The sequence below is a fragment of the Filicampus tigris genome, chromosome 4 (assembly GCF_054856515.1).
Source record: "Filicampus tigris isolate MCC_2025a chromosome 4, RoL_Ftig_1.0, whole genome shotgun sequence".
Classification (NCBI taxonomy): domain Eukaryota; kingdom Metazoa; phylum Chordata; class Actinopteri; order Syngnathiformes; family Syngnathidae; genus Filicampus; species Filicampus tigris.
In genome coordinates this window covers 5,776,840-6,065,197 of record NC_141220.1, presented here as the reverse complement: position 1 = coordinate 6,065,197, position 288,358 = coordinate 5,776,840, and the positions used below count along the sequence as shown (strand labels likewise).

Genomic DNA, 288,358 nt, shown 5'->3' with positions numbered 1-288,358 from the left:
ATGCCTTGTTCACTTGCTCCTTCAAGATGTATCACAAGCCCAAACTCATTGGATTACTACTGAACCTCTGCTTTTGATTGTATTATGTCATTCAAACTCAATTTTACGCAATTGTTGATTTTATGGCTAACACGATGGCCACATCTAGTATGGTGGACGTGCAGACACATCGCTCGGGAGGGGCAACCAGCTCAAGGCGCTGTCTGCAGCAGAATTAAAACTAAAACAAGAGGAAAAAAATGGATCTTCATTTTAGATGTCCAATGGCTTTGTGGCTCCTGTGATTTATTTTATGAACCGGGTTCAAATGGCTCTTTGAGTTGCCAAGTTCAATGTAATATGTCCTTCCTCACTTGCTATATTGTGATTGTTCCAGGGAAAGTCTTGAATGCATAATGAAGAAAAGCATAACATCAAAAAGTGGGCATTTTACTAAAGTTTGCCGGTTCGTCATTCGTCATCCGTCTTCAGCTTGGGTACCCGTCCGTCTTCCGTCAATCCGTCTATTTTTCAAGCTGAACTAAATTGCAATCATCTGTCGGTCAGTCTGTATTGTTTTTTTAACCGTGCTCCCTGCCAGTAAATATCAAAGGTCCGCCAATCTGTGAATCTGTCGATCCGAAGAAAAAAAAAAGATCCAACAGATGAAAAATCCATCCATCCATTATCTGAACCGATTTGATTAAAATGGTAAATGGAGTGCACTGTACGTAGATATTTTCTCATACAGAAAATCTGACCCAGTACAGGGCACACAGGGCCTCTGTTAAGACAATTGTGTTGTAAATATACAACACATATAAGGCAAATATAAGGTGGGAACTCGGTGGCGGTTAGGAGATGCCCAGTTCAGGGGATTTCATTATTTCACAAAAGTGATGAAACCCAACCATGTTTTTTTTCAAGAATATGTTCCCAGCACGCCCACTAGTTGACATACAACATTCTGATTAATATTGCATTTGTGGAAAAGGAGTTAAGCAGCAAAACCCACCCCTTTTTAGCCTTCTCATTTTGTCGCTTCTGTCGACTGAAAATGGCATCACAACTGCTCATGGCTCAGGTAACGACCAATCACGGCTCAGCTTCAGAAAACAAGTGAGCCGTGATTGGTCGTTACCTGAGCCATGAGCAACCGTGAACTCATTTTCAATCGACGGGAGTGAAAAAAATGGCCGCTCCAGAGATGGCTAAAAACAGGTGGATTAACTCTTATTCCACAAACGCAATATTTATCAGAATACCGTGTTTAAACTAGTGGGTTTGCATAGAACAGATTCTTGAAAAAAATATGTTTGTGTTGACTTCTACTTTAATAATAACATATAATTAAAATGTGGCCCGGCTTGGTGATGTTTGAAAGACAAAAGGCTCTGGGTTCAAATATTGGTTTAGGCCCTCCTCTGTGCATGTTCTTCCTCCATGTTATCTGGATTCCTTCCATATTCTCCAAATAAGCACATACCTGAAAACGGCAAATTGCTCACAGGTGAGATTGTGAGTTCGAATGGTCGGTTTGTGTCTATAGTGGATGGATTGATCCAAAGCTGTCAATCTCACTTTGGGTTTGCCATGGCGACAGTCTACATCAACCACAGGGTGGCGGCAGAGGCTAAATGGCTGACCAGCCTTCACCGACAGCTGTCTCATCCTCAGTTTTATGCATTGCGAGTGTTTAGAATAGAACGTAATACAAAATATTGGGAGAGTTTATTTAACGTTATGGTAAATCTTGAAAAGTACCAGTGTGGACCGTTCTTTTGCATCCAGCACATCATCAACTAATTTTACTCGTTCATGAATTTGAAATGACAAAATTGTCTCATCATGAAATAACTTAATAATAGTTGTTGAAACTAAAATGGTAGCTTTACTGGCAATTGTCTTTGTGTGTATTTCAAAATTGACATTTTATCAAAATTGCATGGATTTTAAAGAAAATGATTGTCTTGTTGCAAACATGATGCTGTCACATTCAATACTCCTTATTTTTGAATTGCTTTGTTGTTGCATTCATTGATACTTTTATTATGCCTCACTAAAGCAGACAAGGTGACTCTGCCAGAAGTGGGCAAATTAGTCTTCAAATTCTTTGCATTGCATCGTGCATCGTCAGTTTGTGTCACAGAGTAATAAAACATGAGGATCGCTGATTGAGACCAAAAGGAAAACTATTTCTGGCAGAGAATACATACAGTACGTGTCCTCATTTGATCAAAATGCGATCATTTGTATCAATCATAACTGTACATTTTCCCTTATTGTCCTTTTACCGAATGTTGTTGCGTGTTTGTCATGTTTGGGGTTTTCTGATAAGCATTGAATTAGTAAGTGAAGGAGGGGTTTGTGTGTGTGTGCGCGTGTTTGTTGTGCCGACCTTTCTATTGTTATTTTTATTAGTTTTAACCCATATTCTTTTCCCCTCTATTATGCTCATGTTGAAATCATACTTTAGGTGTACAAAGTATCACCTTATATGTGTGCAAAAATAGGAAATCGAAGTTTATCTCATCTATGTCAAAATGTCAGTTTTGGTGTGTTTTTTTTTTTTTTTAAATGGAGTAGTAAATTAGTAGTGGTAAAATTAGTAGAGGAAATTAGTATAACTATTTTGGGGGGGGATATTCTGAACTAAACTAAAATAGCATTTTAAAAAATTACAATAGTGGAGTTGCTGTGATTGTTTTACATTCCAAAACAGCTGAAACATGTACCACTCCTCGTATCTGCATAATCAATAAAAAGCTTCAGAATGATGTTGTATTGTACAGCTACATGATATTCTTTATTAATTATTTTAAATGAGTCAAACCCTGCTGGTGTGCGTTCCCACAAGTGGTTTAAATGTGCTGAGCTATGACACACACGAAGCGTTTGAACGTAAAACATGACATTGGTTTGGAACACTTTCACACTCGGTTTCCCCACAGAAATCAAATGAAAGCATTCGCATCTGCATATGCACAGTGCGCAGCAATTGCAGTCACGAATGAATCACACTTTGCAATGCTATTTTATTAAGCAACAAAACTGCAGCTGTTAAAAAAATTCAAAATTTTAAGGCAATAAACTTTGATAATCAATTGATAAATATATTTTTGAGCAAATTGATTGAAAGTGTTTTCAGCATTGACTGTTATAGGCCAAAGAATACATTTGAGATTTTCAGTTGTGTTTAATTTTGGTATTTTGTTTATTTGTTTTTGTGTTTTGCATTTCAGAGCCACCATAGTATCCATCAATATTTAAATATTTTGTTTGGTGGTGTGCCGTGAAGTGAGATTGTTATTGATGTGTTTTGGCTCAATAAAGGTCTTCAAGTCTTGGGTTCAGATCTTGGCTTGACACACTGCCTGCGCTTGTGGTTTTTCTCAGGGTACTCTGGAATCATTCAACATATACATACTAAATTAATTGAAAACTAAGGATTCCTTGTAGGTGTGAATGGTTGCTTGTATGTGCACTGGTGACCAAAGTCACCAAAGTCAGCTGCTCCAGTTCACGCTTGACCTCGGTGAGGACAAGTGGGGAAGCAAATGGATAGCTGGATGAAGAAAATATTTCCAAAATGTGTGTAGTCAATCAACTAATATGAGTGAGTTAGAATTATATGCATAAAGGTCTATAAACATTGAACTTCCATCTGCATTCATGATCTCTTTTTAGATACTTTGTTAAATATAGCTAAGAAAACATTTGACAGTGGATCACTTTTTTTAAACACTTGTTGATGTTAAAACTAGTGCTGTCAAGCGATTAAAATTTTAAAACTAATTAATCGCGATTAATCATATTTTTCAACCACAATTTTTTATGATGCTTGGAACCACTATTTACTTGAATAAAATCGTGAAATTAAAGTGAAAAAAAGTAAAAGTATATTTTGATTCAAAGACTGTTCTAATAGCTTTCTTTGACCCATGAATATGATTCTTTTCCTCTGAAATCAATCAATCACATTTTATTTATATAGCACTTTTCATACATAAAAATGCAACTCAAAGTGCTTTAAAACATTCAAAGCAAAACATAGAATTATCTTCAATCAAAAGAAAAGATAAATTATTTAAAAGTTGTTGAAAGCCAAACTAAAAAGGTGTATAATACAACTGTTGGACGATACACCAAAGACGCACAACTAATATGGTATTTCAATTTGGCTTCGCAAAATGCGCAAATTGTTTTGGAATTCTGCAATGAGCGGTCTAGCACCTTTTTAAAGTAAAACTATCTAAAAGTCCATCTTTGCGACAGTAACTCTCGTCTAAGTTTGGCCGCAAAGTCAGCTGCCACAGGAAGTAAATAAAACTGCGTTAACTGAGTTCATTTTTAAATGATAAAACTTGAATTAATCTCCATAGTTAATGCTTTAACTTTGACACTTCCATTACTTAATAAAATCATCACTGATCATTTTATTAAGTAATGCGCTTGACTTCTCCAAAATTTACAGTCCAATACTTTGGATCCTCACATGCGTAATTGACAGTGTATATTCTCTCTGTAATCTTTTTTTTTGGGGGGGGGGGGGGGGTGATATCTCCCGTCAATTGATCAATTGCATGTGAAAGTGGCCAAAGTCACAGTTACACTGAGCAGCTACCTGGCTTCAAAGGCCCAGAGCACTGAGACTGGCCCAAGATGAAACAGTGAAGCTCACACATAAACACACACAAAGCAGAGAGAGAGAGATGGGAGATAGAGGCCTTGTCCGACAGCTGAGATATAGCACAAAGGCCCTGGGGAGTTTCAGGGGAATTCCACTGAGAGAATCGGACATGTCTGATTTACACTAACACTTTGGCTAAACTTGCGATAAAAGTTCACAAAAGAAACATTGCTGCATCTGTCTTTATCCATCTTGCCCTCCATCGGTCTCTGTCTCTTTCCTGCTCTGTTACTTTCTCTGCAAAACTTGCACATATCACATTACTATTGTGAAGCTGAGCGTCCTAAATTTATGACGCTATAGGAAATGAAAAAGTAAGTTCTGTACAAGCAAGGACAAAGAGGGGAGAGGAGAGGAAGAAACACAGGGGGAGTGAAAGAGAGTTGAGAGACGCTGAAAGAAAACATGTTCATTTTTTATCAGCCCTTTTCACCCAATGGGGAGTCGAGGAATGCAATGAAGAATCTGGCGAGAGATAAAGACAGGCAAGTGGTTGGTACTGTACTGTACTATGTATGCGTGTGTGATAATGTATCTGACAATATTTTCAGGGAACCAAAAAAAAATCAGAATAGCCGCAAAGAGAAGAATACACACACTGGACACTTTATTAGGGACACGTAAACAGTTTATTGAGATCCAGTAAGAGCTCCATAAAAACAATACAGATAATACGGTTTTAGTCGACACTGTCTAGAGTTTTTTAAAATTTTTATTATTAATCTTGCGAGGGTGGTTTGCTGTGGTATCGGCATACAACTGCATCAGTCTAACACCATGGTTTGTTTTCTTTCATTGTACATTAAAGCGGAAGTCAACCCAAACATATTTTTTTCAAGAATATGTTGCCAACAGGCCCGCAAGTTGAAACAGGGCATTCTGATTAATTTTGCGTTTGTGGAATTTGCACTCATTTTTAGCCATCTCTGGGGGCGGCCATTTTGTCTTCTGTCGACTGACAGAAATGACGTCACAACTGCTCACAGCGACCAATCACGGCTGACCTGTTTTCTGCGTCTGAGCCGTGATTGGTCGTTGTAAGCAGTTGTGATGTCATTTTCAGTCGACAGGAGTGACAAAATGCCCGCCCCCAGAGATGGCTAAAAACGAGAGGATTAATACTTATTCCACAAACGCAATCTTTATCAGAGTGCCATGTTTGAACTAATGGGCTTCCATAGAACATATTCTTGAAAAAAAAATGTTTGCGTTGACTTCCCATTTAAAGGGGGAAAATATTTGTAACAGCTCCAGCATGATGTATTGTACTTCTACACCGCTGCAAACCTTTGTGAAATATAATGCTTATCTGACTGTGTCCGTCGAAATGGGTTATCCTTGTAAAGATGGAATATTTGATACAGCAAGTGTACCTAATGTAGTGTCCAGTTAGGGTAAATTAGTTCCCAAAAAAAGGTTTGTTGTCCTTTAGGCAGAGTTGAAAAGAGTGTGACAGAGGAGCTGTTCAATAGTTTGTGTTTGTGCACATGAGTTTATGTGTGTGAAGACAAGTTGACGACATAGATTTCATTATTCGCTAATACAGAATGACTTAAACCTGAATAAATAAGGACACCAGAGACAAACTGCCCTGGTGTTTACAAGCCAATAGAAAACATTTACACAGAGCGATCATCCTTATGAGTATAATATTTCACTGGTATTGACTTTTTACAGCTTAATTGTTATTACATGTCAAGGAAGAAACGAAAATAGTTCCAGGATACATTCAAAGACAGCCCCTCCCTCCCATCGCACAAAAAAGTCCCGTTTCCCTCATGGAAGCTCTGTTCCCATGGCGAAGCAGAATTATTTACATCTTGACCAAGTCCTGGTCACAGAGCCAGTGTGACCCAACAGACATTTGAGAACATGCAGTGTGTACAACAAAGGCAAAGTCCATTCATATTTACACCCCGACACACGCGAGACTAAGGCAATTGTTGCCCTAAGAGAGTTGAATTGAAAAAAAACAAAATGTTTACATCACAAAAATGACTACACAACTAACTACAAGTTCTGTTTACATTGTGCATCCCAGAAGAAACGATAAAATACTGCCTGCCAAGTCTGACGCAAATCCATGACATTTCAGCTGTTATCCTTTTATACACATCTTAGATGACCTTTTTTTTTAATACAGCATTGAAAAAGGTAAGAGCATATATCTCTCTCCCTTAAACTTGTTCCAGTGAATCAATCCTTAAAATAAAAAAAATAAGTAGTTTAACAGGAGATACTTACAACAGCTTTGAAGACGCTAAACCGAGGGGCATTTATTTATTATATCTGATCCTGACCTTTGACATCGCTTGTGAAGAGGATAGAATCGTGATGTTGTGACAAAATAACTTTGGGGAGACTTAACCATCACCTCCTGGTTACCACGGAAATCATTTCTATGTGAGCATTTTTGTCATGCAAAAATATATATCATACAAAAAAATATTGACTGCTTCTATTTCGACCCCATATGAGCTGATCTACTGATTGACTGATTTGGTCCAGAATGAATCAATTGGATTAGCCAAAACGTGAGATGACACTGATGAGTTACCACATTTTGGGAACCATCGCATTGGACTCTTTAGATTAGATGATGGAAATCTGCTCGCTCAGGTTTAAATTATTTCTGTGAGGTGCAACTTTTTCCACGATCATTAAATCACATTTAATGCTCTTGGGGAGTACTTGGGTGAAAGTGTGCTTTTATGGCTCACGAGGTTTTTCGGTGGAATCTTGATTAATTGCTCCGAGTGAGTCATGTTCAGATAGGGCCGAAGGATAATAATTTGAATTGATTACTTTAACCAACAAAAGGAATGGGCACATGAATTTCTTGAAAGGACGTACGTGTGAGAGGGAAAGAATGAAATGTCCTTGGGAAACCTGGCTATCTGCTGCATTGATTTTGATGAAGAAAAGTAGAAGCAAACAATGTGTCCAAATGTTCCCTTTTACGACAGTGAGTGAACCCAGACTCAGATGGCCAGCTGGAGCTTGGTGAGGTTCCTCTGGTGCATGTTGTGGTGCCGCACCAACTCATCACTGCGGGCGAACTTCTTCTGACAGTTTGGCCAACGGCAATTGAACGGCTTCTCACCTGGAGTGGCAGTGGGAGACATGCACGTGGAAATAAAGAGGAGGGTTAGGAAATAAAAGAATGACAACATTTGTGCTATTTAGCCACGTTTTAGTCATGCACTACGCATCTGTTATGTTCAAATGATATTTTATTACATACTGTAAACATGAGCATGGATGAGGTATAAAAGAAAAAATAAAAGTTTACGCACTTGTTTTACCTGTATGAGTCCGGGTGTGTGTCTTAAGGTGGTCAGACCGAGAGAACTTTCTCTGACACGTCTCGCATTGGAAGGGTTTAACACCTAAACACATGTACAATTTGCATGCGCACGGTTGGGAGGTTCACACATACGAAAGAAATATTCATCACACACACGCAGAGAGGGAGAAAGAAAAATAAAGTAGAGCAGAGACATGCAGGAAAGCCCATCCAAAGCTTTGCTACTGTTTTGCAACTTTGTTCACTATCAAGTTTGTCCAAACGTTTTCCAACAAGAGCCACAAACAGGACGCGGTGGCTGCTTTGACATTACTGATCTTTAGTTGATTCATTTTTTTATTAAATTATTTGTGTGTGCAAAGGCATACTTAGTTTGTTCAACCATTTGCGTTGCAAGCCATTTTAAAAATGTTTCCAAAATTGAACATAAGTGTTTTTCACAGGACAGCGACAAAATATATACTGCCACTATTAGGGACAGGGAGCGGGCCGGCCCACGAACAGCAAAAATAATGCAGCGGGGGTAAAATAAAAACCCCCAAGACTCTTGAAAAGAAAACATTGATAAAGATCCAATGTGCTAATTCCCAGTACTAAACTGGCCCCGGGGGCTGAATTGTAAAAAACTGCAGTATCGATAAGATCCCCCCTTAACAGTTTTCTTATTAATGGTCTTGGAGAAATTACTCAAATTCATTTCACTGATTTAGGTATAAACATTATTTTGCACATTCTACTTTTCTGATGTCATCTCTAACTACCAATAAAATGAATATATTCGTCTAAGATGAACAGCATGAAGGATCCAGGACATTTATCGCTCCACTATTGTTGTTATTCATCAGGGCATTGCCATTGAAAGTTTTGTCACTCAGTGGTTTGACTGTTTTTTCTAGTAGTGCCTTCAAACATTTTCTTTGGACTTTCCTTACAGCAATCAGAGACTCACATTGAAAAGCCACGTCCTCTTCCTCACTGATTTCTTTTTCCCAGCATGTATGGAAAATTACTCACTTCGTATTACGTTTTGTTTTTTTCTGAATGTTTAAACTCTTAGCAGTGATTCTTGTAGCACAATTTCCTAAACTATTAATATCTATGGCAAAACCACTGTTAGAGTTTTCAAAACTAAAAGCACAAGCACGGCTTTGCACTGAGTTTGCAATTGTGTAAACACAACTCACTGCTTTACACTCAATTTCGAAATGATCAATTCAACACACTCCTTGCAAAACGATTCAAATTTCTGTCTCTTATTCACACTATTCTGACAACTGTTCGGCCACATTGTCACAGGAGAAAACTGTTTTAGAAAATCAGTTGACTTTGCAATCAGTCTGCACTAGAAATAAGCCACAAGTAAGCTGTCGGTGTGAAGTACAATGGGGGGAGCAGGAAGAGTGAGAAGAGTGAGGGTTAGAGGAGGCCAAGGACGAAAACGAGGAGGTGAAGAAGCAAGAGGAGGAGGAGGAGGAGGAAAACAAGAATGTGAAAGAGGAAGGAGCGTAAGAACTGATGACATCAGAGCTACAATAGCCAACCATGAAATCAGCCATGGAATGAGCCAGAGCACAGGTGTCAAACCCAAGGCCTGGGGGCCAGATCCGGCCCGCACCAGCCTTCCATGTGGCCAATAAAGGCAAATATGGCAAATAAGGCAAGATATATAAGATATTGCAAATGCTTTTGCTTTCAATTACATTGAAAAATACTCACAACAAACAATTATTTTCTGGCTTCTGATTTAAAAACTAGTTATCCATGAATTTATTGTGTATATGTGATAATATAATGCGATCATCCATATATATTTTTTACAGTCATAACGCCCCTCCAAGGAAAACCATAACTATGATATGGCCCACGACAAAAATGAGTTTGACACCCCTTACTCAGAGGGACGACACACTGGAGAGTGAGGTTTATTTCTCTTTCTCAGTGAAATTACTGTGATTTTTTTTTTTTTTGTTGGCACTGAAAAAAAGTGAAAAGGCTTTGAAAGGAGTGTTGAAAAATTAGCCAGTAGTTACAAAAAATGTACTTCAGTCATCAGAAAAAACTGCTGGTGCCGCCACGCTCAATACTGTCCCTGCAGCGATTGCCGCTGTCTGCGTTCGAACAGTGCTACCCAGTGTCAAAACAAAGAAGTACAAAGAGCTTAATAATGTGGGCCGTATAAAATGCCGCTCTTTGGAACATACTGCAGGCCGGTTAAAATCCGGGGACGGATATGGGTGCGACTTTGTACATGCCTGATTATAATCAGCAATCTACACATTAGTGACAGACATGCAAACAAGCAAAGAGAGAGCAGATAGAAGGAACGCGTCAACTATTAAAGTCAGCCAATAATCAAACCTGTGTGCCTCCTCTGATGTCTTTTGAGCTGGTCAGAGCGAGAGAAGCCCCGACCGCATTCTGCAACGTCACAGTGGTAAGGTTTCTCCCCTGGACACAGACAACAAGAGCCTATTGAATGAGGGTATCACAGAATGCACATTTCCCAGTATTTGTCTGTCTGCGTGGCTACAAATAAGTATACAGACGTGTAAAAGTAGGTGTGCAGTTTTTCTTCACAATTCACATTTACAACATTCGTACCAATACGTAACTAGCGTTTAAACATTCCTGTAGTCACCTTCTACACACTCAAGCACACTATGACACATAGGTCTGTAATAGTTTTATTGTTAACAATCTCTCAGCATGATTCTCTTGTGAATTTACACATGTCAACAACAGTACATGAGAAACAAGTCTGATGTGTTGGTGCATATCTTCACTCTAGAAATGAAGTAAGCCAATGCAGTGTCCAAAGTCAAATGATCCAAATGTGGTACGATTTTGAAACTGGTCAAAATTTACAGGAAAAATATTGTCTCAAAGGTTGGGTGTAAAAGAACGGGTCATCACACGTGACATCAAATGAGACATCATTTTTAGCATGTGCATCATTTTACTACTTTGGAAAAAAAAAAAAAAGCGAAAAGATAACACATCAAATGGCTAGTACTTAAGCAGTTTGATCTTGTCTGTTGTTCACTTTAATAAAGAGTGTGTGTGGGTCTTCTCATAAAAATGACAAAAAGGCAAAAAGAAGCAATTCCCGCATGTGCTAATTTTCAAAGCACACTCAAATTCACCTGTGTGTTTGCGACCGTGCATCTGCAGATGAGACAGCTTAAAGTAGCGCTTGTTGCACCCTGGGTGTGGACACATGAATGGACGCTTCTCGCTGCTCTCTGATCGAACTATTGCTGGAGCGATGCTGGGCACCCGCCTTACATCCTGCACACATACACGCACCCACACACACACGCACACACACGCGCACACACACAGAAACATTAAAAAAATTAATTAAATGTCTCACACCTGTAAAATGTAATACAGAGACAATATGATTTATATTATTTATTCCAATCAGTTCATAAGACTAATCGTGTAATTTAATCAGCCTTGCTCTCTCGGGACCATTAAAATAAAATGGCCATATACTTTCTTTATTTTCATTAGATAATAATTAGCTGTAAGGTGACCCCGATTTGACTGCAGCCCATCGGGAGCTGTTAGTCACGCCTTTTAGTCAGACGCCTCCCCCATTAGAACCCTGCTGCTCAATGCAAATGCCCTGTGGAGGAGAGCCACAGGAAATGACAAACAACACAATAGTAGTTGAACAAAAATCCTCATTTGTGCTTTTCTGGAGAATAAAGCAAGATCTGGTCTGAACCCCATACCTGTTTTCCCTATATGAAACCTGTGAATGTTACAAATTGTAACATATCCTTCCTAATTTCCTTTTGGACCTCTTTTAAATACTTTCCCCCTTTGAAATCTTCACATTAGCAGCCATTCTTCAAGCATGCAAAATGATACGGTTACAACACAACACAAGTACCTTTTTCTTTGACAATGAGCCACCATGTGAACAAAGACAGATTTGGTGCAGTTTCTAAGTTAATTTGATTGTATTTTAGTTTTAAAAGCATTGCACTGAATTGAAAGAAAGAAAGAAAGAAAGAAAGAAAGAAAGAAAGAAAGAAAGAAAGAAAGAAAGAAAGAAAGAAAGAAAGAAAGAAAGAAAAAGGATAAACAAACGAGGCAGCGAGTTCAGCCCTCAACTCTCCTGATTTTGTTGAGGGCTGATAACCAATCATCAATATAACATGACCGTAAGATGATGGAACAGAGTTCCTTCCAAAATCTGGTGGTGAACAAGAATGTGATGAATGCACAAGACCTTCAAGAAGGTGTGACATCCAATACTCCAGACAGCAGAACCTCAGCCATCTTTTTGGTAGTAGGGCATTTTAGCTAGGAAATAAAACCTGGGAACCTTGTGAACTAAAAAGTCACATCTCTGCGTCAAGGGAATCTTATCAAATGTTTTATTCTATATATAATTTCATGGTCATCGAGGAATGGGAACCAGGAGGAAGAGTCTGACAGGAAGTTGGTGTGATTACTTGCCTTGTGCACCAACAGAGTAAGAAGCCACAAACACCCTTTTGTGATTCTTCACCAGATCCAGGAAATGTAGAGTACAAAACAAAGTGTGAGAATCAGACAACGACTGAGTTGGACGGGAGCAGTCAAACTGGTAGAACCCTGTCAGACTAACTGTTTGCACCATCTTCACAGGCTCTCATCCCATGAACGTATCATTTTGCCGCACCTTCAATATTGCAGGAACGTATTTTCTAGTCAGTCCAGACAAAAACGGCCCTGCTCAGCTCATACAACCAGTTTGATTGCCAGAAGTATATATCCTTGGCTTATCATGTTACAAGGAACCCCGGTTACCACAGCATCAAGCACTGCTGGCACGTTTTAGCCCAAAATACACACGTATGCATCATGGCCAGTGCGTATGTGGCACTTCAGCCAGGGAAGTACGCCTAATGACAAAGATACTGACTTTTTGTTGTGGTCACCAGTCAGACAGTCCTATCCGTACTTCATAAAAGCGGTCTACCATTCAATTGTTAACAGGTAACAGTCATCACCAACGCCCACCAGGACAGAAACATTCAGTACCTGGTCTCCCCTGAAGATCTTGGTGTGGGTCAGAGGCGGACTGGTTGGTGGAGGGTTTAAAACAGCCAGGTCTGTCCACGCAAAACACTCCTGCTCTCCTATCTGCTGAGGACCTTTCTATTTTATCAAACACCAGTGTGCCCCGAGTCAAAACAGCACCCCTCCCTCACTCAATGTTTTCAGTCCTTGGGTGATGGTTGAGTGCAGTCCACCTGCATGGACTCTTTAGAATGTTGGCATAAAATGTGGTGGCAGTTGGAGGAAGTCCATTGAATTCTGTTCTTGGTTTGGATGGTCTTTACGGATTGGAAAAGAGTACCAAAACACTAATGGCCTACCCACTTATTCTTTTTTTTTTTTTAATTAAATTGGAAAGGGTAATGATCTGCCAGAGGGCGCAGGAGGGCGAAAAAGGACCAGATGTAGTTGTCAGCATTCTTGACGTTCAGCAATGCTTCTTTGTCTGTGCTGTGCGAACTGTAAATTCCATGATAAAGACTGTCACATTTGGCCATGGCTAATTCACAAAGTTTGGTGACAAAGCCCAGAGACACAGTCAGACAGTCACCAGTTTAGGTCAAGTAGCACAAATCAGAATCAAGAAAAATGGGATGTAAGGTGGCCAAATCCCACGCTATTTTTCGCTAGTGAGTCCAAAAGATTAAGAAACCACATTAGCGACTTACGGTTAATGCCGCTTCTAGTGTAGGACTCTTCGGGTGATGATCATTCGTAGACTTTACATTCATATTCACATTCACTGAGGAAAGAAATTTCCCTCGATCCTCAAACTCAATACAGAGAGATGACAAACTTAATCATGTTGCTATATGTGCGAGCGTTGTGCATTTAGCGCAACACAGAGCTGACCTAAATCACTGGGTCGTTCATGTTGACACTACACGGCACCAGTTTTTATAAAACACGGTCTCCCAACATTGTGATACAGTCCACTAGTCTACTGCGCTAAGGCAGATATGACAGTCGTAGTCCAAGCCGGGCGGAATTCTTTAGAGGGAAAATGACTGCAACTATCCTGAGTCTAAACAGGCGATTGGCAAATATCTCAAGGCATGGTTTATAGCTCATCACAAAGTCAAAAAATAGAAACATCATAAAGCATAGTTAGGCACAAAGTTCATCACACGCATCACAAGGTCAACAGTTAAAGCAGGTGGATAGTACTGCACTTGTCTATTTTCCCGCTAAATTCTCATGCAAACACATATTATTACTCCATCCTGACGTTTACAGTCTTCGTGTTCTTCGAGTATGCTCTCACTGAGCATACATACAGTAGGTGACCTGAAGTGAAGTTCAAAGGATAAAAGCTGAGTCCGCAGACAGACGTACCTGTATTCCCCTGAAGACGCCATGTGTGTGTATGCGGTACTGCGTGCTGCAGCTGTACACCATGGGTGCACTGGGGTCGCTGTCGTAGCCTCCCGTATGGCTGACAACACACAAAGAGAAGACACAAGACTTGAGTTGGAATGAATCACCGTTTGGAGAAAATGACTTGGACCCATGGAGATATAATAGTAGACACACAGCACGCAATTTGAGTGTCTGCCCTTTATGGACAAGTAGGGAAAAAAAAGGTGCACTTCCGGATCCAACCATTTGCAGGGCCTTGGGGTACTTTAATCGCAGAATGAAAGACACAGTAGAGAGACGGACAATAATTCCCACTCACATTCATAATCTTTAGTGAATCTAATCTTTGTACAGTGGGAGGAAGACTGAGGTATGTGAAGAGACCCACACAAGCACAGGAATAACATTTAAATTCCACACAGAAAGGCCTCATTATAAAGATACCGCATATCAAAACGTTAACAAAAGCCCTTCCTCCTTGAGCCATCACCTTACTATGCCGTTTTTGTGTCTCAGTGAGACGAGGAACTAAGTTGTCGTAGGCTTTATGTCCCTGGTCATGTTATCCAGGGAAAGCAAGTCCTCGGTTGAGGGACCAGACAAAGCACAGACTCAGAAACCTACCTACAATGAATGAATTTAGCGGAACATGTTTGCGCTAGCCCGGACGCTGACCACTTCAAGAGCCAGGCCTAGAGGTGGAGCTCACTGGCAAGGACCCGGTATCTAGCCCTGCCCCCTTTGAGTGCCTTTAATTGGGATTTATCCGGGTGGATGGGTTTTGATTGTTGTTTGTGCCGATGCACCAACCAGCAGCTCAGATTACCCACCCTCGTTGCAGTCCTTGGAAAGGTTGTGCGCCTGCATGGGGACACCCTCGTTCTGTTGGCACATGCATGGATACAAATGGTCTCCAAGTGCCCAATTCACAGCAGTGATCTGTGATAGCCCTGACCAACCTTACATCATCCGCCAGTGGAGATCTTGCAGTTCCTTATAAATTTACTCCGTCAATCTCCTGCCTGGACTCCAACGAGTCAGTTTATATGCTTTCACCATGTAGACCGTGTGCCTCTCCTGCACTGAATTAAAAGTGAATGAAAGCAGCCGCTTCTATTGGCCCGGAAGCAAGTCAGCTGAGTTCAGTCCCACAATGGTGCAAACGCCCGTTTCTAACAGTGCATATCTGTGAAAATTCAAAACAAGGAAAACTCTTGCACTAGACTTGTTGGGCAATAAAATAGGGCCATTCGTCTCTTGGCTGGCATGGAACGTCTTGGGATGCTACTAGAAATGGAATGAAGTAACTTAAAGGGGGGGCCCTGGCATCCCCCAGAAACTGGATGAACATAAGATGATGGATGGATGGATGGATGGACAAAAAAAATATGATATAAAATATTGCACAGTGATTACATTAAAAAAATACTGTAATAATGAATGTAATATACTTGTAATGAGTATTTCAGATGTTGAGTTTCTTGGGAATGTATGGTCTTTTCTATTCTTTTCTATGTTCTATTCTGTTGAATACATCACGTGGAAGAGTAGAACAACACTTTCTTTGTGAGACACATCTGCAAGCGTAACCTTCAACATCTTCTGATAACATCCACTGAGAGAGCTCTTGCCTTTGAAAAGTGGTCAAGCAAGCAGAATCTAATCAACCAACATACGGTCATTTGAAATATTAGAAACAACTCTCAGTATATGATGCATTGCAGTTTGACTAATGCAAACTACAACCATCCAAAAAAAACAAACACATATTGCAAATGCAATACCTCCCTCACCATGCCAATATAAAGTGATTAGCACTGTGGTTGTAAAGATGGAACCTTGGTTGGGTACATCTCTTGCATTTAAACCCGCATTGTGCCAATGTTCCATCAAAGTGGCTGCTCAGCAGCCTGTGTCAACCATCTTAACTACATCCAAAATCAACTCTATTCTATAACATGCTACAGCAGTAGATTCATCCCAGATAGCAGAAGAGGTTAAATCAATGTTTCCCCACCCGGAGGTTGTGGGATCGATCCCCGGCCATTGTGACCATGTCGAAGTATCCTTCAGCAAAATACTGAACCCCCCGTTGCTCCTGATGCTGCGTCATCAGTAGGTAGAGGGTGTAGAGTGTAAAGCGCTTTGAGTACCCAAGGTAGAAAGGCGCTATATAAGTGACAGCCCATTTACAGTATTTTAATTCCTATTTAGATGATGGTTGAATCAACATTGATGTTGTGTGATTATATGGTTGAAAAGCAAACGTTGACCCAACATTTTATCAACCTTGCGCTTTCTGTATAATTTCTACTTTAGGTTTCAACGTCGATTCAACACTTAAACCGAACCATATTTCAACATTGATTCACCCATATTTTGCTATGTGGGATCCCACAACAGTCTAATATTTTATGCACTCACACATTCACCAAATTACATGCAGCTTGTGCGTGTTTGTGTGACCTAAACTAAAACTGTGCTCAACTCCCCAACGCTTCCTCTTCCTCCTTAGGCCCATCCAGTTTCTTTTTATCTCATTCTCTTCCATGGCCTCCCACTTCTTCCTCCCTCTCATCTCTTCCTCTTCAACCACACTCCCTCATGCCTCACTGTATCTTCTATTGATAGAGCAGTACAAATTAAAAGCCTGATACAAGACATATTTTAATAAAACTTTCATCACTATATGACACATACACGCCAATACACTCAGAAGTAGACCACCGTAAAAGAACCAATTACTTCTCGATACTACCTTATCATGCATGTACACAACTTTATAAGGGACAAACACATGAACGACCCCCCCCAACCACCACACAAACACGCACGCGCACACGCACACACACACTTCTATGATGGATGCCTGCTGACTCCAAGGCATTTGCAGGTCATGATGACACTATAGTAGTACAGTGTGGGTGGACCTTTGAAATGCATTTTTGTTATACTATTTTTTTTTTAAAGACATTTTGTTTCAATTTGCCTAGTTGGGTTTCAATTTGACCATGGGAAGAGGGGATGGATGGAGCAGCATTTCAAATACCGGACATCAGGATTCTGATCTAGTAAATTAAAGTTTTAGTTTGTCTGTCAGAATTTACTTGATGAAACAGGAGGGAAAAGACACAACAACACAAATTACAAAATTGGAAGCACAATTTAAACGAAAAACAAACGGGCAAAGTCATCTAGCCCGTTCGCAGTGGGGCAAGTGAGAAGACAGGTGCAAGCACATCAATTTGAATTGATATTAGTTGTATTTTTGCTTGGAAATAAAACAATTGAAAAAATCACCTTGTATGATACATAATTTTTGTGGTGAATTTGCATTTATCACTATATATATATGATATATAAATATAATATAACAATACAGTGAAACCTGTGAAAGAGGGATGCTGCTAGAATTAGCCGGGAGAAGACTATTTCCATCCCATAATGGCACACAAAGGTGCAAACGCTCCGTTACACCCAATTCGATCTGTGCAAAGTCTAACAAAGTACCAAAAGATAGAAACGTCCATCCATGCTCATAATTAGACAGCGCTCTGTACTAGACTTGTGCTCGGCACAAAATTAGGGCCCGTAGTGTTAAAGTAAAGTGACTCACCTCCTAGGTTCACACAGTAATATTGTAATAAATAACTTGTTTCACTGTCATCTTAACTTGATTTTTCAAAGAACTCACACATGTAACACATTATAAGGATGGCATTTTCATGTGTGGTCTTACTAATCTTATAGTGTGTCATGTACTCAAGATGACCAATACAAACCATGGAGCATGTAGACTGCCAGATTTTATACAAAGAAGAAACAGTATGAGACAGAAAAGAAGCAAGGCTAACTATTAGCTTATCTGGTAACTAGATCTTCACTGTCTTCTGTCTCTACCCTTGTCATTTTAAATGTGGGGAATGACTTGGGAGACATGCAGGTCATACGTGACCAATTCCGACTAGACTATTTGTGCCAGACAACAGCACAAGCTTAAGTCCACTTCCTTTTTGGCTAGCATTCGGTTGCACGTCACAGTCACAGAGTCCATGCCTCAGCCAAAGTTTTTGTGATCAGGAATATTGAACAGGTTTGAGATTTACAATTGTGAGCCCCTGTCTGTTTTCTGAGCAGAAATAGAAATAAAAGGCAAATGAACCGAAGGATAAACTAATTTGCTGCTAGACTGATTTTTTTTTTCACCTGCTGAATCGTTGAAGCTGACCGCCAATCGGAGTAGATGGAACCAAAGAAGACAAGTGCAGATTGATGCCAAAATACAGGACACGCTACAAAAACGAGATCAACAGACATTGGTGTCCAAATTAGGATGCAAATCACTGTGTTCTCCAATGGATGATTCACAATTGTTTTAAAGAGCTCCAGACTAAATTTAGTCTTTGGCTTCTGGCATGTCAAGATGAAACAACATGATGTAATGGCTTTCAAGTAATTCAACACTCACAGTGAGAATGAGCCAGAAAATATAACTCAATTCCCAGAATCCCGAGATGGAGACAGGGTAAGGTTTGGGATTTTTCATTATAGTAAGTTTTTATTTTGGTTTGACTTATATTTTTTTTCAAATTCAGTTAGTTTCAATTAGTTTTTAGAGCAGATTTGTTATTTTTTTTTACTATTTTTTTAACGCTTTATTGTATTTTAATTTTCAACCCAAAGTCAACCCAAACATATTTTTTTCAAAAATATGTTCCTAGCAGGCCCACTAGTTGAAACACGGCATTCTGATTAATTTTGCGTTTGTGGAATATAAGTAAGCAGCAAAATGCACTCATTTTTAGCCATCTCTGGGCACGGACATTTTGTCTTCTGTCGACTGAAAATGACATCACAACTGCTCACAACGACCAATCACGGCTGACCTGTTTTCCGAATCTGAGCCACAATATGCCACAATATATGATCTTGGATGCTCGCTTGTTTTCCACACTCTAGGCTCTGCTTTTGTAAATTGAAGCAAAGGTCTGGCCGCAGTCATACACTACGCAAAAAGGACTCATTCGACGAAGGCCGGACTCGGCAGTGGCCCAGAAGTATATGGGGTTGGACAAGGGCTAACTCACTGCATGCATAAGACACCTGCATCTCTAAAATAAGTGAATTTAACCGTGGCAAGAAATGTGAAATATATGCCTTGGGTTACTTTGACAAACGGATGTCACAGGCATGTTCTGACACTGAGGAACTGTTTTAAAATTATGAAAAAATATAAAAAACATCCATCCATCCATCCATTATCGATACCGCTTATCCTCACAAGGGTCGCGGGGCGTGCTGGAGCCTATCCTAGCTGTCTTCGGGCAGTGGGCGGGGGACACCCTGAATTGGTTGCCAGTCAATCGCAGGGCACACAAAGACAAACATCCACACTCACAACCACACCTAGGGGCAATTTAGACAGTCCAATCAACTTACCATGCATTTTTTGCTTTCTTGATATGAACACTGGTCATATTTCAAAATGCGCTTTTGATAATCAGTACGATAAAAAAATGATGCAACACAAATATAAATACATGTTGTGATGTGAGATAATGAATATCTGTCTATCATTTTTCAAGTGAGTTGAAGCCTATCCCATCTGACTTTGGGAGGAGACGTGGGGTACACCATGGACTGGTTGACAGCCAATTGTAAAATATATATAGACAAATAACTTTCCACACACATATTGACACCCATTGACAATTTTGAATCTTCAATTGCATGCAAGACCCACATTGGAAGGCAGGAGCCCGGATGCAAACTCCCAACCTCAGAACTGTCAGCCAGATGTGCTAACCACTCATCTACCCTGTCACATAACAAATATGCAAAAAAAACCAACATCGCCATGTGCATTTTCCCTTCTTGCAGACACCTGAGTCGTTTCACTGTATAAAATCAGGTAGTGGTCCCCTCTCGTTTGTGCACTACTTTCCGCTTTCAAAAAGTGCACCCAACTGGCCGCTGCTTCGTAAAGAGAGCGATGGATGAGTTCCTACCTCTTCACGGTGGATGCCAGTGTATTGACAGGGTTCCAAGCCACACACTCCAACTGAGAGGTCATTTGATATACATTTTCACCACTGTGGAGGACAGACAAGATGTAGAAGAAAAAAAAAAATCATGAGCTGGGCAAGGGACTGTCAACTGCCAGGACCGGAGGAGGGTGAATGGCCCCTTCTGATGTTATGTAGCTTCATGTCCCCAAAGGTAGCACAATGGTGACAAATAACAACACGTGTATACACACGCACACAAACGCACACACCAAGTGAGAATTTGAATCTAAAGAGGATAAAAATACACTCCTCAAGACATCTGAAGTCATCAGCAACATGAGTGGAACAAAGCCAAGAGTCATTGAGTGACCATCCATGCTCACATTTATGTACACGGGCTCATGCTGGATTTACAGCCTCCCGTATACACCACCTGCAACCTGCATACAATCTGGATAGACGAGTGGCCAGCAGCACAGTTTGATGCTGGACACAAGATTCAACATTGCCACTGAAGATTAAATATTTAAAAGGAATAAAACAGCATACTGTCCTTTTGATAGCATAGTGTTTTAACAAAGCTTGATGTATAACCAAACTCTTATTATCCTTTGAGCTGATATGGTTCTTGCTGTTAAATGGTACAATCCAAAAGCAAGCGGATATCATTCATACCGGTTCCCCAACCTTTTACTATAAGCTCATATTTTACATTCCCAAAAAAATCTTACAGCACATTACCAAACCAAATTGTTACAACAAGTATATATCCTGAGACAATGATGATCTTGATTTACTCACAAATATACTTTATTTAGTGTGAAACGTAAGCGTTTTGGTTGAACAAAAAACGATTTGACTATTGTATGAATGGCGACGTAAATACACAGGTTAATTGCATCTTTTGCCATCTCGTGAAAGAGCATTTCATTGTTCTACCTGTCACTGTACGTCACTGGTATAGATGGATGAACATAATATTTGTGGTAAATAAAATTGAAATGTTCTAACCATTTAAAAGGAATCATTTCCAACAGCACGCTTGACGATCTCTCACAGCACAATAATGCAACACGGCACCCTGGCTGGAAATGACAGCATTATTCAATAACTGGAAAAGTGCTGCATGCTGCATCACTGAGAAGTAAGAATTTGGTCAAATTTCATCACAATTAGTCCTTTACGTAAATAACGGGTGCCCTTGCTGGTCATGAGAAAAAAATCACTTTCTTATCGAAATGAAAAGCTTCCTAAGAGATGATTTTTCTATTTTAGCATTTGATAGATAAGTAGAGACTGTAGAAAAAGCTGTGTGGATAAAGAAGTGCACCAACCCCGATCAAATGCAGTCCAACTCGTACCAGGTTGTGAGATTTGACAACCACTTCAACTCATATGTGTGTGCGTGCATGTGTGTGTGTCTGTGAAAGAGAAACGGGGATGAACATGAACTTGGAGGTCTGTTGGTCGTCTTGGTCATAAACATTAGCCATATCTTCTCAGCAAACACACGCGCACGCACACACAGCGGCGTCAGAGTGATCCAACAGCGAATTTCCGAACACGCCCTTCGAGAAGTGACACAGTTTACCGGTTTTGGAGCCAGAAGAAGAAAAAAAAAGATTTTACATGAGCTACAGTCTAGAATTGCTGAATCAAATATGCCTCACAGATAAAGAAGAACAAGTGTGTTCAGACGAAATGGTGACATACACTCAGTCAAGTGTTTTTCCCAACCCCACTCCTGTTCCCTATGAAATATTTAGCACTTCATTTAGCTCAGCGCTAACTGCGACCCAGCAGTCCAGGCTTCTTAGTTCATGAGTGTGGCCCTGAAGTAGGAAAAGGTGGTAGCTCCTGTGCCAAATTGACAGTCCAGATGGCTACTCCGTTGTTACCATCTCCTTTTTAGACAAATTGTGAATTGGCTGCAGCCCAGTGCAGTTTTTGATGCTAATTCATAAGTAGATCCAGCAAATTTTAATTCATACGTCCGAAAGACTTTTAGAACTCATCTATCATACGTCTGGACTTGCATATACACCCATCGGGAATAGAAATTGAACAACACGGAGAGGAAAGCTGCAATGGCACAGAGATCTGTCCTGAAGGCGAACATCCTGTTCAAACAGCATCCTGCCACCCTTCACTGAATTACAGCCCCCTTGCATGAAACAATAGTTTCAAAACATTCCCCCCCTGTAATTGCTGCTGTCTCACAAAGAATAGATTTTGACTGTTACCCTCGTGAATGCAATCAATGTGTATATAGTGTATACAAGGAGGCTGTATAAGTGTAATGTATGCAGTATGTATTACCTGTTGTAAGGGTTCCTCAGCAGCAGCGCCTGACTGCCTGCACAGCTGTCTGAAGGGGTGTGGCATCCATACATAGAAGGGGGCACAGGATACTGCTGCTCTGCTACACGTGTACACACACACACACACGTAAAAAACACAGAGATATACGTATGTGTAAATATGGCGTACAGCATGCATTTGTTTGTGTCAGCATGCATTGACGTTTTTATAATTGTTCAATTCTGTACAATTTAGGTGTGTAAGTTAAATGAGACAGTAACATGCAATATTTTATCTTGTTTTCAAATTGATCAAAACTTCAGTTTGAACCTGTCACGGGTGACGTCCACTAAACCTCAGCATGCAGTGGTATCTTGACTTCTAAGTTGTATTCGTGCCACGATCAAGTAACTCAATTTACCCATATTTGAAATGAAAATGAAAAGGACTTCAAATGCAATGAATGCATTCCAGCACCCTGAAAAAGGCCACCATTTTTTAACGTGTTTTAATGGGAATTTTTGGGGCATGAAAACATAATAAAATGTAATAAAAGAGAATGTAAAGAAACAGAATGGTGATATAAAGTATAATTACTTTACGTTGAACAAGCTCACAACACAACAACATCAGCTGTAGTGTTGTGTGTGTGCCTTTAAAAGCGAATCAACTCAAACATTTTCATTACAGTGAAATGTTCTATATCTATATTATGCTACTTGCTGTGTACTGAAACTGACATCATAATCAGACCAGGGGCGGAGCCAGAATGTGGCTAATGGGTGGGCCTGGAAAAATCAGGGTGGGCCTGAATATTTCTCACACTTCGCACAATCATCCTGTCCCGACACATCGTATATTCAAATAAAATGACAAACCGAATAATATGAAGTTCAGATCTCCCTTAGGCAACCACAATTATGCCATTCTTAATATTAAAATAAAAAAGCAAACACAAATAATTTCATAATTTACAAAAAATGTAAAAGTATATATTTTTTCATGAATCTCACTGGGTGGGCAGTCTCTCAATCAGGGTGGGCCTGTGTGTGCACATGGCTCCGCCCCTGAATCAGACTACTGTGTTTAGACTAGTGGGGCTGCATGGACCATATTATTCTAAAGATTTTTTTTGTTGACTTCCCCTTTAAGAGGTGTTAGCTTTGGCCTAGCGGATCTCCTCTCCTGCCAGCGTTTTCATTTTGTCTGTGTACTGTTTGTTAGTTAACGACAATGTGCATCAGCGATGATCTGACTCCTTTTTTCAAAATCTCACTCTACATAATTGAAGCTCACTTTTAGCTACAATTTTTATTTTGCAACCAGTGATGCCAGTGACACTTTACCCCAACAGCTAACCCAATGCATTACTTTTCCAAGTCAAGTAATGAAATTAAAATTACTCGTCAAACTCACATAACGTTACCATGTTGTATTTATTTACTTTGATAAGAAGGTGCTGACCTTTCATCACCAAAGGCAGTTATCATTTATTGCCTCCAGATTACAGCAGTGAGCCAAATTTGCCAAGACTTAAACAAACAGTACATATGCTTCAGCCACGGTGGTCACTCACGCATGTGCTGTGCAGGTACCAAAACTAATAATTAGAGATGAATAAAATACAGAAGGACACCGGATTCCTAACACCCTATTTTCATAGAAGACCTAAGAAATGGAAACTGGTATTTACAGCTTGAAGTGAGGCATTTTGGGAACTTCATATTAATGTCTGGGAGAAAGGGCACATATGCGCATGTCACACTTTTAGTGTGTTGACAACTCACACGTCCATATTATACCACATAAACAACAATGGGGGACAGAGATTGGTGTTTTCAAGCTGGAAATACCAGTCATCTTTTGAGTTTGTGTCAACTAGAGACGAAAACATGAAGGTATGTTGCACACTCTGTGCTGTGGACCAAGTGTTATCTAGCTTCAAAATCACTACGTCAAAAAAAACAACAAAATATGGATCGTAGACCAGAAGCTGAAAGAGAAATTCCTACCACATTGTCTGACTGCAGGAGGTCCCCAAATTGAATTGTTCTCTTTATAAACAACAAATATTATGAATGCTAAGTTTTGCCATTACAATATTGATGGTTATATCATGTCAGGTGAATAAATGCTGCTTTTATTTTATATTTCATGAAAAAATATATAAATACAGTCCAGAAAGGCTGTCTGTCTTCATTTTATTTAAAAAAAAAACAAAAAAAAACCAAGTAGCCAGTTCATGTTAAGTGAAACCTAAAAAAAATGAAAACATTGTTTTTCATTTTTAACAAAAAGAAAAATGCACCTCCAATTACCGTTAAGTAAAGAGGCAACACTGGGTTTCATTATTATGTTACGCAGGGTTGTCATCATCTGCTGGATGTAACTAATAAAACAACTGTAAGATAGTTACTTTTAAAATCAAGTTAATTTAAGTTACATTTCCAAGTGAACTGTGGCAACACTCTTTCCAACACAAAGTAGAAAAACCACCGAGAAGTGACTCATAACTCAAAAAACTTTTTGATTGAGGCACTGGTAAATGAAGGTACACTGAAAAGGATGGTGTGCTGAATTTACTTAATTTGATTTCATCAAGTGGCTCCACAAATTAAAGATCAGCTGGATCCAGATACATTTTATAAGTCGACAACTATTCTACTTAAATGTATTTGGATGCAGATTTTATTTTGCGAAACCACTTGCTGAAATAAAATTGAGAAAATTCAACACATAAACCAAACTTGGCATAAACCAAACATGCAGACAAAAAAAGGAAAAAAGTGTCTGCATCCGTTTTCTCTATTTCTTTGGCTTTTTGTACCTTTTGTGACAATTGTTCCAAAATAATAACTAGAAAAGGAGAACACGAGACTCCAAGGCAAGTAGAAGAAAGAAAAGCAAAAGAAATGTGAATTGCACAATACATACAAGTCGACACGCAGCGACGGTTGTGTCCCAAATTTGTATGGAAGTCTTAATTACAGTATAGGGAACTTGTACCAAGGAATTTTTGGTAGTGAAAAATGCCTATCCAATTTAATAAAGGTTTTATTATCGCAACAGTTTGACCCAGCAAGGCATTTTTTTTTTTTCTGTTGGAGAATTTCATTCAAAATGCTTACAAATGTTCGGTTGAAAAGTTGCAGACTACAGTCAACCGCGAATGTTAGGTTTCAAGTTCCATCATTTTACAACTCTTTTAAGGCTTTCGGCCCCTTTTTTCCATTTTTATCTCCAAATCTTTTATTTTTTTATTTTTCTGTGTCTGCTACTCATCTAGCGAACGGCTCCCTTGACACTTTCAATTGCTCTCCCAGCCCCAACAGTGCTGCTTATTTGTGCTGCAAAAATGTCACCAAATTTATTGGAACAATGACACTGCACACACATAAGACTATTTTCACTTATCACCAATAACATACGGCCAGGATTTTTAATGGGCTGGGTGGGTGGATGAAAGGGTGGATGGGAAGAGAAGCCGAGGGAGTTTGTGAGCCAGGATGTGGCTGATTTATTCTCCCGACAGGCCAGGTCATCGCGGAGACGTCAGAAGACGTCCCCACGGCGGGGTCAGCGCTCTTACAGATGCACTTGCGCACCCACTCGCGAGACGTAAATACATATTCAGCTAAATCTGCTTTACTCTCCCGAGGCTGTGACGCGTTGATTCTGTGCGACATGATTACATCATAGCAAACATACCGATGGCATTCTGATGACTCAAAGTGTCTTCGTGTTTGAAGGAGTGGTTGGAGAACTGCGAGCTGGGGTGAGATGGAGTGTGACCGTAATTGCTGGCGCCGTCAAACGCAACTGTGCTGTAACCTGCAACACACAAACACCACATTCAAGTTGAGTGGACGCCGTCGGAATAAGTCCATCTGAGTTCCAGTGACCAATGAGATTGTTTCCAGGTACATCTTTCAATACATATTAATGTATGTGCAATAGTATTCGGTATTAACAATACTAAATCACCATTGATGTTTCGAGCATGCTAAACCTTGTGTTTGAATAGCAATTAGTTACGCCTCAAAATAATATTATTTGTGTTATCACTATTTAGTTTTCAGTTTATTTCAGTTTTCTGTCATAAAATAAACACACACACTGAATCGGTCTCTGACACTCACATGTGATTCATGACCTGACTGCTTAAATGGCAGGACTCATTCCCATAAATCACACTCACTCACACACACGCACGCTCGGCTTAAATGCAACACATTGCAGGGCAATCCAGCTTGGGAAATGAGTGGGAATGGAAAAAGAAAAATTTATAGTGACATCTTTTTCATTTCGATTCTCGTGTGTTCCCGCGTAGGTTTGTGCGTGCGTGTTTTCATGAGGAATTCAATGCCTCTTTAAATTGGACCGTGGCGCTTAATTACTCCCAAAATGTGTAGCCCAAAACCTTGAAGGGCACACGTATTGTCCAGCCAGAGCTCGGCACACCCATGGGTGCCTCTTCACAAGCGTGCTGGTAGGAAGTTTTTGCGGTGATGCGGCGCTGGTCCCTGAGTGACCCTGCGCCACTATCAGCTCTACTGTGTGACCCGAGCCCTGCTGTTAGTTTGTTTGCGTGTGCTCGTCCAGCCACAGCAGGGACCAGATAAAACAGGTTAGAGGTCAGCTCAGTGCTTTGATTATAATGTTATTCCTAAATTATCTGCTTGATAAGCATGTTATTACTAATTAATCTACTGGGCACGGATAAACAGATCTATTATTCTGCATGAACGCAACCGAATGTGAACCTCTTTGTTGACGTTTTACATGCACAATTTTAAGATCACAAAATGAAATCCACTTGATTTAGTGTAGAATCATTTAAGAGGCATTACAGGCAATCATTGGAATCAATCAATAAATTCATATTGTTATAATAAGCTACAAAAAGGGTCTTAAATTCGCAAAGCAATCATGTTTTTGGTTAAATATAGACCTTTGTTTAAAACAGAGTCTGTGCTTGTGCGGAAGAAAAAGATTGAAAAATGATGTTCACTATTTTTTGTTAGGGTATTTAAATTGCTTTCACTTAAGTAATAATAATAATAATATATTTTATAGTTGTTAGAAATTCAGCAAATTGTAAAATCTCAAGTTGTTAATCACTGCATTTTAGTTTATGCTCAGGAAAATGTCTTTGTTGGGATCATTCATTCTGATTTGAAGCAATGTGACACAAAGCTTTGTGTCTTTTGAACTTCAAAATGACAATTTCAGTCAATGTCAGCATGCAAGGCACTTCCAGTTCATACTATAAAGTATATCCTACCCTCGTATGACTGGATTCGAAGCGACATTATTTCTAATGCGTAATACTGTGATGGGCAAAATGCCGTTGTATTTTCAAATACGAAATGATAGGAAGAAAAACAGTAGTACAGTACACTGGAAAATGTACACTCCTGACGGGTAAAGAGGTTTGTGGACAAAATGAAGTCAAAAGCTTCCTTAAATTCTTTTTTTTTTTATTCTTGAAATTGACCTTCAATAACTTTTCAATGTCAATGAGTTCACTTCATCAGATACATTTGCACAATTTAATAAAAATCCCCAAAGATCCAATAAAAATGTTACATCACATATTCCGCTTTGTTTATGAAATAACACTCACTGTTTATTGGCACGATCAGAGACATCCTTTTTTTTTATTATTAAGAAATTGTTCCTATTGCAGTTCTAATTTGCATTAAATTCAATTCTCTCATACTGTAGCTCAATAAAGTAACAGATAAAAGTAACTAATTTCAGCATGATGCAGTGCAGTTCTCCACCAATGTAAACTACAACTATAAATTTGTTCTTCAATTAATACCTCTCTGACAAATTAATGAAAGCTAAGCATGGCATTTTTTGAACACAACTTTTACTAATATGATTGTGCAGGTAGCTGTGTACCTAATATTGTGCTCGGTGCGTGCAGGCCAAGTCATCTTTACATGCTATATGCTCCTGTAACTGTAAATGTTTTTTTTTTTCTTTTAACTTGTGCTGCTTTATTTGGAATAGGACACGTCTTATACATGAAGTCCGACCTGCACAAAACGACTGTCAAAAGTTATATGTTATAGATATGCTTCCAAAATGTGTTAGTTTTATTGCATTTCTTCGGAATCGTGTTTATCATACAGTCAATAAAGTCAGTGACACATTGGGAGATTGAAGTGAACGCGGGATTGGAGGCCCCGAAGGCAACATCTAGACATAGGTCATAGGTCACTCAGATGTGATGTTAAGAGAATGAGCGACACATGTAGACAATCTGTATGGATAGGGTGACACACACACACACCCACACATAGTGTACAGTACAGTGCACATACCTGTCTGGTTGCGAGCAGCGGGCTGTGCGTCCATGCAGTTGGTCAGATATGGTGGGTTGCTAAACATCCTGCCGGGGGGTTGGTGATGATGCGGGGTGCCGACTGAAGGTGGCTGACCGGCGGGGGCCGGCGCAGGAGGGGGCGCCCCGAATGCAGCCCCGTACCGGCAGGCCCCCGTGCCGGTGAACTGTCCCGAGAAGTGGACGGTGAAGGCGCTGAGGCCGCAATGAGGATCCGAGTCCAGGTGGTGGGGGTCGCCCGTGCTCCCCCAGCTGGGCTCCTGCTTGATGAAGGAGTGCGGCCCGAGGGATGTGTGAGGGGCTCCCAGAGACGAGTAAGGGGAGGTGGCAGGGTGGAAGTCCAGGACGGGAGCCCACTGAGGGGCCGTGCTGACTGGTAGCGCCGGGCAGCTTGGACTGGGCCCGGCTGGGACTGGAGGTAGCAGGGAGTTCAGGTCACGTACATCTGAACCCATTGTGCTCCACCACCAAAAGCAACACGCGCACTCACAAAGATGAAAGTTGTCTCCTTATCAATTCAAACGCCTCACTGACCTCTTGCCCCCAAAGATCCACCTTATTGCTAAGAAGTCTTGCCAAAAACTGGCTCAGTTGATGGCCATCACTTTTGGGGAAACAGCACACACCCAGCAGAAAGTCCTCAAGTTCATGGTGATGCAGCGGTCAACTTATACGGTGAAAAGAAAAACGCAAGAGGACAACCGGCTGTGGTCTTGGCTTTGGCGTGGAGGAGTTTTGGGTCCATTCAAGGAGCAAAGAGGTTGTCTTCTGTAAAAGCGATCCCTGTGAATGGAGGAAGAGGAGTGGACCAGCGAGGAGGAGTAGCCCTCTTTACCCTCCATGCTCTCCATCTATGTGTAGGCGGAGTCAGGAGGTGACACTATATTTATACACCAATGTAGTTTCATTTAGAGGCATTTATTTCATACACACAATCAGAAAAAAAACATGAGTTGGTTTTATTCACCCTTAAAAAATGCATTACATCACCAGCCAGATGAACACAAAATACTTTTTACTCAATTATATTTTGTCTACCAAAAATATTTGATGTATTTTGTAATACAGTTTAGAGTATACAAACTTAAAGTATGTTACATAATGTTACATTATTATGTGTAGGAATTGATTTATATGCAAATTTACCCAACTAATAAAGGTTATCTCATCTTATCTTTGTATAATATTTTGTTTACATGTCAAATAAATGACATATTCCAGTATCATATCATGAGGAATCTGCATTTTCAAGATTTATTGTACAGTGTAAGTTTAACATGAAATGATCTGGATTCAGGATTTTAGTACTTATTATTTGAATCATGTTAATTGAGATCGAAGGGGCCTCTCCAAAATGAATGTCACCACGATGAAGTAATAAAATCAAAGTACATTGACCGGAGAAAAATACACATTTTACTTGGGGAAAAAGGGGGATGTGGGTCACATTTTCATTGTTTTCACTGTCAATATATATTTTTAACACAATTCAGGCACAGTTATTTAGCAAAACTTTCCACGTGCATACCTAAATTAGAACTCTATAACTGTTGTTATTTTGCCCATAGCTATACAGTTTTCAACCCCATGCGATACATTAACACCCACTTGAAATTTTAAAACAGCAGCCTTCATTCAAACTTTTCATTATACACAGAAAGAGAATCCATCCACCCTCTTTTAAACCAGTTTCATTTGAGTTTTGTGCAAAAAAATGTTTTTTTAATTAAACCAATAAATAAAACTCGGTAAACAGCATGTTATTGTTTCCATTTTTATAAGGTGCCAGTGTTTGTCTTTCACTCTTTTTGTACAGCTTTTAAAGTCTAAAATTGAAGTAGGATTGCAGATTATCTCATTGCATATAGAAAATAAAATGTTAAATAAGGAGGCGTGCAGCGCTTAAAGGGGGCCTTATCAGACGGAAAAATAGATCAAGTTACTGTGACACATGCATGTGCTGAAGCGTATAAACTGTAATATGCTCATTTCTGGGTTAAAACAGACCAGGATGTGATTGGCTGAAACAAATGGGCAACCCAGCATCTGCAAAATTAAAAGCAAGAAATTTTTAAAAAAACACCGGAAGTGCCTTATATGGATAGCAGACCCTCGATAAAGACTGAAGAAAATATGTCATGTTCGTGCATGTGTGTGTATGATGTGTTTACTTCCGAGCGTGACGTCCTTGAGTGGAGTAGCCTGCCACTGTTCCCAATGTGGGCCTTTGGAAGGCCTGTTTAAGGCGTCTCTTCTTGCTTGTTGTGCAAATTAAAAAAAAAAAAAAAGGGAGTACAACATTGGTGAATTCTCATTTGAGGATAAATTGTTGTTTGGGTAGGAGGAATTTGTTCCACTGTCTGCAGTATTGCCATCAATCTTCAGGATTATTGGTTGACCAGTCAGATGCATGAGTGCTCTTCTGGGATGGCCAGCTATGTTAATATTGAGAATGGAGGCGTGTGTGCACGCAGGCAAGACATCGGGAGAAGAGTGTGTGAGCATGTGTGTATGGTGCTGCTGGCTTATTTCTTAGTTTGAAACCTATCACAGATCACAAGGCTTATCATGATGGATCAGTGGATCATTTATCAGCAAAACACAGAGCAAAAAGAGACAAACATGTCTTTGTGTCGAAATGTCACCTCAGTTGAAAACAAATGATGTGTTCAACTATGAACTAACGACATTCAACGTAGCACTGTGTGTGGGAAACATTTTACAGTTGCGTAACAATTCAAAAAAGAAAGGTGCTTTTCAGCATTATTAGCATAACACATCAGCTAGCCAAAACATTATGATCCAGTACCAGAGCTTTAGTCACATTAAATTTAAGGTAACATTGCTTAGTTTTGTTTGACGCTGTCAGGCAAGTATTATTTAAACAGCATAATTATTATTGTTGTAGGTTACAGTGCTGTACAACTGTACTGCATCATATTGAAAGATGCGTCGAATACTTCAGTTAATCTCGCTTACTTAAATTACCGCTTTCATACTTCTGATAATGTCAATCAAAACAAAGCTTTATTGTCTTTGCAAAAACAGAGTATTTGATGAAGCTTTGATACAACATTGTCAAGGATCTGTAGAATCATAATGGCACCACTTACTGTACCTGGACATCATCCTCTATGAATGAGCCAAACATTTGTAATGAATAGACTAAAATGTAATAACAGCCATGGCTGGAGACGTGTGCTCTTCATTATGATAAAACAAAAAAAAATCTAAACATGGTATTAGACAAGTGGTTCTTCAATTTTTTCACACCAAGTTCCCTCTAAAAAATTATCTCGCCAAGTATCACCATCATCAACAACAGTAAAAGTACAAAACAAATCAAAACAGTAGCATAGTAGGCCCAAGTGGTCATAAAAAGGACACAGATGATTTATTCCTAAATAGTATATTTACAGGTGGAAAAAAAATCCTTGCTACTCCTCCGTGGATGAAAGAAAAACTCACAGTGGTCACAGCAACAACTTGAATCCGACAAAAGTAACTATACATAAATAATGCAAATTAATAATGAAAATCAGACTTTCTTTTAAATTGTGGTTGAATAGATAATAATTAAAAAAAACAAACTGATGAAACAGGCCTGGACAAAAATGATGCTGCCCCTAGAAACAAATTCAGTCCTCCAAAAAAATAACTTAGTTACTTTACAGATTATGTGGTTTTGAAAGGAACTAAATTAGATTACAAGTTACTTTAATAGTTACATTCTGCAAATACCGACAACCCCCAACATAAAAATTACACCCGTGTTTTGCCACTTAAGTGGAAGTGCATTTTTAACAGTGGCAGTAAATAAAGTTTGTTTTTACTAAAAAAAAAAAAAAAAAATGACAACATTTTTTACTTAAATAAAAATAGAGGCTTTTAGGTATCTCTTAACATAAATGGGCTAAACGTTTTTAAGAAAAAGACAGTCTTTCTACAGGTCACTTAACATCAATATATATATTTTTTATAAAATTAAAATAAAGGCAGTCTTTTATCGACTTGACATTTAACTATTAATGTTATAATAGCAAAACTCAACATTTATAATACATTGTTTACAAATATAACAATAATTTGGGAACTTTTTCTCTTCAAAACATAATAAAACACGTTTAAAAATAATATGACCTTATTTTACAATTTAAACGCTGCATAGTATATTCGTCTCTGCTATCTGCTGGCAACCAGTTCAGGGTGTACAGTACCCTGTACACCTACTCCCCGAAGTTTATCAAAATGGTATTTATTTCTACTTGTTGATTTTATTTGGGCTCTTTTAGGCTTCCGTATGGCTCAGGTGGTAAAGTGCCTTTCTCCTCCTTCTTCAACTCTGACTGACGTTTGTTCTAATAAACTAATACTATGTAAGTCAAATTTAATCAAAAACTCCCTGTAAAATTTACTTAAGCGTTTCTGCGTGAAAAAAAAAATTACTAGGTTTTTTCAGGTAAATATCACTCCATTTTTTTCGGTGAATGTCGGGTCATCTTCACCTTCAGGCTCACAAGATTGTAAGCTGTCAACTGTTAGGTTACGCGAGCGATTCATGTATTTAATATAGTTCAGGCAGAGCGTAGCATTAAATGTTATGTTTTCTTTAGAAACTTATTTTCTGGGATTTATCCATGGTTTAACCCAGGGGTCCCAAAACATTTTCCTGTGAGGGCCACATAACTTTTCCCTTCTCTGATGGGGGACAGGGGTCAGTTTGTAACAGAAAAAGTGTGATGGTCGCAGGGGTGCCTAAACGTAAACATTTAGTGTGTTCCAGAAAGCCACACACAACCAAATATTAATAACCCTTTCTGGGATTTTCACAGAAAAAGTCAGTAAATAAATAATAACACTACCAATTTAAAAAAAAAAAAACACTATTCCCAAAAATACTTAACAACCAAATAACTGTCTCTGGGATCGTCACAGAAAAAAAGTCAGGAAATAAATAACACTAGATGTGAAATAAAATTACACTATTTATGAAATCAATCAAAATCAAATAATCCTTTCTGGGTTCTTCAGAGAAAAAAAGGATCAAAAAATAAATAACACTATTTGTGAAATAAATAAAAACCAAATAACCTTCTCTGGGTTCGTCAAAGAAAAATAAAGTTAGGAAATATATAATATCACTATTCATTAAATAAATAATTTTTGGCTCAATGTTGGCACTAGACGTACTTAACCGATTCTGACGATTGTGGGTCCGGATCAACACCAGTTCAGTTCTAAGGGTAGGCGCTGGCCTCCGAGACAGCCTGCCTGCCCGGTCAGGATCACCGACCCCGCCACGGGCGACCGCTCCCACGCGGGGTCCTAGCGGCCGCCACAGCTGGGGAGATCCCTGTGAAGGGCCCGGCGAACAGAGTCGCCGACTCAGCCCATAGTTTGGGGACCCCTGCTTTAACCTATCGGTCTCCAACATTTTTTCAGCCACGGACAGGTTCATACACGTCCATAACTTTGGCGGACCGTCAACCTTGGGGAAGTGTTGGAGCGGGAGTGGTATCTATAGACGGATGTAACAGAGAGAATCTGGTCACTTTTCAAAATAAAACATTTTTTAGCCTTGTATAATAAACCAGAAGTACGGCTTGTGTTCTTTCATCTGCACACGCGGTTGGGGACCACTGGTTTAACCAACTGGCAATGAATCTCTGGTACCGCGGGTTGCCGACCACTGGTTCTAGTTGCACGCACATCCATGACACCAAGCACCTGTTGATTGGTAGAAATTCTTAGCATGCTTGCGTGGGTTTTCTCCGGGTACTCCAACTTCCTCCCACCTTCCAAAAACATGTTTGTTTGCTTCACCGAAGACTTCACTGTGTGTAAATGTGATTTTAAAGGGTTGTTTTTCCACTTTTATGTAATACTGTACGTATATATGCCCTGCAATTGGCTGGTGACCAGTTCATCGTCTCCAACTGATCTGTGACCCAAATGAGGATAAGCCGAACAGAAAATGGATGGATTTTTGTTGTGTGAGTACACAGAGTCAAAATGTCATCCTAAACCAATGACCTTTTTCATTCACAGCATTCTTTAATATTATATTTAATCAGACTTACAACAGGGTCAATCATTCACCCCACATCATGACATCATCTTGTCAGACTCTAATTATGCTAGTATCGTCTATTTTGAGCGCTTTAATTGACAGGTCAACAATGCCATTTAACACACCGGTTTTTCTCCTCATGACAAGCACTTTCAGTACGACGTGCCTCCCCCCTCATCCTCTCTCTCTCTCTGTTCCTCCTCGAGTTGAATCATGGGTCAGTAGTTCTTTGCAAAGAGAGACAGAGCGAGACTGGATTTCCAGATGGTGAAGTCATCATTTATCTCTGCTCATCTATGTAACAAACTACTTGTGTGCACTCACACACTATTGGGATTACTTTCAACCACTGAAACATAGACCCACAGTCCACATCCACTCATCATCACCACAATCGGCTCCTTCTCCTACCGGATATGTTTCTTCAGAAGAGCTCAAAGCAAATTGAGACATGACAGTGCTGTAATTACTTCCAGAGAAAGGAGAAGGGTGCTGAGTGGACATTTCCATTAAGAGAAAACGCGCCCTCCCTTGGACAATAAAATGTGATTGTTAAAATGTGAGTGTGCTTCCTGGATCCTCCCACTTTGAAATGTTCACCTATAAAAAAACAAAAAAACAAATATATCGTAGCTCTTTTTTTTGCATACTTGTCATTGAATGCTTGGCAATAATAATAAATGAGCATGATTGGCATTAAGTTATCAAGAACTGTAAAAAAACAACAACAAAAACAGACTTGTAAAATGTTAGTCTGTTTTAATGAAACATTTATATCCACTGAATGGAGAGAAACTCCCCGCCAACAGGTGCTTAACCTGGAACACGCACCGAAGCGCTCTCTGAAGCCTTTTTGGGTAAACACATGCCACCTTGAACGTAACATAAACGGGAAGCGTTTATTGCTTTGAATAAGCAGATATGGGATTGAATCCAAAAGAAATTGTGAAGGATGCTTGCAGCCATGTGCAAGAACGCACAGAGCACAGATGCATGGTGAGAATGTATGGCTTCATTGAAAACAATCGCTTTGACAAAATGTGCGAACAGTAAAACCAAAAAGCATTAGCAGCGTTTTGTGCTTACTAATGGCGCGTAATGAACTCTTTTCTCATTCCAGTGTGCAAGCCAACGGTAGCAGTAAATGTAGGGAATTGTTCTCTTCTTTTGTTACTGACTAATGAATGACAAAATTTAGTTAGGTTGATGCCATAGGAAGGTATACTGTAAATACCTGTAAATCAAAACATGAATTAGAAACTTTAATAAACCAACAGTTCACCCCAAACTCAGTAGTACAAGTCATAAAGCGAAGCATTTTAGAAAAGAATTAAACAAAAGTGGAGGGAGAAATGCGCAAAGATAAGTTGGCTTGCCATCAGCACAGTGTGCACTGAGTTATGTTCTGGCTGCTAAACAGAATTCTTCGGAGATAGTATCTCTGACTGTTAGCGGAGAAGGCAAAGCATTCAACTGAGTGTTCGGTATACAAAAGTACATTTTCAGATCGACACTGGAGCAACAAATCACAGCTCTTTCCTCAATATGATCCCAAATCTTCTCATTCAGACAATGTAAAGCCCCAGACAGGAGGGGAACGTTCTATATCTGTAAATATGCAAACCTCTGAGCCACTAGAGATGTCTTTGATTCAAGTGTCTGATGTTAAGTCCATCAAATAAAGTCAGACCCAAATATATTTATTAACCCTCACATTTCCTAGTGGTAACGGGTGACGTTTAATATTGTATGGATGGAAAAAGAGACATCAAAGTCAAAATCAACATGTCCGATAAGGTCATTCTATACTAATTGTATAAACAGGCGGAGATCAACATACCTTCATTCCCGGGTGGAGGGTCATCAGGTGATACAGACATACAGTGATGGATTTATACATGTTAAAACCCTTAGTGACTCTTATGAACACTATTTCCTGATTTTAGTTGCTGGCGCAATGCTCACTGCACTTGTTTGGGAATTTGGCTCTGTCTGTGCCACACTGGATGTAGCGGCGTAGCGAGACTGTGTCCTTTGACATATGTATCTGACATTTTGGTGGCAGAAAGTCATCTAAACCGGTGGTCCCCAACCTTTTTTCTGCCACGGACCGGTTCATACAAGTCCACACCCTTCTGTAACTATTCACCCTCCGGAGCGTGGTTTTGGGCGTTCAGATGTGCGTGTGTCGATGAGTGCAATGCCATAATAATAAACAAGAATCCACAGGGTTTTTTTCACCAATATTGAATGACTTTTTTGCCTTACCAATGTGGTTAGCAACCAAGTATGACACTCAAGGCACATACATTCGTTGACAAATCAGTTTTGAAGTTTACATTGACATTGAAATATTGTGCTGAGCGGGCTAACTTTGTGCGTGGGAATCACTTCTCGCCGTAAATCCATATTTCAAGTAGGTCTTCTGATATTGTCTGTGAAATGTACCTTTCTTTTTCTAACTTCGGCATTGACTGCATTAAATTCAAAATGGGCATTTGTGCATCCAGCAACTATCCCGAACTCTTTCAAGTACTTTAAGTAATTTGAACCTGTTCTATATCGCTTCTCAGGTTACCCTGCACTCAGCCTGCCAACGCTGTGCCGCGGACCCCGCCTGCTCTCAAGACAACTTCCGGACTTGCTCTCCGATCTACAACTTCATCCCTGTTTCAATAAACACATCACTGTATTTTTCAACTCGTCTCAGGTCTCTGCAATTGAGCCCTCCTCACACCCAGAATCCTGACACTTTCCAAATATGTCTGTTCATTTTACTAATTTTATTAGCTTGTGCATTTAATATTAGCATTACACGACGGAGACACTTGACATGCATCAAGAGTCAGTCGTAGATGGAGTGAATTTGATCAGAGCACAGGCAGAAAGAACACTCTATGTTCTGCCAAATCGTCCTATCCTGTTCAAACTTCCTACCGAAGGCTGATTTGACAGCCAAAATACTACCGTATGCTTTCGCTTGTTTTGTTTGGATGCAGAGTGTTAAGAAAATCCCGTAATACAATACTTAGAGGTGAAAGCAGGTAATACGTCCTGACAATTGAGTGTCGTATACATATACTGCGTGATAAATGTGGTCACTATCCTCAAAAGCTACGATGCTTAAAAGCTATGGAAATCACACGCCAAAAGTAATTTTGAGGCGATGAAAAAGTCAAATAAGACTCAATAAAACCGAAAATAGTAAGTATTCACCGCTTTTAACTGAATAAACGACAGGTAGGACAAAAAGTTATAAAATTCCCACAAAAACACTTATCGGCGTCGTGCGCATGCGTGCGCAAGCGAACTGGGCATTGGTGGGACATCTCGATGGGAAGGAAAGAATTTCAGAACACTGCTCGAACATGGGGCGGCACGGTGGTCGACCGGTTAGCACCTCCGCCTCACAGTTCAGAGGTCATGGGTTCAATCCCGGCTCCGGCCTCCCTGTGTGGAGTTTGCATGTTCTCCCCCTGCCTGCGTGGGTTTTCTCCGGGTATTCCGGTTCCCTCCCACATTCCAAAAACGTGCATGGTAAGTTGACTGGACTCTCTAAATTGCCCCTAGGTGCGATTGTGAGTGCGGATGTTTGTCTTTGTGTGCCCTGCGATTGGCTGGCAACCAATTGAGGGTGTCCCCCGCCTACTGCCCGAAGACAGCTGGGATAGGCTCCAGCACGCCCCGCGACCCTTGTGAGGAGAAGCGGTATCGATAATGGATGGATGGATGGTCGAACATGCAGACTCACACCACAGGCTTGTGTCCTGATCACAAAGATAGAGCCCAAAGAGGGCAATAAAACATGTTGACGGTGAAACACAGTCAAACCTATGGCACACAAACACCCAGATATGTACTATGCTGTACTCTTGGTAAAGGTAATAACTGTGGGACATTTATTCTATAATAATACATCTATTTTCAGAAAAATGTATACTCTTATGAAATAATCTATGAAAATATAAACCACAAAACCTCCTTACAGATAACCATTCCGACAGTAACTCAGAATTGTATGATAAAGTCACACTAAACTAAACAATCTTAGATGAAGGGCCTCTAATCTAACACATTTCACACAGTTCAGTCCTCATCTCATCCTTGTGACCTCCACATAATTAGCGAGTCAGTCATCCAAACAGCAACTGTAGCTAACAGTGACTTTGATGATCATGCTGGCAGGAAAACAAAGACGCGATATCAGACAGAGGAAGGACAGCAGCGTGTGAGCGTGAAGTTGAACAGATCGTCACTTAAAAGTATACGTCACAAAGTAAAGAAAACATTCTTCACTTTTCCTCAAATAATAAAATAGTTTTAAAGGGTGAAAGATTCCATCACATTTCTTCACCACTTCTTTTCCAATCTTTCCAAGGTTTTCTTGTAAAAAAAAAAAATACACAAAGCGCAGTCTCAATGGGGGTTTGATGTATGGATTCTCACCTGTTCTTGTGCTCTCATTATGTATTCGACTCATCATTTGTCGATTTGCTTTAAAGTTCAAAATTGTGCCAGAACACCAAGAACAAACTCCCACAATGTGGCACATTTTTTTTGCACATGTTCTGGCAAGGATTCTTTTGACCCAGTTTGCTAGTTGCCACTTGATCAATTTAAACAAATCGTTGCTGTCCTGTTAAAAACACTTATCTCCAATTTTGGAAACTTTTTTTAATTTTCACTTTAATGCGATGTCTGTAACGCGGAAACATGATTCAGGTAAAAATAAGAAAATGAAAAAAAAAATGGAGATAAGTGATTTTCACATGACAGCGACGAAATGCTTATTTTCATGTAATAGATGTCCTCCGGTACTGTTTGATACTGGTTGATAAGGTGCCATGGCACAATACTGTTCTGTAAGAGCTCAAGTGTGCTATGTGAAATTATTTAATTTCACGTAATTGGCTCAAAAACATTTTATTTACAGTACTTCAAATAAAGTATATTGGATATGTCCATGCTAAAGACGTAAAGTGACAGGCAGAGCAATTAAATGGTCTTCCATTAAATTGCAGAATGTACAATAATTAACCTGTGTATCCGCATTTTGTGACGTTTTTGTTCCATGGTGTGCCCATTTTTTTTTCATGTAAAATACATTCCGTGGCTCAATAAAGGTTGGGGAAACACTGCTCTAAGACTCTTAAGGCTTTGAAGGGGATATATTATGGAAAATTTCCTTTGGACCTGATTTACTAATGATCTTTGGCGGTGCTCGGCACCGCCCAATTGGATGCTTGTCATCATTCTACTTTCCTTGAAAACAAAAAACAGAAATACAAATATTGCTAGTAAAATAAAACAAAACAATACCAACTGTATGCATATCTATTGTTAGATGAGCAGGAAAAATTGTATGTTGGTAATGATGTCTGTTTAACTATGAGCTGTATAAAAGACCAAAACCTATGCCAAATTTGAAAGTAAGTTCAAAATGGCACTTCCTGTTAAGTTTACCATATGGTTCCAAGACACAGTTTTTGCAGGTCTTTGGCTGTTATATACAGTATGCCTAAAAATTTTCATAGCTCTTTGTGAAATGTACACCCATGGATGATTCATTAAAAAATTATTACATTTTTAAAAATAAAATTTAAATTAATTTTTATTAAATTAGAAAGTGCACAGTATTCAACATACATATATATATATATATATATATATATATATATATATGCACACACAGACACAGAGTGTACCGTATTTTCCGGACTATAAGTCACTCCGGAGTACAAGTCGCAACAGCCATAAAATGCATAATCAAGAAGGAAGAAACATATACAAGTCACACTGGAGAATAAGTTGCGTTTTGGGGGGAAATATATTTGATAAAATCCAACACCAAGAACAGACATGTCATTTAAAATTTAAATGCGGACCAATTTAAAATAAAGATAGAATAGAGGCAACAACAAGCTATGCTTACATTACATTACACAACACAAAAATGGGCGAAAACTGAACATTAAAAAAAAAAATCATAGCTCACTTACTGTTTATTTCAGCATACGGCTGCAATGAACGTTTATGTATGTGTCAGGGTGCTCCGTGTGCCTCCCAGTTTTCTTCGGACTAGGTCAAACGTTCCAGGATTGAATTTGAATTACCTTTGTGTGTGTTTTCTTACAGTACGTGTGTATGTGAATGTACCTGTGTTTTAGTGGCTGGATGTGTGTTGAAAAGGGTGAAAATGATTATCCTGCTGCCGGCTGACCACTCTCCATGATAAAGTACCAGACACATTCCAGCACTTTAATAACAAATGGGCTGACAAGGAATGATGATAGCATAGGTGTGTGTTCAGTCGTCAAAAGCTAATCATTTCGATGGTGTGCTACATAGTTCAAAAAAGTCTCTGAGGAATTGGTTTTGTTTAAAATCAGGTGAAACCTTCATCGCGCCCTGCAGACTCATGTTGCCTGAACAGCAAAGCAGAATATTTTCTTGACATTTGTATCTTCTGTTTTGTTTGAATCAGAACTCCCTTGCTAGTCTAAATCATCTATTTTCGAGGTCCACTTGTTGCTTTTGGAGGGTGGCCTGATTGACTTCCGACATGAAAAAGCACACGTTAAAAAAAAGAAAACAAACATATTGTGAGGCAGAGACACAGAAATAGAGAGATGACCACAGTGGCAGTGGGCAGCGGTGGGGTAAGACCTCTGCTGGTCAGACTCAGATGACCTGTAACCTCATTTTTCCTGCTGTCTGACAGATCATTAAAGGCTGGACTGAACACCATCAATCAGCAGCAAACAGATTAGCATCAACTCATTTTATTGCCTCCCTCCAAATAGTTATTTGAAAGTAAGAACACTTTATCCATCATTTTACAACAAGCAAGTGTTGTTACCGAAATTATTTTTTAAGGAGAACACAACCAACAATGTAATTAGCACTGTTGATGTTGTCAGTATTATTGCTTAAATAAAGGTCTGAGGATGAATTAATGATTGCTATTGAATAATACAGCAATGGGACTTATTTATGAGAATACGGATTAGATAAAACAAATGATACCACAGAAATATGCATACCATGGGTGTTGCTTTTACTTTGTTCTGCTTTTGAAATCCATTACAATAAGCTGACAGTTTAAGTTATCTAAATAATATTTACCACAAATGATTTTTAATATTAATGTTGTCATGTAATATAATGTCACCAATTAAAAAGACAAGGAAAGTTTATTTGTATAGCACATTTCACACAGACTGGTGAGTTCGGAGAGGCAGATCACGCTCGGAGCACATTTCCGCAAGAAAGAGTGTGGCCACAGGTCTGCTGCCATTTTATGGTGAAATACAAATTAGCTTTTTTTACATATGTATTTTCTTCTTGGGTCAACAGTACTGACGGGCCACACATGATTAATTTTATGCCAGAGGCTGCGGGCCGGTGGAAATCTGAACACAGGCCGCATTTGGCCCCTGGGCCGGACTTTGGACTGGTGTAACGGCTGATAAACACTCATCCATGAAAAATATTATGTTGCATGCTAAAATGCAAGCTGATCAAGTGAAATTGCACAAAAGCCTTTTGCCTTTTGTTTTTGATACAAGAAATGCTATTCCACTTGACACGTCTATTTATGGTGGTCTGCAAAAACACAAACAAAGAATAATCTAGCAACATCATCCAATGCGTATCCATTAGTTAACAATATGCCTAAACATTACAAGTCACTGTATTAAGCAATTAAACAGCCAAACAATACATACAATATTCATACACATTCACACGTTTCATCACTAGAATAGTTAGCATTCTAGCCGAAATAACTAACTAGTGTTCATCAACGTGACATCACTCACGAGAACATATCTAGGCTATTATGTACAGCAGTTACCTGACATGAACCTAAATTATTAAACTCACCTTTTAACATTTACACACAACAACAAACGTGGTGAAACACGGGAAATCTGCAACTACTGAGTTTGCTGGCACGAACAAACTACTAGCTAGCTGTGTCGAAGGAGGAAGAAACCACGTCTCTCGCTGGGACTGCGGCCCACAGTAGCCGGTTGGACTAATAAAAACGTGATAATTAAACGACGTCTGTGTTCTTGGAAGACGCTACAGTAAATTTTAAAGCGTGACGTCATCGGCAGGCGCGGAGGACCCCATCATATCTGCTACCCACACCGGCTTGCTAATAATAAAGCAATATCATCCCAGGGGCCGGAGAAAACCTTCTCGCGGGGGACCTTGATTTTAACGTTTGTGCTGTAGAGTATTTAAAAAATTAAACTAATTGGTTGTTAACTATAAAGAGTGTTGAGTTAAATAAAAATGTCCTCTAGGGAATAAATGAAGAGAAAAAAACATTTATCCAATCTGCGTGTGGAGTATAGTGTGGGCCTGTGGGGACACCCCCAAAGATAAATATGCAGTGCTGTGTTGGGTAATATGCAACCATAACAACTCACAGTATGAGTCTTAAGCAAGTAACTCAAGAGAGATTAAATAATGAAAAATGAATTTAGGCACAATAAGAATTGAGGTCAACCTCACCTTTATACTCGAGTCAAGACTGTGAGGAAAAATGTTAATCAGCTAATGGTCATCAATTCAATTTTGTGAGAATAAGTCGCACAAACACATATAAGATTCGTGTAACTGCTCTACGAATGCAGAAGGTGGATTAATTTTTACAATATGTGCTTGATATTTAATACAGAGTAATAATTGTCTTTAGTGTGTTGGCCATCCCACTCGGTGCCGCCCTCAAATGGACAGCCCCTGCGTCACTCTGTTGCAAATCTATATATAATGTGGCTACCCTACAAAACTATTTTTAAAGGAAGGCTTCATGAATTTTATGTGTGGCTTGACAGGTAGTAATGAATTAGTTTAGCTTGGAAACACATAATAGCTAAAAAATTCACATCTATATTCAAATATTTCGCTTTTGTGGCAACATTTTCAATACTTGGAATGATGCGTCCATGTTTTGTCCAACGAGACCTCACGTGCAAACATTTCCGGGACAAGGAATACTTTACAGTTGGAGATGGGAAACACCGCGCAGGTGACATAAAAAAAACACAGAGTATGTTTCGCAAGAAGGAGGTGGTAGATGAGCTTAATTCAACGAGGGAGGATTTGTGCATCCTCTCATACCTCCGCCATCGTGCAGGTGGTGGCTTGTTGGTCATTATGTCCATAACGCGAGTGGAGTCCGTGCTCGTAAATTAAGCTGCTGAGACACCAGACCAGAGCAGACCAGTTCATCACGCACGCAAGGTTAATACTGCATTAATTCCAGCATTGTCCATGTGTGCGTGGCTTACCAACAAGCACCATGTCTGCTGCACTTCCTGATCCACTTGTTCTCCAAAGTGTATTTTGTGCCATCAAAAGACCAGCCAGAGCTGCATATTTCACATCAAAAGTGGAATCTTACTCAGCAGACTTATTTAATAGTTTTGGCTGAAAACGATAAGGCTTCATTCTTTCAGGATTAACGCTATACATGCATTCCATTTGGTGTAGCTTTCTAACAAGCACGCTAGCATATAGCATGCTAACAACAAGCAGGGGTCCCTGAATGTTAAATTTTGTGTTTTTTTGGTTTGTTTATTAAGCCCATATCCCACTGAGTGGCAATGGTTTGTGAGTGTTTGCGGACATATTAAATGTTCATTTACCATCCGTGTTCATTCAAGGTCACAAACGGTCTCCAGACATTCACCAACAGTTTTAACAGTCACAAAACGTTTTTCTTGTCGCAAAGAAATTTTGAACAAGTTCAAAATTTGGAAATCATTTCAAAACCCCGATGAACAATCAACATTGAATAAGTTCGCAAACAATCGCAAACCTTTGCCACTCAGTGGGATACTGGCTTTACTGGTAGGCCTACTTAATCTGTGAAGCACTTTGTGCTTTTTCAAGTATTAAAGATGCTATATAAAATGTGCTATATAAGCAAATGAAGTATGGATTGATCGACATATTTTGTGAGAAAGCCCCCCTCGAACACTTGCTTCTGATTGCCATTGAAAAACATACCCCATAATGTTACAGTTTTTGTAAAATAATCCATCCATCCATTATCTACACTGCTTATCCTCAGTCGCAGGCGTGCCTGTCCCAGCTGTCTTCGGGCCCTGAATTGGTTGCCAGCCAATCGCAGGGCACACAGAGACAAACAATCATCCGTACTCACAACCACACCTAGGGGCAATTTAGAGTGTCCAATCAACTTACCATGCATGTTTTTGGCCACATCCGGCCCGCGGGCCTTGACTTTGACATATGTGGTTTAGAATAACCTCAATAGAAAGAGGGTGGGGGGTTTCTGGTCATGTCGACCCTGCAAATGCAATAACAATACAAAAAGACATTCCACAGTGTCGTGACTTATCTTATATGAAAACAATCAAAGCTGAGATGTATTTGAGTTTTTAATGGCCCAGCTATTGGCATTCTCAGATCAATTTTAATCATGCCTGATTTGTTATTTTTCCTCCAGATTTGCAGCATTAACAAAATAATTTGTGTAAACTTGCTTGATATTTGAATAGTGTCATTGGTAATGTGTACTTGGTGTGAGCATGCCATGGTTCTGCAGAAATAAAAGATCTTATAATGGACATAAGCCATGAAAGATAACGTATTGATAATCAACTCAATAAAAGCACCTGTGTCCAACTCACACTGCTAATTATTCTGTCCAATATTACTGTGTACTGTACTTTCATGTGTACTGTACTTTCACGACACCCTCTCCCCTTTGCAAATGCTCTATGCTCGAGAAAGTCTAATATTGGTCTTTGTCTATTATTTCCAGAGCATTATTAAGAATCTAATGCTGTGTACAATACTAAAGACCCCAGCCTGACCTAAGTCTGTGTTTGTTATCTACTAGTTCAACCACATGGGTTGCTCCCATTCTAAACTGTGAAAAATGTAAGAAATAAGACCAATCACTGCAGCCGTTATCTGTGAGTTTAAAGCCATGATTCAACTTCAGAATCGGATCATAAATGTGTTGCTTCAGAGTAAAGGTCTCAAGACTTTGACATTTCAAAGGCAATAACTAATTCCGTTTTATAGCAGAAATAGAGCTTGACGTGTTGTTTTGGGTCAGCGATTAAGAGGGCAGTGAACGTGCATGTGTGAGGTCTTGATCTCAATAAATTTGAAGAGATGGAAATATTGACATTTAGGAATACATGCAAGAAGATAATACACCAGGAGAAACAGTGACCAAGGATCAACAGTTTAATAAACTCTCCCTTGAATAACAGAGTTCATTCTCATATTGACTACCAGTAACAAGGCAGACTTGTGGATTGACACCTCTTTTAAGTGTGCGTGTGCATGCATGTGTAGGTGACCCTGGCCCAAGAGTTTCGGCCTTTCTGCCATCAATAACCAAGCGGTTTCATCCTCAGGAGCAACCACACACGCATGCTGCACACACAAACACACGCACACACACATTCCTGTAGATATATAGGTATCAGTGTCCATCTGTGGGAGGACCACGTACCCATAAGAAGTAAAAGCCTTCCCAGGAAATCAGAAACGTATGTTTGCCATCATGGTGGTCCAACTGGGAGGATAACTTCATGGCAACGACATGCTACTGACTGATACAATTTGTTTTCTACCTGAGCGACTTACTATGTTATAGTAATCAGTAAAAGTGTCAATATTAAGCATGTATACTATTTACTTACAAACATCATTTTGGTGAATTTCATATTTTTAAAAAAATCTATACTATTGGTCAGTCCACACATGCGGGTATTATTTATACATATTATTGATCAATCTAAAGTGATGAAAATGGCCTGCTCTCATGATGAAATTCAAACGGTTGAACAACATTGCGTTTTTGGGATCTCCTGAAAAGTGACTATTTGGAGGTACAAGGTTTTGGTCCAACGGCAACGTTGTGTTTTTTTTGCGATTGTGGTATACACAATTTATCTGTGCTATAAAATCATGTCTTAATATAGGTACATTAAATTCTATAAGTCTTCACTGATTTGACCACGTGGCTGTTATGGTTCTGTTGGAACCAGTAAAAAGGTGGAGCCAACAAATGCAGACAGCTAAAGTTAACCAACAAACATTTACTACAAAAGGTTACCACTGTTCAACACAAATCGCTGGCAGCACATCAGGAAAAATGGAATAACAAAAAAAGCTTGCAAAAACAAGGCAAGGAAGAAAACAACGCAAAATTACCTACCACAGGAAAACACCAATTGAAAAGAAACAACAACGCACGCTGTACAAGAAACTAAACCAAAATGCTACACTCGGAAAAACATGCGAAACAGAGAATCAAAAGTTTATCTTAGTCAAGGTCACACTTGTAGCAATGTAGCCAGCAAGCGAGAATAATCTGCCAACTGGTCTGCAGCGCCGCTGTCTTTTAAAGTCTTTGATTATTGATACGAAACAGGTGCGGCGCTGCAGGACACGCCCCCAAATCAGCTGACAGATTGCTAAACCATGACATAGGCATTAAGTAATTGCTTTTCATGATCCACTCGCTTTTTTTTCCATATTCCTGTCAGTTGGCTCTTCCCTGTTTCTCATAGCCTGCGCAGGGAGCCAGCAACAAGCGTTATGCGACTTATCCTCACGATGTCCAGGCTTTTTATTTTTTGGTGGGGAAAAGTCCACCTTGAAAATAGATTTTTTGATATGTACTGATGTCCGCCCCCAGTTTCATGCAATCAATCCCATTCAAGTAGCTCTGAACCAATCAGAGGATGGAAAAGTGCTGACGTCCCCTGACGCCTGCAAGAAGGCCCTGTATATTGAATCGGAAATCTGATTGGTTCAGTTTCTTAAAAAAATGTGTTGTTTGAATTGTATGGGGCCAGCAATCCTGCATCTGAACGACTTGGGAAGTTTACACCGATATAGCTACACACGCATGCTGAAATTTGACTGGGTGAAAAAAAAAAATATATATATATATAACCTATATATATAACCCACAAATGACTGTAAGCTGTGCAACCAAGACACACTATTAAATAAAGACAAAACCCTGTTGGAAATAAATGTATACAATATTTTACAAATTTATACAATTTAAAATGCAGGTCAGTGCGATTGATAACGCTCAAGCCAGCAGAGAAGAATTTGAAAGCCCTGACGGCATGCCACTTAACATGTGAATTGGTTATAGAAGTGAATGTTACGGCCATTCATCAAGTATGGTTGTTTGTACTAACCAAATGTGCTAATCGCACCTGCCTTGTGAGATAGTGTTTCAACTGTTTCGGCTTACTAACATCTTTATCGTACAAAGGAACAAATGACTTAAAATGTTTGATTAATTAACGATGTCAGATGGTTATTAAGAAACTAGATGGGACAAAAGATATAACAACATTCAACACTCCCTAACTATAATATTCTAATTCAAGTATTTTACAAGGCCAAAGGAGCAGCTGCACTTCTTCAATTTAAGACTCTTGAGTACACTCGGAGTGCCAGGACTGCACTCCGTCTACTGCGCCGTTTAATACGACCTCCCCATTTGATTTACAGTGATGTATTTTGCGGCAAGAGGTATAATGTGACAAAACACGGCCCTATAACCCCAGGATATTCTACAATGTTTAGTGCTGAGACCCATTTAACTGGAGGATTGACAAATATACTGCTTCACTCCCTTCTTATGTACAGAATTTCAATAAAATGGACTAGTAAATCAGAACTGAAGTTTAACTGCTCTATTTCTACACAGGAATCTGTATGAAAGGGCTATGTTTATGTGTCTGGCATGAATTCACTGAATAGTTCTGAGGACCAAAGATTTGACGTGGCAATTATACGAAATGTGGTTTAAACTGGGTTAGGCAGTCCCTCCTGGATTTCGCGGGCATTTTTCGTGATTGTTGTGATCTAAAACGCCCGATTTTGCAGGCAATTTCCCTAAAAGTTGGATTTTTGCAACAAAACCTCATTTGTTTACAATGAAGCAAACTTTTTATACAAATTTTATATATATATATATATATATATATATATATATATATATATATATATCAAATTTTCAAAACAATTTGTGAATATTGTTCGGAGCATGTGTAAACATGTACTGTAAGTATTCTCTAGTAAGGAATCATATTTGCATTGTTCAATCTTTCCTTAAAACAGAATTTCCTTATGTGGGAAACGACTAGGGTACATTTTCTGTATGAATGTGCAATTTTGTTAACAAAATACATGTGTAACAACACAAGCAATATAATGCCCCCAAAAATATCCTTCCATCCACTATCTATACCGCTGATCCTCACAAGGGTCGCGGGCATGCTGGAGCCTATCCCAGCTGTCTTCGGGCAGTAGGCGGGGGACACCCTGAATTGGTTGCCAGCCAATCGCAGGGCACACAAAGATAAACAAACAACCGCACTCACAAACACACCTAGGGGCAATTTAGAGTGTCCAATCAACTTACCATGCATGTTTTTGGAATGTGGGAGGAAACCGGAGAACCCGGAGAAAACCCACGCAGGCACGGGGAGAACATACAAACTCCACACAGGGAGGCCGGAGCCGGGATCGAACCCACGACCTCTGAACTGTGAGGCAGACGTGCTAACTAGTCGACCGTGCCGCCCCCTCCCCCCCCAAAATATTTTCTTCCTAATTTTTATCAAACAAAAACTAAACTATAAAGTACAGGTATACAGTATGAACAAAATACAGTACAGTATAACAAAGATGGTCCAAATACTGTTGAAAAAATACTGTAAATACTGTAACACCAGTGCAGTACACTACTTAACTACAGTGAACTATACTGTATTTTAGTGTTGATTTTTCTCAGACTTGGGAAAAAATTTGTCTATTTTAAGTTGTTGTGTTGGCTTCATTCTTTGCTGTATCAAAATGTTTGTCTGCGTATCATACAGTTTTGTTGCTAATTGCAAGAAAGTGTCCCATTGATCATCACTGATGTCTGGGGACTCTTGTGCATACAAAAGCATTTTTCATGCCATCTCCATAGCTCTCTTGCTGGACGGTGGCTTTACATCGGTACTCTTCTCGTAGATTTGAGTTTTTCCGACTCCAAGTGTCTCCTGGTTGTTTTTTGCTTTGTGTCCAGCTTCGCATAATCAAATGCATTTCAGTCTCTCTTTCACGGTCATTACCGTTCTTCTTCGTTTGGTGGCGGAGCGGTCAGAGTTTTTCCATAGTACGAGCGGGAGCTGCTTGAGTTTACGCTACTGCGGGCTTCCCTATGGGTTTCGGATACTTCCGTTGGAAGTACTCGTCGTTAATATAATATAGTGGAAGAAAATTTAATGCATATGTTTTTTTTCCGAGTGAGGGAATTTCCGTTTGATCCGATGATGACGGAGCGGTCAAAGTTTTTCCGTAGTATAGGGCGTGGACTGCTTGAGTTTGCGCTCACTGCGGGCTTCGCTATTGGTTCCGGATACCGGAACTTCCGTTGTCAGGAATCGATCATTAATGTAATATAGGAGTAGAAAATTTAATGCATACGTTTTTTTTCCGGGTGAGGGAATTTCCGTTTGACAGAGGTCCGTAGGTGGGAATACTTACTGTAATCGTACATTTACAATCATTTTTAGTGTGATTATAAGACAGTACGATTTTGTACACAGTAATATTTTGTACACAAGGGAGTTCGTGATGCTTCTTCAGTTGATAATTTTGCACATATTTCAAATTTGTTTCATGAAGACAGGTTTAATAATTAATTTACGTTAGCATATTGCCCAACTCTAGCCTTAACACACTTTATTCACATACACATTTTAGATAACTGTTTTTCACCTTAATTCGTTTCTGTGCTCCCGACAGACCTCGCTTCCATCGTCTCTGTGAGGATTTTTAAGGACTAGTGCGTGATGTTTCTTTCAAAACCTTTCATGAGTAAATGGAACAATACAGTCGTGAAATGCCTGTCGCTAGATAACTTTCTTTTATAATCTATTATTACACTGCATTTAGAACAAAATAGTTTACCCCTGCTTTCGTGCAGGAGGTCCGGATATCGGTTTGCATGGTCCTATGCCGTATTTTTAGTAGGTAAATGCTTCACGTTTCTCTGCTGTCAACATCCCCCATCGTCTGAAAAAGGATGTGACGTGGGGATTTTCCTCTTCGAGAATTAAGATGCCCCTCTATTTCCAGTAGGGCGCCCGCGGAGCCATTTCAGACAAAATAACACCCAGTCTTATGCCGCATTCACACAAACTCCGTTGGGAGCGTTTCTGGCGGCGCGTTTCAATTGGAGTCGATGTAGGTCGTGCGGACGGGCGCAATTGCGAGCAGCGCGAATGATGCGTTTGGAGCAATGGGATGGCGAGCGAAAATCCGCCAATTCGTCGCGTATATAAAAAAAAGAACTTTTTTGCCATTTCTCCTTGCGGCAGCCAATCAGCATTGGGCGTCCTACGTCACACACAGCCACTCAGCATCCTGTTCCCTCGGCGGCTTTTTTTGCTTTGCTTTTCTTTACCAAGACAGCAATATTGTTAGCATTAGCATAATGTGTTGAAAAATGCTGTCATCGTCTACTACCAAGCGATGCCCCTCCCCTCTCCACTGTGCGCGAATTCATTCAAATTTCCCGTGGTCAAATGCGAGTGAATGAGGCGAAGCGGAACATTTCATCCGCGAATGGTGTGAACGTAGCACTTAATGAAATATTCATTTTTAAAACGTAGTTGTTGGGAAAGTTACGGTCATTAAACAAAGTTGCAGGATTTCCTTGATTTTGCGTTAATAGCTGCGATCGCAACTTTGCGAAACCCTGGAGGGAATGGTTAAGGGATGGTTAAGGTTATGCTATGATGTTGGAGAGTTAGGAATGACATGTTTTGCAAAGGCAATTTACCAGGGAAAAGGTAAACCACACATTGATCCACTGTGTACCGTATGAAACCTACCAGCTACAACATTGGGACCACTTGCACAATATAATGATACCAACCACAAGAGTACCATCAAATATTCTGCCCTTAAAAAGATGATAAAGCTTATGCTTATTTGACATTGTATCATTTGATAGCGATATTAACAAGGACACCACAGAGGCCTCGAAAAAAAACTGACAATGTCATTCAGGACATTGTTGTCTTTGTAAATTAATACTTTTTCTTTCATCTATAGCATTGGGCCAATAAACATGCTATGTCTATTCCTGTGGTGGTCCTTTGCAGTATGCAACACACAATATGGCCATGCACCACCACTTAAACGCACAAGGCCGAATGTGTGCTTGGGGACACATTGATGGAATGTGAATGTCAGTGGTCTCCTTATTTACTTTTCAAATAAAACACTGAGCAGTAATTAACTGCAGGTATCCTCCCCAGCTAGAGGGTAATTGACTGTTTCAAAGGACCAACTTCAAAATCCACGGTGTGTGTGCACGGCTACATGCATGGGTGTGCGTGTGTGTGTGTGTGTGTGTGTGTATGACAAAGGTATATAAAGAAATTAGATGTGAGAGCAAACTGTATGTGAAAATATTAAAACTCCTTAACATTCCACACCTCCCCCACCTTACACCCACCCTCCCCGTAGCACCCAATACGGCGGATAAGGGTCAGCAGTGGTAGACAAAGCCACTCAAATGCACCAGATGTCTTTATGAGATCATTAACATTCAGATGTATTCATTAGCAGTAAGTGCAGGAAGATGGCCCATGCGGAGACGTTGTGCTCACCATCAAAATATGCACCATTAATTTTAATGAGTGAGCAGAATGAGTCTCGCATGGACAGGAGCAACTTTGGATCTGGTAGCCGATACACTGGCAGCCCGAAACTTCTCAAAATATACCAAAATATATAGCAAGCAACAAATTTACTGTACATACACAGGATGAACATAGCATCCTTTGGTGACAGAAGTAACACGTCAATCTGAATCGTCAGGCAGTGAATGTAGTTTATTTTGCTCAAATGAGGTCAGTGAATGTCCGTCATTCGCTAGTGACGGACCCTTAAAGGAAATGTATTGTAAACTTTTTTTTTCAAGAATATGTTCTATGCAAGCCCACTAGTTGAAACAGGGCATTCTGATAAATATTGCGTTTGTTGAATAAGTGTTAATCCACTCGTTTTTAGCCATCTCTGGGGGCGGTGTGGGGATGTCATTTTCAGTCGACAGAAGACAAAATGGCCGCCCCCAGAGAAGGCTAAAAAGGAATGCATTTTGCTGCTTAACTTATATTCCACAAACGCAAAATTAATCAGAATGCAGTGTTTGAACTAGTGGGCCTGCTGGGAACATATTCTTGAAAAAAATATCTTTGGGTTGACTTCCGCTTTAAGTCCATCATCGTCAGTCGTCATTATTTCAGGCTGTACAGTTAGTCATTACGTCACTTCATCATCGTTAACATGTTTCCTTCATTGCTAAATTACTGTAAATTTCGTCACCGCAATTTTGGGACCTTCAGTAAAAAAAGTGTTGACGAGGGTAACAGCACACAATTTTATTCATTGGGAATCCGTTTGGACCACCAAAAAGCCCCTTGTCTTTCTTTTTCAGGTCCGGGGGATGGACCAAAATCGCTTTTCTTTCGCTATGACGTCAATATCAATATCAATATCATCATCAGTATCATATCAATGTTTCATGTTATCATCAGTCATCAATCCGCCAGCAAAAACGGGAGTCTATCAGTGATGGACTGGCGGCCCTTCCATCTGTACTGATGGACAGGTGTTGCTTGCTGCTTGGTGGCATGCCAAAGAATTTTTTTTTCCGGTTAGGAATTTAGATTTTATCTCTGATCATCTAACTACGCCCTTGAATACTCTACTTTATGACCACTATATTTGAATATTAGTTACTCGGTTAATCTAAATCTTAGCTATGCAGGCATTACTAATTCCTCACTACTGTATTTAGCGCGCAATTTGTCTGCAATTAGTGGCCAACTATCTGTGGTGAGATGGCTCATGCTAACATGGGGCCATATGTTACTCTCTCACTGGGAACATTAAGTTAACAAGAGGCTAATTAGAATGTTTACATTTGACTTAATGTGTTTTAATTGATGTTTGTTAATAGTAACGAGCTAGGCTGAGCTAATTGCTCCCTCTAAATCCTTGTTAATAGGTGTTTTTTTTTTTTACTCCTGACCGGCCATGTCCCATGTTGTAATTGCAGCAACAGAAACAGAAAGGCGTTGACCGTAGGTGTGAATGGTTAGTGCGCCAGTGAGACATGCAACCCCCATTTGCCATTAAAGACTGAATGCTAATTAGCTATTAACACTGTTACGACAACAAATCTTGGCATTTGCTGTTTATTAATCTGTGCAATTTGTGTAAAATTAGTGGCAATCTTCAAAAGAAACTGCGACTGATACTTATAAAACATACACACACAAACACACGCAGAACATATCACAAATATATGTTATGAAACAAGAATAATAAAAAAACAAAACTGCTGTCCCGACAATGTTATTTCATTCGCTGAAAAAACACTGACCAGAAGAACGGATGTGATATTCACTCCTTGCCTTGTCAGCTGTAAATCAACAATAAATGTGGATCAGGTAAACTACTTGAGATGTAAAAAATAAAAAAACTATTCAAAAGCAGGAACATTGAACTTACCTTACTTAATTTACTATCACTGAGAACACTATTGAGTTAATAATATGTCATTTGCCAAATATTTTTTTTGAAGTGAAAACACTAAATTGAAAACATTGAAGCCTGCATTACCAACATGTTATGTTGGTTTAGTTGTCGGTGCGTCGTCGCTTGGACAGGTTGAACCTTTCTGATTTTAAGAACTGTTCAATTTTCGATATCTGGGCTCTTAATGATGACTGTTGCTCTTCCTGAGAGCCCAGAGTTTCCAGCTCAGCATCGGATCTTGGCGTTACAGCGGGCATAGGCGTTCTACTTCACATAGAGAGAGGAAACAAAACAAGCCGTGACAGAAATGACTTTCAGCGCTAGCTGATTAACTTTCAAGCCATGTTGTTAATGAAAGCAAAGTCCGTCAGATTACAATTGGCAGTAGCAGTATATGGGTTTTGCGATTATCATCTCTGTTCACACCACTAATCTAACTACTAAACTATTTTTAAAAAACATGCAGTATTGTAAAATAAGTAGAAAATAATACACATAATCGATGATAGATATATATTAAGCCTGTCAATAGATTAAAAAAAAATCGAGAGATTAATTAATTATGATCTGTCATTAATTGATCTAATTAATCTATTTTTTAATTAAATGAAAAAAATACATACAATAACAGTTACAATTATTGCTAACTATATTAAAACTCTTTTTATACTGAAATACAGTAACTTTAAAGTCTTCATGAAATTATTTACACTTTTTAGGCATTGAAATCTTTGAATGCTCAACACCTTACTGTAATGAATTGGGTTATCTGTGTTGTGGTCGGATTTGTGTTTTGCTGACTTGGGATGTTTCCAAGGTTCATGAATGCATCGTATGGCTAGTGAGAGGAGCAGCGGAGAACGAAGGAGAGCTGTTGTACTTTGTTTTTGGCTAAAAAGACTGCTTGCTTCCTCGTCTGTCTCGTATGTCGATTTAAGTGTTGTTATGTTAGACGTGCTACCTGCTGCATAGCAGCCGATCTCACGTAGCAATGTCGGCACAGAACTTTGGGATTTACACGTACCTTTCCCCATTGGCGATTTTAACAGGACAGACAGAATGTTCACAAACAGGAGACCGCAGTGTACGGGGGGACCTTCGAGCTCTGGCTTGTTTGCGTATGAAATAATAATGACATTTATCATGCATTTATGATTTATCACGGCTTCTGGGGTACTGGCTTCTCTTTTGTTCCGTCACTCTCCTCTCGCGCATGCAACAGTCAATAGCGCCCGTGCATATAATAGAAACTGATCAGAATCGGTACGCAAGGTGGACAGAACCGAACATGCCATACCAAAACGTACACCCACGTATACAGTTACACGTATACAGTTACACCCCTAATATATATATATATATATATATATATATATATATATATATATATATATATACACACACACACACACAGTGGGTTTGGGTTTGAGAAGTAAATGAGCCAGCTAATGATCTAGAAGCATCTCACTCTCTCTCTCTCTCTCTCTCTCTCTCTCTCTCTCTCTCTCTCTCTCTCTCTCTCTCTATCTCTGAAGTCCAAATACGGTCAAATTATTTTTTTATCATAAGTCGATTCTAATGGTCCGTCCTTACTTCGTCTCTAAGTTTTATGCAATACTTGCCAATTTAAAGCATTGAAAATAGAAAATACTCAAATAAAGCACGATTTCACGAGGTGTGTGCAACACAATGACGGGTACTCCGTCTGCTGAATGCAGCCGTTTTTTTTTAATGGTTTGCTGGATTACGTTGGCTTGTTTAATATGGATCGATGAGATGCTTAATTGCGTATGTTTTTTAAAAAGCCATCTGTGTGATGTGTTTTTTGCCAATTTCTCATGGTACAACGCAGCTATCAATATGAAGCGTTCAATGTGTGTACACATTTGTTTTAATCAGGTGCGTTTTGTAGTTCGGAAATTATAGTATACACATACATACAAACAGTATATAACTGCTGTCATTTGCCACAAAAACATGTTGATTTGAATGGAAACTTTTTGTCATAAATTGCTCTCCAAGATGGGAAAAAGAGTTCTCTTCTGCTATTGGATGTCTAGTTGCTTATTGTGTCAATGTATTGTACATGAATAGACATACCCAGAAGGAGTTGACCATGTGTTTGAAGAGTTAGAGACTGGACAAGAAGGTGCAGACAATGGAACTCTGCTTTCCTACATACACAGACACACACACACACAGAGACACACACAAAAGAAAGAGAATTTGTAAATTCCCATGTGGTATAAAACAGTAGTCCCTGAAAAAAAGACAACTCATTTAGGCCTCTTGAGGAACTCTAAATGATGGACAAAGACTGGGCAGGCAATAACCATTGTAACAATATCCAGCTCGAAGAGAAACTCCAGGTCCAGACTGAGATCATGTGAAGTTCCCACTATTCTGAGTCAACACAGAATGAAGAATTTAGCCAGCTACATTTTTTCAAACACTACAAGACCAATTTTTTCCTCACACTTCAAGTGTGTTGCACTATATCTTCCTCAACAGCCTGCATCTGGATCTTATAAACCAGTTTGCAATGATGGTAACAAAAAATTAACTGGGAGTGTGTGAAACAGAGAAAAAAAAAGAATAAGAAAATACAGACGGAGCATATGAGTATAAAAATTGACGACTGACTCACAGATGATGAAGTAATAGTGGAAGAAAAGCGAAGATGGAATGACATGCATAATTGCAAAATGTTTGACGTCGCCATTATTTCTATTGTCTGCTAGGTTGTCCACAGGATGTATCAGGACTGACACATCAGTCAAACATCTGATTCAATGTTCAATCCAATTGTTCCACTAAATATTTCACATCTTCCGTTGCATGTAATGCTTTGGCCAGATGTAGGCTATTTTTGTTATCTGCAGTTCTTCTGACCACAAAAGTTGAAAATGTACTGTTCGTTCTCATTACTTATCACCATTTTAATAGGAGATGTGACAGGTACAGGTTCCTGTTTGTCTATTGTACATTGATGTCTTTCTTCTTTTTCCACTTAATGTTCAATAGTTCATGAACTCTCAACATAATGATTTCAAGAGGTGGGGAATCCGTTAGTACCGACGGAATGTGCGTCACCGACGGACCTCCGTTTTGCTGGCCAACTGACGATTGATGAAAACTTTGAAAAACCGACGGACTAAAGCGCCGTCTGTCACCCGCATCGTCACTATCCCTGTTGGTAGGCAGTCCGTCAGTACTGACGGAAAGGTCAGGTCCGTCAGTCCGTCACTGATGGACTCACATTTCGCAGACGATTGACGGAAACATGCACCACGTCTCACGTGTTTTTGTTTGTGAGGATTACGGACTACACCGGGTTTGCTCCAAGCACAGCTGAGGGGCGGCTCCTCATCCTTTGACAAAAAAAAAGTTTGAAGCTGCTAAATCCAGGCATGCTCCTTTTTCAGTTTGTCCGGGCCAGTAAAAAAAATGGCTGTTGAATACCTTTTGGTCCCACAGACCGCAATGACATTCTCCCAGATTATTTTATATTTCACCAATCACCACTCCATGTGTGTGTTTTTTTTTTTTTTGCTTTATTTGATGGTGCATCTGCTTGTGCTACGCCTGTATGTGATGTAGTAAGCAGTGGTGGGTATTCCGTCAGCACTGACAGACCCCTGGAAGCGTGGTTAAAATAATGACTGAGTGACAGACTGATGATGACAGACTGACGGGACCGCAGCTGGTAAATGACGAATGACGGACGGGTGAAATTTACTGACGCACCCACCACTGCTGTTACCCTTATAAACAGTCATTTACTGATGGTCCTAAAATAGTAGTGACAAACTGTCATTTAACCAGAGATAGGCACTTTACCCTATTTTGCCAGTTGCGGTTGCAGTTTTTGTAGTTGCAGTTCATAAAATGTGCAAAAGTTGAAAATGTGTGTTTAGCTGTCAGAAGTTTAGATGCTTGTTCGGTCTACCATCATCTCTTTACTATTTACTGTTTTGTGGGCGGTGCACATTGCCGGCTTTGGGAAGATGTTATGAAAAAGGCATGGCAGCCACACGGGGAGAGGCAGAGTTTTGGTGAAGAGGGAGTCTTACTTCCGGGTTAGATAAAGAGCAACAAAAATAACTCATCTTTCATAAGAAATTTGATCGACATTGCTCTAAAGGTAATATATCATCATTTACAGTATATGCCTATAGTTAATTGTGGAAAACTTATGATACATTTTTTTTTTTACTGGCTGGGAGTATCTTGTGAGTGTATTGAATTGTTTACAAATGTTTAAGTGTCAACCAAGATAGCATTTAGATGCCAACACAACCACCGTCGGTCATCAGAGTGTGTGGCGATGTGTAAACTTTATTTGATAGAGGAGTGCTCCTCCTCTTATACGCTTGAAGCAAAAAGAAGTCACTACCTCACGCATACAAACACGGTGATCACGCACGAGACAAGCGGCACCTCGTGATATTTCACATTTGGTGTGAATGTATGGCGGTCTGGCGAATTTCACACGCAAGATAGGCTGGGTTGTGTTTCTGTCAGTCGTCAGTGAAGTGGGTGTCCTGTGGTGTAATCCATGGTATTACATGTGTTGGACCTCTAGAGGGCAGACTATACCTGTGAGTACATTGTTACTGCAGTGAACGCACATGAAAAAGAACAAAAAAGGACTCTACAGTGTTGTTGCAGGCAGTTAATAAATGCGGCTCCGTGGCAACTCAGAAGAGAACCGTGGTCTTTCTTTTTAAAAGAACCCAACACAACACTTGTCCCTGATAAGGATGATGATTACAGGGACATACGAAAAAACCACTTCCGTCCTTGCTTAGCCCGTCCTTTTTAAAAAAACTTCTTGTCCTCTGTCCGCAAAACGGCCATCTGTCTGGGACAGACCTTTTGCCATCCCTGCATTTAATGATGACGGAAGCGCATTTAAAATAAAATGACAGAGTGATAGACTGGCGACTGACGGACTGGGTAGGCTTTAAACAATGATGGACAGGCAGCCCGGCCGCTCGCTAATGATGAAGGACAGACTAGAAAAATTTCATGACGCGTCCAACTTTGATGATTTTTCAAAATGTAAATAAAGTTTCAACGAATGTATTTGCAGCTTCACATTTTATTACATACAATTAAGAATGTTTATCTTTAGTAAGCTTCAAATTACCTGTACCATAAATCATTGTCACAGGACTACTTCACAATAACATTATAGATTAAAGATAGATAGACTACTACATTTGTAGACTGTTAAGAATGTAAAAATATTACTAAAAAAATGGTTGTATAGTTGCAAAAAGCCTTTGAGGTCAAGACAGTCTGACACTGGAATGGATTATTTCTACTTCTATAAATTCCTATGAGAATAATACTTTCAACCACACAGCTAATCATCATGATAGAAAATGCTTTTTTTTTAATTTTAGAGGTAAATTGTGAGCAGAGGTGGGTAATCCAGGTCAAGAAAGTAAACACCCTGCCACAGTTTAGTTTTAGCCAGAGGTGCTTCTATTCAACCGGCAGATAAACAAGCTCAGTTGATTAGAAGCACCTGTGGCTAAAGCCAAACTGTGGCAGGGTGTTTTACTTTCTGGACCTGGATTACCCACCTCTGTTTGTGAGCCAATATAGTGATACTTATTAGACAGAAAAAAATATCAGTATGGTAATGTCATCTGAAGCAGCTCCCATTTCATATTTAAATCATACTGTGGCAATTTACTGTTTTTCTTCATGTAATTCAAACCAATGATGTGGAATTATATTTTTAATTTATAATTCAAAACAATGATGTGGGATTATATTTTGGACATGTTTGAGTAAGGTGCAACGTGATAGGTAGGTGCTCAATATCATTTCGGAGTTAGAAGTTGTCGCCTTATTGAGACAACCGAATAAATAACTGCTTCAGAATCAAGCTTCTGTAACTCACATCTGTTGCTACTGTTTCTCTGAAACTCTCTCCACAAACGTTCCACGCTCCCATCTTATGTTTCCTCCCAAATCCTGCGGCTGTAGAGACGCTGGAGGCCGTCAACAGGTCGGACGCTCTGATAATCACCAATGGTTCTGAGAAGAATGAAGTGAGATGCAGCAAGATCATAACAGTGGCATGTGCTCTGACAGACAGACGTACACAACACATCTCTTAATCACATAACAACATAATGCTTTTCACATTAGTCACCTTTACTGTGCTGTCTTTTAATAAACATGCAGGCAGGCTCTGTGAGCAGCCCGCAAGAAGCACTTGCATTTTGTTCAGAGACAGGGGAGTTCTGAAAACACAGAGATGAATTCTTAAATGAAACCAAAATCAAACCAGTATCTCACCTACAAAAATATATTTAAAGGGGAAGTCAACGCAAACATATTGTTTCAAGAATATGTTCAATGCAAGCCCACTAGTTGAAACAGGGTATTCTGATAAATATTGCGTTTGTGGAATAAGTGTTAATCCACTTGCTTTTAGCCATCTCTAGGGGCGGCCATTTGTCTTCTGTCGCCTGAAAATGACATCACAACTGCTCACAACGACCAATCACGGCTCAGATTCAGAAAACAGGTCAGCCGTGATTGGTCGTTGTGAAGTTGTGATATCATTTTCAGTCAACAGAAGACAAAATGGCCGCCCCCGGTGATGGCTAAAAATGAGTGCATTTTGCTGCTTAACTTATATTCCACAAACGCAAAATGAATCAGAATGCCGTGTTCCAACTAGTGAGCCTGCTCGGAACATATTCTTGAAAAAAATATGTTTGGGTTGACTTCAGCTTTAATGCCTAATCGTTATCTAGTCAATTATACTATTGTTGATTTCTGCCTTCGAGTATGGTGGTCACAGGTAAAGTTGACACAAGAATGAAAAACAGCTGACTAAAATAATTCATCATTTTACTGTATTTAACGGTCACATTACATTTTTTTAAAACAATTATTTTATTTCCCCCTAAAATTTAATCAATAAGTCCCCTCCATGAGCTGTCATCTTGCATGTCACATTGATCCTGATAAAGTTACCTGGGGGTTTTTGCCTCTGGCAGGGTCATCCAGAGCAAATTTCACTCCCTTCCTCCTCCCTCAGCTGTTTATCTGATATCAACTCCTGGTTCACCCATAACGCCATAAGCTTAACGGTGATAAAACTGAAATTCTTCTTTTTGGTACAAAATGTATATTCTCGAAAGTTGGCAGTGTTCCCATGTCCGTTGGCCATTCCCTAGTTTCCCCTTGCCCTCAGGTCAAGAGTCTGGGTGTCATCCTAGCACTCAACACTCTATATTTCCAAAAACATAGGCATTCTGTCCCAGGGGCAGAATGGTCCATCCATCCGTTCTGGACGGACGCCCATTTTTGAGACGGAGGGCGACAAGTTTTAAAAAAGGGATGGACTAATAAGCAAGGGCGGAGGTGGATTTTAGTTCATCCCACTAATTGTCCCTCATGCGTGGGATGTCGTTGCGAGGCGGCCATAGTTCATCACAACCTACTCGGCGAACGTCTCCGAACGCTACAAACGGACCACTAGTTACCCAAACTACCCATACTTACTTGCATTGGGAATGCCCCAGCGGGAAAGCTGTGCAATGCACACGTTCGGTCTGCACGAAGGGGAGAAGAAAAGGAAGAAGGAGATGAAGAAAAAGTAGGAGAAGAAGGAGTGCTGGTGTTTGACCGCGGGAAATTTGAAACCTGTGTGCCCTCGACACTTCTTTCGCGCACATCAGAGAGTGAAGGGGCTTTTCTTAGTAGTAGACGACGACTGGCAAAACAAAACAAAAAGGTTTCGGCATCGCAATCAAATGGCCGATGTAACCTGGGCGATGAAAGCAGTAAGTCCATTCAATCGTGGTGGGTTGATCATGTGATCACATGGTCATCGTGTGACGTCATGTTGCCACGCGGCCGGTCATTGCGTAATTAACGTGGAAGTAACTCCACTTCGGTAGTAGGAGTGGGAGGGAGTCACCACGTCAAGCTACAGGTATGAAGTAACATTTTTGCTGCAACCTTTTCCTGCTAACGCGATCCACATTTAAGCCACATTCTTGCGTGAATTTGTAGGAGCCCTCTACCGCGGCCGGCGAATATGTTGTGCGTGACGTGCTACGTGTCGACGGGTGAGTGAATTGTTTGTTCAATAACGAGCCAGCTGGATTCACTCAATGTTATTAGTGAGATTGAACTACCGGTTGAAATTTTGCCTGTTCTCCAAAATGTTCCATGAATGCAATAAGAATATAAACAGTGAATTGCCCTTGTATTGTTACTCGGGTATAGTTTGAGGAGACTTAAAAGATTTATTCTGCTTATTGAAATACTTAATAAATTTGTGATATATTATATACATTCGTGGATCGTGTGTTGGGCTGACCTGTTTTCTGAAGCTGAGCTGTGATTGGTCATTACCTGAGCCCTGAGTAGTTGTGATGTCATTTTCAGTCGACAGAAGGAACAAAATGACAGTCCCCGAGATGGCTAAAAAGGGATGAATTTTGCTGCTTAACTCATATTCCACAAACGCAATATTAATCAGAATGCAGTGTTTCAACTAGTGGGCCTGCTGGGAACATATTCTTGAAAAAAATATGTTTGGGTTGATTTTTCCCCCTTTAATGATGTCACACTCAGAAACACGACCGGGGGGCAATCTTCAATTGCACGTCACACACATTGACAACTACATCATCTGCAAGAGGAGATATTTAAGTTCACCTGCTAATGTCATGCATGGACCCCAGCAATCTGTTTCCGCAATGTCAATCTTGGCGAACTCGGGCATACTGCGCCTCCGACCACCCTGATTTTGATACAACTGAGGGATGCAACTAGAATTGGCCGGGAAAAAACTATTTCCATCCCACAGCGGCGCACAAAGGGACAAATGCCCCATTATGTCCAATTCTACCTGCACTTTAATTGCACTCGGCACAAAAATAGGGCCCATGGTACCAATGGCATTTGTAGTTAGTCGAACAGCAGATATGTGCATACCCCAAAAAACGTGTCCATGTTTTTGTCATACCGGAACTACAAGTACTTCTTGCTTCCATGTCTAAGAATCATGGGAAATGTAGTCCTAGTAGCGTAATGCTGCAAGAGGAGCATTTCCAATCTTACAATGTGGGACCCAGAGGTAATTGACACAGCCAGCTTCCAATAGCTGACAGGACCAAGCAAAACAGGCTGGATAACGGTGAGTAGACTAACTTGTTTACAGTAGTTGAACTGTCAACCAAAATAGCATTCAGCATTAGCCAAAGAAATAACACAACCACCGATCAACAGATTGACTAAAGATGTAATAACTTTTTTCGTCTGTCGGAGTATCTCGTCCCTTCTTGCTCGAAGCAACCCCCGTGTAGTTGCACGGCGAACAAAAGCAAGTGAGGCACTACCCCATATTTTGTGTCCGGTCACAACCTAGCATAATAGTGCTAACTTGATCATATAAACATAGCGTACAATTAGAATAAACTATTTAACATACAATGCTTCCCAAATATAATTCGCTTTATAACCCTTGCGCCTATGCATAAAAATGTATTAAAATAGACCTGTTCATTGATGTTGCGAAATATGGTCCCAAAAATATGCTAAAGTAATATTCCCCTTTATTTAAGAAACATGACTTTATTAAGTTCCATAAATTAATTTATTTTTTTTAGATATTACAGGAAGAGTACCTGAACATTTGGCTGCAGGTTGGAGTCAGAGGTAGTCATGGATTTAACTGTCTGTTTCATCTCACCACCCCAGTCAAACGATGGCCTGTAAGTCTTGGGCACAGACAATTCTTTCACATCAGCAAGGGTTTCTTTTACAACAAGCTCCTTTTGGCATTTTGATGTGTCAACCTCAGGTGAGTCAACATTACCGCTTTGAGGCTGATCAGAACCTAACAGGACACTTTCAGAGTTCTTTGAATCCTCTGCAATGTCTGGGTTGGAAATGGAAATATTCAAATCCCCATCACAAATGACAGGTTCCGCCTGAGATGTCATCCCACAGGCCTCCTTGTATGCATCACTTTCCAAAACATCCATTAGTCCATCTGTAGGCTCAGATGTACCCATATTATGACATCCAACCTTGGTGTCAACAGTGGTTTCCTTGACCTTCTCATTTGGATCTGCAGTACTCATTTCATCACTTGGAGTCACTTTGGCGGTAATATTAATAGGTTCTGTCACTGCCTGATCTTTCACTGAGTGAGCTGACTGGCTCAAAAGGTCAGAAAAGTTAGTTTGAACATTAGCTGTCAATTCGTTCAATGTCGTCACTTCTGTGGTTTTCTCAGCCACTGGATAAGTCGAGCTTGGTGAGGACTTGACTGTCTCTGAATTAGTTTGGACTTCAACTTTACACAAGTGTTGAGCCTCTTGCACAATTAAAATAGCTCTATTACTGAGACTTTGGTCTGGAGGGCAACTGAAGTTATGAAGTATCTGCCCTTCTCTCATGGTAACAGGACTGTGGTCTGCAACTTTCTCTGTGTCCTTTTGATAGCAGTCCACTGCACATACGGTGCCTATTTTCTCACTGAAGTCCATGAAATCAGTGTCCGGTGGGGTGTTGCTTTTTATATCACAAGTCAACTGGGCCTCCTGCTCTATTTCAGTTTTTCTTTCCTCCTTCTCTCCATCCCTGAACACTGCTGTTGTTTCTGCTTTGGACTTGTGTGCACCTATTTTGTTGTATTCTTGACTGTTTCCACTATCTGCTGTTTGAGAAATAAGAATCTCTTCCTGCTCTCCAGGATATCTCTCTTCCAGGACATCTTCAGCGCTCATCAGCTGACTTTCATTTCTGTGCCCTCCATCACTATCGTTCATCGCCTCTTTCACTTTGTCCATCCCACTACAATCTGCTCCACTTGGGCTTGTGCTCCCATGATCACTGTTTCTGTCGTAGATTAGTAGGTGATTGCTTGATATGGTGTCTGAGTTTGATATGTTTATTCCATCTACTAAGCTTTCACTGATGGCCAACTCATTTGCAGACCGATGAGAAGTAGTACAAGTCAGATCTGACACTTCATTGGAGAGCTTTTCATTTGTGTTAGAGCTGCGTGTGTGTTTACTCGAAATGGTATCATCACTGTCCATTGTTTGTGAGAGTACCAGGAGCCTTTTGGGCGAACTAATTATAAAGGGCTCCTCGAATTGAACTTGTAGCTGAGTTTCAGACTTCCCATAGAGTTTTGGTGTTCCTTGTCCTAGAAGAACAAAGTACAAAAAACAATTCTTCAAGTTGTATTGATAACTGCACGGATTAAAATATGGCCTGTATGAAAAAAAAGAAAAAAAAAAAGACTAAAAGTTTCTGTATTTTATCTGTTTATTTCTTGCATGTCCCGATCCTACCTAAAATGCTATACAGTACTAAATTCTCGAAAAAGAGCAAATAATAAAGCGTACTCATCTCCCTGTTTATATTGTGTTGGCTGACCTCCCATTTCACCATCCAGTTTAGTCTTAGCACTTGTATCTTCCAGACAGTCCAGGATTTTGCTCTGAGAAATGGCTGTGTTCTGAAGGCTGCCAAAGACAGGCAGTGTGAAGCTGGATTTGGGTTCATCAGGAGGTCTCCCTCTGGTTCCCTCTGTTAGACTGCGGAAAATCTGAGTAGAAAGACAAACGTGTTTGAGTGCAATGAAAAAAAAAACCAACATGCACAAGTTTATAATCCAACAATGATTCTTGATCAACCTTGTTAACAGCGCCGGTTGTGCACTTGGATGCTGTTATTTAGTTTCAAAGTGTGAATATTTCATGCCAACAAAATGAATGTTTTCCCGACTGTTTTATGCATAACACAGGTCAAAAGGAGTCTCTGGCATGGTTTAAATTTGAAATCTATGTGGATTGTCCTTTGCACGCAAAAGCCTTTGAAAGGAAGGAAAAGGCCTGTAAAATGAGTGGATATGTAAGTGGCATCATTGGGATGTAGCTTCGTCCACTCCATAGTTACTTAAATGCCCACTCAACTCAGGAAAAACAGCTGACAGTGACAACGCACCTGCTAAAACTGAAAGCTTAAACTTTGCATCAGCTGCCAACCTCAGAGGATTTGAGGAATACATTTCTTCAATTTATTTTGGGAGAAACACATCAGAATTTCGGAACCAGAATTGTGCTGTGTTCAAGCACATTTTGTGGAGGATGTAGTGATGCCATCCTCTATCATCACCCCTCAGGAACATTCGGGATATCTTGTCAGGACATTTTGATTATGTCAGGTACATTTATTTACGTATTCGCCAAAAAACAACAAACATGCGAGACAAGACTCAGAACAACATTAATATACAGTATTCATTATATTTTCTTTCTTTGAGTAATTTCGGGTGACAAATTATTGACAGATTTTTTTTTCATATTTCATTTATTCAAAACAATGTCTTACATTGCACTATATTGTTAAATATACAATCATGTGGAGACAGTTTTATTTGCAGATAATCAGCAAGGTCTGTCGAAGCTGGATAACTATCCTGATCATCACCGTTACACAAATATCGATCCCACACATCAAAATAACATAAAAACTATATGGTTATCTGGCACGATGGCCTTTATAAAAATCATACTACGTATCATGTCGCAATATTCTCGCACAGGAAGGAGTCACAGGTGCCTCTCGCACACGACGAAGCTATGGAGCGAGAGGGCTCGCCTATGATTGTGAGCATGCATCTTAGACGAACATATTAATTTTATTGTTAGAAGCGACAGCAGAAAAGTAGAAAGTGCAAAATAAAGTTCATATTGCCTAAATCAATCCCAAATTTATTTGAGTAATTTCTCCCAATTAAGAGAACTGTTAAGAGTGGAGCTTATCGATACCACAGTTGTTAAAATTTCAGCCCCAGAGCCATCTTAGAACCGGGGCTCGGTACTCATACTTAGTTGTAACAGTCTTGTAAACATGATTATTTTCCATATGGTAGTTGCCATTTTCAGACTAATTTATGAAATAAAATTCTACACTTCTTCATATTTGTGTAGGAAACCTGTCAGTGTGTAGCTGCTTTTAATTGATATTTTACTTTAATGCATTGACAAAAAAATGCATTCAGTTCAGTCTCTCTGTTGGGTGTCAAAAGTAACATTCAAGATACTGGTAAATCTCATGCATACCTTCAAATCCTGTGTTTTCTGGGCCTGCACTTTGACCTGTGAAGACAGTTCACTGTATTTCTGTTGAAGGTCATCATGCACCTCTTTCAGTGCTTGAAATAACGCAGAATAACGCCAGGGGAGTCTGGAGGGGCCTGAAGACCATCTCAGGCCACGGACAACCCAAGACCCGGACTGGGGGGGACCTGCAGTGGGCAAATGAGCTAAATCTCTTTTTCAATAGGTTCGATCAGATGCCTGCCTCCACTCCGTCTCTCCTGCTGCAGTCTCCACCTACACCACCTACTCCTCCTGCTGGGCGTGTCACCCCCTCCCCTCTTTTCTCCACAGTCTCCAGCTCCCAGCTACACCAGATAGCCACCACTCCTTCCTGTCCAGCCTTGGCCTTCACAACATCTCAGGTGAGGAACCAGCTGAAGAAGATGAAGGCGAGGAAGGCAGCGGGTCCAGATGGCATCAGCCCCAAGCTCCTCAAATCCTGCGCAGACCAGCTGTGTGGAATTGTCCAGCACATGTTCAACCTGAGCCTGAAGCTGGGCAGGGTCCCTCAGCTATGGAAAACATCCTGCCTGGTCCCGGTGCCAAAGACCCCCCACCCGAAGGAGCTCAACAGCTTCAGACCGGTGGCGCTGACGTCTCACCTGATGAAGACCCTGGAGAGACTGGTCCTTGTCCACCTGCGCCCCCTGGTGAGCTCCTCAATGGACCCACTCCAGTTCGCATACCAGCCTGGCATCAGTGTGGATGATGCCATCATCTACCTCCTCCACACTTCACTCTCCCACCTGGAGAAGGCGGGGAGCACTGTGAGGATCATGTTCTTTGATTTCTCCAGTGCTTTCAACACCATCCAGCCCACCCTACTGGGAGACAAGCTGGAGCGGGCGGGGGTGGCGCACCACCTCACCACATGGATCCAGGACTACCTCACAAACCGGCCACAGTATGTGAGGACACAGGACTGTGTGTCTGACGTGCTCCTCTGCAGCACGGGGGCCCCACAGGGAACTGTCTTGGCTCCCTTCCTGTTCACCCTCTACACCTCGGACTTCAACTACAACACCCCTACCTGTCACCTGCAGAAGTTCTCTGACGACTCTGCGATTGTCGGCCTCATCACAGGCGGAGATGATCGGGAGTACAGAGAACTTACTCAGGGTTTTGTGGACTGGTGCCAGCAGAACCGCCTCCTGATCAATGCGGGGAAATCCAAAGAAATGGTGGTGGATTTCGGTAGGCGCCAGCACTCTTCACCTGCACCAGTGAACATCCGGGGAACAGATGTTGAGAGAGTCTCAACTTACAAGTACCTGGGTGTTCATCTGAACAATAAACTGGACTGGTGCGACAACACAGACGCCCTCTATAGGAAGAGTCAGAGCAGACTCTTCCTCCTCAGGAGACTGAGGTCTTTTGGGGTTCAGGGGACACTCCTCAGGAACTTTTATGACTCGGTGGTTGCATCGGTCATCTTCCAGGGAGTGGTCACCTGGGCAGGCGGCGTCTCGGCCCGGGACAAGAAGCGGCTGGACAAACTGGTCAAGAGGGCCGGCTCTGTCCTGGGCTGCTCCCTGGACTCTGTGGACTCGGTGGGGGACAGGAGGATGTTGGCCAAGCTGTCATCAATGCTGGGCAACCCGGACCACCCCCTCCAGGGCACCCTAACAGCACTCCACAGCACCTTCAGTGACAGACTGTTACACCCTCGCTGTGCAAAGGAGAGATTCCGCCGTTCCTTCTTGCCTGCTGCTGTCAGACTCTTTAACAAGAACATTGTGTAGTCTCTACAAACTGGCGGTCATTAGTGCAATTGTGCAGTCCTGCACCTGAGCTCGTATCGTGCAATACCCAATATTCCCCACTACTGTAATACCGTGCAATACTCAACATTCCCCACTACTGTTAGTCTAGTTTTATTTTTATCCAATGCTGTTCCTTACATTTCACTACAGCACTGCAGCACTGTCACTTAGAGTATTTTTTCCTCTGTACTATGTACAGGCCGAAATGAGTGTTCCTCATATTTTTTATGTAGATGTAGGTTGGTGTGTATACACATGTGTATATACACATGTTACTGCGTATATCTACATAGGTTTGATTCTAAATGTTTGCCGTCAATGTTATACATTAATGGCCACATTATGCCGCCGCCCCTGTGTGACCTATATCTTTGCTACTGTAACAATGAAAATTTCCCCACTGTGGGATCAATAAAGGCATTCTTATTCTTATTCTTATTCTTAAAAATGTTGCTGCTCACTCTAAATGTGAAAGAGAATTTTTTTTTACCAAACTATTATCACCAATATGTTTTCCTTTTAAACTACATAAAATGGATCTCTTTGACCTTCTCTCACAATAAAATTATCTCTTTCCACTTTGTCCAAAACGGTCTATAATGTAGCTCACCATCAATTGAACAACTTTCTCTTCGTTTGCCTTGCTTTTCTCTTGCATCTCTTCATGTTCCTGCTTGAGGGCCTGTAGCAAAATTACTCACCCAAAGCATTTTCCATACAATACAAAATATTTGTGAGTTTATATAACGGTAGCAGAGGGTCTGCAACTGAAAACTAAAAGGACATTTTTCTTCTACAAATTAATTTGTGGCATTTAAATGATGATTTTAATAAAATTAATTAATTAGTAAAATTCATTTATTTCTAAAACCCATGCAAGCATAGGTTGAACATGCTATTGTAACACCACAGAGTTGAAATTCAAACACACAATCTTCTTGCTGGGCGGTAGCTGAGAAATTCATATTTTTATGTATGAAAAGTGCTATATAAATAAAATGTGATTGATTGATTGATTGATATTAGAATTAGCCATTCATCAATATAAATGAATGGCTTTCATCTCAAGTCATAACTGAGAAAATTACTCAACCCGCAATGTAAGAGTAGCTTATGTAATGTAAGCAATTTAAAAGTAACGGGGACCAGAATGTCTGTGGTCACGTAGTAAATACTGCACCACAAGTTCTGACCTTGTACTGCTCCTCTTGTGTCTGCAGCTGCAGCTCTAGTCTGTTCACAGCTTGTGTCTGATTCAAAAGGAGTTGTTGAGTGTGCTGCACGGACATCATCACCTCCTTAACAGTCACACATACAAAATCAACACACAACACATCTAGAAAAGCATTACAGCAGATATATACCAGAAATGTTTTTGCTCATCAAAATTGTTAAAAACAAACAGACCAAATGTTGTTATGTAATGGAAATCATGAAGGTTTGACACAAATTTCAGACTGCACAGCAGGGTGTGCAAACTTTTTGCAAAGAGGGCAAGATTCGGTGAGGTGAAAATGTGACTTTCCTCTAAAATCTTGACTTTTCCCTACCTAATTCTGTATATATTTCATTACCACGGTGCAATTTTATGGTATTAAAAAATATAAAAATGGTTACGAGCCATTACTGCTTTAACTACGGTGTCCCAGTCAATTTGACGTACGTTGCGCTGGGATGGCGCTGCCAGGTTTCTATGGCCACCAGCGGGTGCATTGAGAAATGCTGCTGGTCACTATGATCGATAAAAAAATGAATACAAAATCTTATAGAGTAGAGGAGGCGTTACATCTGCTTCAAAATACTGACGAGTCTGAAGATGAACTGCTCGGCTAACACACAGGAGGAGGAGGAGGAGGAGGAGCCTTGTCCTGTGTTGTAAAATAGGTTGGAGATGTGATAGTCATGACGTTGGGGCTAGTGAATGCCAGACAGTCGAAATAAATAAAATAATGAGCTCATGTGGTGCTTGTTGACATAATTCCCCGATGGGAAAAAAGAGCTCAGGGGTGCAATCGGGACGAAGTTGTTTTGTGTGGAGGACTAAGGATTTAAGGCCTAGATAGACCAAAACGACGTTGGCCAACAGTGACAGACGCTTACCCCCTGTGGCGTGGGGCCGGCTGTTGGCACGTCACGCTGGAGGAATACACCGCAAACGACAGACAGCGACCATTAAAGTACTTTTCTGCGCATGCATAAGATGTAATACCCTTCCATACCATCGGCGACGGTAGTCACTATTTCTCATTGTTAGAAAGATCCAACCGGAAGGCTGTTGGCCTGGGGCGGGTTATAAAAACGTAAACAATGCATTCAGCTCTATTCTTCGCTCACGATGAACTCCCACGCGAAGTAAACCATCACGTTCTTGACACGGTATTGCAAAATACTTAAATTGTCATCCCTCGCTCTTGTACTTGTAAGGAGATTAAGGCAGCAAAGGCGTTCTCACTGTTTATCCTAATTTGTCACATTCCGTTGGTGCTCCAAGCACTGGTTTGCTAGCTAACAGCCAATCAGAGTGATCAAATGTCCCGACTGGCGACGCCGATTCAACATGCCCCCCAGATGCTTACTGACGAGTTACGACACTACGACGGTGGTCACTACACCAATCAGATGGCGCATTCGACGCTTTTCACGACCTCCGACGTCGGCTTGGTGTATCTAGGCCTTTACTTCCTCTTCTTCGAAGTGAAGTGCAGTTAAGTCTTTTGCGACACGCATCTCGCGCATCTTTTTTCGGCACTAAATTAATATATTTCATAACTGCTGACCCCCACGCAGTGCAAGAGTTGCATGGGACAATGGCGCTCCACCAATTGTTTCTCATTCATTTTATGACATAATTTACATTAAATTATACTCACAACAGAATTTTAATAAACAAAATACCTTATTAGATACTCGTGCAGTGAGTAATAATCATTTTAGTCGATGACGTCATTGCTCGAGTGCTCCAGAAGGCAATACGTCAAATTGACGGATCTCGTACTTCTTGCAGTGACAAAATCCTGGTCCTCCTAGTGTGAAATTGTCGGCCCTCGCTATCAACTTTCCCTTTTTTATTCATTGTCGCCATTTTAGAAACTGTCTGGAAAGAGTCATATATAGTTATGGAGTTGGACAGAGTGCTGCTGGCCTCGTGTGTAAATGCGAAATTGCATTTCGAGTGTATTTTATATGCATCAACGTCAACGGGGCTACGGGCCAGACGTTATTAATTCCATGACAGAGGGTGCAGGCCGGATAAAATTTGACCGCAGGCCGCATTTCAGCCCGGGCCGGTCTTGGACATGCCTGCTGTACAGTAAGTGTTGTAATTTATTAGTAAACTAATAAGTAATTTGTCGAATCACTCACTTGTTTCTCTGAACACACAGCTGCATACTCTTCACGTAGTCTCTTGTTCATTTCCATTTCCTAAACATATGAACATTAGTTAAGAACCAGTTGAAGACCTTGCCTCTTTCCATTTACTTTGTGTCACACACAATGAATGACAAACGTGTGTGAATGCAGTTCCAATTCAATTAGCATATAAGAGTCAGTTACCATGCTCAGCTTGTAACTCAGCTGGTTTAGATTCTGCTCTTTTTGTATCATTATGCCGTTGGTGTCATGTCGGACTAATGACAACTTGGTCTTGATCAGTTTGGTGTTGACCTCCTCCAATTCCTGAAAACATGATTGGTTCAATTTAACTGGCCCCAAATTATGAAAATGAGGATTTTGCTATGGCTCAGATGCCACCCACCAGATGCAAAGATCGTCCATTGTTCACTTTTTGCCTCATAAAAAAAAAAAAAATCCAATACCTTCATTAGTGTCTGAATGGTTGCTTCATGTTTTTCATTTGCAGTGGTTAGTTTCTTATGTCTTTTCATGGCTTCATCAACTGTCAGAAAGGGGGAAAACACACACATACACGTATAAACACACTTCGTGTCAGCAGGCCAGACTTCTGATATCTGCACTGGATGTGTTGTCCTGACTCACAAAGTTTTATAGACATGCTCGCTTTCAAACAAGATGGTGTACTCTGGGATCTCATCTCTGCACTATTTTTTTGCCCGCATTCCTTTAAGGTCTAACAAGCCACCTACTTCAAAAGACATCATTGGAGAAGGTGAGGATCTTTTTTTACTGTTTAAATTGAATTATGATTCAGTAAAAAGCCGGCAAATTATTTCCAGGATCTTGTTAATCTCACAAGTAAGGCATTTACATGGCCAACATAACTGGTTGTAAAATGAGTATAAAGCTCTGCCCCAACATTCAGTAGCCAGCATTGTTGTTCCATTTGTACATCATCATGTCGTTGATGCAATTTTAACCCATTAAGTACGGGATCGCATAACCGCGTTTCTACCACTTGAGCTGGGAGCGCTCGGCCTCTTAGCCAATTTAATGCATCAGAATATACACGTGACGGTATCGCGAGACCGCGGAGGATGTCCCGGAATTTTTTCGAGCCATAATGACGGAGGCTGTCGATCACGGGAGCTCTGAAATAAGTAACGGCAGTGATAGAGACAATGCACTTGTGGACTTTGAACCAGTCGAACGTGATATAAGGTTAAGATGTGTTTGTAGACAATGACGATATCGACGTCTTTGTAACAGAATAGGGGATGGTAATTACCACTCGATTTTTTTTTAATTATTAAAAATAGCTTCTTTTGCACTGACACTATATTTTTACATCTTCGATTGAAACAGTAAATAATAATAAACTCGGGCCTGTGTGAAAGCCACACGTCTAAGCTCTCAAATTCTTTTGGAATTATGTTCTGCTACAGGGGCTGAGATATCAATTATTTTGTAGGTGTTGAAATTCTGGGAGCACCTCAGGTTTAAGACGGTAATTCAATAGTCGCCCTTGATGGTGAGCCAGGCGCTTTAGGCCTTAATGGGTTAAAGTTCAATTTCACCACAATTTAACTGTTTTGGAGAAACCCAAACAAACTGCAAAGCTACATTTCCATTTATGAATAGGCTTCAGTTACCATTCAGCTCCAGTTGCTCATGGGCCTTCTTGAGTGTGGCACACTGCCTGGATAGAACGGCAAAGCGTTTCTCAACCTCCCCCATTTGGATCAGGTGACTGTCTTTTGACCGAATCTGCAAAGCTTGCTTCTGCTCCTGTCGAAACAATACAGCAGATAAATTAATGATGATAAATTAATCACATAAAACAAACAAGCAAAGCAGTGAAAATGCTAACAAATCCAGCAAGGGCCCTTTTATGTCAATACCACAACTTGAAAATAACATCTTCTAGGGCGTTCAACCAGCCTTGGGCCTGTGGAATCGTTGTTGCTGTCCCTTCTGAATCAAGCTGCCATAAAGGCGTGAGATGCTTACTTATCATACTCTTGATAGCAAGAAACAAAACAAGAGGTAGAAAGTGCAAATCTACTCTGAGATTCAATGCTTCAATCCAAACAGTTGAGGCTCATGGTTTAACACTTGCAGTGTTATTATGGGATGAAGGCATCAGCAAAGTCCATGCCTCACAGAGCTTTAGCGGCTCTTCAAACTGCCATTACAGTTTGATTGTCTGTATCACTCGTTCTTCAATAATTCACTCCCTTCGCTCTCATTTCACTCCCTTCTATCCTAATACACCACCCTTCCTTAAACTCCCTGACCGTGCCACTGGCACAGGAAGAAGGTTCAACCAAGCGAGGTCCTGTTATAAAATATTTTAATATTGTCAGGGCAGTTCAAGTGTCACACTCTCCCTATCCGTTAGTGGTGATGAGCTCCTCCATCTAAAAGCTGGTCCTCCTATTCCCCCAGTCATTTAATTTTTCTCACTCCCACCTATCTTCTGTCAACGATTGGAACAAGTTAAAAACCTCCTTACCAACTCATTGGATTTCTTTTCAAAGTTGTACTTCAGCAGCTGAAAGACAGGAATAAACTCACACCAAAATCAACAGCAGGATAGTATTAAATCCTAATAATGATTATATTAAAACATATATTGTATATGCCTCAGAAATTATATTTGTATAGGAGGAAGAGCTGCTGGGTATTAAAATGGCTAGGGAAAAAAATGCATACCGGTATTTCTCCTGGACAGATGAATTGTAAATATTATTATTATTATTATTATTATTATTGCAAAATCATGAAGAAAAAAAGGGCCATTTTTTTTTCTAAATATATTTGCTTTTTCATTCCTTAGATCCAAAGAGCTTGTTAATGAAACTCTATATTAATTTTAACTAACTTTATTGGAATGAAACTTCAAATATAAAACTCTACAATTTTATTTTGGATTAATTGCACAGCTGTTCCAGCTGAGTAAACCTGTAATTTAGCATATTGTCAAGATACTAGTGACTGAAGTGCTGTAATCACAACAACAGTGCATGTAAAAGTGAAAAAAGGGAACCACTAGACCCAAGAATTAAGACAGCTGGGCCTCAACTTAGCCAAACACAGCAGTTAATGTCTCCTGGATAGAATATCAAAAAAAAAAAAAAAAAAAAAAAAAAGCCTCAATTGTCTCCACACAAGACGGCTGGTCGTTAAAGTGCAGCGGTCCGTGGGGATGGCTGTTTGTCACCTCTGTGGCGTCGAGCCCGAGGACAAACACTTTGGAAGCCAAATTGGCTCGGACCTTCTGCCCTTGACTTAGCAGAGGACTTCTGTTTTATAACAGATCTGCTGTAAATCATTATTTTTTTTAAAGCATGAATGACAAAAATGAAGTAATAAATGTGATAGTGCGAACAGGATAGAATGGACAGAGAGCACAAGTTCAGTACCTGGAGCGACTTCAGCTCTTCTTTCAAGTGGCTAATCTCCTTCTCTTTTAACTCTGAAATGACCTGGTATTTCCCCTGCAATGTTATATTATTCGTCTGAGTGTCAAAAAAGTCATAAAACCCAAAGCTCAGTGCAGAAGAATGCATTCCAATGGCCAAGAGTGTGCAAGTGAGATGAGAAAATTTACTACTAAAACAGTAATTGAAGGAAATTCACTGGGACTGGGATGTTCATACCTTCTCCTCCTCTGTGTTTCTTATTTTGGCCTGTAACTTGAGAAAAATATCAAGATATAAGATGTCTGGTGGTCATAGATCAAATTAACTTTTTCTTTTTTTTATAGAAAATCCGAACTATTTCCTCCCTTGTGGGCAGCCTTAGCTCATTGTGTGATGCCATGGATTAGGGACATGTTTGAGAACTAATAGAGACATTTGGCACATTTGGACTACTTGTGTACATCATGTTTAAAGCACAAAACATAAGTGGAAGTTTAATTTCCCAGCAAGGGGATAATTAAAGGTTGTTCTTATAATGTGACTTTGTACTTCAAGAGGTGAAGCGATGCATGGAGGAGAAGCAGCTTTACTGTATATTACATTGGCTGTCCCAACTCTTAACAAGCGACGATGTGACGGTCGCCAATCGAACTGTTGAAATGTAAATCGACGGCTAAACTGAGATGTTCACTTTCACACCGTTTCATTTATCCAAGACCTACGCAGTTCTCTGCTTTAGTGTGAATGCTGCACTTGTCTAAGAAACCTTGAACACTGGAATGATGGGAAAACGCGGGTCTACTTGATACTTCGGGTACAAGCTGAATCCAATTATATCTTGAATTATTGCAAACGTGCTACGCCGACCAAGCAAACAATGTGAAATGTACTCTTCCTCCTTAAGATCTTGTTGTCAAACTTTTTCTGGTTTTCTGTTCATTAAACAAGTGAATCGCATCCTCACCTGGCGGTGGTATGTCATCATTGTACATTCCAACAACGACAGTATCAATGACAGTTTTCAATGTCAAAGTAGAACATTTGAAACTGAGAAGTGATAACAAGATGTACCTGCTTTTTAACATTGATGAGAGACTCCGCGTGCTGTTTTGTCACCGTTTCGATTTGGTGTTGTAATGAGTCCTGCCATGATCGGGGGAAATACCTCAAGTGATGAAAACAGTCATTTGTAATGACATAAACCCTGAATACTGACAGAACTACTGTCACCCAGCCATACCTTCTCCCACTCCATTTCCTGTTTCTCCAGCACCACTTTACCGATCTGATTCTCAAACCGAGCTTCTGCCTCCTAAGCCATGGAGAGATTTATGAAAAGAAGCAGAAAGTCAACAAACAAACCAAACAAAATTGCATACAATGAAAAAAAATTACAATAAATTGCAGTCCCAAAAACGAAATTTACAAAACAATGCAGTCACACTCAACATATGAAGAATGAAAACACTGGATGTACAGTACGCAAATACATCAAATACGGGCAAATACTTTCTGTAAAAGGATCAAATGTTTCACTTATTTATTCTTTAGTTTCATTATGAGCACACCATTGAGAGCGATTCACATTAAAGGGGAGGAGATATTTGTCATAAACTGTCCTTCTCCTCCTTCTAAGCCCCCAGAAACCAGGTAAAAGTCAATTTCTCTCGGTGGCCATGAAACTATTTATGTGCACGTGGGAGCTGCTTAACTCTGTAAGTTTATTTTATAAGATCCCATTAAAGTATGGTACCAGCTCAGTGCTGCAAAAGGAGGGCACAAGATAAAGCGATTATTTTCCCTTTGAGAAATAATCATTATGCGTGTAAGTGTTGTGAAAAATACGCTGAAGCTTTACTGAATGTGTTCGTCCACCCTAATCCAAAGAGAACATACAACAAATTTATTAAGAGCTGATTAGAAAACAACAATGATAATAATCTCCATATTATTTGGAATAAAATATGTTGGGCTTTCTTCTCACTTGTTTTTTTGCAGATTTCAATAAAAGACTTTGAGCCGCCTTGTCTCTCGATTTGAAGATACAATTCTTTATTGGTGATGAACTGAAGCTTATTTTCTCCTCCACATGCTTTTTTAATTGCCACATTGTGTTTTTATTTTGATCAAATTCAAATTAAACCATAATACCGGTAGATATTTAATATATGCATTCTTGCTGTATGCTTTTTTTCATGTAAAGCTTTAATTTACAAGGAAACTTGTATTTATCTTGCCCAATCCATTGACACTTGAGTACAAGCACCATGATGACATGGTACCGAGTCTTTAACCTCCACAGCCTGAGGAGGATCGGATGGATTTTTCCAGTTAACGTGACAATAACAATAAAACGGAAAAAACATTTAACATCACATTTTTGCACCTCCAACCTTTACACATGCTGACAATGTGCTGTCAGTTTAAATGTATTTGCTTGAGGGTGGGATGAGGATTCCCCCCCCCACAACAAAATAACAAAACAACTTTTTACTTACTAGTCAAGGGCCAAATAGTATGTCTGACCGTCACATCCAGAATACCAAAAAAGAGAGTTAGATCTCTTTCAGGTCAAGATAAACACAACATTAATGCATTCTTTACAGTATCTTTTACAGAAGGTTGTGCAATCAAAAGTGTTAAATCCACCAAGTGGGTTATCCCTTTTAATGTAAAATTAGGTAAGTAAAAAATGATTAACTTTGATTGGAAAAAAAACTACTTTTGGAATAATCCATCAATCGGTTTTCTACATCGCTTATCTTATCCTCAATAGGGTCATGGGCAAACTGGAACTGAGTTAGTGCAATACGCGCAGTGCAGAGCTGGGCATTCCGTCTATGTGACGGACCGGTCCGTCTATCCGCCGATGACGGATGCCCGTTTTGCAGACGGTTGACGAGTGGTTGGAAACATTTTAAAATAGACCACGGACTAAGCATAATCGGAAGCCCATGAATTTAATCCGTCTTTCATCTGTAGTCTGTCTTTAATCTATTTTTAGCGGTGAGGCTTTGATGGCCATTGCGAGCGTGGCGAGGAACAGGAGTGAGTTATTGTTGCTAGGGGGACAGGTTTGAGTGAGGGACCAGGCTGTGAACCGGCTTCCATGGCGCAGTGAGTCCCTGGGAGTCACTCTTTCTGTTCAAATATTGGCCAATGGGGGTGGGGGGAAGGGCGCTATTGAAATTTGCAGTCGGAATTGCTGACGGAAGTCCGTTTAAAATCAGAGGCGGACCAGTGTTTCTGTATTCATAGGTAGTGTTTCAAAATATTAGTACAACTCAGCATAGTGTATAGCTGTGGGTTCCATTTTAAAATGCGCTAAACATTTACAGCTAAAAAAATAATTCTGGCCATAGTATCGCCTTCAATTTCAATGGCTCCATTTATAAACATGTCAGGAATGTTGGTACAAGCTGCAAAGTTTAATACAAGTTAAATGTACGTTCATTTTAATTGTCTTTATTATTCTTTTATGCATACCTTTAAGAATTCTAGATGTAAGATACCAATGATCATATAAGAGCCTGGTGCGATTATTCCGCGATTTACATTTGATCCGATTAGTCGACGAACAAAATAATAGTTTGTGGATAGGGATGTTCCGATCAGGGTTTTATGACACCGATACCGATCATGCATGAGTGAGATCGGCCGATACAGATACTGATTCCAATCACATGGAATATCTGTATATTTTTCCATTTATTTATGGTGACTGCTATTATGCAATATTATCTGAAAAAAGCAGCCATATTATTGCCGTCGTTTTGACAAAAATCTACATATATTTTCAAAAGCATGAAAAAATACAAAACCGTTGCTGGCACAATACAACAATTACTCAGTCACAAAGATAACTGAAAAACTTATATTTACCAGCTTTTAGTAACACAGTTTTTAACAGATCAAAATAATCAGCAGTAATTATGCAAAAAGTCAAATAAATAACATGCCACCTAAACATTGCATGGTTCAGAATATAATCAAAGTAGAAAATAGTCGCATGCAGGCGTCACTCGAATGAACTATTCACTGAGTTCCTAAATTGAAACGACTCAAGAACTTGGTTTATTGTCTTGTGCATAGACAAACTATCTCTATGAATCCGAAAAATTCACCCGCAAAAAAAATTCAACTGCAAAAAATTCAATGGCGAAAAAAATCAGCTGCAAAAAAATTCAACTGCAAAAAAATCAGCTGCAGAAATTCAGATTCAAAAACTTCAGACACTACATACGGGTATTTAAGGAGGAGCAATCGATCCCCGTGTCAGGTCATCCAACGCCCAACCAATCATGTTTAGCTCAGCTGGTCATGTGACTCCCAACATGGAAGAAGAGGTCATAGTTATTACTTGACATGTTGCACATTAAGCCGACTTAGTGAACAATAGCTGTATTGAACTTTTATCGAGGTGGTTTTCGTGAAAACTGTGTAACTTAGCACACAGGGGCTGGCACTACGGCTTTGTGCAGTGGCCCGGATTCGACTTCGTTCTCACTCAATGGCAAACATTGAAAACAAAAGTGTTTAGAATGAACTACTGTCCCATTCCGGGGCGATGGGGTGTTTCCTTACGTTTGTAGTGTTTAGAGTTCAAGAGAGATTTTTATTATTGTTATTTCGGCATCGTCAAGGATGTCAACATCAAACATGTAATAACAAGGATGTTGACTAAGCCCGAATTGTGATAGATGACTTGTATAAAATTGCTGTATATCTACTGAGGAGGCATACTTCAAGGGTCCTCATTTTTGGAAATCAGAATATGGTGACTGTACTGCTGGTTTCTGGTACAGTTGTTACTTTTTCTGTGTGTTGATGATAGGGCAGTCATAGTATAACATTATGTATATTTCACTTTCACTTAAGGCAAATGTTAGATTATGAACTGAAAATCTAGTAGGAATTGATTACTCAAAGTGATTACAAAACAAATGAGTTTGTATGTTGTATTGTATTTTCTACAGGCCCTTTCCAGTTACTTTTAGATATTCTGATATTTTAGTTTTATATTTGTAATAAATATTATGGTTCATACCTGGTCACCCGCTATTACAGTTCGTCAACTTTTCAGTATTTTTTTATATCTTTCTCCATATGCTTCCGTCAACTGAAATCATGGGTTTCAATCGGGTATCTTTGACCAAAGAATGCAAAAAGTATGTAACAATAAAAGTCTTTCTCATGCTATTTTTTTCAATGCAGGTACTTCGTCAGCAACTTACATGGCCTTCTCAAGATGACGGCGATGAGGATTCCACTAAACCCAAGTGCTGCCATATCGGGCTATCTGCGACAGTTCATAGGTAATGGCAGGTTCACTTGTCATAAAGTGGAAGTCAACCCAAACTTTTTCTTTTTGGAGTACATGTATGCAGGCCCACGAGTTCAAACACGGCAATCTGATTAATATTGCATTCTCTGGAGGCGGCCATTTTGTCACTGTAGGGGTGGGCGATATGGCAAAAATATCATATCACGATTTTTAAAAAATAAAATCACGATCACGATTTTATCATGATTCTTTTTTTACATCATTTTTTTTAGACTAATTTGCACACTTCTGACCATTTTCCTCATGTTAAACATATAAAACATATTTAAAATGAATATAAAACTATATAAATATATTTTAAGCCAGCTAAGCTTTCTGAACAGGTTTTAATTTGAATAGTGACAATTTTTATCAAAATGTGCAGTGAATGTAAACATAAAAGGTAACATAACGTAAACATAAAAACACAGCTCGTAACGCAGGTCTAGTACTTTGAAGAGTCTTTTAAAGCCCTCGTTTTCCACTGTTTTAATGGGAATCATGTCTTCAGCAAGGTAATAAGTCACTGCGTGAGTCATTGTGTTATTATGCAATCTTAAATGTTCTCGTGACGTCCACCGGCTTGCTCCAGCCCACGCTTCATCATCATCATCATCATCATCATCATCATCATCATCATCATCTCATTACGACGCTGGTTGCTGGCAGCTAACGGTTGTAAACAATTCAATCCACTCACAATACTCCGAGCCAGTAAGTGGATGTGAATAGGAAATTAGCCAGCTAACGAACTTGAAATGTCATACACTGATGCCTTTTTTTTTTTTTTTTTTTGTGCGGCGGGGTGGGTTGGGGACCGATGGAATGTAAGGACGGAAGCGGTTTTAAAGAACGAGGACGGACTGGGTCGGAGGACGATAATTTTTATGAATAAGGACGGAGGAACGAGGGCGGAAGGGTACCCAAGTCACAGACGGAGGACAGACCGGCAAAAAACTGGTATAACTGACTGTTATACCATTATTGTACTGTTATACCATTATCTCTAGTTACATTGAGAAAAATATACTGAACATTGACAAAAAGGTGCGACCTTCTACTGTACCCTTCGAATGTGCAGCTCCTCTATAGCCTCAAACAGATGTGTTTTAAATTCCAGCAACTGCAGCAAGATAGTTCCTTCACTTTCTGATTGGCACGGAGTGCTCAGCAGAGGCCACTCCTGTGCAGTCACTGCTACTCCCACCTAATTGAGCATAATAAATAATAATAATATTCAAGAAATAATAATTTTCAAGAAAATATATAGATACACAGCTTGTCATGTTGGCAGATGAATGCAAAAGAAATGCAGGCTGTACCACACTTTGGCCTTGATTTACCAAGGTCTGGGCATGCAAAAACGAGCACAAATTTGATCGCTCACACGACGATGTGGAAGCTGATCTAATAACAGGAAGGATTGTGTCCATTGTGCAGTTCATTTCGTGTATTCTGGGAGGACAATGTGCAAATTGAATCATTTAGCATGCGCGATGTGATTTACTGAACCTGAGACAAATTGTCGCGCCTTTTGTTATCAAATAGCACATCATAAAGACAGGTGCAAACAGTGCAGTTTGGGAGCTTCTGAATGATCTAAGGGCTGACTTAGAGCCAGTCATCAGAAAACATGACATTATATAATTGACAGTGCAGAAACAAACATAACAAAAAACATAAATTAATTATGACTCAGCTACTGGTTTGAATAAATAATTAACATGATCAGTGTTTTCAAATAGATGAATATTATTAAGTCCCATATTTAAAACAACATACCACTAATTAAAGGTTGTTTGAGCAGACTGTATGTGTTCATTTAGAAGTGGGTATCACTGCCAGCCCTTCACATTAATACCCAAGAAGTATCTCTCAAGTTTCAAGGTTGGTGACCCATGCACAACAGTATACTAAGTGTAGCTTGGTGAGTCTTAAGTGGTATCTTACAATTGTCCTGGGTGGGAGAACTCCAGAATCTGTACTGTGGTCCATTATGTTGCCTTAATGTAGGCCAGCGTTTCACAACCTGAGTCAAGGCAAAGCAAAAACGTTTACATTATAAAAATGTCATGTCATGTTGGCGCACTACCAAACAAAAATGTTACAAAAAGTGAATACACAAGTCAGTTCTGCACATTTTGCAAAGAAATAATATGGTCATTTTCTCACCAATTAAGTGAGATTGGCTATTTTCGTGTGGCACACCTTTTGATCTCCTCAGGCACATAGGTGGGAAATCACTGATGTAGATCAATGACCCTCTGGGTTGTCTCAAACTATTAATAAAAAAAATAATAACAAATAAATTTGAAAAATAAAGGAAGAAACAGATGTTGTTAAAAAGGTTAATATAAAAGACTTCTCTCAAAGTGGTAACGGTTCACATGTTGACTTCCATCCATGTAGCTTTGGTTCAGTTCCCATTGGTGATGGTGAATATGATACTGAATGGTTCAATGTCTCTATATACTTTAAGGTCTGTGCCCTGCGATTGACTGGTGAGTGGTAAATAGTTCAAAATCAGATGGGATAGGATCTAGCTCCCTGCCACCCTGAACAAGACAAGTGGTGTCGATTTTTTATTTTTTTTTAGCTAATATAGTACACTTATTTTGTCATCTAAAATCATTGTCAAATTACTAGGTCTGAATATTAAACCCTCATAATGTTTGCCAATTATTCTGATCTAACCTAATGGCTATGAAATTACCGTTATTTCTTTTCTTTGTTTGTTTTATACTACTTACACTGTAGTGCGAGAACACTTTTATAACCAATCTAGATTAAAATGAGCCAGCCCACTGACAATAATAGGGGTCAAAGCAATAACACTGAATAGACAAATGTTTCTGTCAATGTTTTTTAAATTATCTAAATTAAATAATTCGCCCTATAGATGGTCTTGTACAGCTTCATGTGTCCATATAAGTCAAAACACACACACACACACACACACACACACACACACACTGAAATGCCACGAGAAGTGGGAGGTCATGCGAAAACAGTACTCTGTTAAAAGAACTGATTTTTTCCCCCTCTCATTTACCTTGCACAAGTATCAATCATGTCGAGGGATTAAATGATCCCTGATAAAATTGGCTAGCCTGGGGACATTAAATGACACTTTGACCCGATGATGAGCAAGGGGAAGTGCAAGTGTGCGAGTGTATCAAAGTGTTGTGTATGTGTGTGTGATGTATACAGCATCTTCATGTGTGCATACATGTGTGTGTAAGAGAAAGTGACTATGAGTGCGATAGAGGGGGTAAACCTTAGTGTCTTTACACTCGTCCCCTCCCCGATACAGTTGAGTAAATATTAATCCTCACCTCAAAGCCATAAAATGACAGTTGATCGTAAAATAAGTCACATCCATTAAAATGGAACATTTCTATCAAGTAATGATTCTTTATGGTGAAGTGTGTCAATCACAATTCCTGAAATTTATAAGCAAGTAGCAATCCAACTTCAGTCATAAACAAAGTATGACAAATGCTGCCTTTCCCCCGACTCTGTCTGCCTCCCGAAAATACTGCAAATAGACCTCTAAAAGAGAATGGTTTTGTGATGTACCTCCAGCTTTTAGTCCTACCTTTGTCTAGCGCCGATCATATAACCTTTAAAAATGAACCAAGGGCGGACTAACCTGACAGATTTAACAAATGCATTAAAATAACGGTTCAATAAAACAATGTTGAATCAGGAATTAATTGGATTTAACGAACAATTAACAAAGCAGTTTAAACACCAAAACCACCATCCGCCAAACTTAAACTTTGCTAACCCATTGCTAATTAGTGCTTGCTTACATGATTCATACTAGTCTTAAATTGAAGGTACTTTATCCAGCTCATACTCGACAGTTGAAGTCACAATTAACGATCTTATTCTAATTTCTACATATTTGAAACAAGCTGATATATATGACCTACCTTGAAATATTAGCCTTAAACCGAGTTCACGTTTTTGTGGGCGGTCACGTGCAGTCACCCTGAAGTGACAATTAGCCTGAAATGCGGGTATTTTTTCTTTTCTAAATTAGGGCTGTCATATAATGTAAAAACAAATAAAAATAACTTGCTTTTGTAAACGTCGTACATTTAATTACATGGCTAGTTTGTAGTTTGTAAATATTTTTGGGTAAAAGTGTAAAAAATTAATGGCGGTAAGTTGACTAAGATAACAAAAAGTTGTTTTTTTGTTTGTTTGATTTTTTTTTATGTAAATAAATATCGGATCTTCAAGGGCATTTCATTAGGGCCTCAAATGTAACATTAGTTAAAATAGCAACAGTCTTGCCAAACATTGTGCTTTTTTTGCATAGACTTTTGAGTTTGTAAATAACATGTTGCGTTTGAAAAACGCAGTGTATTGGCAGACACGTCATAAATACAGTAGCATGGAGTGAACGTTTTGAAAGTGAGGCCATGGAGCGCATTGTCTTGGCTTTTAGCGGCATCTAGTGGTGACTTTTAATAATTCAAGAAGGTTTATTTGCACTTAACCAGCGTTGATTGCTTCTTCTTAATCAGCTGTTGTCAACTGGATGTTTTGCCCTGACTGACCAGCCTGGAGGTGTGGAAGCATGGCCTCAATTAAAGAAAGAGCTGCGGCCTTGAATCTTGCTGAGAAACTACGTAATCGTCCTCAAGGTATGTTTTTATTAAATCATATGGCGGCATGAAAACTCCTTTCCGTCTCCTTTCTTTTTAATTATTATTATGTATTAACACCTAACCATTGATTGTAGTGTCAGTTTAGTTTTATTTAACAGGTACAATGTCGTCGATGTTCTGTTTTTTTTTTTTTTTTTTTTTTTCCCCAGTTCGGGGGTTGATCGTGAAGGCAGCCCAGTCTCCTTCGTTAGGAAACAACATCATCTCCCACCTCAGGTCTTCCTTGAAAGTAAGGCGTCGTCGAGTTTACCTTCTGTCCCATTATGATTGTTTCCTGGGCTCTGAGGCTGTGGATGCTGTGGCAGACTACATTGGCACTGATAAGGCCTTTGAGGGTGAGGGCGTTGTTTGTATTACGCTGAATCGATAAACTCGCCATGAACTTATTAGTACGCTCTATGTCTTCACTACAGTCAGCGCTGCTCATGATGACCATTGACTACATGTTAGTAGTTCTGTAGTTTGGCAAAAACTGAGGGCTAGTTGACATTTGAGTGGCTATAGTACTACTTAGTGAAGCGCTAGAATTTAGTTAGAAGTCGTAGTAATTGTACACAGTTGTCAACTAGTGCACAGTTTTGCTTCACTAGTAGTGTGATTGTTCTACTGCCCTTTTCGTTCGACTTGTGCACTAGATTGTCTTACTAGTGAGGACAAAGGGCGTACTAGTATGCGGGGGCGGTATATGGCTCAGCGTTTGAGTGGTCGCTTCCCAACGGTTCGATCCCTCGCTGTTGAGACCATGTCGAAGTGTCCTTGAGCAAGATACTGAACCCCCAATTGCTCCTGATGCTGCGCCATCAGCAGGTAGATGTGATGTCAGTGTGAAGCGCTTTGAGTGCCTTAATAGGTGCAAAAGCGCTAAACAAACGAAAGACCACAGACCATGGTAGATGGACATTTCAGCACTGAGTACGGCAGAATAAATGCTCAAATGTCTTCCAATAGTTGTGGAAGCATTTCGCAGAACCCATACCGATTACATCTGATCCACGTACTGTACAAACAAAAAAAAGGTCTTTCTCTTAAAAACACAAGGTGCCACAGCATGTCGGGACAAAGTGGTGAATGTGTGCCAAGCTCTGTTGGACTGCAATGTTTTTGAAGCAGTAGGAACTAAAGTGTTTGGCAAAGATAAGAAGCACGCCGAGTTTCAGGACAGCAAGAATGCTCTTTACAGGTTAATCTGATTAATACTGAATACACTCATTACGCCAACAATGTGTTTTTCAAGCTGTAAACATGTGGGCATCGTATAATTGTGTGTCCCAGGTTTGTTAATGAACATGCTCCATTTGTCGAAGACATGGAGAAGGATGAGCTTGTGAGCAGTATTGAGAAACTTTTCTCTTGTTCTCCCTCAAACAGGTATGAGATCAACCCAGCCCATCCACAGAGCTCACTTCATGTTATGGGAACGCCTGAATCAACCTAATCCATGCAGTGTTGTTTTTGCGTTTGCAGGGAGGCTCAGCAGATGTGTTCCTCTGGGCCTAAATGTCTAATACCTATGCCTGTCAAATTCTCCCAGACATCCACTAAAGTTCCCCAGTTAGACAGTCCTGTCAGTGCCAGTTTACCAGTGGAGAATTTGAGTCTGAGTCCCAACAGTGTGCAGACACATTCTGTTTTACCACAGTCAGGTAAGAAAAGGTGGGAGACACGAGTCATATGACTTGGAATCCAGTCGCTCATTTTACAGCTTCCTTGGCAAAAAGTATACTGAACTACTGAAATAATGAACTTGACTAAGGAGATTTGAATTTTATACGGTATGTATTTTTAGCTCTCTCTCTCGCTCTCTAGATAGATATAGATGTATCTCTAGATAGATATAGATATATGTATGCATGCCCACCCATAGCTCCGCACCTGCCGTGAACTTGACTCGACTTCATAAAGCGACAAAGTTGATGCCTCTCATTGACCCATTTACGCACACTAATAGATTTGGGAAACAGACTGGCACCAAAAACAACATACTTTATGTAGTTTTTAAATTATGATTATGATACATGTTTAGTTGCATACACAGTCTAATGTGTCAATATTTATCACAGTGTTAAATACATTCATAGATACATTGATTTGACATGACTTCAACCAAGTAATGACTCAACTTAAAATCTGCCGCCTTTAAATTTACTTGATTATTCAATTAATTGACCACTAGATGGCACTGAATTCATCACATTGTCCTTTTAAGGCTGGGGTTGGGAATTCCAGTTCGAGAGCCATATCCTGCCTGTTTTGGATCTCTCCCTACTACAACACACGTGACTCAAATGATCAGGATCGTTTCATTCTTCTACCGAGCATGCTGATGAGCTGATCATTTGAATCAGGTGTGTTGTAGTCGGGAGATATCCAAAACAGGCAGGATATGGCTCTCGAGGAACTGGAGTTCCCTACCCCTGTTTTAAGGTTATGACTTGAGACTTGCTTGTGACTTGCACATGTGACTTACTCCATTCTCTGCTTAACACACAAGTGCTTGTCTTCTGTTTTCTTTCTGGCCGCTTTTGTTGTTTAGACAGAAACGACAGCAAAAAAAAAAAAAAAGGCCCACTTTGAGACACTTTGCTTTTCAGGCTTCAAAACAATTTCGTCCTACCACCCTTCTATTTGTAGTCAGTCTATTTAAAACAAATAGATAAATGCATACGTATGTATTCATTGTGCTCCCCCCAGTGGTAGATGAGGTGTGGCAGGAGCAAACTCTCCTCAGGTTATTAAAACTTGTGGATCTCCCCCTATTGGAGGGGGTGCTTCAGATCAGCCAAATCTCTTCCTGCTCTGCTGTGTCACACTCCATGACTCATAACCCTGACCTGATCTACAGCACCAACCACCTTGACAGACAGATCCTGAAGGCCTTCAGGGACTCTCAGTATGTTTTGTCTTAAACATAATTTGAAAATGAAAGTGGGAAGGATAAGTACTACGTATGAATCTTGTTACAGCTGTGACATTCATTTCATTTTACCACTTCATCACGTAGAGACGATGGGTGGCTCCGTGCAGCTCTGGATTGTCTGGACTTCCTCCCTGACCAGCCGGTAGTGAAGCTGAGCCGAGAGCTGCCTCTCTTGTTCCCTCAAGATCAGCAGAGGACTGAGCAAGCTGATAGCAACGCACCAGGGAAGCACTAGCACAAGCAGCAACTGACGGCAGGGTGTTTGCTGCTGAATGCCCACCCCCACCACTCATTTATTACTTGTGCTATTATTCAGTAATGAATTTACTGTCTTGCTCCAGGTAATAAACGCCTCTCTGAAAGTGGCACAGCTCAGTGTAAGATGCTGCTATATGGTACACTGGTCACACACTACAACAACACAGACAGACCTCCACTACTTCCTGAGCAAATGACTGATGTATATTCAGCAGTAACTGATCTGCTCGGTAGGGACTCGAGTAAACACGACACTGTGAAACATGAACCATAAATCACATTTCTTAAGTCAGTTTGGTAGTTTATGGTTGTTATTGTCACTGTCTCCTTCCAGCATGACTTCATCTTTCTGTTTTGCTTTTGTCCATTTCCAGTGAATGCAAAATTGGGCATAGCACTTGAAGTCCTCCAGCTGTGCTTGAAGCTGCTGCCACCAAGCTGCAGAGAGGAGCTATGTCGAATCCTTACGTTTATGACAGTGGCAGCTGACGCACAAGAAATAAAACTGGACAAGGAGGTGACGATCATGCATGCTGTGTAGTACGGAGAGCCCTATTCAATTTGCTATTTGAAAATTCATCAAATTTTTTTCTGTGGAATCTGTGCGCAGCCAAATGCTGAAAAAGGGAAAAAAAAGTTGTGCTCTTCCTGAAAGGCTCCAAAATTGTAAACAATGTCAATGCTGTTGAAGTGATCAGAGATGCCAAGTGTTCCAATTTAATCTATATTTTGTTATGGGAAGTTTTCATCTGTTCTGCTGTTACTGATGGGTCAAATATTCTGGAGAAGGTATTATGGGCTTGTGATTGGATGACAAGATTTGGAGTCTACCAACCATTTGCATTTAAGTTTTCAAACATGTCTGACTGTGCAAGCATCTCCTTCAGCTCCATGGATATGGCTGGTTAGCTAATCATCGTCCCCATGACGGCAAATAAGCAAGAATTCCGACAAGAATCATCATGAAAGGAGGACGAGTAGATAAAACTGTCCCTACATTGTATATTTGAATAGCAATATAGTGCCAAGATGTAGTCTAAATCAAAACTGAAAAAAGCTATTTAGTCACTCAAAACTATTCAAAGAAATAAAATATGATTACAAATATAAAAATATAAAGAAATTATTTTTGTTGCTGGAGTCTTTGTAGTGGCGTGTGATTGTTTTGGTAGAGATGCAAATGTTGCTGACAAAATCAAAATGTTAGAAAAATATCCAAAATGAGAGAGGATGATAGCGTTTGGCATCTCGATTGTTGTGAGGTTTTTGTATGGCGAGGGGAAGCCAAGTTTAAAGCCTGGATTGTTAGATGTTACCGTGAGTCTACGGCGCATGTTTGTGTATGCTGAGTGCCTATTAAAATGCTTAAGGAGATCTTGTAGTCTGACAGTTGGTATTTTTAGGGGTTCTGAACATAATATTCAAATGACATCTGCAAGAAAACTATTTCAAAAGGTATTTTTGCAACATGAGTTTGAAATATTTGTTTTCGATCATAGTTTGTGATATGGTTTCAACTAATAGAGGCAATTCTAAACATTTGAGGGGAGGCATCAATACTCACAGCTGTGCTCAAGCTTTCTCCCTCGCTAATGGCAAGGGTTTACTGTTCCCCAACTTCATTATTTTTTTTCCTCATCTGCTCAAAATGTAATTTACAACAATAGTTTACATAAATTGGTTTATTTGCCAGTAGTAATCCGATCTGGCACGGTAAGTAAGGCGGTATTTAATTTGTTGGGTCAAGAAAAGATAGAAAAAAATTAATAGGATTAACAATTTTGGAGAGCCCTCGACAAATTGCATGGTGTTGTAACGTAATATTGTTTATGGGAAATGTAAGTTTTCCGAATTTGAATGCTCAATTGGCAGATTCTACGAATGTTTTAGTGATAGTTTTGTTCAGTAGCTTCAGTCCTCGCAAATGGGGTAAATTTGTCTCAGGTGTAAAATATGCAAAAGAATCTTAAATCAGCAAGGTGCAAATATTTTTTTCACGGCTCTGTATGGGGGGAAATTATGTAAGCAGTAAAGGCAACAATTACTCCTGCACTTTAATTTTACAAAGAATTGACATACATTGTGGGTGGACACTGCAAAAACAATCAAATTAGCTTTTTAGTCTGTCAGTTTCAGGCAAGATGCCTGACCTGTCCCCTACAATATGAATATGTTGTAGATGGAGAACAGACTTGCAGTAAAGAGGTCTTTCTCCAGGGCCATCTTGAACAGCAAGGCTCTGCCAAAAGAGAGAGAGGATCTGATGCTAGTCTTCATGCTCAGCAACGTACAAGAGATCTTCAAGGTATGAAAGCCTGGGGGGGGGGGAGAAGATACGCTGCGCACATTTTCAACGTGGACACAAACTAATATTATGGCTCAAGTTTTAGTCGAATATTTAACAAGAAGAGTACTTGATCAAATCTGCAATCGTTCATATTGTAAATCTCAATTTTCAAGATGACTTTTGTCAACAGATTTCAACGATCAACTCTAAATTCCAGAAGAAGGTTTAGTTTTGTCAGGCTAAACCGATTAATCTGTGAAACTGGAAGGATGTTTCTTTTGTGTATTGAGGTGGGTGTTTGCGTTTAGGATTTACTAATTGCTGTCGCTTAAATCTTGTTTTAGAAAGGCTGTCTGAATTCAATGTGACTTTGTCATCTCGGCCAGTGCACCAGTCAGAAAATGGTTCAAGGTGGTTAAAAAACACAGTCCAGTCATAGTTTACAAAAACGTGATGTTATGAAATTGTAACTGTAAAATGCACTCTATCTGTTGGATGTCACTGGAAAGGATAAATGGTTTGGACTGAAATGTCTGCCTTGTGTCAAAAAGCTATTTGATGCAAACAAACTGTTTACCCACAGACTTTTCTTCGTTTTGCTGCAGATACCTGGAGACCTGCACAAAGGAGTGAGCGACAAGCTGGCAGACCTTGTCCAGGGGAAACAGCCCGATGTCACTGGTAAATACCTGTTTTGAGTGGGGAAAGTATTGCCAACAAAACACTTTGAGAACAGCACATTAAAATAGCATTGTCCAAGAAAAACTATAACATAGGGATAGGGGAAGTAGATTGGGACAGTCATTTCAATCTGATTTAATTTGACAACAGCCATGCTCAGAAACCACGCAAAAAAAGATCATTTATTGTAGTAAAAAAAATATATATATATTCATTCATTCATCCATGTGGGATTGAACAAAAATGTCTTTTTTAGGCTGTCGGGTTTCCAACAGGACTTACATTGGCACAACAAAGACCACCACTGATCAGGAACTCTGGTCATTGCTCCACATCATTCAGCTTGACACAAAGATCTCACCCAAGGAGAGAAAGCGTCGACTTAGGCAGTTTTACCAAGCGCATCCTGAGATTTTCAATAAGTACTTTGGTGAATCTGCTGTTAATTTGCTGTAGGTCTTTGCATTGGCACCTGTTGTTTGCATGTAATGGAGATGAGGCTTAAGACACCATTGTGATGGCTATTAAGTGTACCAAGACATGTGAACTTGGCAGTGGTGGATAATGTTTTTGTTGAAATAAACAGATATTCCTGGCAATGTATTTTACCTGGTTTATTTGGGAGAGATTGGGGAAAGATGGAAGCATCCTGCAATGTAATCATAAAACCAAAAGACAGCTGGGACAGGCTCCAGCACGCCCGCGACCCTTGTGAGGATAAGCGGTATGGATAATGAATGAATGAATGAATAAAAGTAAAATAACTTAAAAGAAAAAACTGTCACGCATATATTGTAGCACCGTTGGGGATTGTAGCACTTCATAGGGTAAAACCCAACGCAATGTAGTCAAAAATGACTAAATTTAATTACATTTGCTTAATATAGTTAGGATACGAAATGTCTGAGAATTTTTAACTTAATATTCCAATATGTGAACGGATCAAAACCGACTTGACTTTAAAAACAAGTATGGGATGTTAAATAGAGAAACAACTGGAGAAACAGACGAGTGACAGTAATAAGCGGGCAGAAGGGGCTCGAGCGCGGCGTCATAATAGCCCAACCCAAAACCGGAAGTGACACTCGTCAAAGGATTTCCAAGCCAGTTTCACAAAGCCTTGAGCTTTCCAACTACATATCCAGGCAACTAGCACCTGAAATTCGCATGGATTATTTGCACTCTATGCTCATAAATCACTCGAACCGCTTCCTGAACCAGTGGGGTTTCACAGGTCCCTGGTGACGTCACTAGTGCATAACGAATCACGTCTCAATACGCGCCTCACTTCCTGGAATTCTCGACACACGCCCCGAATGCTTGGCACAATCCTCCCATCACTAATAAAAAATTGTTTGTTTACTGGATAAAACGAAGGGGTCTCCCGTGTAAGAGACGTTGCATGTCCGTTGAGCTTGTAAAATACTTCTGTCACAACAGCAGCTTTGAGGGAGCAGCCGCGTCTCTGCTGTGTTGTTGATACGAAATTGCGGGTCGAGCTAACGTCATCTGAATTGAAGCGGTTCATATAATTCCAAGAGACAACTGACCATAAGGTTAGTGACGTTGTAATCGATACGAATGTAAAGCGATTTTGTCGTTTGCGTCGCCCACTTTAGTGTTGGCGTCACACACTTTCACACCATCACGCATCTTTAGGTTGATAACAAACCCATATCCTACATGTATTTTCTTTGTGTTTTAACACTCTAAACTAAATAGCCCAATACCCTTACTGTTTGTCTAGCAAGAAACATAACTAATATGCTTGTGACGACCGCGTGATCGTCATTTTTAGAAGACATTTCAAGTCGTCACTGCATTTGCCACTTGATATTCTGCAGACCTGAGCATGCCAAATGAGTCTGACCACATCGAGGGTGGAGGAGACAAGGAGTCTGAGGAGAGTGCACAGGATTCTTCTGAGCAGTCAGTGAGGAAGCGGGTTCGAACAAATGCACCAAGTCCACACAGAGGTGCAAGCGCTCCTCAAGGTAAGGAGGAGTTCATTTTACAGGTGAACCGAACTTCAACCATCCCTGATAAAATCACTGCCATGCAATTTACCCGAATGCTTCAATGTTATGAGTGTAGTTTTAGGAGAACAGCTCATTGGGATGCAATTTGAAGTGAACTAACCATTTGTTATCCTCATAGCCAGCCCACCCAGGTTTGTGTCTGTAGAGGAATTAATGGAGACAGCAAAAGGAGTCACCAATATGGCTTTGGCCCATGAAATAATGGTTAACCAGTCTTTTCAAGTTAAACCGTCTGCACTTCCTGAAGGAAGGTGAGGTTGTTTTTGAATTCTGGAGAGATGGTTTGCAATAAGTTCTTTGAATAACAACCCATCCTTTGCCCCTGTTGTACAGTTTGGAGCGCAGAGTAAAAGAGATTGTGCACCAAGCATTCTGGGATTATCTGGAAGCTCAATTAAAGGAGGATCCACCACAGTACAGCCATGTCATCCAACAGCTGTCTGAAATTAAAGAGGTGAACATCCGGAGACTACAAACTGAAAATATTATTACCAGGAAAATCAATGAGTGAACCACTGCAATGTAGGATCAATCATAATATCCCAACGGATGTTAGGGTTCTATCCGGTTATACAATTTCTTATGAATATAAGCAAACAATGTAATAAAGTAAAATTATTAGATTAGAAGAGAATATAAACACAACAAAGTAAGGGGAGAGCGCGGTAAAGTGCCCCTTAAGAAAAATGTCAAATTTTCTATGAAAATGTGTATAATTTGAACATTGTACATAAGAAGTAACCACGTGGAGGTTAATTCATTTACATAAGACTACAACTTTGTTTTATAAAACAAAATCTTGTAAAGAGGTGTCCTCCCCCACACCATGAGGAAGGTTGTGACCGTGCTTGTAGGACTGGTGAAGTGCTGTTTGTGTGCTTTTGAGTTTTGTGTTGTTGTGGCGATTTAGGTTGAACTCTTTCATGGCTGGTAGCATCTTTCAGCAAATTAGCCAGATTGGTTTATGTTTAAATTCTGTGAACATATTGTATAATTTGTGTAATATTTTTACTATTTGACTTGAAAAAGACTGTTTTCTTGATTTACTGCGAGGAACCAGGACCGTTCTTTCCCCTTTGATTCACAACTATAGATTTAGGATTAAAGACGCTGTGAGCAATGTGTGTCACAGTTAATGATGTAATGTTGTACAACTTTTAACTGCTCAGTTGCAGTAAACCTTTTCATTTTCAAAAATTAATCCAGGCCCAGTGTGGGGTCATGTGGGCCACCAACTGAGATTAAAATAGGCTCCATCTAGTAGCCTGGAGCAGAAATTTGAAGGAGAGCGGTTTACCCATCTCTACCATACAATCTGAGCTCATTTTTCAGAGATTACTGTTTTTGAACATGCGTAATAACATAAAATCCATAGATTGGACAAGATAGAAAAGTCTGCCATCAGAAATTATAGGGAATATACCTGAAGACTATAGGTATTTACTATTTTATGTCATCAAAGTGTGGATTGTCATCAACATTAAATGCAACGGTCCATGCATGATACATCAAAAAACGTAGCCAGGAAGATGCATGCAAGCAATGAATTAGATAAACCAATGACAATGAAAATTGTTACACCGTCATTTATGGTGGTATCGTCATTAAAATGTCATCACTGAAGATCAATGTTGTAAATGTTGTTTTTTGTTGTTGTTGTTGTTGTTGTTACAAACCCTATTTAATCATCATTACTTATTTGCAGACGTTGCTATCGTTTTTGCTGCCGGGCCATAGTCACTTGCGGTCCCGAATTGAGGAGGTTCTTGACCTGACTCTAATCCAGCAGCAGGCGGAGAAAGGAGCACTGGATGTTGCTGCCCTTTCCAATTTCATTATTGAGATGATGGGATCGCTTTGTGCCCCCTGCAGGGATGAGGACGTCACTAAACTAAAGGAGATCACCGAGTTTGTCCCTTTGCTTAAGTAAGCGATGAAGACGAACTCAAGTCAGAAATTGTCATTGCAATAATATTCTGATTAAAATTGTGTTCATCGAATAAGAATTAAGCAGATTAATCCACCTATTTCCATCCATCTCCAAGAGCTGACATTTTATCTAGCACTGCCCCAGGCTGTTGACTGATATCGACGTCAAAGTGCCCTTGGACTTGCATTGCAAACGTCTCATAACCAGACCCAGAAAATTGGTGAGCTGTGTTGTTCACAATGCGAGCCCAAGGGCACTTTGACGTCAGTTTCAGTGTTTAGACTAGTGAGGACACATCAAAAATAGTTCCTCTTTCAATGAGGTAGCAGCAAGCAAACAGCTATTATCTTTTCCATATTGTTTTAGGTCACTAGGTTGACTGTCCACACTGTTTTAGCAAGTGTCCAAATGGGATCTGGGAATTATTGACCCATTTGACAGGTCAGTGTAGTATCAACGTCGGAACGGAGGCGTCGTCCAGCACGTGTCGTGTTTGACGTTACCGCTTTCTTCTTTGACATCCGCCCCGGCCGGCTCCCTCCCATCGACGTTTACTTTTAGGCGAGTGACAGCCGCAGTTCGCACCGGCCCAGTCTGAACAGGGCCAGATCCCAGTTGGACACTTTCTAAAAACAGTGTGGACAGTCAGCCCTAAAAATCGAATTTGAGGAGGAATCTGATGGAATCAGATATGCCTGCTGTCTGAACACAATCAAAGAGCGAGCGTCACACGACTGTGCACCTCACACATACGGAAACACACACACACCAATCAAACATTCCTCTGACACTTGTACACTGACAGTATGCGATGATTCATTCTCACTTGAATCTGAAAATTACGATTCAGAATTTGTTTTTAACTGCCAATTCACATCTCAATTCCAACCACCACCGGTTTGTGCACCACCCTACTAATAATAGTTGACTTTCAAAATCGGTTGTCAATGTGTTCATCTTGCCTTTTACAGCCTGAGAATGCCTTTGGTGTGGATAAAGGTTTTTCATGATTCTGTTGGGGCACCATAGTTGGACAATGTGACTAGTGATTAGCACGTCTGCTTCACATTGGAGAGGTTCTCGGGTTCCTATATAAATCTGATGCATTATTATTATCTTGGGGCTCATTGTGTTCTTGTTCTGTCTGTGCTTGTGTGGGTTTTCTCTGTACTCTGCCTGCCTCCTACATTCCAAAAACATGCATGGGCAACTATTAGACTATAGGCTAGACTCGACTCGAAATTGTCCAGAGCTATAAATGGCTGTTTATATTTCAGTATCCTGCGATTAACTGGCGACCAGGCCCGTGTGTACACCGCCTCTCTCCTCAAAGTCAGCTGGGATAGGCTCCAGCTCACCCACTGACCCTAATGTGGACAAGCAGTAAAAAAAATGCTATATTGATGATGCCATTGTAGAGAAGAGTCTTGTTGTATTATATTCAACATTATTAGATTGGAAATATTTCCAAAGATTTAACATGTTTTTTTTCTATAATCCTCCTCTTAGGGCCATATTCTCGCTCTTGGACCTGATGAAGTTGGACATGGCTAACTTTGCTGTACACAGCATCAGGCCTCATCTGATGCAGCAGTCAGTTGAGTATGAGAGGAACAAGTTCCAGGAGTTTCTGGACAGACAGCCAAGTAAGAGCATTATACAATGTAACACTGTGTTTTTCTCAAATCTAAAGAAATCAATCATTTGTTACTGGCAAAGACCAATGTCCTTCCCAGTCTCTAGTCTGTTGCAGCCTCCAACAGGTTTTCTTCCAGGATTGCCCTGTATTTAGCTCCATCCACATTCTCATTACTTCTAACACACTTCCTTGTTCCTGCTGAAGAAAAGCATCCCCACAGCATGTTGTCACCACCGTGTTTCACAGTGGGGATGGATGATGGGCAGTGTTAGTTTTCTCCCACATACCTGTACTTTGCTTTTAGGCCATAAAATTAAACTTTGGTGTCATCTGACCAAAGCACCTTTTTTTCACGTTTGCAGTGTCCCTATATGGCAAATTGGATTTTTTGTGCATTTCTGTCAACGTTGTGTTTTTCTTGACACACTTTCATAACGGGCAGATTTGTGGCAGCTCCTCCAGAGTGACCGTGGGGCTCTTGGCTGCTTCTCTCACCAGTGCTCTCCTCACTCGCTCACTCTATCATTTTAGGTAGATGACCACGTCTTGCTAGGTTTGCAGTTTTGCCATACTGTTCACATTATTAAATGATGAAAGGAACTGTGCTCCTTGAGATGTTCAAAGCTTGGGATATATGTTTTATAAATAATCTTGTTTTAAACGTATCCACAACTTTTATCCCTGACCTGATGTTGTCTGGCCTTAGGGTTCATGACACTAGTGTTGTCTAGTTGCTCTCTAACAAAACAGTGAGGCCTTCACAGAACTAGTGATGTAATTTCTCAAGCGTGTATTGAGGCGTAATTCATTTTCGGGAAATGACCTTTTTGTCCCAAGAAGCGGTCGATGTGTCGTCGCAATTAATGAACAGACAAAGAAAATTCTTGTATATATTGTGTTAGTTGTCCTCTTGGAACTTAGCCAATTTCCCGTGACAAATACGTTTAATCATGGTCTACAAAAAAAAAGGGTGTGGGGTGGCATGCTCCCATATATGAAAACACTGAGTAAATCTCATTAAGATATCACACATCATATCGCCGCTGCCCTGTGAAAAACATGCATGTCCAATTTGGGATTTAAAAAAAAAAAAGTAAATTAAGTTTTCACATTAATGCGGTGTCTGTAACGCGGAAACACCATTCACGTAAAAATAAGAAAAATGAAAAAAGGGACATAAGTGTTTTTCTACAAAATGTGAAACTGCTGTTGACAATTGAGAGAAAAGAATTGAAAGAAAGCTTTACTCTACGAAATGAAAAAATGGACTTAAGTGTTTTTCACAGGACAGCAACGATATGCATGTATATCGTGAAATATGTTAAGTAGTAACAGCATGGTGCACCTCTATGTTACCATAGGTAATCATTGTAACATTTTATAACTTCCTACTAGACTCAGAAACTTAAAAAATATATGAATATCATGTTTTTGTTCTACAATCGTTTAAGGAGTTCTGACCTCATTTTTAAAATGTTGTTTTTTTCTTCTCAGGTGACAAACAGTTTTGATTTAAAAAGCGCAGCGGCACCTCGGAGAACCCATTGGCGAAGTTGATTATAAGTGTAGTCTGGCAAATGTGCATATATCCAAGTCAATATAGGAAGATTAAAAAAAAACGTTTTTTTAAAAAAGCATTCAGTTAATACAATCAATGGCACAATCTTTTGCTAAACACCAATTTGAACATAAACATACAAATTTATCAAAAACAGATGACATAAATCAACCCCAGTCCAGAAGACCTCATTTTGTGTTATATTGCTATTATTATTTTCATGCGGACACTGTTGTTAGACTGTGGGAAAAAAAGCCATCACACAATTCAAATGACAAGCTAGGATTTGGCCACCAGGGGGGTTGTGTGCACATGAAGCCTCAAGAGCCTTTTTGTGAACCATTTGGATGGAAAGCTTGAAGGGCTCAGAAGGCTCATCTCCCCATCACTACACAAAACAGAGCAAGTGTATTCATACAGATATTGAATTACACACACTCAGACTCTATTTACTAATTAGGTGACTTCTGAAGTCAATTGATTGCACTGCATTGTATTTAGGGGTATCAGAGTACAGGGGGCTGAATACAAATGCACCACATGCCACACTTTCCAGATTTATATTCACTGAACATTTTGAAAACCGCACGTCACTTACATTTCACTTCATAATTATGTGCTGCTTTGTGTTGGTCTATCACATAAAATCACAACAAAATATAATAATGTTTGGTACTAATACTTTTTCACGGTACAATATTCAAGTGCAACTTTTTTTCTTTAACAGTGATGTCGATGATAACCGTGATTGAAACACACATTTCCTTCTTTTTCAGATGCTTTAGACTACACTGAGAAATGGCTCAAGGACACATTTAGGAACTTGAGTGAGGCTTCTTCCACTGATGCCTCAGCTGATCCTCCCGCTTTCCTCCCTGCTTATGTCCATAATCAAGCATATTTGCGCCTACTTAAGTGGGAACACCTCTCAGAGCCCTTCCCTGAGGTAAACTCTTTGATAAATTTATTTAGTCTGTGACTCTTTTTGGAAAAACTGATTACTGTGCTGCAGTTGGATTTGCTCTGAGGGTTTTTTTGTGGGTTTTTTTTTTGGGGCTACCTAGACAATGTTGATGGATCAGGCTCGCTTCCAGGAAATGCAGCAGATGACTGAACAATTAGTTTTGCTTTCATCGATATTACTCATAGTTTACACGACCACGGGGGAAGCCATCTCAGGTCTTCCAGGGCTCATGGAGACGCTTAAAAACACTGTTCACGCCATGCTTGCAGACATGCACACACCGTAAGTACAAACACCTCCCAACAGTTTTGTTAAAACTTGTAAATCATTGCATAGAAAAAAATGTTCAAATTGTAGACCTTGTTCATAGATAATCACCACGTTGGTGGTGCACGTTATACCGGTACTTTGTGTCTAGAATGTGTCGTTTCGTTCAGAATTTATTTATAAACTATAATACAGTAAAGTGTGGCACAACCTCTGCTTGAAGCCAGAGCTGGGCTTTTTATTAAAAATGTGCGGTCCGTTTATTGCCTTCCACCCATCCGACTATCATTTTAAACGGGCTTCCATTTGTGTTTTTCAGACTACCAACTTAGAAAAACTACCACGAGCCACCTCCCCCAATCCTCGGCCAATATTTGAAACAAAAGACTCACCGCGGCATGGATGTCTCACAGCGGCCGGACTAAATGAGTCTCCTTTTAGCACCTTCCACAAACTTTTTGGATCTTTATGTACCTTTAAAGACCTCGGAGGCCTCGACGCATTTAAAGGAGACTCATTTAGTCCGTGCGCGGTGAGGCCTCCATGCTATGGTGAGCCTTTTGTTTCAAACATTGCCCGGGGGAGGGGCACAAAACTAGACGATTACATGGATGGAAAAAAGTGGGCTTCCGACCATGCTTAGTCGGACAATTTTTAAAAAGTTTTCCGTCTATCATTCATCGCCTGTAAAATGGCCGTCCATCATAGGTGGCGAGGCGGACCGGTCCATCACATAGGCGGTATGCCCAGCTCCGCTTAAAGCGTCTGCTTGATGACCCATTATACTTTATAAGTGATGTTATACTCACAGGTTTTATTAGGAATTTAGAGATGTATTCATTTAACAATGTGATTATTGTACAGTACTTGTAATTTGTAGTGTTGCCATGCAGTGTAGACTACAGCCACAATAATAAACAAATTGTTCTAATTAATTCCTTTCTGTCAAGCCTGCCAATAAGAAGTGAGTGTTGTGACGTGACAATATGTGATACATCAGAGTGTGTTCAGTCCATACATTTTCAGCAATTAAAAACGGCTAAATTTGCTGTATAAGTAAGATTAAAATGTGTCTTTAGTTTTAGCAATAGCCATGTTGTGTTGCTTCATGCAAATGCCATCTTGCCTTTTCCAAGGTCTTTCAGTCTGCAAGAGACCCTAGTGGCCACTGGGGAAAAACTGTGCATGGAGCTAAGTCAACGTTTAAGCCAGCACGGCTTCGCTACATTATCAACTGAGCAAAAAAACACTCTGATGGGGCAAATCTCAGCCACCATCCAGCCAGACAACACAGTCTGTCAGTTGATGGGTAAGTGATGTCTACTGCGATGTTGTTGGTGGGCGAGATTGAATCGACCCTCCTCTTGCCATCTTCTTTCAGACTCTCGGGTTCAGAGCTACCTGCTGGCCACTCTGGAATCCAGTCAACACAAGACCCCTCCACCTATACCTGGAGGTCTTGCACCCATCTGCAAGGAGCTAAAAGAGCTCGCCGTTCGCTTCAGTTGTCTCATCAATTTCAATAAGCTGGTCTTCTCCCCATTTTACCAAAAGATTCTCCACAAGTGCTTCTCATCAGCAGGTTGTGCCAGCACAGAGACGTAAGCACTATGACAGTGGTGTTAAGTAGCTCACACTTAAATTCAACAGAAGGAGTTGAGGATAATGATGAATAGTGCTGGCTGGCAGCATTCACTTCATTGCTCAGAAGAAAATAACACATCTAAAACACTAATAACACTACTTGGGAAAAAGAAAAACTTCCCCTCTATCATCTGCCCTGCTTATTTATAAAGGTCTACTCTATCAAGTCCAATGTGTTTTTATCCTCTGTAACACATGACTTGCTTGGTATATAATCCTTTGGACCAGTTCTTAATTCTTGGGAGTTTTAAAGAACAGATGATGGTCACGATTGAATAACTGGAGCCACCAGTGGTTTTGCAGATTTTAAAAGAAAAATGTAAAAGGAAACTTACAAATTGGTGCAGCAGCTATATTGTAGAATTGCCTATAATGTCTGAGTCTAGGTGAAAGGTTCCACTCTATGGGTCTTCCTATATAGCTCTGTGGCTTAGTTCTTATAGTTCGGTCCAAGAGATGAAGCACCTAAAAAAGTAGTAAAGGAGCTTTTAATCGGGGGGGAAAGTCAAAAACAAACTAACCAGTCAACTGTGTGAATTGTTCCTCCTACCACACTGGTCACCAACTCCAGTCCTTGAAGGCCCCACATCCTGTATGGTTTAGATTTTTTCCCTCCACCAAAACACTTGATTGGAATGATCAGCTCATCAGCAAGCTCTGGAGAAGCTTGATAATGATCCTGATCATTTGAATCAGGTGTGTTGGAAGAAGGAGACATCTAAAATATGCAGGATAGGGGCTGTCGAGGACCAGAGTTGGTGACCCTTGCTGTTGACAATTGAGAAAAAAGAATTGAAAGAAAGCTTTACTCTACAAAATTTGCTTTTGAAATAGAAAAACACTTGTACGAGCTGATACAAGAGGATCTGATGCGAGGGCAAACTGAATACAATTTTGATGACATCCATTGGCTTTTTTGTCCAAGGAAGAGACATTTACTGGGACAACAATGAACCCAAACAAATCAACTTGGAATTTTTTTTTTCATTAAAGACAATCGTGTGAATTTTATTACTTTACATATTTTAGTTTTGTTATATGCAAGTATTTTGAATTTTAAAAGTAAAATATGAAGGCTGCTTTCACTCTAGACATAGCGATACATTGGCCCTGCTGATCAGCATTGTGTTGTGCATCGCCTGAGAGAGTAGAAGTTAGACAATAGTAATAACAATAGTAAGGGCCTATCATCTTTTACAAGAGTAATAATAGTATCAATGGTTTTAATGTGAACATATAAACCTTGATAATCGCACTTTAAAAATAACAAAGCTATGTTCAAGTCTCAGAATTTTTTCTTTTTTAAAGATTTAGCCGTCAGTTAGAAATGACTTACTATTGTCGAAGCCAAATCTTTCTTTTGACCCAAAAAAATGTTTGGACAAACATTTTGATGCATAAATGCCACATATTCATAGATCAGGTACAGCTTCCTCATGTGTACTTCACAAAAGCAAATTATAATAAGTTATGTTTTATCAATTTGTTTAGGAAAAAACAGTAAATAACTAATTACTCTCAAACCACTTAACCAGTGGTTAATTAAATGGACAAAAGGCATCCAACCATCCCACCGTGACTTCCAACAAGACAGGGGTGTAAGTTGCACAAAGCGGAGATCTCAACAACGGGCGCCGCTCCCCAACAGACGTCACGTCACGGTGACAGCCGTCTCGCCCACATATTGAGATTGATTGCGAAGCCATGCTAACACAGGGGGACCCTGGACCGCTAAATGCGTTGAAAAGTGTCCATAATCAACGTGTGCTTCAATTAACATTATTATTTTTTTCAATCAGAATATTAATGTACTGTAGCTCCAAGCTTACACGACTGGCTTTTGTTTATATAGCTCGCGTGAGAAATGTCACATGCGCCAGTCAGCCAATCATTAGTGTATTTCTTCAGATGTGTCACAGTATCACATGGGTTATACAGCCAATCAGGTGTCTGTATTTGATTGGCCACATAACACGAACCCGGAAGTGAAGTGCTTGAATGCCACACTGGCACGCAAAGTAATATTTTAAGAATAACGGCAAGAATAACGGAATAAAATAATTATTTTGTAGCTAAACAAGAACAAAAACAGGGCGTAGCAAGGAACTTTTAGCACCATTCCGTGCTCGCCACCCCTCACCACATAATGAATGGGAATGACAGCGCGCTGCGCCCACCTAAACAGTTTTTTGAAAAGGGCTTCAGGGGCCGCATGAAATCAGCCAAAGAGCCGCATGTGGCTCGCGAGCCACGGGTTGGCTAGGCCTGCATCAAGACATGGAGGGGCGTGGCCATAATGCTCATTCCAGGAGGTGTTTTTAAAGTCGTTAGCTTATTGATTTCGCCAAGACAAATTGATATAATTGAAAATGCAATCTGATATCACTTTCCTGATTAAAAAAAAATATGTAAATTGAGCTAGTGAAAAATTGACCATCCCAACTGGATGATCTTTAAGGCATAAATATTGGTTCATGCTTCTGTGTATGTGTGTTTGTTTTTGGTTTGTTTTCTGACAAAGAAATCCAATTCTTTTTTCTCAGTCCATTAGACAGCAGAAAAATACACAGAATTTGTATGGCGGACCAACTTCATGTACTAGTATTTAAAATTGTATGTAAATTCTTATTTTGGTTTGTTTTAAAATGTTTTGTTTGTAAATTTGCCTTCTCATGCACACTGTATGCGATACATTTACACTGTATGTTATGAATGTTTGGTAATCATCAATAAAGCGTGTGTCCCTTTCAGAAATGATTACCGGTATCGTCATATTTCTTCTACCTTATTCTGAGACCTCTTCAACTTGCATTAGTGGTTCGCACATAGTACAAAAGCAGCCTCTCTCCCCATAGAGTGTTCTTGAATGTTGAGAGTTAACCGACATTGTAGCAACCATTTACAAGAGAACAGTTGCCTCCAAGGTCCACTGATAGTGTAGTGGTACACACGCCTGAGTTGTGTGCGGGCAGCGTGGGATCGATTCCCGCTCAGTGACAGTGTCTATGTGTGCCCTGCGACTGGCTGGCGACCAGTTCGGGGTGTAGTCTGCCTTCGCCCATTGACGGCTGGGATAGGCTCCAGCAATTCCCCGCGACCCTGTATAGGATAAGCGGTTTGGAAGATGACATGACAGTTGCCTCCATACTTTTCCTATTTCACGGGATGCTCACGCACCCCAAATTTTAATCTCTGCACTTTGGGTTGTAACAATACATCTATTCACTCAATGTGTCGATCCAGCGCTGAAGTAGTTCGCATCGATGTTGGCCATACATGGACATATTGATCGATTTAATCAATATAATTAAAATAATTTTATACTCAAAATTCCCAATAATTATTATATTACTCAACCATTCTTCATTTTTCGTTCAAACATGTCAACCTCCGTCGGTGCCGGGGATTCAAGTTAAGGAGAAAATCAACCCAAACACATTTTTTTCAAGAATATGTTCCTGGCAGGGCCCACTAGTTGAAACACGGCATTCTGATTAACATTGTGTTTGTGAAATATGGAGTTAAGCAGCTAAATCCACCCCTTTTTAGCCATTCAGGGGCAGCCATTTTTGTCACTTCTGTCGAGTGAAAATGACATCACAACTGCTCAGGGCTCAGGTAACGACCAATCACGGCTCAGCTTCAGAAAACAGGTCAGGACTTTCAGCCCATTCTTATTGGTGGAAAGGATCAGTGACTTCTGCTTCCTGGGAGTCCACATTGAGGAGAAGCTGACCTGGAATAAGAACACTGCACAGGTGGCTAAGAAAGCACAAAAAAGACTCCACTTCATGAGAATCCTGTGGAAGAACAACATTAGACAGAGACTGCTTGTGTCTTTTTACCGCTCCACCATGGAGAGCATCCTCACCTACTGTCTGTGCACATGGTTTGCCAGCTGCATAGCGGCAAACAGGAAGGAACTCCAGAGGGTCACCAAAATGGCTGAGAAGGTCATTGGGTGCCCGCTGCCGACTTTAGAAGACCTTCACAGCTCTTACTGCCTCAGGAGAGCCGGGGCCATCTTGAATGACTCCTACCACCCGGGCCATTCCCTGTTAGTTTACTTCCGTCGGCAGACCATATGAACCAGGACAAATAGACTGAAAAACAGCTTTTTTCCGACTGCGTTAAGAGCCCTAAAGCATCACTCTCTGTAACACGTGAAATATGCTAATGCAACAAACTCCAGTTTTCAATATGCATATATCTCGCAGTAACCTCACAATATGCAATATTTAACACAGTTGCACTAAATATCTGCTCAATCTGTGTTCTGTAATGTGCTTTTTTTCTTTTTTTTTAACAGTGAAAACTTGATTCTTTTATTTATTCATTTATGTGTGGATGTACATGTATACATGGTACATGTATGTATGTGTATAAGTACATGTATATGTGTGTGTATATGAATGTGTATGTATGTAAATGTTAATGTTTTTTAGTCTTTGCACTGAAAGGGCCTGCACTTTACTTTTCGTTGCACGTGTTGTAATGGCAATAAATTTGAATCTGAATCTGAATTATTAAAAAACTCAATCATAAATCCCCCCATGCTCAAAGAATTACTTATTGCGTATGATTCTTTTAGTCTACAAATTGGTGCGCACGCACAGGTAGTAAGTGAGGCACATTGAGAGCACGCAGATAAGTGTCTTGTTGCCAGACATGTAGACCAGCGGATATTTTTGTGAAATTCTGGTTAATTTAATGTGGAAAATATACTAGTTTAAAGCGATAGTGTGTAGAATGTTTAGAATATTCAATGTTCATTCATTGTAAAAACCCACTATTCATTTCAATAATATGCAAAAAAAATATATATTCTATCACATCAACATACATTTTGTATATAATTGTATGTCTAGTAATCGATAATTATATAACATGGGTCGCGCCTCACTGTACAGGATGCTGACATGTCTTGGCGCCATCTTTCTGCTATGGATACCCGAAGGAGACAATCACCTTATCATAAATTTGCTGGATCAATGACTACAGCATGTGTAACAAATGCAATGCATTTATTTCATCACTTGAGGGGATTTTAGAAGTGATTAGGTGATCATATTTTGCTTGCATAATAAATTGGTAGGCTTGCAAAATGTGGTCTCTCTGAAAAACTGTAATGCATGTGCTTCAACTGCATGTGCTTTGAACTAAGGTCGTTGCCTTCTATTACTTCACCACTAGATGGCAAAAACACTCTACACTGTCTCGTTAATACAAGTTCTACAAGTATTTTGTATCCCACAAAAGAGAATGTTAAACATTGTTCAGATATATGAAACATTTTATCAAAAGTGTTTGTTTACATTGATGTTTTAAAGCAGCACTGGGCAGGAAATCGACCTTAACAAAAAAAATTCACAACTTCTTTGAATAAACATTGACTTACAAGTAGTTGAATGGGACTTTTGTAATGCCCTGGGGGTGTCTGTATCGTTTTTACAGGCACTAAGCAACTTTGAGGAGGATGGAAGCAACCCTGGCACATAAAAAAAATACAAATGTTCTGAATTGCTTTATGGTATACTCACTTCCTCCTTTCGCAATAAGGACGGAAGTCGATTCAAACGTCTACGAGATATTACTGGTGTCATGGCAGAAGCCCCAAAACAAACCAAAGTATTGTTTGAACAAAATTAGATTCATTACCTCATTGCTTTTCAGCTTTCACACAGCCAAGGAAATAGAAATGCAATTCAGTCCAACTTGCAGGATTTCACGACACTACGCGCTGGCGCGCGTGGGAAATGTGGTTGACTCCACACGGTGCCGCCATAATAAAAAAAAAACTGACACATGACATAGTGTTGCATAAAAGTTAATGCATAAAAACAACCAGCTTATTTTGATGATAAGGTCCATATAAATATAATAAATCCAATGAAAAGTTGGAGTCACCTTTTAACGTTTATTTACAGAAAAGCCATTGTTACTGTATCAAAATTACGTATTATCCTCATCAGGTTTCGGGCGTGCTGAAGCCAATACCAGCTGTCTTCAGGCAAGAGGCAGGGTACACTCTGAACTGGTTTTCAGCCAATTGCATGGCACACATAGACAACAACCATTCACAATCACACCTTGGGACAATATAGAGTGTTCAAATAGCCTACCATGAATGTTTTTGTAATTTGGGAGAAAACCGGAGTACATGTCTCCTTCCTGAGGGCTATGATGGGTAGGCATTCCCGTGGTGTTTACACTTGCACAGAATTGTTTGACCAGAAGAATGCGGTACTTTCAGTATCTGGAAATTGCACCCAATTAACCCAGACTTGTGCAAGTCCACAATTCTCTTAGTGATATTTTGGCTGATTTTTAATTTTTTCTATTTTGTATGAGGTTACACATAGAAGCAAGCAGTCTTCAAATACATGTACAGGTATATCTGTATTTAGCTCAAATGTTGACATTAATATCTGGGGTTCCCCCAAAATTAAAGGCATAGTAATCTTACTGTGTCTAAACTTCTGGCTTTCAAGGAAGATATAACAATTCAAAAAATACACACACAAAAATAATGATAATATTAATACCAAAAATTATTGTGGTACCTAGAAAATAGAGGTCATTTTGGTGGTAATTGACCGAAGGTTTGAAGTTTAATGTGTTTTATATGAGACAATGAGAAATATTAAGCATCTGTGTCTTTTTATATAGTCTATGTAAACATCTGGCTTCCACTGTACCTTGTCTGGTCGACTTTTATGTGCATAAACTTGTCCGATGTCCAGCTTGTGGTCGAGTGTCTTTTTTGGGGGGGGATTTATACAGTACCTGTTATGTGAAGTCACAAACAGCGCTGATTGCAAATCTAAAATGTTGTATCACTGCATCTACTGGCTGTTATATTTCATTAACATTGTTTCCGAGCTTGACAATCACATTGGATCCACATTAGACTCCTCCACACCCCTCTCTGTGACAAAACATAATCAACGTTAACTAACCTTTGGCACTAAACAAGTTGAATTCTAATGGAGGAGTTTACTCATCTTTGATGTGGCTTAATATGGGGGGTTATTTCGAAAATTTGAAATCTGTTTGGAATAGGAATTAAATGAGCAGTTTGAAGTTGGAACACTTTAAATCAGTCCAAAATTGTGGAAATTTTATTAAAATAACTTCTCAACTTTTTACTTTTTTTTTTTAAATGTAAAAAAAATAATAATATTAATGTGGAATATGAATGAGGCAAACAGTTTCCATTTGGAATGGTTTAAATTGGTCAAAACATGTTGCGATTGGAGATTGTTGCCCTCATATTGGAATGTTACTGGTGAAAAATATGAAATAAGTTGCGTAAAATGTTGAATTTTTGGTATGGGAAACATTTGGGAATGTTGAAAATGGCTACTGTGGCAAACTGAATGATCTTAACATTTTGAATTTCAAATAGCAATTATTCATTCAGTGTATCATTGGGAATTAATGGAATTTGGGACAAAATTGTGGGAATTTTTAGAACATGAAAAATAATGTATTGGTGTGAATATGTTGAATACGTTAAACTTCAACACTTTAACACAGAATTTTTTAACTATTACAACTATGAAGGCCGTTATGTTGACGGATTGAGCCCTGTTGCGCTCTGACAATGACGTCATCGACTAAAATTACTATTACTAGCTGCTTGAGAGTCTAATAAAGGTATTTTCTTTATTAAAATTCTATTGTGCATATCGTTTAATGTAAATTATGTCATATACATATAATAATATAAAAGAAACATTTGGTGGAGCGCCTATTGTCCCCAGCGGCTCTCGCGCTGCGTGTGGGTCAGATGTTATAAAATGCAGCTGGTTTGGAGCCGAAGGAAAGGAGATGCGTTTACGACATGTAAACGGCTTGACTGCACTTCACTTCAAAGAAGAGGAAGTAAATGGAAAGTACAGCACACAAAACAACTTTGTCGACCACTGTGCCGCCCACACCCAAAAATGTTGAAATTGTAAGTGTAAACAAAGTTGTACAAATAAATGTTTGCCTGCTTTTTTCTGTATAATGTAATTTGAAAGATGACTGAATAAGGTATTAAAATAAGAGGGCATAGTATTAAGTAAATTTGACGGAAAAATTCTGGCAACAAAATGACAATAACACATACATTTGAAGTCATGTGGTACCTATTAAAAATAGGCAAAATATTTTAGTCATTGGCGGCACGGTGGTCGACTGGTTAGCACGTCGGCCTCACAGTTCAGAGGTCGTGGGTTCGATCCCGGCTCCGGCCTCCCTGTGTGGAGTTTGCATGTTCTCCCCGTGCCTGCTTGGGTTTTCTCCGGGTACTCCGGTTTTCTCCCACATTCCAAAAACATGCATGATAGGTTAATTGGACACTCTAAATTGCCCCTAGGTGTGATTGTGAGTGCGGATGTTTGTCTCTGTGTGCCCTGCGATTGGCTGGCAACCAATTCGGGATGTCCCCCGCCTACTGCCCGAAGACAGCTGGGATAGGCTCCAGCATGCCCCGCAACCCTTGTGAGGATAAGCGGTATAGATAATGGATGGATGGATTTTAGTTATTGAATCCAAATCATTATTATTCACACATTTAGAAAGATAGCTTTACCCATAAAATAGGCCATTCTATACTAATAAATGGACTTGCTTTCCTTGAGATAATGAGTACATTTCTGTTTTCTGAAGCTGAGCCATGATTGGTCATTACCTGAGCAACTGTGATGTCACTGTCAGTCGACAACAAGTGGCAAAATGGCCGCCCCCTGAGATGGACAAAAACGGATGGATTTTAATGCTTAACTCATATTCCACAAATGCAATATTTATCAGAATGCAGTGTTTAAACTTGTCCAGAAAATCTTGGGCTGACTTTCTCTTTCATGAGTTTATTTGTATTGAATTAAACATTTTTTTTTAATTTGTGTGAATAAAAAAATATAGCATTTTTTCATTACAAATAATTATTAAAAATCAAGTTGCACTTTTAAGCACTCATAATGAAAAATATTTATGCTTTAATTTAACTTACATGAACTCAGTTAACTTGTATTATTTTAACACAATCGTGTCATACAGTGCCATGTTGAAAAGTCACTGACAGTGCTTACAGAAAATGATGGGATGTGCCTGAACTCTGACCACTGTTCTGAAGTGACTGCTTATCTTGTATAGTCCATCCATGGTCTATGACGAGTGTAGGTTGTAAACATCCTCTCTGGCAGATCAGGGTCATGACATAACGTGCTTTAACTGTAACCGTTCCATTTAATCTGATGCAATGGGGCAATCCGTAAAGACATCAGGACGGGAGACATCTCATTCCATGACTTGTGTCAAACCTCCATATGCACCTTCAGATGCATAGGCATAGCTGAGTTCTTAAAATTAAAACAACTACAAACATTGAAAATTGAAAAATACCAAACTTTGTTATTCCTCCTATCAATCACACGCCTGACAAAATGAGACAAAAAGCTATTCATCTAAGCAATTAAGAGTCTTTAATCAAGCTCATTTACATAACTTGTATCCAGAGAAACCCTGTCAGGGTAAAGCCCCCTGAGTTGAAATCCGAGGGACAAACAGAACCCTCCAAAACGCTACAGAGAAGATGATTATGACAGTTTTCCCAACCTTTACTGAGCCAAGGCACACATCTTACAAAACAAAAATGCCACAGGACACCGCCAAAGAAAAATACTGAAATGATGATAATCTTGTCTCAATTTACAAACTGACTCAGTGTGACACACAAAGCTGAAATAGTCACAGGAAGCCTTGATTTATTCTGTTCTATTGGTGGACACTAAGGTTTATTCTGAGCCAGCCCAACCAATTTGGTGCCCTTTCCCTATGTGGTATTTTATATGACACACACCAGGGACATCACCGACATACAAACATGGGCCCTGTAATGAATCATGAAGGGCCCTCAATGACTTGAGGGAGAACTTGACAGGGCCCCAGAAGGTATGCCAATTTTCCATTGGGGTGGATGGTGGGAAATCCAGGAAGAACTGGGAAAAATGTTAAATTATATATATATATATATATATATATATATATATATATATATATATATATATATATATATATATATATATATATATATATACATATATATATATATATATATATATAGTATATATATATATATATACATACATATATATATGTATATGTATGTATATATATATGTATGTATATATATATATATACATACATATATATATATATATATTATATATATATATATATACACAGTATATATATATATATATATAATGAAATCCATTAAGAGCACATATATTTGCATGTATGCTCATATTTTGTCCATGTTTAAAGTTGAGTTTTTGTCATACTCATACTTGTCTGGTTAGGAATTATGTGGTCCTATATGGCCTCGCCTGTAGCACTGAGGAAAAACGTCATGCGCTGAAAAGTTGTTGTCAACGGGCTGTCATGCACCGAAACGTTGTCGGCGATGGGGTGCGGCCGTCACGCGCTGAAACATAATCAGTGAGATGTGGGGGTTGCAGATGGCTGCTGGTGGTCATGATGGCCAGGACCAGCCCGGAAATACACCGGCTGTTCGCTAAAATTAACATATTTTCCACCAAATTCCCCATTGCCACCCTGGTTCTATGTGCCATCTTAGTATTGCATTCATTTTACGAACATCACGTGACCAAACCCAGAAAACAGGTGAGCCCGTGAGCACTGTGACTTCAATTTTAGTCCACAGCAGGTGGCAGTACAGGGCAAAATGGCCATACCTGAGATGAATAAAAACAGGTGCATTTTTCTGCTTAACATTTATTTCACAAAGACAATATCAATCAGAATACAATGTTCAGACTAGTGAGTGCATCACATATTGCAAAGAAAATTTTTGACTTGACTTACACTAACAGTTTACTGTTTTAGCAGAATGTGGTGCCGCTGGCAGATTAAGGGAAATATTATTAATGACACTAATTTATCACCATTGCTCATCATTTTTATGTCATAGAGCCATGGGCCACATAATTATAACTAAATAACTTGGAATTCTGCTGGATAGCCACAGATGGATCATGGAACTAATAGAAAGCTAGTTCTTAAATATTTGGAGAGGGGCGCCTCATGCTATCCTATCCTGCATGAGTCGCCCAAGTGCGTCACTCGGCGCGGTTTTAGGCATACACCCAGAAAAAAATAGAAAACTTAAACAAATTGTGAGCATACTATAAAGATTCATTCTAAACTTGTCTTCAACGTTCCGTTTTCACTCTTACGTACAAAAATTGATTCAGTACCTTTTGGTTTAGGCACTACCATTGACTTTTTCTTTATATTCTTACACAAACATCTGTACAGTATTTCCACTGAAGTGGAGTGTGCGTACTTTTGCCACCTCTTGTAAATATACTTTATAAGTTATTATTGTTATTGTATTTATTATAACCAAATATACGATTTTGTTATGAATAACTGTAATGTATTGTGTGACTGCTTCCCCTTGAGCATTCACACAAGCTTTTGGATCGATTAAGAATAAATTATATATCGATTAAGTCATTTGCTGGGTTACTCAGTTGTCACTCGCTGACATTTCACTTCGACACGTCCTCTCCTCCCCCTAACCCTACCCAACATTCCACACATGCGAGGAAGCAACAGCTAGCAGCAGCCCCCACAAGGCGTATTACCATGCACAAGTTTAGAAACGCCGATTTTTCGCCCTGAACAAACTCAAAACCAACGTTCGACGAAACGCGGGACGTCTCGGGAAACCGCAGGTCATGGCTGACCTTGGCAATTGCTAGTTATTTGGAGCTTCAAATGTGCAAAAAAGTCAGAGCGCTGTACTTGACGTCGAACAAGATGGCAGCAGTAGCAGCAACACCAATGCAGGGTTTGACGGTGGCGTGGCTTCTCGCTGCTTGCCTCATTGACGCGATGACTAATTTGGTTTACGGGTCTTACTGAAGGTAAGTCACCTTATTAAAACTTCATTGTGTTAATTATATTCGTCTGGTGGGTGTGTTGACTGGTGCACCAAAACGACTTCGCCTATTGCTGGCTTGTTTGCTAACAGATAAGCTAGCCAACTTCGCTGTGTTTGCGTTAGCAGGCTAGCTTTGACGCGAACCACTCGCCGTCATTTAAGTACAGCTAAGCATATACACGTTAACGTTTATTTGTTTGGGTTAGTTTCAGCTGACAAACTTGATGTTGGTGCGAAAATGGTCAGGAACTAACTCGTGAATAAACTGAAATGAAGAGGTTCGTATTATGCAACACGAGTTGCTCACGTAGCGCATAAAGTACAGTGCGTGCGTACTAATTAGTTCACTCTGTCCTTTTTTTTTTTTAAACTATTGAAGTAACACTAGTACTCGAGCTGTCTGTCACTTAATTATAACATGGCTTTCAACAGGTGTCCAGACTGTTGCAGCCCTTCCCCCAAACACACAAACACCAACACCACCCCTCCCATATGGTTACTGTGTCCTAGATTGATCACTGACGAACTGCGTGGACAGCTTGTATTCTTTGACAAGTGTTCATCCCCACAAGTACCCACGTGGCTCTCCATTTCAGGCATGGATCTGGTCACCGAGCTGTGGGGTATCGGCTACCTTTTTAGCAGACAGGGGATATACATATGTTTTTTGCCGTGTGTTTATGTGCGTGCGTGCGTGCGTGTGTGTGAGTGGGGAAGTAAGCAAGTGCCCCTCAAAGTTCTGATGGACATGGCCACATGGCAATGACACACAAGGTGAAATAGTTGCTCCTGAGTAGCACATGGTGGAGGCTTTTTTGCATTACTGCTTACTTAGCCTGTTGTATCAGGTCACTATTTATACTCTTCCAGACCTGCAGCTGTGGGTGTTGAATGTGGATGTAGTTAAAAATAAGTTACCATCATGGATTCACTGTATTTTATTTTTTCATTTGTGTGTAGCTTCCAGTGTACACATTAATATTTGAAGTGAAACCTTCATAGTTGAGCATGGTAACGTGCAGCTGGTCAACTCATTTATTCAGATTTCAAACTAAATTTGACATTGAATGATCAATGACATTTGTAATAATTCATGCTAGTTCAAAGCACGCGCATCATAAAACCCCTAATGTATAGGCAGTGTTTGAATTTATTTTATGCCTTGTTGTGGGCCAAAATTTTGAGATACAGAGCCGCTAGATAGCTGTTAGCGAATGCCACAATCCACCCATTCTTATATGGGGAAAAATAATTTGACATAGGAGTAAAGTTACGTATGAGGTTAGTCATAAACTTGTGTAAGTCAAGGTACCGCTGTACTTTCAACTCCTTGTTTCACTCTCTGTAGCATAATATATTAAATCACATCAACAACGTTTATGTTACTTTATTACAAAAGCTGGCTCAAAAGTAGTGAGTGAATAAAAATTATAGAAAGCAATATGCAGTACTCAAGCTGCATCCAATACCTAATCTACTGTTAGCCTGAATTACAATTAAATCAAACCCCGGGATGGTGAGAGATTCACACATAGTTTAGTTACATTTTTTCATGTTTTTATTGGTCAAGGATAAGTAGAAATTAATTAGTCTAATATTAACTTATTCACTGCCATTGACAAATATATTTGTCTTTTCACAGTCCAGCCATTAAATCACAGGAACTTATTGATATATTTTTTCACATTTTTTCAAACATAGGGTACAAGAGGGTCTGAAAATGTCTGGCAGTGAATAAGTTAATTGTTTTAGAATCTTACTCTGAAACTTAGTCTGCTCACTCACATTCTTCTTCTTCAAACGCCTCCTGCTGACTATGGTTCTCAGAAAGAAATGTCACAAAAAGCCAAAGGGAGAGTAAATGATGGGTAGATTGCAGTCTGGTTAAGTTTAATTAGGACGTCATCGTGTGCTGATATAATTTCTTTGGTCTGAGGTCAGTTTTACATTTGAAGTGATAGTTGATAGGCATCTGATAGGCATCTGTTTTTTTTTTTAAACAGTGGATAAAGTCTGCACACGAGTGTTCAAATGCCAGATTTTTGTGGTGTGAAAAAAAAGACCGCAAAATAAATGATTTCAAAACATTTATTACATTATTACTGTGACCTTTGACCTGTGCAAGTCAGTTGGGGTGAAAAGGAAATCTTTTATAGAAGGAAGTGGAAAAACACAAATGTGGTTGCTCAAGCGTGCACAACACCCTCAGTTGAATGGAAATGTGGCTGTATTCAGAATTAACCAATCAAACAATCACATTCAAACTCATGTTAAATTGGCGCAAGCACACTATAAGCCACTGTTTAATGTACCTTTGATTGATTCCAACTAAAGTTCAGATGTTCAAGTATGCTTTACCTGACATTTTTGTAGTTACATCTTACAGCACAAGCCATGGGTTGTGGTTGGGCAGAGAGCATCACAGGGAACCATCACATTGATGAAAGTTAGCAGTCAGGAGAAAGCGTAGAAAAGATTTTCGAGGCATGAAATATAATTTGGAATACATCAAGACAGTCAGCATCAGGTTGAGAAAATATAGCGCAACAGTGACAGTTGCAAGAACTAGATGCCCCTCTAAAAGAAATACTATGAGAAAAAAATGAGAGGCCGCTAAGAGGCCATCAGCAAAATTGAAGGCACTGCAGGAATTTCTGGTGATTACTGGCTGCTTTGTACAGGTGGTGACCAATGTATTAGGTCCAGACTTGAATGTGTTCGAAAATCTGTGGTGTGATCTGAAGAGGGCTGTGCACAGATGCCCTCGCAGTCTGACAGATTCAAAGCTGTTTTGCAAAAGACAAGTAGTTTTTGTATTTAGGCGTACTGGTTATAATTTACATAAGTGGAAAACATTTTTTAAATGAGTGATCTATTATGTTTTGTTTTTTTCATCACAAAAAGCTGGCTTTTGTACTTTGGTGTTAGGACCTCTTATATTCACTCTAGCAACCATAATTATGTGAGAAAACATCAAAACCCATATTGAAAAAGTCAGTGTCTGCTTTTTGGTCAGGTGGTTTTTAACGCACGCCCAATCTGCCTGTCTGAGCCTGTGTGAGACCGTTCTAGTAGTTGGGAACGAACGCCGCTGGCTCCCCACAGGCATTTATTTTCAAACAAAACAGTGTTTGAGTGTGACAATTTGACATCATCAGGTGTCAGAGAGTGAAACCCAAGAACAATCTTAAGTCCTTTTTTCTGTGTTGCTCAGAGCAGGACTTTTTACTCATTACCGTTATTACAGCTAGCCTCTCTGATTAAATTGTGATTGACCGGGTCAAGGCAATGTTCAAAGTCTCAAATTAACATGTTTGAAAGGAAAGGAACACACGGACATGCAGACACAGCTTTGACATGAAGAAATGAATTCAAAGCCAGGTGAGATTATTAACATATCCTTATCTATGTAAAGTTGTATTCATGCTATACTAGTCACTTTTGACTAAAACGTTCCTGGCTTGGACTGTTGCCTTCCACGTTGTTGTTGTGTAAGCAACAAAACACGGTTACCTTGATGTGGCACTTGTGCTGTGTTCCATTATTGCTGCTGCTGTGTTTGGATGACAGTTCATTTGAATTTATTTTTAGCATTGCATAGTTAATACACAATTGTGAAACACATTTTGATGAAAAGCTTCAGATTTTTAGTATAAAGAGCCATCTGAATATGTTGAGGCTCAGCAGAATGTTTTTTTGTTTTTTTTTGAACGGTCTTTCTGTTGTTGAGATTTGAAGTCTATTCTGGTTTAATTTATAAGTCATACGCAGCCTGATGGTGTAGCGTTTCCTTGTATCCTGCTTGCTTGGCAGTTTTACTTGGTGTGAAACTGACACGCTACATTACAACAGGCTTTCCTCATCTCCTATTACAGTGTGCAAGTTCCCCTTTCCTCTAAGAGCGCCATGTAGGCTCAGCCTTTTAGACAGGGTGTGTGTATTTGCAACAACTTTGTTAAAACCCCGAATACTTTTTGTTGTTTTTGAATGTCACCTGGAAAAACGATTCAAAACTCTGGAATCACGGATTAAAGTTTGAAAACAACGTCACAATAGTAAACAAAATTAGACAATCAATGGTATAATTACGATATTAGTAAAATAACTTTTTATTCTTTCAACACATACAAAGAACATTTGAGGCTTAAACCTTGCTTTATTTGCAACCTCCTCGTTCTTTGCTCCTCTGTTTATGTGTAAGCTCCTCCCATTAGAAATACTGCCGAGGAGATCAACCAGTGAGCAACAAGCGATGAATGATTGGAGAAATGACATTTTCTCTACTTCATGTCATCGATGAACAATTAGGACACAGTACCTCATTGAAGTGTCGTCACAAGTTGATCTTTTCTGTCCCTGAATTATTACCATCACAACACGCTTCATCTTTCAAGTGCAATTAAAGTCAAACATGATCAACACTGTTTTTGCTGAGCTGTGCACTGCTGAGTTAATCCTAAATGGCCATTTCCGGCCTCAGTCCCCCAAGATCTACTATGCACCTCACTCGCAATGCATTTGTAGTGAATTGAAAATGACAGGTTTTTATTTTACAATTGGGGTAGACTCACATAAATACATTTGCAATGCAAAACCTGTGCAATCATCAAAACTTGGGGAGACACCTTTATTTTCTTGATGTTGCTAAATGCATTCGAGAACGTTAGATCCCAGTTACAGACTTAAAAGTGGTACCCACGAACCCGTGTAATTAAAAGTAATTTCAGGATTAAATACTGCCCAATAAAACACTCTGCACAATGTGTATATTCAAACAAAAATAATCAAGAATTACAAAAATAAAGGATGAACTGTCGCATTTAATTTGAAGTCCTGCTCCGCTTCCAATCCAGCTGGCATAGACCGGTTTTTACACGTCATTGTCGTGGATCTTAAGACTCCCGCAAAGGAACCAACTGTCTGTTCTGCCAGGCCTTATTCAAAGCTGGATTTTAAATAGTCGTCTTCTGTATTTTAGAATTTTCCATAGTTATGCAAGGAAGGTGTTTCAGCTGGTTGTTGTAGGGGTGCAGTGCTGAGATTGTGGTATTTCGGCTTTTGGAGGCGACTTTTTACAATCATGTTTCTCGGTTGGTTGCATTTATTGCCACACATTTATCGCCACGTGCAATATTATGCTTTTCAGCTACTCTAAGAATGCTTGCTTTAATGCTGCCAATAACCTAATTTTACTGAATGAGGTAGCAGCACTGTGGCTACTGGTTAGCCCTGACGTCTCACAACAAGAAAGTTCTGGGTCAACACCAGACGTAATATGCATCAGACCTGTGGGTGACAGGTGATCATTGCTGGCCGGTGTACCAAGACTATTTTAATTCACGAAAACTCACAAAACAATTTAAAGTCAAATAGAAAAAAAAACATTTTCATTGATGAAATATAATAACAATGAAAATGCTAAAAAAGAAATAAAACTGAAACTACGTTTTACGTTTACAAAACTAACTTTAACCACAGCGAAAATTTCCTTCGTGTTTGTCTTTGGCAATTTAATACATGATTCTTTGGTGTTGACTTTAAATGTAATTTCAAATGTATTTATTTCGGTATTAGCCAGAAGACGGACGTTCAAACAGTTGATTGGGAGTTGTCGTCCTGTTAATGTGTGTTGCACAGAAGCGACATCATCTAGCAGCGACCAGTAAAGCGGCATCAGATGACGTCGCTCATAGGTTTTGAGCATGTTTTGATTCGAATGGCTCCCCTGATTTTGTCATACTGTTACTCAGCCTGAAACGCAACACTTGGTAAGAAGTGTTTTCCGTGTTTGGTTCATATAAAAAAATATATTTACATTAAATAAAACTAGAACAATGGGGTTTAATACTTGTCAACAGGAATTCAAGACACGAATAGACTCTAGAAGCGGGCAGCTTGGCAAACAAGGCACCCTAGCTTTATTAAATTCGGGTTGTGATGTATCTAACTGTAGAAGCGATTTATGCACTGCACTTATTTTAATTAAGTCTGTGGACTGCTATACAGTACTTGTATTTTATTTGTGGATGTATATGTAATATTTTTACAACACAATACTTAACATGGTGTTTCTTTTTTTATCTTGCACACTAGTAAGACACAAAATAGAACATCTAAACCAAACCTAAACATTTTTGAAAATACTAACAAAGCAGCTCTGAAAAGTAATTAAAATTAACTAGATAAAAAAAAATCTCTAAATGAAAAAAACCTCACTATAATGAAAATCCCAAAACTATCAAAACTCTCGCGTGTACCATGCCTCTAACCCTAAGACAGCAATTTTTCTTGTCCCAGGCCTTCTTGGTGTTTTTTTTTTTTTTTAACAGAAAAGTTTCCTTCCCAAAAGTGATTGATGGAATTAATATGACTGATTTAGTTTACTTTTCTTTTTTCAGGTATGGCCTCACAAGTCTTGATTCAGCCATCACACATGCACTCAGCTCAAACAAGTGCCTTAGGAACCAGAAACAGCAAACGCACAGGGGAAGCCCACCGCAGTAATAACACCACCAGAGCCTTTCCCATACAACCCCCACCTAAAACGTATGTGATTGGAGTCAACTACGGGATTGCCTACCCCAACAACGTATTCCCATCAACAGTTGATGACTTTGAGAGACTGCACTGGGCAACAGCAATTGAAGAAAGTGAGGAGAGGCGCCCTCGTCCATTGGGATTGCACACTGTGGAGAGGAGAGGAAAAGGCCTTGCTGGCATCAAAGATCAGGGGTCTCATTGTCAAAACAAAGGACCGCAGGAAAGGAGACTATTTGAAGAGGGAGGGGGCACAAAAGAAGAAGGTGGGAGACATGTAAACCTAGACTCAGGTGTGAACCGGAAATGCAAACAGAAGAGAGGTGAAGTTGTAGAACTACGGCAGGATAACAGCTGTGCTGGAACCATGCAGATAGTGGAGGAGGTATCTGATCTACCTTCACTGCCTGCGTCCAGTACAATGTTGCAAACAGGGAAGCATGATGTCCCTAAAGCAGGGGGCAAGGGGACGCTGCCTTCTCAAGACAAGGTGGGGGAATCAGATGGCATTGGGAATGAATCGAATGGGACAAAAATCAGGTCTAACGTCACTACTGAGGCGACGGCTACCACAAACCGATCCGGGACAGGAGATGGTGACTATCAGTTAGTTCAGCATGAGGTTCTCTGCTCGTCAAAACACAGCTACGAGGTGTTGGAGTTCCTTGGACGTGGCACCTTTGGTCAGGTGGTGAAGTGCTGGAAGAGGGGAACGAATGATGTGGTGGCTGTCAAAATTCTGAAGAACCACCCATCGTATGCACGTCAGGGACAAATTGAGGTGAGAATTCATTGCAATGTTACTTTGACTAATATATTAGGAGAAATGCATGTCGAATTTGTTTTGAAATTTCTTCACTCAACATGCCATTTTGTCAACAGGTGGAGATCCTTGCTCGGTTGAGCAGTGAGAACGCAGATGAACACAACGTGGTGCGCGCTCTGGAAAGCTTTCAGCACCGGAGTCACACCTGTCTGGTGTTTGAGATGCTGGAGCAAAACCTCTATGACTTCCTTAAGCAGAACAAGTTCAGCCCACTGCCACTCAAAATCATCAGACCTATACTGCTGCAGGTAATGCGCACACAGTTGACTTTTGCGCGTAAAGCCAATTCAAAAGAATCCTCAATAGTAATCACAGCCTGTAATTCAAAGTAAAAGTTTGGTATGTTGTTTTTGTAGGTAGCAACAGCGTTAAAGAAACTGAAATCCCTGGGTTTGATTCATGCTGACCTGAAGCCCGAGAACATCATGCTGATTGACCCGTCCAGGCAGCCATACAGAGTTAAGGTTATTGACTTTGGCTCCGCCAGTCATGTCTCAAAGGCCGTCTGCTCCACCTACCTACAGTCCAGATACTACAGGTGAGGCCGTGCGTGCACTTTTAGTCAAAAACACCTGTTGTTAATGACATAGGCTTGCGCGCTGTACTGGCACAGTGGAACCGCAAATGAACAGACTAATAGTGGGGAAGTGTCTGAAATTTGCTTTTTCTAGGGATGTCCCGATCCCTCGGAAAATCGTCTTTATCACGTCATTTTCAGCTGATCAAAATCAGTGTGGAGGGTTGCGGGCTGTTGGATTGGGGGGAGGGGAAAACATTTCTTTTTTTTGTTTTGTTTTTAAATTAATAAAATTAATAAATTGACATAACGTCACAGTAACATGGTACGTTCTGGGCACTTTCACAACATCGGGAACTTGCACACACACACCGCCATTCAGCATAGTCATAGCTCTTTTCTTTTTCCAATTATAACGTTTATAAGATTGAGAGAATCCAAAATGTAAATCCCAATTAAAATTCGATTAATTTCCCAGACCTATGATGGGGGTTGCAAAAATCTCCTGAATTAGGAAAATGCATTCATTTGTCACTGTGAGCTGCTGCTTTTCCCAGGAATATTGTAGAGTTAATTATTGATCTGTAATGTGGGACTTGCTTTAACATCTTATTTGGAGCCAATATTTTGGTTATTTTTATTTTTACTACGATACAGTGAGCAGTCACTATTATTTCTTTAAAGATCAGATTGACTAATTCGAACAATATTGTGTGTAATTGAGCTCTATAATCATAACCTGCAATGTCATGTTACTATTACTCTTCAATAAAAAGAACCGGATTTAAGTCAGGTAGGTGCATTGGACATAGTATTATGAAAAGATAAATGAAATATATAAACCTGCATACACTGCACATATGTAATTGTGAATACATTGCAGTTTCATTTAGTCACTGATTTATCTTGTGCTGCTGTTACTCCCCTGCTCTGTCTTGTATGTTTGCATTGCTGTTTGTATGCCTGAATTCATGTATGTCCCATCCAGGTTCAACAAGTCACACCTTGTATTTGCTCTTGCATAACAGGGAAGTAACTAAGATGATTGTGAGGAACAAAACCATAAATCACTTTGTGTATCCTCTCCTTAACCTCAAAGTTACCAATCCACTTAAAAGGAAATTTGCTAAAAACGTGTCAAATTACGATATGGATTATCAGTTTTATATTTAGTGTTACTTGTTGATGGCTATGTTTTATTTACTTGCAAAATTATTTGTCATGTGCCTTGTGAGAAATGTTTGTATCACACATTGTCCAAAGCAAAGTATTTCTGCTACAAGTACAGTGCAAAAGGCAAGCCATTCTATTCACTTGCGCTCTCGCCAACAAGTCTTAGCTTGTAGATTGATTGGAAGCATGTAAACTATTGCTTCCACTTGTGCAACATTGTACACACGTTTGTGTATGGTGGCAAAACCCACAATTTTACTTTGTTCGGGACAGTAGTATTTGTTGACATAAAGAAAAAAAAACTCATTATCTCCAGTACCACAAATTTCGACATATGTGTGAAGCAACCTGTTTCACCAGAAATGTACAATAAAAAGTGTACTGCAAATAGTGAAAGCCAGATTCTCACGTCTCCACCCTGAGACAGGGGTGAGCAGGGACTTTAGTTGTTGCGTAACATGCAGCTTTATGTGGCACTTGTGCTTGTCGAGTACGTCTGGTTCTGTGTTTGTTTGCATTTTGATATTGAGCAATGGCACCACTGCTTAATGAAAAGGGGACGATTTTGCGGGGTTGGTGATGGGGGAGGTCACTTAGCACGCAGTATGCTGAAGAGTGTGGTATGTGAAAACCCATGTTTGGATCCAAGAAAAACATTTAGACATTCCTGTGTGTGCCTGGGTGTGCTCATGTATGTGCCACTGTGTACCAGCTCCAAAGGTTGGATATTTCATGCAGGTTACACAATGAACTAAAACGCTTCACAAAAAGTCAATAACACATAAGTCAAATTACTTATTTGAACAATTGTGATGCAACTAGGCTGGCTGCTTAACCTGCTTGAACTACAAAGCTGTATAGGTCTGAGGGGGTAAAAATATCTTTCAAAACTAATTTAGAAAACAAATATTATTCCCGATTATAATTGTTTCAGCAGGGGTGCCCAAAGTAAATTACAAGGAGTCTTCATTTTACGAATGAGTTCCGTTCCTACACTGGCGATGTAACCCGAATTTCGGCGTATGTCGAATTTCACCGTTTAAGTAGAAATCTACGTCAGAATACTTTGTATTAAAAAACAAAAATACATTAAGATAAAAACATAAGGACGAGAGGAGGGCGAAAAAAGCATAGATACCGCCGGCGCGCACAGACACGACCGAGACACTCTGTGTATGCACAACCGCAAGGAATACTGGTCTTTGTAGTAGAGGAAGTGCTTGTTTGCGGAAGTGCAGTGATTGGCGCGCAACCACCGCAAATACCCAAGCAGAGGTAAACAAGCTCAGAGACATAACACAAAAACACACTTTTGGAGCGAGGAGGAAACCGGCTGCTTCATTCATGTGGTGAATATCAAGTGTTTTATTGACGGTTGAATGTAACAAGTGGAAATGATGTCCATTTGAGTCATGACGTTATGCGTCGCCGTACATTGAGGGTTATTCAAATACCGGAGCAACTCTGTCCACTTAATCATGTAAACGGGATATTCAGAATGTTTCAGAAATTGGAATTTTGATCTTAACCCGAATATTGACTGCATGTAAACGTAGTCACTTTGGCGCTGGGGGCAAAATGGAGGAGGAGGCTCGGGCGTCGTAAAATGGAAACGTCATAGGTCGCGTACGTCGTAATACGAGGACTGCCTGTATTAATTAATACATTGAATTATAAGTTGATAAACCTCTAGCTTCCACTTCCTGCAACTTTTTTTTCAAAACCACTACAAGAGCTTTGCTTATAGTACACATTGGAAAAATAAATACTAACACAAATCAACTTAAATTGTTGTTGCCATGGTAGCATGGCACAGTAGATGTGACGGTACAATCCTTTGGAGGTTAGTGTTGAAAAAAACAGCTCACACAATGTAAATGGAGCACTGGGCTATGTAAATTATTCATCTAAGCAGATCAGGTGGAAGGCAAGACAACTTGGCATGTTCAGAAAGCTCTGTGATCTGAGTTTTTTTTTGTCCGACTCAACTGTCTGTCCTTATTCCACTGTTTGAGCACACAAGATTTTGATTTTATGTCACAAAGAAGCAAAGTGCGTTTCCCCTTGAATTGATGTATTGCTTGCATAAGGGTATGTGAATGTAAGCTGCGGTTCTTTGTCTTTCATATGTCTTTGAAAATGTCAATTATAAATATTTGCAACTGTCTCATCAATTCACACATTCACATCCATAATAGGATTGTGCAGTCAGTGTGTATTTGTGTTGCAGAAAGTTGAGCACTTGCCCTGAGATACAATGTCACTGACGTATGAGGTGATCACGTTTCTCACAGCCACAGTTGTAGACAGACCAAACTGAAGATAAATTTCATTTTCTACTTTATCTCTTTTGGGTATTGTTGCTTGATGTGTAGGGGTGGGCAATATGGGCAAAAAAAAATACCTCTATTTTTTCAAAAAACTCTAACGATAATTTGACGATATTCTACAAAAAATATTTTAAATCTGCACTTGCTTCACAGCCCAATTGAGGATAGACGCCGTTTGTGAACATCTCTTTTAAATTGCTAACACAGCTTCTGCAAAACATAATGATATTCTACGACAATATGTAACAATATAGTACAAAAAATATGTATAGACTTACATTGATTGGGAATATTTATGCCATTTAAATGTCTCTGCTGTTATTCCATAATGATATGACATTTTGAGCTGTAGTAAGTACTGGTGTACCACTGCCAACTGCCAGAACAATTAGAATGAGAAAAGGGTGTTAACTACAGCAATCAGAATGGGAAATAAATGTATTTAATATGTGATTGGGTGACAGAAGTGTCATCCAGCGAGAGAAAAAAAAGACGTTGTCATGACAACACCCATTCTCATACATTGGCCACCGTATTCCAAAGTTGAATAACAAACCTGCAACTTACCAAAAAGTGCATTTTCCTACTCATTCATCACTGTGATATGTAGACTTGTGACTTTATTCGTGTTTGGGTGTATCCTGGCGTCATACTCATAAGCCGCCGTAGATGCGCAACATGCCTCAGGAATACAGGCTCGTTATGAATGATGCGGACTAAAAGCGTGTAAGCTGAATGTTAACCGAACATTCAGGCTGGCACGTTTGACTTGCTCGCTAAAGTACTGGGCGTGTGTGTGCATGAGTGCGTTTGTGTTTGTTGGCGCAACTCGGCGACTGTTTTCTGAGTGCGTGTGTTTACTAAGCTTTTGTTTAGCATGCTTGCGCGGTTGCCAAGTTTTCCTCGTAATCCATATGGCCCGTGGTGGAACAGAATTGCTCTTCCCGGTGACCGTTTTGGCATATCTAAGAATGTTATTCGCACTGACGTCAGTCTTTTCAACCCCAAACCATTTACAGACTACGGACAACGTGGACCTGCGCCTTGCTATTATTCCCTGCTGGACATTCCTCCATACTTGAAACAGAGCGGCTGCATTGCGGACAGAGTCACGTGACTGGGTCCTGCCCGCTGATTCGTCTAATGATTACCACTTCCTGCTCCTTTGCCGTCAATGCAACCTGATTTGCCGAATGAGGGTTTCAGCATTCCCTCATACTTTGTGTAGCTTTTACACATCGTGAAAGCAAGATTGACGATGATATCGATGACGATATATATCGCCCACCTCTAGATGTGGTTAACAGACTCATAAACATGTTGTGCTAGCACAACAGTCAGGTGGAATTTTTATTTGGCAAAGACAAGTTAGTTTTAGTGATTAAACTTGGATGGTCCATGTTGTCCCAGTCATTTTTTTTTTCTTTTAATAGCTTTTGGTGAAAGACAAATGATAAACACACAAAGTAAATGTTTGTAATCTTTTATCTTCACTTTGCAGCAATGTTTGTGTTGTCCCAACAGTTGCTCTCTAGTGTGACTAGTTACTTCTGGAGCCAGGCTTGCATGTGTTCGTGCTGTTACAGTATTGTTTGTTTTGTGATGAGCGCTTATAGCATGGGAATAGTGAGGCCTTTGCTTTTCATGACACTGTTGGGTAACCTGGGGAAACGATGTACATGCAGGCACCTGATTTGTTTGTGTTTGCTTTGTTTCCCTTCTCTGTTTTATTTATTTTTCAAATTGAGACTGGGCCACTCATTGTGATTCTGTAGATGGAAAAGTTGGAATGGGAATCCGATCTAAAACCATTGTTGATGGTTCATGCTGATTTGTGCTTTCAAATGCCCACCCAGTGCCACGTAGAGTCATTGCTAGTAAAATGTTGTGGCTACCAAGCCATACAGAGAATAATTTATGCCTCCTAACCCCCAAACAAAAATGGCTTGTAATTGGCCACGAGAGGGTGGCAAATCAATTACACTAAGGAGATGATTAAATATCAAAACCATACATCTGCAAAGTACACAATCATGAACCTATTATACATAAACAGCTGTTTTCAGTAGGTGAAGTATTCAACACAAACCACCTTTAGATGTTACTCGTCAATATTAACAAGCTTACTAACCTAAACATGCTAGAACAAGCTGTCATGACGTCTACGGCTGTCCCAATACTACCTTTACACTTCCGACACCGATATCGATCAAATACGACCAACTCGATCAAACTGTTTATTTTATACGCACCTGTATATAAGCCGCATCCACTCTGTTTAAAAAAATTAAAAAATAATAATAATGAAAAAAAAACAAAAAAAACAATATAAGCCGCACCTATCTACAGTGGGTACGGAAAGTATTCAGACTGTGAAATGTTTCACTTTCTGTGTCATTGCAGCCATTTGCAAAAATCCAAAAAGTTCATTTTATTTCTCATTAATGTGCAATCATCACCCCATCTTGATCTTGATTGAAAAAAACATAAATGTAGACATTTTTGCAAATTTATGAAAAAAGAAAAACTGAAATATCATATGGTCATAAGTATGCAGACCCTTTGCAACGACATTCATATTTAACTCACATGCCGACCATTTCTTCTGTTCTTCCAGTTTGATTAAACTGATTGGACTTGATTAGGAAAGGTCTATATAAGACCATACAGCTCACAGTGCATGTCAGAGAAAATGAGAATCATGAGGTCAAAGGAAATGCCCAAGGTGATCAAAGACAGAATTGTCGTAAGGCACAGATCTGGCCAAGATTACAGAAGAAGTTCTGCAGCACTCAAGGTTCCTAAGAATAGAAGAGGTTTGGGATGACCACAACTCTTCCTAGACCTGGCAGTCCAGCCAAACTGAGTAATCGTGGGAGAAGAGCCTTTGTGAAATGGGTAAAGAAGAACCCAAAGATCACTGTGGCTGAGCTCCAGAGATGCAGTAGGGAGATGGGAGAAAGTTCCACTAAGTCAACTATCACTGCAGCCCTACACCAGTCGGGGCTTTATGGCAGAGTGGCCCGACTGACGGAAGCCTGTCCTCAGTGCAAGACGCATGAAAGCCCGCATGGAGTTTGCCAAAAAACATATGAAGGACTCCCAGACTATGAGAAATAAGATTCTCTGGTCTGATGAGACCAAGATTGAACTTTTTGGTGTTAATTGTAAGTGGTTTGTGTGGAGAAAACCAGGCACTGCTCATCACCTGGCCAATGCAATTCCGACAGTGAAACAAGGTTGGGGGGGGGTTCAAGCTGCAAGGACAGGACGACTGGTTGCAATTGAAGGAAAGATGAATGAAAACGCAGGAGGAGCCCTGGTCTGAAGTCCACCTGCTCGCTTTGTATTGGAGGAGTACATTTTTCACAGAAATTGTTTGTAACTCAACACATTGTTTTTGTAATGTTTACGGATACTAACTAGAGTGGCTGTTTGTAAATAAAATGCGCGAATCAAACCGTATTCATCAAATATCTTCAAAATTAACTTGTCATAGGTACTCTACCTCATAATGTTAGCGATACAAGTACACAATAAGACGGCACATTTTTTATCTTTCCACAACTTACCTACCTCAAATTGGAGAGATTTTCCAAGTTTGCAGTCCAAAAATGGCGGCGTAGCACGAGACGATTTTAGCAGTCCAAAACAGAATGTTGTGTCCCTACAGACCGGAATCCAGTGAAACTAATGCTTGCAAATTGTTCCTAAATATGTGGTCGTAATATATGAACCAGTGGAGGAATACAGTCGCCATTTTGGTTGCATCAAGGGCATATGGGTGCTAATATCGGAGATTTGGGATGTAGCCCTTAATAATCTGATAGTTTTTTTCCTTGGATCGATATACAACATTAATATCTGATCAGGACACCCCTAGTGACGTCACACATGGGCAGTGTCACCATCACCATCAATGATTTAACCTCACAACAACAGCACAAGTACAAAAGATCGCTCAAATGTTATGCATTTATTTCTTTGGCCTGATCACAAAAACAGCGACTGGGTGAGTTTTTCAGGCACGAATTTGCTCTGGGTGAGTTTTTCAGCGAATAACTGAGGATATGTGCCCTAAAAAAAAAAAAGAAGCAAATTTGTGTCTGTGATTTTTGAACCATCGCATTTAAATAGTGTAAAGAAAAGCAGCACGACTCGTATGCCAACTCTGTATTGTGGGGTATGTTGTTATCGAGCAGTGTATTGAATAAATCCTGTCCTGCTTAGATGAGCTATAACAATAATAAATAATGTTGTTTGAGAAATAATTTTCAATCAAATTCTTCCTTGTTGATTATAACACGAAACAATGCATTTTGCACGTTGTTTTGTATTGATCGAAAACAAACTGCGTCATTGTTACATTGCATAATCTAGCTTCTTCCTGTTGTGGAATTGATAGGAAATGGCTGTTGTTCACTCTTCCAGGCCAAATGGGCCAGAAAAAAGATTGTGCTGCAAAAGCTTTACAGCAACAGCTGTCTCTGTACGTGTGGAAACACATTCACATAGACATCTACCTCTTGACACACATGTACTATGGCAAGCAGTAGCCCCATTTATGACCATACTATACCGTTATTATAGTCTTTGGTCCAGTTGTTGCCTGGTAACTGTCATTTCCCCCTGTGGTCGTCACAGCAGTCTCTGCTCTATTTGTAGCACTATGACTCAGACTGTTCCCATGCCTAACAAACAATTGTTTTCATACAGCTTCCTCTTACTACTGTTGCAGGTTTACTAGTCCTGTTTGAATTTGGAAATTGACCCACGCGTAGGGCTGAACGATTTATTGTTTTGGGACCGAAATCGCGATGTCAAACAATGCGATTTCGAGATCGCCTAAGATGCGGTTTCTTTAAAGGGCACTTATCCCCCATGCTCACCATTAGTGGCATTTTTAAGTATCGGAAACTTTTATAGTGTTGTGAGCTTTTTATATACCGTATTTTCCAGACCATTTTCCATTAGTCGCTACGGAGTACAAGTCGCACCACTCATAAAATGCATAATAAAGAAGGAAAAAAAACATAAGTCGCACTGGAGTAGTATAAGTCACATTTTTGGGGGAAAATGGCTGAACGGTATGCTTACGTTACTTTGCAGCCCACCATCCCCCCCGCGAAAAATTTCAAGGGGCCTGAATACTTTCTGTACCCACTGTACATCCGTGCTGCGATACATCTAAGAATCTATTCCTTCCTCCCTGAGCAGTTTCTTTAGATAGTTGGCCTATAAGTTGACCATTAATCAACGACATATTTGAAAGGTCCTGTAATATGATCTGTTGTGAGTCCCTCACTTGATTTGTTGTGAGCAGCTCCAAACATTAACCAGTTAATGACCAATTCTTTTTTTCTATTTTTTTTAAACCTTTTCAGAGCTCCAGAGATTATTTTGGGCCTGCCATTTTGTGAAGCTATTGATATGTGGTCATTGGGATGCGTTATAGCAGAGCTCTTCCTGGGCTGGCCGCTCTACCCCGGTGCTTTGGAATACGATCAGGTAATATTCTTCTCTAACACACACATTCCATAATATATGTATGATTTTTATCACCATTTAGAAATATAAATATGTAGTATTGAGGTAAAGATGGAACAAATCTAAATAGACTAGGGCTGGGCGCTATGGCTGAAAAGTGTATCACGATATAAGTATTTCATAACAGTCTGTTGAAAATGATTGATTTCTTATTTTTTTTTCACAAATCAAAAGAAGAAAAGTATTAAATGGGTTAAAGACTACAATACAGCTACAAACTACAAAACTACAACAAAGCATAACTATCCCAATAAAAAAATTCATTTGAAATATCTGGTAGTAAAACAATTGTCAAGGAATGTACACAGTTTGTGTACATTGTAATGCAGTGTAATGTGCAATGTTGTTTACATCCAGGCTCCTCAAGCATTGCCGTAAATGCTTATTTGGGGAAGACGCTACCCCAAAACAGGATCGTTGATACAGTTAGTTACGTGAAGCTTCATTCGTTGTTTGTACAATGTTAGGGACTCTCTCGTGCATTCATTACAATTGACCAACCATGTCAGGTCTACTACCTTTTTTTTTTTTTTTTTTTTTTTTTTAACTGGGCTCGTTATTACCATAGTCCATCCATGTTTTACTTGTCTGATTTTGACTTGTGTGCGATGCTGAGGCTCGCAGTCGGCGAAAAAGCACAGAGGGCAGCACGTCAAAGACAGGGAACTCCTTGACTTCTGCACCATATACAGTATCTATCCGGTGGTGTTTAATGGGGCTAGTACACACAATATACAGTAATCTTATTGCAAGAGTTGCACTGAGGCTATTGGTCATTTATTTGAACATGTAGTGCATGCATGTGCTCACTTCTTCGTTAGTTCAAGTGGCTTCTTCTTCGGGTGGGCACTCGTTAGACGAGCACCTGGTGACTCGGCTGCACGCAAAACCCGTTTCTTTCGCTCAAAATGGCCTCGTACGTGCTTGTTATTATGGAAAAATCTAACGCCATACTGTAGCTTCTGCCTGCAGCACACAGAATGCCAGGGAGGGGATTTTCTTCCTGATTTATTTATTTTTTCCATCTAACATCCCAGTTTTAAGTAAAGAAGCCCAGACTTCCCTCTCCCTTCGTTCTGCTCCTCCAAGGAAATCCCGAGTTTCTCACAGACCATTCGAGAGACACAGTCTCTACAGCTTATTCTTGGTCGTCCGATGGGCCTCTTCCTGGTGGGACATGCTCGCTCAAAACACCTCAAAAGAGAGGTGTTCAGGAGCCATCTTAACCAGATGCCAAGCCACCTCATCTGGCTTCTCTCAATGCTGAGGAGCAGCGGCTCGCCTCTGAGTCCCTCCCACATGACCAAGCTTCTTACCCTGTCTAACGCTATCTATCGTTGACAAAGGGCAACTTGGCTGAGGCCAACCGTCGCTGGAAACAAATCAGACTTACTATCGAACTTGTTTTCTGTTGATATTGATCATGTGTCTGTCATGATACATATTGATATTGAATTATCACCTAGCCCTATTTATTATTTTTTTTTAAAGCTTAAACGAAAATATTTTTTCTAGGAGATATCATCCAAGTACTAAGGATACCTTCAATGTCAACTTTTATACTTATGTTGTATATAGTAATTATTTTCGTGACTGCTTGATGTTTCTTTTTCACTGTATGATGAAAGTCAAATCTAGCAAGGAATCTGCCCAACATAATTTCCAGAGTACAAAATGCACCTGATTGAAAGCCGCAACAGCTATATTTTGACATAAAAAGAAAGACATTTGTACACAGTTTGGCCGCTTTGTTTTAACAGCCGTGGGTCCACTTGCACTCCGAGCCCCCCAAAATATGCTGCCCAATGCCACGGCTGACCGCTTATCACTCAACAGCAACATATATAACGATAAGCTTGATCATGGAGTGTGCAGGTGCACAGTTATTATCATTTTGTGCATGCTCAGAGGATCTTGGGTCCAATGCTGTCCGAACTCTGTTTGTGCTGTGAGAAAAACAGGACATTTCGAAATTGTGAAACCTAAATTTGTGTTTGTACACAATGACATACATTCCCCTCCAAAAGTATTGGAACGGCAAGGTCAATTCCATTGTTTTTGTTGTATACTGAGTATTTGTGTTCCAAAAGATGAATATCACACAAAAGTATTGGAATGGACATTATTCAATTAACTTCTAAGTGAATAAGATTCAACATTTGGTGGCGTAACCCTTACTTAGACTAAGTATGTCAAGCCTGCGACCAATTGACTTCACCAGACAATTGCTTTCTTCATTTGAAATATAGTACTTTTCCAGCCTCTTATGGTTCGTATTTGTTTCTGGTGGTTTCTCCCTTCAGGTGGTGAAATGCATGATCGGACCTTAAGTCAAAGACGATCCATCACCCTCAAATGAAATTCATTAGTTGTGTTGCAAGTGTGTTTTTGATCATTATCTAGTTGAATGATAAAGCTTCTCCCAATTAAGTTGAATGCATTTTTCAATAAATTGCCAAACAAAATGGCTTTGTAGACATTTCAGCATTCATTCTGCTGCTACTATCATGAGGTACATCATCAATAAAGACTAGTGAGCCTGTTTCAGAACCATCCATTCAAGCCCATGCCATGACATTACCTCCACCATGCTTTACAGATTACCCTTTCTCCATTATTTGACCTTTTCATTACTTTGGTAGAGGTTCATCTTGGTCTCATCAGTCCATGAAACATCACAAAACGTTTGTGGCGCATCTCTGTTGTGCTTTGCAAAATCTAACCTGGCCTTCTGATTCTTTTTGCAGATGAGTGCTTTGCATCTTGTGATATGGCCTGTGTATTTCTAGTCAAGTCAAATTTATTTATATAGCCCTTATTTACAGGACAGTCTCAAAGGGCTTCACATATGCACCAGATCAAATACATGACATCCCCTGGTCTTAAACCCAGGAGGGCAAGGAAAAACTCAAAAAAACCCATCTGGGGAAAAGTGAGAAACCTTGAGAAGGGACCGCAGATGGGGGAATCCAATCCCCCTTCCAGGATGATCAGGCTGCAATGGATGCCGAGTGGGCAACATTGAACACACATTATAGTACTATACAGTGTTTGTTAAAGTGATGTGAAAGTTAATCAAATGAAATGCTGCAGGAAGATGACATCGGTAAAGTGAGCAGGGGCCCGATGGTCAATGTAGAAATCTCCATAGCAGCGCCTCCGAGGATGCGGTCAGCCTCCAATCATGTAGCAGTCAGTAGCTGTTGGATCGAAACGGCAACCTCCAATTGGGTCGTCATCACCTAATTCCCGAGCCTGGTAAAAGGGGGCAGAAAAAGAATAGAAGTGGCAGTAAAGAGGCCAAAACAAACAGTTCAACTAAATGCAGAATCGTACAAATAAGTCGTGTTTTAAACATTTCTACTCTTAAAGTCTTCATTGATGTAACTCATGATGGCTGCAGTGGAATGAATTCTGATAAACCGTTTTGTCCAGGACTTTACAAAAAAAATGCATCCAATTGAGAGAAACAAGCAGGAATTATGAACGTTTGTTATCTTCATCAGAAACCCAAATGTCTTAAATATGCAACAACAAAAAAAAAAAAACGACCTTGCCATTCCAATACTTTTGGAGGGGATTGTATATTATCTTTGAGTGTTTATCTTGAAATATGGTTTTATTACATTAGCTACTGTTGGTCATATTTTAATGACATCCCACCAAACTTGAATTCAGGTGTGTTATGTTTCATAGTAAACTTTTTTCTGTCTTGACTTGCTCAGATTCGCTACATCTCTCAGACCCAAGGCCTACCTGCAGACCACCTACTCAACAAGGGCACCAAGACCTCCCGTTTCTTCTGCAAAGAGTCAAAATCTCCTCACCCCTCCTGGAGACTTAAAGTACATGCACACAAATGAAAATATACAGAAGTCTACCTTGTATCTTGTTCTCGTAGAGAGTGTTGACAGTAAGGCAACGTGATTAGCCTGCATTCACTGTAATGGCAGCAGAGGAAGTTGAAAACCACATACAGGATTTTTTTCTGCCTCTTGGCCCATCATTCAGACATGTCAAGGAAGCTGCAAACATACTATATGAACACACCACCTCTGCATAGGCTAACTTCAAAATAAAGCTTACCAAATAATACGTTGAGTCATTGATGCCAATGCAATAGCCTAGGTAGAGTTTTTCTTTTAAGTTAGCCCGCATGGTGGTGCAACGGCTAACTTGACTTCCGTTTTCGATGTTTCGGCTGGCCTTATTGCAGTTTTAACGCTTTCGACCAACATCAACACAACGTCTTTTTTTTTTTAAATATTGTGAGCCTAGATTACATTGTAATGGACTCTCCATGTCTAAAGGAAGGGAATGTTACTTACTTTGAGGTCTTTTTCATTAGGAAAAAAAAAACTAGATAAATAAAAGTTTGTCTTCATTTATTTTATAAAACACTTTTGCTCATTAAATAATTTTAAGAAAACATTCAGCTCAAAATGTCTGTCAGGCGACCTTATTTCATACTGTACTACGTATAAAATAAGAACGTATCCTGCTTTAAATTGCATTAAGTTAGGTTCTTAAATCCTAAACGGCATGGCCATATTAGACATTAGGAGTTGAGAGTTTTTTTTTTTTTTTTCTTTTTAATGGGCAAGAGTTTTATCAAATAATGACAAAGTTCTATTTATGTACATGTATATATGTGTGTGTGCGTGTATATATATGTATATGTACATGTGTATATGTATATATGTGTGTGTGTGTGTATATATGTATATGTGTATATATGTATATGTATATATAATTGTATGTATATGTGTATATATATGTGTATATATGTATATGTGTATATATATATATATGTAGATAGATAGATGGATAGAGAGAGGGGGAAGGATGGAGGCAGCGATGTATACATATACTGTATATATATTTGAATATACATGCATCACAAAAACCTGATTAAGATTTAAGGTTTTATATTTGTACCTTATTTTTTTGATTTTCTGTACATGTTTTTTTTTCTCCAGACAACAGAAGAGCATGAGAAAGAAACAGGACTTAAATCCAAAGAAGCCAGAAAATACATCTTCAGCTGTCTGGATGACATTGCACATGTAAGTCTAGATAGACATACCCATGTGTTCGTAGGGGATCAAGTAAGGTTCAAGCCTAACAATCATAAAATGTTCCTCACTCAAAATAGCCATCAGCTCGGGCTGAGTAATAATTCAATAGCGTTATGTATCTATTTTCGATGGACACGTGCTCAATATCAGTATAAAATACCTTTGATAAATTGATCGATAGAAAAAATCTGAAAGCAGACCCCAACTCTGGCATTTTTCGTGTTGTCAGCAGAGACAGTGTGGCGTTAGATTTTAACCACCATTACAAGCACGTTTGAGGAGATTTTGAGCACAAAAGCGTGTTTTGAGCGCAACCGACTCAGGACACAAAGAAGAAATAGCTAAACAAACGAATTAGAAGTGTGGCGTACACACGCGTAACTAGAGTCTGGCATAACTTCGTTCGAATAAATGACCAGTCGACTCGGTACAACCCGATAAAACACCTCTGGACGGATATGTGGTGTAGTTGTAAAAGAGTTCCCTGTCTTTGACGTGCAATAGCTCCAGCGCTAGCCGCTCCGAGCCTCAGCATCGCACCCACGTCACAATCAGGCAAGTAAAATATGAATCGACTTTAGCAATAATGAGCACGTTAAAACGATGACGAAGTCTTAAGGCGGTTGGTTAACTTTAATGCATGCACTCCAAAAGAACATTGAATGAAGGTTAATGTAACCATTGACGATGGTTGCACATTACAATGTACACAAAAATAGTTAATTGCTTTCCTTATTTTCAATACCGTAGGAAAAAAAAAAATTATCAACATTGACTAAGATGAAATACTTATATTGTAAAACGTTTTTCAGCCATATTGCCCAGACGTGCTAAGCACACTGTTTAAAAAGTGTTTGTTTCGTCTTTATATTTATTGACCAGTTTATTTTACTCTTTCATAGTTGCGTTTACCTCGAATTAAAGCGGAAATCAACCCAGAGACATTTTTTTCAAGAATGTTCCCAGCAGGCTTACTAATTGAAACACGGCATTCTGATTAATGTTGCGTTTGTGGAATATGAGTTAAGCAGCAAAATCCACCACTTTTTAGCCATCTCGGGGCTGAGAATGTTCTGTTTCGGATTTGATTAACATTGTGTGTGTTATCCTCTGTGAGTGTTTATAATATTAAAAGTTAATAAAAAGCATTTAAAAATATATATATATATCAGGGCGGCGGCCATTTTGTCACTTCTGTCAACTGAAAATGACATCACAGTTGCTCAGGTAACGACCAATCGCGGCTCAGCTTCAGAAAACAGGTCAGCCGTGATTGGTTGTTACCTGAACCCTGAGCAGTTGTGATGTCATTTTCAGTCGACAGAAGTGACAAAATGGCCATCCCCAGGGATGGCTAAAAATGAGTGGATTAACTCTTATTCCACAAACGCAATATTTATCAGAATGCCGTGTTTCACTTGCGGGGCTTGCATAGAACATATTCTTGAAAAAAATATGTTTGAGTCGACTTCATCTTTAAAGGTTAAATGTGTGTTAAAATAAAATCACCTAAATTCTTTTTTCTCCAGGTCTTTTTACTTATAGAAATACAGGTATTTATGTCATGATCACACTTTTCAGCCATATCGCCTTACCCTCAGTATTTAAATTCCAGTAATTCTCATAAATATTTGGATTGAATGTTTCCCTGAATTCTCTTTTCAGGTGAATTTCGTGTTGAGTCCTGACAACACTGACATGCAGGCAGAGAAAACGGACAGGAAAGAGTTTGTTTCTCTACTGAAGAGCATGCTGTTGATAGATGCCGAGGACAGAACTGTTCCCTCCAATGTACTCAATCACCCTTTCCTCACCATGACTCATCTGCTGGACCACCCACATAGTAACCAGTAAGCCTTTGATAACTGACTGACACAGTTTTACGCGGTCCAAATTTGCATATTGTCCTTTTCTTTCCCGTATACTAAGTATTTGTAAAGGGATTGCTGAAATGTAAGTTTACATAATGTTAGAATTAATTGTGTATTGGATTAGTCCAATTAAGCCATCAGGGCCAGGAGCGCATAACCGCATTTCTACCACTCGAGCCATAGAGCGCTGTTACGTTTCTCTACCTTTAAAGCTGGGAGTGCGTTTGTCATTTTCTATTTTTTAATCCAATTCTCAGTCTCTTAGCCAATGAAATACATTAGAATATACATGTGACGTCGTGAGACGTTGGAAGATGTCGTGAAACTTTTTCTACCATAATGGTGGACGCGCAAACGATCGCGGGAGCTCTGAAATAAGCAATGGCAGTAAAAAAGACAACACACTTGTGGACTTTGAACCAGTGGAACCAGTTGATCGTGATATATGGTTAATATATGTTTGCAGACGATGACGATATCGAAATCTTTGTAACAGAATAGCGAATGGTAATTACTACTCATTTTTTTAAATTTTGTTATTATTAAAAAATAGTGTTTCTCTTGCACTGACACTTTATTTTTACATCGAGTGAAACAATAAATAATACTAAACTTGGGCCTGTGTGAAAGCCACATGTCTAAGCTCTCAAATTCTTTTGGAATTATGTTTATTTGCTACAGCGGTTGAGATCAATTATTTTATATTGATATCTGGGCTATAATTCAATATGTATCGTAATAGACACATGAGCGATATCAACATAAAATGCCTCCAATAAAATATTTGACAGGGAAAAAAAATCGGGAAGCAAACCCCGACCCTGCCACTGCGCGTGTTGTAGGCAGCGTGCAGCTGACTCCAAACACAAAGAAGCAGCTAAACCAAAGAAGAATCAACTAAACCAATGAAATGGTTTCGCACACCAAAAACTGTGCAGGAAGCGCCCCTCTGTCTAGCAGCTAAGCCACCTAAGGCAGACGCATCCGCAGCGCACCTTGGACCATCACGGGGAGGACTGTGGTAAAGACAACTAAGGCAGTGAGGTTTCAGGGACGTGTATGTATTGTGTAGAGCAGTGAGTTGTACAAGTGTAAAGTCTCAGCACGTCAAAACATATAGTCTCGTTGTTGGAGACGGCCTTGGCTACGTAAACAGAAACATTCAGCAAATGAGACTGGGAGAGGTGAAGGATTAGTATCCTGCAACATCACTTCCCAGAGAAAGTCTAAATAACGGTTGTATTGGGAACAGGCCAACAATATCAGTCGACCTTGAGTCTTGCTGGTGCCTCTCAGAGGGCATGAATTAGCCGAATCGGCAATCGTTTTTCCTAGACGACGCCAGCAATGTCACGTTCTTTCCCATATGTGCAATGTCTCAAGATTGAGTTCACTCATCGCCTAGGTCCGAGTGTTGACCGCTCGTCCCCCACCATCCAGAACGACCGACAGCTTGTTAACTTAAAATAGAGCTGCTCCCGTCGTGCTGACTTTTTAGGGCCAAACAGGAGCTGCCAAATCCAAACAGCAGGCGAGCTGTTATCAGAATTCCAATAAGGTAGATGTCTTCCACTATGGACAGATTAGACAGACACACCATCTTTTATGTAATCCAGAATCCGAGGTCTATCCATCTTAATAATGAGTCCGCTAAAAAGATAAAGTAGTCCTAAGACGGTTGGTCAATGATAATGTATGCAGTACAAGAGAGTATGCGTTCACTTACATTGGATGAACATTGAATGAAAGTTACCGGTAATATATGTGTGTCAACAACTGCTTTGGGGTAGACATAATGCAAATAAGCATTTACAATGTACTGGTGGAGGACAAACTGCACATTACACTACATAACAATGTACACAAAAACAATTAACTGTTATTTAAAGAAAAGGTTTAAAACAAAACCAATAATTATCAATATTGACTGATATGAAATACTTCGATTGTGACACTTTTTCAAACACATCTCTCAGCCCTTGTAAGCACATTGTTTAAAATTGAGTTTATTTCATCTTTATATCGACCAGTTTATTTCACTCTTTCATAGTTACATTGACCTCTTATTAAAGGTTAAGTATTATGTTAAAATAAAATAACCTAAATGTATTTTTCTTCGGGTCATTCTTTTCAATAGTTTAAAAAAAGAAAAAAAATTCAATATATATCGATATCCACCAATATGAAACACTTAAATCGTGATATACTTTTCAGTCATATCTCCCAGCCCTAGACGAGAGATCAGCTGACCAAATCCATGGTTAAATTTTTGGAGGAAATACAGCGGAAGGCTGGGGTAGTAGTCTGCCTCCGTCAATATGCAGTTACAGGAAGCAAAATATTTTCAACAATTTATTATACAGTATATCATTCACTTGTCTCTATTTCAAGGCTATTTGTTCCAATACTTTAGCTTACCTAAAATTTGGTGTTGAGTTAAAAATAATGCATCTTGTGTATCAGATTTAGATGAAATCCTATAAATGAAAAATGACACTTTTATACCTTGTCTTACCCTCATCTTTTAATATGAAACTTAAATGAGCAAACTATATGAATAATTAGCTTCATCACTGCATTTGCTGGGTAGTGGAGATTACCTGCTTTACCTAATTACTACTCTACTCTATTGTCTTCAGTGTGCAGTCATCTTTTCGCATCATGGATATGTGCCATGGCCGCCCCAGCAGTACAGTTTTTGATGCGTTGAACCAGAACACCATTCATTTCTCCAGACCGCCTGTTGGTCCCACAACTTCCTCTGGCCTCTCTCTGGGCTACAACAACATACCAGTTCATAATCAGGTGAAGTTTTGCAATTTGTCTGTTGTATGTGACTATCAATTATTTCGGCCACCAAAACAAAAACACCAACACCTACTAACTGTATTCTCTTTCATTGTTTGCAATGCAGCCTATTACGCAATCAGCTCCTTCAGTGTTGCATCCTGGAATTGCTCTAACAACAAGAAATGGTCAGTTTGGATGCAGCGACTCCTTCCCGCCCATTCTTCTTTGCCCACCCAACATTCAAGGTATATAGATCCTAGAGATGAAACTTTATGACATTCTCATTATTACTGTTACTGGGAACAAAGTAATCATGGTTATCAGTATTATCATGATGCAGTATTGCTAAAAGAAGTTTAAATAAAAAAAAACAACAAAAAAAAAAAGGATCAGGACACCCCATGTTTTATTTTGAACATCACCCTTTTTTCACACTAGCTTTTGTTCGATGCGATTGATGTTCACAGTAAAAATTCCAAGCATACTAATATGTCTCCCAACAACGTACGCGGCCCCATTTGCTTCTCTTTTTTTCCTGCAAGAATGTAAACGGGACTAATGTTTGCCGTACAGACTAGCAAGAGACGCAAATAAAGCAACACAAACAAATGGAGCAAAACTGGTGTTATAATTACATTATCTGCATAACTGAACACCAACAAATGACAGAGTTCACTTGATAAGCACATTTTGAGCACATCAGTGGTTATGTAGTCTGCTATCTGTGATGATTTTCGAGCACGGTGGAAGCCTAATACTAACTTTTAGGGGTGTAACGGCACACGTGGGTATATAATTACGTTTCGGTATGGCATGTTCGGTTTGGTCCACCTATTAGCGCGAGCTTACGCACGGGCGCTATTGCGAGAGTGGGGCGGCGGAACTAAAGAGGAGCCAGGACGCCAGAAGCCGTGATAAATCATAAATGCATGGATAAATGACATTATAATAGCATACGCAAATAAGACAGAGCTCGAAGGTCCCTCGTACACTGCGGTCTCCTGTTTGTGAACATTCTAGCTTTCCTGTTAAAATCGCAGATGGGGAAAGGTACGTGTACAAGTCCCAAAGTTGTGTGCCGACATTGCTGCATGAGATTGGCAGCTATATTGCAGGTAACACGTCTAATATAATAACGAATACCAGACTTTGAATGTTTCTTAGACGAGGAAGCAAGCAGTATTTTTAGCCCAAAACAAAGTACAACAGCTCTGTTCTTCATTCTCCGCTGCTTCTCTCGCTAGCCGTACGATGAACCTCGGAAACATCACAACTCAGCAAAATACAAATCCGACCACAACACAGATAACCCAATTAGTTACAATATGCTATTGCACATTCAAAGCTTTCAATGCCTAAAAAGTGTAAATCATTTCAAAAAGACTTTAAAGTTACTGTATTTCATTATAAAAATTGTTTTAATATAGTTAGCAATAATTGTAACTGTTATGTATTTTTTTCATCACAAAAACTGTACATGTACCATAATGACAACTTGTCTTTAACTTGAATACTTACTGTGTCATAGGCTGTTGCTGCTGAGTGTTTAAAGATTTCAGTGTCTTAATAATATACAAAATTAAGAGATCTTTATTGTTAGTGTATTTTTTATTCTGGTGTAATTTCTTAGAATGTCACCCGAATGGTTTGCTTTTATTTATTCATTTTTCAAAAATGTACCATTTACTTGTCAGCTTTTCAAAGTAAACATATTTTTAAAGAAAAATATGTTTTTTTTGGTACCAAAAATATACCAAACCGAAGTTTCCAAGAAACCGAACCGAACCGAAATGTGATTTATTGTACCGTTACACCACTACTAACTGTGTATCATGTTAGCTGCCAATGCTCTTAATATTGTTGTTGCGCTACTGTGCGCACACGTCACAGCATGCAAGGACCCAGCTACAGGGGCAATTCAGACACCTCTTACTCTTTGCGATGCAATATACAGTGTTATTGATCAGTTCTATTTAAAACAGTAATACTACTTATTAATCGAGAAATGTTTTCATTCCTAGTAGATCATTTGGAAGCACATCTAATTTACTGGGCTTTAATCTGTTTTTTTCCTTTTGGCTCTTTTAAAGGTAACCTTAACCAATCAGTTAGGTACTCGGTTCCCATGGTACCTCAGGCTCCTGCTCTCCAGCCCCTCCAAGTGAGGCCTAGTGTAATGACGCAGGTAAGACATAAACTATACAGTAACTTCTCCTCCTACACATAATTCATGCATACTAACAGTGAATTGTTGTTGGTCTGTGTTAGCTGTATTAAAAATCCTGCATCAGATGTCTAATGTGATTGAGAATTTCTCTCCTGTCTTACAGCCAGCCTGGTCTAACCGGGGTCAGCAGCTCCTGGTACAGACAGCCTGGCCACAGATGACTGCAGTCGGTGTGCCCCCGACTCACCCTGTCCCACCACCCACGTCTTCCCTACCCAATGACACCACAGTCTGCGCCCCAAGAATCAGCGAGTGGGGGTTAGTCGCAAGTGTCTTTCATACAGATGTCATCAAAATTTGCCCATCAGAGACATACATAATTCAAGATTTTTTTTTTTAAATAAATGAGCACAGCAAAAATGTTACTAAAATTACATTTTGTTACACAGCAACAAAGCAAAACAAAATTTTATCCATGATGCCAGCTTATGGTGTTATGGATAATATTGCTTGTTGGACAGCGGCAAATGCTGTTAGCACAGCAAGGTTGGGGAAGTGAGTGTCAGATTTTAAAAGTTCACGCCCTTGTCCGGACATTGCGGAATAACCGATTTTACCACTGGACCGTAAAATTTCAGTCATTTACAGGCAGTGTGAAAGTATCTACAGAGTCCACCGTATTAAAAAGTGAACTAGTTTTAGGGCTTTGCTTGTCAAACAATTCCCATTGCATTCTTTTAGGGCACATGTGTCAAACTCAAGGCCCGGTTATGTATGTTATGTTATGTTTATGTAAGTTATCACGTTTTCTTTTACAAACAATATATCTTACGTGCAAATCTTATTTCAGCCTTTTGTGTATTCGAGCAGGACTGATGGAATGCACAATGCATTTGTAGTTTCTGAAATTACAACAAATGAATAGCAATTAAGAGATTATTATGGATTGCATGTATTTATCAGTTTGCATTCAATAGATCCAGCAGTATATCACTAAAATGTATTTTGCTTTGTTTCCTGGTCACTGTATTTTTGACTAACACAGGAAAGTACGTTATAGTACCTTGATGCAACAGCCGCTCCTGACCAATCACCTGCCAGCTGTCTCTGCGCATCAGCCTCTCAACATTGGCATCGCGCATGTTGTGTGGCCCCAGTCAGCTAATAAAAGAAACAGGCAGCATCACAACAGGTGAGTGTTTGCATTGATCCTGTAGAGCTGGGCGATATGACGATATACATCGCAGGGATGATGAGTTTCTTTCATGTCACTTCTCTCCTATTGCATCTGTCGTTACTTGCCCTCTTTTAGGCAATACAGAAACTGAATAGTAAGAATGGAATTGATGGACCGAAGTGTTTGCTTACTATGGTAGTTCCACACAGCTGCCACCAGGTGGCAAACTGGAAAAAAAAAACAGCGAAGTGATTAACACTGGGGAACACAGTTTTTGTTAAGTAAGGTCTGACAGCTGCAACTTTTGGGTTCGGAATCCAAAACTGATCTCAGTTCTTGTCTATGATGTCAAGGTTTTGAGCTATAGGATCTCCGTTTTCTTAATGTTAAACACATGTGTATGTATGTAAATAAAACACTGAAATGGAATAGTTACAAGCTTTGAAAACAAAAGTATAAAACAACAGTATGCCCATCTTTAGAAGGTTAAGAGAAAAGCACTAATCCTCTTAATTATATAATACAACTTTATTTATATATTGTATTTCATACCAGCTACAGCTGTAACAAAGCACTTTACATTAACAAAATAGCAGAGCTGGGCATTTTAATTGAAAATTCATCCATCCATCCATTATCTGTACCGCTTCTCCTCACAAGGGTCGCGGGGCGTGCTGGAGCCTATCCCAGCTGTCTTTGGGCAGTAGGCGGGGGACACCCTGAACTGGTTGCCAGCCAATCGCAGGGCACACAGAGACAAACACCCGCACTCACAATCACACCTAGGGGCAATTTAGAGTATCCAATCAACTTACCGTGCATGTTTTTGGAATGTGGGAGGAAACCGGAGTGCCCGGAGAAAACCCACGCAGGCACGGGGAGAACATGCAAACTCCACACAGGGAGGCCGGAGCCGGGATCGAACCCACGACCTCTGAACTGCGAGACGGACGTGCTAACCAGTCGACCACCGTGCCGCCTTAATTAAAAATTGAGTTATTCGTCATCCATCTGCAGTGGTAACCCTTCCGTCATCCCTCAATTGTCTGTTTTTCGGGGGGTAATAGTACCTGTCTATAGGCCGGTCCGCCTCTAATTTTAAACGGCCATCCGTTGGTGAGTCCAACTAAACTTTCACAGCATCCCACCTCACCTCACCCCACCCCACCCCCTGCTGGATGATATTTTGAACAATAACAATAATACAACAACGAACACAATGAAAGCAATAAAACACAGAATCATCATATACAGGAGACAATTCTTACGATACTAGCTCTCTGTTTGTAGATATTGATAGTACTGACCTATTGGGAGCTGCACACACCTCTCACCATCACGTCTCAATTGTGACTGCACAAACAAGTTGCCACGTAGCTGTAGATGAGTCCAATCATAATCAGCTCTTGTTACTACAGTTAATCAGTGGAATTTTGCTTATCTGGAGGTCAAGCGCTGGAGAAAAAAACTTGATGTGCTAGAAAAAAAACTCACTGCAATTTTGTAATCCGCATGCCAATTTTAGTTTTATTCTGCATAGAAAGGTAACAACTGTTTTTTTTTCCAAATAGCATTTTGCAATTGCAAAATCCAGTGTAATCCACCACACAAAACCTACTGTGCAATTAAAAATTACAGTTAATGAAAGTTAATAAATAACGAGGTGGATAAAAGCACATACTGAATACTACAATTTTGGAAAGGATTAACTAACAACAAACCCGTAACTATTAATAGCTATTTACAAAAAACACCACAAGACATGCTGGGACCTTCCAACTACATAAGGTTCTCAATAAGTCGTTTCACATGCAGTTTGCGAGACGAAATCTTGTGCCTCATCAGAACACAATAGCAAAATTGAGAATCACAGAGTCGTAAGTTTTTCTCATAATTGAATTGCGGAGATGGTCCCAAAAAGCGTCGTTGGGGTGGACATACTGTAAGTGCTCTAAGGCGCTTGCATCACCTACGCGTGGTTAGTCGGTGGAGGCAAAATCAGTGCAACTTACACTGCTAATGTAATCGTGAAACAACGGAAATCAGTGCTTGGGTGATCGAATAGACTTTTCACAGAAGTCTGGCTGAAACTGTGTTAAAGAGGAGTGTATCCAAACTTGAAGACTGAATGCCTGGAGAGTAAATTATGCAAAATAATGAGACACACGTGGCTAAACAGGACCAGAGATGGATTAATTTACAATGTACGGCAGCTTAAAGGAGTAGGTTAAAAGTATGTTAATTTAGTATATTCAATATACCGCCTCTGTCCTTTGAAAAACACTTGCATCCATTTTTATAAACTTTTTCTTATTTTTACTTGAATGGGGTTTCTGCATTACAGACATCCACCCCCCCCCCCAAAAAAAACATGACAACATTGGACACAGGTGTTTTTCTAGGGACAGCAACGATAAATATATCACTGTGATTTGTTTTCACACTGCAGTCCTGATTTTGACTTTTGATACTTGCACAATAAATGTTCTCAAAATTACATTGCAGTAGGCTGTCACTTTTACAGCTGTCAGGTTTTTTTTTCTAAATAATTTTTATCTGAAATTATTTATTTAGATTGATAGCTTAATTTCTTCAACAATATGTAGGCTTTCATAATTTTATGTTGCAGCACTACTAAAACAGGTTGTGTTGTATTTTTTTTTTTTGTGAATAGCTGATATCTTTATTGTTGTATATCGTTAATCGTGGAATAAAATGACCTAAATCGTGATCGATTTTTTTTTCCATATCGCCCAGCACTAATCCTGTATTAGACATTACTGCTGCTCAGCTGTTTCATTCAAACCAAACTCAAAACTTGGCATTCCCTCTTGTTTTGAAAGGAACCTGTCCCACCCAATTAACATCCACACGTCTCACTGTCGATCCCCCAAAATGGCCAATGTTGTTGGTCAGGCTGTGTTAAGCATCAGTAAATCTCAGAGGGAGGTACCTCTGGTGGAAACCCAGCAGCAGACACTTCTAAATTCGGATGAGGAGGACGATGATTCACAAGATGGGGTGGGCTGCCTCAAAAAGGATGTACCAAACAAAGAGATGCAGCAAGCCGTCGCTCTTCTCATGGGTGACACACCAAGCCCAACGCCCAGCGTGATCAGCATCCACAGTGAACCAACAGATGGTGAAGAAGTAGAGGAAGACAAACCTCAGTTGTGCTGTCTAAGAGGGTGAGTTTGTTCAAATGGTCCTAATGGTGGAGAAAAATAAATATTCCACGAAAGGGCAATATGGAGAGCATTTTAACACTGGGTGTGGGATGAAAGGCAGTTAGTTGTCGCCGATTGCATTCTTGTAATTCCAAGCCTATTGACATCTAAATGTCACAACAGACTGTGACAGAATTGTGGCCTCAAAAAAGATAACCTGTTTTGTTGAACGTGTAGGTGTAAAGAAGAGTGTGTATGTGAGGTTTGCAGAAACACCAGTGTGACTATGGAGAGAGTGTGTTCCCTTAGCAGTCCTGACAGCAGCCTCAGCACCAGTTCATTTGCATCCAACTCTCTGCACTCCAGCCCGTCTGCATCACCCTGCAAAAGACCCAACAGGTTTGCTTTTCTTCCATATGTGGGTTATTGTTGTCTAAATAATGCAAGTGTCCATTTTCCACAAGATTAAAAACACACATTTAGACTGTGGCGACCAAGTTGTTGTTCTTCTGTGTCCAGTATGTCTGAAGATGATGGGAACGAGAGTGGCTGTGAAACTGTAGAGGGCTCCCCAACATCCAACACTTCAACATCCCCCCATGGCAACAGTCCATTTTGTTTCCTTGACAACAGTAACCACAACAGCCGCCCAACTTTTGCTGCTGTGGTAGCACCATTGCCTCCCCCTGCAGTTCAGGGGAGGAGTCCTCGAGATCTCAGGACAATGGTGGTTCCACCGATGAGAGTCCAAAACAACGGCACTCGAGGAACACAGGAGCGTTTCCAGAGAACAGGTTAGTATTGCCACATTCAGTGCTTAACAGAGTCAGTAGACCACCTGTCATCAAAGCAAGTCACGGCTACAGCGTCATGCAGTGCTTTAGTGTAGGCTCTTTCACTCTCAGTGAGTTCTTCACTTGTCTAACAGGAATTTTGGAATGTCAATCTGAATTCACCTTTTTAGACCAGACTTGGTCAAAGTTTGGGCCACATCCGGCCGGTGACCAGCCCTCATGGTGATCATGAAGTCAACCGTAAATGATGCGCTGCTTTTATTGAGAAATTTGTGCTTTTCTTTTGGGTGCAAGTGTGCACACTTGGAAAGGATGTGGCGACAAGGGCTATGACTGGTCTGCAGTGTTGCCAACTTCTCTATATTTAGAGACTTTTCCTACCCCTCTAGAAACGTTTTTTTCCCCCAAAAAGAGACGAGCAAAAATGACGTGGGTGGTCTTGTTAGCAACATTCTTATTTTCTGTACGGTGGAAGGAAGAGGGTAGGGTTGTCACGATACTAAAATTTCAAACTCGATATCAATACCCAGTTAAATCCTCAATACCATTTTCGATACCACGGTGATAAGAAAATCTCATTTACTTTAAAAAGGCATAAACTATATGTTTATTAACATGAACAAGACTGACTGGTTTGGCCCTCCTGCCGCCGCCACACTGGCCGTACATCTTCAATTTCATGAACTTTTCACTCTTTGTGAACTTCAGTATGACTTACTCAAAGGTCTATTTTTAACAAGTATATTTATTTGTATATTTTTTGTATTATTTTTCACATTTTTGAGAAGCTAAAATAAGACAATAATGCAGCAGTTACTTAAAGCATGCTACTGAACACCAATTGATGGGCTAACATAATGCTTTTCTTTAGAAAGACAAAAATGTATATGACAAACACAACACTGCATTTTAAGGGCAACACTTGATGAAATAGTCTTGGAAAGAAAAGAGTGGGAACCCTGGTTGTGTCTCAGTCTGAACACTTGGGAGTCGGGACACTGTGCTTAAAAGAGTACACAGATTAGAGATGAAGAAATAAGTTGAAGAAAAATGTAACGTAGTCTGGTGTAGACTTTAGTCAGCAGTCTATTACAACCAAAGAGAAAAGTTTGATACCTTGTAATTTTTATCATACACAAAACGTCATCCTTCACCAGTCATGAGCTCTGTCACTTGTGTGTTTTGGGTGTCTACTCTGCAGGCCAGAAGGAACCAGTAGGGGCCTACCGCCCTCTAGTGGACCATAAAGGTCTCAGCAGGTGATCATTGCAGACCAGCAGAGACGTGACCTCACTTAAAATTTATTGTACTTGAGATGCATCCAAATTAGCAAAATGTAATGTTGCTGAACTAGTGACTTTCCCTCCATTAGAGTAGCATTCATCTAAAAAAAATAAACAATTGCAATTTTTTTTTCATTCTGTAATTCAAAGTTTTTTACTAAAAATGTGTGACGGCATTTCAATTGTACTGGTTTTAATAAATTGAATGAACTCCTCTTGGAGGGAAAGGTGGATGCACTTTTCACCCCCTCATAAACAAGTCTCTTTGTGTGGAGGTTCATGATAGACAAAACATTGGCTAAATACACTGGTGTGTAATCACTTTTTGTTGGAACCAAGCCCCCATGCAGTGGCACCTGAGCTCCCAAGATGGATGGATGGATAGTTTGATAGATGCTTTTATTATCCTTCAGGAAATTTAGTCTCCTCAGTTCACAGATACTGCATTATAGAAAGAAGGTACAGGTTATGATAAAAAAAAAAAAATAGACAGTATTCAATATCATATATAATCAAGAACTCTGCAACTCTGCAAGTACAGGATCTTCAGACAAAATATGTCACGTAATACCTGTATAAAAGTAAAGAGGAATGTATCCTCCAAATATTGGTACAATATGTATGAGTACCGCATAACTTTGCATGCTTGTTTGAAGTTTTTGCTCCCTTTTTGTATTTTTATTTTCCCGTCTCGGTGGTCATGTGGACTAAATCGACAGTTCCGCTTGCAGTGTAAAGAGTAATTAAACCTCTAGACGGATATGATATATCTACTCGTCTGACTGAATAATTTTCTATCCAAGTTTCAGAGTCGTGGTCCCGATCCAAAGGCCGCTGCAACATGACAAGACAACAGAGCACTCCCTCCTCCATCCCCCTTCTCCAATCAACACCTCTTATGTCGTGGCAACAAAAACTGCAGCAGCAGCAACACACATTGAGCCTTCGACAGGTCTCGTTTCCTTCTTTATTTTTACTTTTTTACGTGGACCAAATTGCAGTGAGCCCCCGTCAGTCACGAGGAATGCGTTCCAGACCCAGCCAAGGTGGAAGGCGAAAAAGCGCCATGTAATGGTGTAACAATTTGAAATCTAGTTTTACTCCTCCGCTACACCTTGAACATTTCAATTTATTAGAACATATCGAAGCTTATTGAAACACACCAGTATTCCTTAGTGCCTTTTTTCACTCTCCTTATGAAGAAATGAAAAGAAATCTCATGTAGCTACCGAGCAGCTCACTAAAAGAGAGGCAATGCTTGCTTCAAGCTGTTCGTCACTCTCAGGTGAAGTTTACTGTAAAACTGACACGTATAACAAAAGACAATCAAACTATTTAATCGCCCAAACCACAATAACGAATGTCTGCCATCTTGACGTCAACATGTAATTCAAAACACCATAGACAGGCTAATGGAAATGAGCATTGTTGTTCTGGCAACTAGACCCTTAAACAGCTGCAGCGTCACATTTTCAACTCAACTTTATTCGTAGAGCACTTTAGAACACACACCAGAGACAAAGAGATGTGCTGTATATAAATAAAAATCTAAAATAATGCACAAGAGAACAAAAAAATAGTTAAACGTATTTTTCAACAAAGTGTTACACACAGTACATTTGTCACATCTCTTGTGACCTTCTCTACACTCTTTACATCCAGTAGAACTCAGTGCTGCCGGGAATTTTGCTTATGACATGGTACTCCACTCAAGTTGCACAACTCTGAATTTGGATTTGTCTGCGTACTGTAAAAACTCATTCAAAAACAAACGCTTAAAAATGAGCCAAATATAGCAGATATTCATTCGGAAGATGCGCCGAGATATGGCGGGGCCCTCACTCTAGCCGGACTGCTGCTAAGTGAAATTATTGCTGAACAATGTTCTCACCATCTCAGCAATACTGATTTGAGGTTTTCAGATCATCTAATAGTTGTTTTTCTTTTTGATCCTGCTTTAGGTGCAGCCATTTGTTTCAACCCACAGCATCAAGGAGTGGAACGGCAACTACGGGCCACTGCGACCTCACGCCTTTATCCCCCCTACAGTCCACACACACAACTTCCCCCACCTGCCTCACAGCAGCCCCAAGCACAAGTTAGGGGCCCACCCCACACACACCCTGTTATCTTACCCTCCCAGCGGACCCCTTACCACAGCCGCCCACCCTATGTTGACCTCACATCCCGCTCCTCTACTTCAGCACGGCTACAGCCTCTCTCACGCCCAAGGGGGCGCTATAGTTCACCAGGTGTCCATGGGCCTCAGCAGCCACTCTCAGCATCCTGGCTATCACAGGCTCCTCCCCTCACCAACAGTCCACTCGCATCAGCAGCCTGGCTATGTCCACCACCCCCACCAGTTCAAGCCCGCCTTCCCCCCGCCACTGCCCCCCCCTCACCCATATATGGCTTCGCCGGCCGCCTACACGGGCTTCCCTCTGAGTCCCACCAAACTCAGCCACCATCCTCAGTTCTCTTATATTTGAGGAACAGAGTGGGGCCGCCGCAGCAGCAGCTCCACCAATGGGTCACAAAGGCCAACGGCAAACGCAGTGGAGCTGCGGCATGGGCAAGCAGAGCTTTCAGCGGAGCACAAAACAAACACTTGTGATCAGGACAGGACAACACATTTGGCAAGAGGGTGAAATAATGTTCAATTGATTTGGGGTGGGGGTGGGGGGGGCAGTTAAATTCACTGTCTCTCTAATCTGAAGGTTCACAAGAGGGCGATTGCGTTTAATTGTTGGAGCAACTTGAGCTCGGAAAGACTTCCCGAAAATCATGTCTGCCAGCTGATGACTCACATAAGCTTTATTGAGAGCGGTTGAGATGAAACGTTCACAAAATTTAAGGCTGTGTCTTTTGCACATAACTTCTGTCATGTTTTCTTTGGGGATCTGTCGCGCGGCTACCTTTCATTTCATCTGTGTTGCCTTGTAGCATGTGAGTACCACTCAGATCTGATGAAGCCATGCTTGGGTTGAAGGCTCTCTTTGTTGTTGCTGCTGCCATCTGCCAGTGCCTTAACAGCAGAGTCTAAGATGTCACTTCAGGAGTTTTTATATATATATATATATATATATATATATATATATATATATATATATATAAATCTCAAATAGGCTTGCAGCACTTCGCCTTCTGATTTTGATGGACTTTTTGGATAAATAGGAATCTTTCTTATGCTTAAATATTGTTCAACTTCAGTTTGCTTGCTAACTCAGAGTATGGTTTTACTTAAGCTACAGGCTGCACACTTAGGGCTTTGACTGAATGATTTTTTTATGTGTATAAAGAGTGATTTGATATTTTGATAATCAATTTGTACTCACTATAGTACTTAATTCATAACAGTATTGTCACTGTTTACTGTAACTGCAATACAATCTAGATAGCCTCTGGGTTGCTGTGTGTGTTTGTTTTTCCATTTAGTTTGATATTTGCAGTTTTAGTTGTTTGGGAGTGGTGTAGACTAAAAAGAGAAATTCTTTTCAATGTTTCAGTGTTTGAAATCTAGTCATTTACAGTATCCTCGCTGAGCTGTTTCCTGTACAAGGTGTATCAGTAAATGTTTTAACGTCCGACCAGTTGTCGGTTGAAGCCTGTCCGTTTTGTTACATTCCTTCAGGGTGGAGTATGCGTAGCCTTGCTCTTCTTTTCATGTTTTCAGTTTTTGTGTGGAGTCAATAGTCATGTTCTGCTGGTCTTTTATGGCAATCAGCACCAAAGACATTGTTCATCAATCATTTTTCTGAGGCACAGTTGATGTTATTCATTCTTTCACCTCCAGCAAACTGTTGCAGTTTGACATTGAAATAAATATTGTCAGAGATCTATTTTAGAAATGAGGTTGAGGTTTTATTTTTCTGAGCTATATTTGGCAAATTGTATTTGGAATGTATAGATATTAAGCTGCTATGTACTGAATATCTGCCACTTTGTAGCTGTGAATTTAGAGGATTAATCTCATTTAAGCCTGCAATTCTCTCTGTATTGTAGTTCTGGTGACTAGAAGTGGCTTTTACTTTTGAGTATCGAGTATAAATGCTATCCTACATGCTAGTGCCTCTGTATATCTGCTATAATGTTTTGAAGTGATTTGTAAACTGCTGTAATGGAAGTTGAGCATTTTTTTGTTTTTAATTTGTTTTTGTTTTGTGTGTGTGTGCGCGTGTGTTTTAGCATCAGTATTTCATCTTGAAATGTAGGCGGAGATTAACTCTTAGATTGTGTAACCAGTGTGGTATTGACTATTTGTGTTGTAGTTTGATTGTGACATGGCTTTTTTCCATATCGGGCTGTATTTGCGACTCTTTGTACTGTACGACTAGTGCCTTTCTCCAAACTGGCTGGCGGAGGATGTCTTATTGATATCATACGAACTGCAAATATGTCTACTAGTTCCTTCTTAGAGGATAGACCCCTAACTTCGACATCACCAACAGTTTGAAAACAATATTTTTTACACGGTATCCTAAGAAAGTACAAGTCAGGGAAATGTTTATTGCGCTCACCAAGAACACCGCACAGTACTCAAACGTAGGACCTGAATTGAGACAAATGCAAAGCTTTACCGTCGCACCTGAATGTATTTGTGGAAACGGCGAAATCTGTCGCATAAGATGCCTGATCAATGTGTTCTCGGTGTGTGATCAGAGCATCGATGGTTCTTGTATGCAGCTTTTTACCATAGGTAGGCATCATGTATTTTGTCAGGGGTTCTTCCAAAATGCTTTATCCATGAATCAAAGTTGAAGTTGCCCTCATCTATTTATTGTAATGTTTTTTTTTTCTATGTCGCCTATGTAATATGTATTTTACGTATCATTTGCTACCGTGCTAACAATCCTGAAACAGAGGAGCGATTGCACAGTTGAAAGTGGTGTGCCTCTTCAAGATTTAGTATGAGGTTATTTTGTGCCTGTGTGTTGAGGCACAGACGTCTCCATTCACATAAAGGAAAATAATTGCGCACGTGGGCAAAATTGTTGGTACCCTGCTGTCAATGGTGAGAAAAACAATAACAATAAAAGAACAATTCTAGTAATAAATAGAATTTTATTTATTGTCAGACTGCATGTTGACAAGCCACAAAGTCAGAAGGCTTGTTTCCAGGTAAGGATAACCACCTAAAACAAGAAGGGCTAAGAGCAAAACATTGGACTATTCCACCGGTGTCAAATTCGAGGCCCGTGAAAGCAAATTACGTATCACCTTCATGTGTCTTGCTACAATATCAACAAGGTCAATTGTTTTCAGTTTTTAAAAACATTGAAATATTGCAAGCAATTTTGTTCACAATTCCCCTTCTAAAATACATGTAACATTTGTTTGAAGGGTAAGTCAACCTAAATTTTTTATTTTTCAAGGATATGTTCTATACAGGTCCACTAATTGAAACACGGCATTGTGATGAATATTGCGTTTCTGGAATATGAGTTAAGCAGCAAAATCCACCCATTTTTATCCATCTCACGGGGCCATTTTGTCACTTCTGTCTTGAGAAAATGACATCACAGATGCTCAGATAATGACCAATCATGGCTCAGCTTCAGAAATCTGGTGACCTGTGATTGGTCATTATCTGAGCCCTGAGGGTGACAAAATGGCCGCCCCCCAGAGATGGCTAAAAACGGGTGGATTAACTCTTATTCCACAAACAGAATGTCTAATTTCAACTAGTGGGCCTGCATAGAACATATTCTGGAAAACAAAAATGTTTGGGTTGACCTCCCCTTTAAACAGTTTCTACTGGCCTCTGATTTCAGAATTAATATAAGTTATGCATTTATTTGGGTTCACGGTCATAACAGCCCTCTGAAGTTGTGCAAGGAGCAGAATCATGCTGTCTGCAGTTTGCTCATGAATACCTGCTGAAAGGCGCATAGTTCGCATTGAAAGTTAGAAAAATCGGTTGATTGCGGTAAGTACCCCAAAAGATTGTAAACCAAAATAGGAAGTAAAGAGGACCATCATTTTTCTACAGGCCTGTTTCCTGTGCTTATTTTAAAAATAATTAGGTTGAACTACAATTCAAAAGTACTGCCCAGTTGGGGTGGGCGATATGGGCAAAAAAGAAATATCGATATTTTTTCAAAAAACTCTTTAACGATAATTTGACGAAATTCTACAAAAAATATTTTAAATCTGCACTTGCTTCACAGACCACTTGTGGATAGACAGCGTTTGTGAACACCTCTTTCAAAGTGCTAAATACAGCTTCTGCAAAACATAATATTCTACGACAATATTTAACAATAAAAAACGAAAAATTATGTTGATAATTATTGATTTTGGGGAATATTTAGGTCATTTAAATGTCTCAGCTGTTATTCCATAACTAGAGCAATCATAAGGAGAAAAGGGTGTTAACTACAGCAATCAGAATGGCAAATGAATTTATTTGATATGTGACGTGTGACGAAGTGTCACCCGGCGAGAGAAAAGACGATGTCATGACAACACCCATTTCTCATACGTTGGCCACCGTATTCAGAATAAAGTTGAATAACAAAACTGCAATTTACCAGAAAGTGCATTTTCCCACTCATTCATCGCTGTGATATGTAGACATGTGACTTTATTAATGTTTGGCTGTATTCTGGTGTGACACTATTAAGCCGTCGTAGTTTGTGCAACAACATGCCTCGAGAAGTTATGAATGATGCGGACTACAAGCGTGTAAACTGAATGTTAACCGATCATCCAGGATGTCACGTTTGACTTGCTCGCTAAAGTACTGAGTGTGTGTGTGTGCGTTTATTCTTGTGGGTTCAACTCAGCGACTGTTCTCTAAGTGTGTGTGTTGAAGATTTTGTTTAGCGTGCTTGCGCGGTCGCCAAGTTTTCCCCGTAATCCATATGGCTCATGGTGCAACAGAATTGCTCTTCCCGGTGACCGTTTTGGCACATCTAACAATGTTATTCCCACCGATGTCAATCCCAAACCATTTATAGACCACGGATGACGTGGACTCGCGCCTCGCTATGAATCGGATCCCCGCTCGACACTCTGTTTGAAACAGCTCCGCAGCAGTGCGGACAGAGTCACGTGACCTGATCCTGCCCGCTGATTCGGCGAATGATTATCACTTCCTCCTCCTCTGCCATCAATGCACACTGATTTTCAACATTTCCTCATACTTTGCGGCCGTCGACTGACTAGAGTCGTTATGCTTTTAGAGGCAGTATTAATAATACTCGATAATGTAATATTACGCATCGTGAAAGCAAGATCGACGATGATATCGATAACGATGTATATCACCCAACTCTACTGCCCGGTATCCGCTGGTTAATTTTCATTAAATGTGTATTTTTCATAATTATTAAATTAACAGAGGGGTACCAACAATTTTGTCCATGTGTATATGTTCCTCCTTTGCTTGCTCTTATTTAGCGTCTCAATTATATCTGTTGTTTTGTTAATTCAATACCATGACGTGAGATGAAAACATGTACCACCTCAGTGATATCCCCTAATCCCTGACCATTTTGGATTGACTAATTAGCCTTGATAATCCATGCAATCACCAGAGAGTCAAACTGTTCTTTGCAGGCAAATGGAGCCCATCAGCCTTAAGTATCAATTGAACGAGTCAAGTTTTCCTTCAAATTAAGGTAACTGTTTTAAATAATAGATTATAGTCCCAGATTGGTTTTCTTCTTTTTGTGCTGGCACTTGTTACTAGTTACTAGTAGTTCTAATTCAATATAGATGTTGTGTGAAGATTTCTTTTTGTTGTTGTTGTTGTTTGGGAGCTGCATAAATGTCCAGTTAAGTCCTCAGACTCATTTAAATATAATTAGTTCCACAGTTCTCTAATTATTTGATGTTGTATTTAGTCCAATTTGTAGACACAATTGGAAAGTTGAACCCATTACCGTTGAAAATAAGTGTGTACAATTGTGTTTTTATGATTTTGTGTTCTTAAATGCTACACTAGTTTGACATGTAGCAACTGCACTGTGCAATAGTCAACATTATGAGGACTGGGACAATTCGAATTGTTTGGCTGTCACGTGTGTCACGTGTGCGATTCTTTTCCCCCTCTAGTTCTTAATTTTAGTGTGACCAGGCCTTATTATGTACTTCGTCACAAAAAGCGGGTTCCTTCTTGGTGACTTATTGGTGAGTGTCAAATTATGAATTGATGTCAAAGTTAACTTGGAAATAAAAAACAACCCATATCTTTAGCTTCAATTGCTCTGTGTTTTGTCTTTAATTGTTAGAATAATATGCCCATGTTGCCCATCTCTCTCTCTCTCTCTCTCTCTCTAGCTACACTGCCTTTCAAATTATGCAAAAAATGTGAATGTTTCTAAACCTCCCAATGTATAACTTTCTTTTATATAAGTAATATCCATCCATCCATTATCCAATCCGCGTATCATCACAAGGGTCGTGGGATATATATACAATAACTTTTGTCAAAATGTAAGTCATTATGCATAGCAGTGTTTCATGACATTTTATCGATTTGAAAAGAACTAAAATTGGTCATTTGTTGAATTTGCAGCATAAGGAGGTTGTATTTGCTGAAAACAAAAGCTATAGATCTCTCTGATTTGAACAATATTCTATTTTATATCTTATCTTAATTTGAAGGGGAAAACACCAAAATGCCAAAAAGCCTAGCAGAGACAGTACAGGCGAAGGGTTAGAATGACCCAGTGAAATCCAAAGAATATTTAATAAAGGAAAGAGAAAGAAATAAGAGATGGAAGGAAGAAGGAAAGCTGAAGTCTACCAATGAATTATTCAGCAGAGAGCAAAGTAAAGTCAAAAGAGCATGGAGGAAAATACAAGACCACCGGATGCCTCTACAAAAACTGAGAGAGAGGGAACATACATACGGGGAAATGTGTGTTACAAAAATGTTTATCATTACAATTAAATTTTCATTTTGAAGGTGAAACCACAGTTTTTCAATGATGAAGAGCCCTGTGATGGACAGGTGACCAGTCCAGCGTGTACCCTGCTTTTGCCCTAGGTCAGCTGCGATCAACTCCGACCCCCCGCAACCCTGAGTACAGCACAAAGCACTAAAAAATGGAAAAAATAATGTTTCATTAGTTATTAGCAAATGTAGTTAAGTGATTACAATGCTACCCTCACACAAAGTATTACTGCAACAGCAGCAACAATATGGTCACATCTGAAATTTTGCAGTCACTACCGAAAAAAATGATGTTTTGACAAAAATAAAAAGTATTGAATTATCAACCAACAATTTTTGATAATGGTTGTTTAAAGGTATGTTTGTTTTAATTAATGATGACTTTTGAAGTTAATATGATCAACTTTCTACATTTTACAATAAAAAAATGCATATAAATTTTGATTTATTTTGGAAAAAGTCATATTCAATTCTGTTAAAAATTCATTTTGATTGGTATTGATGTCAAAACCATATAAATGTATAAAAATACTCTGTGGAGGGGGGAATGGAAAAAATATGAATTGGCTAGTAGAATTATTTTTATTCTTCTGTAATTGTGTGTGTGTATGTATATATATATATATATATATATATATATATATATATATATATACACACATATATATATATATATATACACACATATATATACACACATATATATACACACATATATATACACACATATATATACACACATATATATACACATATACACATATATATATATATATATATATACACATATATATATATATATATATATACACATATACATATGCATATATATACATACATATATATATACATATATATATATATATAGATAGATAGATAGATAGATATACGTAATGTACGTATATGCCGGCCAGTGTGCGCATATGGGTTTCCTAAGTAAAAGCACCATTTATTTTGAAATCAGCATTAACTACTTCCGTTTTCACGTCGTAAATTGACACGTTGGCGAACATCTTTGCGGTCACAGCAGGGATATCAGACTTCACATACACACGCACACACACGCGTACACACACACAGACAGTGTGAAGGGAGAAATTGATCAGTCTTTGTTTCCCGGTAGAGAGCCAAAGCAACCACCCGGCAGAGGGTCCATGGAGAGCGGACCCCTGCTTGTGTGCACCCGGGGCAGCTTGATCGGATGCCGCCGTTAGCTGTTGTGCATCCAGCATTAATTGGTGGACCGATGGCTCCCAAACATACGCTCTTTCCCAGAAGGGGCGGCGGCGGCCGCGGGGTCGGGCGGAAAAAGATTCCAAAAGAGCAATTCTCGCCGTGTCTCGTGGCGCGGAACCTGGAAGCGTGGACGCCGAGACAGCAGAAGAGGACGCGGGCATTGGGCGGGATGCTGGCCCGGTGCTTTGTGACCGTCGGCGCGGTGCTGATGCTGACGAGCCAGTGCTCATTGGCTGCTGATGGTGAGACGCTGATGCTTCACGCTTACACGACCTTTATTTACGCCCTTCATCGCCAATAAGACAAAAATAAATATTGGTGTAGCTGTGATTGTTGACATACTGCTGTCACTTGAATCCTCTTTTGAAGTATAGTGAAGCGTTTTTGAGGACGTATAACTAGACGGTTATTGAGTGGTAGAGCTTGTTTTTACTCTTGGATGTAAGTATTGTTCTTAGAGACAAATGTTGACGTGTTTGGAACAGTTTATCTGGCGTTACACTGTATTATGCATTATAGAGTTCTGCAGGGAAAAACCAAAAACACTGGACCTTTTTTTGGTATGTGGACATTTTTTTTCATTTTGTGCAAATAAGTGCTCTATATGGCAATATTTGTATTTGGGGTTTGGGAGTTATCTTATCATACTAGTAGTTTATAAAATAATATACAAATCATCATTACATAATCATATCCTAAATTGCAACATAAGATAAAGTCATCATCTTGGAGTTCTGTCTTCATTTCTTATACCAGCTGCCTATCACCTTATTTGTGCATGGCTTCTGTAAACAACCTCCACCCTGTCTGAGTTCTATTTAAAGCATGTGTGATTGAACATCACTTGTTCCAAGCATCCCCAAACGCGCATTGGGAGCACACAGTGGGCACACAAGCAGACACAACAACAGTACTGACCGCGCTCATATGCGCTGTAATCCGGGAAGTCGTATTCATTCACGGAACATCGAGCTTCTAGTTTTTCAACCTCTAGCATTTTCATAGGGGACGTTTAATTCTCGACGCAAATCAATGATTTATCATTTCTCTGTCCTCGAGGCATGCGAAGGGAAAAAAATACACACCAGCAGCTGGTCCCCATATTCCCAAAATGTGCGTATAAGATTATTGAAGGGTCAAAATTGTCAATGAATGTCAATTGTTAACTTGTTTATCTGTAAATGTTCAGCAACTGGATGGCGACCGATCCAGGCTGTCACCCAACGTCAGCTTGGATAGGCTCCAGCGTGACCCAAATGAGGACAAGTGCTATAGAAAATGAATGGACGGAGAGTTTGCAGTGGCGTAGAGCTGCACTGCATCATATTGAGAAGTGTTTCTAATCTTGTGCTATATGGGTCAATTTATTGGAAATACTTCTCAGTGTGATGCAGTGCAGTTCTTCACCACTCTAAAACTACCCTCCTCAAAATAACCCCAAACATATTTCTTAATGACATTTCCCAACCTTTATTGAGCCAAGGCAAATCCTTTGCATTAGAAAAAAAAATCATGGCACCATTAAACAAAAATGTCACAAAAAGTGGATACATAAGGTTAAATATTGCTTGTTCTCAAGCTCCTCCTTTAGATGAGAAGCGTGTAATAATGAAATAGACAATAATTTCACATGACAGATGCAGATCTCTACAATCTGTTCTTATCTCAGATCGCCATGGTGAGGACATAAAATGGTAGTCTCCTCATTACAAGCCACTTTTACATTCAAGTGTCAGTTTAAGGTGACACTTTCAATGATCTATTCCAGTTGTGTTTCAAATGCACCAGAATTCGCCCTGCGTCCTATCATGTGGATTATTTTGTGAATTTTAGAAAAATACACACTTCAAACCGCACGACATTTGCAAATTTAATTGCAATTGTACTCTCTGCCTTTTGATCCGACCTGAAATTTTCGGCTCTTTTCCGGTGTCTATAGTGCTTTATGTTAATTTATTGATTCCATATTGTTGTATCATGTTGTAAGGTGCTTTGTTACAACTCTAGCTGTTATGCAATGCGCTATATAAATGAAATTGTATTGTATTGTATTGTAATTGAAACATCATTTTGTATGAGACTTTTGCCTACCACACCAGACAGACTTCACTCTTCAAAAATGATCAAAGCAATAACAGAGTTTAGGTTTTATTATTCAATTGTTTGCTCTTATTCCACACACCAAGTGAGTGCCCTCTCCGTCACGTGATGTACAAATACTTTCACCTCCGGTCTCACCAAGCGAAGCCTCACTGTTAACAAGTTACTTAAGCCTCTTGTTACGTTTGGGGTCAGATGGACCCGTTTCTAGTCAGGATAAAATAACTTTATTGAACGTGTTCTCCTGGCTTTTTCTTGGAAGGGAAAACAGAATTTGCATGCACATTTGACGAAAGGTACCGAGTCACATGGACAAACGTACGTTGCTGGTAAGAAACAAAGGCAACAAGATTGCTTGGACAGTTAAAGGTTGCATGATGGATCCTGTTTGATTGTAGAACAGGTTATTGCTATTGTGCTTTATTTTCTATGGGGGAAATGAGAGGTTCCACTATAGTCTACTGTCATTAGTGTACAAAAACTTGCTTTTCAGTTCAAGGTGTAAACAGCTCTACCTCAACCTCTCTCCTGTGACATATTGCACCCCCCCCCCCCCCCACACTACCTCTTTACATTTGAGGAGCATGAAGAAAGAGACGACGATGTTAAGAATAGATTTCTAATGAATACAGAAAACTCAGAAGCTTGGCAAACGTTTTGGAAAAAAGACACACTTGGCAAGCCACCCCAGTTAAATTTGAGAAAACCGCCCACTGCTCTTAACATATTCTCTTTTATATCCTACTGTTGAAAGCAAGATGGTGTGGCTCAAGATTTGACTTTCTTATCGGCTTGCTCCATAACATTCGACACTTACAGGTCCCGTTTGGTGGCGAGCGTGTCATTGCGTTCTTGTCCCCTCAATCTCCCTTTTTGCTGTGAGGGGTTGAAGTGCATAAGCGTGTATTTGTGTCTGGCCGGCTCAAACGCTGCACTTGTATGTTTTCTTTCATAGGTTTTCAGAGATCTTTGTTTAACCATCAATAGCGTAGATCCTTTGGTCTGGGTTACCATGGGAACAGATCTGCGGTATGTAGTGTGTTCACTACGTGTTTGTATTTGTCAGTCAGTGGTTGGAATAACACCAGAGTACATTCTACAGTAGGTGAGAGTCTGGTGCCGGAACACACATTTGGACATCAATTGCAGGAACTCGGGTTTTAATCGAAGCTTTTGTTTCCAGCTGATAAACATCTATTTATGTACGCATTTTGAACTCACTCGCTGCTTCACAATTATGAATCCTTTTCTTTGTTCAAAGGATTCTTTCCAAATGATCGGTAGCGGTTGCCAAGAAGGTTTTCTTTTTATATCCCTTTGTACAGCGTCTGTCTCAAATGGCAATAAACCTTTGTAGCCTTTCTGCTTGTATTGACTTTTGTTTTAATAATACTTTAAAACACGAATCGCTGTGTGAGTAGTCATTCAAAGCGCATACATGCGCAAAAAGTTTGACTGCATTTCCCGTGATTCGTTCCTGGTGTTGTCTGCGCCTTTGTGACCAGAGAGATCCTACCTCATCAAAGTTGGAAGTGTGTTGCATAATTTGTGAGGTCTGATGCAGCTTGCACTGTGAGTCGGAAGGGATGCTACGATTGGATCCGTTGGACGCATTCACCAAACAGAGAGTGGCTGGCGGTTAGCTTGTCTGCGTGCTCGATTGAGCGGACCGTAAAGAGTCAAAGACCGGCCAGTATATCAGAACCACTAATAGCCCACCAGAGGCTATGTGTCACTATCATATTGTCTCTTTTTACACATTTCTTTAAACACTAAATTTGCATGTATACACACCTAAAATGTATGCACAACAATATTGCTGAGCAGAAAATATGCTGTACAATCAATTCTGTCTCATGATGTGTGGCCACCTCCATCCTTCCATCCATCCATCCACCCATCCACCCATCCATCCACCCACCCATCCATCCATCCATCCTTCCATCCATCCACCCATCCATCCATCCATCCATCCCTTGAATTTACTGTTGTTAAAGACCAAGTGTGACATAAACTTGGCCAACCATCTTTTGACTAATACTAACGGCTAAAACAATTTTAACTCAGTCAGTATCGGCCATTTTCAAACCCTCTTTTACCGTAATGTTTGAAAAAATTTGAAAAAAATATAAATAGCTTCCTGGGATTGAATGGCTGGATGGTGAAAAGGCATATTTAAGAATATTTTGGTTAGTTTTTTATGACCCACCCATATTCATAATTAGACCCATAGCAACACGCTTAACAACGAAAATGCAAAGTGAGCGACGTCACTTTAACGTTGGTCGACTGGTTAGGAGGTCCGCCTCACAGTTCAGAGGTCGTGGGTCCGATCCCAGCCCGGGCCTCCCTGTGTGGGGTTTGCATGTTCTACCCGTGCCTGCGTGGGTTTTCTCGGGGTACTTCGTTTTCCTCCCACATTCCAAATAACATTCTTTGTAGGTTAATTGGTTACTCTAAATTGCCCCTAGGTGTGATTGTGAGTGTGAATGTTTGTCTCTGTGTGCCCTGCGATTGGCTGGCAACCAGTTCAGGGTGTACCCGGCCTACTGCCCAATGACAGCTGGGATAAGCCCCAGCAGTCCTCGCGACCCTTGTGAGGATAAGCGGTGTAGATAATGAATGGATGGACATTTGAAAAGACCGTAGGTATACCTATAGGAGTGAAGCGTAGGTATCAGCACAGAGGGGGCGGAGCATTCTCGATGGGCCCTTATGAAAGTCACTTTACCGCGGTACCGGGCTGCGGGCCACAAAATCACAAAAATTCCAATTGGGATGCGCACAGGTCTCAAGTGACGTCATCAGGTTGAACTCCAAATTGTCCTGCCTCAGGGACATTCTACTGTAGTTGTTCCAGTGTATTTGTCTTAGCAAAGATTATCCTCCAAAAGGGAGAAGGAGAAGTCAGACAGTATACTGTACAGGTTAGTTCTATAGAAAGCTTTAGATCACAGAAAATAAGGCATTTGAGATGATGCCCGTGGGATTAAATAAATGATTACAGTGATAGAGGCACACTAGTTAGTCTGGTTCCTCTCTGAGCCGATCTTTGAGCATCTTTCCTTTCATCTGATCAAAGGTTTGAAGTCTGCTCTGAGCAAATGATTCTTGTGATGCCGGGAGTCAGAAAACAAATGAATGTCACCGCGTTAGGAAGCAATCTAGACGCAGATCAGTTAACAGCCTCATTCAGTTGCCGACTATGGTTGATCGTATTGACGTGATTGCAGGCCCACTGCAGGCTGAGCTCTAAGCAGTGACTGAACATCATAGAAACACGCACGCACTAGGCGTTCAACTAATTAGTGGACTTGTCAACGAGTCAACTTTACTACTGTGCACTGACGTTTAATGTTTGAAGTCGACTGATCGCCACAAAAAAATAGCGGAGTAGGTCAACCCCCAACATACAAACACTCATTCCATGAACTTGCATGAACTTGCACAAAACAAATCACAACTAAATATTAATTTCCTTTTTTCCCCTCCAAAGGCTTTTTTCAGACTGGTTTCCTTTTCCATGTTTTTCATTTTGTCAAGTTGATATGGGAGTGCAATGTTCAGGAGCAACTTTACTCACATTTTATTCATACAGACAGAGGTGGGCATTTTACTAAATTTTGCTGGTTGTTCGTCATTCATCACTGTCACTTTTTGTGTCGAACTGAATTGGAATTGGGCGGCACAGCGGTCGCCTGGTTAGCACGTCCGCCTCACAGTTCAGAGGTCGTGGGTTTGATCCCGGCCCCGGCCTCGCTGTGTGGAGTTCTCCCCGTGCCTGCGTGGGTTTTCTCCGGGTACTCCGGTTTCCCCCCACATTCCAAAAACATGCATGGTAAGTTGATTGGCCTCTCTAAATTGCCCCTAGGTGTGATTGTGAGTGCGGATGTTTGTCTTTGTGTGCCCCGCGATTGGCTGGCAACCAATTCAGGGTGTCCCCCGCCTACTGCCCGAAGACAGCTGGGATAGGCTCCAGTGCGCCCCGCGACCCTTGTGAGGATAAGCGGTATCAATAATGGATGGATGGATGAATTGAAATCGTCAGTCCGTCATTTAGTCAGTCAGAAGTCCATTGGTCCGTCAGTCAAGCCTGCCAAAAAATGGGCGTCCACTAGTGACGGACTAACGGACTGATGGACACGGTTAGTGACGATTACACTGACGGATGAAAATCCACTTCTGTCATTTGTAAGTCTGTAATTTTTAAAAGGTGTCCTGTCATTCGTCATTTGTCTGCAAAACGGATGTCAGTCAGTGACAGAGTCTGACGGAATGCCCACCTTTGCATACTGACCTTTCAACCCTTTCCCTTAATTTATTGTAGTTTGCCTTTCCAAGGAAATATTTTTTTTCAGCTAAAATTAACTATCTTAGAGTTTGGGGATAAAGTGCGAACCTGTCTCTTTTTTATGCACCGTTGTATAGACTTGCATTTTTAGTAGGACACATTTTGGGGCATTTTTTTGGCGGGGGGAAATTTGGTCCATTTTTTTACAACGTAAGTGTCAAACGTGAAGACCGAGATCAAAAGTTATGAGCAACTAAATCACTCCACTATCTGTTGTGTTGTCTATACTGGACTTAAAGTACATGTCTGATTGGAAGCCACTGGAGGCATGTCGAAACCTCAGATTTATTAAGATGGCTATTCCTCAAAAGCTTGGCAAGTAGGCCCTAAATGACTTTGCTGCAGCCCCAGATTGAGGACACAATTTCTTGGCCAAGTCCAGTATATCCTGTGTCAAGACAGTTTTATTACCACTATGCCCACTATTAAGCTGTGTTATTATTTCGTTAAGTATGTACAGTACCATAGCCAATCACCTAAAGAAATAGAACTCGAAAGTAAACAGGCGATACTGCCAACTCATCGAGGTGCTTCACATTGCCCGTCAAAGCCATCTTTTTCCAGTGTTGCTGGATTGTCTGAAAGGGGATTTGGATTTCCAGCTTCAGAGACAAAATGACGACTGTGTGAAAGTGAATAGTGGAAAATCGAGTAGGACCGAATGCAAATTTGGCCCAGGGCTCAAATGGCGACGAATGCAAACACCCCAACCCGCTAGTACAGCGGTGTCATACATATTTTCACCATAGTCCACGTCATAATTATGGGTTTTGTCGGACGGTTATGAAAAGCACATAAAGGCATGTCATCATTACACAAACACAATTTACTTGTCATTATACATTTCGCTAACAAGTTGAATTTGAATTCAGAAGTCATGGAGAAATTATGGCAAACTAATATTTAAGAACTGTAGAGTCCAATTAATGTTATAAAGCCATCTGGTTAAAAAAAGGGTGGGTGTAATATTTGCTAAAAGTTGAGAAAAACTGAAGCTTCAATACAGAGCTTGTGTCAAAATGAAAAGAACAAATCCATTTAGCAGGAAACATGAAGTAAACCTACAACCTACTTTATTTGCTTTAGTTGGCCATACAAGATAATGTATGATAATGATAACAAGAAAATGTTCTGACCTTGAGTTTGACATCTGTGCTCACCAGATGGCGTATAACGTATTAAGCCTGCACGGAGCTATCGAAGAATCAAATAATTTCTTTATTTCTTTATTATATATATATATATATATATATATATATATAGTTATTTGTCATCCATCTGCAGCGTGGGTACCCTTTCCGTCGTTCATCATTCGCCTTTTTTTCCGAGGGTAAAAAAAAAAATAGTACAGGGATAGTATGTACCTAAGGCTGGTCCGCCTTTTATAAGAATTATTATAAAAAACAACAATTCATGAAACTGTACTGGACAAAAATGATGGCACCTTTTGGGGCAATCATTGCAATCAAACTATTTTTGTAACTTTCTTTGAGACTTCCGCATCTCTCAGGTATTTTGGCCCACTCTTCATGAACAAATTGCTCCAGTTGCATCAGATTTGATGGGTGCCTTCTCCAGACAGCATATTTCAGCTCCTTCCGCAGATGTTCAATAGGATTCAGATCAAGGCTCATACAAGGCCACTTGAGAATAGTCCAGTGTTTTGCTCTTAGTCATTCTTGGGTCTTTTTAGTTGTGTTTTGGGTAATTATCCTTTTGCAAGACCCATAACCTGCGACTGAGACCAATCTTTCTGACACTGGGCAGCACATTTCTCTCTACCTACCTTGATAGTCTTGCAATTTCATTGTACCCTGCTCAGATTCAAGACACCTTGTACCAGATGTAGTAAAGCAGCCCCAGAACATAACAAACCCTTGTGCAAATGTTCGCGCTCACACAGCTGCATCACCCTATGCAAAAGTTTAATTTTAAGTATAAAAGAACTTATTGCACTTTAACCTCCAGGATCCTTCGCCGTACACTGGCCAAAGGAAGACCCCTTTTTTTTCAATTTCAGTAAAGTTTTAAATCCATCCTTTGCAGCATCTACCTAGTGCTATGCTAATCCCTGTTAGGGTTCGTCTCTCCAGTCCAGCGTACAATTTCCCAACCTCCCTTCGTGCTAGGACGTCGTCAGAGGTTAACAGCGACGTAACAGCAAATGCTAGATGGGCTTTATTGACTTATTGCTCAACAGTTTAATATAATGATCATTAGCCGGCTAAACTTCGCCGTACACACGCAAACACGGGTGTCAGGTCTGAAAGAACGTGCGTCACGCGACGCTGTGCACTCCACACATGCATACAAACATCACATGCGTTGCCATTCAATCATTCCTGTAACACTAGTACACATGACAATATGCTATGAGCTATTCTCCCTGAATCTGGAATTGAAATCTGAAAAATTCTGATTTGGCTTTTGTTTTTAACTGCCAATTTGCAGTCACCTTCGAGCCCTAGTCAAAACAGACTTGAGAAAATGCTCTAATTGTTGATTAGAGTTATAAGGGTAGGCATACCAATTCTGTTCACAGATGCAAAAATGAAACATACCAACAAAAGAAACCTATTGTGATCATTGCCAGATTTTGTTGTTCTGGGGCTGTTTTGCTAAATCTGGCACAGGGTGTCTTGAATCTGTTCAGGGTACAATGAAATCTCAAGACCAGAAAGATATTCTCAAGAGATGTGTACTACCCACTGTGTCAGAAAGCTTGGCCTCAGTCGCAGGTCTTGCAATCGGATAGAGACTCAAAACACAGCTAAAACACTCAACAATGGCTAAGAGCACAACATTGAACTGTTCTAAAGTAGCCCTGTATGAACCTTCATCTAAATCCTTTTGAACATCTGTGGAAGGAGCTGAAACACGCTGTCTGGGGAAAGTACCCATCAAACCTGATGCAACTGGAGCAAAACACATCCTTACAAACGCATATCCTTACATAGTGCTTTTGCCACTGTCAATGCGTCTGGATGTTTGCTTGGAAAGAGTTCTATCCATTTTGAAAAGGCATCTGTGATGACCAAACAATATATTTTTTTCTTCACTTTGATTTAATTCAATAAAGTCCATATGGATCATTTGAAACGGATAATGTGGTGTAGGGAAACGTCCTCTACGTGGCCTCAAAATACCTTGTGGATTGTGCCTTGCACATGTCAAACATGCCCTACAAATTTTTTTAAATAAAAATTAAAGCCATATGTTGTATAATTTTGACATACAATACCAATGATCCCCCTTTTGAAGCATGTGGTACACCATGATTCAAATATTAGCCCATTTTTATCATTTGTTTTTATAAGATAAGTTTGTTGTTTGGTCATACATCGATGTCTTGTGACGTTGCGCCTTTTTACTTCCAAAGTTCTTGATCAAATTTGAGACCATGTTGTTGCATGTCGCTTAATGTGTCTTTGTCTAAATGGACTTTGTCTTCCATCGCTACCACATGTTCCTGTCCTGTAGCTGCTAACTTAGTTATTTTATCTGCAAATGCATTCCCTCAGGACACACTGTCTGTGCCTGATGTGTGTGCTACACTAAAACTGAAGTCAGAAAATGACCTACCATCTACCATCTGGATAAAGGGTTTGCTATAATTGACAAGACTAGTCCCGTGCACGCAACTAAAACTAGCAATATTTCACAAAGATCTTTTTTTGATTTTTATTTTTTTTAACAACTTTGTTGTGTGTGTGCGCCGTACACTTGCACACGACTATTGCATGAGTAACACTGCCTCAAGCAACAAGGTGAGAAGCTTCGCAATGTGTCATTAGTTTTCTGGTTGATGATTTCATTCCTCTATTCTTCCATTGTGCAGCAAACACACGTAAGGTAGAAAATGCATATTGTTTATCCGTCTAGATCAGGGTCCTCACACTTTTTCAGCATGCCAGTTACTTATAAAATGGTCTACCGGGTAGGGTGTGTTTTGAATCTTTGGAGTGATTAGGTCGTAATCACATACAAAAATGCAGAACATACATTTATTTTCAAATATCTTGTGGATTCTTTATATGTACAATATGTGCACAGTTAACTGCGAACATCTAGTTTTTGTTTTTTATCATGCGATCTACCAATGCTACCTTTGCGATCGACTGGTAGATCACGATCAACGTATTGAGCACCTCTGGTCTAGATAGTCACTCTTTTATTTTTCAGCAATTTACATGCTTCTGTTAATATAACTAGTCCAGTTGCTTGTGCTGAATAATTTGGCATAATAATTGGACTATTCACTTTTTTTTTTTTTTTAAATATGCCACAATAATGCCAACAACATAATTAAGCCCAAATCAAACTTCAACATAGAGAATCATGTGCCCAAACAAGGGTTAATTTCTTTGGTGAATATTGTGCGACTTTCACAATATCTTTGGGATAATTGTGTATCTTTTCCTTCAAATTCAAATCAAAAACAGAAACTGCTATTGGGGTTTCTTTTCCCAGATCTCGACTTACAGTCTGTAGTTACAGCTTTTTGCCCATTAGCTACCATAAGGCTTAAATTTGCCCATGTCTCATGTTTGCTTTTCATTAGAGACACATGGATTTGTATGGTTGCTACTTGCTAAACAACCTTTCTGCCAGATCACTCAAAGTGGTTGCTGTTACTGCATTGGTATTATTCAAATACAAATACAGTAACTCCCAATTTCAGCACCTCATGTTCCTACATCCAAAATCCAATTAAATTGTGGAGTCCCATGACCCTCACGCACATACACGTTGCTTTCTTTTTCCAATCTTTTTGCCATCATTCCATCTTTGCATGGATCAACTGCAATGTTCACTGCAACCATTAAATCTCTACCAAATAAATTTACTGTACACTGCGAAGCCATTTCTAAAGGTGCTCTGACATGTTTTCCGGTTTCTTAATCATAAAAAGCCAGTGGTTTTCTCAGGACATCTATATTTTTTGCTCCACTAGCAACTTATTAATAACTGATTATCCCTCTGGACATCTCTACATTGTGTGTGTGTGTGCGTGTGCCTCTCTGTTTTCACTGTTCTACATGCTCATACAAAAACATAACTTTTACGTGCTACTTCTAAAATAACTCCAAGTTTCGTCCTTGAACTTAGATAAACATCTACTGCTTGCATGTCTTCTAGTTCTAATTGATTTGTATCTTTTTATTTATTTATTTGTGTCACTAAAACAGCCATTCTTTACAATTTGTCTATTTTCAGACTTATCAAGTATTTTCTATATTTTCTTTCTAATGACAGTCTCTTGTCCAATGTCCTTCTTTACCACAACACCAACAACCTCCTCTTAATCATCTTCTGCTTCCTCTATTTCTAGAATAATACTCTTCTTTTTATCTTTATCTTTATTACACCAGAATTTCTATTCTTTCCTCCCTACATTCTTTTTTCTCTTTAATTATTTATTTATTTTTTCAATATTGCCCATATTGCCCAATACTGCCCATTTAACAGCTTCTGCTATTTCTTTTTCAAATTTTTGATGCCTGTAGACAGGTCAATGTGATGTTTGTTAACCCAGCTGCCAATTACGTCTTTTGAACCTGCATGGAGAGCATTTACATCTCCGTCTTCCTGCGGGCCACTACGGGTCTTAAATACAGTCGTCCATTGTCCACGTCCTATAAACTAAAATAGTCGGGTCGGCACCTTCTTGGATGTTTGGGTTGGCTACCTGAATCACTGGATAGAGGTCTCCTTGGTCAGGTGATTTATTACTTATTTGTGGAGCAGTCAGTGTGGGGGATGACAGTTCTCCCAGTCTTTTTGATCATTTTAAGTCAATCCCCTTTGGGCTAGTCATTTTTGTGTGACTTTGTCTCATAATGTGGAGGCGGTTGTAATTCAGGGTGGGGGTGGGGGGGGGGCAGTTACACTCTCCCTTTCCCTTTCTTCAACGACTCTCTTTATTCCCCTTTGACACTGGTCCCGTCTCATCATCTTCTTTTCTATTAAACATTAATTGTCCTTTTCCTTTTTGTTTTGTCTTCATTCTCTTTTTGTTTTTTTTATCTCCCTTTTCTCTTTTTAAAGCTACTTTCATTACTTTCATCCAGTATTCTGTTTCCTCAAAACAATTTTTCTTCATCTTTTTTTTATTTTTTATGATTAATTCCTGCAATGCAGCCAATTCTTTTTATTTAACTAACCATTAAAGCCGTAATTAGTTATCCATGTGTTTAGGTATTTTATTTTATCAGGATCCTGTTTTCTTTACACTGCAGTGTTACTCCTAGGTTTTATTTTACTACTTCCTATCACCATTTTAGAGAATTTGGTCCACTTTGTCAACACCTAGGGTATTCTTAATACTGGTTATCAGTAGGACAGCAATTTAAATTTTCTGTTGTGGTAATTCTCACTTCAACCTTTTCAGGTGGAGAATTATCGCCTTTGCATCCATACTAGTCTGCTGTTTATAATCCTACTATGTTATATGGAATAAAATAAAAGTGGTATTTTAATTCCCAATCACACTGTTCACTCACACACTTCACCCAGGGTTTTTACGAACAATTTACAAACATTTAACACAACGAATTTTCAGTGTGCACAGGACTCCGGCGTCCTCTTTCACGGAATTTGCCCCTCATTTACCTCCCATAGTATTCACAGGGTTTTATTTACTAACGCGCAATGACCTCCAGTCATTCACTTCTCCCTTTAAAGAAGTTTATCTCACCGCTGTTGTCTTCCCTCCGTTGGATTGCCGTCAACCATCAGATCCCAGCTGACGGGCTGAGGTCCAGTCCTGGAAAAGGATCTTAGGCTCACTCTAGGAAGACTGCCGTGGCCACGGTCTTTCTGGAGTTCACCACACCCGCTGGAATCCTTAGGTGTACTGGCATCCGGCTCGAAGGACCAAAATAATGTCAGGTTCTAGATGACCTGAAACATTTCATAAAAAACACTACACGAGGAAAGAAGACAAGAGGTTTTAACTTTTTCTCATGAGGAGAACGAGACAGAGACATGCACAGTAACAAATCTCCGACCGCTCTGCGCACACTCTGTCCGTTGCCTCTTTTGTTTACAAAAGGCAGGTTTTTCTTGTTCCATTGATATTTGCTCCAACAGTTGGGAATTGTAAATCACAGATTGGAATGGTTTGAAAACAACAAACACAAAAATGTTAAAACAGACTACTGCAATAAAGTAATTTAAACCGCTGCAATAAAGTAATTTAGAGACAGGAAAGTCTTCTTGAGCTAAAGGCACAATTTCTTATCAGCAGCTGTTACTCGAGATCTGTTCTGCTTCTCTCACAGACAACCTTAACAAGTTTATCCTGATAAATATGGGATAACTCATGTACAATTACTCTAACACTTTGTAAACAATGGAACTGATTTCTTATTTGCTGATTATTTGAGTGAATAGTGGGGCAGATAATAATAACCATCAACATGACAAACCCCTGATATTTCCTTGTTCATTTAATGTTGGGTTCTTATGTGAATATTCGAGCCACTCAGCGGTGTGCTCTTCCATCTAAAATGATGGCCTTCATGCGGGCCCTGGGAGGTGTCTGAAGCACTGCATCAGCACCTCGCACATGCTCCCTGCATTACAGCGGCCGTTACTCATTTCACTTCTGTCTGTACAGCTGCAGTTTGTTCTGCTCTGTGCCGACGTGATTATGCACTGCTGGGCTCCGTCACACTCTTCCTCGAACTGATGAGAGAGGGGGAAAAAAAAAAGAACGCCAGTCAATGTGGGCCGATTATATAAAAGACCAACTTGAAAAAAGATCTACAGAATATTGTAACCTCGAGCTATGAATAAGTAACTACCTTCCTTGACAAGGACATGTTGTGCCAAAAAGAATGACGTTTGTTTTTAAGCGTCAATCTCATTGATATGAAAATGTGATGTTAACAAAATATCTTCACTCCTGTTTATGCCTGCTGTCAAGCTAAACTGATCAACGTCCAGTGCTGTTATTTTTTTCCTCTGTTGCCAGGCAGAAACATGGAAGCAGCTTGAGGTTGTTGTACAAGGAGGCTCTGATGATAACGCGCTATACTCAAGCTGTCTTTGAACGGGCCACGCAGATCAAAATATCCCTTCATAGGCTGGATTTGCACTGCAGGTCCCAGTTAAAAAAAGTGCTCAATTTAATGTATATATCCATTTTTTTTTTACAAAGCCTATACATTTCAAATGATACACATCTGCTATGGCTCTGTTTACATGACAACACAGAAGCATCCAAATTCATAATAAAAACACACTCACACACACATTATAAAAAAAAATTAGTAAAGTTTACATAGAGCGTTTAGTTGGCCTGGGCTGACTGTAATTTTAATGATCAGATTACTTCAGCTCCATCAGTAATTGTTTCCCTTATTTGCTGATCAACACACCTCTAGTTGAACCAGGTTTACAGAACATGGTGGTTGTTTTTTGAACATGTTTATTTGTGTCGTTTTGCCGTGTGGGGATGCTTACCGCCAGCGATTGGTGTACTTCAATGACACCACATCACTCCAGGTATTTTTGATCTGACTGTTTAAGCTGCAGTCACATTGGAAGATAACTGATACATTCAAGATTTTTCATCCACATTTGGAAGATTTTGATCTAAAGATGTCTGATGCTGCAAATCCAAATTGAAAAAAAAAACAACAAAAAAAAAACAAATCAGAATACACTAGTGACAGGGACACCGGGCATCTAAATCCATCTTTATCAACAATGCTACTGGTGTCAGCTTTTATCCTGCATCAAACACACACAAACGCAAGTTAGGGTACATACAAAGAAACGTGCCTAGCTGCTCGTCAAAGTTGATATTCCGGAGTTGTGTGTCTGCAAACTAATAAAAAAATGATTTAAACAGAAAGAAAGGAAGAAGTAATCCGATAAAAACTATTCCGTTCACATTTAGATTAATTACATCATGCAAGGCAGGGCTCGGTTGCAATTGTACAGATAAGAGATTTCTTGGATAAACTGATTTTGTGATCCTAATTAGCCACACTTTGTTTCCTTCTGATCTGTGGGGGCTGTTTCGAGGTTGCATGTTTCCTCATTAATGTGTTTGGGGAAGGTTAATTATATTCCTGCAGTCTCAAGTGGGAAGCCCTGGGATGCGCTCGCCTTGTTCAAAGACTTACCTGTGCGTGCACGTGCGCACACTATGGGGTCATTTCTGTGTCATGCAATGCGTGCCAGGCCATGTAATGCGGGTCCGCGGGGAATTCACAGTACGTTCGAGCCACATGCAGAAGTGTGCAGGTGTTTGGCTGTTTGCTGCATGGCACAGACATCGGATTATGCATGCACTATGCATTGCATACTTTGTGTTCTCTTCCAGATGTTGTGCAATGCAGGAAAGGTGCTTGTGTTGCTGTTTTTATTATCACAAGACCTGTACGATGTATAGGAAGTGGTTAAATCACAATATCACAGATATAATGTTGGTAAAATGCACTCAGGATGCACAATAATGCATTTGGGACGGTATATCTTTTCCCACAGTCGCCAAAACAATAAAAAATGGAACAGGTTCTAGACTGCTGGTTTGAGAGTTTCCAAGTGAAATTGCATGGTCAGGTTGTCTGGCTTTCTCCCACAGTGCCAAGTCATGTTTGGACTCCATGATATTTTTCCTCAGAATGCGGTTTACTCCATCAGTCGATGTATGTGCTCCATGTGAATGCACAGACACGTTCGATTACATTATTTACTGTACTGTATCAATGTAAAAAAAAAATTGCCAGATGTTTATACTGTGTGTGTGTGTGTATAAATCAACGTAATATTATAATAAGCTTAAAGGTTCTTGTAGAGAAATATTTGACAATGTCAACAAAAACACAGTATTGTCAACATTCGTTCCAACAAACGCAAACACAGTTGAAGTACTGCAGAGATATCAACAATTGTAATTCATCAGCTTTTGTAAAATCACTCTTTTCACTTTGCATCACTCAGTACACTCGTGTACGTGCAATTATTGTAAAGTCCAAGATGATTTCCTAAATACGAAGTGCTAATCGTTTTCATTCCAACTGAAAGGAATCCTTTTGAAGATACTTTTGACCTCTTTCTACATGAAGGATTTTTTCAAGGTCGGATAATTTTTGTCAGCAGGTGAGCAGCAGATGGAGGACTACTTAGATGAATGTTTTGAAGAAGCGGCATCATAAAACAATCACAGAAGGTATTACTAATGGACAGCAGATGAATGAGAGTACACAGTGTGCCTCTTAATGATGCTGAGACTGCACCATATATAGTGGTGAGAGACAGCTGTGCAAACGCATTTGATTTACCAAAAGAGGGACGCTTGCTCGGCAACTGCCTCTCCTTCACCCTCATCGCCGGCAGCAGCGTAATTCATCACTCACTTTGGAAATAGCACCGTAAATTAATGAGTTTTTTCTTTGTCTTCATCATTCAAAAGTGCAGTTTTGCTTTTCATGTGACTGGCCTTAGATATGTTTTGAGAGCTTTGTACATAGGGACTGAGACTCCTTCCTCCACCCTTTTCATCTCAATGCACCTTTCAGCGTCAGCTGCTGTGAAAGGGTGTTTTGTTTGAAGTTTTCCGTCAGATGTATTTCAAATGTATGTCTTTGTTCCATTCATTCACACTACGTGTTGTGAATGCTAAAGGAATGCTATTCTGCATCAAAAATTGTGCGAAATTAAACTAAATTAAATTTTCTTATTTTTCATTTTCACATGTTCTTAGTTGTCAGGATGGTTGCGCGGAAGACTGCATTTCTACAGCATCTATCAGTGTTCACGAACAATTTCCATGGGAACTGCTTTTTTTGGTCTCCATATGTTCCACAGTTCAGAAGTAGATTCTCAGCGTTGAGGATATTTCGCAATTCACTACACAATGCAGTTGAATTCCTATGCGGCGACATAACCTGAAATATTTGCAGGCTATCAATATAAAACCATGAAAGATAAACAGTAAGTTCAACTGTAACTTAGCGTGCCATCTTGTGCTGCGTGACGACGTATTCCAAACCTTGAAATGTCAAATGTCGGGACTGCCGTGAACCGAGAAACCCCTGCAAATGCAATCCTTATGCAAGATTTGCTGGATGTTGATGAGTTACATTTTTCCCACGGGAGGTTGATCAGGCGCCCTAACACATCAACAGATGGGCATCGGGCATTTAATTCTACTGCAGCATCTGAGCGAGTCAGAGAGGAGGGAGTGAACAGGATGCGAGAGCCCAAAATGAACATGGAATCAATCTTGGCCTCTTAAAGGGGGAAATCAACCCAAACATTTTTTTTTTTCAAGATTATGTTCCCAGCAGGCCCACTAGCTGAAGCACGGCTTTCCGATTAATATTGCATTTGTGGAATATAAGTGGAGGAGTTCAAGAAAACAGTCAGGTGAGCCGTGATTGGTCGTTACCTGAGCCCTGGGTAGTTGTAATGTCATCTTCAGTCGACAGAAGTGACAAAATGGCCGCACCCGGAGATGGCTAAAAATGAGCAAAATTAATCAGAATGCCTTGTTTCAACTAGTGGGCTTGCATAGAACATTCTTGAAAAAAATATGCTTGGGTTGACTTCCGCTTTAAGGGTGACTGGAGGAGAAAAGGATTTAGAGCTGCATGGCCTCGTCTCCTTCAGTTCGCCATGTATTGCTGCAGCTGCTCACCACCTTCCATACAACACTCACAGTCTGTGGGGTCTTTGAATCACAGATGTGCCTGTGTGTGCGTGTGTGTTTGTGTACTGGATTTTTGTTTTCTTGCTTAAACATGCTAGTCTGTCCCTTTCCGCATCAATTGCTGTGACTGCTGACAAGCACACAGTAGCCCAGAGGCTCAACAGTGACTTCAACACAGGGCTTGCTTGTATTTATGGACCTAAAATACATTGATTTGCATATTCTTGGGTGTCTTTGTTTGGGCTCAATTATATTTTTGATGTGACTTTAGGTAAGACAGTCAACATTTTCATATGAAAATCCGGCTAATAGATTTAGACTACATGTTGAAAGAAATTTCCATCCATCCAGTTTCAAAAGCTGCCAGTGATTCTATTGCAGGGCATATCCCGAAATGATAGACAACCATTTACAGTCACATTCACACCTGAGGGCAATTTAGTCTTCAGTCAAGCTAAAGCGCGTGTTTTTACAATGTGGGAGCACACGAGCACAAGGAAAACATGCAAATCTTACAAAGAATGGCCGGAACCAAGATTCAAATGCGAAACATCAGAAAAGTGAGGCAGATATGCTAACCACTCGACTACTGTTTTGCCCATAGAGAGAAATTTCATTTGAAATCTATTTTTCTGTTAGTGAAAAGAAATATGTTCAGAAAGTCTTAGTTCAGGGTTCACGTCTGCAAGGTCAAACACACCCACGTTCAAATCCTCATTTGAACTTATTGACTCAGAAAAGAAAGCTTGCTTGAATAAGAAAAACTTTTGTGATGGTTCCTCTTCTAATAAAGAAAAAAAAACCTTCCAGAAAATATTTTCTAAGTAGAAAAGGATAACATTGAACATTAGATGTTGTTGTTGTCTCAAGTATTTATGTGACTAATTTTCTAAATAGGTAATTACAGTTTTATTTCTGTTATTGTCATTCTTAACAATCAGCCTTCCTCAAAATGTGACGTGATTTTAAGTATTAAACCTTCTGCAACGCAATATTTAGCTATATTCTCTCAGACTGCAGATTGAAATAATTGATTCAATTCATATTTTTCAAATCTTTTGGAATAATACAGTAGTAATCAATTTTACAGTTAATACACATAACGCAGTTGCATTTTTGCTAAACAAGAGAATATGCCATGTGTATTTTACGTGACGTTTTATTGACCAGTTAATCCTTGCATCGGTGCTCAAATTCTTGTGTGTAAATCAGATTCCAAACAAAAAGTACTAATGTGGTTCAGTCGCCAAGACTCGGATACATGATTTTATAGAAAGCCACTAAATGAACTGTGAACAACTATTAATGAGGCAAATAAAACAGGCACTAAAAATAACCTACGCATCCAATTATATACAGTGGAAGCTCATTAAGTACATGTGTTGTCATCATTTAACAGCTGCTGGATTGGTGATCAGTCTTTTATATTGTTTTGAACTTTATGTTCATATGAACACAGCCATGTTTGCTTTTGTTTTTGCTCGTGTGTGTTTGCCACATCGCCATGTATAGGAGCAGCTCATGAGTTTGACCTCATCCTTGGATTTTGCTCATTATCCTGCAAATTCAGTACATGTAAATATCAGATAAGTCTAAGCGCCTTCAAAACTGGGGCAATATGGGTCATGAAAAATGGCCAGCCTGCACATGAGCACAACTATGAATATGCTATGTTTCAATGACAGCCAAATCCTTGCAATTTTAAAATCCATTCCTCTGTGTGCATTTCAGCCATTTCATTTATGAGTTCAACTAAAATCGTTCAGTCAGTGGCAATTAAGTGAATCAATTTACAGTTTATATTTCTCATTATGTCTGTCTGGTGAACCATTTATACACCATTGCTATATAAACACAAAGATTGTTCTCATTGAGGAAGATCATTTTTGATCTTGGGTTAATCAATATCAACCTGCATGGATCTGACCTCTGTAGCTACACTGAGAATGAAAATAAATCAATCAATAAATGAATAACCTTCTGGTGACAACTAGAATCGTAACCTGACTGTCAGAATTTGATTAGATTGTGATCCTGTTGAGATTGAGGATTATTAAAATCTGGTTGGGCCAGATTTACTGTGAAGTCTTTGGTGGTGATGCTGAGCTCTCCTGAGTATGTGGCGTTGGTTACATAACAGGTAGCAACTAATTAGACTAGTCGTCCCCATTCTCTTTCGGAAAGTTTTCAATACTGCAGAGACTTGCTTTTTGTCAATCTTACCATCTTCATCGTCACTGCAAAGAGACAATGATCAGCGCCTGACGCAGTCAGATGAAAGTCTCAGTCCCAAACGGAACGTCACTGTGGCTACCTGCTTATAAAAGCCGCTCACACACCTACTCACACGGGTATCGTGCCACCAGCGGGGACACAATAAGGGCAAAGCCACGTCAAGAGCTCAAGGACCGGTCACGTGCACGCAGCTCACTCATTGGATTTGCCAACCATGTGTTTTAGTGTCAAATCAATATAGCTACACACACACAATTGTACATCTAAATGATTTGAAATCATGCGGATCTTAAAATAATTCCTTCTAATCATTTTCTCTTATCAGTCTGAGTGTGAGTTTGACACAAGTGTTATATTTTAATGAGAATTAACCGACGTGTGTACATGCACAGTGTGTGTGTGTGTGTGTTAGCGGTGTGGAAAAAAATCAATTTGCCAATATATCGCCATTTTCTGCATTTTTTTTTCAGAGAAAATGTGCAAAAACACAGATAATAAATAGGATGTTTTGAGGCAAATAGTTTTGACCCAATTTGTCCTCTGATCTTCTGATTAGCATATACAGCAACTTCATTTCTCAACTCTACATGTAATTTTGATATTAACCGGGTAGAACATCACAATATCATGGTATCGCAACATCGTGATAATATCGTATTGTGACCCAAGTATCGTGATACGTATTGTATTGCAACATCCTTGCCAATACTCCCCCCTAGTCGGGGTGTGTGTGTGTGTGTGTGTGTGTAGGGCGTGGGTGTGTGTGTGTGTGTGGGGGGGGGGTGCTTGTGTGTGTGTGTGTGGTTGCGAGTGTCATACTCCAAAATGTTCTGTACTCATTTGAGAGATTCCGAGCCGAGAATGGTTCTTTTCACTAATTGTCGTTTCCTGCAGTATTCAAGTCCATGACAGGTTCCTGAAACAATCAAAGTGATGAGTTGATTGTAAATGGAATACAAATGTTCTAGTTCGCATTTGATTTGACAAGTTTGGGAGAGCGTATTCGAGGGGGCACCATGCCCCCCTCCCCCCAAAAGAGAGTGATGCAGACTACACGGTTGCGAGCTAAATTTTACAACTTCAAAGTTAATGTTACAGCATCAACAGAAACGTTGCGTTTAAGGGTATTCGGCCATGTCACCAGGGTGTGAAGTTTAACACCAGACAGACTTCACCATCGGACAGAATTCAGATTTGCTCCCCACCTGAGTGGTGTACCCACATACCGATAATTTCAGAATTCATTAGAGTCTGAGACAGCTTGGCTCTCTTTTGTTGCGGTCATTACACAGGTTTGTCAATCTAACACAAGCCAGTTCTGAAAGAGAGTGCCTCCCTTTTTTTTAGACTTAAAAATGTAATATTTGTAGGCTTCATGATGGAATGCCTGCCATTGTCCTATTTTCCCATTACAAGGCCACTCCAACTGTTTGCAGTTTGTCAGCCAGGATGTTCAAGCTCTCCTGTGACCCTGACTGCAAAATATAAAATGAAAGTAATACACAAAGCCTGAAAGTTAATTTTACTGTTCAACCAAACTTAACTAATGCAACTGTGACTCATGTAATCTATCGCTACGCCTATTTAAACACATCCAACCATTTTCTTTTCCGCTAATCCTGTGCAGAGTCACAGGAAGCTGGAGCCCATCACAGCTGCCTTCAAGTAAAAGACTGAGTAGTCGCCACCATACACCGTTTGCCAGTCAATCACAGGGCACTGTTTAAACCCATTACCCAAAATGAACGCATCCTTCACTTAGGAGGTGAAACTGAAGGATGATTTTGTTACTTTGCATCTTTGATGTCAGATAACAAGAAAATGGTATTGAATTTGCTTGAAGTGACAGATCTGTGCTCCCAAAACAAGGCACTACATACCTGTCAACTTGTACGTTTTCCCCGTGTTTTATACGTTTTTTGATAATTTCAAATTGTGTACACCGTATAACAATTTTTGTATGGGAAAAAAAATAAAATAAAAACTCGTTTTTTTGTTAGACCGATCTAATCTTGCCCATTTCGGCTCTAATCCGGAGCGTCCGTTAGCGATTCCGACTGCAAACTTCGGCCGACTTTCACGAGCAAAAGTACCCCCCATCGACCCCCCGTCCCCCGTTGAGCGATAAAGACTGTGTAAGATTCTATATAGAAATATCCATTATGGCAATACTTCCCAAAACAAGGCACTACTTCATCTGGCAGAATGTGTGGCACTCCACTTCACCTTAACCACAGAAGAAAATAGAATCATATAAATAAAACAACGACATTTGTGTTATGTGCACTGCAAGCAGAGCACTCCTAAAATCAGCTACTCTTATTTTTGGGCAAGAGAATCACATTCTTGCACTTGTGCCATTCCAGAATTAGCACTTTGTCAAAATTAGACTGCAGAACTTCACTCAAAATCTGACATATTGGTTGGAAATATCAGTGGTAAGTTCATCTCAATATAATTGCTTATGCTAGTTTTCACAGATGAAGAGCTCTCTTCCTATCCATTCATCCATTTTGTGAACCGCTTATCATGTTGTGAGTGCTGTCATGGAGCTTATTCCAGCTGACTATGGGCGAGAGGCAGCTACACCGGGTACATTAAGGACAGGGACAACTTTTAACGCTCACATTCACACCATCACTGAGTAGGAACTGTTTCAACGTTACCTTCCTGCAAGTCAGGTGAGTGAACGCTACACCGTCAGTGACCATAAATCCATTTGGAGTATATTGAGTGAACATACATTCATTACAGTCAAATTACATTCATTTAAATATTACATTTATTCATATTTTTTCATTGTATTGATGTTTAAACAATTCACTGACTGAGTCTGGTTATTAATTCAATTATTTTGTTACTCTACTTAGGACTACCGGGGAGGGCAGGGGTGGGTATCTTGTGCTTTGAACGTTATGCATATTTTAATTTGCAAATGGGCTTTTCTTTACTCTTGGCTAACAAAGAATTAATATTGTTCACTTAACTGGAAATTTACATCATGCTAGTACTTAGATTTGTCTTATAACACTGATGATCGAGGTGAGGTGAGGGTGAACCAAAACGGGACTAGCTTAGCTTCAAGGAAAATGACAAAACAAATGCTCCACAGGCTTGAGAGGAATTAAATCTTGATAAAACGTGTCATCTATTATTCTTCCTTAAGGGCAAATTCAACTTAAGATGCTGCTTATTCTTGTTGCTTACCACAAAGAGAACCACATCACTTAGTCATGTCAGAGTGAAAGAGGTTTGCAAAAAGTGCTGCACCTCTTAAACTATGGCTGCAGCGTCAATGTCTTGCTCAAGGGCATCTTGACAGTAGTTAGGAAGCAGACTAGTAGCTCTCCAACAACAAGTGGTTGCATCCACTCTATAAGCATACATTTCCCTCTCCTACCCCCTTGGCCTGGAGATTATTCAGTGATGTTTTTGCAAAGAAACAGCAGCATTTTCTTCTCCCAAATTTCGGATAGCTGGCAGGAGCACTTCCGCAGCATCGACATGAAAGACAGCTTGGCTTTCAAGAAGAATGATCTAGCTGAATTAGAAAACTCTAAAACAACAGCAATTAGGTGGGGAGAAGGCAGGGAGAGCTTGGCCCAACTGAGTTGTGCCCCGACGGCACACCGATTGCTGCCAATTAGACAGCATAAGTCTTCCCAAAACATTCATCAATTCACTCGCTGGAGAAGTTCCAATTTCAGAATCACCTTTATTGGCCAAGTATGTAAAACACACAAGGAATTTATTTGCCAGCTAAACAGGAAAAGGTCACTGCTATTAACACATTTTGTTTCTGCAGTTTACTTGAAATTGAAGTAATACACGAGAGGTGAAAGCCAATAGGCGCTGCTTTCCGTCATAGTTATTGCTACCAGTTCTCCTTCAAAAATAGCTCAATCTTTAGCAACTTGTTTGTTAAAATGTCCAATCCTTGCAGTTCTCAAAGGTTTAAAAACAACAACAACAAAAAACCCAAATCTTCCCACAGAGCTCCGTCCCTCCACATTCCACTAAACATTTGAATTATTTCTTTTTTTTGTTTGTATTAAAATCTTATCCCACTTGGCTGTCACACTAGTGATGGGCGATATGAGACCATTTTTTATCTGATACGAACCACTTCTCCTCACTACGGTTAAAAACGTACATAAAGTTGTCGTTAGTTGTAGTCTGCGCATTATTGGACATCATAATCTGGCGATGAAATTGAACTTTGTTCCACAGTTAGCCTCCAGTACAATTGCACTGAAGCATGGGGAATTTGAGCGTGTAGCCAGGTTTCTGTGATTAATAAAACGCGACAGTCCCCATTCCCGAAATAGTTGTTGTTCCAGATTACCCGTTTTGTGTGTTATGGATCTGGCGTAAGAGGTTGAAAGGCTTGGCAGCGGAGTTTGCATGGTTATCATTTATCTTAGCGCTAGCCAGAGCCCATCCCAGCAACCCCGATTTTGTTTACGTTCCCTTTGCCGACTACGGCGCTTGGCAGACTCGACAACAATCCACGCAGGCTCCACTATCTATCCACTATTCGGGATGCTTAAAGTGCACTAAAAAGTCGCTCAATCCCGTTCATTTGTATTGTACACCAATGTCAATCGCATTCACATAATAAAAAAGTACAGTTAAAAAGGAAAATGCAGAGCCCAGTCGTCATGACACTCCAGCATCCAAGTGCTGCGGCAGCATGAAGCCGCTTTCCACCCGAGGTGGGGCCACGACCGTCGGGCTGGGTGACTGCCGAGCCAGCCTCGGTCGGCTGCGGCTCTTATTCAAGTGGATGGAACACAGAAAGCGGTGCATGCACTCATGAACATTTTTACCCCAAGCTTCAATATTTATAATAAATATGTTTTTTGGAGTCAAGTAGACTTCGGCTAGTTGTACATGTACAACTTATAATTCTTTTCAGTCGCCATATTGTGAAATATATTCATAATATAATAATAATGTTGGTCTGTATATTTCTTCATTTGTTCATAACATATTAGTGATAGGAAATTACATAACTTCATTTTTATGAAGGATATGTCAAATAGAAAACCTTCAAAGGCACACTTGATCATTACTTGAACTTCAGTGTAGCCACTGGGGCTAAAAGAGTTTAGAAAAAAATCGAATCGTGTTTTTTTTTTCTCCTTCAGTATCGCGATTGTGAATTAAGATGTAATGATTTTCTGAAGTTTCTTTTCTCATGTACAGTATTTTAAGTGATAAAGGAATACATTATTTGGGGACATTTAAATAATCTTTATTACTAAATTGTGAGTATTTTTTTTTGTCTTGCTATTGTCTTGCATTATTTTTCGCATGAGATTTCCATCACACTGTTTTTTTACCTGGTTCGTTCAATTAAATATTGTTGTCTGACCTAAGAAACTTCATTGATAAAAAGAAAATTCATTGACACCATTAGGACCATGCTAAGACATGCGTTTGGATTTAGTACTGGAGAAGTTTTGACTACCGGTTTATTTAGAGACATACAAAAAAGGGACCTGATCTGAATCTCAGTTGATCAAATTCATAATCCTTAATCAGGAAAAGTGCTGTATTAACATGTAGACTCCAGTGTCATTGGAGAATGATGAAACAGAAAGGCTATATTTGGTTTAGTGTTGGTCTGTAATGCCAAAGGTAAAGCTGCATAGAACTGATCCACAGTCATGACCCTCATCAACATTTTAGTAATTCCATTACATGATTGCATACATAATGAAAATAGAGCAGCCTCCCAAAATAGAATCACATGATTATAAACCTGTCAATAGCAGTTTAAATATTAAACAACGCAGTACACAATGCGGCATTCCTCCATATTATGTAGAGAGATGATTTAAAGAAGCAGATGAGAGCATTGGATAAAAAAGAGAATCAATTGACTTTTACAGCTCCCATTTCCTGCTGCAACATCAGTAAAAAAAAATTCAATTTCATACGCAAGACAGAATAAATAGACAGTCTGCTGAATACACTGAGAGAATTCTCACTAGGGGTTACAGGAGAGGAAAAACAAAATAAAACATTTAATTCCCACACTGTGTAGTGGAATGTTGTGTCCCACATCACTCAGCATTGCCTATGTATTTTCATCAGCTTATACTGGGTCATCTTGTCTTCGCTACATACAGTGTACAGTATAGTGAAACTTCTAAAGTCGTACAATTTGAAGAAACTACACGACTCATAAACCTTTACAACTTCCCGTACATGCCTGTAAGCATATACTGTACAGCAGGCGTGTCCAAAGTCCAGCCTGGTGGCCAAATGCGGCACGCGGTCAAATATTATCTGGCCTGCACGCTCTGTCATAGAATTAATAACGTCTGGCCCATAGAATAGAAATAAAAAAATAGAAATGTAAAACTTAACTCACAAGAATGTCTCTGTAAAACTCTCTGTATTCAAAGCTACTGGTACCATATTACTTGAATAATGGGTGGTCAGCCTGGGAAACTACTGATTCTCTCTTTGGTGCATACCGCCACCTGCTCTACATATACAGTCTATGCAGTCTGGGTGGCATTTCCGTCTCTCTTCAGCAAAATGGGCGTCCGTTAATAATGGACTGTGACATCTGTTCGGACTTGACCAGGTTAGTTATGATTACACAAATGGACGAAAATGCACTTCTGTCTATGCGTAGTCCATCTCTTTTTTAATTTTTAATTTTCCCGTCTATTATCGAACATCAGCAAAATGGACGTCTGTCATTGAAGAATCTTCTAAGCGGTCCTTCGGTAAGACGGAAAGCCCACCTCTGCCATTTAACATGTGTTTAGTTCAGTGAGTGTTTTTGTTTTGTATTTGTGTGTTAGACAGTTTATCCCATTCAGTAAGCGGTTGAAAGTGGAATGGTGACTATTGCTTTCCTTTTTATGCTGGATACCCATTGCAAAAACGGATAACTCTTGCAATTTTTTTTATCGTCGTGTAGTGGGGGGTGCTGTGCATGCCCCCTTAGGGTGGATGACGGTTCTGTTCTTTCGGGCCCCCCCTTTGGCACGCCACTGCATTGCAAATCATCTATGTCAGGGGTCCCCAACCCCCCGGTATCGGGCCGCATTCCACTTTGGACCGGGCCACGGCAGGCCACACAGATGAAAGAAAAAAAAAACAAACATAAAGTACTATTTATTATCCGAAGCTGAAAAATATTGTATTTTGAAAAGTGACCAGATTCTCTCCATTACATCCATCTATGACTGACTCTTAACGCATGTCAAGTTGTCTCAGTTGCGTAATGCTAGTATTAAATGCTCAAAACTAGCAATTGAGTAAAGTAAACAGATGTATTTTTGGAAAGTTTCTTTGCAATGGGGAAAAGGCCCAGTGAGAATTTAACACCAGGGCTTATGCCCAAGAAGAAAAAGGGTACATTTCACAGATAATACCAGAAGACCCACTTGAAAATAGTTATGGATTTACAGCGACAAGTGATTCCCACGCAGGAAGGAAGCCCGCTCTGCAATATGTGCAGTCAATGCAGACTTCGAAACTGATTCCTCAACAAATGTAAGTGCCTTGAGAGGGTCATACTTGGTGGCTAACGGCTTCGCTAAGGCTAAAAAGTCATTCAATATTGATGAAAAAAAAAACCGTGGATTTGTTATGGAAGTGAATTTGTAGTTTGGCAGCTCTGTTATTAAGAAAAATGCCTTATTTTCTCTTTTGTATTCATAATAGCTCCCTAACCAAGCAAAAATATAGTTTATCTGAATACTCAATTACACGATCTAATTTTCCGTAGGATACTCAAAGTCTAATATTCAATAGTTGTAGCCTGTCATTCAACTACCCTGGAGAATTTTAGATGTTCATCTGATGTTGTCTCTAGACGGGAGGTTGTTTAACAAGGTACGAGTATTAACATAATCAATTTCTGTAGTACAAAGTATTAGTATTTCAGTGCTGTTGTAGTCTAGTGCATTTTTTAGTCTACCAATGTAATTTGTATTTGAATGTGAATGTAGAATGATTTTGTCTATTCATATTTTGGTATGAGCACACAAAGATGTAGTGTTTGTGACAGAATATAAAAAGACATTTTTGTCTTAATTTGTCGAGGCCGCACGGTTCTGTGCCAGAATAGTCATCTTCCTCAGCGTTCGTCTGCTGGTGTCTCTATTTACGTGTGTTGGGAAAGCATGTGCTAAATTAAGTGTTCGTGTGCATGTGTGTGCATTGTGCTCAGGCTGCTAGACTGGCTGACCAACTGAGTGCTCTAAGCAAGTCACATGACTGTGAAAGCCATGTCGGTTTGTGTGTTTATCTTAATTACTGCAGGACTGCAATTGGATCTCCTTTCCACTCGTACTGTATTCGTCTTTGGATTTTAATGTCTTATCCCTCCTTTTTAAAATTCTCCAAACATACAGTACTCCCCCGCACCAATATTAGGTGCTTACTGTTTATGCAATCTACTCAAATTCCACAAAAACAGCTGTATAAAAAAACTGTGACATCATTTGCAGTACCGCATTTTTCATTACTGCTGTTTCACTCGCAATGACGTTGTAATTTACAGAGTGGTGTTTCTAATATTTTGGTTATCTAATTTAGGAACATAACAGGGGAAAATATTACCAAGCTATCTTGATACGATAATATTACTCTGACGGTGTATCTCAAAATGAAGCATTTTTGTCTTTGTAAAAGAGAATGTCATACATTACATTTAACAAGCATATTCAAGCAAAAGGGTCTTGTTCATATGACTCAACGATTTTATTTGACTCTCTGAGAGTTTCTCGGCTTCCTGTGACAGTGGTTCTGGTGTCAAAGAGACTAACATGCACTGAGTGTATGCACCAAAGATTACCCTCACCTTTTTCTGAGACAGAGATTTTATAGATACAGGAACATATCTAAATATGTTAAAGGGAGACTTCTTAAAATTGACATGTGTGGCTTGATTGTTAGCAATTAATTAGTTTAACTTGGAAAAATGCCTAAGAGCTGAAAAATACACCTCTTTATTGATATATTTCACTTATGGCAACATTTTCAATGGAGATGTGGACTCTCAGGAACTTGAAGCTGTTTACACGCTCCACCTCCGTCCCCTTTATTTGGATGGGTGTATGTGAGTCACCATTCCTCCTGAAGTCCACAATTAACTCCTCAGGGTTGAGCAGGTTGTTGCTGTCGCACCTTTCAGCCAGACGATCCACCTCCTCCCTGTATGCCGCCTCATCGCTGTTTTTGATGAGGCCGATCACCGTGGTGTCATCTGAAAATTTTATAATGGTGTTGGAACCATTAACAGGTCTGCAGTCGTGGGTGAATAGGGAGTAGAGGAAGGGGCTCATCACACACCCTTGTGGTACACCAGTGTTTATAGTGATGGTGGATGAACAGTGGTTGTCCAGTCGGACATGTTGAGCCCGGCTGGTCAGGTTGAGCACAGCACTGGCACAGCAGGTACAGTGTGTGTTTACAATGTGCCTGATGCGGACACGTAAGGCCCTATTTTGGTAGAGCGGCAGCCATGTGCTTGATGTAATGGCGTAAAAGCGGGCGTAACTTTATTTTCGTGCCAGTGCAAGTCTAGCGTTTTTGGGGCAGTGTTGCGTCCGTCTTGGCGTGCTGACGCAACGAAGCACCTAATAATTTGGTCACAGAAAGTAGTCCGCGCTCGATGTAACGGCCACATTGTCATTTTTGTGTTGGGGCAATGGCCTAGTTCAGAGTATTTGTGAATTTGGCAGACGCGCAACGTGTCAGTGGGCGTTCCTGCCGCGCCTTCCAGCACATCAAAAAGTAGACAACATTTTAGACTGGCGAAAAGATGGTCTATTTTGCAGCACAGGTGGTATAACGCAATTCTGGTGTATGTAATCATGGTATTTCATTCATAAATATGACACCAGCGTGGGACAATCCCTCTGAATCATTTTAGAAATCATTGAACGAATTGTAATCATTATCATCTTAACATTTTTTTTACACACGGACGCATGATCGGGAGATGCAAGGCGGTCTCTAATTGCACGTCACCCACACGCTCATCATCCGAAAGTGGAGGTATTGCAGTTCACGCGCCAATGTCATGCACGAACTCCAGTGAGTCTAATTTCTCTTTCCGCAATGTTAAAGCAGAGCGTAATTGGGCGTGCGCTCCTTACCACCCTGATTTTGATGCAAATGAGGCCTAGTGTCTATGACTGCAGATGACAACAGCCGCTCGCTTGTTATAGAAAATACTGTAGATATGCTAATGCTAGCTGGTTATTTGTTTCAGTAGACCCACCATTTAGTTATCAGCGTGTTAAGGTTGGCATTAGACATATACTTAAGTTCAGTGCGATGTTAGCTTGGAGTTGGGGGGAGCACTGACACGGTATTCCGTTAACATGTATACATCATGACACCTTCTTTGTTTAATATGTTCTTATTGTAAACGTTGCACTGAGGCTACTCTTTATTTAGTTGGACAAAATCAAGCCACACTTGTGATCTGCGCAATGGCCGTGTGTGCGCTGTTCCTTAGTTGTTGTTTTTTTTTTTTCGGGTTGACATCCTTTGTATCTAAAATTTGAATAATCAATTTTTGTTGTTGTTGTTATTATTGCCTTTGTAATGTATTCCAAAGTAGCATTCCTTGTAGTAACATTCCAAAGTAAATGCCTTTGTAATTTCATTTTTACTATTTTATTTATTCTATCATTTTTTTATTTTAATTTTATTATTAACTCAAGTTTGGAATTCAGTACCAATCTTTTACCTCTTTGTTTATACATTATATTTGTTGCATAAAGGTATATAAAACATTTTGTACTTATTACACACTATGTAATGTCATAGTGTAAAATCGTCCTTATATTGATTGTAGCTCTTCTGTCGCCTAGTGTAACCTTAACTCAATATTGATTCCCAATACATGACGCACAGGCCAGTACAGATTTTATCTGTTTCGTGTGGCGGTCTCAGAGTGCATCACATTTTTGTTTGCTTTTCTGAAAAGCAAATCACTCCTTAAAAAGAGAAGTTTGCTATAATATCTGAAGTAGCATTCTCGACATTAGTTTTTGAAAACAGAAACTTGAAATGTCTCAATGTTTTGATGTCATGACAGCCCTGGCAACAGCAAAATATATTTCTATTGCGTCCATCAGTTCATCAAACAATCTTGCAAAAAAATTTGAATCGCCTCCTGGTCGTACTTCCTCACTAACAAATTGATATCATGAGGGTTTTAAGTAAATTACTTGCCTGTCTGTTGTAATAGTTGGTCTTGGTTGGAAGCTTGATTTTCTCCACACTACAATATTAAAGTACCTTAAAAAAAGTAAAAAAGGGAAATCTCCCCCATAAGAAAATGAAATTGAAAAAAATTACCATGGCTTTTTAATATGAATATATTTTTATGAAAACACATTGCAGGCAGTGTCACCATAATGACTTCCGACTTGCCTGAAAAAGCAACTAGTGACCAATGAAAGATTCTTGACTCTTGAATGGAGGAGTACCATTTTTACACTTCCCATCTGACTTATGTAACGCAAGAGTAAAAACCATGGGCACAGGCACTAAGACACTTCCTATTACAATAGAAGAAACATGGGAGACGCTACTATTATTGGCCAGAAAGCTTGCAGTGGCTTGGCTAACATTTGCAGCTCTGTATTGGCATTTAAAGAGATTCATCAGCAGGGCATCAGCAGATGGACAATGAGGTCAGCTGACAAGGCAATATGGTGTTAAGGTTCACAGAAGTCAGCAGTGCAGGTTACATTTTTCATATTATTACCCCTTAGCGCAAGAGTAGAGTGAAAAATAGAAAACACTCTTGATACGCAATAACAAAATTAGCAAATAAGCTACAAACAAATAATGAAAGGAGGGAAATAATTGAATCTAAAAACAATTTTCTAGCATAAAAAATATCGTCCAATATGTATAAATGAAGGGCGGCACGGTGGTCGACTGGTTAGCACGTCCGCCTCACAGTTCAGAGGTCGTGGGTTCGATCCCGGCTCCGGCCTCCCTGTGTGGAGTTTGCATGTTCTCCCCGTGCCTGCGTGGGTTTTCTCCGGGTACTCCGGTTTCCTCCCACATTCCAAAAACATGCATAGTAAGTTGATTGGACACTCTAAATTGCCCCTAGGTGTGGCTGTGAGTGCGAATGTTTGTCTCTGTGTGCCCTGCGATTGGCTGGCAACCAATTCGGGGTGTCTCCCGCCTACTGCCCGAAGACAGCTGGGATAGGCTCCAACACTCCCCGCTGGATGGATGTATAAATGAAATGTCGCCAATAGGTAATTAAGTTTGAAATTATGAGACAGATAAAAAAAACAGAAATGCTCAGAATGTCATCATTATCACAGGATGTTGTACTTACACTTCAGAAAACATACATGGAAGAATGAGTAATTAGCAGAAAAGCATTACATTGACATTCTGCTTGGAAATCATCACAGTTTGAAATAACCACATTTTGACCTGTGTCGTATTGCAAAACTGTTCCTTAATTGTGTTATCTCTTTGTCTATTAAAACAAAATAATGTAGAGAGACTCTGCACACGTCATTAAAAAAACAAAGAAAAAATGTGAGCAATACAGCACAGTCAACTGTCACAAACAAAATAACAGGCAGTGTGTCATAGTGTACATGCATGGATTTATATCGGAGTGCAATCGTATAAACATGTCGTTCATGAATATTGTGCCAATAAATAAAGCAGGTCAGGCCTCACACTTAACTTGGATTTACAACCCATCCATCCATGAAACTATCTATCCTGTCCATATTTGTTCTCAGTGGAGGTTCTTCTTTCCTAGCGTTTTGTCACAGGTTGATTCTGGGGCCACATATGTTACTCTCAGGCAGAGCAGTTGGTGAACTGTTGGGGGAGAAAACATTGCTAACATTCCTGCATATGGTACAGTCTTTCCATCCTAGCATCCCCGGCTGTCTTCATTCATCACCCTATCCATTCATTCCGCCATTCATTCATTTTAACAAACAAGAAAACATTTTTGTACACATGCGGTACAAGTGCATGTGATGACATGCACTTCATGTGATGACATGCACTTCACGGCAAAAAAAACATTTTCCATTGGAAAGCCTATTTCCCCTAGTGCCACATTTGTGAGGTGGTAATTGTGGGGTGAGCAGCAGAGATGTGTATGTACTCTCCAAAAATGATCATGCCACACTTGACTGATCTGGATCGGGTCCGCGTGATACGGCAACTTCAAGGTGATCTTCCGCAAAACCAAGTTGCGGCATAGTTTGCAGCCCGATTACCATTTCCAAACTAGGCCAAGTTCTACATAATGGGGGATATCAGAGACAGTCCGCGAAATGGACAACACCCTAAGAAGACAACAGCCCAAGATAGTCGCTCCCTCACCCTGTCAGCCCTGTGGCACTATAGGCTGACTTGTATAGATCTGCGGTCAAGATTTTCAGTGACGAGTCCAGATTCTGCCTACAGCAGTTGGATTGCAGGGTCACAATGTAGATACGACACAGAGGACGCTATGCTGATTGTTGCAACAATTGTGAAACATTTTTCGGTGGAGGCAGTTTGATGGCGACGGGGTGCCATATTCCTCACTGGAAATCCAATCGCAGTGTCCCAATACAGACAGTGGTAATTCCATATCTCCACAGTCTGGGACCACACTCTATCTTCCAAGATGACAGAGCAGTTTCTTTTTTTTTTTGAGGCGATTACCACCAGAATTTTCAAGTGCAGATGATGGACTGGCCTGCCGGCAGTTGTGACCTTAACTCCGTTCAACATTTATGAAATCAGCTATGGCTGAGCTGACTGACCAACACAACCCTTTTGGCTGACTTGTGACAAATGCTGGTTGAAGAGCAACATCCCGCAACAGTGAGTGACCAGGCTGATGAGGCATGAAGAGGAGGTGCCAAGCTTTGTATGGTTCTTCCACAAACTATTGAGGGCCTGATTGTTAAATGAATGAATGGTTAACTATCCTATAGATCTCTTACTGGTAATATGTCTTGTTTCTTCAAACTTCAGTCGTCCAATTGCAGCGTCAGGTAGCACTGAGTGTCACGTTATTAGACTGGGTGAGCCCCCCACTCCCCTTCCAATTTCAACTGATCCGTGTCGCTACTGAAGTGATTGGTTCAACCGCTCAGACGGTGACCCCCCCAGGTACAAATACGAATACCTTTATTGTCATTGTGCTCGGAGTACAATGAGATTGGGTTGCTTCCCCTCTTCGGTGCAACAGATAAAAAACGATACAATAAATAGAATAAAATAACACTGTGCAAGTGTGCCTTAGATAGAATAAGAATGAGAATGAGCTATGTACAAGATAAGGCTCTAGGGATAATACAGGCAAGGTGCTCATAGTAGAGGACATCTGCAATTGCAAAGATGCTTAAGAGACAGAAATTACCAGAAAAGGAAATATGTGGAACAGATAAATGGAGGGCAAAAAGAAAAAAAAAAACAATTAATTGAGGATGCGGCCAAATGCACAAAGCTGACGGCTCTCTTCTGCCGTGGTGGAAGCAGCCATGCTAGGGATGACAGAGGTATGAGTAGCAGCACGGCCATGGCAGGTAAACAAACACTGTCTGCCTCGTAAAATCCAAACCATGACAGTGAAGATTTTTCTTTCTCCAACTTTTAATCAGAAGAGTTCACTCTCTCTTGTGTGCTTGTTTGAAGCCGATACGACAAACGGCCTCGGAGGAGATAATGTTTGAAAACAGGCAACTTTTACTTTAAAGGGGGAATTGCAAACTTCCTGTTGGATTTAGCTGAGAATTGTCAATGTATGAAAATTGTTAGACCTACAATCAAGCATTTTACTAAAATATCCTGGTCCGTTCATCGGCCTCCGTCCGCAGCCGGGCTACCCTTCCTCTGTTCGTCCATCCGCCTTTTTGTGATGACCGGTAGGCCTATCATTTTAAACGGGCTTCCATTAGCGTTTCTGTCTACCAACTTTCACTAGCCACCCCCTCCGCTGAGCGATTTTCTGTCCTCCGTTTGTGTGTGTAACGTCAGGCCCCTTTGACCTCAAAACCCATTTGGAATACAGCCCATCTACGGCACTGATTCAGACAAACGCAAATATTTGCATACGTTAATTCTGTGATTGAATAGCGACAAAAAATATATAATGGTAGAAAGATTTTTGTTTTGCACGATCTGGGTCTTTTGGCAGTCTGCACGAGCAACTCTGAATGCTAATTTTGCACTTTGTTCAACTTTTCCACCTTTCCCACACCTCAGTTTACCAACTAGCCTTCCATCACAGCTTCCTGTGTTGTACCGATAATGCCAATTTCAATTAAAACTGAATTTTTAAAAAACGGAGACATTTTGAGAATGTTGTTACTGTAAATCTGTCTCATATAAAATGATAGGCTTGCTGCATTGGGAGGGTGTAAATAACACCTACATTTTCTTTTGAAACATTACCACAGCCTCAGTGCTTCTGTAACTTCTAGGAAAACGAATCCAGCATGAACATCACAACACATCAGATTAGTATCTACTGTAGGCAATTAAGTGTGTGTGTGTGTTTGTGCGCATGTGGTGTGCCTGTGTGTATGTGTGTGTTATTGCATCAGCATTAAACATTCACTCTGGAACATCTAAATTAATTCCCTATGCTTTATCCTCCAAAAGCTAAGCGACCTAGTTTAGATATTATTATTACTATTTTTCCAGAGTTGCAGTTTTAGAGCTTCAAAGCAATTTGACATGAATGTGTATTTGGCAGCGGAGAGAAAAAAGCATATGCACATGTATTGCCTAATGGTGTTTGTGTGTGCTCAAGGGTAGTTGCCTAGTTGAAATTCATCAAGAACTCAAACTAAAAAGTCATTTTACCATCCCACGTGACTCAAAGAAAATTGTGCTTCAATCCTAATCTTTTTCTCAAACTTTACCACACATATTGAAAGTGACAACTAATTTCACCTTATTTCTGCTTTTCCTGCAGTTGAGGGTGACCATCGTGACTTAAGGAGGCCGTCTGTGTGGCTATTGGATCCCACTTTGCCCAGCTTGACCACCTGGGGGCCTGGGGATCGAGACAAAGATGCAACTGAAGGGACTACCCCACGCCAAGTATTGACTGAACCCAAAAGATCAAAACCAAGAGTGGCTCCTGGTGGAGACAGCAAGGTCCTCTCAGAAAATGGAATCATGAGCGGAGATGGGGCCGAAGTAAGACTGGCAGACACAAAGGCGCAAAACCCGCCAAGCTCACCCAGAGACTCAGTTGCCTTGCTTAAGCAAGCGGTTGGGGAGGAGCAAGGAGGGCAGCCGGTCCTCACATTGGTGGCGGACACACCCGACCCACCAGAAGTGAGAAAGCCTTTAGGACTGCTGTCTAAGGCTGCTTGGACCAAAATCTCCTCTCCGTCATCATCCAAAGTCTCCTCCTCTTCTAGCTCAACAACAAAAGCATCCTCTTTAACTTCCTCGTCCACATCTTTACCCTCCACGCCAGCTATTAACCGTGACATTCAGACAGTGAAACCAGACGTTGTCTCTCTTATTGATGTCAGCAACAGCTCTTCAGACAGTAACAGCACCACCAGTCTTGGTAAGTTTGAAAATGTGTTGAATGAAAGTAGCTCTCATTTGAGTGCAGACCTCCTCCAAGACCAAACCATCCTAAACGTATGAGTCTCACTTGTTTGATTGGTAAACATGACATGGTGCGCGGCTTTATGCTGTTCAAGTTCAAATTTCATTTCATAAGTTTCAGTTCATAGTTCATAATTCAAAATTTTGAACTACTGTGAGTTGATTATTCCAAAAACCAACTAGTTCACGCTCTATTTTTAAATTACTGATTAAAACAAAAAGGACTGTAGGCTTTTAATGTACAAGCACAAATGCAATCTAAGGTAGGAACCGGGGGAAATTAGCTGTCACACTAACTAACTAACTAACTAACTAACTAACTAACTAACTAACTAACTAACTAACTTAACACTCCTCTCTTCTTCTGGCAACCATAAAACGACGCTCCACCGGCAACTTCCTGTGACCACAACACACAAACCCTTGCCTCTCAAAATCCAAAGGGAAACGCTCAAATTCCTACCAGGGACTAAGAAGCAATAACTTACGTTACTATTTGTCGCCTGCCAATGTTTCCAGAGTGAGGTATCCACCACAGCCTCTTTTTTCACCCTCCAAACTGCCATCATGCTTTACATTTTTTGACGCATGCAGCTATGTGAGTCTCTGTGACTTGGGTTGTCAAATAAGGTGTTATTTACTTACATATGAAGGCCTGTTTTTCCATGTATTTAGCCGTGTTTTGCATTTGATCCATCACAGTGAACATACATACTATCCCACTGGAACAAGGGGCTGCTGCTTAAGCACCCGGGGAGCAGTTTGGGGTATCAGTTTCTTGCTCAAGGACACTGGAGCCATGTGCTCCGGGATGGATTTGAACCAGGGTCCCCTACGGTGGTAGGCGACGACTTCACCTCTTAGCCTCAGCTGCCCACCTTCATCACCTACGTTCTGCTGACGTTCGCCTACGTTCGCTTATTGCACTCATTCACAACACTGCAGATCTGCATGGTCGCTGCAACAATCGTTCCAAATACGTAACTGTGAAAACGCTGAATAAGTTATTTTATTTCTTTTAAACCCAAACAAACAGTGATCGAACAAACCTTGTCACCCCCAGGTTTAATGCTTGGTAGCGATAATGGCAAATTAGTACCGGTAAATGATTTAAATATAATATTGACAAACGTTGCTATAATAACACTAAGTGTGTATGAAATACACTTCCGGGCCATAAATACAGTATACAAATAAAAATAAAATGAAATGAAAAAAAAAGTATGTAACTGAGTGCCATGACAAACTAGTTCATTGTGCACCATTTGTAACTTCAAAATCTCACGTCACTGAGGACCTCCCTATTTGTCCATGGCCTTGATGGTTAAGATGAAACTGAATTTACATTACGTGGGGAGACAGCCATCACTTAGAGCAGTGTTTTGCAAAGATTTTTCGAGGCACATTTATATCATTGAAAAATCGCGTGGCACACCAGCAGCTGAAATTGTGAAAAAAAAAAAAAAGCTTATTTTAACAATATAGGAGTTATATTGTTTATATAAGTATTTTTTAACATTGAATAATGACATTATATTATATCGTCTTGAATAGGAATTAAATAAACATAAAGAAAAGTATTTTATAATGTTTCATATTGATAATAAGTGTGAAACATGGGCCTGTTTGGATAAACATGCGTCACTAATTCGCTTGTCTCTAAACAAAGACAATTAAGTACCTGCTACTGCTGCTACCTGCTGGTATGGAAGAGTACTACAATGTAGTAAAGACATGATCACACTGCCAGGCGCTAGACCGCACAGGCACACAAATTCAATGATTTCCCACGGCACACCTGACAATATCTATTTGAAAAACACTGACTTAGAGGAATTTTAACATTTTCATCACTTCAAGAATTTAATGATTTTGATATCTTATTTTGTTAAATACATTTGTTTGCAAATACTGAAAAAATCTTGATGACATCATGAAAGTGATTTACTGCTATTCAAACATACATGACATAATAAAAAGCAGACTAAAAGATATAAACAGAATAAAAGGTCAAATAAATGGTCCCAATTTTTTTAATACTTCTGCCTACAGTAATAATATTTCTGTTTTGGAAAGTAACGGCCAACTTGATGATCATGACATCACAAGCAAGCTAGTTTTGCTCGAGAAATTTGACAATACTTACCATGAGCCAGCAGTATGGTCAAAGTGCAATTCAAGTCTGCTAGATGGTTGTCAGTCAAAACATAATTTCCTGGTGTGTAGAAACCTGAATTGAGGTCGACATCTAGTGACTAGTGTCCTATAAAAGGACTTCAATTATATTCAAATTCATCAATATATGTAGTGACCCAGTGATCTGTGCTGCACAGCACTCACTGAACAAAAGGCTGTCAAAGTATTACAGAAGCGTTGAACTGCCAATGTGGAATAAACATTTTGGAGTGGCAAATACGATCGAACATATTTGCCCGTACGTTCGAATGTATTTGCGTGCCCATGAGCAAGTCAATACTCCATGGCATTACGTGAAATAATGTTGAATGCAAATGATGCTATGCAGACATAATAATAAATCCCCAAAATAATGAATAAACAATCTTTACTTATTTAATTTCCGAACGTATTGGTACAGTGTAGGCCAAATACTAAAATGCTTCTTTTTTTTTTTTTTTTTACTTGCTCATGCGCAGGTCACTGTCCGTGCCACTGTGGGAAAAAAATGCTACATTTGTAGCATTTAGCCCACAAGTACATTCAAACGTATTCACAAATACATTCAAATGCATTTGCGAGTAAGTTCGAACACGCTCGCAAAAACATTTGAACCTACTCGCAAATACGTTCGAACATATTGAAATATGTTCGAAGGTATTTGCAATGTACCGGTACTCGCAAATACATTCAAACCTACTCACAAATCCGTTCGTATGTATTTGAATACATTTTAACGTTGACATAAGTTTGAACATTGGATTTTTTTATTCTATTTTGACAGTTCCAACGCTTCCGTACGTCCTTGTCCTCTCCAGCATTTTCTTTTCCTCCAATTGGCATGCATCTCATGTTGAAAGATAAAATGCCTCAGTCCCTCACATTACAATTCATCTGTGGATTCTTCTTTGAAATTGGATTTCATTGTGTCAAATATTTGCACACGTTTTATGTTGATAAGCACATTGATTCCCCTTTTGCTCAAATATGAGCTTTAGTTCATCATAGATCAGAGTATCCTGCCTCTAATTTCAGCTATATTTAATTCAAATGGGGTTAGATGGCATTGCTTCTTCCCACTGTGGTAAATATGCAAATCTTGGTACATTTCCAGCAACCTTATCACAATAAAGCCTCAAAACTGATATTTAATGGTCTTTACATGCAAACCATTTTAAGCATTTACTGATAATTTAGGGTTCTGTGCACATGTGTGCTTTGTTTCTCTTGTGGTCTGGACCAAAGCGGCATTATGCATTTTGCGTTGCACACTTGGTCCTTGTTAATGGCGTACCTCAAAAAAATGGAGAAATAAGGCATTCTTTAATGTGTTTGATGCAGATGTTGTCCAATCTACAGAGGCGTCAGTGAGCAGCCTGCCAGCCTGGGATCTCCCCACAGTTCCTGAGTCTCTCTTGTCCACAGTTGGTGACCATGACATCACACTTCCAGCAAATGTCACCAGCCCTTTCTCCACCCATCAATGGAACACCACTGTGCCCGTGCGCACCCGAACTTCCTCCCCTCAGAACGCAGCAACCCTAAAAAATACCACACGCACTCTGTCAACCACCACCACCACCTCAAGCACCATTCTGAGAGTAAATACAGCACTGGTGTCCACGGTGGCTTCACTCACCACAAGCCTGGACAACTTGACCGACGATAGCGTTCAGGTGGAAACCCTGACAGCAACTAAGTCCTCAGTGACCATTTCTACTGTGAGCACGCTTGCTGTTACAGCGCCAACGGTAACCACTGGGGTCACTGTAACAGTTTCCTCAAATATCACAGACGCTGAAAGCATTCAACCATCATCGAGCCTCAAAGCAACCGCAGAAGCTACGACTCAGCCTGCAACTACCACCACTACCGCTGCTACCACACCCTCAACCACTTCGACACCCGCGCCATCCACCACAATAATTACTACTACCACACCTGCAACTACTACTCCAGACACCACCACCACTGTCGCCACTACTACTACTACCATAGCAACGACTACACCAGCAATGGTACCATCCACAGTGTTTTTACCAGCCCAAACAGTACCACTCATAACTACAACTACAGACCGGCCAATCAGCCCTATTACAGAGGAAAGTCCTTTGCCATGCAACGTCACCGAGAAGTACTGGGTCAAAACAGGTAAACATTTTCACAACAGAATTTGCTTTTGTATGATTTCAGTTTAACATAACATCTAGATTTTTCAAATAAGATCATTTAAATGTGCAGTACTCATTAAATGGTAAGACTACATTTTATGTTGCTACATTTTGGATAGTTTTCCAAATGTCATGCTACATTATTATCCCCATGGGCAAACAATTAATATTCGCTATAGAGACATGTTTGAACCATTTTCTTGTAAAAATTATAATGAAGTCATGATGAACAGGTACAATGCCCTTTAAGCGGCTGAGACTTGGTGTGCCTATTATTGGTCCAAGATGTAATTACTTGTACTTACATTAATTAAAAAATGCACTAAAGCAAGGACACATTTTCCCCAGAACATAGAGAAAAAACTGATTAAAAACAAGTTGGAGACTCCTGCGATTTCTGGTGTACATGAAATTTTTGCTATTTTGTACCCAACACATTCCAGTATTGTGGTAGTTTTGACACTTTCATTTTACAAACAGATAAATAATGCAACCTAGTTATTGATTATGTGTTAAAACAAGATGTGCCATGTTTCTTCCTTCACAGTTTTGTCCATTGAGGTCCGGAAGAACCGACTCGATCTCGTCCTAAAACAGAATCTAGCAAAAGGACTAAGTCACGCCCTGCAGAAAGCCTTGAATGACTCCACTGCTTATGCACAGGTCAGTCTGTCCTACGTTTTCACCTCGACTAGCAACTTAATAACTAACACACACAGGTCAAGACTCGCATCTGAAAGGTAATAGCCAGAACCACGTCTTTGTCTAGTAGGTCTAGAGATTTTTTAAAGAAAAGAGGTAAGCAGTACAGAGAATGGATGGATGGATGCTTTACAACAAACAAACAGGCACATGCACATTCCCTTTTGCTCTGGATGAGACAATTGCACTTTCTGACTGAGCTGATTTTTCCTTCATTCATCAATACTTAAAAGTAAAAATTACCCTCTATGGCATAGATTCCCCCCAAATCTATTTTGATATCTGCTGGGTATTTGCGCTCTTTTGAGAATAGTGCCCATGGCTGAAACGCGGCGCACACAAGCCTTCGCCTTGCCCTTCCCTCCTCCTCCTCCTCCTCCTCCTGCTTCTCCTCATCGCCCTCCCCCTCCTCCTCCTACACCTCCTCCACCTCCCATTAGTTGTCATGCAGTGCTGAGCGCCAGCCGCCAAGCAAAACTGCTGTAGCCTGCAGGTCTCATCTGACCTGCAGCATCGGACAGAGAGGTAAAAACAGTGTTTGTGAAATCCCTAACATTGTACGGGGCAAAACTAACACAATACATAACATTACGGCACTGCTGAAAACATTATGTGGCTATTAGCCTGACGTATAAACACACTCAAAAGGTATGTGGGGTGGAGGATTTAGGTGTTACACCCACTCAAAATGCTTGCTTTTTCATAAAAAAAGGTGTGCTAGTTGATTTCAAAGTGATTTCAAAGCCTTGTGCACTTTTTTACTGAGTCATGTGTAATGAAGAGAAAGGTGAGAGAGGTATAGAGAGCTGCAATGAAAGACATACAGAAACAAACAGTTTTACTGTTACAAATTTGATGCAAATTTTATTCCAATTAAAAATCTTAATTAATTACATGTGAAGGCCAGAAGAAAAAAGTTGGACCACAAACATTTTACAGTAGAATGTCAAGCAGTGCTTCCAATACACTGCTGAAAATTGAAAGACACATGCAATACTTTATACAGGGCACCAAATCGCCCCTAAATGGTGGCATTTTGCCCTCTAAAATTTGAGACAGTGAGTACTTTTTCATCTACTTGCGCATGTGCAACCAGTAAGTTTGTGACTTCAGCTCTATAACCCTGTGTGACCCTTTCCGGACGGTTTCTAAAATGGCGACAATTAATAAATAAAGGGAAGTTGAGAGCGAGGGCTGACAATTTAAAGAAAAGTGGAAATTGGAACAATTTCTCACTGAAATACGCAACAACTGTGTCTGCTTCATCTGCACGGAGACTGTTACTGTGAACATATATTGTAAACAATATGCCATGTTTAAAATTAACCCTGGCCTCTACTGGTGAATATGATATATATATATATATATATATATATATATATATATATATATATATATATATATATATATATATATATATATATATATATATATATATATATATATATATATATATTTTTTTTTTTTTACATATTTCCCTGTTATTGAATTTAAAAGTTCAGAGAACATTTAATTGCCAGTTGTTATTCATGTTTGAAATGTAATTTGCGCTGACTTAAATATACATACAAACCTTACGCCCGCTCAGATCACATCTGATTGAAAAAATAATCAAATGAAATATGATACAATTAAAAATGTGAACAGCGGGCATCCAACCGTCTTTAATTTTATTGTATTTTTTAAAATCATCTCACTGCATCAGGCACATCAATGATCAATGTTCTTCCGCTATGCCAAGACTTTCGTGTGCGGCTAGTGCATTGTATTTATTGTATTTAAAGAGAAACAAATTAGCTACTTTGATTGACCATGACTGCTATTGGCTGTGACCACTACCACAGCGGCGCAGCCCTTCCTCTCACAAATCTGCTGCTCTGCACCCGTTTGCGAAATTAGAGATGGCATAGTTACTATGCAACACACAGCACAGGATTTACGCCATTCATGAAAATAGAGCCCAGTGATTTAGTTAGCAAACCCATTCGTGTAATGTCGTAAGGTTAACTGATCATTCGGCATTCCTTGAGCGTGCCCATATTCCAAAGCTGTTAGGGTTGAAGTGAAGCAATTTGTACGTTTAGCATTTGTGGGGTTGCCTGAGGTCGTTACAGTTCTTTGTAATGAAAAAGGTACTGAGGAGAGTGTATTAACAATACTTTATTCAGCTTTTCTTTTTTGGTAAGGTGGTACTGTAGAAAACATGCAAATCCTGTACTGAGTTTTTGATCATTTGCAAATTTGACAAACCTCTGCATTCTTTTGCAGGTGGAACGCGATGACTGCAGCCCACGCAATGTGACACTGGTTTACTACGTGGCTGGTGTCAAAAACGTCTATATTTCCTCAATTGTGGTTGAGGCGCTTAGTGTTTATGGCTTTGACAAGCTGCTGTCTGACATCAGGCAGCATACACCGTTGGTTAAGGCAGTTCTGATTCCTGTGGCAACGTGGGTGCCTACCCCAAGCATTCATCTGCAGCTGAAAACAGGTAATAATAGACATATTATAATTTAAAATGGATGTGTTTTAGTTAAGTCATGCTGTACTTGTCAGAAATCTTTTAATTTGCCAGGGTGGATGATTGTGTCTTTTCTCAATGAATCGTTGTCATGAGTGTACCTTTTTAAAAATGCCTTTCTTTGGGCTTGTGATCCTATTGTTAGGGCAGCAGGGATGACTCCAGGATTTTTTCCTTCCTGGGCTAAAGGGGTCTTGACCAATAATTGGGGGGCTGACAATATAATCTATACATATATATTTTAGAATATCAAATAAAATGGAGGGGCTTAACTTGGTCTACACAGATTTCTGACAGGTCCATAGCCCCCTCGAGCACCGGTGTAGCATCATCACTGTAGGGCAGATAGGAAACACCTGTTGTTTGCCATGCCAGTAAATTTTTGACAGTGCAACGAATGTTTCTTTTTTTAATGTAACAAAGGTGTGCAGTGGGACGTATGGAGGCATTGTGATTCAGGCCCTCCTGTGCGGAATTTGTAGCAGTGATGCGTCGTTATATTTAAATCAAATTATGTCATTTTTACATTTTAAAAATTCCACCTTATTATTACTGCAAGTGGAATGGAAAAGAGAGAAAACAGCAGTGGGAAGGGAGAGAATGTCCGCAAAGGGACACAGAAAGTGGTGAACAAAAGAGCAGAAACAGAAATAGGTCTGCTCTCCTTTAGTCCTTGATACCCTAAATCCAATGCAAACCTCCGTGATTCAAAACAAAGTGAGATCAGTTCATTTAACCAAGCAGCTTCTTAACAAAGCACATTTCTCCATGCCAAATGGCGGCTTGTACACGGAGTCTATTGGGACGGGGATCAAAAAGAGAATCTGTGTGATTAACAAATGGATATCAAGCAAAAAGATACTTGGAGAGAGATTTAAGCTACACGCAACCTTGTTCTTTACCACACATTATGAGCAGTGGCAGCTGATGGAGTTTTTGCCAGGTGTGGGCGCACCCAAAAAATTCTGTTGCTTTCTTTGGTGGTGGTCTTTTTCTTTTTGTCTTAAACAATTTCTCACTTGTGTAAATTCTGCAATAGCAGATTTTCATATGGGGAATAGTAAGTAAGGGTTTGTCAAGTTTGTGCAGCTCATAAAGCATGAATGCAGGGTATGTCCCCATGTACCAGACATGGAACAATTTGCATAAATTAGCAAGATTAGTAAATGGGTTAACACTGTTTGTGTCTGCCATGTGTTGCAGATTATGAGACCTCTAAAGGATGGAGGGATGTTTTTTCTTTACTTTATTTTTTTGAGATAGGTGTGAAGAACCAATATTTTAATATACTTGTTTTTAGCCTGCTATTTGCGAGTGACCACTTCAGGGTGTACCCTGCATTTTCGCAGTAAATCATATGGAATAGCTTGTGATGAGCACAATCAGATTCAAAAATTGACAGATGACAGATTTACTTTTCTGAGGATTCATAAACCAACAGAATGAGAGTTCTTTACGGTATATATACATTATTTGGGGAGCAGCTTGATTTTCAGGGGATCAAACGCATTTTGAGAAAGTATCATTGTTTCATATACAGAACAAGTCGATTTTAAAACTGATCATTTCAATTTGTCAATGAGTGCTCAAGCCTAGAGAGTCCAGCGCCCTTTGACATCATCAAACTATGAGGTTTACTCTCTGGATCTGTTTTGACAGGCCTTCACAGCAGCCATCTTCACTTGCTGCTTATTCATGGGCCCTGCTGCCTTCCATTTGGTTGGCATTATTGACATTTATTTATTTTCCTCCAAAAGTTGTTTTCAACAGTAGAGTATGGTTACGGGTAATTATCCTATGCACTGCGGAGCAACATCCACTCACTTTTATAGCATCTGCTGAATGTGAGCAGAGTATAAATACAGTTGGTCAGAGAGGTTCCTGGAATTATCCCCAAAAGATACATTTCAATGCATTTCGTGCACTCCTGCAAGGTCTTGTCACATCTCCATCATCAAGGCCATCTTGATCTCATCCACATAAAAACGGATCCAGACACATCTCATATCGACAACAGCACTTCACAATTCATCTTGTTAGCAGTCACAACATGATAAACACCAGTGAACACATTTAATTGGTCGCCATGCAGTACATTTCCATGGCAAAAAACTTCCTTTACTAAGTTTGACATGTGATGTAGTCTGCTTTTGATCCATTCCTTGCCCATACTTTTCTCTTCTCAGCTTTTTTCTAATACAATCTTGGGCGACCTTGCTTTTATCTGACCAAAGTGTTAAGCACCTGTATGTTACTATGAAAAACAACTCCAGACTTTTGAAGGCAAAGACAACTAATATAATTTAACGGCCAAGTCAGCGGTCAGTAAAACATGCTTTTCACTTACAGAAGACAAAAACTGAAGGGAGCAAACGCACAAACAAGCAGTGATTGAAGGTGGCGACTGTAACGGCCTCCAAGGAGGAAGCTCAGAATTTGGTCACATCAATGAGCTCCGGGCTTCAGGCTGTCATTATGGATGGATGTACTCTGCACTTCCTAAATTGTCTTTTGTGAAACCACTTAAATAAAAGCTGAAGGTCTTACACTTCAGTTCCTTGTTGGTTGTTTTATTTGAAATCCACTGCAGTAGATTGTTAAGGCAAAATCATTGAAAAAAAAAAACGTTTGGCATTGTCTAAATACTTATGTAATGTATAATACATTATACATTGCTTTTAAAGTTCTAAAAAAATGGTAATAGTGATCACACAACTCCGTCATCAAAAGTTCAATTCACTTTCATTAATACCACAGTATTGAAAATTTAACTTGGATGCCCAATGTCTTTCTTCTGCTTTAGTTTCAGGGCTTATGGTTTACACACTTTATACGCGCACATATATACGGTGCCACTCAGAAGAAACATCCTCTAATTTGTTAACATGAGAAAGTCCACCCCAAATTGTAATATTTTACATACAGCGTACTTAAAACACTTTCTTGTCTCCTTTCTCCAGTGTTGAGATTTGTTGGCCCCACAGACAACATCTACTCTTGCAGTTTTGTCCAGATGCTCGAACAGAGACTGGAGAGCGCCTTTGACGAAGCTCAGGACAAAGTGCTCGAGACCTACAGCAAGCTCACTGTGGAGGTAATGCATAACTTTATCCATCCATCCATTATCCATACCACTTATCCTCACAAGGGTCGAGGGCGTGCTAGAGCCTATCCCAGCTGTCTTTGGGCAGTAGGTGCGGGACACCCTCAATTGGTTGCCAGCTAATCGCAGGGCACACAGAGACAACCAAACATCCATAGAGTGTTCAATTAACCTACCATGCATGTTTTTGGAATGTGGGAGGGAACCGGAGTACCCGGAGAAAACCCACGCAGGCACGGGGAGAACATGCAAACCCCACACAGGGAGGCTGGGGCCGGGATCGAACCCACGACCTCTGAACTGTGAGGCAGGCGTCACCCACCGTGCCGCCGCATGAGTTTATATAGACTTTATATTACACAGGCAATAAGTGTAGCGTGCAAACCAGATGTGTGATGTATTGTTGGTGTGAGCCACAATTCCTCGTATTCATTGTGTGAGTGCGCAGGTGTCTGTTTTACCGGAGATTATGGTTTAAAACAACGCTTTCCATCTCTTTCGTTTCGATAAACCAGTCAAAGTTCCTTGCTCTTTCGTGTTTTCTGCTTCTTTCTCTCTCTCCTCTATCACTTTCCCTCAGGTTGACATGGATATACAGTGCAGTATATAGACAGGCAAGCAGTGGCAGATATAGGAAGTATTTATTATTCATCTTCTGAAATATTTACACACATGGCGCAGTCTGATGGGAATTCCTAGTACAACCCACTTTACTGTGGTGATTCAGTCTCATTATTTCCCGAATGCCACACAGGTCCCCTAATGGCCGAAAAAAAAATGTTCGTTCAGAGTGTCTTACTGTGTCTGGAGCTCTCATGCAGTCTTTACAGGCAACATAGACATTTTGTACAATGTTTCAGTTTCACTCTTTAAATTATAAAGTGGCTCATTGCAATTTGTTTGTGTGTGCGGCTGAATAATGACTTACTACTTTTCAATAATGCATGCGACATGTCATATGTTAGTAAACAGGTATTTAAAATGACCCCATTATATTTGTCTGGTAATCTTCAGATTCAAAGTGTGGCCCAGGAACAGGACTCTCCATCGGTCTCGCTGGTGTATGTGGTCAAGAATCAGGACACGGAACTCAACGGAACCATCTCGAGCGGCCTCCTCAACCAGCTCACTGCTGAGTTGGTGGGCTACTTTCTGTTCTACCCGCCTCTGGTCATCGCTGAACGTACGTAAACACACAATGCTCGACTGTCCTGGTTTTTCACTAGTCAGTTCGTTGGGTTTTTTTTCTTTCTTTTTCGGAAATAAATAAATAAATAAATAAAATGAATAAATAAATAAAGCGTTATTTTTGGAGATTAATTTAAATTTCATAAACACCATATTGGTTGCATATCGTTTAGTTGACAGGAAAAGATTTGCATTCAGGGATTAAAGGAAGCTATTAAAACAGTCCATCCATCCATCCATGATCCAACGATTTGAATTACACTTTCTTTTTTTTCCTACATTCATTCCAAGATTTTAGTCAAGTAATTATCTGTTACAAGCTTCATAGGAAATTTTAGTTGAAAAATGCGGCTAAGCGGTTATGGAAACATTTTGCAATTGATTAGTTTAAAAAATATATCCGTCCATCCATTATCCAATCCACTTATCATCACAAGGGTCGCAGGTGTGCTGGAGCCTGTCCCAGCTGTCCTAGGGCAGTAGGCGGGGGACACCCTGAACTGGTTGCCAGCCAATTGCCAGGGCACACAGAGACAAAGGAACATTCTCACTCACAATAACACCTAAGGGCAATTTAGAGTGTCCAATTAGCCTATCGTGCATGGTTTTGGAATGTGGGAGGAAAATAGAGTACCCGGAGAAAATCCACGCAGGCACAGGGAGTCCAAGCAAACTCCACACAGGAAGGCCGGATTCAACCCAGGGACCTCTGCACTGTGAGGCGGACATGCTAACCAGTCGTCCACCGTGTCACACAGATATTACTTTTTCTGCAAAAGTACAATATTAAATACATATATTGGATATTTCCTATGAATATTGGACCACATACTTATTTTGGGGGATTATGTTTCAGTCTTTATACTGTAGAAACTCCGGTGCACTTGGTCCTACTGGTTCCCACATAACTCGTACTCTGTATCTAAACCGTTGTTTTCATGGAAAAAAATGGCAGCTGTGGTTGCCAGAGTAATGTTGTAAAAATACAGCAGAGTGTAAAACACATTAGAAAACAACCTGTAAATTTTACAGTTTAAAACTGTAAATCCTTGCAAAAATGTACATGCAAAAATGGTAAATAAATAATTTTCATCCAAACGTGCACAACTATGCCTTTATTAAAGATTATTTTCCTATAAATTGTACTTACTGACATTCCCTGAATGACATCAAATCACAGGCATTAAGTAATCTAACTCTCACTGCTAATGTTGGTATTAACGTTGAAGATAAACACAGTCTCTTGATGTTATAGAGTCATTACCATTACTGATGACAAAGTGCCATGTAAGGAGAGTGTCACAGTAAGCAGATTCCCTGATTATAACATCTTTGCCTTCACACCATTATGCTTATACAAACATGGCAGGGAGGTCATTGTTTGTTGTGCGCTCCTCAGTCATGGTTTCCTAAAGTAGAATCATGCATACGTGTCCAGAATTTTGCCCAGCACATTCAAGTAGTGTTTAGAATTGTGGCAAATTCATTTATTTTTGTGTCATGGTGCTTTTTAGATATGAATTGAATGAATAAGCCACCAATGTCAGTCTGCAAAGTGATGTCAGTGACAATCACTCTGATTGGTTGTCAGCCAGGAAATGTAAATCAGTGCATGAGCTAGACAAATTTGTAAAATGGTATACAATTTATTTCAGTTCAAACAATGTTATATTTTTAACTGTATTGCATTGGTTCAAGTATAACACATTTTCAATGTTTAAAATACAGTAATGTATCAATTCTACAAGGAAATATGATCCTTTCCACATATATTAACTGTAAAATTAACAATTAATATGCTACCTTAATATACACACCGATTCATTGTTATTCATGTTCCAGATTTTTGATGTCATGATTTTACAGCATATTAATGTTAATTTCACAAACATTTTTTAAAGTATACTGTACTGTAGGTGCAGTGATACCTTGAGATATGATCATTGATCAAATGTTGATGCTCGCAAGTCAAAGTAAAAAAAATCATTCCAATGATGGCTCATATCTCGAAATTATAAGAAAATGTGGCCAATGCTATCCCAACGCACCATTGTATTGAATTTTTAATAATTTCAGACTAAATTCCCTATTCCAACACTTCCCTATTCCAGCAACAGTATTTCTTTATGGACCTTAACGGGTATTGTGGTGAGTGCTACTCAAAGCTGGGCATCGCCTAATTCCCGTCTGCATTGTTAATCGACCCACGTGGTCCCAGTCGGTCCGAGTCAGCCAAAAGACGTGGAGAATGGACTTAACATGTACCACGTCACACGCAAGTGCCGCACTGCTTACACGTGGCCAAGTAAGGAAAAAATAAAAAGTAAAACAGTGTTGCGTACCCTGCGGTCCCACAGACGCAATGACATGTGCCCCCTATTGTTTTTATTTCACCGATCACCACACTGTGCGTGTGTGCGTCTGTTGTTTTTGTTTAATATTTTTCCTTTGTTTGGCGGCATCTGCTCGTGCGGCGCCTGCTTGTGACGTGAAGATTACGTTCTCGACTCCCGATTGGCTTTATGGACCCGGACCACGCGGTCGATTAAATTTGCAGGACGGAACGCGGAGGCGATTGCCCAGCTCTGATGCTACTGCTAGAAATATTGAATTATGTTAAAATTTTCTTCTTAAAATCATCCAAACTAAAATGGCCCTGTAAAAAACACATTCCTATTTTTTTTTTCCCTTCACTGCATTTTTATGGCGAGAAAATGTCACAAGGCAGAGATGTGAAATAATGAAGGGCCACACATTGTATTGCAAAAGAATAATCTCATCGTTACTGGCTACCTTCAACGCCCTCCAGCAACAATAATTCAAACCACTGCTTGAGGACATATCATTGCTCATTAATTAGGCACTAACGCTAAATAATTCATAGTTTCTTGCAAAAGAAAATACGTTTTTATTGAAGTGCTCAGTACTCATTCACTTAATGGAATATAATAATTAGCATCTTCTCTGCACGGCAGGACATTTGATGCATGTGTTGGTGATTAAATTGTCATCATTCACAGAAAGCTTTTCTGAGGAAATCAGTAAGTAACCTTTAACTATGCCGGCAACGTATACTGACAGGCAGAACAATCAAATGCAACAATAGAGCTCGAAGTCCTGGCTTCTCTGAGTAAATTAGCTTTGTGTGCACGTAAACAGGCCATTGATTGACATTTGCGAGTAAATTAAAATGAGATAATCAATGTTTTGATCAAATACACCAAAATCGTGTTGTGCCAGCATTTAGGCCTGCTTTTAGGTAGTCTAAAATGTAGTGTACTTTATGTCACTAAATTGCGCCGGGCGAGTTGGGGGGGGGTTGGTCGCGTCAGCCAGAATGCCTAGCGAGACATAGTGCGGCTACCACTGTTACCTGAGCCCCGAGCAACTGTGATGTCATTTTCAGTCAACAAAATGACAAAATGGCCACCTCCGGAGCTGTCTGAAATGGGGTGGATTAACTCATATTCCACAAACGCAATATTAATGCCGTGTTTCAACTAGTGGCCATGCATAGAACATGTTCTTGAAAAAAAATGTTTGGGTTGACTTCCACTTTAATGCGAGTTTAAAAATGGACAACAGGGTGGGCTTGTCTAACATTTAATGGTTAGGTCATTCCAAAGGGAGGGACCGGCAATGGAAAAGCCTCAATATCCCCTCTGAGCTTCCGCTTAGTCCTCGGTACCTCCAGTAGCATTTAGTCTGCTAACCTGAGGCACCGGGCAAATAGGGGTGGAGGAGCTTAGTTAGGTAAGCTGGGGTGACGCCATTTTAAAGATTTGAAAACAAATGAAATGATCTTAGAATTAATCAATCAATCAATCACATTTGATTTATATAGCACTTTTCATACAAGAAGATGCAACTCAAAGTGCTCTAAAACATCCAAAACACAACATAAAAAGAGGACCCGCTCCCGCCCTCCCTCACAACAGACCCAGAGGCAATTAACTATAAAATGCGGAGGTCTGTCAGTCCGTCACTGATGGACAACCATTATGCTGTCGATTGACGAATAACAGGACATCTTTCAAAAATGACGGACTGACGAATGACGGAAGTTGGTTTTCATTTGTCAGTGTAATCGTCTCGAACCGCATCCGTCACTGTCGGACTGTTAATCCTTCACTGGTGTTTTTCTGACGTTTTTTGGGAGGACCGACTGACGGGCCAACGGACATCTGATGGGCTAACTGACAGACGTTCGATTTTGTTATTTTTGGTGTATCTAAGTGAAGCCCATTTGTACTTTCTGTATTGTGTTCTGTTTGTACATTCTGTTCGTATTTGTACTTTCTGTTACTCTTCTCTTCGTATTAAGATCTCTGTTTTCCGGTGGTTACTTCCGTGTTTGTCATGCGGTCACGTGAGTAGCGCGTTCAATCCAATTGCTGAAATGCGGAAGCGATTGTCCGCTGGCCGAGGAGAAAGTGACACATGTGGGGATTGTTTGCTGCAGGAGCCCACTGCCGAGTGAGTGAGGAAGTGAAGTGGAGCATATGCTCAACTGACGGAATTGGCCAGGTCGATGGTGAGCTAGGAGCCCAGGATTGAAACTTGGAAATTGCCTGGAATAGAACTGAACCATTCTGAACCATCCCTGCTCTGGTCGGGCTGGTAAAAGGCTGCATTTTAGCCAGCCGATCCCCTTCATTGAACTTAAATTGACTGGCATTTTTAATTCAAAGAAAGAAAAATTAAGTTTAAATAAAAGACATTCAAAATACTTCATTTTTCATTATTTTTTATTTTACAAAGAAATCGTAATCTAATCGTAAAATTGGGTTTGAGAGAAAATAATCGCGATTTTCTTATTAGGCAAAATCGAACAGCCCTAGACTGATGAATAACGGAGAGTACCCTGGCGGATGACGAATGATGGACCAGCAAAATTTAGTAAAATGCCCACCTTTGCTAAAATGTACAAGCAGCCAGTGAAGTGAGGTCAGAATTGGAATTACAATATGTGTTCCCTCCTATGAGCTCCAGTAAGGAGGTGATCAGCAGCATTTTGGACCAACTGTAATTGTAATGCAAACAACCAATCACTCACATTCACACCTGTGGGGAAATGTATATTTACTGAACCATGTGTACATGTTTTGGGGGAATTTGGGAGAAAGTTCATTCAGTAGTTCATCAACAGTCGTGTAGAATACACAAATTCCTCACAGAAAGGCTCAAACTGATATTGGAACCCAGAATGTCAGACTATGAGGCAGACGTGCTCACCTCAATCCTCCACCATGTCATTAGTTGCATAATAGTATTATTATAATATGTATGGAGATGTCAAAGAGGGTCTCACAGAGTTTAGGCTCACTACTTGTTTCATGTTTTATTGAGCACCCTAGTTGGAGGAGAACAAAAGATAAGAGCTATGATTGAATCCTGGGCAGGGGGAGTGGGGGTGCTCTAGACCTAGTTCTAATCTTGAAAGAATCACCAGACAGAGGAATGACAGAATGACAGTTAAGAAATATTTAACTATTTGCAATCCAATGATAGTTTTGAAGTTGAAATATGGCAAGGCAAGGCAAGACATTTACGAACACAACAGTTAACAACATTCAAAGCAGGGATGTAATGACACGCTAAATCACATTTTGGGTTTTTTCGGTTTCTTGGAAACTTCGGTTCGGTATATTTTCGGTACAAAAAAAAAGATTTTTTGAAAAAATATTTATTTTGAAAAGATGACAAGTAAAATGTATATTCTTTAGAAAAAATAAATAAAAGTGAACTATTCAGGTGATATTCTAAGAAATTACAGCAGAATAAAAAATACACTAACAATAAAGATCTCTAATTTTGTAAATTATTAAAACACTGAAATCTTTAAACACTCAGCAGCAACAGCCTATGACTATGACACATTTAAGTATTCAAGTTAAAGACAAGTTGTCATTACAGTACCGTACATATATACAGTTTTTGTGATGAAAAAAATACATACAATAACAGTTATAATTATTGCTAACTATATTAAACTCTTTTTATAATGAAATATAGTAACTCTAAAGTCTTTTTGAAATTGTTTACACTTTTAAGGCATTAAAATCTTTGAATGTGCAACAGCATATTGTAACGATTTGGGTTATCTGTGTTGTGGTCGGATTTGCGTTTTGCTGAGTTGTGATGTTTCCGAGGTTCATGAACGCATCGTACGGCTAGTGAGAGGAGCAGCGGAGAACGAAGGAGAGTGCTGTTGTACTTTGTTTTTGGCTAAAAAGACTGCTTGCTTCCTCGTCTAAGAAACATTCCAAGTCGGATGATGTCCTTTTAAGTGCTATTATGTTAGACGTGCTTGCTACAGCATAGCCGCCGATTTCATATAGCAATGTCGGCACACAACTTTGGGACTTATACACGTACCTTCCCCCATTGGGCGATTTTAACAGGACAGCCAGAATGTTGTCAAACAGGAGACCACAGTGTACTGGGGACCTTCGAGCTCTGGCTTGTTTGCGTATTCATTTGGTCCCCTTTAGTGCCGCCGCCCTCCTCTCTCGCATGCAACAGTCAATACTGCCCGTGCGTAATCTCGTGCTAATAAGTGGACCGAACCGAAGGCAAGTGGACCGAACCGAACATGCCATACCGAAACGTATTGATACACCCACGTTGGACCGTTACACCCCTAAGAAAGCAAAGCAGAGAAAACAAAAGTAGCTCACAGGAATTACTAGGATGTACGTTGACAACATTTAAACACAGAAAACGTTAAAAATATTTTAAAGTAAAGTAAAAGTGGGTGTATAAATATCAAATAGAAAAAAAATGATTTAAAATTGTTTTGAGGACCTCAATCAAAGCTATGAGAAAAAAAGCAAAGTTTTTAACTTGGATTTAAATGCATATACACTTGGAGCTGACTTCACTTCTGTTGGCAGTTTATTCCATTTGTCTGCAGCATAGCAGTGAAATGCAACTTCACTAAGTTTACTTTGAACTCTGGGCTCCACTAATTGACCCAAGTCTCCATGTGGGACAAAAAGGTCAATTATATGAGTCAACCTAGTAAAATGTTGCCAAAGGGTAAAGCAACTTTTGCTTGTTTTGTAGCATAGAACTGGACTCATGCAAGTCTTCTGTAATTATGCATTTTTATATAGTTATTACATAACGGTTGTTGTTGTACTCATTCTTTTTCTCAGTGTGCTGCTGGGCTCAGACAGCCTTTTGCTGCATATGTAGGGTGCCTTCTACAACGCTGCCTGCTGAGAGGCACTAAGTCCACTGCAGGGCAGCGGATGATTCATGACCTAGTTTATGTTTGACCAGTGTTGGGAATAGCGGCGGTTTAAGTATAACGCCATTACTAACGGAACGCATTTTTGAGTAATGGAGTAATAAAACTAATTAAATACTTTATTATTATAACACCGTTGCCGTTACTGATGATGTAATGTGTGGCATCTCATTATCAGCTGTCCTGACACTTTTGAAAATTTAATTCAGTCTTCGACTTATTCAAAACGAGACTCAATGATGCTTACCTTTACACTCCAATACACACAAAAACATGGCAGGGAGGTTATTGTTTGTTGTGCAATCCTGAGTCATGGTTTCATAAATTGGAATGCATACATGTCCACAATCTAGCTCATCAAATGCATGGTGGAAGTGGGAACAACCTTAATTAAAAAGCAGTGTTTAGAATTGTGGCAAATTACTATTTTTTTGTGTCATGGTGCTTTTTAGATATGAATTGAATGAATAAGCCACCAATGTCACTATGCAAAGTGGTGTCGATGACAATCACTCTGATTGGCTGTCAGCCAGCAAATGCAAATCAGTGCATGAGCTCCAAGTCAAGGTAATGACAAAGGAAAGGGCATTATCTAATAAATGAAGCCCAGTAAAACCTTGCTTTTTACTTAGGCTTGCTTCTATGTGTGATTTGGTTCTGTAGAGGGTTAATAACTACAGTAAGCCCAAGCATGAGCACACTGGTCGAGCGCTCGAATGTGTGCCCGCGTGTTTACATCAAAAACGGGTTTACATTAAGGGCTGTCCGGTCCCTGTACCACCGATGTCAGAGTTTGGTCCGCATTGCCGACAGTAAGTCGGATTCGTTTCCAGTGAAAGTCCAACTTTTATGGACAGAATTTCTAGGCACAGCCGAGGTGTCGAGGGGGTCCGGTTTGGTGGCCTCAGTACTGCATCTCTGCTTTTTGCAGATGATGTGGTACTGTTGGCTTCTTCAAGCCGTGATCTCCAACTCTCGCTGGAGCGGTTCGCAGCCGAGTGTGAAACGGTCGGAATGAAAATCAGCACCTCCAAATCTGAGACCATGGTGGAGTTATGTACTTAACAAAAAAAGGTGAAATAACTGGAAACATGTTTTATAATCTAGTTTCTTCAAAATAGCCACCACTAGCTCTGCTTACTGGTTTGCACACTTTTGCCATTATGTCGATTCATTTGGCTTCAAGAGGTAGTCACCTGTAATGGTTTTCCAACAGTCTTAAAGGAGTTCTCAGAGGTGTTTAGCACTTGTTGGCACCTTGCCTTCACTCTGCGGTCCAGCTCACCCCAAACCATCTTGATTGGGTTCAAAACATGTTTTCAGTTATTCCTCCTTTTTTTTTGTTAAGTACATAACTCCCCATGTGTTCATTCATGGTTATGATGCCTTCAATGAGAATCTACAATGTAAACAATCATGAAAACAAAGAAAACACATTGAATGAGAAGGTGTGTCCAAACTTTTGGCCTGTACTGTTGGTCACACGCTTGATGCAAGAAGCATGGTGCATTCAGGGTGCTTTCTCAACACAGGAACTTGCAAAGACACACCACTCATTCGGAACATTCATCGTTTTCCTTTGATTATAATGTTAGTATGATTGCGAGAAGCCAAAATCACAATTACTGTTCGAAAACTGACCCGCCCTACCCTTTGGTCCCCCCAAAGGGGGGCCTACCACTGCCAATTCAATGACGCTGTTCCCGATGCCAACGCAACGTTGTATAAGTGTGTCGCCCAAGGGTGTCTCATAACATTCAAAGCCCTTTGGCACTGCAAATGCATCCCAGGGCCCTTCCACCGAGGAACTTTTTAACCACCTCTACGACCTCAACCTTCATAAGAAGGTGTGTCAATGGAATTGAGGAAGTACTGTATTCCCTCCACCAACTCACAACATCCCGATTCAAGGCCAGAATTTGCCTACCTGAAGGTGGAGGGATACCCTCTTGTAATGTACAGGCACCGAGCGCTGCGATTCAAACCCCTGTCAAGAGAGACCAAGCTGTGCGTCACATGATCCTTACTCTACTCCACCCATCCAGTGCAGTGAAAAGTATTTCCCCACTTCTCAAATTCTTGCTTTTTGGCATGGTTTGCCCCACTTCATAAGATCAAACAAATGTAAATGACAAAGATAACCGAAGTAAACAGAAATGGAGCAATATTGTAAAGTTTGATGAATATCTGGTGTTTCCATCTTTGTGTCTAGTCGTGTATTCGCCAAAACAACATGCCCGTAATCCTTCTGGTTCATTTTAAAGCAAGACGCCATGTTAGGAATGAATGTGACGTCACGTCATTGACTGGGCCTTCACTTACACCCACATGTTGCTAGTGATAACGCCAGATCGTTGTTGTTGTTGTTATATCGTAGTTGACAGTGGCGTGCACAGACATTTTAGGGGGCAAGTGCACCTGGAGAAAAAATGGCGCTTTTGCGCATATGGAATACATTATGGAAGTATTGTATTCCCTTTTGCCTGTGACTAGCATACAAACCGGCAAAGGTGGACATTCCGCCTGACCGACGGACCGGTCCCTCTGTCTGTCATTGACTGACACCTGTTTTGCTGACGTTAGACGATAGACGAGAAACATAAAAAAAATAAAAATAAAAAATAGAGCCGGAGTACGCACAGACGGAAGTGATTTTCATCCGTCTTTGTAATCATCACTAACCGTGTCAAGTATGAACGGACCTCACAGTACACAGTACAATATTTGTAAAAGTAATACATTTTAAACATGTTTGCTGTATGGTCTTTACATGTTCTCCCTGTACATGCCTGAGTTTTTCATGTATGTTAGGTTAGGTGAAGTCTAAATTCTCCTTAGGTGTGTTTGTTTGTTCATTATGTGCCTGGCGTAAGACTGGCTGATGATCCGTTCAGGGTGTACAACTGCCTCTCTCCCAAACTCAAAGAAAAACAAAACAGTAGAAAGTAATACAGAAGTGAAAATATTGCCAGTTACACAACAAGATATGCACAACAAAAATAAGGTCAAGAATCTTTGATTCCTCATTTCAATGATGAAGTTAATCAACTTCAGGCTTCAATTTCAAGGCGACATCATAGGCATTATGTTTTTTGTTTTTTTTTGTTCATGATGAAGGTTGTGCGATTGAACAGCGCAGACAAATTTCTATTAGTGTGAACTTTGTTTGAATTCAAATTTGCATTGTGAATCTGCACCCAAAAGTAAAAAGAACAGAATAATATGCTGCATTGATATCTTTGGTTTCAAAATAACAATCCACTTGAAATTATATTAGTTCATCTAAACTAGTTCAACTGCACTTGGTCAGACTGGTTCTCGAAATTCTGCAATATTCAGATAAAGGTGTGAAGAATGCAAATGATTGTGGTTTAATGGTCTGGCCTGAAAACCACACAATTCAATTTCAAGTGTTATTTTTCATGATTGCATAAACAAAACCGTCTTTAATTACCTGCTTTTCCTCTCACTTCAGCCCTTGAATACCACAATCTCAACACATCCACTTCAACCAGGAGCTACTGGGTTATAACAGGTAAACTACAATGTAATGTATGTCATTGACATGCCTTTCCCCTGTGTTTTAACATCTCTTTTATAGCATTGATTTTGTGTCTTGGGAAGTTGGGTTTACTTCTGTCACATTCTTTCAAACTAACACAAAGCTAACATGTTAATTCCCGTGAAAACTCTACTTCTAATGCCTGCTTGAATCACAGGATATTTTCCAGCGATAACAATTCTATCACAATGCTGATATATATATATATATATATATATATATATATATATATATATATATATATATATATATATATATATATATATATATATAGATAGATAGATAGATAGATAGATAGATAGATAGATAGATAGATAGATAGATAGATAGATAGATAGATAGATAGATATAGATAGATAGATATGGCATAAACATTCCAATTTTTTTGCTTATTTTTTCACTAATTGCCCCTTTAATTATCATTAATGTGTGCATAAATGTTCAATTTAAAAAATAGGAGCATTATTAATTTTTATGAAACAAAAATGGACAGAGGGGAGATGATACAAAGTTTTGCAATACAGCACATATATGTTGTCCGACTCAGAGTGTTTAACTTGATTTATTTGTATATTTTTGACTGATTCATTTATAACAGACAACAGTGTTTAGGTCGTTTATTTATTGATTTATTTGTGTTGACTCAAAAAGGTTACGGTGATCGCGGTATTACCCAAATATTATTGTATGTACATTTAATTTCACACACAATTCAGTACTTTAGTAGCTCCAATAGCTAGTTCCCATATTTGGCTTTGAGTGTTGAAGGCGGAGTCAGCTTCAGCAGATGCTATGGGTGAGATGTCAGCTTGCTTGAGCGTGGGCCGAAGCAGAACCTCTGGAGTTCATGCCATTTTATCACGCCATGTGAACAAAAAAAAACAGCAAAGCTACTCAGCATAACCAAATGGGACAGAGTAAAAAAGTGATTTGTCCTAACAACCCACCCTGGGGCTTTCTTGCGTGCTGGCTCACACTTTATAGTGTGCACTGTGCAGTGTGTCTTTAGGTGCCCTGTTTGTGCGGAAAAAGCTATTGATGTTTAATTCACAGGTTGGGCAGAGGGAGAGATCTCTTCACATCACATCAGGGCCCACCAGTGTGAATGATGCTGAAGTGTGTTTCTGTCTGTACACAGACCTAACCTTTGTTGGCTGTAGTTGAAGGGAAGGGGCGTCTCCAGTAAATTGGAGTTCATCCACTGATGTTTGTGTGTGTGCATGTGTGCGAAATAGATATGGACATTTTGATCGTTATATTAACTAGGCCGAGACAGAAATATTCTGTGTCCAGTTCCGTATTTTTATACTTCTCATTGCTACCGTTCCCCCTGTGCTCGTCACTTGGCTTATATTATCTTTTTCTTCACATTTCTGTGCACCTTTCTCTCCCTTCTGCTCCCCTTTAGTGGCTTTGATCCCCTAAACACACACTCTATCCTTGTGCTTCTGCACTCAGTGATCCAAGATGTGGAGAGTTCTTCTCTGGAGGCAAACTACCAGAGCTTTGCCAGCTTGATGGAGCAGCGGCTGGCTGAGCTCTTCCATGTGGCCGGTCGGCAGGGATCTCAAATTTTGCGATCCAAGCGTGCGACAACTGTGGGGGACTACACTGTACAGGTGGGTGCAAGGATTTTATTTTTAAAATTGTTTGGTGTGTGTCATACCTAGGGTTGGGCATCGTTTGAATTTGGACGATTTCGGTTCCGATTCTGGTTCTTTGATTCGATTCCAGTTGTCAAGATGGGGTGCTGAGTGTATGTACATTAATAAGAAATAAAATGAACTTTTTTGATTTTAGGCAAATGAATACTTCTGAATACTTTTCTTACCCACTGTATATTTATTTATGCCAATATTTTCATTGCAAAGCTAGATAGGCCAATACAAGTAAATTTGTCATATTTATGTCACATTTGTAATTTACATTAGTCATATTTACATCAAATGTAACAATTTAAATGAGAGGTTCATAATGATTGAAGTCTTCAAGCACTTACCTAATTTTGTGACAAAAAGCTTTTTATTGATAGACAGATAGATAGATAGATAGATAGATAGATAGATAGATAGATAGATAGATAGATAGATAGATAGAGAGATAGATAGATAGATAGATAGATAGACAGATACTTTAATTCATCTACAAGGGAAAATCGCCCCTCCCCCAAAAAATGAAAATAGATAAATAACAATAATTAAAAAAACACCCACACAGGCATTTTGATCCATATTTGTTGAAATGATTATGTGACTGTTGTTCTTGTTATCATTAATAAATGTCAGTGTAAAGGCAATACATTATACATTTAAGTACATGTGGGTCCCAGGCAGAAACCTAATTTGTTTTTGCCATTGGTTTAACAGTCACATTGCGAACCAGCCAGCCAAAATGACCCTACAAAACTAGAGGATGAATGAATGTCCTCAAAGTTGTAAATTACTTATTTTGTCAGCTCCATGTTGTGCAAATTAAGATAAGAATTGTCTCCTCCTGGGTGTTATGCTTTACACACCCTCAAGCTTTTATGGGAAGTCACAGCTGACCGATTTTATAGCTACAGAGATAAAGGCCCTCCTTTAAATGCTCATAGAGAGGGACATCCAGCAAATGACACAGGGCCCTTCCTTTTATGACAAAATGGAATTGCCAGCCTTGCTTGAATCCAGTGGTATACATACAGGTCATATTTTAATGCCATTCAAATGAAAATAAATGGCAACTTCCAGCGAAGAACTTGAGTTGAATCTTCAGCAAATCCAAGAAAAATCCAATTTTAATGTTGGTTTGTTCAATCTAATAAAAATAAAGATGTGGATTTTGTTGATGTGGCCTTGTTATATATACCAAATAATAATGCATTTAAAGAAGATTTTCCATTTATTCTCCTTCCTCAGATGGTAAGCATGCGTCGGCTGCCTGGTCCCAAGAACCCAGCGGAGATGACGTATTATGCACAAATGAACGGAGCACCCATCACTGGAACCACAGCGGCCAAGACGCTGAGCAGTCTGGACTCCCAGACCATGGCGCTAACTCTGGGTTACTTTGTGCAAGTGCAGGCTGAACGTAAGCTTGGTTTTCATTTATTCTTGTGCAGGGTTGGGAGGGTTACTTTAAAAATGGTTTCTGATACTGTTTACTTAAGTCAAATTTATTCATATAGCCCTGAATCACAGAAAAGTCTCAAAGGCCTAATAGTTACCTGTTAAAAAAATGTAGCGAGTAATATAATCTGAGTACATTAGACAAGATTAAAGTAATGTAACTTAATTACTTTTAATTACTTTCGGAATACTCCAATACCAAATATGTTAACACCAAAAAAAAATCAATACAATATATATTTATATTTATTTGTCTGGTCTTTTCTGTCTTACGAATACTTAAGAGGTATGATTTTGGAATGCTAAAACATGCTAACCACTGCACCATTCTGCAGATACGGCCAATCGAACCGGCTCCCCTCATTCCAATTAAAATCAGGGTGGTCGAGGTGCACACAGTCCTTGACATTGCGGAAGCAGACATTAACTCTCTGGGGTCCGTGCATGAGATTGGCGTGCAAAGTGCCCTTAGATCAAGTAAACTTCAAGACCTCCCTTTGCGGAAGATGTATTTGGCCGCTCATGTGATGTGGGCAATTGCAAACCACCTTGCACCCACGATCAGGCATCCGTATGTATCATCTTTTTTTTTTTTCCCAACACTGTTTATTTTTTGTTTTAGAGTATTAAATACACACAAACATTCAACAGAACATCCTCTCAGACACCAGATATAATATTAGTAAAACTAACATACCATAAATTAAAGACACAAAAGCATACAGAGACTTTTCAACCCTTCACGCAGATCAAAACCCCAAAAAACAAAAGGTGATTCTAGCAATTCTTTTCATCAGTCAAGTCAGTGTCCTGGGAAAAGAGCATAAATGGTCTCCAAACTCTTTCAAACAGTTCCCTTTTCGCTTTCAGCAGGTAAGTGATGCGTTCCAGTGGAGGTGTCGCCAGCATTTGTTTAGTCCACTGTCCGATGGTTGGGCTTTTAACGTTTTTCCAGTGTACCGCAATCAGTCTTTTGGCTTCTAGTAAACACATATCAATGATGATCTGTTCGCTCTTTGAAAATCTTGTGTGCACGGGATATAGGCCCAAAATTTGGAAAAAAGGTTCCAATGGTAGATCTTTAGAGATAATATCTTTTACAGCATGCTTTATAACCATCCAAAAACCTTTGATTTCCCTACATTCCCAAATACAGTGGAAGAGAGTTCCTTTTCCATCCCCACATTTTATACATGTGTCCGTAATATTTGGGTTGTATCGGTTTAATTTCACAGCCGTAATATAAATACGCATAAGCCATTTATATTGTAACAGCCTTAGTCGAGAATTAATGGTCGGTTTATGGGCTTTTTTACAAACTAATTCCCATTCTTCCAGTGATAAATTTAATTCCAGATCTTTATTCCAAGCTTCTAATTTAAAAATTGAGTTATCTGAGGTGTTTGCTAGCAATAAACTGTAGAATTCGGCGATAACACAATTTTTAAATGTATTTTTTGTAATCATGTCTTCTAGCTTTGACGTGCGAGGTTTTTTTAAATTGTTTTGTTTTGTTACAATATAGCTTCACACTTGTAAATACTTGAAAAAAATATTTACTGTGAATATTGTATGTAGTTCTTAAAGTATCAAATGACACCATACAATCTGAGTCTATTGGATATAAATCTTGAATCTTCTCCAGACCTTTCCGAGCCCACTGCTTGAACATAGCGTCCGCTCTCGCAGGGCTAAAATCCTGATTTCCCCAAATAGGGGTGAATTGTGATGGGACAATTGGTTCTTTTCGTAATTTTTTAAACATTATACCATACAGGCGGCACGGTGGTTGACTGGTTAGCACGTCCGCCTCACAGTTCAGAGGTCGTGGGTTCGATCCCGGCTCCGGCCTCCCTGTGTGGAGTTTGCATGTTCTCCCCGTGCCTGCGTGGGTTTTCTCCGGGCACTCCGGTTTCCTCCCACATTCCAAAAACATGCACGGTAAGTTGATTGGATACTCTAAATTGCCCCTAGGTGTGATTGTGAGTGCGGTTGTTTGTCTCTGTGTGCCCTGCGATTGGCTGGCAACCAGTTCAGGGTGTCCCCCGCCTACTGCCCAAAGACAGCTGGGATAGGCTCCAGCACGCCCCGCGACCCTTGTGAGGAGAAGCGGTACAGATAAGGGATGGATGGATTATACCATACCCTAACCATGTTTCTCACTATTGGATTGCACGTTTTCCTGATTAAATTATTCCTTATCAGGAAAAAAGGAACAGAAGTAATGAAGGCACTAAGGCATTGTTTTCCATCTCTATCCACTGGGGAGCATCTTTCAATTAAAATAGTACCTTATGGAACTGAGTTGGGCTGTCAAGTAGTACCATACTACATTTGGGCACCTCAGACCACCTTCACTGGAAGGCAAATGAACAAGGGACAACCTTACTCTAGGACTCTTATTTGCCCATCTAAATTAAAGCAGCAGCTTTTTAAAATTTTTAAACCAATCAGCCGGAGGTTGCAAGGGAATGTTCCGAAATATATATAATATCTTCGGCAGAATATTGATCTTGTAAATATTAATTCTACCAACCAGTGACATAGGAATGAGTATCCACCTATTAAAACTATTAATAATTTCTTCAGTGAGCAATTCATAATTGTCTTTAACAATCAAGTCCAAACTTGGAAGAATCTGAATACCCAGTTAAGTAAATTTAGAAACAGAATTAAATTGTGAAACCCTGTAGGTGGATTCTCCCTTTGTTCTTTATCTAACAATAATATTCGATTTTAATCTATTGATAACATACTCTGAAACATGACCAAACTCATTGATTAATCCCATTAAAGCGGGAATAGATGAACTTAATCGCGAAAGGAATAATATTACGTCATCTGCATATAAAGAAAGTCTATGTTCCCCCTGACCAATTGAAATTCCAGTTCAATCTAAATGTGACCTCACAGCTATAGCAAAGGGTTCCATTGCTAACGTGAACAGCAAAGGGGATAACGGACATTCTTGGCGGCATCCACGTCGAATTAGAATTGGTTTGGATATATTTTTGTTTTTTAGATACATTAGTTGCACCCATTTTCGAAATGTAGGTCCAAAACCAAAACGTGTCAACACATTGAAAACATAGGTCCACTCTACCCTATCAAATGCTTTTTCAGCATCTAGACATAGGAGGGCCATATCTGTGGAGTACCTTTTTTACTCGTACAGCATCAGGAAATGGCGTCGGCATGTTATTTGTAAGTACTCGCAGATGCCGATACCAGTGTTTTAATGTGGTATCGGGATACTTACCGATACCAGTATCGATATCGGAACAACACTAGTTTTAATCTAAGCAAAGTTGCTGCCGTGTTAAAAGGCACTGTTAGGAAAGAATCTGTTCAGGTACATAAACGTACATTTCCAGTTCAAAATTATTCGGTAAATGCAGTAAATATCAAATTTTTCAACATAGATAGGTGTGGCTTATAACCCGGTGCGGCTTATATATTTTTTTTTCATTCTTTTTTTTTTTTTTTAAATAGAGTGGATGCGGCTTATACTGTATAAAGGTGTGGCTTATAGTCCAGAAAATATGGTAAATTAAACTACAGGTAGGGTGCCTCAGGGGGTTGCCATCTGCAAATTTGGTAAGCCAGGAATATATTGTCCACCACACAATGTGACAAGCCACTTCTAGCCCCCATCCCCTCTATACTTTAACATGGAGTCAAGAATGGCAGAGAGATGCTGTGTTACGAACATACTGTACATTAATACAATATGAACATAAACAGATGGAGAGGAGGGGAGAGGAGCTCAGTGCATCATTCGTCCCTCACTCTTGGTTTTGATTAGCATAACTCAGAAATGATTAAGGACAAACCTGAGCCTACCCTAACTAGATGCATTGCCACAATGTGTCTTGAATGTAGAGAGGGTTCAGTTAAAGGGCAGACCCTTAACTGAATGTGAAAGATAGTTCTGTGGCAGATGAGTCTGATAGCAGAACACAATAGCTACTTAATGTATCGCTGGAGATTCTGGGAAACACGATTAAATCGGAACACAATGTTCTAGTCTGATGATCAGGTACTGGGAGCTTTTTTTTGTTACTATGTTGTTTGACAATTTAGACTCTAGAGTGTATGTAAGTACTTCATTTTTTTTTAGATTTTCTAGGTTAGTGCAATCAAAGTAGTTCATGGAATAGATACATGTGTCATGGAAGACATACGCACATATGCAGCAGCTAAAATGTACAACATCTCTCGAAGTGGTGATGGAGGCAAAAGCCACTTTAATATTGAAGATTTTTAAGGGTGTGTTAAAAGCTAACAATACTGACTTCAACAAGACTGTGTCTGTTGTTACGAAACTAAATGGTCAGACTGGTGAATGTTTTTTTTTTTCATGCTGTTAAAATTCTGGACCTCTGCTCTCATTCCAGACAATGACAGGAATTCAATGTGCAACATATTGTATGTTTTTTTTGTAGAACATAAAGTAAAATATTGCCTCGATTTTCAAATGCTCAGACTACTGTGTTTTTTTTTAAGTACCGGTACGCACTTTTGAGACTCTTCTCATCTGAAAATCTTGCCAGCTAACTATGTTGTTTGGCTCATTTGCATTTTAACTCATCAGTCTCGGCAGTTGTTCATATTTAAATGCTTTTAATTTGTGTTTGGGGAAATTGTGTCGTTCGTGTCTGCTGAATGTTGTTCATACTGAAGCATCTGAAGAGCACTTCATGTTCCCTCGCACCTATTTTCTGCCACTCACTTCCCGAGAATCTATAATTAACTAACTGGAGCCTTACCAACACTCTGCCCTTCTCTTCTTGAGGAATGTCATGGGCCTCATTCACACTTCTTTCACACAGTCCTAAAAAGCATCTGTATTCGGACATTTGAAGTCCCGCATAACATATTGGTCTGAATACCTTCAGCAAACAGCAGCTTCATAGATTGCCTAGGTATTCCAGTACAGTATTCCATTTTCATGCATTAAGTTTTAATTAACTAATACTCCTTTCAGGAACATACAAACATTTATTTACACAGAGGTGGTCAGTCTGTCACTGACGGACGACCGTTTTGCTGATGATTGACGAATGACTGGGCATCATTTAAAAATGACTGACTGATGAATGACAGAAGCGAGTTTTCAACTATCGGTGTAATCGTCCGTACCCAGGCCGCTGATGGATGACGAATGACGGACCAATTCAATTTATTAAAATGCCCGCCTCTGGATTTTTTGATGTGTACATTATGACACTGTGCCCTCCTTATTGACTATTGGTGAGAGGCACACAAAATTTTGGGCCGTTTAGAGTTTCCAATTAATCTGACTTGCATGTTTTTGGACTGTGATGCTGTCCCTGGAGCCATTAGAAGAAAACACATTAAACTTGACATATCCTAGCTGAGATTCAAATGCAGAATATCCCTGTCACTGTAAAGCAGACATGCTCCACAGTGCTGTCCAAATGCAAAAATGTTAGCTCGATACATAACCACTGACAGTTCACTTTGCATTTAAAATCAGAATAATGCGAGTGGTCTGAGTTTTTCTTGGTCACCACTTGAGAGTCTTTCCCGTTTGACATATGTCCAGTTTCAGATGCTAACGATGGCTTCTAATCTGTGTCCAGCTGTGGTGAAGATGGCTCAGAGCAACTTGTGGATCATGGCTATCCTCACACCTCTGTTCTTGCTGATGGTGGTAATTGGCATGGTGGTCTTCATTCTGTGTAAGAGGAACAGAGTCATCTTCAAAGCTGGTGCCTTCAGGACCTTCAAAAGCCGCTCCAAGGTAAGTCAGCCTTATCTGTATGTGACAACTGTTATTTCCAAATCCTTTCCTTTTTGTTTCCTTCCCAAAACTGATGAAGCCACTCTGGGGGTGGTTGATCACACTAACAATCTTTTATCATCGCCACTACAACATGCTCCAGTACCCAATTCATAAATATTGCATAACCCGGATGTGTGACACATCACACCGAGAAGTGATTGTGTTAAGTTGTCCCTTCAGGACAGGAAAATTGAATCCCATCTGTGTGGGTCTTGGCTCATTTATTTTTCTCGCTGCCCAATAGCCCTTGGTCAGTGCTAATCATGCATGTTGCAAAGACTAATGAGCAGAGAGGAGAAGAGCAAGGATCACTGCACTGCAAGGGAAGCTTTGGGTTATAGTCACCCTTTAAAATCATAGCATTCAACGACATTCATTCGAGGTTAAGTAAAAATACATTATTTCAAATGCGCAGCGTGGGTTGTATAGATTTCACTGACCGGTTTGACTTGGTCATATTGTTTGCAGTGCAATGCACGGCTGTCCAAGCCATTTATTACCATTTTTGGTGGTACAGGGCTGTACATTATATGGAAAGAAATCGCGATATCGCGATATTGGCTCATGCAATAAGCATATCGCAAAGACACACAATAATTTTCTTATGAAATTGTATGATTTTATCTGAATTTGATTGCATCGCCACCGAATTGTTGAACATTATATAGGGTAATTACAATTAATTAGCTAAAAATACATTTAGCTCGCTTATTCTGCTGCATGAAAATAAATTATTTCTTTCATTTTCATCAATGGATGGATGGGTCGATGGATAGATGAACGGATGGCTGGATGTTTTATGAATCAAGTAAAAGATTATTAACATTATTATTCGTATTATTCGTGAAACCTCCATTTCACAATTTAATTAGGGAGGTGTGCCAAAAACTTTGACTTTGCTGCGATTAACTAAACTTGATTGTCCAATATTTCGTCCTCTCTTAGACAGTCTTTAAAATATGACAACTAATGACCAGAGCTGAGCATTGCCTAACGGTCCCTCATTGCCGGCATTTTGGAGAACTTAATGTACACGTCACACACTTGCGCCGCACAAGTAGACACACCGCCAAATAAAGAAAAAAATATCAAATAAAATTAACATACACACAAGCACAGCGTGGTGATCAGTGAAATAAAAACAATATGGGGCACATCATTGCGTCTGTGGGACCGAAAGGTATACAACACTGTTTTATTTTTTATTTATTTAGCTGTGTGTCAGGTGTGCGGCACCTGCGTGTGAAGTGGTACCGGTTAAGTCCGTTCTTGACGCAGTTTGGCTGACTCGGACCGACTGGGACCACGTGGGTTGGCTAAAAATGCAGACGGGAACTTCGTGACGGCTAGTCGATGCCCAGCTCTGACAATGACTTATTCGATTTTTGTCTAATTAATATGATGAGTTTTTGCTTCAAGTTCATGTGCTTCATGTTAAAGCCATACTATGCAACAAAAGTTATATTTACCAAATCCAAGATTCCAAATTGTCTTGAATTTTTCAGTTTTGTCCAAAAATGTTTTCACATTTTAAAACAATTAATTTTCCTATAATAAGGCTAACTGAGATTCTTTGCTCAAAATGCAAAGGATGAAGATTTACAGCACACGTCACATCCACTTGTAATGCTCTTGTTGAATATTGGGTTTGGTTCAAACATTCGAGTATGTGCCGGTTATAAGAAACAAACGCTGATTTTGACATGATAGTGCTTCCGCTGAAAATGGCGGATCTTTAGCCAGCCTTGCCCGAGTCATTGGTGGAGAAAAGTGATGTGCGCGGGTTGTTATGTGAATTAGCTGTGCTGATGAATCACAATTCAGTTTGCTTCAGAATAGCTAACTCACAGCAAAAGGCTCTCACATAAGATTTACTTGGTTGTTCAATTATGGGTGGCCAGGCACTCCAGAGACCTAATGACTTATCTGTAACATTTATTGGTGGCCATTAAAAGGCAAATTTTCCACCTTTAACATATTGAGCAAATGGCAAGGGATCCACGTCGTCAGATACAGCATTTCCTTTGATGACAATAATATACTGTAATATAAACAAAACAAAACAAAACAAAAACAAAAACAGGTTGACTCATGTTTTTCCTTCATCCCATTCACCTAAGCTTGTATTTTCAGTTGTATTTTGTCCTAAATTGTATTAAATGAATCCCTTCCTGACTTTTTCACTTGAACTCTTTCCTGTTCAGACCTCATATCGGCGGGAGGGCAGTTACCACCACCAGGTACTGTCTGAGATTTAGGATTAGTTGAAGATTGTATGGCTGAATGAATGTGTTAATCATTTGTTTATTGTACTTCTATGTTGGGCTGCTATTGTTGCTGCTGGGTCAAATCATGCATGTGGCTGCTGTTTCATGGACATAGCTTGTCCCACTCCCTTCACTGGCCACGACAGATCACCGGGAGGTGCGACAGATGTGAAGTGGCCATGAGGAAATGTGAACGTGACTGTAATAGAGCTGTAAATTTGCCTGTCCGTTCCTTAAGATTTGAAGTTATGGGGTTAGTGTCGAATGGCTTGCTTAAACACGGCGTCTGTAAAAGAAGCCTAATGGGTTTAATTCTGACTGCTGTCAGACGTTTTTTACCGACGCTCATAAACATGAACAACAGAATGGAAGCTTAATACCTATGCTGTAAACGTCCATAAATAATGATGCAAATTTGTTTCGCCAGCCTTGTCTGATTGCACCTATTTGTCGTTTCTCGCCTTCCTTTTATTTTATTCTCGCTTGGCTTCTGTTAATACTCCTAATTCAATACTTTTCCCGTGAAGGTCCATTTAATTATGCCATATAAATTCAGTAGCCCCAAAAGGAATGGCAGTTTTAGCACCTTGCAGATAAAAGACAAGCTTACAAAGTTCCAGGTCAAGAGGTTATCTCTTTATTTATTCTTGGAAAAGCAGTGCATGCCAACATAATTATGTCAATATTTCTTCACTCAAATGGCAAAGTCACAGGTGAGACAAGGTTGGCAAATGATTTCCAGTAAGAGTAAGGAATACTATAGTTTGGTGGCGCTTTTTCTCATATAAGGGAACTCAACCCAAACATATTTTTTCAAGAATATATTCTATGAAGGCCCTCTAGTTGAAACACGGCATTCTGATGAATATTGCGTTTGTGGAATATGTGTTGAGCAACACAATCCACACATTTTTAGCCATCTCAGGGGGCGGCCATTTTGTCACTTCTGTCAACTAAAAATGACATAACAGATGCATAGGGCTCAGATAACGACCAATCATGGCTCAGCTTCATATTCAGTCGACATTAGTGACAAAATGGTCGCCCCACAGAGATGGCTAAAAATAGGTGGATTAAGTATTATTCCGCAAACACAATATTAATCAGAATGCTTTGTTTCAACTATTGGATCTGCATAGAACATATTCTTGAAAAAATATGTTTGGGTTGACTTCTTCTTTAAGGCTCTCACTCCTGTTGCGAGGTGTAATATACTGTTCTCCATTGGGGTAAATACAAATTGTAAGCAATAAACGGTCATGTGTACTATTGACAAGTACACCAAAACATCAAGACAGTCAATATTTGTGCTAATGATAGAACTTGTTGCTTAGCTGACGCACGCACACACACACATGAAGCACGCATGCACACACACACATCACAACATTCAAAGTTCACACCATTCTAGTTAGCGCGCCAAAGTCAGACCACTGTTATTTTTAGTATTGCCGATTGTTATGTTAATCTAACTCCTTTTGTGTTTTACAATACATTGCAGGGCAATGTAGAATTTTTTTGTGAGGCTGCACTCATCTCCAATGCACAGTGGTGTTTATGTTCCTATATTCTCAACCAGGCGTTTGCCTGCGCAAATGAGATAAATATTTCACACCGGGATTTGGTTCAGGAAGAGCTAGTGGCAAGTTAAAATTAAACACCGACAGTTGATTAAAAATTCAGATTATTTGCACGACTAATAATCTTTTCATAGAACAATTTCACTGTGGGAAATCATCAGTTCCTTCACAATTAGAACAGGCAACTACTAGTATTTTATCATGGCATAAAGAGGGGAATCAGAGTGATGACTTGTGCGAAAAATCATTGTGTTCATAACATTGACCTAACCTGGTCCCGGCACGACTTATTTCAGCAAAGAAGTAGTACTCAGTCACAGATTTAGACAGATTTGTAAAGACGATATCAGAGAAAAGTCTTTGCTCTTTAAATTCAGCTTGTAAATATAAATATTAGGGCTGGGTGATATGACTGAAAAGTATATCATGATATAAGTGATAAGCCGATTCGTCCTCCGTCCCTGACCTGGGTACCCTCCCATCCTCGTCCCTCTGTCCTTATTCATAAAAATGATTGTCCTCCGACCCCGTCCGTTCTCATCCTTTTAAAGCGCTTCCGTCCTTGCATTCCGACGGTCCGGAATCTGGAGGAATCTCTGCACCTAAGATGCAAGACCAAAAACCAACATTGAATGCCAACGTCGAATGCCTGTGACCTTTGATGCCTCAGGCGACACTGCATTAAAAACCGGCATCATTTTGAAAAGGATATTAGCACGTGGGCTCAGGAACACCTCAGAAACCATTGTCAGTTAACACGGTTCATCGCTTCTGGGACAGGCATTCATTGACACTCACATTAATACTTTACACAATTTATATTCGTCAATGACCTTTACTTTCATGTTTTAGTGTAATGAGACTAGTGTATTTGTGCACACAAGCATGCATACATCAGTCGTGGATGACCAACTGAAGCTGAAGGTCACTATGGTGGTCCCAATGACATCTGTATATGTGTGCTTACCCAATGATTTTGCAGCTCATTTTAACACTCTGAATACTGAATCGCAGTTAAAGTACGTTCCTCAAAATGTTTTTGATTCCTTATACAGTGGGCAGCAGTGCGGTTAGCATGTTTTCATGGGGATATCAAAGGGGTCAACAAAATATAGGACATCACAGTTATTATTGGTGATCAGATATTGAGCATTTTGTTGTTTGACGCAGCAGCTTGTCACAGGAAGATAATTCGACCACGTATTTAGTGCATGCAACTTTGTCAATTTTGGCGGTGCAGCTGTCAGCCCTGCTAGTGCTAAACATCAATTAATATGCTGCGAGGGGAATAGCTCATCTGCTGCACCTCAAGTTCTTAGTGCTAGTAAGGAATGCAAGAACAATTAATGCAGTAGTGCTGACTGGGACTGATGATCAGTACTTTAGTCATTTTATATAAAGCCTGTCAGAAATGCAGGCCCATCTTTTTCTCTTGCTTGCTTCAGGACGTGTACAAACACAAGAAGGCAAAGTTAATTTAGAAAGCTGCACAGCGTGATAAGAAGAGACAGACTTTCCAATGGAAAACACAGCATGAAATGTCAGATGTATTCTTCAAGGTTATGGCCATCCATTGTGTCGTTCTAAGAATCCATACACTGTGTAATGCATGACATTTACGCATCAGTCACTCAAAGATGTATCCATATTTGCCAATGTTCAGGGCTGAATAGGCTGTTAGTGAAGAAGCATGTAATACCATAATGTTTCATGTTTTTTACTATATCGCTGCATCCAGAGCTTGACATTTTACTAAAAATTGAGTGTCATCCGTCTGCAGCGCGGGCACCCTTCCGGTGTCCTTCATTCGCCTTTTTTTCAGGGGGGTGGGGGAGTGTCCGCCTATAGGCCCTTCCACCTCTGATTTTAAACGGGCTTCCGTCAGGGAAACTTCAATAGCAGACCCCCCCCCACCCCCGCGCTGGTCGATATTTTAACAGAAACAGTGACTCACAGTGACTCACAGTGACTCTCTGTGTCATGGGAGCCTGTTCGCAGCCTGGTCCCTCACTCAAATCTATGCCCCAAGCAACAACATAACTCACTATTGTTCCTCGCCGCGCTCACCGCGAAATCGAAGCCTCGCCGCGAAAAATAGACCAAAGACAGACTGCAGACGAAAGACAAATTAAATACATGAGCTTCCGACTATGCTTAGTCTGTCTATTTCAAAATTTCAACCGTCAGCAAAATGGGCGTCGTAGGCGGATAGACGGACCGGTCCGTCACATAGACCAGCACTGGCTACATAAATTGGAACCGATAATGTTGATATTCAGAGAAGTTGACCTCCATTTTGTTTTGCATTAGATAGGAAATTGTATTAAATGGAATCAATCCGTTTGATTGTAAAACATTTACTGTATTAATTAACTGTAATTTAAATGTAAAAAGAACTGTTGTTAATTGTGAAATATTGAAACAGGTACTTTAAAACCCACAATGGTGACTGGGATCAATTGAAACTGATGAGATGGATATTTTCCAAAATGCATATGGACAAGCCATCAAGTTTCTGAGGGAAAGTCTTTTGTGCAGATGAAACAACAATAGAGCTTTTTTGGAAGGTCACATCATGTCTATGTTTACAGAAGCATGAATTAAAAATACAAAGAAAGGAGCACTTTACCGTATGTGAAAGATGGAGGAGGATCGAGCATGATCGAGGGTGTCTTCTATGCAAGGTACAATGAAATCTCAAGACGAGCAAAGAATTCTGGAAATAAAAGGAAGTCTTATTTTACATTTACTGTACGAAAGTAGTTTTAACATACAGTCTGGTGAAGGCACACTTTAAATTTGAGACTGCTGTTTACTCAAAAGGAGTGGGCCAAAATTAATGTCATCAGTCATCACAATACTTGTTATTGCTACCATGAAACATTGTATAGTGCGCTTATGTGCTGCTTTTTGGAAGTTAACGCCGATAACACAGTTAATACATGCATCCCAAAAAAACTGCAGCTCAGTTTAGCGTGGACTGGAGATTGAGACATCTGCTTTAATAGTTTTGAAACCAGTACTGTTGTACTTTTACTTAAAGCGGAAGTCAACCCAAACACATTTTTTTCAAGAATACGTTCCCAGCAGGCCCACTAGTTGAAACACAGTATTCTGATTAATTTTGCGTTTGTGGAATATAAGTTAAGCAGCAAAATGTACTCGTTTTTAGCCATCTTTGGGGGCGGCCATTTTGTCTTCTGTCGACCGAAAACGACATCACAACAGCTCACAACGACCAATCACGGCTCAGATTCAGAAAACAGGTCAGCCGTGATTGGTCGTTGTGAGCAGTTGTGATGTCATTTTCAGTCGACAGAAGACAAAATTGAGCCGTGATTGGTCGTTGTGAGGAGTTGTGATGTCATTTTCAGTCGACAGAAGACAAAATGGCCGCCCCAAGAGATGGCTAAAAACGAGTGCATTTTGCTGCTTAACTTATATTCCACAAACGCAAAATTAATCAGAATGCCGTGTTTCCACTAGTGGGCCTGCTGGGAACGTATTCTTGAAAAAAATGTGTTTGGGTTGACTTCCGCTTTAAGTAAAAAGTTTGAGTTGAATCTTCAAGTTCTACAAGTTCAAGTTCTCTTTTTAAACCCTACTTGAGTAATGAAAGTGAATGCTTTTGACACCTCTATATACGATAGTGGTTCTGTGTTCGCCTAGTTTGCAAGAACAGAAAATGCGTGACCTTCTTCAGGTGCCAAGTCATGGGTAAAAAAAACATTTTTGCAACCCATGGTGTAAATTGTTTTGCTGAATAATTAAATATTATGTGTTCAATCTGGTTATCACGATCCAGGTTTGGGATGTTAAAAATAAAATAATAAAATAATTTGAAGTGGTTCATATACATTCGATATGTTTATGGCATTTGGCCTTGTGGAAGGATAAATTTAACTTGCCACTTCCCTCCTCCCTGTTTTGCCCACTTCTCGTTTACGTCATGAACACACAAAGCTCAACTCCCTCGCAACCTGTGCACAGCAAGAGGCCTCAAGCAAATTAATGTTTGCACTCCCCATGTATTTTTCACACAAAAAAGACACAACTGTCACCGTACAACACTTAAGCTGGTCGAGTGCAAACACACACTCAACCCATAACTGTATATTCATGCCGTTGTGAGTGCTCTCATCAATGTGTGCATGTGTCTACATGAGTGTGTATCAATTTCCCTGACACTCAGCCACGTGTTTTAAGGCTGGCTTATGGCACAGTGGTGTGTATTACGGATGAATTATTAACAATGCTGTCAGCCTGATGCCCACGCTGCCTAACCTCACATGCACTCAGGATTTAGTATGCATCATCAAATACATTAGGCGGCCCATTTTAGAGTCGCTCGAAATAGAAAAGGGAGGCACAAAATCTGGGATTCGTCTGCTTTGTTGTGCAACATAAAAATGATCTGACGGCCCTTTTCTTTTCTCTGTGCTGTAAGTGCAGAGAAATGTAGCAGTGCAAAGAATGTGTCCACGCATTAGAGGTTTTAGGAAAATGTGTGTTCTCCTTTTTGTTCTCTTGATGGCCCATACCTGACTTCCACTGTGCTGTGTTAGTAAAGCATTATGCTGTCTCCAGTATTTTATTATGTCTGCCGTGCCATTTGGTACCACAGAACAGGAGGGCCTTTCAATTACCCTTTCAACGTCATGGAAATCGCACCATACTTTGATGTTTTTCTCTGCATGTACGGTATATGTCGTTTTGCCTCTTTTTTTTCTCAATTTAGTTCTGCTCCACTTTGAAGTATTTGCTTTTTGATCTTGGCATTATTCCAATCAGTTTAGTGCCACTATGCCAAGGGCATTTCTTTCCCTGTTAATGCATATATTGTAGGTTACAATTTTGCATTTGCTAAAAATTCCATGCGCTGACACAAGGAAATATCACAGTGATCTATGGACACTGCTGCACTTAACCAAAAGTCCAATCCTTTATTTGCCTTGCAGGGGAACACTTCCTTTACATGCTTGTTTTTTTAAAATACATTTTTGTAGTAAATGCTTATAGTTGGCTCTTTTCACAAACACACGTGCAAAGGAGAGCTGCACACAGAAGTTGTACCCCGGTGCAGATAGGGGGCTTGGTGCCTTGCCCAAGGGCACCTCGGTGGTCTTCAGGAAGCCATCCGGTGGCTCTTCTGCAAATACTCCAGCCCTCATATTCACGAGTCCATAAGAGTCAGTTATTTATTTTTTATTTTTTTTAATGCAGTATATCCATGTAGGGTGAGCCCTATGTGAGCCCTGTCCCCAGCGTTGTTCCTCACGTGTAAGCTACTGGTGCATCAACCATTATTGATGACAGATTTTACATGCAAATGAAGCAGACTCTCCTGTTCCAAATGGCTAAATTTCATCACAAATCTTGGGCCTGTTCAGTGACATTTATCCTGTTTCTCCTTGCTTGTCATTTCGTCATGCCTAACAGAGTTTTTGAGCTAGAGTGCACTCTCAAGGGACAAAGTGCAGTGCTCTCTGCTCTTGGATCTAAGAAATCCACTCGGGAACAATGCCGAAACGTCACATTTCTCCATATTTCCTGAGTATCTGCAAATGTATGCAAGCTGGACCAGATAAGAAAACTTGAAGTGCACAATCCTCTTTTAGTGATTAATTCAAATGAAATTTAGAATTTCTTTATCAAATATCAAGAAAATCATAAGCACACGTATGACCATTTGTTTGCTTTACCTTTTGCTTTTCCCCCATGAATGGGTCCACTGTTCACTTGTGATACCTGCCAAGCTTCTTCTTTGACTGTAAACTTTCATTTCGCTTCAAAAGGAAATTACATCCATCAACTTTATTAATAGCCAAGACTGTTTCAAAACTGTAATTGGCAGATTTGGTGATTCAAGTTAGTAGTAGAAATCATCAACTGAACACTGAAAAATGAACTCCAATCAGTAATGACAAAACGTTGCTCTATAGTATGCCATTATCTAGCAACCTTAACCATACATGCATTAACGTGAAACACTAATTTACAGGACATTGCTCTACTGTATGCTTGTGCTTTATGTGATGCTTTGCCCATAATAACACTGACCAGGTTGTGAAAAGTGTTGTTTACTGTTATTGTACAGCATGTTGTTTTTCTTGTCTTCCTGTGTGCTTTATGTCCTGAAAAAAGTACAGACTATTTTGCCATGCTAATATTCATATTAGTCATTAGTTGCCATTTTGAGATGGTTTAAAATGTTGTGTTTGACTCTCGGTTCGCTTTCTTTTGTCAGCCTGTTCAGGGCTTTGACTACGCCAAGAAGCACATGGGTCGAACTGGTGATGAGACAATCTCTTTAAATAAGGACACTTTAGTTCTGGGACTGCCTGTGCGGGATGCCCCGCTGTCAATGTCATTGGATAAGAAGGTGTACCAGGATGGCACTGCCAACAAGAGGCCACCGTCTGCTGACATACACAAAGGAGGGTAAGATAACAACTTTCCTATGATACACACACTCAGCTTGATGTGCTATGCTGGAACAGCTGCTATTGTCCCTGAACAACAGAATTACAAAAGCCAGAACCTTTCAGCAGAAGCAGACTTCGGTGTTTGTTGAGACTGGGAAAAGCATTCAGTATGCTGTGATGAATCAGACAGATTGATGTGATCTAACCATAAGTCCAGTGCTAACAAGAGGCTGTCAGCAGACATTTAGACAGCAGAACACATGCATTAGCTGGATTTAAATGTTGTTAGATCATAAGCTTTTCTGAGGTGGTTACTGTGGCATGCCTTTGTCTGTCTGTGTTGTCCATAATGCCATTTCCAGTTTGGGCAGGACAAGCTAAGTCTGTTTTAAAGGCATTACACATGTTTGACTTTCCATAAGACTTTTTTTTTTTTACTTTTATCTACCAAAGCATTAGATCAACCACTTTTTTTGATTGAATGGGTGCCAAGAATATCACCACATGCCTCAGTACATTATATGAAGAGTTGAAGCTATAGACAAAACAAAAGAAACACTGCCACTTATTCACATTTCACCATTTGATACAAAGGGTTCATTCATTTCAGTGATCTTAAGAATGTAATAATTTATCTCTTATATTAGTCTTAAATGCTATGTTCTATCCTATATTCTTTGTGTGCGATACCACACATTTATAATATTGTCTCTTCAGAATGCAACATAGTGTAGGCTTGTAATTTGGGTTACATTTACAAAATTAACTTGGGTTCTCCTTTGTGGAGTTCTACCCTGTGCTTGCGTGGGCATTCAACAAAAAATTTGCGGTCCATTTTTTCGCCTTCCACCTACAGCCGGATGTATCATTACCGCCATTTTGTCTGTCGATTACATAGACGGGAAAAATGGGCTTCCGACTATGCTTAGTCTGACTATTTTTTTAAGTTTCCCAGATATCGTTTATCGCCTACAAAATGGGCATCCGTCATATGGAGATAGGCGGACCGGTCCGTCACATAGGCGGTATGCCCAGCTCTGGTACTCACATTCCAAAAGCATTCATGTCCGGGAAATTGAAGTTTTGAATCTAATTGAAATTGGAGAGAGGAATGTATAATTAAATAAATAAAGGTGAAAGCAAGTATGAATATTTGTCAATATTTTCCCTGCAATTGATAGGGTGTACCCCGCTTCTTGTCCAAAATCAGTTCGGTTGCGCTTCAATTCACCCACAAGTTGAGCACAAGCAGTATCGACGATAGTTGGATTTAATTTATGGGATGAGAAGCATTGACTGTGGTTAAGAAAGCAACCTGCGTTTGATTCAGTCTGAAGTATACTATGGATGAATGCAGAAAACTCAGGGAATGCTAGCTAAGCCTTTCTGCATTTTCCTACTTTGAAGTACACTCCAACATGTACATTCCCCACCTTCACTACTTTGTTGCTTTGCTACTTAGCCGTTCAGTTATTGCAAATTCATCCTATCGCGAATTTTCATTTGTGGCCATAACTTCATCTATTGCAGTTTTCCCTTGCTATTTTGCGGGTTTTCATGCTATTTTTCTTCCTTCTAAGACGGACCAGACAAGAAATGTCAATTTTCTTTTTTTTTTTTTTTTTTTTAAAGTAAGGGAACACTGTATTGCTATTTCCTAAAGGAAGCCACAAATGAGATGCATTTTGCCCCCTTACAGAAATGCAAATTGTAGGAACATGCACACAAATCAGTCCCATATTTACACACCACTAAACGAAAATGCACCATCGTGGGATTAGTTGTGCTTTGCCCCTTGAGGACAATAAATCCATGTATATGTATAAGCTTGACTTTTGCCATGCCGGAGGGAGTGGAACAATGATGACCGTATAAAATGCTGGCATAATCAGATTTACCAAACATGTGGAAAGTGCATTTTCCACCAAATACAGTATATATAAGCAAATATAAATCTTCAATCTAATGCTGCAATAGAAATGGTGTGATACTACAATATCAAGATGATAGTTGGGGACTTCTTTATAACTGGATATAATGCATCCAGGTACAGACAGACTTGATACATGAAATTAGAAGGAGGAACAAATAAGATTCAATATGATTTGTTCCAATAAAACAACACTACACATAGTCATTCAATCTGTAGCAAAGCTTTCTTTTTTTTGTCTAGTTGCACGGTGTGGGCAGAGTGCTACTACATTTGAAATTCACACAGTCTAACATGCTCACAGTTTAATCACAGTGGAGATTGAGAGCAGGTAGGCACTGGCCCATGGCGGATTAGTTGATGCACATAACAGGTTGGATTAAGAACACGAGGCTCCGGACATGATTAAGAACATCATTTCCTTTTTGGGTCAATATGGCTCAAATAAGCACTTGCATATTTCAAATATTGAGATCATTCAGATGCTCAAATGTTAACACCAACATACTGCATGTCTGCCGCCATTGCTCCACCTGCTGCATCTTCATTTGTGGATTTAATGTTATCTGGGTCTGGGTCAAGTGGCGCTGCAGAGACTGGGCGTGTGTGGAAACAGGGCTGCCCAGCCAATCGAAGCAGTTCACCTCATTCCCTTTAAAATGACAACAATAGAAGCGCACACAGTGATTGTCAGTGCAGAAATTGACTCGCTGGGGGTCCGTGCCTGAGATTGGTGCACGCAGTGTGTTTATACATGTAAACCGCAAGATCTCCCCTTGTGGATGATGTAGCTGGCCACGCATGTGACGTGGGCAATTGGAGACTGCTACGCACCCCTGATTATGTGTCAGTGTGTGCCCCCCCCCACCACTATTGAAACATTTTTAAGATGATAATGATAATAATTTGTTCAATGAATTGATTTCTGCAATGATTCAGAGGGATTGTCTTGTCATATTTATGAATAAATACGATGACATCCACCACGCATGTCTGCCTGCGCCTTGTTTGAATCCAGCACGTTACATCAGCTGCGCCACACTTTAGATTTCAGGTACTCTAAATACTTTTGGCCACCAAATTGAGAGATGCACAATCTGTCTATGGAGGCGTAGCGTGGTCTACCAAATCCACAAACACGTTAAAATTGACTTGTCCAGGCGCGGAAATTAAGATGCGTCTGTTTTTATGCCGAGCGCAGTCTGCTTTCTGTCACCAAATTGTCAGGTGCACTTGGGGCGAGCAAGGGGCGTGCCAGCTCAGTCTGTCGGAACACCCAGCGAGACACAACGCAGTCTGCCAAATCCCCAAACACGGTAAATTAGACTTGTCCCGAAACAAAAATAAAAATGAGCTCGCTTTTAAGATAAGATAAGAAGGCCTTTATTGATCCCACAGTGGGGAAATTTTCAGTGTTACAGCAGCAAAGCTATAGGTCACACAGGGACGGCGGCATAATGTAGCCATTAATGTATAACATTAACGGCAAACATTCAGTATCAAACCTATGTAAATATACGCAGTAACATGTGTATATACACATGTATATACACACCAACCTACATCTGCATAAAAAGTATGAGGAACACCCATTTTAGCCTGTACATAGTACAGAGGAAAAAATACTCTAAGTAAGTGACAGTGCTGCAGTGCTGTAGTGAAATGTAAGGAACAGCATTGGATGAAAATAAAACTAGACTAACAGTAGTGGGGAATGTTGAGTATTGCACGGTATGACAATAGTGGGGAATGTTGGGTATTGCCGAGTGCATGGGCGCCTGTCTACGAAAATAGGGCCCTATGAGTCTGGGGCAAGTAGGATGGGAAAAAAGGGCACAACAAGAATAAGATTGTGTTTCATTCGAAGGTAGATGTTGATGAAATAAAACTTTGTGGCACAAACCAGCAGCTCATTAGAGGTCAGGAACCTCGGATGATCACACCCCCGCCCCCCTACCCACACACACGCACACTTACACATTTCCCCCACCCCAGCAGCCCTGATGATCATTTATGAATATATGTTTAACACCCTATGCATTCATTTGACGAAAAAGGAGTGATAAAATAACATGATGGTGGCTAGATATAAACTTCAGCCAATATGTTGGTTAAAGTAAGCATATCAATTAGCGTATCAATATATAGTATAGCCAATCAATTCAAAACAGGATTCACCAAACATTTTGAAGCTGAGCACAATTTATTGGGTACTGAATAACGCAAAGGGCTACCAGTTTGATACACAGTTCGAAAGATAATAAATTTGCTCAACAGTTTTTTGTATAAATGACTGCCAATATTCACATTTTCAAATGATTATGTCCACAACATTCCCAGGAATTCACAATGTCCCACCACTGATACTACTCAGGTGGTTCTTGGGGTTACCTGCAGCCCATGATTTGATGACTCCTGATTTACAGTATTGTTACTCTTTTTCTACCAGTAATAGTAGTTACAGTACGCTTTGCATATTTGCATAGTCTATAATAATACTGTATAAAAATAATACATGATAGTGTAATAGTAATAGTAGTAGTTTTTATATTTAGTCATTATAATTGTCCTCTGCTTTGTAGTAACTCTGCCTGTTTCAGTCTTTTTAAAACTGAAGCTCAAAAAGACTTACCTCCACTCATCAAAGGTACAATATCGCTTCAGTGGTTTGGCAATCATCAGCATCAATTATGACATTTCACAGCAGTTGTCATACAGCTGCAGACAGGCTTCTCTGTAAAAGGCACACATGCATGTTCGCTTTAGATTTGTTGGTTTATTTTTTTTTAAGTTGATGTTTTTATATTTATTTCATTTAGGGTGATTCCGTTTCATTTTATTAACGCTTTTAATTGTTTCGTGTTAATAAGTGGGATCAAATGGCATGTTTTGGTATGGTCATTTTCATACCTATGGTACATTAAGGCTGGAGAGAGATGGGGTAGGAGCGCAAAATACAAATTTTGCTTAGGGCCCCAAATTGGTCAGTGGCAGTCCTGTGCAGAAAACAGCGCATACAGTATATTTTCAATTGAATTTTTCGATCAGGTTAACATAACAGTTTGTCTTTCTCTTTGAAACACAAACATTCAATTGTTTAATTGTCTTTGGGGGATTTCCTGACAACCATTTTCAAAGTGGAGGGACATTTAGAAAGGAAAGGATAAACTTTACAGCCATATGATGATTGATTCAGTTGCTATGATTCCCGGCATTCTCCAAGAAGATTTACATTGAGCATACGTTGTATTTTTTCTTTTACGCCTGCAGCAGTTTGAGTTTGACCGCATGACTTAAATATCGACCGCTGCACAGACTACAGTGTGTGTTGGTGTGTATTTGTTAAGGTGTTAGCCTCGCCTGAGGCAATAATGTCTGATGTACAGAATATGTGCACGTCACACCACCTGTAGATGAGATGGGCCTGTCACATTGTGTACCTACTGCGGCTTACATTGCTCAAGGCTGTGTGTGCGTGTGCGTGTGCGTGTAGGGGTGTGCGTGTAAGTGTGTGTTTTGTGGGAATGTTTTGTACACGGTTCACATGACTGGTGTCTCTGAGGCAAAAGAATACAAACAAATACAAAAGGTCTATTTTTGACTTTACATAGTAGTTTTCTCTATAATTTATGTACTGCCTGTACTGTGTATACCGGTACTGGGGCAGAGATAGGATGGACAGACAGAGAGGTAGATACTGTAGGTATATAGTTATTTTTGCTCAACTATGTCACTCTAATTTGTGTAAGTATACTGGCAAAAAAGATCCACTGTTGAAGAACTAAAACAAAAAAACAAGTATTAATAAGAACTCATAAAATTAATGAGCCTCATTGGCATTATAATTCAACCAACATTTGCTTTTCTGTACTATTAAAAATATGTCAGGGGTGAAATTCTATAATTCCATTTTTTTGTTTTCATTTTGCATATTTTTAAATAATTATGGTCTTTATTTCTTTACCATCTCTAGCTTGGGGCTTTTAATTGTTTGCTTTTAGCTTTTCAAGAGTTCTGTGTGTTATTTTCTTCCCAAATTATGCCATAAAAACAATAGTGCTTAAACGAGCACTTAAAAGGCTCTAACTGTAGAACAACGCGCCCAAAAAAATGTGTTAATGCAGTTCACTGTATCAATTTGGATTGCATAAAGAAACTGAATATGAATAACATTTTAGAATTATTAGCCCATCTAACTATTCAAATATTTTAAATGTGAAATGTTCATCATTTATTGAATGTGTTTCCATGATTATGTGCCCTGTTAGTGTACTGTACATGCTGAGACTCTAAAACCCTCTCCTCCCCTGCCTTCCGCAACCCTCTCTGTTACCATGGATACTACAGGCGGTTGCCAAGCGAGGATGGTTCAATGTCGAGTAACAGCTCCGGGAAGCTGAACGCCAGCAAGAGCTCCTCGGCCCGAAAGACAGCCACTGGTGGCAGCTGCAAGAATGGCAAGGAGGATCTGCACAAAAGGAGCGCCAATGGTGAGAGGGACGGTCAAAGGAGAACGATGGGGTAAAAGAAACACAGTAAAAAGATGTGGAAGACTGATAAGTGAATGAAGGAGAAAGACTGAAAAGGGATTAAGCAAAAAGAGACAGATGGTGAGGAAGTCTACCTTCAGTAGTTTTGCCGACGACAGGAGGTTGCTCATTAAAGTATATATGCTCATTAAAGTGTATAGTAATCACTGGGTACGCTGACCCATCTCATGCCACACATTTGTTACACTTAATTCAATGACATCTTGCCCAAAGGATAATTCCTATGAACTAATGAAGTGAATATGACCAAAAGACAATTTTGCATATAGTCATTGCTGAAAGTTGTGTTAGGAAGGGCATCCATCTTATAACTTTGCCAAACAGTTATGGAAAGCATTGAGCCTAGACCTGAAAGGGGGCCTTTGATATTAAATGACATTACATGTATATTGAACAAAATAACATATCGTCACCCTCTTAATTAATATTATTATTATTCATATTTTTATTTCAGCCGTAAAATTGAATGATCTATTTAACTAAGGATGCAGCCAATTTTACCAGAGGTGGCCATCTTCCTGAGGAGATGTTTAAAGAGGGAGTGAACCCATATTATTAACCAATATTATTTTTTTAAGAATATGTTCTATGTTCCATTATTCTGATAAATATTGTGTTTGTAGAATAAGATTAATCCATCCGTTTTTAGCCATCTCGGAGGCGGCCATTTTGTCACTTCTGTCGATCAAAAACTACTCAGGGATTAGGTAACGACCAATCACGGCTGACCTGTTTTCTAAAGCTGAGCCGTGATTGGTCGTTACATGAGCCCTAAGCAGTTGTGATGTCACCTTCAGTCGACAGAAATGACAAAATGGTCATGAGCTGGCTAAAAAGGGGTGGAATTTGCTGCTTCACTCATATTCCACAAATGCAACATTAATCAGAATGCCATGTTACAAATAGTGGGCCTGCTGGGAACATATTCTTGAAAAAAATGTGTTTGGGTTGATTTCCTATTTAAGGCAAAAAAACAACAACATGTCAAAATATTACTTAGGCTGATATATTGAGAGGCTGACAATATATGATATATTAAATGAAAAATAACAAATGAAAAACCAGCGTATATAATAAACCAAAAACATATGAAACAAATAACACATATAATAAAGAAAAACAACACTAATCCATATAATAAAGAAAATCCACCTCTACTTCATGGATTTAATTTATTACAGGTATTTATGGACCTGTTTATCCACACCGAGACCAGACACAGGAGTCCGTCAGTGAAAGGCAGCATGGACAGGCCAGGCGTTTTTCTGTCAGTGACTTACTGAGAGTTCCGTCTGTACTTGAACCCGGCTGGTGATGATTACACTGACGAATGAAAATCAATTTCCGTCAGTACGTGATTTTTTTATGTTTTTTAAGTTTCCGTCAGTTCTGTCAGTCGTCAGCAAACAGGCGGCTCGCAGTCCTGACAGATCAGTACAGAATGTCCACTACTGAAGAAAAGTGCGTTGCCTGAAACTTAAACCCAGTGGTACTGTGTACTAATTTATTCATGTACAGTATGTGTTTTTTTTGGCTAAGGTAAGTGACAAAAACAGGGGATCCATAACACAATGTCAACTCACAGCCAGCATGGCTGGCACGACTCGTCGCCTAGTACAGATGTTATCCATACATCCATTATCCGAACCGCTTATCCTCGCGAGGGTCGCTGGCGTGCTGGAGCCTATTCCAGCTGACTTTGGGCAGTAGGCGGGCTACCGGCGTCATCTGGTGGCGCCTTTTTATTGGCTTCCGCTAGAGGACATCACTTCTAGGCGACACACAATAAAAGAACCACAACTCCCAGATGGCTGCCTAACCTTCCTTCTTCATGACAACGGCTGTGCAATAATACCGAAATAAATACATTTAAAATCAACCCCTAAAGCTCATGTATAAAATCAATTCATAAAGATGAAAACGAAAGACATTGTAATTATAGTTAGGTTTTTTTTTCGTAGTTTCAGTTATTTATTTATTTATCTATTTATTTATTTATTTATTTAAACTCTGGTTTTCATTTTATTTCATTAACGAAAATGTTTTTTCAATTGTAGTTTTTATTATTTGTTCGTTTTCTTGAACTATAATAACCTTGGACTGGCGGCACAGTGATCGACTGGTTAGCACGTCCGCCTCACAGTTCACAGATCGTGGGTTCGATTTCAGCCCTGGCCTTCCTGTGTGGAGTTTGATTGTTTCTGCGTGGGTTTTCTCCGGGTACTCCGGTTTCCTACCACATTCCAAAAAGCATGCATGGTAGGTTAATTGATCACTCTAAGTTGCCCTTAGGTGTGATTGTGAATGCGAATGTTTGTTTGTCTCTGTGTTCCCTGCGACTGGCTGGCAACCAGTTCAGGGTGTCCCCCGCCCACTGCCCGAAGACAGCTGGGATAGGCTCCAGCACGCCCGCGACCCTTATGAGGATAAGCGGTATAGATAATTCATGGATGGATGTTAACTACACGGCACTGCACTTCACCTTGACTGTACTGTACTCCTTCAACAGATTACCAGGAAGCTCCTTTGCCATCAATACAAACTTTGATTCTATTTCAAGAACATTGCTTTGATTGACTTCACCTCTGTTCGGGCCTTTCTTAGATCTTCATCTCTTATGGCTCAGCAGTCAGCACTTTTGGTGTTCACACTGATTTGTGTGATTTATAGTGTTTATACAAGCAAATGCGTGAATATAGAGGAGAGTAGAGGATGAGTAATTGTCCCATTTTCTCACTGTTGTTCAGAGAGCCTTGGATGGTCAGAAGTGGCGATAAAGTGTGTGGGGGAAATAGGGTGAAGGATATTAGTGAACAAAATGCATTGCTGCCAGAGATGAAGGGATAAATAAAGTCACAATAAAAATTTAACACAGCACAGATAAAGTAGATACGACTAGAATACCGTTGAGTGCAAACTTCCATCCATCCATCCATTATCGATACCGCTTATCCTCACAAGGGTCGCGTGCTGGAGCCTATCCCAGCTGTCTTCGGGCAGTGGGCGGGGGACACCCTGAATTGGTTGCCAGCCAATCGCAGGGCACACAAAGACAAACATCCGCACTCACAATCACACCTAGGGGCAATTTAGACAGTCCAATCCACTTACCATGCATGTTTTTGGAATGTGGGAGGAAACCGGAGTACCCGGAGAAAACCCACGCAGGCACGGGGAGAACATGCAAACTCCTCACAGGGAGGCCGGAGCCGGGATCGAACCCACGACCTCTGAATTGTGAGGTGGATGTGTTAACCAGTCGCCCACCGTGCCGCCCCAGTGCTAAATTTTGTGCATCAATGTTGGTGCCTGACCTCCTTGGGAAACACATATAGGTAAAAACACCAACATTTCACTAAGCAGGATACTTTCAAGGTACTGTTTTTTTTTTTTTTTTACATTTTCAGGACTCTTTAATACTAACATATTACATTTGATTAAGAGATTTAATGTTTGTGTTTTATATTAGAAACTAAATGCTGGGTGGGCATGGACATGTACAGCAATGTTCACCATTCTAATGTATGGCAATATTAAACATTAAATGGTATTTGTATTTAATATTTGTTAACAAGTAGGCTAGGAATGACTCGCCATATCCAGTCTCTATAGATAAATGAAATATCCTGAGCAGCAGTTGGTGTGTAATTCCCCCTTTTTTTAGAATAACGTAAACATGAACTTGCTGCTACATTGAAACATGTAAAAAAAAGGGACACTGCTGAGAGCCAAAACATATGTCAGATTGACAGCATGAGACAGGCAGATAGAAAAAGGATTTTAATTGGAGGTTGAGGTTGACACATTTAGCCAGCTACTTGTGTCCTTGAAGTGGAAGGCAACCAAAACATATTTTTTTCAAGAATATGTTTCCAGTAGGCCCACTAGTTGAAAAACGGCATTCTTATTCATATTGTATTTGTGGAACATGAGTTACGCAACAAGATCCACACGTTTTTAGCCATCTCTGGGGCCGGCCATTTTGCCACTTGTGGACTGAAAATAACATCACACACCCTTAGGGCTCAGATTACGACCAATCATAGCTTAGCTTCAGAAAACAGGTGAGCCGTGATTGGTCGTTATCTGAGCCCTGGGGGTCTGCGATATCATTTTCAGTCAACAGTCAAGTGACAAAATGACCGCCCCCTGAGATGGCTAAAAATGGGTGGATTTTTCTGCTTAACTCATATTTCATATTAATCATACTGCCTTGTTTCAACTAGTAAGCCTGCATAGAAAATATTGTTGAAAAAAAAAATGTTTCGGTTTACTTCCGCTTTAAGGATGATACAATACTAAACTTCAAATGACTAATGTTACTACACTGCAGTGTTTGAATGTGTTTGGTTTGAAAAGTAGAGTCCACTAGTAATACACAATATCTTCAAGTTATTGTGAATGTTTTCCAGTCTGATTCACAATTTCTGCTGCTCATGTTGCTACCTTTCCTAACCTCAGCCGCCACTGAAGTAAGGTGCAGGAGGAGCCACAAATAATGCAGGGTTGCGCTGCAGCCCGGATGAGTTGTGTTTGTGTAGGTTTGAGGTTGAGTTGATGGCAGACTGTTTTAGTCCTACAATGAAGCTGTCTGCCCGATGATGTCAAGCAATGACTCATCGGAGCTCGAGTATACCACAATGCTGTCCATCTGCCGCCTGCAATAACATGCACATATATTGCACAGTTAATGCTTAGGAGCCCATAACTTGAAAGGTTTTACAACATACAAACTATGGTCCAATATACTTTAAATTGTGGTCGACGATGGTGCAGAGAAGACTAACCACGGTTAGACACTACATCACATCTATCCATCCATTTCAGACAGCATATCCAGTTCAGGGTTGCGAAACAGCTGCGAAATATCTCAGCAGACTGTAGATGCAAGGGAGACCCTACTCTCGATTGGTTGCCACTCAATCAATCTCAGTGCACATAGAGACAGACAGCTTTTCACACTCACATTGGCGAGTGCACTCACTGAGTGGGAATCAATTCCACTGTCCCTGCACAAATAGTACTATTGGTAATGATGTGCAGTAATCTATAAAAAAAAATAAATAAAGAATGGTACGATGACATGCCAACACAAATAGCGCGTAGTGTAAATAATGTAAAATGTTGGACTCTTAAAGTCCTAGGCTTTAGGGCCCAGGTGTCAAACTCATTTTTTGTCAGCGACCACATGGTAGTTATGATGTCCCTCGGAGGGCCGTTATGACTGTGAACCCATATAAATGTATGATCGCCTTGTATGATCACATATACACAACAAATAGATGGATAGCTTGTTTTGAAATTAGAAGCCGGTAAGTAATTGTTTGTTCAATTATTTTTCAATTTATTTTAAAGTTGAAGATTGGTAACAAATAACACTTTGCAGTATGTCATATCTCAATGTTGTTAAAAGTGAAAACAATTTGCAATAGCGTGCAGTTGACGCACATGATTTGTCTTCGAGGGCTACATAAAATGAGGTTGCGGGCCAGATCTGGCCCAAAGGCCTTGACTTTGACACCTGTGCCTTAGGGCTTTCACTGCAACAGTTTGTTGGGATATTTAAATGAAAATGGTCAAAAGAACTAAGGCTATGTACTGAATACCATTTACAAATGGTGTTTAGGTTAAAAACTTTAGCGTTTTCATACTGTTAATATTAATTCAGTATATGAAAAGTATTCATGTTTCAACATTGCACATTTGGCGAATTACACATTTTGACATGTTATATATTATAACCAAAGCCACATTGCTATATTTAATATCTCTACAGTATTGTCAAAATTGGTTTATCCAGGGCCGGCTCGCCCATTAGGCCATCTAGGCAGATGCTAAGGGTGGCAGAGATTCCAGGGGGCGCCAAAACAGGTATGGGGTTGTGTGGGGGGTGCCACATTGAATATTAATTACATTAGTCTCTCTTAACTCTTAAAATGGAAGAGAGAGTCGGCCAATGGATTCAAACGCAAAGCAATGTGCATTTACTGTAATGTGAAAAAAAATAATTCCCAAAAAGTCCAGACGACGACTCACCCTCCCAACTACTTCCCTCTGCCACCTTCTTCTAGATGATTTCTCTCTTTGACTGACTTGATGGTGATGGCCAATTAGTAAATCAATCATTTTTTTATTTTTATCTAGCAGGGCAATGGGGTCTGAAAATAGGTTAAAATGACTCAATAAGTTGTCCACTTTATATTGGCCTAATGTACTCTTTTATTATTTGTTGATAGCATTTACACCTGAAAGGATGTTTTTCCGGTTCTCCTGATTTTAGATTTTAGAATGTCGGTGCTAAGTTTCGATTCCTAGCGCGAAGAGCTACGGCGCGCAACCCTGGGCTCCTTCAGAAGCTGCGTCGCATTACTCGAGCTGGCGTGTTCCTCTCGGTCAGCCCCTCCGCTCACTTCGTAACGGCCGGCAAGCGTGGGGCGCGGCCCTTCCCACGGATCTCCACAGCACCGGCGGCCGCCGGGACAGTCGCCCTTCGCAGGCTCGGTGATCCTGCCCAGTCCAGCTCGGCTGGCTCATTCGGCCGACGCCTAGCCACAGAACTGATGCAGCTCATGACCCAAAGCCAGAATCGGCTAAGTATGGCTAATGCCAACATTGAGCCAACAAGTTCAACACACAAATGCACATATCCAGCTAATATTTAGCATATATCTTACGTAGCTGCAGCATATACATAAATACTCCACATACAGATACATCATATGGTTACATAGACTGCTTGGATTAGATAGACTTTCCTCGCTTGCCCTTAAATGCAGCGTTGTGTTTGTCATGTATATTTTCTTTCTAAAGAAAGACAATGTTAGCCAATAAATTGGTGTTCAGTAGAATGCTTTCAGTAACAGCTGCATTAGTGTATTGTCTTGAACTCGTCAAAAATAAAGCTCTTGTGAAAAATAATACTAGATAATAATACCAAAAAATGCATTAAATAAATGTACTGGTTAAAAACAGCCCTTTGAATAATCCATGGTAAAGTTCACAAATAGTAAAAAGTTCATGAAATTGAAGAACAGAGAAGTCCATGAGATTTGTCCAAAAATAACTTTTTTTTGTTAAGAATCGGAATGGAGAATCGTTAGGAACCGAAATCGAATCAAAGAACCGGAACCGGAATCGTCCAAATTCAAACAATGCCCAACCCTAGTCATAAGTATTCAGTGCCTGACGCATGAGTAGAAGCACCCTTTTGAGCTAGTACAGCCATGAGTCTTCTTGGGAATGATGTAACAAGTTTTTCACACCTGGTTTTGGGGATCCTCTGCCATTCTTCCTTGAAGATCCAGTTCTGTCAGGTTGGATGGTGAATGGTGGTGGACAGCAATTTTGAGATCTCCCCAAAGATGCTCAATCGAATTTAGGTCAGGGCTCTGGCTGGGCCAGTCAAGAACGGTCACAGAGTTGTTCTGAAGCCACTCCTTTCTTATTTTAGCTGTGTGCTTCACGTCATTGCCCTGTTGAAAGGTGAACCTTCTGCCCAGTCTCAGGCCCTGAAAAAAAACCGATGAGGAACATTTGTTACTATCATCTCAAACAACAAATAATGAAAAACAACAAAATATCTTTGTTTATTTCTTACTATTAATAACTCTGAGTTTGGCCAAGGTATGAGTCATTTGGCGCTTTCTACCGTATAAATGTGTGCAAGTAGAATTCAGGCATATTCATTTTTATGCTATGCTATAACTATTATTAAACACAGACAAATTGATGTGTAAAAAACATGACTGCATTTTCTATCTCTGTGATTGTAACATCAGCGTTGCCTCAAGGGACAGCTTACCTTCATCCTTCATCCTCCACAGACCCATACGATGATCATACGGGCTCTCTACGGCTCATCACCATCAAACCCATGACAGCTCAGCCAACTTACTCCTACCCCTCATCCTCCTCCCACAGCCAAGACTCCGTGATCCCGAATGGCGAGGTGAGTCTACACATACGCACGCACACACACAAACATACACACTAATTTACAACAACCCTGACTTCAACCCCATTGAACATCTTTGGGATGGGCGAACAAAGATCACTCTAATCCAGGCCCTCTGTGATTTTCCAAAGACACAATTAATATATTGGTGAATATTGTTACACACACATGCTCATTAAACCTTTGGACATGGTTACATGACAAGTGAGTCCGCTGTCCTGACAAAACTGTAATGCCACGATGTGTTGCAGCACATAAACATTTGGGTCCAATGTGGCACATATTTAAAGCCTTCACTTTATATTTCTTGCAATCTCTCATAGCATCATGTCAAGTTATTTCATCGTGCCCTCTCCTGTACTGTAGCATCTTCACATCTCATCGCCAGGATGCCTTGCACCCCTGACAAATTGAATTGTAATTGCAGCAAACGGTCGGCCTGTCACGTTTCTCCCACCCAGTCTGTCATCGTTCACTCTTCAGCCTCACATTCGCCATCACTACTAGACTGTTCTTCAGCAAGACAGCAATTCACACTGATGACTCCTTATCGCTCATTGTATTAGCAAAAATGTCATGCTTGGGGCACGTTTTGTTTGATAAATTACAGATTTCAGCCCCTAATAGTTCTGGTTTATTGAGAGTCAAACATGTCCCCTGCAGGCCAATCATGGCGGGTTGAAGCAGAAGTCGGACATCGAACACTATAGGAACAAACTGCGTCAAAAAGCCCGTAGGAAGGGTTACGGAGAGTTCTCCCTTTCGGAGGGTGGCAGCCACGGTTATGGTCACAGTCGGCATAGTCGGCATGACAACGGAGGGAAGGAACCAATGACTGCAGAGGAGAAGAGGGCCTCCTTTGCTGGATGTCATAAGAGGTAAGGACGAGGTATTGTGAAGAAATATTCATAATGTGAAATTGCAAGTTTTTTCTATAAAAATCTCTTAGCTTTGAAATGTAGATTTGCTTTAGTATTTTACAAGTGTCCTGAAAAAGGTTATAGAATCATTTTTGGAATCAACAAATCTGAAGTTTGAATGTCATCATCAAAACGGACTAGTACTATACTGTACTTAATTCTTTGTGTGTAACTACCATACACCTTTAGCTTTTTCTATGAATTGTCTGCAGGTGTACTTGTTGGTTTTATACAGTAGATCTGCAAGAGGATGTAACAGTAAGAGTTGCATCTTTGCATATTGGCTATCCTGGTTTTAAAGCCTTATTTTTAGCTGTATTATTTATGAGACCAATACTCGGGTCCAATATGGATTTAATTTTTGGGCTGATGCCGTTTTCGATATGAAAAAAATACAGATTACAGAATAATTGGCCCGATTAGTTAAAAATATATGTGTATAATGCATAAAATTACTTCTTTTTTGGTCCCATATGCCAATACAGCATTTTTCCTTCAAATTACATGAAATTATTGGCAATTTTTTTGTATATGTTATTGTATATGTATTTGTTTACAAAATACATATTTGGTATAGAAAACACAATAAAATGATTTAAAAAATACAAATACAATGAAACACATACATACAAGTGTTTGTAAAACCTCTTTTCAAGGAATGCAATTGAACTGAATATAGCAGAGCGTCAAGTAACATAGAGAAACCGACACAAGCTTGTCATCTTGTTGTAAAGGCATGGTTTTATTAACTTTTATCCAACTGTGGTGTCTCAGTCTGAACACTTGCTGGCACCACCTAAAAGTATTACTTTACTTTTTAGTACAGAAGAAAGAAGAAATCTGGCATAATATTGAATGGATTCAATGGATCAGTGAATGCATTTCATGGTGTAATGCATTGAATTATTGAAGTTCTAAGGATGTTAATCCTTGTCCAATGTGCATTAGTGTTACCTTTAGTTCGTCGATTGGGTGCCTTGTTCAGATGTCACAATTATGGTTGATTTATGTTGCTCATGTTGCACTCTGTTGTTTTTGTTTGTTTGGTCTTGGTCACATGACCAACAACTATATTACACACTAGCTAAAAACATTAGCATTACCGGTATCTCTGTACAATGTTGGAAAAGGTTAGTGTACATATGAAGAGAAAAACAAGTGGCTAATATCGACCAAGTTGCCAATGTTAGAAGGGCTATAACCAGCATCCTATGAATTTATGAAATATATTCTTATTAGTAGGCCTACTTCCTATAGTATTGTTCATTGTAAGTTTAAGGTTTCTTTTTTTAGATTGTGGTCTTCTTATTCCAGTGAAGAGGAACTCACTTAGTTTTTAAAATTTTTTTTAGTTAAGTATATTTTTTCGTCTTGCTAAAACAGACTTCGTGTTGCACGTAATTTCATTGTATATGCCACATACAAGCACAACAGGCCTCTCTACTCTATTTCATTCTAAAGCTTTTTTGTCTTTGCAAATCACCTAACTTTTTCTTCGCACCTTCACGCATCTGTCAGGTACTCCCACCCAAGGGAACCCACCTATTGGAGTAGGCAATCCCTGAGCAGCCCCAGCCCCGTGGAGACAGAAATGGACCTTTTGGTACTTCGAGAGAGAGCCAGAAGAGGCATCCGCAACAATGGCTACGATGTGAGTGTGCAGAGAGCGCATGAGTCTTTCTATGAAGCCAGGTCAATGCTCTTTATGGCAATAAGATTATTTAAGATCATGTTTTTTAATTGCCCAGTTGTATAACAATGTCAGTGACTCATTTGAATTTCACCTAAATACCTTGCTATTTTCAAATCTTTCATTCTGTTACAAACTACATTTATTGACACTGACGTCTAACCTTTAAACCCCAGACACTGAGTGAGTCACATTCATGTGATATGATGATGAAAACCCTGGAGGTGGCCGCAAAGCAAATCACTGCTACTAAATGCCCTAAATGATAATCTTCTCACAGCATAGTATTCATGACTTTAATCCTTACTCTCCTTCTTTTAAACTAAATCTGACTCTGCGATTCTCTGAGCACATATCCAGATTACCAAATTAACTTAAACCTGAAGAAATTGAACCAAATGAACAAACAAAGAAAACGTGAGGTGAGAAAGCAAAGAAATGAATTAAAGATAACGTGGCAGAAGCTGGAGAAAGGAGGATAGAGGAACGTAAAAAAACTGGGGGTTGCAGGAGTGACTGAAAATTTTTATTCTGCTGCCTCTTGGCTGTAGCAACAGAGCTACTTGCTGAATGTCAATGACTGCATATGATTACAGGCCATCCGTGGATTCAGATGGCTGACTGATAGGAGTTCATACATTTGGATATGGCAAACTATTTGAGGAAGTACTGTACAAGGAGAACAGAGTGCATTTAGGCGAGTGTGTGTGTGTGTGTTTGCTTGTGCGGGTGTGGAGAAGAAAAATGGATGATGAAGTTGCATAGTTGTAGTTGTATATAGGATGTGTTTATGGCCTGCATTAAAGAAAAACAAATTACATAGGCCTTTACTCCAACTATCATGTAAAGTGGAATATTGTCATTCTTTTTTAACTTGAAACCCATTGTATTGGATTTCTTTACCCCAAATATGTACACTTTGACATATTTGTCATGATCACTATAACAGAACCAAAGATACATGCCTCTCATGTACAGTCGGTGACCATTTTTTTTTATGTGTGTACTTTAGATACAGTAGAAAAAGTGATTTAAGTATTACATTTATTTCTATGATCCTAAGGTACATCCATTCCAAAGGGGACCTTTGCATTAAGAATTGAGGTCAAAATTCGCTAATCCTCTCTACTAAACTATATCTAACCGTTTTACTGTATACCGTCTTATACCGGGTGGGCATCTCTCCTAATAATTGGATATGTATCTTGATACATGGAATGTGATATGATTCAAGGACTGGGCAGGGGGACTTCTTGACTCGGACTCAGCACTGTTGGAGTACCACTCCATTCTTTCTACTCCTAATTTATGGGAACTGTCTCTGATAAACGGGATGACGTTGAACCATGTCATTTTGCAGGATTATAGTTTCAGGCTTTCCGGCGGCATAACATTTACGGCAGAAGAAGAATCACTGTTACAAATAAATTATCAACCATGCACAGATTTCAAAAGTCAATTTTCTAGAATTGAATTTCCAGAGTTGGGATTATAAGCATGAATACTTTTAATACTAATTGTTGTTCTTGGAGGGACATGGCTGCATTGTAAAGATGCCCATTTATACAAATGTGTTTAAATAGGAGGTTGGTTATAGTAAGTTATCTAGTTTCAATTAATTGTCATAATATCCCAACTATGAGTCCAAATACGAAAAAAAAAGTACAACTTTGCATAACAGTCTGTTGACTTGCACTGAAAAAAATGGTGGTTGAATTGACTCAATTTTATTTTATAAAGTCAATCAATCAATCACATTTTTTTTATATAGCACTTTTCATACATAAAAATGCAACTCAAAGTGCTGTAAAACATCCAAAACACAACACAAAGTGTAGAGGCCCCCGGCCACCCGGACCCAAGGAGCCCCTGCGATGAAGGCCCCTGCGGGAAGGGCAAACCACTTGACAAAATAAAATTGACTAAATGTTGCACAGCATTTTTTTCAGTGTGTCACATCTCTCACATTGAGTGTCTCCTTGTATATCAGTATCATTAACAACAATTAAAATCTTTTATAACATGACAAGGTGACAAAAGGGTCAGTAATATATATATATATATATTCCATTCCAACAATTTATAGAAAAATATGGCATATTTTGAAGGTATTTCGAATTACAATTATTTTTTAGGCTGTGATTAACTCGATTAAGATTTTTAATTGTTTGATTGTTTGACAGCCCTAATATATGTATATATAATACCTATAAATTTATCATATAAAACATGTTATTCCTACAAACTAGCCACTCTTTAGCCACGTTGAAAATGATTAAAACTGTTTTGTGACCTTACACACATATCCTCGCTCTCCTGGTTGATGCGGTTTGATTTACACTAGAAAAACTAATCAAAGTTCGGTAATTGAATAGACTGGTGCTTTTTAGAGGCTGACATAATTAACAGAACATTTATCAACTGTGTCTTCATTGTCATGAATACTGATCACTCCACCCTCATTACACTTTGCAGGGTGAACCAGAGCCATTTGAGGAAACCAATGTTGACCATCTCATGAGCTCTCTTGGCTACGGAGGTGGATCTACCGGCACAGGAAATGGTAGCCTGGGGGTGAAAGCTCACCGCGGCTCTGACTCCTCCACACTTAGCTCTCAGCCATCCATTGACGACGTCCGCACACAGATGCATATGTTGCTTGGCAACGCCTTCAGCCTGGCGCCCCCGGACCACGACCCACCTTCCCCTCCTACTAAGTAAATGTGCTTTACATAATGTTTTTTTTTTTTTTTTTTTCATAATGATGGAGATCATGTAGCACGTCTGCAAGTTTTTCAATATCTTGCCAGTGAGAAAAACTATGAATGTGCCTTCAGGCTGGATTTGAACTTTTTGGTGTAAATATATGCAGAAAGCAAAGTATTTGAATTTTAAGCTTAACATTCGGTATGCTGAAGTGCAAGTAGAAACCCAGGGGATTACTGATAGTATCTTTCCCTCTTTTACGAGTAGGCGCCACCATCACCACCACCACATCCACAGCGCCTACAACCCGTCTCACACCAGCCACTACAGTGATGGAGTGACGAGTGCCCCTGGGACCATGAACCACCCCTGTGGAAGCAGGCAGAGAAGCCTGGGCTATGAGGATGTGCACCAGTGTAGCCTGCCAAAACCGGTGAGAACATACCATTTTCCTTACAGTCCATTATATTATACATGCATTATATTATAATATCATGTATATTCTACATTATATTCTACATTATATAGTCCATTTTCAATACTGCTTACCCAGTTCAGTGCGGTAGGGATCTGGAGCCTATCCCTGCCGGCTCTGGGGATAAGGCAGATTACATCCCAGACCGGTCACCAATCAGTCAATCAGAGAGCACATAGGGAGACAGTCAACTATTTGCACTTTTCCTGAGCGGGGAACTGAACTCACACTTCTTGCATGGAAGTCGGGCAACTGAACTACTTCATCGTCAGTGGACTATTGTAATCTACTTTAGCGGTCCCACTGTAAGTCAAGGTCATTTTGAATTTCAAAGTTAATGCTTTTTAGCTATTATGTTGAATTACAGACAGTATATAATCAAAAACTAATCAGTAGATCAGGTCATGTGGCAGGATATTTGTATCCAAATGTGGATGTTGTCATGAGGGAAAGTCATTTAATGCTACCATTAAATGCATTGCCAACAGCTGATTAAAAAAAAAAAGGGGGAGGGGGGGCTTTACTGAGATTAAAGCAACCAGAGGATCACTATCAACAAGTACATTTGCACCACATACCATGCTTTAGTATCTATTGGGTTTGTGTATTGTATCCAAATGTTCAGATCATACATGAAAAAGTCATATGTTGCAAAAAACAGATTTTACAGTACATAATGATTACATTTAAAAAGTCATGAAAGTAACAATATTTTTGCATTTGCAGGGTTTCCGGTTCACACAGCTCCCTGATATGGGCATCGGGTCCCCCCCACCGCTGGTCCCCTCAAGACCAGGACCTCCGCCTGGACCTTCACTTAGACGGTATTACTTATCATCAGAGCTGGGCATTTTACTCAAATTATGTTGTCCATTTATCGCCTGCAGCCGGGTACCCTCCCGCCGTCCGTTTATCCGCCAGAACAAATAGTAATTACCTATAGCCCGGTCCGCATATATAGTATATACAAAATATGCAAGTACACGCAGATACTAACATTAGACAATTATAGTATTACGAATTTAATGCTTACACTACTTAATTAACCTGATGTTCAGGATGTACCGCGCGTCACCTTCAATTGGGCCTGGCTGCAGACCCCAATGAAATTTAAAGATATACAATAAAGAAATGGATGGCTGTATTTGCAGAACCCAAATTGTAGCCTTCAGGAGCACACTTCAAAGACTTTATTGTAAATACAAATGCAGCAGTGAGGGTGATCACTTCATGACATAAACAGAAAGACTTACGGTGAGAAAGTGTGCTCAAGAAGAACAGAGTGGAAAGAAGGTGCAGAATATTAATCAGCAGCATTTGAATGTGTTCCTCCGTCACCCAGGCCTAACCAGCCCCTCCCCCCCCCCCCCCCAATCTCAGTCACCGCTCTCCATCATGTTAGTGTGCATCATTTGAAGAAGCGGCTCCATCATTTAAATGCAACTAGTGAGCTTCCTTGCTGTGCAGATGAGCACTGTTTGGAGTGTGGATTGCGCCGATTGCCATGTGGTGGAAAAAGAGAGATATTACTTATATTGTCAAAAGCAATAATCTGAATATAATAAGCATGTTTTTTAAATTTCAATTTTTCCGGGTGATCCTGGATCAGGATCATTTTTACATGACAAATTATTTTAGGCTGTAGCTGAAATGCCAGGTTCAGTTCCCATTCTCACCGGCCGATTCCCTACCTCTTGGTCAACATTAAATTTCGTCGGTGCCCTGTGAAAAACTCAAATTTTGAATTAAAAAAAAAAAAAAAACACGTTATTGCCATGCCTGTAACACGGAAACGCCATTCACTTAAAAATAAGAAAAATGAAAAAAATGGACAAAATTTGCTTGTATACTCTTTGCCTTGCAGAGTTCATAGGCTCAATTATGACCAGTTCATACACCAACGAATTCCAGTAAATTCAGGAAGGCAGGCAGGAAAGGAAATGACTAGAAAAAAACCTTTCACTATTGTGCTGCCCCATAAAGTTACGTGCAGTAATTACAATGTTATTAACTTTAGATTACTTACACCTCTTTGCAATTTTAAGATTAGATGAGATTGGCTTGTTCAGCCAATGGCCTTGTATTTAGCATGTCTGCCTCACCTGCTGTAAACTCTAAGGTGAACAAGTTTTATTAAAAATGGATGGATAGATTGATGGATGGAATTCAGCTGCTTAAAACGAGCATGACAATTAGGGGGCACACTCAATTGACTATTTTACCTATTTCTCACCCTAAAAAAAAGACAACTGATACCTCACAGCAATAAATGAGGTTAACGTCTTCTTTCCAGTTCTACTCCCGATGTTAGCCTGAAGCCTCGGGTGTCTGAGGCCTCAGATCTGCAGGACCAGCAGCACAATGGCGCCCCCTACCTGCCACTATCTAGGACCACCTTCCCTGCTGTTACTGTTGATCAGTCCATCAGCACCTACTCAGGTAAGACAAGTGTTGAAAATAAAAAACAAGTATTGAACATTTTGGAATGTATGAACACGCTGTTGCTTTGCAAAATGCAGCAGATTTGGAATGCAGTAATTATAAATGTCAAAAAATAGCTATTATTTGCATGATAGGTGGAGAAAATAAAAAAACACATGCACATGTACACACGCAAGTATACTTTCTTGTTCCTCCGCTGTTGTTTATCGCATACAGTCATCTTTTTAGACCTCCGAAATAAAAAATTTATTCGTATAAATGTATAATTTGTCTTCATTAAAATTTGCTGGAAATGCTTCATTTCTTGAAAGGGCTTTAAAAGTACTTGGAAACGACACAGGAAAACACGTGTGAATCCTGACAGTGATTTAACAAAAACAACCCCATGTTTCGATGTCATAGGAAACCCAATAACAGCAGTGTACGCTATATCAGCTAACCACCCAGGCTACTCAGACTACTTCGTCATGTCGCCTCCATCTTCGTACCGTAGTCCATCCTGGATGTCTTACCCTCCTGAGCCAGAAGATCTTCCACGGCAGTGGAATGACCCGCCTGTGAGACACGTTTTTGCTTGATCATGTGTTCAGATGCCCGATTCACTGTGAGCCCAGTGAATTAAGCAGTTCTTGTACCTGTCCCCAGCAGAGCTCACGACACCTCGAAACCATCTGCTGAAGGCCCCAACCCCACCACCATCCCCAAGCGGAAACAATCAGTAGCTCTGTGAGTATGATCGTGTCACCACTGTCATGTTTCCCGAGTGACACATTCAATTTGAAGACGTTCGGTGTTATTTATTTAAATGTTCAACGACATCATGTGTTTGTTGAGACGTTTGACGGAACCATCTGCTCACATTGAGCTTTTGTCTGGGTGACAATGTAATTATGTAGATGTGTGATCAGTCTTTTTTTAATGTCTGATCAGTCTGAACAAGTGTGCATGAGTGGTCATCTAACTTGAGACAAATTGCCGCCATTACACTAACTTGATGAAAGGGTTATTCACAGCCACATTACTCAAAGTACCTTATTATTACCTATTATTTGGTATTAAGGCATTTTTGTATGACCATGATTGACCAAATTATTAATAATTATTGCTTGCCAAATCATTAACCTAATGAGACAGCCAGACAAAGGAACACACTAATTGATTTACATTGTACTGTACTGAATATCATCTGATATGCTTTTCATTTGTTTCATCAATACATAGAATAATCCATCTCAAAGGATAGACTTTTCCTTCCCTGAGCTGTCACCTTAATGTGGTGGAGGAGTTTTTGTGTCCAGGACCTAGGTTGTCAGGGTCACCCAGGGCAAACTGGTACTAGGTGAGGGACGAGACAAAGTTTGGCTCACAGATCCCTTATGACGGGTAAAATATTGGACGACTGACTGGGAGTATCGTGAGTTCGATTGAATTGTTTACAACTGTTTAACTAAGATAGCTTTTAGCTACCAGTATCCACTGTCGTAATGTGATGATGAAGATGATGATGATGATGGGAATGTAGCAAGCCAGAGGACATCTCGAGAATATTTAAGATTGCGGAATATCACAATAATATTGTGTTATTTTGCGATAAAAATAATTATGGCAATATAAGGCAATGTTATTTTATGAGGGGAACGAACATCTTCCAATTCCGGGTCATCGCTTTGTTTATTTTTTCCTCGTCAGTGATTTGGGCAATCACTAGAAGGCAGACTATTAGAACAATAGTGGAGGGAGGGAAAAACACATGAAAAAGAGTACTCCAGTGTTGTGCAGGCTTAGCAAGGCAGTCTTGCTTTTAAAAGAACCCAACACAACACATCAGCCGGGACTTGACCAGGTTAGGGATGGACGAAATCCTACCTCCGTCCTTTTCTAAGTTTTCATCCTCCATCCGACCGTCCACAAAATGGCCGTCCGTCCAGGACGGACGGACACTTCCGTCTCAAGGACGGAATACCCACCTCTCTTGGTGACTAACAGATGCGTCTCTGCAAGGAAACTCTGTGCAACACCACATTGTGTGATGTTGAAAACAGCATAAGCAAGTGGATTATTTTTCATAAATACTTAAATTTTACTTAAATTTTTTAGTTGGATAGTATTTTTTACTTTTCAGTATGGTTTTATTTTATTTATTTTGATATGTTTTACTGCCATTCGAATTGTATTGCTGACAAACACAGAGAATCTGTGTGAAAACAAAATAAATACAAATCATTTTACAACACTGTATTTTTTGGACCGTAAGGCACACGTAAAATCCTTTAATGTTGGCATATCACTTCAAACTTGAGGGAAATTATGATTTCAGTACTGTATGTACTGTATTTTGTGCAGATTTTGTCTCTAATTTTTGAAAAATCTGTACAGTAAAATCAGTCCAAACATCGCATGCTCATAGTATGGGCCCCCAAGAATAAGAACCCACTGGAATGATTTTCTACTTATTGGAGGAATGTTTTTTATGGAAGTCCAAACTTGAGGGAAGTGATGATTTCAGTACTGTAGCTACTGTATTTTGCGCAGAGTTTGCCTCTAATTTTTGAAAAATCCATACAGTAAAATGAATCCAAACTTCACAGTGATAGCATTTCTCTTCAGGAATAATAACCCACTGGAACGATTTTCTACTTATTGGAGGAATGTTTTTCATGGCGGTTCAAACTTGAGGGAAATTATCATTTCAGTACTGTGTACTGTATTTTGCGCAGACTTTGCCTCCAATTTTTGAAAAATCTATACAGTAAAATCAGTCCAAACTTGACATGATGATCGTATTCCTCTTCGGAAATAATAACCCACTGGAACGATTTTTTACTTAATGGAGGAATGTTTTTTATGGCGGATCAAACTTGAGGGAAATGATCATTTCTGTACTGTGTACTGTATTTTGCGCAGTCTGCCTTTAATTTTTGAAAAATCTATACAGTAAAATCAGTCCAAACTTGACATGATGATAGTATTCCTCTTCAGGAATAATAACCCACTGGAACGATTTTCTACTTATTGGAGGAATGCTTTTTATGGCAGTTCAAACTTGAGGGGAATGATCATTTCTGTATTGTATTTTGCGCAGACTTTGCCTCTAGTGATGCATTGTGTACTGTATTTTGTACATAGTTGTGACATGCGGAAAAGCATTTACCGTAAGGTTTAGAATATGCGCGCACTCAAAATGTTAGGAGCGGCTAGCTTTACCACGGAAAAATGAAAGCGTGATAGCTTGACCACAGTCGTGTAGTCACACAGCGAACAAAAGCATGAGACACCTGGCAGTCTGAACCGAGCATAATTGTGCTAAATTTATCAAATAAACATACAGTAAATTTAGCAATTACAATAAATTATTTGACATACAATGCTTCACAACAATAATGCGTCTCATAATCCGGTGTGCTTTATGTATGAAAATAGACCCTTTCACTTCACTTCACTGATATTGTGAAGAATAATCCGGTGTGCCTTATGGAAAAATACTGCCAGTAACTTGAACAATAGGTGAACAAACTATTATCCTTGACTTCAGATTTCAAAATTATGTAGCCATAAACATATTTCCGAAGCCCAACTGGCTATGGCCTCAATCAACCTAGTTGAGTTGTACTCTTAAATTGCACAACATTTAGATTAAATATGGTACTACAAAAACCATTAACAATATTTACACAGACCTTTCTCATGAAAATGTTGTAGGATATTGGGCAAACTGTAATCTAGGTAGTGGGTGAAGGCATAAACTCATGTTGCGCAACTTTAATGTGTAATTGTCCCCATTTCTGTCCTGATTGTTATAATGTTGAATGAAAATACAGAAGCATGACTTACATTGGCACTGTCTGTGGTCGCAGGTGTCTGCTTGGGTGGAAAGATGGCCTCTCTCTCTTTCTGGATCCTGTCTCAATTTGTTCTTCACCCGAGCCTCCCACACACTTTGTCCCTTTATCCATCAGTCCAGCTCTGCTTGCTGGACCTACAGCCCCGAGGCCTTTTATCATCTAGCCTTTGCTGAAACTGATCCGCCGTTCCATATGTCCCCTCACCTGGTCAGAGATCTTCAGCCATATTTCTCTGCTCCCTGAGCACCTGACCTCACAGGGCCCACCGTGGGTCACGACTGAAATAGTCTGGCTCCTGCGTGGTGAACACTGTACAGTAAAACTCCCCTCACACTACTATATGGAGCGTGAATGGCGTGAAGCAGTGCCTCTCACAACAGACGTATAGTGTGACCCTTCTTTGGTCACATGGCAACTGTCACATGGCCAACACGACACAGCACAATCATGCTGCTACATCATCGGTCCAGTTGTGGACCAGGCAAGACCAGTAGTGTCCTCCGCTATTGAACTGACCCACGCTCGTCTGGACCATCATGGACTTGACCCCGAAGTCCAGCATCCAACCAGGAAAGCCGGGCTGGAATAAAACTGTGTTTCCTTCTTTCTTTTTTAAATGAGTCCAAATGTCTTTGTGAACCTTCTGCCGCTGGTTATTGTGTAATTTAAACTTAAGTGAGAGAAAGGAAAAGAAAAATAGGAAAAAAATAACTGTCTTGTCTCAATTTTGGGTTTTAGATATGTGCTTTTGTCTTTACATTTGTGCTTTGATTATTGTAATGTGAATTTTTATTCACTCACTGTATTTCAAGGCAAAAAAATCTTTAAACAGAACAATGGCAGCTTTGTGATCCACATTTCTGTACTAAAAGAGTAGTCATCCTTTTTCATTTCTCTGATTGAACAATGACAACATGAATTACTCACATTTGCTTATGAAGTTTTGTCTGTTAAAAACCAGGCGAAGCTGGATGCAAATCCAAATCTCACTCTGAGAGTTGTTTTACGACTGCAAAGAATGATGTTCTATAAAACAGTCGCCATGTGAGTTGCTTTGAAGTGAAGACCTGCCACTATTATATCAAAACACAAGTGTTTTGGCGAGGGAAAAAAAAACATGTACTAAAAAGATGTCTCCTGTGCAAGGACATTAGATTTTTGCTTATTTTGGTCTGAAAGAGGAGACCGGTTGGCTGGATATTTAGTCACTGCACTAAGTTTTACTGCTGTTCAAGTCACCTTCTGGTACTGGAGAAGCTGTACATGTACCATTGTAATGTACTCCTGTATATAGCAGATGATTTATTGAAGACATTTATGCAAATAGTGTTGGAGAGATTCTTTTTATGGCATTGTTCGAATGATTTGTTTCGTTCACTGCATTTATGATGGATTTTTGGTTTTTATGAAACTTCTGGACTTTGTGAAGGATGTACGCATTTCAACATCTCATCCTATTGTTTACTTAAACATTATTACTGAAAAGACCACATAATATTTTACACGATGAAAAAAGGATGGTACACAAAGAGTTGAGTTCTGACTGACATACAGCAGAATAGGCTTGTGAAGTCTCTCCTCTCTACATTTCTCATGATCAGACAAAGCTATTATAGCCATACAAGTCAACATATTACAATCATTTGTACAAGAATGTCACAGTCAAAATACTGATTCTTATTGTCTCTGAGGAGAACTGAATCCTGAGTACTCTGTACTGCAAAGAGCTCCTAATCAGCCAGATGGTCACCAAAGGAGATAATAGCCATAGTTTCTTCGCAAAGTCGAAATAAAACAGCCAATATGTACAATGCTTTGTCATCAAATACCAAAAGACCACCAGAGTGCGTCAGATCGCAGGTGACAAGGCAAGGGATTGGAATATCCACTAGAGAGCGCTAGTAAAGAAGAGATAAACCTATTAAATAATTTAAAATGAAATGAGCACTTTTTGAAAAGTCTAGCAGAATCAATGGAAAAGATGCTATTGTATAGCATTCGGTTTCTAAAGGAAATTGTATTATGCATAGGTAGTCGCATATATTAAATGTACAACCATAGCAAATGTTATCTTAAATCGTGAATCACTGTATTAACAATAAATCATACAAATCTTAGAATGTAAACCTTGCACAACACATCCAATACAAACTAATTTACATTCAAATATTTGCCCATTGAAAGCTGACAGTAATGGCAAAATTAGAGCGGTACATCCTTGGCCTGTGCATGATTTTTACAGTTTAAGATGAGGATAAAAGTTGTTTTTTGGAGCATTGTGCTTGAGCTTTGAATATTTCAAAGTATCACTAAAAATGTCAAACTAAAAAGCAACGACAAACAACTCGAGGAATATTTGTAATCTATCAACCTGTTTCCTATTACAAGTTGAAGAGCTACCATTGCCACTTCATTTTTCATTTAATTTGATTGAATTGTTAAAGAGAGTCTGTCCGATGTATTTATACATTTAGTTTAGGAAGGAGAATTGATGCTATATGCTATGATGAGTTGATGTGCAACGTTTTTGCTTTACACGCGTTGTGGCGAGATGCACTGGGATAGTTTTTTTTTCTCCTGGTTTTTTTTCTTTTTGGAGGGGGGAATTCTTTTTGCTCTGACGTCACGGCGTCACTCGGTGTTGATGTCACAGTGGCATAGAATGCTGTTGGATGTAGTTATGCAGAAACATTTTGGTGAATTCAAACAATAAAGGTGAATTACATTTATTTTGAGTTTTTTTTCATTAGTTTTTCACAGTGGACGCTATTGAACCACTAGAGGGAAGCATTGACACATACAAAGCTCTCCCTTGCCTGGCTATTTCCTCTTAGTCAGCCACTACATGCACAAAATACAGAAAAAATCCCAGCTGGATGTGTAAATTATCACTGTTCTGATACAAAATGGTAGCTATGTAGAAAAAGTGAATGATAAATACTTAAAATACCAAATACTAGGTCTTGCCACACTCCTTAAATTATTACTGTCTTAATGATCAATTTACACGTCAAATGTAAAAAATGCTTGAAATTAAGGTTTTTTTTAAGGGTGGGGTGATTTTGATGATTTTTGCATTAAAATTGTTAAATCATTTTGTTTGTATTTTAAATAGTAGTAATTATCAGGGTTACAATAGTTTGGGATTGTTCTTTCCAATTAGTTTTTATGTCATTTTGATTTTTGTTGTTAAATTTAGTCAGGTTTAATTAGTTGTTAGAGTCGGTTTGTTAGTTTGAATTATGCTTTGTTTTAGTTTAGTTTTTTTAATTACCGGTGTTTTTTTAATATGTGGAGTGTTTGTCCAATTCAAGAAAAGGGAAGGTCACTAAGTATTGTGCAATAAAATAAAGTCTTTACTGTAAATTAAACTACAATCCTACCACTGTTTGACCATCCTTCTTCTATACGGCCGTACAGTAATGCCGATATAAATACATCTAAAATAAACCCCAAAAGCTCATGTATAAAGTTAATTGACAGACGAAGACTTGCTACAATTATGGTTTTAGTTATTTTATTAGTTTTTGTTAACTATAACAACCTTGGCAATTACTGTATGCTGTGGAGTCTTGTCTCAACGTCTTACTTTAGCCATCTAGAGCAGGGATGAGCAACTTAAGTGATGAAGGGGGGCACAGTTTTTCATCAGCACTAGTGGGGGGCCGCATAGATCAAATGTATGACATCTGGGGAAAGATTCGGTGAACGAATCTTTTGAATGGTTCTTTTTGATTGATTCTAATGATTCAGTTCACTTAAAATAACTGTCATGCCCATCACGAGAGTGCAATTGTTTTGAAGATTTGAGTCATGTGTTTTCAACTCTGTGCAGAAGTCACTGGGCCTTATCCAGCATCAACCGTATAGCTCTCTTACTGATAACATTTTACAATCTCTCTCGCCTGTGCACAGAGCTAATGTCAACCACTGCTTTCTTCCCATAACCTCCTGTGAGGGTTCCCTCTGCTTCAGGCCCTTGTCCTCTTTATCTACACTCACACATCTTTTCACCTGTCATCCTCTTCTACTTCATCTATTTCTATCTATCAATCTTCTAATAACAATGTATTTTCACCTTACCTTACCTATTTTTATATCTTGGTCATCATTTGGGAGAGGTGTTTTATCAGCAAAACAGATTAAATTTGAAATTTGAACTTGAAAAGTTATGTGAACCTTTGGATTTAATAGCTGGTTGAGCATATTTTGGAAGCTATCTCAACCAAATTTTCTCTGTAGTTACAGATTACAACAGTACATGGATCAGGGCGACATTTGGACCATTTCTCTTTCTAAAACGGTTTCAGTTGAGCAATATTATAGCTCCCTTGAGGTCATACCACATTGGGGTCAGGACTCTGCTAGCGAACGACAATGTCACATGACCAAACCCAGAAAACTAGTCAGCCGTGACAGTCGTTACCTGCTCAACCCAGAAAACAGATGAGCTGTGGCAGTCATTACTTGAGCTCTTAGGCACTGTGATGTCATTTTCAATCGGCAGCAAGTGGCAGTATAGTGTAGTGTAGTGGCAGTGTAGTGAGTGCCTATGGAGAGCAAGAAGTTACGCTCATAAGATCCCAAATATTAGGGCGATTGCTCTAACATTTACAGCGGTTGTAGTTGACATAAGTAGTGATGCTCACATACATTTTGGTGAAGATTGATTGCAGTTTGGGCGGCACGGTGGGCGACTGGTTAGCACGTCCGCCTCACAGTTCAGAGGTCGTGGGTTCGATCCCGGCTCCGGCCACCCTGTGTGGAGTTTGCATGTTCTCCCCGTGCCTGCGTGGGTTTCCTCCGGGCACTCCGGTTTCCTCCCACATTCCAAAAACATGCATGGTAAGTTGATTGGACTGTCTAACATTGCCCCTAGGTGTGATCGTGAGTGCGGATGTTTGTCTCTGTGTGCCCTGCGATTGGCTGGCAACCAGTTCAGGGTGTCCCCCGCCTACTGCCCGAAGACAGCTGGGATAGGCTCCAGCACGCCCGCGACCCTTGTGAGGATAAGCGGTATGGATAATGAATGAATGAATGAATGATTGCAGTTTGAAACATATCTCCTATAGCCTATATAGCTGTCAAGTTGTACTTTGAAACATATCTCCTATAGCCTATATAGCTGTCAAGTTGTACGCTTTTGGCATAATTTGTACAGGTGGAAACATCTTTTTAAACATGTACGCCATACATCGCAGGAGCCATTCGAAAATATTCAGTAATGTGTAAGATTATATACAGATATGTAAGGGCAATTTACAAGTTTCATAACATTCAGAACACCCCGGGGTTGACAGGTATGACTATAGCAATTGATATAGACAATTTATTTAATTTAAATCTAAATATATTGATTTGCTTCTGGTTTTACTATGTGTAATTTTCAGACCATCAAACAAATGTTGGCTGAAAACTATGAGGAGAAACGGGAATGAGTGAAATTGGAAGTACAGCAAGCTGTGGCAGTGAACATAACAGCTGGCACGTGGACATCTGTGAACATGGAGGCTTACTTAGTGTAGAACTAGGCGTATTGTTCATGCGCATTATGTCACTTACGAGCTACCATACGAGTCCAAGGGTGGTATGTGCGCATGCGAGGAAGTGAAGGTCAGTGTCTAAATGGTTGGATCGCTATTCGTTTGGAAGTGTTAATAAACACGTCGTGTGAAACCAACTGCTGTCTTTTGTGAGAAGCACACTTAGCTCTTACCTGCCACTACATTAATGCCAATTTGCAGTTGGTTACATCTGTGTTGGAAGTGCAATACCTTCCACAAAATCACACTGCAGACAATCCAGCCCAGGTCAAAAGGGGCATGATGGAGGACTGGGCCATAACTAATAAAGTAAAATGTCTTGTGACTGATTCAGAACCGAACATGATTGCATCCACAGAGAGCTCCAAATTTGCCACGTCATTTGCATTGCACATCGTATCAATTCAATAGTTAGAAAATCATGGGATCAGATCCCCACACTTGCATCCATCAGACACAAAGCTAGGAACATTGTCACATACTTCAGATCAAGCACTACAGCCAAAGAGAAGCGTTCTCAAGTGCAGGAACAAATGGGACGGCCGGCGCTGAAACTTATCAATGAGGTTCCAACATGCTGGAATAGCACATATGCAATCCTGTCAAGGCTTCACAGTGAGAGGGAACCAGTTTGGGTTTCCCTAGCCTCTTTTGAGATAGATTTAACTCCACTGTCTGCTGAAGAGTATTCAATCATGGGGGAAACACTTATTGTGCTTCTCCCTTTCCATCAGGCAACAGTGGAGTTGTCTGAAGCGATCCGAATGTCAGCATCAAAGGTCATCCCAAAATGATGAAAATGCTCCATCTTGCACTAGAGCCTTCTGCCTCAGCGTTCCGCAGTTCCTCTAAGTGCAACAAGGCCATCAATAGGCTGCGCACAGAATGTGCGGTTACAATTGGTGACACAAATGAGCCAGAGTTGGGAGCATCTTCGACACAGCTGTCTGCACCTACTTCAGGTATGTTATTCATTTTTATTTGTCTGGAAACCATGTACTAATATCTTAAATTGTTTTTTCATTGTTGATAGCTTTTGGCAACCTTTGGGCAAGGACGTCAATAGGCAGACCAAAAATGGTGACCATGATCACGCCACCAGCTGGTGGAACCAAAAAGTGCTACTGCAGGGGTGGCCAAGTCCGGTCCTCAAGAGCCACAATCCAGCCTGTTTTAGGTTTATCCCGACAGCAACACACCTGATTCAAAACATCAGGCTCATTATCAGGCTTTTGCAAATATTGCTGGTTGGTCTGTAATTTTCTTCCAAAAATAAATTCCAACAATTTCTGGTGAATAGTTTCATCTTTAGAAAGACCGAACAAACTCCTAAACTTCTCACAGCCAAACACACATTTTTGCCACTTGCCACATTTTTTAAACTAAAACTTTGCAACTAAAAAAAATGAACAGTTCTTGTCACTACGCAGACTAGAAGTGAAAACAACCACTTCTCCCCCACTCCAACACCTGGGAGAAAGTGGGCGTGTGTTTTGTTTCCAGGGGCGATACGAGGGTGGCTCCCTCAATCTTACACGTATAAGATTGAGGACCCAAATCGTTTTCTTGGATTGGCTGAAGCTGGTGCTTAGAGAGCAGGAATGCTCAGAGACGTGTGAATGGTTGAAAACACCACTGTGGGGTGTGTTTGATGAGGAATAACCATTTTAACATGGCTAAGAGCTCAAAAAGTTGTATTTGCATGATACAGGCCCTATAAATCTGACTTATTATTGGCGCCATGTGCACACTTCTCTTTCGTTGGATTAGGCGGATTCTTTTTCTGGCCCATGGATAGGGCACCACAAAAGGAGGGATCACAAACGGCTGATGGCACGGGAAAAGTACGCAAGTCATGGAGGCATGAGGGGAAAAAAAACGTCAACGAGTTCACAGCCTTTCTTTTGTTGAAGAAAAGAACACAACAAAAGGGGGAACTGGAATTTTAAAATAAACATACCAGGATAATGGGGATGTTAGTCCCAGTATCAATCAATTCTTGAGACTGGATGGAAAAACGTGGAAATAGGCATCGTCCATTTCCCGTCTTCATACTGTATTTAATTGACCAACGTGGTCCAAGTTGGTCCGAGTCAGCCAAACGACGTCGATAACAGACTTAACCTGTACCACGTCGCTCGCAAGTGCCGCACTCCTGACATGCGGCAGAGTAAGGAAAAAAATACAAATAAAACAGTGTTGTGTACCTTGCGGTCACACAGATGCAATGACATGTGCCTCTTCTTGTATATTGTTTTTATTTCACCGATCACCATGCTGTGCATGTGTGTGTGTCTTTTGATTTTGTTTGATATTTTTTCTTTGGTGGCATGTCTGCTTGTGACGTGAAGATTAAGTTCTCGACGCCGATTGGCTGTTGCCAACGAGGGATGTACCGGGACCACGTGGTCGATTAAATATGCAGGACGGAACACGGTGGCGGTTTGGCGATGCTCAGCTCTGCTTTTTTATAATTCACCTTTTAGTAGAATGCACCATGGAAGATAACTGAAGATGTGGATCTGTTATGTCCCGAATGACGTCCACAGGGACTGCCCTCAAGGACATATACAGTATAGTCCCCATAACTGACTAAAATACAGGTCTGGAATTTAAGGCATGCACTTTTTTGTGGTTGTTGGTTCAGTTGCATTGCATTAATGTAGAATGTTATATCTAAGACTTTGGCACATGGTAGAAATGAAATATGTGATGATGTGACTGAGTTTGTGGTACTTTTTCCCCGTTCTCCCAAACTAAAAATAGATGTCCAAGGTTATTGGCAGCCTCTTAATTCTCACTAGAATATTGGTCAGTAAAGGCCATAATGGCTGCTACTTTTGCTACTTTAAATAATTTCAATTCATTGACCTTGAGGGACATCTGCGCCTAATAGAGTAGCCTTGTATCTGTGTGCGTCACAGTGTTGTCAAGGGAAGGAGCCTTTGGCAAGTGGAAACAGCTGTGAAGAAAACAGAAACCACTGCTTCCAGCAATGAAGGAATTAGTATACAGAATTAAGCCATTGTGGTGAGAGTGTAAAAGTAAACAGGAACAAACATTCACATGGATTAAGAGTGGAAACAAAATTGCAGGAAGTGGGAGAATGATTCCGCTGGAGAGAAAAAAGTGAACCCACAGTTTGCCTCTTACAAATATAAACTCAGTGCCCCTTTACCCACTCTGGTCTTTTCTCTTACATTCAGATTTTTAGTTTGATGGCTCCTGGTAATTAACATTCCAACTCCATTCTCATCTCTTTATTTTTGTCCTTTCACTCCTTCTCCACTAATCCCCACAGCATTCCTGCTGAGAGCCCATCAACATCTGTGACATTATCATCTTTCAGATGGCACAGCAACGTAAGAAGGATGAGGATCCACCACATGCAGAGTGGGAGATGTCATATCAATAGTAATTAGAGCTGTGAATGGAATAAACAAAAACAGAAGCAATCCCGAGTTTCAAGGAAAGACATACATTTCATTTATTTAATGGTAAATCTATTCATTATGCTATACAATTTATTCTAAACCCAAGCACACGCTCTACCATTATAACAAATTGTTTCATTTTTTGGCAAATAGCATGGCTTATATGTGGACTAGAAGAGTGGAAAGCTGAGTTTGTATTCCTTTTATGCAAGTTGTGATCCGACATAAAAGGAAAACAAACTCTGTTCATGATCAAAATGGGTGAACACAAGGCCAATTAAGGTGTCACATTTTTCTCTCATTTCTCCATTCATTCTATGCAAGGCTACATTCATTTCCCTCCTATGGTATTGTAACATTCACACTCAGTCATTCTGGACTAAGACAGTGATTTGATTGCGGATTTTGACATTTCTGCCCTTTCACTCTTCACTCACCTGTATACATCATTTCATCCACAGTCATCAATTAGTTGAAGTGCCACTTCACAACCTTACCCTACCAATCTAAATTCTTCTGTTCCTTGTATTCTGTCGTATTTTTGGGCCGCTTTGGAATTGTTGATTGTGTCATATTTTTCAGAGCTGGGCAATTTACTACAAACTGAGCGTCCGTTATTCGTCATCCACCTGCAGCGTAGGTACCATTCCGTTGTCCATCATTTGCCTTTTTTCCGGGGTTAAAAAAATAGTATATACTATAGGCCAGTCCGATTCTAATTTTAAATGGGCGTCCATCTGCGATTCTGACTAAACTTTCACTACACCCCATTTGTCAGTCCATCATTTTTTCAAGCCTAACCATGGTGTAATCGTCAGTTGGTCAGTCCATCAGTTAGTCCGTAAGAAGTTTGTCGGTCTGTGGCTGCCTGCAGCTGTTTTAACTCCTAAAAATGCCCCAAAAAAGTGAAAGTTTTAAATGGCTTACCTTAAGCAGAATCCAGCTCCACATTCTGGCCATGAGTAAATAAAATCTAATCCAAGTAGCACACTCGAACTGCTGTTTATAAATCTTCTTCTCCTTGGTTCATGGGCGGATTATAGTTCTTTGGTGCATACCGCCACCTACTCTACAGGAGGTGCAAAGCGTTTCCATATATAGTCAATGGAAGCAACCCTGTCTTGAATATAAATCATTTCACCCAGATTTAATAGAAGTCCACAACCATAAAGGTTTATGTGCAAATAAGCACACATACATAAAATATTACATCAAACATTGTAGTTTTGTGTTGTCATAGCAAAGTGAAGTGACGTCTTCTGGTTCCGCTTCCTTAGCCAATCACAGCCAGCGATCACAGTCCCCACAAAGACCCTATTGAAAATAAGAGCACTCAGTCTTACACATGTAGTCATTGCAGTCTTCTTTCAGAAACCCCATGAACAAATGCACATGAGACAGGTGGGTCGTGTTTCTGTCAGTCAGCAAAACAGGCGTCCGTCAGTGACGGACTGAGAGGTCCGTTGTTACTTGACCCAGTTTAAGACGATTACACTGACGGACGAAAACACACTTATGTCGGTGGTTAGTCTGTCTTCTTATTTGTTTTTGTTTCCCATATATCGTCAATCGTCAGCAAAATGGACGTCTGTCAGTGACGGACTGACGGACCATTCCGTCAGTCTGACGGAATGTCCACCTCTGCCAATCAGCATATGTTATTTTTTTTTTTTTCCAATGAGGCAGAGTGCACCGTTACCGGTGTGTGAGTCTGGTGGGGGGAGAACCCAGAAGAGAAGGCAGCTGCAGTTAGGACAAGTGTATGGAGCAGGTGCGCTCAGTTACAAGCGTGAGTGCCATAGAAAAACGTTTGCTACTGAAATGGGTTGGAATGAAGACCCAGTTGAACAAGCAAGCGAAATATGACATCATTTTCATTCGTTTGTATTTCACAGCTGTGGTTGAAGTCAGTGGACCGAGAAATGCGTTTGGTGCTGAGGGTAGTGAGGACAGTAGCAGTGTGCAAAGCTCATATCTATATCCTGTTTTTTAATGTCCAATAAAGGTTCCGGTCGGAGATCTCAAAGCTCATATGGACACAAAAAAAGCTGTATGATGAGGAGAAAACAATTATGATGACCGAAGTGACATTATTTTTCTTTGTAAAATTAATATACTTGAAATGACTGACTTGAACTGAGGTTATTTATCGTGTGTTGTCACTGTCTTCATCTCAGAATGGTAGTCAGGAGTGAACCAACAGGGGAGTGTAGTTCTATTTGGCTTGTTAAACCGGGAAACGTAACTCACCTCACAGTCCAGTGACTTCAAGCACTGCAGTGAAACACAGATGAATGAACGGAATGTCGTGTTGCTTGTTTATTCAACTGGTGCTTGATTCCATCCTATTTCGGCAGAAAACATTTGGCACTCTTGCTTGTAAATGAGAGCACATGCTCCAAAACCTGTGCTAGTTGCCGTAATTGCCTTGTTGTTATTATTATTATTATTATTATTATTATTCTCTTCGGGGTTCTGCCAGCCCTGCGTTTCTCTATGTCACATACGCCAGTAATGATGCACTCTGCCTCTCATCCGCGCAAAAGAGGCTGTTTGGTCACCCTAAAATAAAGTAACTTGTTCTCTGTACTGGTACGATCATAACACTTGTGATCGAAATCACAGTCTTTGTACTTAGAATCACATCATAAACACATAGTCAGTAAAGCACTGCTGTCAGTTTGGTATTGACTGGTCTTACAAATAAATTCCCCATGTAAGTAGAACCTATGCTGATTGACAATATGACATACATATATCATAATCATGTTGCACCTGTACCATGATACCCCACCAGCATATCACAGTGCCAAACTTGGAGTTAAGCATTTCAGATGCTTTCACTTCCTCATGATGAATGAAATTTTGTTGGTGAAAATGTGTTGAAGTCAAGCCATGTGCAATAAACCAAACAAAGTTATTATGTTTGTGTTACTGTTTACCTCACCTCTTTTTTTTTCCTTGCACGTTTCATTGCCCACCTGGTCTGACAATGTCTGGATAAGAAAGCCTCTAGAGCTTGTTGGAAAAGGTAATGAGACATAGTTGAACAAAAAAGACAAGACAATATGTCTGTATGAAAGGTTGCAATTGTGTTTGTGGTCTGCTTCGGATGTTTCTTTCAGACAATGATGATTGGTGTTGTCCAGTGATTTACTGGACTATATCGTATCACGTTAGCATTTATTTACTGTTGTACAATATTAAAAATTATTGGGTGACCAGTGAAAAATATAAAATGTCAGAGTCTTACTTATCATCAAATACATGTCATCAAAAGTAGTTCTTATGCGACTGTTGTCTGACAGTAGTTTTCTTTATAATACGCCCCATAGGAGGAGCTTGCTCCCACTAAGCAGGGTTTTGCTTATGAGGTGGTTGAAAAAGAAGACAAGACAAGGACATTTCTCCCAATCACAGATGAGATTAAGATAAGTGAGATTGAAGTTGATGTTGTGATGATTTGACAAAGGGGTTTCAAACTCAATTTGTGGGGGCTGGTATATAGTCTGGGTGTCTCTGGGCCGCAACAAGTATTCCACAAGAAAGGGGTTCAAGTATTTAAAAAACTACAACTAATCCAGTCTTCTCAATCTTTATTACATCCATCCACCCGTTATCCGAACCACTTCTCATGAGGGTCGTGGGCGAGCTGAAGCCTATCCCAGCTGTCTTCGGGCAGTTGGCCGGGTACACCCAGAACTGGTTGCCAGCCAATCACAGGGCATTATTAATGGTTAAGAACATTAATAATTCTTCAGACCGTGAATAAGATTGGTGACCCGGCCCTCACTCTCATCTCTGTGGTACTTTGCATATTCGTCAGCATGTCCAGTTGAGTAATGACATTTGATTTCTTGAGCACTGCAACTTTCTCTGTGCATCAATATATGTCAGGGTTGCCCTGTGGTCAACAAAAACAAAAAAACTAATTCGCCCATTTTTCTTGAAAGTGGCTGTTCTCTTTGTCAACTTTTCCCTTCTTATCAGGTTTGGAAAAAGACATGACTGGGACTGGATGACAGGATATCTTTTCCTTCCACCTGGTGTCACTTCAGAATTACGTAGCCCATAAATTATTTAAAACACACACACACACAACACGCCTGAGTTGTGTGCGGGCAGCGTGGGATCGATTCCCGCTCAGTGACAGTGTCTATGTGTGCCCTGCGACTGGCTGGCGACCAGTTCGGGGTGTAGTCTGCCTTCGCCCATTGACGGCTGGGATAGGCTCCAGCAACTCCCCGCGACCCTATATAGGATAAGCGGTTTGGAAGATGACATGACATGACATGACACACGCACAAACGCACGCACCTGTGTGTGTGCTTGCGTATGTGCAGAGCTGGGAAGTCCGTCCCGGTGCCGGACCGGTTGGACCCTCCTGCCCGGCCGGATGCCCATTTTGGGGGAGGGGGGTGGGGGCTGACAAATTTTAAAAAAGGGCTGGACTAAGCATGGCCGAAGGTGGATTTGAGTCCGGCCCACTAATCGGCCCTCATGCGTGTGACGTGGTCACGAGGCGGCCAAATTTAATCTCAGCCTACTCGGTGAAAGGCTTCTTTTTAGGCTTCTTTCTACTCCCGCATCGGAGCGAGCGACAACTGCCGCATTGTTTCACATGACCGACGCGTTGTGCTGTTGGCGACAGGTCTGCAACACACGCCACGCACACATCAGGAATTGTTGCTGCTCTGATCGGTCCATTATGTCACATGTTGCGATGACGTACAGTCTCCCACACGGAGGGTAGGATGCACCACGCAGTTCGTTGCTTCTGCAAAGCAAACTAGTTTGGCAGCGGCATGGGTGTTATGTCACGTATGTGTGTGTAAAGAAGCTACTCATCCACGTTCCTCCTTAGCCGCCACCTTCCAGATCATTTTGGTAATAAAATTAAATGCATCATCTAGTCATCTCGGTCCTTTTATGGTTGTAGCAGGCACGATATCCATTGTTGTCGCTGTCTTTTTGAAGCGACACCCCCCCGACTTGGAACGTAACTGTTTCAAAACAACTTGTCTCAATGAGTATAGTCAAGCTGCGTGCAGCACTCAAGGATGACGCTGGCACATCAAGGTGGAGTTCATGCACTTCTTCTGGCTTCTTCCCTACTACAAGCAACACAGCAGGACTTTCTCATTGAAATTAATGAACCTCGCTCTAATTCATCTCTCTCTCTCTCTCCCTCTCTCTCGCTCGACCCCCCAAAATACGCCGGAGCAAACCTGCTGTGTAGTGGTTTTGGGGGGGTGATAATTTTTATGAATAAGGGCGGGGGGTCGAGGCTGGAAGGGTACGCTGGTAAAGGGTGGAGCTTCGTGGCTGGACCAGCAAAAACGGTCAAGTGCCCAGCTCTGCGTATGTGTAAACAACTATGAAGCACTTATGGAAGTAGATAGTATGTCGTTGATATTCCATTGCTGCAGAAAACAGGCAGTACAAAAGTAGGCTACTGTGTATCAGGTGGATTTAAAAATATGATAAATCATGAAGGCAAAAAAATGGATGACTTTGCTGGGGATGACAATAGACAATTTCAGACTGCAAAGCTTTTGTAAACACTGTAAGCCTGTGAGGCTTTGAGCTTTTATAGAGGTAATAAAGCATGACAAGAAAGGCTGACATCATTCAGCATCTAAATATGCACACATAAGCTGGTGTGCATAGGTGGAATTTTATTGGGATTGTGATGACAATCCAAAAGAGAGGCTAAAAAAGAACTAATACAGTGAAATGTGGCCTTATGTCAGTGTTCGCCAGCCGGGAAAGAGGACCCAAGTGCAGAGACGGCTGACCTGTTTTCTGTCGGTTGTTACCTGAGCCCTGAGCAGTTGTGATGTAATTTTCAGTCGACAGAAGTGACAAAATGGCTGCGCCCCGGGATGGCTAAAAAGGGGTGGATTTTGCTGCTTAACTCATATTCCACAAACGCAATATTAATCAGAATGCTGTGTTTCAACTAGTGGGCCTGCTGGGAACGTATTATTATTTTTATACGTATTTTCTAAAATCTTACTTAAAAATGGTCAATTGGATGCAGGTCTGTAATGATTAAAAACGCTGGGGTCAGAGTTGCTCTTCTTCAGAATTGTTGACTTAACTGCCGTGATGGCTACTCTTTAGGCAAGCCTGTTCAGTCAGTGGCAAAGTTATTCCCTTGTGGGGATTCCTGGCACCATTCCACTCTTTGCATCTTGTCTCCACATGACACTTAAGCCTGCATCCTAGACAGCTGACCTGTCAACTTGATAATCTGTATCAGTTTTACATTGGGTCACCAGATTTTTACCTTTTGTTAAAATTAACAATAGCAACACTATCAGGAATTACAGGAAGGGAACAGAAGGCACATGGATTGTGGAGGAAATTGAATCCCAAGGGCCACAATGGTAGAAGTGACACACAGGTTACAGTTGCGTTATTTTAGTTTTTGGTCAGCCAGATAATGAAACATAACAGAATTTGTCTTACTTTTTCAGCTTTTTCAGCCTCAAGTATCCCACTGGATGTGTCTTTGCTAAACATCTTGAATGTTGAATGTGAAAAACTTACTTGCAAATAAAATTGCTAGGTCGTTTGTTGTTTTTTTTAATAAAAATGGATCGATTGTATGTTTTTTGTCAAATATGTTTTATTGAAGGGAACTGTACAACATGAACAGGAAAACAATTCACATTTTCATTTTCATAAACAAAAGGAAAATCAACAGGATATCAAAAATAATTGTACATCAAAACCCATTACTGCAACCCCTTCACATCCCTTCTGCTCAAGGAACAGGTATGTTGTGAATTTCTCAATGGAACCATCATTTTGTAGGTGGCAAACAAAGGCGACCAAATCTTATTCAATTGTGACTCACAGTTTCTCAAAGTGAATCTTATCTTCTTGAGGTGGAGCATGTTAAACATTTCACTGAGCCACAATCTAAGATTAGGGGCCTCCTTTTTTCAAATTAAGAAAATACGTTTCTTGGCCGTAATCATACCATATAAAATATGTTGTCTCTCCCTGTCTTTTAGGTAGATATAGAGTCAGAATAATTGAAAACAATTAAGATGGTGTCAGGTTCCAGATAAATATTCAGAGCATCAGAAAAAGTCTGAAAGATGCACAAACAAGATGTCTCTATCTTTGGACAAATGTTAAAGTTATGGAGGAGAGTCGCCTCCGCCAAGTTGCATTTGTCACATTATTGCCATATATCTGGAAATATCGTATGGAGTTTCAATTTTGAGTAGTGTTACCTGAATGAGGCAATGTCTCAAATTAGGCATTAACTTCATTCAGGCTTTTTCCCACGAATAATATCAGGGATACACATAATCATTTTTTCATCTTCCCACGCAATTTTGATTGCCGTCATAGAAGTTTGGTAATAGGCTGGGCGTTTTACTAAAATTTCCGGTCCGTTTATCACCTTTCGCCTGCAACGTGGGTACCCTTCCGCCGGTCCGTTTATCACCTTTCGCCTGCAACGTGGGTACCCTTCCGCCGTCCGTCTATCCGCCTTTTTGTCGTGCCAGTCCAAATATCAATGCCTATAGGCAGGGATGGGAAATCCAGGTCCAGAATATAAAAACCTTGCCACAGTTTGGCCTTAGCCACAGGTGCTTCTACTCAACCGGCAGGTAAACACACTTAGTTGATTAGAAGCACCTGCGGTTCAAGACAAACTGTGGCAGGGTTTTTACTTTCTGGACATGAATTTCCAATCTCTGCCTATAAGTCGGTCCACCTATCATTTTAAATGGGTTTCTGTTGGCATTTTTGTCGAACAACTTCGACCAACTTCCACTCACGTAACAGAATGAACCCAATCGACTCCGACACAATCCACCAAGCTGAAGAAGTTATCACCAGCTCCTAAACATTCCTCCACCTCCAATCAGGGAGTGATTGTCTCAACAGCTGCTGCGTTGCCTTTTCACTGAGAACCTCTCGTGTCGCTCCTCCATGATGGGTCTCCCAGGCCGCCATTTTTCTGATGATGATCCCTTAGTGTCCAACCCAGAAACCTTCTCATCAGACCCTTACTTGGACGCCCCGTTGGCTAATTACACAGGACCCCCGTGGTATGGCCAACGCAGGCGGCCAATAAAAAGGTTCTGTTTCCGCCTGTAATCCCGCCTTTTCCAAGTCGAGTCATTCCAAACCTATAACCAAGACACTTCACTCCCCCACTTTTTCGTCATCTCATTCACTGTGTACTTATTAACCTCGTCTCGTTCATCCCGTTTCTTCTTGCGTACCTTCCTCATTATCTTTACACCCAGCCCTTTGTGTCTCTTGTGCTTCCCAACATCTATGGTGGCAGGCTGATGAGGTAGTGCCCTGTGCCAGCACCTCAGCAGTGCTAGGCCCCCTCCCCGGTGCCTCAGCAAATGTAGGCCCCCGTCCCGGCTCCTCGGCACCACCAGGCTCCAATCCTGCTCCTGCGGCGCAATCTCGTCAGCCTCCCTCTGATTCTGCTACGGCGGCGCAAGCTCTGCAGCCTCCCTCCGATTCTGCTACAGCGGCGCAAGGCCTGTGGCTGCCCTCTGACTCTGCTTCTGCAGCGCAAGCTCTGCGGGTGCCCTCCGATTTATTTATTTTTTACTTTTTCAATATTGTGGACCTAGATTACTTTGTAATGCGCTGTCCATGTTTAAAGGAAGGTGCCTTAAATTGCACTTTTTCATTATGAAAAAAATAAAAATAAAACTTTGTCTTAATTTATTTTATAAAAACACTTTTGATCACTAAATAATTACAAGAAAAATATTCAGCTCAACATGTCTGACAGGATACCTAGAAATTTATACACTGTATCACTTACAACATAAGAATATACCCTGCATTATATTTCGTTAAGTTGTGTTCTTAAAACCTTAATGTCCATATTAGAAATTAGAATTTGATTTTTTGTTTTTATGGGCACACGCGTTTTATAAAATAAATGAAGTCTATGTTTTATTCATCTTTTTTCTTTTTTTTTTTTTTTTTGCTGATCCCAAAAAATGATCCGACCCGTGACTCAAAATCCGTGACCGATCTGAACCGTGACTTATGTGATCCGTTGGACCACTAGTGAGTACCAAAGACAATCTCCTGGTACTCATATGAGTACCGCATGAAAAAATGTATATGCACCCCTGCCCATGGTAAACAGTTCAGAGTAACCACATTTTTTGGAGACCTTGGAGGGATTGCTGGGGGTGCTCCTTCTGGGGACTCAATCGTTTTGCTGGGTGACTTCAATGCTCACATGGGCAATGACAGTGAGACCTGCAGTGGCATTGGGAGGAACGGCCCCCCAGATCAGAACCCAAGCGGTGTTCTGTTACTGGACTTCTGTGCTCATCATGGATTGTACATAACAAACATCATGTTCAAACATAACGGTGTACATATGGCACCAGGACACCCAAGGCTGCAGTTCGATGATCGATTTTGTAGTTGTGTCATTGGATTTGCAGCCGCATGTTTTGGACAGTTGGGTGAAGAGAGGGGCGGAGCTGTCAACTGACCAGAGCCTGTAGTTGCCGAGGTGCCGGGAAGAGGGCATGGCACTGCTGAGGCACCGGGTGCAGATGAGCTGGCATGGGAGCCTGTAGTTGCCAAGGTGCTGGGAAGAGGGCCTGGCACTGCAGAGGAACCGGCATGGGAGCCTGTAGTTACCGAGGTGCCGGGAAGAGGGCTTGGCCCGGCAGAGGAGCCGGCATGAGAGCCTGTAGTTGGCGAGGTGACGGTAAGAGGGCCTGGCACTGCAGAGGAACCGGCATGGGAGCCTGCAGTTGTTGAGATGCCGGGAAGGGGGTCTGGAACTGCTGAGGAATTGGGATGGGGCCCAGCATTTGCTGAAGCGCCGGGAAGGGGCCCTGCCTCATCAGCCTGCCACCATAGAGTTTGGGACGCACACAAGACACGAGGGATTGGGAGTACAGATAGTGAGGAATGTAAACTAGAAGAAACGGGATGAACGGGACTAGGTGAAGAAGTACGCAGTAAACGTGGTGTTGAAAAAGGTGGGGAGTGTAGTGGCTTGGGTAAAGGTTCGTAATGATGTGACTCGGACAAAGCTGAGGAGGAACCAGAGACTCTACGCGGACGCCTACGTTGGCCACCCCGCGGGGGTCCCGTGTAAATGGCCAACTGGGTGCACAAGCTAGGGTCTGATGGAAAGTGTTCTGGAGTGGACACTAAGGAATCATCATCAGAAAAACGTGACAAAAATTGACAAGGGCTTGAATAGTGGCTTGGGAAGGGACTCGGAAAACCAAAATCTGCGTCAAAATCTGATTCAGAAACTAAGGGATCATCATCGTACAAAAACTGAGGAGGGTTTGAAAAAACAGGAAGCCCAAAATCAATGTCAGAATCAGAATCAGAAAGGAGATTAACCAAATCATGGCCATCTTCACAGTCAGAAAAATCAGTCTAAAAACACACATCGGCTGTTGAACTAGAAGGGGACTGTACAAAATTAGGACAAGTAGGTGGCAAAGATGAGAGAGACATGGAAGAAAAGACAGAGCTTACACGAAGGGTTTGGGGGTGGTCAGCAGGCTGAAGGCGGTTGGAGGCAGACCGTGACTTGCTACGGCTTGAGCGACCCATCATGAAGGAGCGACACAAGAAGTTCCCAGTGAAAAGGCAAAGCAGCACCCGGTGAGACAATCACTACCTGACTGGAGGTGGAGGGATGTTTAGGAGCAGGTGGTGATGTCTTCGGCTTGAGGGATTGTGTCTTAGAGTGCTGGGTCCATGACTGGTCAGTACGTTCTACCATGTGAGGATCAGGACTTGGACCCATTCGCAGATATGACACGGAAGTTGAAGAGTAAAAAGTCTTTATCAAGAAAAATACAAAGTAACAACAGAGATCATGACTGGAAGAGAGTTTGCTTCCTCACTCCAAGGAGGTTTGACGTACTGACCATGTGTCAGTGTGTAACTCAAAGATTTAAACTTAAAGACTTCAAGCCTATATGACATCATAAAGGACAAAGCGTAAAAGGACCATAGCAACTGCAGAGCAACTGATACACCACGTAAACAACCAGTTATAACAGGAGGAGTCCTATTGGGCCTTTTTGGCCTACGGGACTCGGGAGGCAGCTGATGGGTACCGGCTGGCCAAGTGGAACACCTTCTGGCATACGGCGTCTCAGGAGGGGAAAGCAGTACACTGTCAACACTGTATATAGTGGGGACGGGGAGCTGCTGGCCCCCTCACAGGACGGTGTGAAGCATTGGAGAGAATACTTTGAAGACCTATTCAATTCCACCGACATGCCTTTCTTGAGGAAGCAGAGTCTGGGGTCCATGAGGCGGGCTTTCCTATCTCTGGGGTTGAGGGCACAGAGGTGGTTAAAAAGCTCCTCGGTGGCAAGGCCCCGGGGGTGGATGAGATCCGCACGGATTTCCTAAAGGCTCTGGATGTCGTGGGGGTGTCTTGGTTGACACGCCTCTGCAACATTACACGGCCATCAGGGACAGTGCCTCTGGATTGGCAGATGAGGTGGTGATTTCCTTTTTAAAGAAAGTGGACCGGTGGGTATGTTCCAACACTATAGGGGGATCACACTCCTCAGCCTCCCTGGTAAGGTCTATTCATGGGTGCTGGTGAGGAGGTTCCGACAGGAAGTTGAATCTCAGATTCAGGAGGAGCAGTGTGGTTTTCGTCTTGACTGTGGAACAGTGGACCAGCTCTAGACCTTCGACAGGATACTCAAGGGTACATGGGAGTTTGTTCAACCAAGTCTACATGTAATCTGTGGATTTGGGGAAGGTGTTCGGCCCTGTACCCTGGATTACGGGGTATTAAACAAATCTAGTACGGGCAGTTCGATCCCTGTACAACCGGTATCAGAGTCAGTTGGTCTGCATTCCCGGCAGTAAATCGGATTTGTTTCCAGTGAGGGTTGAACTTCGCCAATGTTGCCCTTTGTCATCAATTCTGTTCATTACTTTTATCGACAGAATTTCTAGGCACAGTTGAGGGTAAGGGTGCCCGTGTGGTGGTCTCAATATTGCATCTCTACTTTTTGCAGATGTTGTAACACTGTTTGCTTCTTTTGAGCTGCAATCCCCAACTCTCACTGGAGTGGTTCGCAGCCGAGTGTGAAGCGGCCTGGATGAAAATCAGCACCTCCAAAGAGGCGAGAACCTGACGGAAACAGGTGGTGTGTCCGTCCAAGGTCAGAGATGAGTGGAGGAGTTCAAGTATCTTGGGGTCTTGTTCACGAGTGTGGGGGGGATGGAGCGGGAGATCAACAGGCAGATCAGTTCAGCGTCTGCAGTCATGTGGACTCTGTATCGGTCCGACGTGGTGAAGAGGGAGCTGAGGCGGGAGGCGAAGCTCTTGATTTACCCGTCGATCTACGTTCCTACCCTCACCTATGGTCACGAGCTGCGGGTGGAATGGGTGGGTGAGGTTAATGTCAAAAAATGTTTGCGGCTCCCAGTGTTCTGTGGAAACTGGGTCGAAATGGCTCTTTGACTGTTAAACGTTGCCGAGCCCTGGCCTAGCTCCTGTTCCAGTAGCCCATTTCTCAACATATAGTGTCCTGGCTCATCAACACCTGACGCAGACCTTGTTGGTATCGGAGTATAGGTATTGGTGGATATATAATGAAGGGTCTTGCCCATCCCATCTGGATGGTACCATTCTCCCTGACCCACATTTGGACTCTGGTCCGGTGGTGTCCAAATCAGTGAGCTTAAGAAATGAGCATCCAGCTCTAGCTATATTAAAGGGTTGGGGGTGTGTGGGAGAATTCAATGCCATTTCATGAAGAGTAGCATGGCGATGATTGGTTTGCACGATCTGTCACGAGTACCATGCTGGCTGTAGAAAAACTCAGCTTTGGCAATTACGTGATTGTGTTGTCTGGAATCACCAGTTCTCAGCCCTACATGACAACACCAAAATAAAACAGGCCAATAAAACATACACAACACAACCGATTCTTCCATTTTCGTTGCCATTAGCCAGTGCACTGACAAAAGTTTCTGTATTGTTTGGAATGCAAACTGTGGTTAAAATGCAGTCAGTCAGTTTTCATAACATTTTTGTAATTATTAAATTGTGATTAACATATCAGAGTTCCACCCCTAATATTTTTATAGCATCATCAGTGTGTCAAATGTCATCAAATGTTAATGGGAACATTACTGAATACATCAGTCTAGGATGGTTGTTATGTAAAATATTGTAAAATCTCAATTCCCAAATTGTCTGAAAGTCAATATTATGTGTCAACTGAGGGCTTTGAGACTGTCAGGGGTCAGGTTGTATCAATGAAAACTATGTTGCTGCTCTTTAATTGTAATATTAAAGCCAAATGTGTGAAAATCACACCATAATACACCCTTTTTTGATCCCAGACAAAAAAAAGAGGGTTTTGACTGGACGAAATAATAAGACTAAATAATGATGTGAGGAGCACACAATTAGTTGGCAGATGCAAAGTATTCTGATGCTGCTTCTTTAAATGTCAACTCAATTAATGTCTTCCAAAGTTGACACTTGGCTAATACTATTTCAAGGCTGCCTTGAAAAAGAACCCTATATTCTCATTAGGCTGGCCAGCTGGGTCTACCTTTCTTTCTTTGTTACTTCAAGTTGATTTAGCTGCTTCCACCCATCCATTTTCTAGATGTCTTGTCCTCATTAGAGTTGCGGGTGAACTGAAGCCTATTCCAGCAGACTTTGAGTGTGAGGCATGTTATGCTCTGGACTGGTCACCATTGATTTCCAGGATCTAGTTCCTTGTTGTCTGAAAATCAGACGACACTGACAACTTCAAAATTAAACTGTTGACTTTTGCCACAGTCTTGTCATTTTCTGCTTCATGCTGTCGTTCAGGCCTCCTTCCTACTCTTCAAAACTGGATCTCTTTATTTTTAGTCTATTTCTCGTCCAACTCTCAGGAGTACTACCAATACAGCCAAACACTGCAGGGCTTGTTAAATTTGACTGACAGTGAACTTTTTGTGGTAAGCATCAGGGCCGCATGAAAGTGTGGTCTTTTAT

General features: G+C 40.1%; 6 protein-coding genes across 28 annotated transcripts; 4 read left to right on the top strand and 2 right to left on the bottom strand.

The window, feature by feature from the left end:
- Nucleotides 1-6,141: 6,141 nt before the first annotated feature.
- wt1a (WT1 transcription factor a) lies at nt 6,142-29,855 on the bottom strand. 4 transcript variants are annotated; one of them, XM_086028740.1, is made up of 9 exons: nt 29,038-29,855; nt 26,411-26,533; nt 22,721-22,823; nt 20,402-20,485; nt 14,370-14,469; nt 11,120-11,264; nt 10,335-10,424; nt 7,966-8,058; nt 6,142-7,772 (listed from the first exon to the last, which is right to left on the bottom strand). In XM_086028740.1, exons 1-9 carry the CDS (start codon nt 29,510-29,512, stop codon nt 7,651-7,653), a joined length of 1,335 nt encoding a protein of 444 aa, XP_085884866.1. In that variant the 5' UTR covers nt 29,513-29,855; the 3' UTR covers nt 6,142-7,650. The 4 variants fall into 4 exon arrangements, with proteins under 4 accessions (XP_085884866.1, XP_085884867.1, XP_085884868.1 ...); XM_086028741.1 differs by having other exon boundaries at nt 7,975-8,058; XM_086028742.1 differs by lacking the exon at nt 20,402-20,485.
- A 24,953-nt stretch (nt 29,856-54,808) lies between these two features.
- ccdc73 (coiled-coil domain containing 73) lies at nt 54,809-85,852 on the bottom strand. Of its 10 annotated transcripts, none has more exons than XM_086028149.1 (23): nt 85,735-85,852; nt 84,005-84,075; nt 83,747-83,825; nt 82,863-83,003; nt 77,714-77,785; nt 77,545-77,616; nt 76,711-76,740; nt 76,474-76,548; nt 75,564-75,602; nt 74,701-74,836; nt 73,510-73,589; nt 73,247-73,369; nt 73,055-73,114; nt 70,885-70,989; nt 70,302-70,373; nt 70,139-70,153; nt 67,890-67,988; nt 66,199-66,370; nt 64,434-65,965; nt 60,935-61,025; nt 60,680-60,816; nt 56,863-56,936; nt 54,809-55,029 (listed from the first exon to the last, which is right to left on the bottom strand). In XM_086028149.1, exons 3-23 carry the CDS (start codon nt 83,789-83,791, stop codon nt 54,864-54,866), a joined length of 3,336 nt encoding a protein of 1,111 aa, XP_085884275.1. In that variant the 5' UTR covers nt 83,792-83,825; nt 84,005-84,075; nt 85,735-85,852; the 3' UTR covers nt 54,809-54,863. The 10 variants fall into 10 exon arrangements, with proteins under 10 accessions (XP_085884275.1, XP_085884272.1, XP_085884271.1 ...); XM_086028146.1 differs by having other exon boundaries at nt 76,711-76,746; nt 83,969-84,075; nt 85,735-85,851; XM_086028145.1 differs by having other exon boundaries at nt 76,711-76,746; nt 85,735-85,851.
- On the top strand, nt 79,572-93,220 carry LOC147148307 (DEP domain-containing protein 7-like). Of its 4 annotated transcripts, XR_015086465.1 has the most exons (15): nt 79,576-79,590; nt 81,688-81,788; nt 86,335-86,454; nt 86,628-86,813; nt 87,517-87,658; nt 87,751-87,846; nt 87,943-88,121; nt 89,170-89,368; nt 89,480-89,620; nt 89,738-89,883; nt 90,028-90,170; nt 91,833-91,958; nt 92,131-92,230; nt 92,546-92,621; nt 92,878-92,949. XR_015086465.1 is itself a non-coding variant. In XM_086028158.1 (14 exons), the coding sequence occupies exons 3-14, from the start codon at nt 86,388-86,390 to the stop codon at nt 93,075-93,077; spliced, it is 1,617 nt and encodes a 538-aa protein (XP_085884284.1). In that variant the 5' UTR covers nt 79,572-79,590; nt 81,688-81,788; nt 86,335-86,387; the 3' UTR covers nt 93,078-93,220. The 4 variants fall into 4 exon arrangements, 3 of the variants coding, with proteins under 3 accessions (XP_085884284.1, XP_085884282.1, XP_085884283.1); XM_086028158.1 differs by lacking the exon at nt 92,131-92,230 and having other exon boundaries at nt 79,572-79,590; nt 86,628-86,707; nt 87,495-87,658; nt 92,878-93,220; XM_086028156.1 differs by lacking the exon at nt 92,131-92,230 and having other exon boundaries at nt 79,575-79,590; nt 92,878-93,220.
- Nucleotides 93,221-93,904: 684 nt separating this feature from the next.
- Nucleotides 93,905-105,419, top strand: tcp11l1 (t-complex 11, testis-specific-like 1). The gene is made up of 10 exons (XM_086028159.1): nt 93,905-94,177; nt 94,466-94,615; nt 94,779-94,911; nt 94,994-95,114; nt 96,366-96,586; nt 98,100-98,236; nt 100,564-100,733; nt 100,852-101,033; nt 102,155-102,327; nt 102,400-105,419. The coding sequence occupies exons 2-10, from the start codon at nt 94,474-94,476 to the stop codon at nt 102,621-102,623; spliced, it is 1,503 nt and encodes a 500-aa protein (XP_085884285.1). The 5' UTR covers nt 93,905-94,177; nt 94,466-94,473; the 3' UTR covers nt 102,624-105,419.
- Nucleotides 105,420-114,248: 8,829 nt separating this feature from the next.
- On the top strand, nt 114,249-158,086 carry hipk3a (homeodomain interacting protein kinase 3a). 2 transcript variants are annotated; one of them, XM_086027870.1, is made up of 18 exons: nt 114,249-114,607; nt 121,023-121,942; nt 122,044-122,235; nt 122,344-122,525; nt 131,392-131,515; nt 135,280-135,399; nt 136,534-136,620; nt 138,298-138,482; nt 141,143-141,308; nt 141,418-141,538; nt 143,384-143,478; nt 143,624-143,778; nt 144,506-144,652; nt 147,481-147,825; nt 148,075-148,203; nt 148,324-148,598; nt 150,685-150,833; nt 151,843-158,086. In XM_086027870.1, exons 2-18 carry the CDS (start codon nt 121,025-121,027, stop codon nt 152,368-152,370), a joined length of 3,918 nt encoding a protein of 1,305 aa, XP_085883996.1. In that variant the 5' UTR covers nt 114,249-114,607; nt 121,023-121,024; the 3' UTR covers nt 152,371-158,086. The 2 variants fall into 2 exon arrangements, with proteins under 2 accessions (XP_085883996.1, XP_085883995.1); XM_086027869.1 differs by having other exon boundaries at nt 148,042-148,203.
- Nucleotides 158,087-159,792: 1,706 nt separating this feature from the next.
- kiaa1549la (KIAA1549-like a) lies at nt 159,793-268,087 on the top strand. 7 transcript variants are annotated; one of them, XM_086028345.1, is made up of 24 exons: nt 159,793-160,261; nt 196,332-196,940; nt 200,519-201,310; nt 201,878-201,993; nt 204,301-204,523; nt 207,514-207,647; nt 208,671-208,839; nt 219,575-219,634; nt 221,120-221,280; nt 222,559-222,730; nt 228,375-228,535; nt 230,782-230,817; nt 238,672-238,865; nt 245,127-245,269; nt 253,108-253,277; nt 253,947-254,161; nt 255,722-255,854; nt 258,369-258,610; nt 258,864-259,032; nt 259,801-259,898; nt 261,368-261,513; nt 261,919-262,073; nt 262,162-262,242; nt 265,371-268,087. In XM_086028345.1, exons 1-23 carry the CDS (start codon nt 159,985-159,987, stop codon nt 262,192-262,194), a joined length of 4,608 nt encoding a protein of 1,535 aa, XP_085884471.1. In that variant the 5' UTR covers nt 159,793-159,984; the 3' UTR covers nt 262,195-262,242; nt 265,371-268,087. The 7 variants fall into 7 exon arrangements, with proteins under 7 accessions (XP_085884471.1, XP_085884474.1, XP_085884473.1 ...); XM_086028348.1 differs by having other exon boundaries at nt 200,501-201,310; nt 253,153-253,277; nt 258,867-259,032; XM_086028347.1 differs by having other exon boundaries at nt 200,501-201,310; nt 253,153-253,277.
- Nucleotides 268,088-288,358: the final 20,271 nt, after the last annotated feature.

Excerpts from the sequence above, each read along its gene's own strand:
- wt1a (XM_086028740.1), bottom strand. The coding sequence starts at position 29,512 with ATGGGTTCAGATGTACGTGACCTGAACTCCCTGCTACCTCCAGTCCCA. Across the intron at positions 14,470-20,401 it reads CTGGCATCCACCGTGAAGAG|CCATACGGGAGGCTACGACA; the intron begins GTAGGAACTCAT and ends GTGTGTTGTCAG. Across the intron at positions 10,425-11,119 it reads GCACGGTCGCAAACACACAG|GGGAGAAACCTTACCACTGT; the intron begins GTGAATTTGAGT and ends GTCTGTGTCCAG.
- ccdc73 (XM_086028146.1), bottom strand. The coding sequence starts at position 83,791 with ATGGACCACAGTACAGATTCTGGAGTTCTCCCACCCAGGACAATT. Across the intron at positions 76,747-77,544 it reads TCATCAATGTTAAAAAGCAG|TTACAGGCCAAAATAAGAAA; the intron begins GTACATCTTGTT and ends ATTTTTCTCAAG. Across the intron at positions 66,371-67,889 it reads AGAAAACACAGGATTTGAAG|ATTTTCCGCAGTCTAACAGA; the intron begins GTATGCATGAGA and ends CTTTCTACTCAG.
- LOC147148307 (XM_086028156.1), top strand. The coding sequence starts at position 86,388 with ATGGCCTCAATTAAAGAAAGAGCTGCGGCCTTGAATCTTGCTGAGAAA. Across the intron at positions 87,659-87,750 it reads AGCAAGAATGCTCTTTACAG|GTTTGTTAATGAACATGCTC; the intron begins GTTAATCTGATT and ends TGTGTGTCCCAG. Across the intron at positions 89,369-89,479 it reads AAGGCCTTCAGGGACTCTCA|AGACGATGGGTGGCTCCGTG; the intron begins GTATGTTTTGTC and ends TTCATCACGTAG.
- tcp11l1 (XM_086028159.1), top strand. The coding sequence starts at position 94,474 with ATGCCAAATGAGTCTGACCACATCGAGGGTGGAGGAGACAAGGAGTCT. Across the intron at positions 94,912-94,993 it reads TCTGCACTTCCTGAAGGAAG|TTTGGAGCGCAGAGTAAAAG; the intron begins GTGAGGTTGTTT and ends CCTGTTGTACAG. Across the intron at positions 95,115-96,365 it reads AGCTGTCTGAAATTAAAGAG|ACGTTGCTATCGTTTTTGCT; the intron begins GTGAACATCCGG and ends ACTTATTTGCAG.
- hipk3a (XM_086027869.1), top strand. The coding sequence starts at position 121,025 with ATGGCCTCACAAGTCTTGATTCAGCCATCACACATGCACTCAGCTCAA. Across the intron at positions 143,479-143,623 it reads GGCCTAGTGTAATGACGCAG|CCAGCCTGGTCTAACCGGGG; the intron begins GTAAGACATAAA and ends CCTGTCTTACAG. Across the intron at positions 147,826-148,041 it reads CAGTTGTGCTGTCTAAGAGG|GTGTAAAGAAGAGTGTGTAT; the intron begins GTGAGTTTGTTC and ends TTGAACGTGTAG.
- kiaa1549la (XM_086028342.1), top strand. The coding sequence starts at position 159,985 with ATGCCGCCGTTAGCTGTTGTGCATCCAGCATTAATTGGTGGACCGATG. Across the intron at positions 201,994-204,300 it reads ACTCCACTGCTTATGCACAG|GTGGAACGCGATGACTGCAG; the intron begins GTCAGTCTGTCC and ends ATTCTTTTGCAG. Across the intron at positions 204,524-207,513 it reads TCATCTGCAGCTGAAAACAG|TGTTGAGATTTGTTGGCCCC; the intron begins GTAATAATAGAC and ends TCCTTTCTCCAG.